Raw genomic sequence first — 247535 nt, forward strand, 5'->3', positions numbered from 1 at the left:
CAGCAATGCAATGCTGTTGGTGCCTACTTGCGTTCCAATGAACTCCTTGGGAGTCGCTTCCAAGCAAACGCAAAAGATCGGGGCTTTTTCAGTTCAGTGCATAGGAGCAGGGGCCAGGTGGGGAGAGATTAAGAGCAAGATCTATTTCTCCTTCAAAATTCTCCATAGCAAGACCAGGTCATGAGGTACCACCACCATAATTAGCAAAGAATGATCACCATGGCAGTATTTACTTATATGCATTTATATCATTTTTAATCCACCTTTTGCCGCCAGGCAATCCTTGGTTTGGTTAGAAAATAAAATGAAATTGTTTGATGTAATTAAGAGACATAAATTGTAATTCCGTCAGCTGCCTCCTCTGTCTTAGGGGTTGCCAACGCTTTTTTGGACTGCGTGGTTATAACACAAAATTAAGAGTAGCTGCTCCTTGTCCTCCTCCCACAGTATTATTACAGTGGTTCTGATCCTACCTTCAGGCTCAAGTCCAGAGAGCATTGGGAGAGTGCCTTATGATATGGGGACTATCTTGTCTCTAGTGGTATTTAATATCTACATGAAGCCGTTGGGAGCAGTCACTAGGCATTTCAGGGTGAGGTGCCATCAGTATGCTGATGGCACTCAGCTCTATTTCTCCTGCTCAAATGAATCAGGAGAGGCCATGCAGTCCCTGTGCCATTGCCTGGACAGTGGTGAGATGGATGAGGAAAAGCAAGCTGAGTTTGAATCCTGGCAAGATGGAGGCACTGTGGGCAAGTAGTTTCAGCGTCCAAGAAATTGATCAAGATGGAGTTAACCTTCAAGAGGAGCCTTCACGGGGAGTGTAAGTTTGTGGGTGTTTCTGGGTCCAGCTCTGTCACTGGTGGCTCAAGTGGCTCTCTTACCAACTCTGGTTGGTTTGACAGCTACAGCTATTTCAGGACCATGAACAGTAGCTCATGCACAGATTACTTCCAAGATAGGATTGGTGCAATGCGCTCTATGTGGGGCTTCCCTTTCACTTGATCCAGGAAGCAGGCCGTTTCAGCATATAATATCTGCTCAGAGATCTGCACTGGTTGCTAATTTGCTACTGGGCAAAGCAACTTTGGGGTTGTCTGTTGTGCAAGGAAGTCAAGAGAGGAAAGTAGTAACCACACACTAGTTTGTAATTTTATTTAAACCATTCAGTTAAACTGGGAAATTGCACAAATCAGAGTAATAGAACTTCAGACTCGTATTTAATTTTAAATCATTTAATACAAAAATGGGGATGAAACAAAAATACACCTAAAATTTACCAGTGTTTGAACTTTTATTTCACAACATGCAGTCAATTTAAACACTAAAAAATGACTCAGCTATAAGCTGTAACTTTACATTTATACATCAGAAATGTTCATTTTAAAAGCTGAACATAATTTTGTCTAAATATGAACATTTATTTTAATCCACATACAGGTAATAGCAATGATTTTATATTTGACCACAGTCTGTAATCGAAATTCTTTTTGACACTACTCCTTTAGGTGAGCCAAAAGATTCTATTTTTTTCACGACATCCATCCCATCCTTTACAAAACCAAAAACAACATGTTTAAAGTCCAAGTGCTCTGCTTTTTTGAGAGTGATAAAGAATTGGGAATTATTGGTGTCTCTGCCACGATTTGCCATCGACAGTAAGCCAGGGCCAGTGTGTTTTATTTCAAAGTTTTCATCCTCAAATGCTTCTCCATAAATGGACTGGCCACCTGTACCATCTTGTCTGGTGATATCACCTCCCTAGAATGTAAACAAATAGAGAAAATTCACTTGGTTATAGTACATGTTGAAACATCTGAAATGTGTGTAGAAATACATTTTACCAGCACAATGTGGTGTCCCATCTGGTGTTCTCAACTGTTAAATCAATAGTGGTTTCATTCAGCTCCTGTGTTCAGCTATTGCAGCAAACCATGATGAGTCATTATATTATGTACACAAGCAGCAAGTCTCAGGTAAATGTCATTGGAGCCCAAAGCTCACCACCACTCACACACGTTAATAACAAACCAGGGTTTGTCAGGTTTGAATGCAGTCATGGTTTTCACTTACATTTGCCTTTCGTTTTCATATATAAGACTGTAAGATGTTATGTCCCACTAGCTTCAGAGGCTAGCATAACTACACTTGTTCCTTCATCCTGTCACTGATCAGAATTAATGAGGGGGAACAGTGAGCCTAGAAATGGTTTCTGATTGTTCTAAGGCAGGGGTGGGGTACCTCCAGACTGTGGGGCCTAACTGGTCCTGCCAGAGCTCCCAATTTGACCTGCAGTGCCCACCTGACTCAGTAAAAAAGGTGTTTTGTTTTCAAAGGGGCATCTGAACACCCCACAAGAAAAACAGGAAAGCTGATGTCATTATGACATTAGGTGTTTCACAGAAGTGCAGCTCTGTCTACATGTCAAATATGATCCCCATATTTAGCCTAGCTAGCTGGGCAAAAACATTTGCCACCCCAGGATTTAGTGTCCATTTACATTCTTTGTGTAGGTATACATCTATTGGATGCAACTGAAGTAGGTAAGAGAAAATGAGAAGCTAACTTGGCACTAGAGAAACTACAGAAGTAATGGAATATAAATTGAGAAGCAAGGCCCCAGATTAACTTCCAGACTTTCATGATATGAAAAGCTCATATCATGTTTCATGTTTCTACTAATTTGCTTGCAAACTAGAACTTTTCTACTGAGCCTTAAAATATATTCCTGTTAATCAATGTGTAGTATGAAATGTATGTTCAATCTTAGCATTTTCACTTACTTGACACATAAAATCTGGAATTATTCTATGAAATATGGAATTTCGGAATCCAAATCCTTTTTCTCCTGTGCATAATGCCCTGAAGTTCTCAGCAGTTCGCGGAACAATATTCGAAAACAATTCTATGGTTACATGACCTAGAGGTTCGTCATCAGCTGAAACTTCAAGATATACTATAGGGTTAGATTCCTTTGACAATTCTGCTGCCAGAGAAACATGACCCTTCTGTAACTCTGACAAGCTTTGTTGACATTCTTCAAATTTCCTCTTGAAGGAATCAGCCAGCTCTTGGCTTTTAAATCTGACAGCAAGCTGTTCTATCTTAGCTTCACCATCTGAAATTAAGATTGCAAGTGTTATTCATGATGTGATGATCAGAATGCAGCCTTCTTTCAACATTTGATCCTGCGTACAGCAATATGGAGTGGGGTTGTGCTGAGCAGCCCTGCCCCAGACATAGCAAACTTCATTCAGCCCTTCTCCCAACATTTGTGCAAGGATCTGTACTGAGGGGGTTCTTCATTTACTTGCTGTATGCAGAAAGGTTTCAGATTCTGTGGAAACCTTCACGCTAACCTTTTCCTTCTGCAGCAGCCAGGAAAAGGGCCCAATGGAGCATCAGGGGCATAGCTACTTGGTGAAGTCCTACTCCTTGCAGCATTATGGGAACCAGCACAACCACAAAGGGTTAGGAAGGGAATATGTCATGTATAATGGAAGGGAAATAAAGTTATAGAATATCTTTACAAATACTCACCGGCATAATCTGTTGCAGTCCAAACCATAGCATTGTTTGAAGTATTCAAGGGCTTTAGATCCATCATTTTTGTAATCTTATGATTTGCACAGACTTTGAAAACTTGGTCCCTTCTCATTAAGATTCTATACCATTTATTCTGTGTATGGTAGAGGATCTTTATTTCTCCCACACCACGTTCTTTCCACTGATTGACTTCTCTGTCCCATCTGTAGAGTTTTGCCCTCTCTTTGAAGAGAATTTCTTCATCTTCTTCTCCTGACTTCACCTCAACCTAGCAGGGATAAGTAGTCATATTTACTCAGATCACTACTCCTGAGGTATTATAAATTCTATGTATGTTTACAAAGAAGTAAATTCCACTGTGTACAGTAGGGCTTAATCTCAGGCTAGCGTGCAAAGGATCACATTCTTAAAGTAGTATATTATTGAATTATGAGACCTTTTTTTTAAAAAAAAAATGACCTGCATATTTCTTCCATTTTAGAGTAAGTAAAAACAACAGCCCTATTTTACACACAAGAGAAATTGCGCAGATCACTGTCCTCACATGTGTTAGAGGAAAGAACCAACTCTTATTTTATTTAACAGATTCATATCTTACCTCAGGCAGTGATACAATTGGTTCAAAATGAATATCATCGCTATGTACAACTTCTTCATCACTTCCATCATCTTCATTGTCACCTTTAGTGGCCACTTGTCCACCAAACACAGTTGCTCCTGTATTTGCCCACTTGAAGTTTTTGTCTGCTTAGATGGGAAGACAGAATCTTAATACTATAGAAAAATATTTCTGAGATTACATTTTCTTATCCCACCCCTACAAAAAACCAATGTGATTTCACACACAATAACTCTCTTAGCAGCAAGCAGTTTCTATAAATAGTTAAGGAGATAATTTGTGAATGAATGAATGGATTTATTATGGTCACAGAACAAAAATTAGACAATATGTGCATCTTACCTTTAGAACCAAAAGCAAAATCTCCAGAATTATTCGAAGCCAGATCAGCAAATGACAAGCCAGGTATGGTGCCAAGGGCAAATGAGAAAGGTTTGCTTTCTATATAAAGGGAGGGAAAGTGTTCATATCATTCTGTGGTCCATTTTACATTGCATAATAGGTCACATTCCCCCACTATCATAGCTCCAGACATAAGCTCAGGTAGGAGAAAGTGAACAAGTCAGGCATAACCTCTGAAAGGACACTAGCAAGGCCTTAGTCAGTCCACTGGAGATACAATGAGTGTTGCCCACTAGTCATGGCCCCTTTCTGTTAAACTCTCAACCCTTCGTATTCTATACAATCAGTCAGTCAGTGAATGTTTATTACGGCAAACAGCCAGCATATTAAACCAGAATTTCTGCATAATTCCCTACATGAACAATAAAACGATCAATATGGGGTTTAACTATCAAATTCTAAATAAAATACATATCCAGAGAAATAGAAGTTTTAATTAGCTGGAGATTCTCTGTACGCATTATTAGATTTTGGAATGATAGTTTCCCTAGTATACGTGTCTTTCACACATCAAATGTGTATACCTTGGCTTGTAGAACTGGCATCACTTTCTTTTTTTGTTGACAAGTCAACAGGTTTGTCATCTGCTGCTAATAACGTCTGTATAGTGTATATAGGTTCAGTGGTAGAATCTGGTTCTTCAGCTCTACTGACTGCTTCAGCTGGCTGTTCCTCCTTAATGGAGCACACATCATCAGTTGAACTGGTTACTTCTTCTACTTGAGCTTCCTGAAAAGAAACGAACTGAGTTATTTTTTAAACTGGTGCCAAGTCTTCATAGGCTCTTTACGTAAATGCATATGTAAAGTGCCAGGCAGTATCTGAAAATAGAACTAGCTGATCTCTAGAACAGGTATCTGCCTGGCAGGGCAAGTGGAGGAAACTAAAACTGCCAAGCACCTCTGCACTTTCAAAATGGTTTCACATCATACAGTGGTACCTTGGGTTACATACGCTTCAGCTTACATACGCTTCAGGTTACAGACTCCGCTAACCCAGAAATAGTGCTTCAGATTAAGAACTTTCCTTCAGGATGAGAACAGAAATTGTGCTCCGGCGGTGCGGCAGGAGCAGGAGGCCCCATTAGCTAAAGTGGTGCTTCAGGTTAAGAACAGTTTCAGGTTAAGAACGGACCTCCGGAACAAATTAAGTACTTAACCCGAGGTACCACTGTACTATCAAATGCTTGCTTTAGAATTGGGAATTAAAAGGAACCAGAAGTCTATGTTATCCAACCCACTGTCCATGAAGTCTCTTATAAAGATCCTATTGGAATAAAGGAGGTAGACAGAATACCTCAGCCCTCAAAATTTATGAAGAGAAAGTTGTCCAATGAATCTGTAGTGGGGTAGGAGAGCTAAAAATAATGCCAATCTATTTCACTTCTGGCAACCAATGCGCCGCTATGGTTTTAGATAGCACATGGGTGGAAGAGTCTAAAAAGCCCAGGACACAAATTTTCATGGTCCTCTAGCAGCTATGGTGGCTCATTTACCAGAAGTAATGTATTTAGTATTAACTCTGGAAGTGTATACTCGATTCTGACCAAACTAAGCTTCCTGATGTATATTGTGTTCTAGATCTCTTCCATGAACTTCGAGTAACAAAATGGCACTAGGGTGCAGGCAATGTGGAATATATCCCACCCTACTCTCAGCCCCAATAACAAACAAAAAGGAATAGCCTCTCTGCACTTAGAAATATAGCATGTCAGGAAGAAGGAAGTCTTCCTGTTATGCCAATTTTCAAGACTCACACATTTGGACCATAGCAAGTCCAGCTGAATTGGTGCTTAAAGTCCAATTCTTTTGTTACTTACATTCATTTCTTGGACTTTTCTAAGTTCTGTTTGAAAGTCTTCTAAGTTATTGTCTTCATCAGTGTCACTGCCAATACCACACAGAAAGGTTGGAGGAAGCTTCAGAGTTTCTGCTTTAGCCTTTTCTTCAGGAGTTGGTTTCTTCTCCCACACAAGAACACACTCGCTCCCACATTCTGCTTCATTTTCTCCTTCAACAGCTAAACAGAGAACATTTTAAGATTTTACTGAAAAAAACTAGAATAAAGTGAAACCTCAAAATACTCCAATGTTAAACTTAAAATCTCAAATAATGAATCCTAGGGATAAGAGGTTTTAGTAAAAAATTGTCCAGTAGCACCTTAGAGAACAACTAAGTTTGTTCTGGGTACAGTGGTGCCTTGCAAGACGAAAATAATTCGTTCCGCGAGTTTTGTCGTCTTGCGATTTTTTTCGTCTTGCGAAGCACGGTGTCGGGAAAGTTTTGGAAAAGCTTCAAAAATCACCAAAGTCTTTAAAAACCTCAAAAAAGGCTACCACACCGCGTTCTATGAGTTGCTCCTCGAAGTCAAGTTGCAACTGTATTAACGGTGTTAAGAAAAAGGAAACAAACTTGCAAGACGTTTCCGTCTTGCGAAGCAAGCCCATAGGGAAAATCGTCTTGCGAAGCAGCTCAAAAAACAAAAAACCATTTCGTCTAGCGAGTTTTTTGTCTTGCGAGGCATTCGTCTTGCGAGGTACCACTGTATAAGCTTTTGTGTGCATGCAGACTTCTTCAGATTGGTGTCTGAGGAAGTGTGCATGCACATGAAAGCTTATACCCAGAACAAACTTAGTTGGTCTCTAAGGTGCTACTGGACATTTTTTTAATTTTTTATTTTGACTGCGTCAGACCAACACGGCTACCTACCTGAATCTAGGTTTTAGTAAAAGAGAAGGAGCAGAGGAGCTCTGCTGATTTCTGCATCTTTAGAAATCTCAACATTTTGCTGTAATAAATTTCTCATTATACCACCACTTGGTGTTTTCACTTGTTTTCTCAGCCTTTAATTGTAAAACTGAAGCTAAAATTGCCAAGTTTCTAGCAAGGTATCTCAAAGTGCATTTGAGGGGATTTCACCCCATATGCATGGGATTGTAACACATTCTTATTAAATCTATTCTTCTTCTAATAGTGTTTAGTACTACAGGGAACACTTTAATTATTTCAGCTTTTATCTCATTAAAGCAAGCAAATTCATTACAAACTTGAAATTATCATTTCCCTACACAGTTCCCCATTCTTTTATGATGTTTTTCAAGTTATGGAACCATATAATAAATGGCATGGCAAACAATTGCGAGTCAGAATGTATTTTCATTCCCCCCAAATTCAAAATTATAGCCCTGTGCTTGCTAAGTTACAATCTTCTTCCCAAGAAAATTTACTTGTATCAGTTTCTTTCAGTTGTGCATGTTTTTTAGGTTTATCAGGATACAACTTTCCATTGAGCTTCTTCACGGCTGTTTCATAGTCCTCATCTGAAATATGAAAATGAAAGTTTGTTTACACTGCATATCTGTTATGCCACTAGCTAGTAAGTATTTGGGTTTGTATGCCCTGCTATACTTTAAAGGGAGTAACAACCTTAAGCATGGACAAAATGCAAAAGATGCAAAATAGCTTAAACAGTAAAATGCAGCACTTAAGACAACTACGGAGCTTGAAAATACCTGGGTTTTGCCTGGTATGAGTATATTGAGTATATTTGCCTGGCATGAATATTCTGATAAACTGAGTGCCTGGCAAGTGTCCCAAGTGAGGGAGTACCACAGAATAGGGTGGGGAACCTTTTTGGCTCCACAAGCCAAATTCATATCAGGATCTGTCTTGCAGGTCACAAATGACACCAGGTGTTGGGACATCAAGGCACTTTGCAGGCAGCAACACATTGCTGAAAGCAACGTTTTCGCCTTCCTTTTTTAGCAGCATATTGTTGCCTGCAAGGTCCTGACACCAGGACTCTGAAGTTCAGCTAAACAGCACCACTTTGAGTGCACAAGGGGCTCTCATGTGCATCCAAATCAAGCTGGACTGATCTCCCATTGCATCAGCTGATGCAGGGGGAAGTCAGTGCTGCTTAGCTGAAGAGTGCTATTAAGTTTCATCCTGCTCTATATGACTGACTAGGGCCAGAAACAGGAGGCTTTGTGATCCCTGAGAAATGATCTATTGCAATGTGCACGTGATACAACCCCCAACCGCCCTTAATTCATAAAGACAAATACATTTCCAGAAATGATGTTATTCTGGACTGGACCAATGCTTCCTTCATTCCTTAATAGTGTTCTGTAACTTAAAGAAGAAGAATTTTCAATGAATGCTTCTTACCATCATCATCATCATCTTCACTCAGATACCCAGGTTCACTCTGGTAGCAGAAGAATGTTGGCGGTAACTTAAGGGAGTCTGCAAGAGCTCTTTGCTCAGGCGTGGGTGTTAACTCATATACAATCAAAACATCGTCTGAATTGGCAGTATCATCTGGCTCCTTCTTAATCTCAACTGCTGGGAAAAGAAGTGAATTGTCTGAGCAAGTCTGAAAGCAGCAGCTGCACTTGAATACTAACACATTCACAAAGCAGGCAAGAAATACTTTCAACCAGAAAACAAGCAAGATTTAAAGTCAAACCAATAAGAAGAAGAGTTTAGCCACTATGAGATGGGTTGCCTTTCCATCAAGCCAAACTCATGCCATGCTTCTCGTAAGACAGCTGCTTCCAGACACAACAAATCTTCCATCCATCTATTGTATTTTAAGTAGAACTTACACTGTGCATGTATTGTGTTTAGAAAAAAGATACTTCTGGGAAGTTCAGTGAAATGGCATAGAAACATTTTAAGTTAAAAACTTGTAAAGCAGAAGAAAATATACTTTGGATAGCACTTTAATTCCATTTTATCTTAGACCTGATTTAGGTTGGGCTTTATTGATGTATTAAAATATGAATGTATCTTTTGTTAAGGTGGGAATAAATTGAAAGGCTGTGAAACATATCTGATTTTATTCATTTGGAAGCTGAGAATTCAATTTTACAGTTGTTATAACAATAAAGTCAGGCTCTTTCAAATTATTCAAATTATATATATCAAGCAGGAGCTTGGCAAGTGTGCATGGCCCCAAACTCGGACTTTGAATCACAAGATTTTGACAAAGCTAAAACGTGATTTCAGTGAGAGTTGAGCACATGGCATTAAGTTCTTCTCACTGAATGAGACACAATGTGTATTGCACAAGGTAGCACAAGGTAGATGACTAGATAGTAAGCATCAATAGTAACACTGTATACCACTGCCATCAATTTTTATTTAGCCATCATAATGGCTTCAGCTATTTCATTTATCATTGTTAGGATTACGTTTGTTGTGCTGAAGTTCTCTTTCCAAAGTGTATTTTTAAATACAGTGGTGCCTCGCAAGACGAAATTAATTCGTTCTGCAAGTCTCTTCGTCTTGCGAGTTTTTCGTCTTGCGATGCACGGTTTCCCATAGGAATGCATTGAAAATCAATTAATGCGTTCCTATGGAAACCGCCTTCAGACCAGGTCCGGGGACAGTCTGTCCCCGACCTCTTCTGAAGGCTGGGGGGGGGGGACAAGGGCTTTTCTTCCAACCCCCAGCATTTTAAAAAACCCCGGGACAGCGGAGGACTTCTCCGCTGTCCGGGGCGATCTTAAAATGCTGGCGGGCGGCATTTTAAAATCGCCCCGGGACAGCGGAGGACTTCTCCGCTGTCCGGGGCAATTTAAAAGCCCCTGGGAAGGCAGGCAGGGGGGACAAAGACTTTTGTCCCCCGCCAGCCTTCAGAAGAGGTCCAGGACCTCTTCTGAAGGCGGGCGGGGGGCGAAAGTCTTTGCTCCCCCCTGCCTTCAAAAGCTGTCCTGGACAGGCTTCGCGGACCTCTCCCGCTGCTTGCGGAGAGTTGCCAGCATGCCGAAGCCTGCGCGCGCTGAGATCAGCGCGCCCAGGCTTCGCGGCCCCGCTGCCCGGCTTCGGAGCATCGTTCCGAAGCCGGGCGGCGGGAGGAGGTGTTCCCTCCCCGCCGCCCGGCTTCGGAGCATTGTTCCGAAGCCGGGCGGCGGCGGGAGGTGTTCCCGCCCCGCCGCCCGGCTTCGGAGGAGCCTTCCGAAGCCCGGCGGCGGGAGGAGGTGTTCCCTCCCCGCCGCCCGGCTTCGGAGCATCGTTCTGAAGCCGGGCGGCGGCGGGAGGTGTTCCCGCCCCGCCGCCCGGCTTCGGAGGAGCCTTCCGAAGCCCGGCGGCGGGTGGAGGTGTTCCTGGCTTCCCCGCTGTCCCGGAGATTTCCCTATGGGCTGTCGTCTTGCGAAGCAAGCCCATAGGGAAATTCGTTTTGCGAAGCGCCTCCAAAACGGAAAACCCTTTCGTCTAGCGGGTTTTCCGTCTTGCGAGGCGTTCCTCTTGCGGGGTACCACTGTAGGTTCATCAATACCGAGTTAACTATTCTGCTTACACAGTACTGGAAAAGAAGCAGAGTAGAAAGAGCTCACTAAGTCCTAGCAATTTGCCACTATTCTTTTCATCATGAGGTGTTCAGGTGTTTCAACATGAGGCGTTCAAAATCAGAAGCAATCTGATTTTGTCTAGCTGATCATCGTTTGCTAAATCTATCTCAATACAGCAGTTAGCCCTGTATAACACTTAGAATGTGATCAGAACATAAAACCTACTCATGTGATTTCATAAAGAAAAGCAAATATCAGTCCCAGAAGTAGGAATTCCCAGAAGTAGGAATCAATTATTAAAGTCACAAATTGGTAGATCTAAGTATGAAGTACAGATGCAACAAAATCAAATAGTTTCAGACCACTTAAAAAGAATTGTATCCCTTTAAGCGCCAACACCACAATGGTTAAACTGCTCCTCAAAAGCGTCATCCTATAACACCTTACTATTTGACTAAAAAAACTATTTCTGAAGCTATGTTGAAGCTCAGACAATCATCTCCAAGGCAAAGTCTGTATGTCAATTGACAAATACATGTTAAAAGAATACATGCCAAGTACACAAAACATTTTCATGCATGCTTATTATCAGTGTGCACTGTCTCACACAAGAATGCAAGCCATATCCTAAACAGTTAAAATTAAATGTTCCAGACTTCTAGTCTCCTTCAGAATGCACAATTTAGAAAAACCACCACCACAGATAGTTGTGTTAGGTTCAGCTTTAGTAAAACACAAGCCTTGGAATTTCTCATTTCCTTATGCACCTCTTCCAATCTGCTTCAGAGGGTTGGAGGATGGGTGCATGGGAGGAAGAGGAAGTGTGAAAGTCCCACGGCACATGCAGAAGCCCTTGCACTAGTGGGAAAACTTCTCTAGATAGAACCCAACATCTGCAGCCATTTTCTCTTAATGAAAAATGGTCTTTTCCCAGGATGTTCCTAGGTTCTTTAAAAATATTTTTAAAAACTAATCAGATGGAGGGACACTGATTATGAAGTGAAACAAAAGCAAAAAAATATGAGGCTGGAGAGTAGTTCAGAAAACGTTCCATGAATTAGCATAAACCTCCCCCTTCCAAGAAGGAAAATATTTTGCTTTGTAGGATGGTTCAAGAACAAAAATCCTAATATCGAGACTGGGGGACAATAAGGACACCTGAAACATACTTATTCCATGTCTATCCATTTGTCCTTGCCTACCTACCATCCATCAAGCAAAATTTTAAAAAGTCAATAACTGGGCACTCAGAAAACATAGGAATCAGGCAATCACATCCAAGGATTCAATAACCAGTCTCTTACCACAACAGCTGTAAAGCAAATTCAGTCATTACTATTCTCTTTTAACATGCATGTTAATTTTTCTATAATTCCATTAGCCAATAGCCTGCTAAAGTTGGGGAGCTGTCAGTGTCTTCCCAAAAGTGATACAACACAACATTCAGTGCAGTATGTAAATACCTTTACTATTGGGTTGAGGGGGAGATGCGCTGGTCCAAAAGGCCATTGGGTTAGATTTAAAAAGGCTAAAATTAAATCCTAGAAAATAAAGTGTGTGGATTTAAGTATTTAATTAACTTCATTAAAGGGTCAAGGGGCGCTGCCAAACACACACACAGTCACAGACACACAGTCACAGTCACAGACTTGTCTATGATTTTACATAACTTCTTATACTAAGGTAATCTGGAACAGTGATGTTTCTAGCTGCAATAATTAAGACGTTAGCTTTCAACTAGCAAAACAATTTTACCAGTAAAGAAAGTAATGTTGCAATCCTAACCCTACTCTTTTGGGAGTAAGCCCGTTGGTTTCAATACAGTGGTACCTCGGGTTATGAACTTAATTCATTCCAGAGGTCCGTTCTTAACCCGAAACCGTTCTTAATCTGAGGTACCACTTTAGCTAAAGGGGCCTCCTGCTGCCACACAATTTCCATTCTCATCCTGGGGCAAAGTTTGTAACCCGAGGTACTACTTCCGGGTTAGCAGAGTCTGTAACCCAAAGTGTTTGTAACCCGAGGTACCACTGTAGAGCCTACTTCTTAGCTGACATGGCTAGGCGTTCAATGCAAGATACCTAAAACAAAAAACAAAAAACCCTGCTGTATTAGAATAAAGGTTCATTACCCCATTTTTCAAAGTGGCCACCCAGTTTCTAAGAAACACAAGCAGGACACGAAGGCAAGAATTCCCCTCTGTTGTGACAACTGGCATTCAGAAATACAGTTTCTGAACATGGGGAGTCAATCTGGCAAATAACTACTAAGATTCTCTTCTAACTCAAGATTTTACATTTCAAAGTTTTAAAGAGAAGAAAACAAAACATGAACCATGTTTTCCTTTTATTGACCTATTAGTGCCAATATTTATTCTGATCAAGTTCCCCTCAAATTTTCATCCTCCACGACATTTTGGGAGACTCTAGCAACTTGGCCTGCATGGGCCTGCTAGTTGAACTGCAGTGTGCTGTTGCCCACTTCTGAATGGGCGAAGTCAGAACTTAGAACCTCAGTAGCTGTGTTACCTACCAGTTATGTATTTATCTGTAATTCAAAGAGATACTTTTGATCTCTAAAGTGCTAAATAGCTTGGGTCCTGCATACCAGATTTTTAAAAAAATATTCCTCAATAACGTTTATGATAACCCAGGATACATTCGTTTAAAGAATTTTCAGTATCGTTTTTTTTTCTTACCTAGGGTTAAGCATTATAGATTTTGAAACTATACATCAGTAGGCAACTTAAACTCACAAAGATGGACAAGGTGGAACCTAAGTACATTTATAACAACTTGAATTTATTAAGTAAAAAGTATGTAATTGCTCACCTTTTTCTAGTGTTTTAAATGAAAAATTAGGAAGTCCTTCTGCCTTGGAGGTAGCCACTTGACTTTCTCCTTTGCCATCAGAGTGTTTCCAAACAGTAGCATCACTTTCCTGATGCTCAGCACCTTTGTAGGCATCATATGTGCCATCTGGTTCTCGCTGTTTTGTGCTATGACACACTGAGCTATCGTTTTTGCTCTTGGGAGAAGCGTTAAAGCTGAAGCCAAAGAGAGATCCCGTTGCTGATGTGTTTCCAAATGTGAAAGGCTTTGATTTTTCATTGCTAAAAATACTTTTGACAGATTCTGAGCCAAAGACAAATTTGGGTGGCGAAACCACTGCTTTCGTTGGCGTCTCAGAAGTGCCCGCCGTTTGTGAAGTCTCTGCAGTTTGTGTAACTGTTTCTTCATCCTGCTTTAAATCAGTTCTCTCCCTGGTGGTTTCTTCAAGTACTGCAACAGCAATCTTTCCACATGGCGATTCCTTCGGAGTATTTGCCCGCGAAGAGAGTGGTGTGATTAAGGTGTCTTTTTCTTGAGCATGTTTTGCTTCCTCAAAGATCTGCTTAAACGAGTCAGCAACATCTTGCAGCTTAAATCGCACAGCCAAGTGCTCTACTTTCCGTTCCCCTTCGGCAAAGTCACATGCGGTCCATACCCAGGCTCGCTCTGTGCCTTTCATTGGCTGGATGTTCATATCTGAGGTTATTCTGTGATTGGCACAAAGCTTTAATACCTGGTCCCTTCGCATGACTACACGAACTTGTTTAGTGTCATAGTTTTGCAAGATCTTTATGTCTCCAATACCCCTCTCCTTCCACTGATTAGCATCTTTATCATATCTATAAAGTTTAGCACGATGGCTGAAGACAACCTGCTCATTTTCTTCACCACTGGTTATTTCTACGAGGTCAGGTAAAGGTACTACTGGTTCAAAATACTGACCATCTCTTTCATCTTCTTGTGTAACGTCAGATTCCTCATCTGTGCCTACAGAAGTCCTACTTTGGTTCTGTTTGGAAGGAGACTTAGAGGGACTTAATGCAGATTTGAAGCTGAAGTTAAACCCTGTGGTGGACTCTCCAAACCTAAATAGATTTTTCCTCACAGGGCTACTGGCCCGAGGCAAAGCATACACAGAGCTGTCTGTACTATCATCCAGTGCTTCCCCACGCAAGTCATAGTTGTCCCACTCTAATGTAGGCCCAGTGCTTTCAGCGTGTGGCTTAATAATCAAATCAGAGGCCTTTGTAGCAGACGCAGAGGTTTTACTCTCTTCATCTGAAAGTTTAGTTTTATCGTCTGTCAGGAAGGTTTTGAGATCTTTCAAACCACTTTTCATTTCTTCTGCTTTTTGTATCAGCTCAGCTGTTTTCCCAGAATCTATTAGTTTATGTGGGGTCTGGAGTGGTATATCCAGCAATAGCCTTTGACATTCTTCGAATTTCAATTTAAATTCCTCAGCTTGCTCTGGACTTTTGAATTTAGCTGCCAATTGCTCCAGCTTTGCATCACCATCAGAGAAGTCGTTGGCTAACCACATCCATGCTTTGTCTGAGCCAGAGAGGGGCTTCAAGTTCATGGTAGTTGTGATCCAGTGGTTTGCACAAACCTTAAATACCTGCTCACGTCGCATGATGATTCGTGGCTTACCATTAACTTCATTCTTAAGGATTTTCAAGTTGCCCACACCACGTTCTTTCCACTGGCTTGTTTCTGCATCAAACCTGAACAGTTTTACTCTTTGGGAATACAACACTATATCATCTTCTTCGCCAGTCACCAGTTCGACTTTCTCGGGCATCTGGACAACAGGGTCAAAATGAATATCATCGTTGTCTTCTGTTTTATAGGACTCATCTTCCTTCTCAAGATCAGCAGAAGTATTTCCTTTGAATGAAGATTTAGCAGCCTGAGAAGAAAATAGCTTTTCACCTGCACCTGTAAAGCCCTTGAAATTTGGATCTTTCCGACCGAACTGAAATCCTTCACCTGTTGTTTTTGCAAGGTCAGCAAAAGTGAATGTGCTGCTGTGTTGACCAAACACCAAATCACCGCTTTGTTTGCTAGATCTATCATGAGATTTCATTGCAGTTTCTTCCTCCGACACCTCCTCTTTTTCATCAGTACCACCTTCTTTATTCTGTTGGTTGTTTGCAACATCTTTGCTAGGCTCTTGTATACCAAATTTAAATTCACCTGGAGGTACAGGCATTGAAAAATTAAACCCTCCTTTCATAGGCTTAGTTTCACTGCTAGCAGGAACCTGAAATGTGAAGGACGAAGACTTCCCTTGATCTGTAGAAAGGCCAAATTTAAAACCCTTCTCTGTTATGTCACATTTAAAACCCGTCCCCTGCGGTCCTCCAGTGGGTTCGGATAACTTGCTTTTGAAGCCAAACACAGGCAGTTGAGCACCACTAGCTGGTAAAGCTGGAGCACTGCTAGATGGGTTTGCAGCCTGACAAGCAGCACAGGTTCGTGAGGAGCCTTCATTTCTTACTAAGCATATGCTGCAATCCCACTGGCCCTCCTTTTTCTGAAAAGCAGCCCCAAAACCACTTTGGGGCACTTTTGGAGACTCTGCGTGACCAAATTTGAATGTGGTTTGGGAATCGCTAGATGGGTTTGCAGCCTGACAAGAAGCACAGGTTCGTGAGGAGCCTTCATTTCTTACTAAGCATATGCTGCAATCCCACTGGCCCTCCTTTTTCTGAAAAGCAGCCCCAAAACCACTTTGGGGCACTTTTGGAGCCTCTGCATGACCAAATTTGAATGTGGTTTGGGAATCGCTAGATGGGTTTGCAGCCTGACAAGAAGCACAGGTTCGTGAGGAGCCTTCATTTCTTACTAAGCATATGCTGCAATCCCACTGGCCCTCCTTTTTCTGAAAAGCAGCCCCAAAACCACTTTGGGGCACTTTTGGAGACTCTGCATGACCAAATTTGAATGTGGTTTGGGAACCAAACACTGGTAAATTTGTACCGCTGGGATTCTTGCAGCTAATACAATGGGATGTGCTGGCTTCGTTTCTCACAAGACAGGTCCTGCATTCCCACTGGTTTTCCTTTTTTGGAGGAATTGGTCCAAATGTAGAATGTGCACCTTCAGTGCTGGGTTTGAAAGGAATAGTCGATTCTGTCGGAGGAAGCACACCCTGCGCTTCCCGATTAGCTGGATTTGGAGTCTGGCATGCTACACAACTCTGTGCAGTTACTTTATTTCGAACAAGGCATGTGTTGCACTCCCACTGATCTTTCTTTAACATGAACTGTTCACCAAATCCGTATGTAGCATTTGCTCCCAACCCTTCTTTAGCAAAAGAGAAGGATGCAGGTGTAGCTGCACTGGATGCAATTGTAAAAGTACTTTTGGCATTAGTGTTTTTAGCTGAACTGCTCACATCGGGAACAGGAACCTGATAGCTACCACTGACAGATGACGTCCCACTCTTGAAGTTAAATCCAGAGCTCATGAGTCCTGAGTCAGATTTACCAGAATCTTTTGCATCTTGAGCAGTAGCTTCTCTTGATGACACAATACCCTGAGAAGCCTGCTGACTATCACTTGATCCAGATAGTCTCAAAATATTTTGTGCCTCTTCAAATTTCCGCTTGAAAAGCTTCGCTTCCTCTGGAGTTTTAAACCTGATTGCAAGTTGCTCAGGTTTTGCCGATTCATCTGCATAGTCCAAGGCATGCCACACAAAAGATTTGTCTGATCCAGCATTTGGGTTCAGAGTCATATCAGGATTTATATAGTGATTTGCACAAATTTTCAGCACTTGCTCCCGTCTCATAAGTAGTCTGATTTTGCCAGTTATTTTATGCCTCAGAATTTTCACATTACCAACACCTCTCTCTTTCCATTCTTTGTGTTCAGCATCAAAGCGGAAAAGTTTTGCTCTATTGCAAAACATCTCCTCTTCATCTTCTTCACCTGTTTTTACTTCAATTTTGTCAGGTAGTGGCACAACAGGTTCGAAATGAGGGCCATCATCATCTTCTTCACCACCACCATGGACACTTCCTCCATCTGTTTCGTGACTTCTGTTTGCTACATCTGAATGTGGAGTACCAAATACAGGCTTGCCAGGATCCTGAAAGCTGAACGCATCACCCTTACTAAAACCAGAGGGCCTGGGTTGATTTTGTACCATTTTATCCGTAAATGCAATGCCTGATGCATTCTTGCCACCAAAACTGAAGATGTTTCGCTGTCCAGTGGGATATTCAGTAAGCGGCTTTTGTCCAGTGTATCGGTCCTCTTTGATAGGCTTGTCAGATGTCAGAAGGCCCAAAAGACTGTCGCTGTTGCTATAGGGGGTACTGTGTGGCTGTGCTGCAACCTGAGGTGATGAAAAAGTAAAATCTCCATCGTTAGATTTGAAATTGGAATTAAATTTGAAAGTGGTTGGCTGTGTCGACTGAGCAGAAGTTATCAAGGAAGGTTTTGCTCCCTCTGCTGGTGGTACAGGCTGCCCAAAGGTAGGCTTCCCAAAGTCTATCACTTTTGACTCGGCAGACCGGGAGACCGGGGGTGCTGCAGAAGGTTTTGTAAAATAGCCTGGCTCAGGAAGTGGCGGATTTGTAGTTGTTGGTGGAACGCTGTAGTTGTAGTAGTCCTCATTGCCACGGGGAGACAACATTCCGGTTGCCGGAGAATCAAAACGCAGGGGAGTACCATACATTTCTTGTGAAAACATGCAAGCAGAAGTGTTCTGCAGTGGAGGTGTGTGCATTGGCTGTTGATATGTATATATGTGCTGCTGAGGAGTAAGCCTGTTCATGGCATAGACAGGAGCCTATAAACACAAAAATGATCAAACTTAGTTTTAAAGCCTTAGTAACTGAACATAGGTTATAAATTTAAATTTCCAATAATTGCTTAAACTGCATTCAAAAACAACTGCTGGTTCCTGCTCTCCTACCCCCCCCCCCACTATGTGACAAGAAACCTGCCTTTTGAATATTTAACAGAAAGCAACACAGTTCTCAATTTTCCATCTCTTTACGAGTTATGAGTTGTATCAGAGAAACAGCAAATAATTACCTTTGTGGGGGTCACGTTTGTGGCTGCTGTCCGTAGGAGATATTGGGAATTGTAAGCTGGTGATGGGTTGTAGTAGACAGATGGACCTGTTGTAGCAACTGGACACACAAGAGATAAAACCAGTGAGAGTCCTGAAATTGACAAGAACCCTAAATCTTTATCTTAAATATGTATACGCTGCCTTTAAAAACAAGAAACCTCAAGGTGGTTTATAATCCAACACACAATCCCACATATAACCATCTAAACACTCAGGTTTCCCCCCACTTCTAGTATTCCATCATTTTATATGCAAGTGTGTGTCGAGTTACAGAAGATACAGCTTTAGTGATTTACTTCTTTGTATAAGGATATCACATGTTTTTCGTGGAGTATTCTTGTGTAGTTTTAAAAAATGTACAGTCATTATCAAACTCAAATAAAAGCAATCATTTAAAAAGTGTGAAAATGCACCCTCCCTGCAGCACTCATGGTAAGTTTTAAATAAAGCCTTAAGATTATGAAGCCAGTAAATGAAAATACTTTATATCTTTTTAATAACATCCTCCTCAAGGCAGCTTGTGATGCCTTCAATGCTTTTTAATTATAATCAGACGTCACATCAGAAACTGCACTTAAATTTCTCTAGGACTCTCCACCTCCGCATGTAGTTACCAGTTAATGGTGCTCCATGAAAGCTCTGTGTGCCTTGATAGCCATCTGGCATGGTATCTGCTGCATAGCTTTCGGCAGGCCACCGCTGAGACATGGTTGTATTAGAATTGTTAAGTTTCATCTCTTGCATCTCATTCTATCAAAAAGACAAGCATGGTCATTAAAAACTTTTGTGCCAACCCCATGCTGTTTCTTTTGCATCTACAGAACTGAAGAGGAAAAGAATCTAAAACAGTTTGGGATGAATATGCTTGTATTAAGTCCTGGCTACATTGAAACCTTGGATTTCTCAATTTTTTTAATGAACTTCCAGCATGAAGGCATTTAAGAACGGTTACTCAGAGTGAGCCAGAAAGTGACCAATCCAGGCAATAAAAGATTGTTCCCTCCAACCTCTTTATATCTTCCTCTATCCTTCGCTTGTTTCTTCAAGATGAAAGTGAAGGATCAAAGTGCAGTTGTACCTTGGAAGTCAAACAGAATCCGTTCCAGAAGTCTATTTGACTTCCAAAACGTTCAGAAACCAAAGCACGACTTCTGATTGGTTGCAGGAAGCTCCTGCACCCAGTCGGAAGCTGCTGAAGCCCCGTCAGACGTTCGGCTTCTAAAAATAGTTCGCAAACCAGAACAGTCACTTCTAGGTTTGCTACGTTAGGGAGCCAAAACATTCGGGAATTAAGCTGATCAACTTCCAAGGTATGACACTATAAGGGAAGAAAAAGCACAGCCAACCTTTTCACTCTCCTCCTTACCAGCTCTTTGTCCTTTGCTTTTCTGTTAGCCTGTCTTATCCACTGATCAACAGTGTTTTGATACCTCTAGGGCCACCACAGCAACACACACCTTCACTGCCAGTGAGGTCAGTCTCAGCCCCCTCCTCTTTTTCCCGTCCCTGCAATGATTCAATATTCTCTGGCTACTAAGCATGCTCAATAATCCCTTTAGGATTTTTCCCCTAAAGATTTTTCGCACTTCTGCAAGCACGCCAGTACAGTACCTCCCTCTTGTGTGAGGATGGTGTTATTATTAGCATTTGGGGAATGAATTCTGAGTTAGTAGCAGTGATGATGGCAATGACTGAAAATGAACCATGAACTGACTACTGTTGAAAGGTTAACTGAGCAAGGCACAGCTGTGTGCAAAGTAAAGCAGTTACAGAAATCAAATATATTCTGAACAGCCCAGATTTTGATTTTATTGCTCTTTTAGTCTTTAAACCTTCTGGAGTATAAAAAGCCATGAAATATAGTCTTTGCTATTACTTATTTCTTACAGCACACACATAACCATGTTTACTCAAAACAGTGGTCTTTATTCCTTAATGAATTTAGTATTTTGGTGTTAATGAAGATCTGTACAAATTATCACTCTTCTCTTTTTCAATCAAAAATGGCCAGGAGTCTTTCCCCTCTCTAGTAGAGGAAACTGATGTCACAATAGGCTCCTTTGCAACAAGATTCTACAACTGTACTTCAGCTAGCTTGAACCTTTCTAGTCTGCTGCTGCTATAAGCTTATTACTTTAGCGTTTTGCTTTAGCGTTGGGGTTAATTCTGTTCTGATACATGGACATGAGAAAATGTTGCGCCAGCAGACACAATGGAATTTCTCATTCTTCCCTTCCCCTTGCAGCCCCTGAACTCATCTCAGGCTACTTCAGAGGGTCCCCCAACCCACCAAAGAAGATTTTTAGGGGATGGGTCACAGGGTGGGAGAAGGGAAATCTGGGCATCATTTCACATATTTGTAAATTGCCGTTAAGTTTTATTTTTTATTTTTGAACTTGCATATACCACCTTTCAGAAAATAATCATACTTCAGTCATTTTTATAGAAATTGTATTTTCAGTAATAGAAATTAAACCTGCCTAAGCAAGAATGACTACTTCTATGAATGCATTTGTTTGCACCATGCTGAATAACTCAAAAGTAAAAGACAGTCTAGACTGCCAACGTTAAAATCAGCACTTTGACTTAAATTAATCATACTGCTCATAAGCATGATTACTCTGGAAGTATAATTATTTGGATAGGACCTTTTGAACACTTGACTTATCCATCCTGACTTCGATTATCTAAGCTGAATAAATCACATCTATCCCCAGAGTGGAGTACAGAACATACACAGCAGCGCTCTTATTTACCTTTATGGATTCTACTTGCTGACAGATCATCTTAAGTAGTGATTTTTGATCCTCTGCCCAGCGAGGAGGAGTTTTGGGCGAGAACTGAAATAACAATAGTTAGGTAATTAGACCAACTGAAACATAATAGAGATTTTAAAAACAAAAACATTTGTTTGCTATACCTTGTAGCTTTTACTTGGAGACAGAGAGAATTTTGTGGGCGATGGGGTAGAATGTTTAATTTCCGTCTCCACTGGTTGGCTCAAATCATTGTTTAGGATAAGACTCCTTTCTTCACCATTGATTCCAAGTTCTTGAATTATACTTTCCAGCATCTCCTTAACTGTCTCTATGGATACAGGTAACTAGGACGAAAATTAAAGAGGGTGTGAATTTAGGGTGAGTTTAAATATATACATGGTTACATTAATGAACTGCATATTCTTCCCAGGTTTACAAATTATTGGTTTCAGAAGTCTGGGTTGCATCTAGGGCTGCTATTCTGCTCTTTTGGCAGAGTTCTACCTCTCCCTCCAGAGCAAATTTTTGTGACAGGACAAAGTCCTGGTGTGCAAGTAAAAATCTGCTCAAGCAACACTGGATACAACCATCTGTATTTCACTAATTAAACAGAAAATGGTCACTAGCACCAAAAAGTTTGCATAGAATTTTTGCATCTGAACAAGTTTTAATTCTTAGCTACCCATACTCAAATGTTGGCTTTAGAGCCACTAAGTTCTACTACATTTCTAGTAGATTTACTATTAAACCAAGTATTATATATCTAGACATATAATCTGACAAATGCTTTTTTCCTATCTAGATTTTCCTAGCAGTTTTTTAAAAAACACATTTTTAAACCTTTTCAGTGACTGAAGCATCGCTGCTGCTTTCATCTATAATTTTTATGAGGTAGTCTCTACTCTTTTTCAGAAGATTTCTGTATTCTTCTTGTTCTTCTAATGACAGACCATCATTCTCTATCTCTTCAGCTTTCCTCTGGAAAATCTATCCAAGAAAAGAGAGAGTCAGTTGAGAATTCAGCTTATTAAGTGTGCATGCAGTTAGGGCAGGGGAATCCCCTGAAGGAATGTAACACTTACCAGAGCAAGATTCCAATATGAGACAACATTTTTAATAGCTTCAAATGCTTGCATAGCATCGTCTGTTTTTCCATCTACAGAATCCCAAATAGCAAATGCTATATGTGCCTCTTCTTGATATACACCAACCTGGGAAACCTTAAAAAGAAGGTTTATTAATTAGTTTTATATAAGGAAATGTTTTGGTACAAAATATTTTACACAGTTTAATGATTTACAATTGTGTGTAAGTTTTGCTCTTTTCAAGGGAGGAACTACTACTTACTTTGTCCAAGATGATAACCAGATTTTCAAGTTATACGATTCCAGTGACAGATATACGTTTGCAGAAAACATACTGAAACGTGTGTATGGAACACATATGTAATATTTGACAAACTGTTTCTGCAAGCGTGTTTCTACAATACACACGTGCTTTTATATTTATAATAATAGCATGCATGTAGATACACGTATGATATGTTCAAATACTTCTTAACAGATTAAGGCAATTCATAGTCATGGTCTATTTTTCAATCAGCATTTTCAACCATGCATGTAAGGGGAAGTTATTTTCATATATGCAAAGGAAGTGTTGAGAGTCCCTTATAGTCCCACCCAAAAGGCCTGCAGTTTCCCACTCTGTAAAAATTTTAAAATAAGCATTACAAACATTTGCCCCCCGCCCCAGTTGGCTTAGTGTATGGTGGGTTAAGTTTTCCATGGGGAAGGGAGACGCTCCAGAAACTTGCATAGGTCTTCCACCTTCTCATGATTAGCAGCAAAAATCTTGATGCTATTTGATATAGCCCTAATGAAAACACTGGAAAAGCATGTAGTAGAATTAAGAGTTTATATGCTGAAAGAGTTAATGTCCTCAACAAGTTTTTTCTTGTCACAGATGCCTATACAAAGCCACAGTGCTATCAATATGCCAGTAACTCAACTTAAAAAAATTAACCCAGGATTGGTAGAAAAACTGTACATCAGTGCCTGGAAGCACTAAGAAACTTAAGTTGAATTCAGACAACAAGAGAGGCAACTCTGTGGACCTGGGGAAGAAGATTCTGCTCATTCTGAATGGGGTCAAAATTTCTCTGAATAATCATGTTTCCAGCCAAGGGCTGAGTTCCTGGACACCATCTAGCTCCTATATATGGAGAAAAAGGCTACCAATGGCTACTTAGCCACAATGGAGATGTTCCACCACCACTGCTGGAGGCAGTATGTCCCTGAATATCAGTGGTATCGTAAATGAGGTGAGTGATGTTACATTCAGGTGCTGCTTGCATACTTCCCATAGGCACTCTAGTTGGCCACTGTGAGAACAGGATGCTGGATAAGACGGGTCTTTGGTCTGATTCAGCAGGACTATTATGTTCTTCTTGTAGGTTCACATAGCAAATGTGACATAGGTGTTTCCACACTCTTCTGGAGAATTAACTGCTATGATCCGTACCTCAGCAACCTCTCATATTTCATTATGTTAAGACCCATCATGAGCTGTGTTTGATGACTGCATGACATCCAAGTCAAATAGTGAGATCAGTTAAGTTCCAAATAAAATAAAATAAAATTTTGAGCAACACCTAGCTAGCAGACAAATTATGTTACCAGCACATAATTAACGTTTGTGGCTTATGAAGGAAGACTGGACCAATTCCAAATGTGTGGGTCTCAAAGTACGCTAATGGTGGAAGCAGACAGATCTGCTGATGGTTCAAGAGTTGGCAAGTAGCTTTTTTGTTGTTGCCAGAGTTGGAATGTAAACAGTAACCGCTTATGGAGGTGGGGTTGAGTTAGAGGAGAAGCGGCAACAAGAAACAAGAAATCAAAGTAAGAAACTGCAGATAAGACCCCAAAAGCATTTAGAAATATAAAGACTACCATAGGAAGATTTGAGCTGCCTTATTACCTGAATATCTTCACTATGAAAGTGATTGAACAATGGGTTAATTGGTTCAGGAATACTTCTCTTCTTCTTGATTGTCTCAAGCATTGGCAAAACTTTCTTCCAGTAATAAACACTTCGTCCAATGTAATCTCTTTGGTCATAGAAAGAATTAAGACTGCAACCCTGTGAAGTAACATAATTTGAGTTATTTTTAATGTTAAACTCAGTAAATCACTGTATATATCAATGATAGCCCTGATGACACTATTTCACATTTCTCTATTAACGTTCAGAATTCCAGTTGTACATGCAAGTGTTGTATTTATTTATGATTTATTAGATTTCATACCCACCCATCACTGGAAGGTTACAGGGTGGATTATGGCAACAGAATATACAATTATAAAAGCTGGTAAAACAGTCACAATAATAAGACAAATGAAACAATTCATTGAATAATTTAAAAAACAAAATACCTTAACTGTCAAAGGCCAGAGTAAAGAGCTGTATCTTCAGCACACAGCAAAAACTATACAATGAAGATGCCAGACACAATGACAGGGAGGAAGTCCCATAATTTAGGGACTGCCACAGAGAAAGCCCTCTCTTGGGCCACCATTCCCCAAATCTCTGAAGGCAGCAATTACCAAGAGATTCTCCTCTGGTGACCTTAACACTAGAGAAAGTTAGTAGAGATGGGGATGGTCTTTCAGATATCTGGAGCTTAAGTCATTTAGGCAGGGCCAGAGGTTTTCCATTGGTGTTTTAAAAGGTGGTGGCAACTACATTCCAGACTTGTCTCCCCACATATAATCTAAATACCTGCAATAGGCTGCATGGATCATACAAGGTTAAGAAATTAACTTTATAGCTTCAAATTTACTGAAAATGGCATCTTCTTACTTACTGTTTTAAGGAGACTTTTTGCCCAGTGCATGATCAGAGCTGGCTGAAGACCATGTTTACCTAAGGCTCTGAGGATGCTTATTTCATGTTGGACTAGAAGCCTCACTTTTGCTGCTGTCCCGGACCTGAAAAGTAATGTGTGCAACAGAAATGCGTCAGCTGCGTAATGTAGTTCTTAATTACTAGTTTCTGCTTGATTATCTATAGACTAAAAGTTGTAAAGTCCATTCTTAACCCCAAAGACAAAGGATTAAAAAAGTTTTCTTGTAAATATATAAAAGCTAGCCATTTCACACAAGCTGTCATATATATATAATCCTTCAGCATGAGAAATGGGCATTAAAAGTTGCTATATGTAGTCGACAGCCACATGTCTATTGTAAGGATGACTACCATAACCAAAAAAAGTCATACTTACACAGTTTGTTTGTGAACAAGAGCATAAACAGCATCCCACCAGGCCCTCTGCCTCTCGGTACAAAGTTGCTTGCATACTGGTAGTGGTAGGAATTGAGGCCGGTGCACAGTGTACTTGGTATTAAATTTCTCTTCCAATTGCAAATGACAGGTAAATATCACCCCAAGCAGAAATACCTGTTTTGCAAACACACACATTTTAAGTTATACAATAAATTGCTTTATTAACTCAAATTGTGGTAGAAATTAATGCTGGAAGCATTTCCTTACTTCAAGGTCCAACATGCAAATCGATTCAGGAGCATTGGTCTCAAGTCTGGATGTTTCCTGAGGCAAGTGGAAAAGTTGCTTCAACCATTTGCGAAAGGTTTGCAGGGGTGATATGGATTTCCACTGCAGACCAAGCCATATGAGGTGTTGGAGACTACCACTGTGGGCTCTAATGGCACCTAACAACAAGAAAGTGCTGGTTCATTTCGAAAGATGCAACTGTGTGATACGACAGCAGAAGACAGTAAGCAAGCCATCATCTCATGCTAATATCATCTCATGTTAATTCCAAAACAGTTAAAAATGTGAATCAATGCCTCAGCTCACATCCTGTACAAAGCAGGTGTTCAAAACATAGCTCAGTAGCAGTTTCCGATGCAGTTTTGCCAGTTACTGAGGCTCCACTGACTATTTAGATTTCTACAGACCTGTCCACAAGTATTCTGTTTAGAATGACAGAAACACAAACACCATCTACTGTGGTACATAAGCCATTATTCACTACCGCTTCTAAATACAACTAGTCAGAGAATTTAGCATCTTAAGTTATGCAAACTGCTTTGATAATCAAAGCATACCCTTATATGTAAAATGGTACACTTGAAAAAGTGAGTTCGTTTAAAGGAGGGGTGGGGGAACTCCAGTCCATGAGTCAATCTGGACCCATCAGGGGGTTCCATTTGGCCTGCGAGGTCATCTTTCCAAACCGTGCTCATCCATCAATCAGCTAACATAACTGGTGATATAAACTGATGGGTGAGACCCTCTTGGAAAACCCAAACTGCACTGATCTCTTCAACCTCCAAAAAGCATCATCATGACCTGGGCTTTCCAAAACAAACAAACAAACAAACAAACAAACAAACAAACAAACAAACAGGTCTCCTTGCTTTTGTGTGGAGCAGCAAAAGCTAGAATTCCCTGCTTTTTTCTTTGTTGCTGCACAATGCAGCAATCCCTGCTAGAGCGAATGCCTGCTTTATAGACAATGGCTTGGACAGACCTCTCGATCACACAACAAAGAAATAGGCACTTTCTTCCAAATGAATATCCTGCTCTTCCATGCTCAAACAGGACAGCAGAGACTGCAAGGAATTTAGACGTATGGCCAGGGCAACTTATCTGCCAATCACGTGACACCCCCCCCCCCCCGTTACTGGCAGGTAGAATACTTCCCCTCCTGTCAAACTTGGTCTAGAGGCTGGGGCCAGATTAAGATATGGTCACTGGTGCAAAAAATGTTCCCCAGTCCACTTTAATATCTTTTCATGAGCTAGTATTTAAATTCACCTGCTTCTTCCAGTGCTTTTAATCTTGAAGTATCATGCTGTATGTGTGTATCTATTTCATAATATGCAATGAATTTATAATATAAAATAAATAAATAAACCAATCTTCTTACCAATATCGTATCTAGCTAGTTCTCCATATTCTGGTACTTGCACACCAACATTTCTGATATCATCTGTGCCAAGAAAGGAATTCTCTGTAGAAGAACCACTCCCAAATAGTGCATCAATTAAGGCAGACTGTCCACTCTTGTTTGCAAATGATTCAACAATCTCCTTGAAAAAATCCTGCTTCCTATGGCTTAGGTTTAGCAGCATATGTCCTGAAAAGGTAAGAGATACATGATTAACCAAAAGTCAAGTTTCTATTTGGCAAATATACACCAAATATCATGTATTCAATGAATTTGTTCAATTTATGCAAGGACTTCAGCCTGCACAATGAAACTCCACCCCCCCAGGCACTCCCCCCAGAACAAATTTGGGGAGCATCTAGGGAGAGAAGGAGGTGGCAACACTTTCATTGAGCGAATGAAAGTCCTTGTGCAAATGAAAATACTTTGGAAGATACAACCCCTTGAGTAAATTTGTCAAGTCCATAACTTGAGTTCAGAGGGCAGCATTGAATGAAGTAGTTCCACTGGTACAATAACTTTGGCCACACAACAGAACTTCCCTTCCATGCCCTGCTAAATCTGTTCTGGGATTCCTTCAACCTTCTAGGGCAGATCTGGGGTGCGTGTGAGGCATATGGGGAGAGAAAGGGGGGAAGTTGTGTTGTACAGTAGAAGCAGAAATCCTTGTGCTAGTGGAAGTACTTTGTTGAATACCACCCAAAGAGTTAAGCTGTTAAATTTAAAACATTCTGTTCAAAGGGGAAATAACTGCAGGTTTGAAGACTCAGAAGGCAGAAAATGAATCTTAGTCAAGAGGACATATTGAAAAGTTATGCTGGGGCCTCTAGCGCTGCCATTCTTTAAAACCCACATTATGCTTTGAATTCTTAGCATTGCCTATTAAAGGTTTGTTACTTTTAATTTTAACTGAGTGAAGTCTTTACACGCTGCTTTAGAATTGCTACTAGATGTCCACAGCTTTGATTCTAAAATGAAATCTGACTTTGAATATTATTACCAGACTGGCTCTGTCGATCACAGGCTAACATTTCCAACTTCTCTTGTTCAGCTTGATCGCCTTTTATTAGTTTTGACTTTGGTCTAGGAACCTGGTAGAGATTAGACAAGTGTAAAGAATTCGCTCTGCAGTGAAATATATTATAACAATACTAAGCTTAAGAATAAAATCCATTTCTGTGAAGTGTAGAAATCATGTCTAGTACAATCATAAATTTTACATTACATTTTTGTCCAAAGTGCCAAGCTGAACATTTTTTGACTCTACATTGCTCTATGCCAAGGACAAGTTGAATGAATACAGACTTATTGCTTCTTTCTCAAGAAATGAAGGGAAAGGAATAGTATTTTGAACTGCAAGTCTTGCTTTTACTCATCAAGATATGGTGGTGGAAAGTCATTTAAGAACAGTCCAATAGTAATTATTTGATAGAGCTAACTTCAGAGAGTCCAGAGTAGCCTCACCCAACCTGTTGGCCTCCAAATGTTTTGGACTACAATTCCTATCAGTCCCAGAAATGTCCAGTGATCACAGATTATGCAAATTGTAATAAAAAACATCTGATGGGCACCAGATTTGGGAAGGCAGGGCTAGGGACTCTACCCTTTGGCTGGAGAGAAAACTGGCATAAGAGGATGATATAATCTGTCAAAGTAATATAAAGCATCCTAATTATCACAGATGTATGCATGTATAAATAAGTAATAATAAATAAATAAATATTTATTATTTATACGGTGCCCATCTGGCTGGGTTTTCCCAGCTACTCTGGGTGGCTCCCAACAGAATATTAAACAGAATAAAATATCAAACATTAAAAACTTCCATTAGTGCATTGCAATAATGGCACACAGTGAAGCTAGTTTAGTAAAGGTGCCAGAAGAGGATGTGCGTACATCGAGGCAGCAGCCACATTGTACCACACTATTCTCCAAGCAAGAATGCAGACAATAGTATGGTATACAGTGGTACCTCGCAAGACAAAAAACTCGCTAGACGAAAGGGTTTTTTGTTTTTTGAGCTGCTTCGCAAGACAATTTTCCCTATGGGCTTGCTTCGCAAGACGGAAACGTCTTGCAAGTTTGTTTCCTTTTTCTTAACACCGTTAATACAGTTGCGACTTGACTTCAAGGACCAACTCATAGAACGCGGTGTGGTAGCCTTTTTTGAGGTTTTTAAAGACTTTGGTGATTTTTGAAGCTTTTCCAAAACTTTCCTGACACCGTGCTTCGCAAGACGAAAAAAATCGCAAGACGACAAAACTCGCGGAACGAATTGATTTCGTCTTGCGAGGCACCACTGTACTGGGATACAATGTGTTGGCTTCCCACGAAAGCCAAAGGTGACCAGCAAAATTAATTGGCTGGGCTAAATTATCTGTAGACAGCAGATTCCTCCTGATTTCACACATACTTATTTCCTTTTATCTCTAGATATGCAATTCTACTGAAAAGCATTCAATTTTGATTTTGTCCTTTTTTAAAAAAACAAAAAAGCACAAACAGAACAAATTTCACCCCCCCCTGCAGTATCATGCATATACAAACACTCCTTGACACTTTTAACACTGAAATCTACAGCACAAATACTATAAATGACTGAGGGCAACATGTTACTTGAGAAGAACGTACCTGAAAAGCTAGAAGGTAACATAAAGCTGCCAATTCTGAAACAGCTCTCCACTGCATTTCACTTTCCTGGGCCATTTTCAACAGCAGAGTTCCAGCATGCATGTAGAAGTGGCCTTTCATTTCCAGGAAAGTTACAGAAAGTTCATCACCTCCAGCTGCATGAGGTTTCACTGAATGGAGTGCATGATCAAAGCTACAAGATAAGTGTTCATTAATAACAGTAGTTTCATAGCTCAACAAAGTACAGTTACAGAAACAGCAACACCAGTAAATACTTTTGACTGGTTTCTTTACTAGTGGCTCCTGCTTATTGTTCCTCTGCCATATAGGACACATATATACACTGCAAATATGCAAAAAGCAGCACATGAAAGCAACTAATAAAATATTCAACTGAATTAAGGGGCTTTCGTGCGGACACAATACAAAAGCAAGGACATTTCACAATACAAAAATGGGGGCATTTCATCAACTCTTCATTTAGAAGAGTTCTGAATTGAACAAATCAAGATACCTTTGGAGGGATTCTCTGCTTTCTTCTACACCTCTGTTTGAAAGCGTCATCACGACCAGATTTGAATAAGCCAACAAAAGATCCCGACGGGATCTAGTCTTTTGCTCGTTAGGTTTATTGGATTCCAACTCCTGTGGAGAGTCAAGATATTCCTAGGAAAAAAATTAAAATTAAAAAAAATATTTTGTTTAGTCAATGTGTATTATGGCTCAGCCACCAGATCTCCAATGTGTTTTATTAAGCAAGATCAGACCCTACTTTGTGTACTCATTCTCTACTGAAATTCAGCAGCCCAAAATTAAATAAAGCAAAAATCTTACTCCGGGTAGACCGTGAGGATTTTATTTTTAGCAGCTTTATCAGGGATATTTTAAGCTATCTTTTAAGACACCAAGTGAGCATCATTACCTCAGTGGACTCCAAAAGAGCAATGAAAGAGTTGAGGGTGTGTACAAAATGCTGAGAAGGACTTTTCAGCATTTTGCACATGCCCTCCGAAGAGTGAGGTTTGAGTGGCAGGACAAAAATATGCCAGTCTGCTTCATGCACTGCAGAAGGCCCTGAACACCTCCATGTGTTGTCCATGTTCTAGATCACTGGGGTGACCCACTATATTTTAGCAAGGCAAAATCATGAGCAGAAGGAAACTTTTTTAGGGCTGTTCCGCAGGTACTTGCATGAGTTCATGCAGTCCTACCCATAGGTAGATTCTAGTGTAGTTCTCAGGCTCCTCACAAGGTTGTGCACTTGAAAGAACAGCTTTTGACTTAGTCTCAATGTTTCTTATAAATGCTTAGTCAAATGTGAAATGGCATCTCTAGGGGCTGAAGACACCTTTCTCATGAGGGGTATTTGTAGATGAAACCCAGTAAAAGCATATTGTAGGCCTTTGTAGACCTGGTTATTATAATGTTATTTGCTTGCTCAAACTCTGATCAAAAGTAAGTTCTGTCATGCAACTGGATCCAATTAATAAAGGAAGTTTAAACTGGGTTTAGTCTTCACTTGAAGTTAGTATAATATTTTCTATAGGAAATTACAAAAAGAAGTATTTTTACAAGACAAATATAATTAAACAAACCTTAAGTGTATGTACAACACACGAACACCATTCCAAGCTTGACTGCAATGGTATTTTTTTCTCTGCTTCCTGACAATGTGCCACAGCAGCTGCAAGATTTTTGTTTGATAAGTAGAGCTTCACTAATCGAATGTTAACATAAACATCATCAGGTCTGGCACACAATTCTGACTGGATCAAATCAAGAAGCTGGTTCCATCCAGTCTCACTCTTGCAATCCACCAGACTCTCCTACAGTAAAGATAAAAGGGTTGACATTTTATATTTATTTACTTAAACACAAGGCTTTCAAGCATTCTCAAGGAATAACATCATTCTTATTGCTTCTTTATATAAAACTGCATTACATAAGGAAGCTAGTTTTGAGACAATATAGCAATAAACATCTGAATCCACTACATATCTGGAAATGCATCGCAGTTTCTTTGAGCGGGGCTTTAAAAAAAAAATCAGGAGTTTCTTAACTATGATAGGAAGTGTTACATGTTATCAGGTTTCTATTTTTTTTGAGAAAACTAAGAAAACAGCAGGTATTAACAAAGTTACAACTACTAACTTATTGCCAAACTTTTCATACTGCCAATTTCATGTAAAGATTGTGTCCAAATTGTGCCCAGGTTTATTCTGTAAGCTGTGACAATACTCAAGGTGGGGAGGGGGAGGTTAAGGTTACCTTTAGTCGAAAAACTGAAGGGCTTCCAGGAAAAAGCTTGGCTGCTCTGTCAACCCAGTATTTTGCTCTTCCATCAGTAATATCATTACTGCACAGCAGCTCTGCAATCTTCAATACAAGGTCTTTCTGTGTTGGGTTCAACTCCACTGAACGCTAAAGCCACAATTGAAAAGAAGAAGTACCGTATATATAGTTTAATTCTGTTTTTCTGTGATGCAAAATGTTGCAATATAGACTACCAGAACACATAAACCAAGTTAAAGAGGCTTATACAGCTGTTTAAGAAGATCACTTCACTGCCTTATTTGCAATGCTACTCAGGTGTAGAATGATGGAAGAGATGCAGGTGACTACTTTGTTACCACACTTCTGTAGATTAGTGCAGCCTTCACCACTTCATAAACACAGCATTCACAAAGGACCAAGAAAGGGAAAGACTTCTAGACAGGTGTGGCATGCTTTAGCATTAGAGAATGATGTTATGCTTATGAAATATCACAAGAGACAAGTATTTGTACAGATCAGAAACATGATTCACAGAAGTGTTGTTTTTCCTTGCCAAGTTGCCCTGTACCACAACACAGTCTGAGCATTTCCCAAGCTGACAAGTCAAGATGTGGCTAAATTCCATACTGTGATTCTATCACTTAGAAGACAGCACAAAATTCCTTTCATTGGTTCTGAAAGCTATAGGGGAACCCATCACAAAAGGCCAACTCAGCAGGATTCCTGTCACCTACTCCAAACTTCAATATTAAAGTGGACTTTTTATTAAGCTTATAACACATAGTAAGGCATAGTAGCTTATGTGCCAAGGTGGGATATGAAAAAATCAGGTTGAGATCCTAGCTCAGATTATGGAAGAGCTAATATTCCCTGAAACTTATATGAGAAGTTGACTGCTATAACTTCCTGCTGCTTGAAAGCCCAGCTCAGATGATATGCCAAGTGTGTGTGTATAAAAAAATATTTCTTCTGTTTGGTTCTGTGCTTTCCAGTAAAAGGAAAGTTTATGAAACTCTAAGGTCTATTTAAAAGATACCAGAATTATGAATCAAGACCAATGAGAAGCTCAGCATTATAACCAACAGTCTTCTGGTCAACATTTCATGCTTTAGGAATCAACAGGAAGTTCCCCTCACTATATTGACCTGACAGACCCAATTGACCTATCTTTTGATACCACGGAACATAATGTAGTAACCTAAATGACCTGTTAAGTGTTTCAGAATCATTCAAATTATTTTGCCAACTCTCTGTGTGGCAATCTGAGGTGGGAATGGCCAATTGTTACCCTAGGAACCCCCCCCCCCCATGGAATACTATAGAATTACATCTTGTAAGGGACAGTCTTGGTGGCTGCTCTACAACCATGCTTTACCCATGCTCAAAACACATACTTTTTTGGAGGCAACAAAGGTTTTTGTGGGACTGACATTTGGTAATTCTATTGTTTAATTACAGCCAAGGCAGCAACACTTTAAAAATATTTCATAGCATTCCAAAATATGCTCTAGCAAAATAAAATATATCTAAGTAAATATTTCATATACAACAGCCTCTAGAAACAATAATGTAGAAGCATTTTTTTTTTTACCTTATAACAACCTACAGCTTTCTCTATGTTTTCTTCAGCTTCATAGAGTTGTCCCAAGAATTTGTGTGCCTTGGGATCTCTTTCTTGGACACTGAGATATGTAGATATGTACCTTTAAAAAACAGCATAGCAAGTTAACATAGCAGCCATCAATGACTAATGATATCACTCCAGAATAGACGTAGGTGATGTCAATGCATTTAATAGTCACGCTATAAATGTGAATTAGGAGCCCCAAGCTTGGCATATTTAACAATGCAAAAACCACAGTACAGTGGTGCCCCGCAAGACGAATGTCTCGCAAGATGAAAAACTCGCTAGACGAAAGGGTTTTGCGGTTTTTGAGCTGCTTCGCAAGACAAATTTCCCTATGGGCTTGCTTCGCAAGACGAAAACGTATTGCGTTTTTTGCAAGTTTGTTTCCTTTTTCTTAACACCATTAATACAGTTGCGACTTGACTTCGAGGAGCAACTCATAGAACGCGGTGTGGTAGCCTTTTTTGAGGTTTTTGGTGATTTTTGAAGCTTTTCCAAAACTTTTCCGACACCGTGCTTCGCAAGACGAAAAATTCGCTAGGCGACAAAACTCGCGGAACGAATTAATTTCGTCTTGCGAGGCACCACTGTACTTGGTTATGAAGCAACTGCCAGTGTTAGTTCTACATGGAACAATATAAAACCTGAAAATAATTATATATGATTAGTAAAAGCCAGCATTCTCCAGCCTGGTGCCTTCTGGATGTTTTGACCTTCAGCCTTATCAGCTGCAGCCAAAACATCCGGAGAACAGAAAGTTGGGGGTGGTTGGTATAAGCCTATCAACACTCGTCATGCAGAGTTCTCTCATAAACAATTAACCAAACACAAGTTATTCTGAATCAGAGTAAAATCAATCATTGGAATAATTATACATTTTAATGAATAATATTTTGTATTACCTTTTAGCCAATTCATATTCCTTTGTTTCATAATACAGCTTAGCAAAAAAGAACCCTTTCATGGATTTCTAGAGAGAAAAATACTTTTGTTAATGCTGATAGTAATTCACTTACAGTTTGGTCATTGAACAGCCAGAATTTTATCTGCATAACTCTATCCTAAGTATTTACAATGCTAGAGTGAGAAAGAGCTGTTTCCAAGCGTCTTTCTAAGCATTTAATTCATCACAATAAGTTATTGTCCGGTGACAGGAATGAACCACAGCAAGCCTCTAGATCAGTGATTCCCAAACTCCTACCCCTCAGACCACTTGAAAATTGCTGAGGATCTTGAAGACCATGTAATAATGATTGTTCTACCTGCTGTTTAACAACTGTAATGAGCTGTGCTAGATGCTGAAGTATTTCTTAAAAAATAAGTTCAAAGAGGATTCCTGACACTGCCTCCCTCATCAGTCAAGGCCTGGGTGGTTGAATGTCCTGTGACAAAGAACATTCACTGATCCAAGATGGAAGTTATGTGCCAACTACATCTCCATTACCAGCCTAATCAAATTAACCTAATCTATGCTTAAATAATGGTTATCAAAAACAATAAGTTTTGCAACCATGAAATAGCCAAGCATAAGTCATACTGATTGCCTTTTGAGGACAAAGGCCTATTCAATAGCACCATATGAAGATGCCAAGGCCTAATCAATGACTAAGATTGAGGTGTTCATTTGCTTCCTTCCCTCTTGTTAATTCTGAATATCTAGCTGTTGCTGTTTTCAATGGTGGTTATTCTTGGAAAAAATCACCCTGATATATAGTGGAAGGCAAAGAAAGAGGTCCTCATCTTGATAGGAAACTTTCACCTAATGGCACCAGTGACAAACACTGGGCTTTGCAGAAATTGTCAACTTTGCAGCACTAACCAGCAGAGCTGCAAACTGTCAGGACCCAGGACAGAAATATAGTCCCTCCTGCAATTTGTATTTAAGGTAAAGGTAAACTTTACGCCTTGTGCCAAATGCAGCAGAACCCTGGAGTCAAAACCATGCTGGGTATCCACTTATGTAACAAGGGTTATGCTCCCTGTTGGCCCTCAAAATCTGCTCTAGGGATTAGTGGATCATCTGAAGATTTGGGGGGTACACAGGGGAGGAAAAATAGATCACCTAATGCCACCCTGTATTTTCTTCCTGCAGCATGCTCAGTACTTTAAGTGCAGAGTGCACCCATTATCTGCTAAGGCCCAGTAACAGCCTTTTTCTGTATAAGCATAAAATCTATCATATAGATACCACCATGTGAATTATTCAAAGCTGACAAGTAACAACTGTCAATTTGGTGTTTCAGAGAAGGGAGTGGCAGCAAAATGTATGGCAGCTTCCTATACTCAGAAACTATGCTTTCATTAAGACAGTCAAGACAACAAAATGCAATTTTCATGTTAGGTCAGGGATTCTTTTTTACTCCCTTTAGTTGAATTGTCCATAGCATTGCCTACCTATATGAAGAACTGCTCAATAGTTTCTGCAACTTGTCATTTGTATGTACCGTCAGGGGAATACCCCATTTGTTTCATGAAAGAAAGTTATTTCTGTGCCTTGTCCTAAATTAATTAGTTTTATGTCCATCTCAGGCAGAAATACTTTTATCAGAGAGACAACAGATCAAAGAATACAAAAAGAAACTAGACTATCTAAAGCTCTTTGCCATAATAATCCCACAAACCTCAAGGAAGAAAAGGCAATGATTTTTAATTAGAATTTAGGAAGGACAACTTCCAATTCCTGCCAGGACATAACTCACAACTGCTAAGAAGAATGGGAAAGTGAAACTTAACCAAAGCAACATTAGGGATTTTTTTTGAGGGGGAGAGAAAAAAAACCTATACAGTTCAGTATAGGAATATCAAATTATTCATGATGTAGCACCTAGAAAACTGCAGGAAATGTTTTTAAAATACACAAACACATGGTTAAGTGTTCAATTACCAAATACTACTTCACATGAAATATGTTGGAAGAAAAAAACATTGTTTTTAATGAGGACAATAACCACTGGCCACTGTAATTGTGAATGGATTTTTAAAGCAAAAAACATTAAGAAGGTTAGTTGAGCAACCTCATGTCAACTATTTTAAAACCAGCATTTATAAAGTTTATACCACACCCAGAGGCAGCCGGCAAGAGTGCTATATGATGCCACAGTGAAAAGAGTACAGGTTTAAGAGGGCAGTCCTATATATGTCTTCTCAGAAGGAGGTTCCACCTAAGAGATTGGTTCGCAGACAGATCATGAACCACAACTGTCTGTTTACATTGGAAAGTTCACAATATATTAGCTGGAGGAAAGTCAGATGGAAAAGCCAACATACATTAAGATTACCAAGCACAGGCCTGGAGGTGGCTCCTGTCTTTTTATGAATAGAAAAAGCAGAAGAATTTGCATTAGACACTGGTTTTTCTTCATCAGAATTTGTGCAGTAATGCGAGGGTAGGGGACCCAAGACCCAGGCACCAAACGCTCCTAGGCACTCAGGACCATCCCAGGCCACACCCCTTCCCAAGCCACTTGAGTGCTTTCCCCTGGCAGAAATAGGCCCTTCAACTCTACTCTTACATCTTGTTTGCCTAGGAGGGCTGAGGGGTGTGTGTGTGTTTGTGTGTTTAACAGGGTACAGAAACCCCTTACTTTTGCATGACTGGGATGTAACTTTGTTAGTTAGAACATGGACATAGGCAGGATTTATATTACAAGGGGCAGCGTTTATGTTGCCAGGGGGCAAAACCTCATTTAAGTATTTTTATTGATTTACTTTTTTAAAAAAATAGTTCTTATTAGAGTTTTTTTGTGTTACAAAGCAAACATAAAACAGGGAACTGTACTACTGCCTCCGCTTTCGATTCATACTTGATTTGAGCTGAACACGCCCCCTTTGACTACGCCCAGACAGAAGATGCCCTGCCCACTTTTGCATCTGGCCCCACCAGACGCTGGCGTGGAGCCCTCAGGAGGCTGCTTTGAAGGAAAGGCCCTTTGGCTGGAAGGTGGACCCCCCCCCCCCATCAGGCCCCCACTCCTGAAGCTGCATCACCTAGCACAGCCCCGCCCCCTTAGAATCATCATGGCACAATCCCACATGCTCCTCTGTTACACTGGAGCCAGGGAACAGGAGGCCCAACGCGCGAGCAGGCGCTGCCCTAATCCCAACCGGCCAGCCCCCCCTCCTTCGAACCCCGAGAGGCGGCTGCCAATCCAAACTAACTCCCTCCCCTCCTTAACCGACGCCGGCTCGCGTCCAGTCATTGGAGGAGAGCCTCAAAACAAACAGCCAAGGGGACCAATGGCGGGCCGCCTCTGAACTCCCCTCAAAATCGGTTTGAGGGGGGGAAGGGGAAGGAAGGGAAACGAAACGAAGGCTCCTCACCTCCCTGGGCGAAGAGGCCGAGGCCTGCAGCGAGGAGACATAACGGTCCACTTCCGCCCTGCTGCGCCTCAACATGGTGGCGGGCGAAAGAGGGCCGGCCGCCAACGGGCCCCTCAGGCTCCTTCCCCTGGCTCGAAGAGGGAGGGCGAGAGCGCGGAGCCCAAAGCCTGCGCCGGTCCGAGGAGGAGGCGACGCCGCTCGAGGAGGAATGACGTGCTAGCCGACGCGCCGGCTCGCGCAGAGGGAACAGCCGCCGCTGTGGCGTCGGCGGCCTCGCGACGGAAATAGCGTGGGGGTGGGGAGAGGGAGAAATCGGAAGTGACGTCCTGTCAACCCTAGAGCTGCGCACTGGGGAATGAACGCTCAGTTTCGCTTCGTAGAGATAGGAAAAGTGAGAGAGTGATCCCACCTCAGCGCGTGGCGGGCGGAATATCTCTACCCCACCCCACCCCCGCCGCCGCTGTAGACAGAGAGCTACTAATAGATGAGAGGGGCGAAATGCAGGGTAATCAAGCACAGCTGTGGTCGGGCAACCAGCGCGCGTGGGAATCTTCCTGAAAACGGGCTGCAACAAAAGGAGGCGGACTCTCTCCTTCACTGGAGGTTTTTTTTAAAAGAGAGGTTGAATGGCCACCTTTAGCAGAGTTCCTGCGTTGCAGGGGGTTCGGCTAGATGACCCTCGGGATCCCTTCCAGCTCTACAATGCTATGATTCTAAGATGCATGGAGCAAGACAAACTCCCCCCTGTGCGCACAGCCAGGGCCGGATTTAGGTTTGACGAGGCCCTAAGCTACTGAAGGTAATGGGGCCCTTTATATGTCCAGCTATCACGACTGGACCTAATGGTCAGGGGTCCCTTTACTTTTTTATCCTTTGTCAACAACAAATTGTCGATTTTTTGTATTGAATATGCTCATGCCTTTAGTCTATGCTGCCTGATCATCAGTCTACAAGCACTCTTTAATATTAAATAACAGGTACAACAGCTTGACCTACATTCAACTGTGCTGCTCTGCAGCTGCATGCTATGTTGCTGTGCAACCAGTCTATGCAGAATGTAGGCACCCTATATATAGAAAGGAGCAAACCAGTGATATTTTAGGGAGCACGCTAGCAGGCGGGGCCCATGACTTACATCATAGGAGCCTACACAACACAAAACACTGTTGCTGTATGTGGGTTTTATTTTATTTGTTTTTTATCTTATATTTTGGAAATGTACATCCAGGTTTTTTTCTTTAGTTTTTTTGGGGGTCCCCAAGAGTGGGGCCCTAAGCTATAGCTTGTTTAGCTTATACGTAAATCTGGCACTGCACACAACTCTCCCCAGGTGAGGAATGGGCACTGGCTCATACACCTCTTCTCTTACATCTGTTGTGCATCCTGGTTCCAACACATATGGAATCCATCCCATACACCCTGTTCCATATAGACAATGAGAGAGGCTCACCCCTCATGAGTTCTCTTCAGTATCTCTACAACATCTGTCAGGAGTGGCTGTGCAAGCCTTAGGTCGCTGAGCCAGATGCAAGCCAACCAGCTGACCTTGAATCCTAGAAAGATGGAGGCCTTGTGGGTGGGCGATTCCAGCATGTTGCCTGTTCTCGACAGGATCACATTCCCTCTGAAGGAAGAGCTTGGGGGTACTTCTTCATCCATCTTTGTCGCCAAGAGGCCCAAGTGACCTCTCTGGCTAGGAGCACCTTCTATCAGCTTCAGCTGGTATACCAGCTTCCTGGGCCAGGAGAGCCTGACCACACTGGAAACCTCAAGACCCGATGACTGTAACACATTTTATGTGGGGCTTTCCTTGCATCTGGTCCAGAAGGTGCAACTAGCGCGTAACGTAGCAGCCAGACTGTTCACAGGAGCAAGCTCTTAGTACCATGTTACTCTGCCGCTGGGAGAGCCGTATTTGCTATCCGGCCAGGTTCATGGTTCTTGTGTAAATTCAGAGGGGTTTGGGCTGGGTGGTCATCAGTATGCAGATGACACCCAGCTCTACCTCTCCTTTAAATCAGAACTAGTGAAGGTGGTGAAGGTCCTGTGGGAGTGCCTGGAGGCGGTTGGAAGATGGATGGCGGCTAACAGATTGAGGTTGAATCCTGACAAGACAGAAGTACTGTTTTTGGGGGACAGGGGGCAGGTGGGTGTGGGGGATTCCCTGGTCCTGAATGGGGTAACTATGCCCCTGAAGGACCAGGTGCGCAGCCTGGGAGTCATTTTGGACTCACAGCTGTCCATGGAGGCACAGGTTAATTCTGTGTCCAGGGTGACTGTCTACCAGCTCCACCTGGTACGCAGGCTAAGACCCTACCTGCCCGCAGACTGTCTCGCCAGAGTGGTGCATGCTCTAGTTATCTCCCGCTTGGACTACTGCAATGCAATTTACGTGGGGCTACCTTTGAAGGTGACCCGGAAACTGCAATTAATCCAAAATGCGGCAGCTAGACTGGTGACTGGGAGTGGCCGCCGGGACCACATAACACCGGTCCTAAGAGATCTGCATTGGCTCCCAGTACGTTTCCAAGCACAATTCAAAGTGTTGGTGCTGGTCTTTAAAGCCCTAAACGGTCTTGGTCCTGTATACCTGAAGGAGTGTCTCCACCCCATCGTTCTGCCCGGACCTGAGATCCAACGCCGAGGGCCTTCTGGCGGTTCCCTCATTGCAAGAAGTGAGGTTACAGGGAACCAGACAGAGGGTCTTCTCGCTGGTGGGCACCCTCCCTTCAGATGTGAAGGAAATAAGCAGCTATCCTGTCTTTAAAAGACATCTGAAGGCAGCCCTGTTTTTAATATTTAATGCCCTTTAGTGCTTCCACATGCCCCCCGGTTCAGCTGGCCATTACCAGGGACTGAGCTTTTAGTGTGGCAGGCCCTGCTGGCCAATAGCGATTCAGCAGGAGTCACCCCTGCTGGTTTCTAGATGTCTTCTAAAAACTGTTATTATTCCCTTTCAAACCCGAGATTCTTTGCCAACCAGCTTTTACTGATGTGTTTGACATTTCTATTGTTTTTGCTGTAACACTGTTTTTAGGTTGCGCACTGCCTTGTGGTATTTTATATGGAAGTGTTTTTAAAAAAACATTTGAATGAATAACAGGGAACTAAGGAACCACTGAATTCAGCAACTAGAACAGCCGTGATATAATCAAATAGATGACAGCAATGAAAAGGTCCAGCTTTGTGCAAGCGGATTTCGTCTTTCACAGAAGTAAAGGGCAGCTGGTGTGAGTCCTTGGCAGCTGGACCGACGATAAGGATGACAAAAACAGTCCTAATCAGAGAAGAACATAATCAGGCAACACAGTAGATAGTGAAACAGTAACATATTTTGGTTGGTTTTGAAAGTATGCTGATAAGAAATGTGACTAAGTTACTGGAAGGCAAAGGCGGATTTGTGGGAAGTCAGTTCTCTCCTTATTCCAGGAAGAGTTCGGGGCATGTATAGAAGGGTGAAGTTCTAGGGTCCACTTTCAGGCTGAGCTACAAGGTGACAAAAAGACCTGGTCACATCTGTTACCAATAGGAATGGGGTGTGAGATAAGAGAATACGATGGTTTTTTTTTAAAAAAAGATGTCTTTTTTGTAAATGGGTCAAAAACAGGGTTCCACCAAACCTGTTAATTCCACAGCATGTGTGACCTGGTTTATTGACAATGTACTTTTCTCTACCAAATATGATTTTTCTAACAGGCAGGGCAATCCTACCAAGGAAACAGGAGTGGGAGTGTTGTCTCAGAGCCTATGCCCATGGAACAGTTTCCGATGTTTACTTAGCCAAGGAGGGAAGAAGATAAACTTACAAACAAAAAAGCAGAAAAATAGCAGACATACTGTATTTTTCGTCCTATAGGGCGCACAGGCCCATAGGACGCACCTCGTTTTTTTGGGGGGGGGGAATGAATAAAAAAAATTTATTCCCCCCCCAGCCGCGGCTGCCGCCCCAAGTCCTTGCGGACACTCGCCCGAAGCACAGGCAGCCCTCCGGAGGGCGCCCCGTGATTCGGGCTGCTGCCCGCAAGCCTTGTGAGCCCGCGGGAACTCCTGCCGGGCTTGCAAGGCTTGCGGATAGCTTCCTGAAGCCTGGAGAGCGAGAGGGGTCGGTGCGCACCAATGCCTCTCGCTCTCCAGGCTTCAGCGAAAGCCTGCATTCGCCCCATAGGACGCACACACATTTCCCTTTCATTTTTGGAGGGGAAAAAGTGCGTCCTATGGGGCGAAAAATACGGTACTCCAGTATCCCTGGGACTGTGGCACCAAAATGCTCACAGGCTGCCCCACACGGATGGAATCCTTTTCTCCCAAGGGGGACCTCAAACCTTTGTTCCAAGAAGGCTGCAATCCTCAGGAGCTGTGGACTTGACCTTCCTTTTCTTTATATAGGCTTTGCTCCTCCTAACCAGTGCTGGTAAGGATACCTGGGCTCTGGCAGGTGTGCAGTTGCAGCTATTTATGCTGCTGGGGCTAATGGACACTGTGGCAATGGGATGCAGGGAGGTGTGCCAGAGGCACAGCATAGCATAGAAGCTAGAAATTGCAAGTAGTTAGTGTATTTTATTGACCTGGTGGCACAACAGGCATTCAGTTGGAACCGGGATGCTTTCAGATTTCTATCTCAGATACTCTTTTAAAATAACTAAGCTGAGTCGGAAAATGTGTTTTTGAAAAACTCAAGCATCTTCCATCATTAGAAAAAAACCAAATCTTAAAAATGCTTAACCTTTTCAAATACTGGGCATATATTTTCTGCATAAAAATACAAAATAACAGTATACAAAGGGTACATATTTTGACTAATATTGCTTAAGTATGGCAGAATAAGGCACAACAAGGAAATGAAATACAAAAGCATTTCTGTTACATAGAAGGATTCCACAAAATTCAAGTAGACATATTTCTTGCGATATAGAACTATTATGCTGCCGTTTCCAGCTCTGAGCTGCAGTCTTCAAATGATGCATTCCAGAGTTGTCTTTCTGTAGCTCGTTGAGAACTACAGCCAAGACTCTGCTCACACCAATTAATTACAAACGCTATTAATCTCCGAACAAAGCATTTGTTGTATAGGCTTTGTTATGGTTCACATCCAAGGAGCTGTGAAGAATGGAATCTCTGTAATTTACAATGCAATTCTAGATGCGTCTACTCAAAAGTAAGACCCACTCAGTTCACTAGGGCTTACTTCCAGATGAGTGGATCTAAGACAGCAGTCTTGGATATTTAGAGTTCTTTCTGGTAAGTTAGCAGGCATGATCAACAAGGCTTCCTGGCAGAATATGGACTTCTAAGGCTGAGAATGCTAGTTCGTTTTGTTTTTTAAAGCTTTCCTCAGGGCAACAGCAAATGTGAATGTCATTTCTCATTAGTTCGCAAACAGACTTCAAGCAACAATAACTCCTTGCCTCAAAAACATGAAGTGTGTGCATTAGGCTCATAATTTTTAATGTATATCAGGGCTCACAGCAAAGGAAAAGGTACTTCATCAGCTAGAATCCTCTAATCCCTCACTTATGCCACAAGAACATTGGTAGAATGTCTATGTAGAATGTCTACACAGAATGTCTATGTGTCGGAAGCAATTCAATTCTACTGCCACAAGCCAGCCAAACACTCTTGTTGGGGTTTAGCTGTGCAGTCCTACATATGTCTACTCAGAAGTCCCACATAATTCAATGGTGCATACTCCTGGGTAAGTCTGTATAGAATTGCAGCCTCAGGGTATTTGCTTGAACCATGTGCTTCGCTTGCATGGCAAAACAAACTATGCCGGAGTTTAGTGTAAAATGAGGTTTGGTCTATTTGGTGAGGCGATCTGCTAGATATGTTAAATTAGGCTATTCAGCACCGACTGGGACCTTTTTCAGTTGCCCCTTACTAAGCAAATATACAATGTATATATCTACAAATTTATATACGTGTAAAATTCAGAATTTAAATGGTTGGATATGAGGTTACATAACATGTAAAGAGTTTTTAGAGGTATACTGTCAAGGTAGCGAGGCAAACATTTTAATATGAAGCTAGTCATGCAGAGGAATACTCTCCTTTTTTTTGCACTTGGGTTTCATACACTCAACAAAAATAAGTCTGTAATAGCACTTCCTAAACTTTGCACAGCAAGATGAGATCTGGAGAGGAGGACCTCACTTTCTTCCCAACGTCTCAGCCAATTTCTTCAGTCTCTTCTTGAGCTCCAGTGGGAACTTCTCATAGCACTTCTTGCAGACAGGCTTCATATCAAATTCCACAAACTTGTTTCTAAAAAGGGTAGTGGGGAAAGAACAAAGCCTTAATGCAAATAATAACATTTTCATAGGTTTTGCTGGAAACTAATTTTATATATAAATTACCACCAACCCAAACTGAGTATAGGTTACACTATTTTTACTACTACTTTTTTTTTACAATTTTATAAAGTCAAGGATTTGTACTAGTCATCTAAGGAATCATAATGTAAATTCCCACATCTGAGGGGAAAGTGGGTGTCTTAGGGCGGTTTTACACATATCTTTATTAGTTTATGCTTCTGGGTGTCATGCTCCCCCCCATAAAGAAAGAAGTGCAGACAAAAAGAGTGATCGCCACCTCACAATAGTGCTCTGCTGCATTCACACAGATGGTGTCTTTAAAAAGTGATTTTTAAATTTATTTTTTTTAAAGTCAGACATGTTATGTTGTTTGTAAAGGTTATGGCTCTGAGCCCCAAAATGCACACCTAAAGTCACTCTTAAGGATGAAACGTGTTTTTTTAAAAATAAAATCATTATTATGAATCCATTTAAAATGTTGGGAAACCTTGAATCCACAGATTGCCATTATTTCTTATCATTTTCAGAGCTGGTCACAAAGACGGAAGACTCTTTTCCAGTCTTGGTGTACACATTGTAGAGGTGCTTCTGCAAGAAGTTCCTTGGTCTAACAGTATCCTATGAAAGGGGTGGCAAAACTTTGCTCTGTGGGTGCACAGGGTGGTAAAGGTAAAGGGACCCCTGACCATTAGGTCCAGTCATGGCCGACTCTGGGATTGCGGCGCTCATCTCGCTTTATTGGCCAAGGGAGCTGGCGTACAGCTTCCGGGTCATGTAGCCAGCATGACTAAGCTGCTTCTGGCAAACCAGAGCAGGGCAGGGGAACACCGTTTACCTTCCCGCTGGAGCGGTACCTATTTATCTACTTGCACCTTGATGTGCTTTTGAACTGCTAGGTTGGCAGGAGCAGGAACCGAGCAACGGGAGCTCACCCCGTCGCTGGGATTCGAACCGCAAACCTTCTGATCGGCAAGTCCTGAGTTAGGTCCATTACTTTCCAGAGGTCTACTCTAAGTAAAAAACTTTGTTGACTACCACCCACTATCTTTGTTCCCAGGGAACTTCCTTGGGATAAATATTTTCAAATGCCTTGGGATAGATATGTTCAAGTTGCCTCTCACCTCAGCCTCAATAGCGATGTTCTAATAGACGCAAATACAAAACAAACATCAGAGCTAGAAGCGTATGTCACCTAGAGAGCTCCATATGTGTTTTGGGGACAAAGGACTTGCATGTAAATTAGTCCAATTACTCAGAACGAAGTTGCCCTTTTGTGTGGTGCTCATCAGAGGACCACACCTGTTGTAGAAAAGTAAAGTAGACATTCATAGTCCCACCTACTTTTGCCTCTTGGGCCACCCACCACTGATATGCACCCCTTCGAAAACTGCCCAGAAGACAAGGGGCAGCAAAAGGTTTCTTGCCCCTGAAAGCTAAAAAGAAGAGACCTCCCTAAAACTGACCGAAAGGAAGAAAGGAAGGAGCGCAGTTGCTGGGAGGTAGGAACAAAGCATGTTTACAGGCAGACAGGCTTTTTCTTTTTGTGTTTGTCTTTATCCTTTGCTTCTCGCTCCCGTTTGGCGAGCCTCCTCTTAAATTCTTCTGGCATTCTCTCGTAACAGTGTTTGCAGACAGGTTTGAGATCGATTTCAACAAACTTGTCCCTTCACGGGTGGGGAAAAGAAGGAACGGAGGAGAGAACAGGATAGAATCAAGATACAGGTGAAGCAAAATCAAGGAGAATTCAGCAGGAAACAGAGTTAAAGTAGTATATATACTAATAGGAAAGTGTCGCTGTCACTTGGCAGAGGCTGCATCCTTAATGGATTCATCAATGCAGGTGTGAGAAACCATCAAGGGCTTCCCCATTTCCACACACAGCCGAAGTCTCTAAGGGCAACTCCCAAAAGACAAAAAGCACACCTCATGTGTGCTACAATGAAGGAACCCTGTGCTCCCGTTCCCATCAGGCCCAGCTAACATAGCCAATGTTCAGGGATGTGATGGGAGTTCAGCAACATCGCCGGCAGCAAACAGTTATCCAGGGTGTGTTAACCTGCAGAAACAAGCCATGCTGTGGCGCTTAACCAACCATGGTTTGACATCATGTACAAACGTGGCCACACCACCGCTTCATGTATTATCATGAACATCTGATAAACTTACTTGAGTGTTAACTTAGTGTTGCAAGTAGAGCACGCGAAGCAGTTCACGCACCATGCCTTGTTCAATGCCGACACAACTGAGAAGAGAAATGACAGGATTAGCCGTCTGTTTGCCAGTGGCAGAGTAGATGATATTTATTGGAATTCCATGGCAGGTAGGGTAAAAAAGGTAAAGGAGACCAGGACAGTTAATCCAGTTGAAGGCAACTATGGGGTTGTGGCACTCATCTCGCTTTCAGGCCACGGGAACCGGCGTTTGTCTGCAGACAGCTTTCTGGGTCATGTGGCCAGCATGACTAAACTGCTTCTGGTACAACGGGACACTGTGATGGAAACCAGAGTGCGCGGAAATGGCATTTACCTTCCCGCCACAGTGGTACCTATTTATCTACCAGCACTGGCGTGCTTTCGAACTGCTAGGTTGGCAGGAGTTGGGACAGAGCAATGGGAGCTCACCCCGTCATGGGGATTCGAACCACTGACCTTCTGACCAGCAAGCCCAAGAGGCTCAGTGGTCAGAGCCACCGTGTCCATATATATATATATATATATTCCACAGCAATGTTTAAGAGAGTTACACAAAGTCTTTGAAATCACTATTATGTTGTTTGAAACTGCGTATTATTTACACAATAGGGATGTGGGTGGCTCTGTGGTCTAAACCACAAACTGTTTTTGTTTGTTATTATGGTATGTATTTTTGTGTTGCTAAATTGTAAACTACCCGTGAGCTTTGGATGAAGGGCAGTATAAGAAATTTAATAATAAATCTCTCTCTCTCTCTCTCTCTCTCTCTCTCTGAGAACTTTCAAATCAAGTCCACTTTCATTTGCCTCACTATATTTTGTGATTGCTGTTTTTTGACTATAAGCTGACTTGAAAACCCACTATCAATGCCTAAACAGTTTCATGAAATAATATTTCAGGCTCCTGCTTAGCATCATGAGTATTTCATGTGCATTTTGAGTATTTTATTTTGAACTCAACTTCAACTGTTATCCTGCTGTGTGCTTCTCCCTTCTTAAATCACTTGTATTAAGTGGGTTTTATTTACTTTTTTTATTTAAAAACACACACCCTGAAATGAAGACACAAGTGCATCTGCACAGAGACTCACCATCTCCTTCAATCACACGATTACAGTGGAAGCAAACATCACCAAAGAGCTGTGGAAATGGGAAAAATATTCCATAGTTATGCAAGTATTCATAGAACTTTAGAAAATGAAAATCAGAAGTTGGGACATATTAAAAACATATGCTTTCTCATTAGCAGAACAGATTAAAAAGAGGGAGGGGAAATCTCTTAAGTAATTATGAGTTGATTTGCTTAAAAAAGTAGCTACACACACCAGTTTGGATTGAGAGAAATATGAATTTAATGGTGACTTTCCTCCTCCCTCCTGCAGCCCCCCCCAAATGCTCCCTTGAGGGACCCTGATGAGTGAAGTGGAGTCTAAGGAGGAATCTAAGGTACAGGAGTCTAAGGTGAAATCCCCATTTCCCCCTCTACCAGATATTTGGGGCTCCTCTTGGGCCCTTGTGTCATAGCCCGTCCCATTCAACAGGATCCCTCAACCCCCAGGGGAGCTAGGGAAGAAGGGGGCCAGGAACTGGAGCCAACACATTCAGATGCAGAAACAGAACTGTAGAGTTGGAAGGGACCACGAGGGTCATTTGGTCAAACCCCCTGCAATGCATGATCTTTTTGACCATCTTGGGGCTTGAACCCATGACCTTGAGATTAAGAGCCTCCTGCTCTGCCAACTGAGCTAGGAATACAAGAAGCTGTTTTACAGCAAGTCAGACCTCCAGCTCAGTGCTGTCTGCTATACTGACTGGCTCTCCAACAAGACAGACGTCTTTCCGAGCCTGATCTGGAGACGCCAAAGGTTGGACCTGACACCTTCTGCATGTAGTGTGTGGTCTGAGCTATAACTCCAAGTGACCACTTGGCGGTGCACTCTTAAACAGTGCCCAGTTTAAAGTGAGCACAATGCACAGTCTAGGATTTCACAATAGGTTCTCATGCACTACTCCACATGTGTACGGTGGCAGCTGTTAAAAACAAGCGCACACACAAAAAGCTATTAATAGGGGAAGGAGTCTTTAAACTTCAACGACTCAGTAATAATTTATTAGAGATCACTGGAAATGTGAAAGGATCAATAGGACCTACGAACACGATAAACACACACACACACACACACACACACACACACACACAAAACACCAGATGGGAAAGTTTTAAACAAGCTGAAAGAAAGAAATGACTATATTCTGAATATTTTAGTCCATATTTTAAATGATTCTTCTAATACGGTAATTAAACAGAAAAAAAATGATTTCTATGTGTAATGAAAGCTGAAATAAACACACACACACACACATTTGAATTCACAGATTGGATTGCCACACTGCAAAATATTGCAAATGTGCAATATAGTTTCCCAACTTCAAATTCAAACCAGGTCTCCAAATGTGTTTTTGAGCTGAAGAACCAATAAAACAAAGGGGGAGATACTCCAATCTAAAAGTTTGCCTATTAAAGGTAGGCTATCATGGAATTAGAAGCTTTACAAGCAAATTGTTGTTCAAATTTTTTTTTACCTCATAAAATGCTGTATATCCATTGAATGTCAAATCTACATGGTTTGACACATACCAGCACTTGCTACGAGACAACAAATGTAGACGAAGCGAAGTTTCAGAGTTAACATGAGGCATCAGGCATAAGCCTGCATTTTATTAATGTTTGATCAGGACTTGTATATTAGAGAGAGCCTAAAAGATTTTCAAATGTTTCATGCCAGGCAGAGAAAACCTTGGCCATTCTCCTAAGACAAGGGGCCCCTTTTTGATTGATAGCAGAAAACAATTCTCAAAGTCGTAAAAGCTGAAAATACAGACTAAGAGCAGGACATTGACCCTACATGTTACAGAAGATAACAAAGGCAGAGATAAATATAATTAGGAATGGGCAAATAGTAAAATGATACCATGGGCCTCTCTTAAACCTTGAGCTGTATTTTCTAAGGCCAGAGGCAAATGGGGAGAAGCATCTAGCTGACAGAGAAAGAGAGGCTTTTTTTGGGAAGTCTTTTTAAAACTGTTTCTTTCTTAAACTGAGAGAAAAGGCAACTGGCTTGGCTGGGGAAAAAGAAGCTTCTTCCTATTTTATTTTGAGGCTGGAAAGGAGGCTGAAGGGGGGGGGAATGTAACTGAAGAGGTTTCTTTAAAAACTGTTTTTTTTTACTGAGTTCCTTCCTTTCTACTTTGAGAAGCTAAGGTTACCTATGATAATGTATGAAATATATTAGCTTAAATATATTGGCTTAAATGTAACTATGCAAAGGATTTAGAAAGTAACAAATTTAGATGTTAGATTCTTATTTCATAGAATCATAGAGTCCTAGAGTTGGAATAGACTACAGGGGCCATTGAGCCCAGCCTCTTGCCAGACAAGAAGACGCCATCAAATGCTGTCCTGATATATGGCTGTCAGACATTTGTTTAGAAACCTTCAAATGAAGGATATCTTTCAATGTTGATGTGAAACTCAAGATCCTTGACATATGTTTAAGATAAAAATTTAAGATTAACCATTTGTTTTAGAAGGCAATAGGGCAGGGAGGGCAAGAGGTGAGCTGGTAATTAAGATTCCTTGTTGAGACACATGTAAGATATATTACTACTTATTTGTCATTTATAGATGTAACAATATATAGCTCTTTGTCCTCCATATAAGGACAGGAGGATATGGGTGTATCTTTTTGTGATTGGTTCTAGCAATCAGCCAATAGGAAATTCAACCAGGCTGATTGGACAGAGGCAGCCACAGGAGGAGCAAAGGGGGCTGGATTAAGGGAATATAAGGGCTGGCCATAATGGCAGGAGCCAGGCCAGAGCTTGGTAACCATATACCACTGTGCCTCTCATTTATTTGTCTGACAAATAAATAATTATTTTAATTTCTCTATTGCTGCGTTGAATATTTCATTCCAGCTAAGCGTTAACCACAAGCAGGGTGCTACATTTTATGGTGCCTGCGACTCGGATAAGTGGTCTGCTGGAACGCAGCGCCTTCGCCTCACTGGACGGGGTACAAGAGAGAGGACAACTGTGCCTACCCAGCGCGCACTGGAAAATTTTTTTCCAGGGGAACGCAGCAGTCTCGTCTGTCTGATACCCTGCCCACCGATGGCGACGGACCGGGGGGGACCAGAGAAATAAACAGGGAACCAGCTAAGGGTAAGTGCACTAAGGGGTTTTGGCCCTCCAATTAATTGGGAGGAAGAGAAGTCCTGATCAAACTTCTGCGTCTCAGTAAGTGGGAACTGAGTACGCTAGGTGGCTGGGTATATCAGATGGTGATCTGGTGGGGGAAAAGGGAAGAATGGGAGGTAGTGTGTGGTGAAGTATCTAACGCATTGTATGTGTGAGAAAGTACAGAGCAATCTGTAGCTGACCTGAGTGTGGAGTGGGTAGTACTTCGGTTCCCAGTGAGGCGACTCCATCTGGGCAAGGAAACCCACGAAGCGTGTGTGTGAGTGACTGAGTGGATACTTCACAGGGCCATACAATGGGAGTTGGGGGTTCAAAAGGGGAAAATACACCTCTTGAATGTATGTTAAATAATTTTAAGAAAGCCTTCTCAGGGGCGTATGGAGTCAAAATGACGCCAGAGCGCCTGAGAACGTTATGTGAATTAGAGTGGCCGAAGCAAAATACTGAATGGCCATCTCAAGGAACCTTTGATATAAATTTAGTAAGCAAACTTTGGTCTAACATCGCCAAAGAAATTGGAGGGTGCCCAGAACAATTTTCATATATAGATTCCTGGCTGAGCACATTAAATAAAAATCCTCCATGGATAAGGGAATGCAAAGTCCAACGATGCAAATTATTGGCTGTAAAAGCCGAAGCTAGGAAAGGAATCTTGCCAAATAAATCCAAACACTCCACCAGTTGTAACCCCAAGGCAAGAAAGTGGAATGAATAATGGGGCTGGAGTCACAGAACTTGATTCCTTGATAGATTATGATAAATATCTTCAGGAGGCATTGGAGGCCTATAATAAAGCCCAAGCAGAAGTGGTTATTCCATCTGTGAGTCCCAGTAGAACTCCATCTACAGTCTCTTTTAGTGAAACAACTGATTGCCTACCCCAAACTCCTGTACATCCAAATCCTAGAGAATTATTACAGAAGTTACAGGGAGACCTTAATCGGTCAGCAAACAATACAGCCAGGCGTATAAAGCTGCTAAAAGAACGCCTTGGGACAAATACCATCCCCTATGATTTGAGGCCCCTAGAGCAAGGCGAAGAGAAAGATCACGTAGTAGCCCCTCTCAGAAGAGTATTTGATGCACTTGAGGAGCCTGTGCTGGTTAACGGGCAACTCGGACCAAGGCCACCTCGAACTTCGACCCTCCAGTACATTCCATTCACAACTACGGATCTGATGAATTGGAAAACACACACCCCATCTTTTGCAGAAAAACCTCAGGCTATGATGGACTTGGTGACTTCAATAATAAATACTCATAGTCCTACTTGGACAGATTGCCGCCAGCTCCTGAATACTCTGTTCACCACTGAGGAAAGGAGAGACATAATTGAAAAGGCACAGATATATTTGCGTGAGCAGGCCAGAGTGGGAAATATTTATAATATTGACCGTCATCTCCAAGACAACTTTCCCTTGGAAGATCCTAATTGGGATCCAAACAATGCAATTCACCTGGCCAGGCTTAACACCTATCGCCAGACGCTTGTGCAAGGTATCTGCAGGGCATGCCAGAAGCCCACTAATATGTCTAAAGTCTCAGGAGGGTAGACGTGTTACCCATAACACTGTTTCGTGTTCGGTGCACACCCACAAAAAGACTTAAGTTGTCACCTTTTGAGCTCCTGTATGGGAGGCCGCCCTCCTTTGTTCAGGATATTCCAACTGACCTCAAACAAATAGGAGACCATGTGACACAGGGACAAGTGCAATCTCTCTCCCGTGTTTTTGTTTCTCTTAACAGGTGGGCCCTCGAGCGCACGCCGTGCAGCATTGCCGAGCCGATTCATCAGTTCCAGGCTGGCGATAGCGTATGGGTGAAAGAGTGGAAACGTGATCCACTTGCACCTAAGTGGCGTGGACCTTACACCGTCTTGCTCTCTACTCCAACAGCGGTGAAGGTAGCTGAGGTGACCCCCTGGATTCATCACTCCCGTTTGAAGAAGTCCGAAGGCAGTTGGACGTGCAAAGGTGACCCCTCTAATCCTCTTAAACTGACTCTCTCCAAAAACCCCTGTATCTAGCCCTACCGGGAACGGGCTAGGTCACGGGCAACATTTGACGACCGGCCTGCTGCAGCCACAACCTGGAAGCTGGCTGACCTGCGCACGCCTGAAGCTTGAGGAGCATCTGAACCAGCGATTGTGAAAGGAAAGATTCTCTTATACAATTGATTGACTGCCCCCCCCTTGTGGAACAATTATCAGAGATATTACTCATTGGGGATCCTCGGGATATATGTTTTGGTCTTGGTGGTTCCCCATTTCTGTCACTGGGGGAATTATATTGGGACTAATATTTATTTGCTATCACTATAAGGTAATCTTTTGTGGAAGAAATGCATATGCTAGACATCAACATGATTCTATTATTAATCCTGATCCCTTGGGAAGGAGAAGGGTCCTTGAATCTGGCCAAATTGACTAAATATGGATTCCACCATGACCACAATATGTGGGTAGGTTTAGCTGAAATGGTAGCCAATGTTGCAAATAGGACCAATTGCCTTGTTTGCTCTCTCGGGCCAGATGATTCAGAGGGAGGTATGCCCTTATTACCGATACCATTAGATGCCATTGGTATGGTAAGCGAAATACCACACCAAACAGAAGTACAGAATTTCCCCGGATGGAACTCAACTAAACCATTACGAGTTATACCTGTACAAGGGGAATTCTGTGTACATAGATCATCAAATGCAGCTGATTCTACCATGATAGGCTCTTCTCATTGTCACTATACTTGGGATAATATTAAGAATACCTGGGCACACGATACTACCTATCGAACTCGGGATGCCTTGCCCTGTGCACCTCCTTTTATTCATGCATGGAAAGTGGTATGGAACATAACTGTGACAGAAAGAGGCAATCTAACATACTGCACTGTGAACTCTCTACCTCTTTTGCTATTTCGCCTTCTGTACTCCACGTACCAAAGACCTCAGACACGATGGTTGTGGTGGATATGTGGAGAATGGGCATACAAGAAACTCCCCTCCAAATGGAGTGGGACTTGTTTCCTGGGATGGGTATTGCCACCAATGTGGATTATGCCCACTAATTTGGCCAAGCGAACACGAAGAAACGCTGATATTTCTCATATAGCAGGAGGAAGTACCCAAAGTTGGAGCGGTACTGATGATTGGCCACCAGAGCGCATTATAGCCTATTATGATCCTGCCTCCTGGAATCCTGGTGAGCTCATACAAGGGGCACGGGATCCTATTTATAATCTAAACAGAATAATTCGATTGCAAGCAGTAGTGGAACTTGTAACCAATGCAACGGCCAAGAGTTTGAGACTTATTGCACAACAGTTGGATGAAAGTAGAGCCGCCATTTTGCAGCTGAAAATGGGAATGGATTATGTACTTGCCAAGCAGGGAGGCCTATGTGGAGTCTTGAACTTGACAGGGAATGCCTGTTGCTTTAACATTTCAGATAATGGTGAGGCAATCCGTGTGTTGGCCACAAAGATGGAGAATATAGCACATGTCCCAGTACAAACATGGGAAGGATGGGATATGGGATGGCTCACCAATTGGTTACCTAATGTCACAGGACTCAAAGGGATATTATTGTCTTGCTTGTTTTTCTTGACAGTAGTGGTAATGGTTTTATGTATGATGCCATGTATCATTTCATGTTTTAGAAGTACAATTAGCAAGATGGTTTCGAATGAAACTCTACCTCATATCATGGCCCTATACAGAGCTTTACCTCAGGAATATGATGAAGGTCAAGCTATCAAGGACACTTGGGATGAAGGTCCTTGAGCTTGAAAGGGGGGAATGAGGCATCAGGCATAAGCCTGCATTTTATTAATGTTTGATCAGGACTTGTATATTAGAGAGAGCCTAAAAGATTTTCAAATGTTTCATGCCAGGCAGAGAAAACCTTGGCCATTCTCCTAAGACAAGGGGCCCCTTTTTGATTGATAGCAGAAAACAATTCTCAAAGTCGTAAAAGCTGAAAATACAGACTAAGAGCAGGACATTGACCCTACATGTTACAGAAGATAACAAAGGCAGAGATAAATATAATTAGGAATGGGCAAATAGTAAAATGATACCATGGGCCTCTCTTAAACCTTGAGCTGTATTTTCTAAGGCCAGAGGCAAATGGGGAGAAGCATCTAGCTGACAGAGAAAGAGAGGCTTTTTTTGGGAAGTCTTTTTAAAACTGTTTCTTTCTTAAACTGAGAGAAAAGGCAACTGGCTTGGCTGGGGAAAAAGAAGCTTCTTCCTATTTTATTTTGAGGCTGGAAAGGAGGCTGAAGGGGGGGGGAATGTAACTGAAGAGGTTTCTTTAAAAACTGTTTTTTTTTACTGAGTTCCTTCCTTTCTACTTTGAGAAGCTAAGGTTACCTATGATAATGTATGAAATATATTAGCTTAAATATATTGGCTTAAATGTAACTATGCAAAGGATTTAGAAAGTAACAAATTTAGATGTTAGATTCTTATTTCATAGAATCATAGAGTCCTAGAGTTGGAATAGACTACAGGGGCCATTGAGCCCAGCCTCTTGCCAGACAAGAAGACGCCATCAAATGCTGTCCTGATATATGGCTGTCAGACATTTGTTTAGAAACCTTCAAATGAAGGATATCTTTCAATGTTGATGTGAAACTCAAGATCCTTGACATATGTTTAAGATAAAAATTTAAGATTAACCATTTGTTTTAGAAGGCAATAGGGCAGGGAGGGCAAGAGGTGAGCTGGTAATTAAGATTCCTTGTTGAGACACATGTAAGATATATTACTACTTATTTGTCATTTATAGATGTAACAATATATAGCTCTTTGTCCTCCATATAAGGACAGGAGGATATGGGTGTATCTTTTTGTGATTGGTTCTAGCAATCAGCCAATAGGAAATTCAACCAGGCTGATTGGACAGAGGCAGCCACAGGAGGAGCAAAGGGGGCTGGATTAAGGGAATATAAGGGCTGGCCATAATGGCAGGAGCCAGGCCAGAGCTTGGTAACCATATACCACTGTGCCTCTCATTTATTTGTCTGACAAATAAATAATTATTTTAATTTCTCTATTGCTGCGTTGAATATTTCATTCCAGCTAAGCGTTAACCACAAGCAGGGTGCTACAAACATACTAAAAGTCTCTGGCCGAATGTACAAAATGCAAGAGGCAGCCATACCTGGTTGTAATGGGTCTCACAGTACGCCAGCCCCTTCCTCTCATAGTGGCGGTGGCCTAGGAATGGCTTCTCACACTTCGCACAAACAAAATGCTGCAAGGAGGGTGGGAAGAAGTATGGGTTACTACCTTCAGTTTTATGTAGTGATAATTCATCTGCATTCATCCCTATGTGATCTTGAGCAAATAATTTAATTTTTGCTTCTTAACTCACTGTACTGGAGCAAGTTAAGTGTTTGCTCCAGAACATTGCAGGTAATTCTGAGGGCATGTGAGGAAATGAAAGGGAGGAGAGTCACACTGCACAAAGCAGAACTCTGGATAAAACCTCAAGTAAAATTCTTAAAATGATTAGATGAGGGTTATTCTGGTATTTTCCTTTGTACTTCCTTTTTTGTTGTTCTCTTTTGTGCTCCTTAAGGTAAAGGGACCCCTGACCATTAGGTCCAGTCGTGGCCGACTCTGGGGTTGCGGCGCTCATCTCGCATTACTGGCCAAGGGAGCCGGCATATAGCTTCCGGGTCATGTGGCCAGCACGGCTAAGCCACTTCTGGTGAACCAGAGCAGCGCACGGAAACGCCATTTACCTTACCGCCAGAGTGGTACATATTTATCTACTTGCACTTTGATGTGCTTTCGAACTGCTGGGTAGGCAGGAGCAGGGACCGAGCAACGGGAGCTCACCCCGTTGCGGGGATTCGAACCGCCAACCTTCTGATTGGCAAGTCCTAGGCTCTGTGGTTTAACCCACAGCGCCACCCATGTCCCTTTTGTGCTTCTTAAAGAATGTTTTTAAAAGTAAACTACCACAACCTACGAAATTACACAGAATTCCCTATTTTGAGGTCTCCTTTCTCTGACCTATTATTATCTAGGTTGTTGCACCCATCCTTACAGCAGCAAGCAACACGCAAGGCTCACCTCCACATGCCACTGTTTGCCCATAGCATTCACCACTCGTCCTTCAATTGGCCTCCTGCATGCTCCACAGATGGGGACGCCCATTTTGTCATGGCAAGGCAAGCAGTACAGCTCCCCCTTCAGTTCTCGGGCATCAGCAGTAAGTTCCTTTCTGTTCAGGAGGTACCAAAAGAAATGTGAAGACACAGCGAAGGAAAATACAGGCATGCATTTCAACTGGTGGATATGGTGGCAAAAGAAAACATGATGATATTATTATTATTATTATTATTATTATTATTATTATTATTATTATTATATATTTGGTTACAAACTGGAATGAATACCCGCAGGCAAAATATTTGGGAACTGTTGAGCCAGCAGCTGAAAACCAAATACAACGGCATGAAAGCTGCCATATGAAATGATCCTTGGGAAAACAAACCATTTTTCAGATTTAAACCCCATGGCATCCATTTCAAGTGGGGATTCCTGTTGCACAAAATGAGAATCGCCAAAAAGGGATGGTGAATAATGCTTGGTGCACCAGTGAAAATCTGTAGACGGTCCACTCAACAGAAGGCAGGCTGTTCAAAGTGATATCACGGAACTCCTGCTGAGGTAAAATACATCTGGGGCAAAATGAATACAACCCTTCTCAAAAGTAAAAGTAACATCCTGCTTAGAGAATTAAAGAAGCAGGGCCTGTAAACTGCGCCGTGCCTCAGCCAAATTCCTCTCATCTCAATAGGCTATTTTACAAGTTGAGTGTAGAAACCTGAAGAGTTTGTACTAGCCATAGCCTCAGCTAGACCAAATTCTTCCCGGCTAAAAAGGCCTTGCTGAGGAAAGTAAAGCGATCATATGCATACATATGACCTGGGACTTACTTCTGCGAAAGTATGTGCAGAATGGGTCCTACAAACACTCACCCCAACTGAACACAATGGAAATTATTTGGGACCAGGCTTCAAGAGGCTTATAAATATCTTAGTCACTGGTAAACGTGTGGTAGGATTGTGTATTTGCATTCACGCTTAATTATCAACCACTTTGATACTAAAGTTTCCATTCTAAAGATTTAAAAAACAAAAACACCCAGTTCCTGTTACCCGCAATTGGCACAGTTGAAGTGATCGGGGTGGTAAGGGTCATTCTTGAAGATGAGGGGTTGTTCTTCGATGATAGCATGGCACTTCTGGCAAATGTATTTGCCCATTCCCCTGGCCTTCTCCCGATTGTGGCAAGGACGGCAAAGGTGTCTAAGAGAGAGCAAAGGAGAAACAGCAATGAAAAGGAACCAGGTTCCTATAACTGGGTTTTATTTTATTTTTAACCCACAGAAATGTGACAAGGGCTTTTGCTTCAGTTTTGTAGAAAATAAACTAGCAGTAATGCATAACAAAAAACAACAACACACAAAAACAGTTATTTTACCATAAAACAGTTATTTTACTGGTCTTCTGGCAGAAAGTCATTCTCTGCCTTTAAATTTCTCAAATATAACATGTAAAAGGATACTTTTTGCCAATAAAAAACTGCTTTTGGTGCAAAACAATGATGTAGGCTCTGACCTGGTATTATAGCCTATGAAAATTGTCTCAGAATGCCATTATAGAGCAGAAGGTCAATAAGGCTTATAGCCTGCAGTGAGTTAGGATCTTCTAATATCATGATCAGATTAAATATATTAAAAGTATATTGTAAGGTAAAGTTAAAGGGACCCCTGACCATTAGGTCCAGTCATGGACGACTCTGGGGTTGCGGCACTCATCTTGCTTTACTGGCCAAGGGAGCTGGTGTACAGCTTCCGGGTCATGTGGCCAGCATGACTAAGCCACTTCAGAGCAGTGCACAGAAACGCCGTTTTCCTTCCTGCCGGAGCGGTACCTATTTATCTACTTGCACTTTGTGATTTCGAACTGCTAGGTTGGAAGGAGCAGGGACTGAGCAACAGGAGCTCACCCTGTTGCGGAGATTCGAACCGGTGACCTTCTGATTGGCAAGCCCTAGGCTCTGTGGTTTAACCCACAGCGCCACCCGCATACCATAAAAGTATATTGTAGCTCTTGGATATTATGTGAGCATCTCCTTAGGGCTGCTGGTTGCTGAACCTTTAGAATGGAGGCAGCATAAAAGCTGGGTTCTGCTCTTCCACATGCCAAAGTGATCTTCTTACCCAAGAGCTGTTTCATATCTCAAGCAAAACTATTGCTTAAGAAAAGCAAAACTAAATCCAAGGACAATGTTCTGCTTGCGCAACCTCTTGCACACACGGAAGCATGGGACTTACTTATAGCACTGCAAAAATTTGCAGAGCAACCGTGGCAATTATCCTTCCATGCACGGTTCTTTGGTTCCAGCCCTGTACTTCCAGGATACAAATGTCACTCATTGACACCTGCTCCCTCAACGAAAGGTGGTAGGGCCTAGCATGTTTCATCTGCACAAAGTTGAATGCAACTACAACAGCCATGATTCTATGAAACCCATTTGCAACTGCTGTCTTGGTTAGTTTTGAAATATGTTTAATGCTATGCTTCCAGAATGCCAAAGGTCGGCCACCATTTTAGCAGCTATTGCATTATATTTGATAGGACAAAATCCTGAAATCGTTATGACCCTGCCATCAATTTACAATGCTCAGTGTCAAGAGTCAATACAAAAGAAGTTGAACAATACCTGCCAGCATTCTTCACAAACCCAATGTCTGCCAATACCTGTTGGCAGATATCACAGCAGAAACATTCCGGGTGCCAGCTGTTGTTCATAGCTTTAATAACACGACCAATAATGAACTCCCCTGCAAGTCAATAACATATCAGGATGTTAAAAAAAGAGAGATTTAATTTTAAATGCTAAGGTGCTGGAGATAATAATATGGTGTGGGATATAACTAATGAGAGGGCAGATCGTTCCACCAGGATCTGCTTAGCACTTCTCTGAATTCCTCCCAAAATATCTGTGTCCTCCCGGAAGTAAACAAAGCAAAACGGCAACAATATTTTTATATCCCTGTCTTCTTCCATGTTTCAACCTCAACAAGCAAATTCAGATAATTTTACCCAATGACATTTATTTTACCCAATGAAATTTTGGTCAAGCAGAGTTCCTGAAATAATAGCGTACAAAGCAAAAATGAAACACAGAAAAACAATGAGTGTCTGTCATACTTAAGAGCAGACTTCAGCTCATTAATTTCAATGTGTCTTTTCCAAATGTGACTAACACTGGAGATCAGTCAACGGCTGCTAAAGAAGCTCTTAACCTGGAAACCTAAGTATTGTGGAAAACTGTGTCTAAATACAGTATCTTGTAATTTGGGCTTCCAATAATTTAATGCTCCTTCCACTCAAAAACAGGATGCCAATAAAGCCATTAAGAGGGCTGAGAACAAGATGATAATGGACATGTGCAGAATGGACTGGATTGTAATGGATAACAAAATAATAATAAAAATAAATAAAGTGTCTTAGAACTATAGTTCTCATATATTTTTAAGATGCCGCAATTTCCCTCAGTTTGGGAGCCAGCTCTCCTTTTCTAGCTCTGACATAAAACTTCCTTTTACCTTTCCAGATTTCAATGCTGCCTGTAGGCAATTTATATTGGGTTTCTCCCTGGGAGTGAATTGACCTGGAGATTCCTCCTTCTAGGCATCTCAACACAACTGCCATAATCCAGGGGGCTTTATTGGGTGTGGAAGATGGAGGCCTGTGAGTATATGGAACACTTTCTCCTTCCAAAATGGGCAAGAACCAAGATCCACTTGGAACATGCAGCTGCCTCAGTGCAGTATAGAAAGCGAGATCCAAGCTCCTACTTCCTATCTAATTCCACCCCTTACATTAAGGCAGAACTCTGACACTCCTGGAAAAATCCTACTCAATTATGCCTACAGCATTACTGAGACAACTCTCGGTTTTTTCTGCTGACCTTTTTTTTTTCTTTTTTTTAAGATAGGTTACTTCAGGAATCTCCCAGTTAGTTCCAGAAATAGCATTCCTGTGCCTGATAAACAGAATATTATCTCATTCTAATTAAGTTATTTGACCTGAGTCTCTTGCCAAAGGGCACAGCAAGTGGGGGAAACAAGATATTTTGGTCTGGTTACTTTTGAAGGTTGAAATTCCTATTTAATAACCCTCACTTTGCTTTTAAGTGAAACAAACTTAGGGAGGCTTAAGTGGGATTCGGTACATGCCACAATCTAGAGACCCAGTTTAGCCTGCCATGGGGCCTTAATTGTCTGTGGAATAGTAAGGAGGCTCTCAGGCACAGATGCCACAAAAAATACCACGGTTAAAAGCATTTTCTTTTGAGTATTCAATAGGCTGTAGATTTGAAAAGTGTTTCGGAACTAAGGAAGTGTTAAGGATAATGATGCAATTTCCTGAAACTATATATTTATAAAATTCAGTTTTACTTCCATTTGGTGCATACACTCCGACTATTATCAATTTTTCGCCTTGCCATGTGACTTGTTATCCTACCTTCTTCATCTTTAAATATTTGCAGAGCCTCAAATTTATTTTTTATATACAAAACCACTCCTCTTTTCCTGCTTCTGTCTGATGAAACAAATTCATTTCCCAATTTTTTATTAATCAATACTCTTCTATGTTTTCTCGCCACATGAGTTTCTTGTAAACAAAAGAAGCTCCTGCAGCCAATCGGAAGCCCCATCGGATGTTCAGCTTCCAAAAGAACGTTAAAAAACCGGAACACTCACTTCTGGGTTTCGATCATTCGGGAGTCAATTTGTTTGGGAGACAAGGTGTTCGAGATCCAAGATACGACTATATAGTCTTTACAAAGAAGCTATCAATCACCTAGAAGAGTTATTTAGCTTTCTAGCTGTAAGCTACTCTGCTCCTTTGCATATCATCAAAATTTTATTTATACACATAACAGGAATCTGCCTTAAGTCAGACCATTAGTCTATCTAGGTCAGGATTATTTGCACTCATTGTCTGGGTCTCTCTAGGATTTGAGTCAACCCTACTTGAGATGCTAGGGCAGGCATCTCCAACCTGCGGCCCTCCAGATGTTTTGGCCTACAACTCCCATGATCCCTAGCTAACAGGACCAGTGGTCAGGGATGGTGGGAACTGTAGTCCAAAACATCTGGAGGGCCGAAGGTTGGGGATGCCTGTGCTAGGGATTGACTCTGGGACCTTCTGCACTCAAAACAAACACACTACCACTGAGGTACGTGGTAGCTTCTAAATCAGACACTGAGCCCTACAGGAGTAGAGCAGTCTTTCCACTACAAACCTTCGCCTCCTGACTCATGGAAGATGGTGGAGAACAAGCACCTTTGCCCATGCTTCCTTCTCTGTGTTAACCGCGGGGAGAAACAAACAAACGCCCAAAGCAGGCTTATGTTCAGATGAATACCATCTGGGCATAGATAGTCATTATCCTGGCAGATATGTAACAAAATCTTCCTTGTGTTCCAGACCTGCTTTGTTTTCTTTAAACAGCATATGTGCCTCTCCTCCTATGTTTGGATGTCCACATTATCTTTATAAAATATTCTAAAATTATATATATATATTCATTCTAGAACTTACCACACTGATGGCAGCAAGGAGCAAAAAGCATCTGAAAGTCATGTTCGCAATATTTCCTTCCTTCAAACTAGAAAAAGTAAGACATAGAGGAATTTAGAGGAATACGGAAAAGTATAGCACTTCATGTTTCATACATATAAATGGCCGTATAATTTCAGGGTTCTTTCAACTGTTGTTGTTTTTTTTAATAACAAGTTCTGCTTGTATATTATTATGCCACAGGGAATGATTTGCACAAGAAATCTGGCAGGCTGCGGTGGAGTTTATGTTAGATGGCTGGATTCTGACAGGATGCTAAAAAAATCTGGGCACGGAATCAGCTCGTAGTCACAATTGCTTTACTGGATCAAAATAATAAACACCTGTGCTGGTATTCAGAACAGGAAGCACTTTCTGCTGGCTCATTAGATCCTTTCTGTCCTCTACATTTCCTGAAACCGCACTCTGCTGTATTGCAGGAAACATGTCTGTAAAGACAGGAATAGTCATACCCACCATCTCTATAAATGGGCATACAAATCATGATTCCAGAGACTGCAACCCCCACTTCAGCATATGCCGCAATGTACTTATTATGTCAATCAGATTAACTTCCAAGTATGTGCGTGGGGTGGGCAGGTACCCATGAGGCAGACTGCACTGTTTATTACAGAAATTTAAATATTTCAGGTTTCTCTCTGTGACAAAACTGCAGCCAGATCAGGACCCCGGGTGGATCTGGATCCTGCTCCCAGGAAAAGAGAAGGTTAAAGCACTAAACAACTTAGTACTGTAGACCCAGGTAGACCTGCAAAGGTGACTGGACTAAGAAAGAAGATGGTAAAAATGTTTTAGGACATGCAGAAGAGTGTGCGGGCAAAGTTTGCCAGGTGGTCGCAGCCAACCCTCTGGTGTCACAACAACAACAACAACAACAACAACAACAACAACAACAACAACAACAACATAATAATAATTTATTTGTACCCCACCCATCTAGCTGGGTTTCCCCAGCCACTCTGGGCGGCTTCCAACACAGATTTAAAATACATTAAAATATCACACAGAGCTGCCTTCAGATGTCTTCTAAATGTCAGGGAGTTGTTTATTTCTTTGATGGGAGGGCGTTCCACAGGACAGGCCCTACTACCGAGAAGGCCCTCTGCCTTGTTCCCTGTAGCTTTGCTTCTCGCAATGAGGGAACCGCCAGAAGGCCCTCGGCGCTGGACCTCAGCGTCTGGGCAGAACGATGGGGGTGGAGATGCTCCTTTAGGTATACTGGGCTGAGGCCGTTTAGGGCTTTAAAGGTCAGTTGACCTCCTTTTGTTTGCATGGGCAATCAGCTGATCAATGGACTCACATAGCTCCATATGCAAACTCCATGAGGCCCAAAGGTGTCTTCAGCTAACTCACAGCTGACATCATACATAACACCAAGTGTAAGGCAAGTGAGTGTGGATTGCCCAAAATGAACAGGGAACCCTGGTTTGCTTAATTTGGCGCACAGGCTGAAATTTCTCCATGCCTGCCATATACTATTAATCTAGTCTGGGATCACAGGAGTTCCTCCAATCAGGGGTCTAAATATTATGCTGGGCCCTGCAGATCCCTAGAACCGTGTGACACAAGGCATATACTGAACAAGTTCATTCAGCTGCTCAATGGAAAATAGAGCCCAGTTATTCTCAATAACTTTTATGATTACATTCTAGTTTTTCTGGCTCATTATGTCTGGTTTTCTGGCCAAGTCTACTTTCATCTTCCTCTTGATCTATTGGTGAAAGCTTCAAAGACCTGTAACAAATCCATACTTTGAAGTGAAGTTTGTTTGAGGGTGACGTATGCCTAAGTTCCTAGTATTAAAGGCTTCCAGGGGGGAATAAGTGGCCCGTAAGCTAGTTGCTAATCTCTATGCATTTTGCTAACTTTTTGGAAATTCCCACCCTCCCTAGCTGAATGTGTTGAACGATTCCTTGGGGGCATCTTGGGGACTATTATTCCAATAGATAAAACAAACACACTGACAGTATTCATAGAAGCAGCAAATAATTATACCCTACCAAGATTTGCTCAGAAGCAAGTCCAATAGATTTTAGCAGAATTTACTTCCTGGTAAGAGCGTTTAGGATTGAGATCTTGGTTTGCTAAAGTCGAACACGAAATAAATACGGGTTCTGGCATAAAGCGAGCTCACTTGCTTCTTCAGTCTCATGGATGAGAAAGGAGATCAAAATAGTACAAAACGACAGATAATGGCATTCATCGAAAATGTAACAGAGCACCTGGTTTGCATGTAAAAACTTCCAGGTTAAATCACCTGGGTCTCCAGGTAGGGCTGGGAATGGAGAGCCGCTGCCTCTGTGTAGACAGTACAAAGCTAGATGGACCAATAGTTGGACCAAGATATATGGTAGCTTCCTACAGTGAAATAGGCAGCCTTTCAAATTATAATGTGTTGGGGTATCAACATAAGATAGTAATGATGCTTATACACAAGATAAGGTAAGGGGTGAGGAGGACTAAGTCAAAAGAAAGATGCTATTCAACCAAACTCAGATTCAAAATCATTGCCTCAGCCTTAGAAAAATGAGCTGTAAAATCCCCAAGGATTGAACCCACAATGGAGGTAGCCAATGTGCTGCCCTACAGATGCTCCTGAACTACAACTCCCATCATTCCCAACTGTCGGCTGTGCTAACTGGGATTGATGGAAGTTCGAAGACCAACAAGCTCTGGAGGGTGCCAGAACACTGCTTTAAGGAAAGTTGTGATCCGTGCTATTTTTCTAGAAAAAGAGGTGATAGAATGCTCCATGAACGCTTCCCTTGTTCTCCTATAATGGCAATGGCGCCCACCTGAGAGGTGCCCGAACTGAGTTATTTGCAAAGCAGGTACTTTGTGAATGCACCACTAAAGCAATGACTTCATAGAGAACAGATGCATGCAAAGTTGATACACTTCTTTTAAAAGTGTGCCCCCTTATTAAAAATATCTACTGTCCTGCATATGCCTTCCAGATTGCTAACTTCACCCATCATCACCTCACTCTTCTCTTGCAGGCTAAAGTTTTCTGATCATTTAACTATGCAGCACCTCTGGTAGTAAAGCCCATCACAAACTATATTTGACCAGTGTGGTCAGCTCCCTGCCTTAAATCTAATCGTGATGACGGGCGCCTCTTAAACATGTGCCAACATTTCCGTGGACTTCCTCATTTACATCTAGCAAATACGTATTTGGTTTCATTACTCCTCTGGACATCTTGGCACTGGCACTCCTAATTTTAGCAAGCTCTTATGAGTGTTGCTAACTCTCTGTGTTGCAGCACGCTATGGCAAACAGCTGGAAGCTACAGGTGACTGAGTTCTAAGCCCAAGCAGATAAGATTGCCAAACATGGGCCTTGTAGACCATGAGTTCTGGTGCCTACTCAGCCACGAACCCTCACCGAGTCAGTCACAATCTCTCAGTCTAATTGAACTCAAAGGGTTGCTAACAAGGTTAAACAGAGAGGCAACATTTAGCTCTCTGGAGAAAGCATGGGGCAAAACTCTCGTTCATAAATAAAACAGAAAGTTAAAACCATAGATAGGTAAGTCATCACTCCACAGATGGACATCTTTATTTACCCGACACACTGCTGCTTTTCAAAGTTGAATTCTGTTGCCTGGTGCTTAATGTCTAAACATGTATGTTAGGGCTGATTGAAAAGCTTTGTTTCCTAATAACTGCTGTATTGGATCAGCTTGTGGTTATTCTGTAGGGCAGCTGTGGCCCTCCAGATGTTGAGGAACTACAGCTCCCATCAGCCTCAGCAAGCGTGGCCAATGGCTAGGGCCAAAGGTCCCCCACACTACTGTGGAGTCTGTAGTTATGCTGAACTCTGCGGGTGCTCAAAATATGCTATCTTCTGCATTTTCATTTCAAATGTGCTGGAGGTAGGTCCTGGCACTTAAAAAACAGGTTAAAGGAGAGAAGTTGATCCCAAGTCAAGCATGCCAGTGGCCTGGAATCAGTCGTAAAGAAAAATGACCCTGGGTTAACTGCCTCCCAAACGACACTGCAGGAAAGGAAGCAATATCTGCGGCAAGTCCTTGACCGACATACACAACCTGGTGCAGTACAGGTTTGGGAATAGTTAATATAAAAGTGAAAAGACCACGGGGAACCAACCTCATAAAAAAGCCCTTCGGGGAACTGCTGGAAGCACTGGGCACACACGAAACACTGTTCGTGATACAGCTCGCCATTGCTGTTCACAATCTTCTCCGCAGGTGCAAAACCTCCCCGGCAGCGCTCACACATGGCGTTGGCCAGAGCGTTGGCCATGTTGCTGTAAGGATAACATAGAGCAAAGGGGTTAAGCACACAAATAAGGTAGCTTTACTGACCATGCTTCTTTTCCAATAGGCAGCTGTTCCAATTCAGCAGGAAAACATAGAACTTCTTCCTACTTACTTTACTGCCTTCCTGGCCCTCCTATTCAGGAACCAGTGGCAAATGCAGCTCCCACTTCTGGAATGCTGTTATTTATTTAATTTATATCACATCTTTCTTCCAAGGAGCTCATAGCAGTGTACACGCTTGCCCACCCCCACTTTCATTTTATCCTCACAACAACCCTGTGAGGTGGGTTAGATTGAGAAAGAGAGGCAGGAAATATCACCCCTGTCAATCAAGCCTGTTTCCTATTGTGGGAAGTTTCTGGGAGGAGGTGGAAGAGGAAAAGTGAAAGGAATAGCAGTGGCAGCAGTGGACAAGATTTGCCACAACCATCTTCCAAGCAGGTGAAGAGATACTTCGCCTCCAGTAAGGGACTCGAGTGGCTGAAGGGAAGCTTCCCCTTCTCTAAAGAGACCCTTGGGAGTTGTGTGGTTTATTGCTGGCGACCCAACTTCCCAGTTTTTCTTTATGAGTAGCTTGGGGGAGGCAGAGGGGACGCCAGCAAGGATGCTACTCTCGCCTCAGGGTCCAGGCAAATGTCTCTGCCCCCACACTCTCAGGTGGGACCACCCAAAGCACCTCTGTCCACTCTGCTATTGGGCATTCTCCATCTTTGTGGAGCCTTCCAGATATTGCTGGACTTCCAACTCCATGGGTCATGGTGGCTGAGGCTGATGGGAGCTGGAGCAACAACATTTGGAAGGCCATGGGTTCCTCATCCCAGATGCATTTATTTCAATGTGATGTGTGAGATGCTGGCCTGGTTTACATCATCCCACAACACGTAAGACTTTGCAGGCAGGAGGATGCAACAGAATGCTGGGAGGTCATGTGATCACATGCCCCTTTTCCTCTTATGGAACATCACAGTATACCTGGCAAGAGAGCAGCTGATCTCTTCTGGGGTGAAAACAGGGCTGCATTTAGGACCTGTACACCTACAACTTTTGTACATTTTTGTGGGGGGAGGTAGAAGTGCATGCAAAAGCCGGAAACACTCCCACATTCCACTATATGTAGGACCTAGACTTCTGCAGAGTATATGAATCAGCCAAAAAACAGTAAGAGGAGTGTCAAATTTGAAGCAGCCCAAAGTCTCCTTTAATTCTAGGCAATTTAGAGAGGGAAAGTCACATCAGTCCATTGCAACAGCAATCCTATGTCACTTTGAAGCCTAACACATTTATTTGAGCATAAGCTTTCATGGGTTAGAGTACGTGTTGTCAGATTCAATTTCAGTGTCTCGAATGAAGCAGCTCCTCATTTGCTTTGGATTGTGGTGAGTAGCTCCCAAAATAGCTCCGGTCCCCCCAGGAGACAACTGCATGAGTATCTCTTAGCAGTTCAGAATGAAGAGGCAGAATCCTCTGCCTCATCCGTTTCCACCCAGTCATACAAAGTGTACAAGGCAGGACAGTTCAAGCGACCTTTCTCCTTAATCTTGTTCCGTGCACATGGGCCTCAGTCCAAAGTAACGGTTCTGCTTGCAAGAAGAACACAGCTGCAGACAACATTCTGCAATGGGACACGGACATCCACTCCCCTCAGGCTACACTCTTCTGAGCAGCTGCAAACCCATGATAGGTATTTTACAAGTGAAGTAACGGATTGCCGCCATGATACAGAAAGCAGCCAGGTCTCTTTCACCCCCCACTACTGCAAAGCCCAAGAAATGTGCCAACAACCACCAAGATGCACCCTGCAACCAAGTCACTTGTTATTGCAACAGAAAAGTCTAAGAATGAAGCTCTGAACGCTACATTGGTGTGCACGTCCCCAAATACATTATCTGCAAACGACAGCACTCAAAAGAGCAATCCTATCTATTTTTACTCAAGTAAGTCCCACTATGTTAAATGTGTTCAAGATTGCAGTTTAAAGCTACACACTTGGAAGTCCTACTGAATTAAACATTACCTTTTTTTTTAATAGCTATGTACAGGATAATGCTGTTGGGATGCAAGCCTATGTACAGTTACTTGGAAGTAAACCCAATTGAAATCTTTGGGACTTATGTCTGGGCAAATATGGATGTGTGGCTGCCTACATCAGAATTCCAGCTGAGATATCAGCTAATAAAATGAAAAATGTCTCCAAGCTTATACTGATGGAACTTAAGAAAAGTAATTTTTAAATGCCTTCTGTGTGGCAGACAAGCATTTTATGTCAATATGTGAGACGGAGGTGTTGCCTTTTATACTTAGGTACCGCAAAGTATTGGAAGAATGTGGAATCCACAGTCAGAAAGCCTGCAAAGCATTTATTGTGCTCTAGAACCAGAAAATAATGCATATATTAACTAACACATGCACACATTCCATGATTAAAATGCAGTTAACTACAAAGCATAAATTGCAGGGTCATGAGAACAGCAAGCAAGATTGTGTTAGATTAAGGCAAGCAGACCAAGTAACAAACCGACTCCGGTGGAGTGAACTTACAATCTTGCATAAAAGTCACATATTTCTTTGTATACTTTAACGTCACTGTGCCTGCGTTGCAATTTTGACACAGCTCTCTCGCCTTCATTTTCGTGGTCGTTGTGCACGTTCTGGTGTGTGTGAGAGATTTCTTCGTTCTCTGGAATGGCATAGGAGTGCCCCCTGCTTTGGAATTCCATTATATATATATATATATATATATATATATATATATATATATATGAACACAACAACCCAGCAGCAGCAACAGAACGCTCCAGGGAGTAGCAGTAAGGAGAGAAAAAACAATCCTCAGGACTTTAGCTGCGCGCTGAGTAAAGAGCTTCCAAGTTTAAAAGCGTCAGCCACAGAGCAGCTTGAATGTCAGAGCAAGGCTGGGAGAGATTCACTGGAAGCAAAGCAACACATTCCACAGCAAGGTGGTAACGCCAACTTGGGTGGAACATGCGATCTCTCCTATCTGCTGTCCTTAGCAAGAGTTCCACTGAAGCCGTGTTCTCTTAGATAAATGTAAGCTAGGGCAGGCTAGCTGTCACAAGGGGTTTAATATGGAAAAACTTACTGTGCCATGTGTGTGTGTGTATAAAACAACACGTTAACGCCTTTGCAAAGATAATAAGGAAATACCCTGTTAGGAACATCTTGTTCACACAAAAAAACAAACTGTAAAAATAGTAAGAATGCCCTTTTACAAATAATGCTCCCAATTTGTTTCCTATGTCATGGAATTTGGAGCAGCTGATGAGCACGCACACACTCAAGAATGGACACTTCCATAGCTGACTAGGCTGTTCTGCTTGGCAAAACCAGTCTGCACAACAGAATGCCTTAAGTTGCCATTTTGGGACAGGCAGCTCAAAAGTCGTACTTTCCCGATGAGACTTTTTGGTTCCTGGAATTCATTCTGATTGTGCGGATAAAATATAACAGACCAAATTCTAAAGGGTGTATTGCTAAACATGTGAAAACAGTCCCAATCCCCAGGCATGTACCTCCAGATGGTGGACACGTCAGGTGCTGTCCTGGAACCTGGGCATCTTCACTTGGTCGCAAGTGGCCTATAAAGGTAAAGGTAAAGGTACCCCTGACCTTTAGGTCCAGTCGCAGATGACTCTGGGGTTGCGGTGCTCATCTTGTTTTACTGGCCGAGGGAGCTTCTGGGTCATGTGGCCAGCATGACTAAGCTGCTTCTGGCGAAACCAGAGCAGCACATGGAAACGCCGTTTACCTTCCCGCTGGAGCGGTACCTATTTATCTACTTGCACTTTGACGTGCTTTTGAACTGCTAGTCAAAATAAAAAAAATCCTTCCAGTAGCACCTTAAACTTGAACTGCTAGGTTAGCAGGAGCTAGGACCGAACAACGGGAGCTCCCCCCGTCATGGGGATTCGAACCGCCGACCTTCTGATCAGCAAGCCCTAGGCTCTGTGGTTTAGAACACAGCGCCACTCGCGTCCCTACCAGAGGCAAAATGTGCCTGGCAAATTTTGAACACTGGTGCAATGGGGGCGGGGGGGCGGGGAAGCATATGTACATAAAACAGGTTCCCCTCTACAGATGTCCTCTGTACAGTGGAGAGGGGCAGCACAGTTGGGATAAAAGGGCCAGCAGGATTAAAGTCTCCCTCCCTTTTGTGTGCCTGGTAATCGGGTGCCCAAATAGGGCTCTAGAGCAATCCAAATCCCCACCAAATTCAAATGTCTACATGGTACTTCACATAATCTACAGCTTCTTATACACTGTCTCCCAGACTCTGGGGAATAGAGAAGGCTCTTGCTCCCAAAGGAGCTCTGCAGGCTTCTTAAAATCTCCTTATACAGAAGGAGCTGCTGTTTGAAACTATGCTATGGAATTCAATTACACATTTTCAAGTGAATCATTTTCAATGGAACATCTTGCTTTGCTCTCAAGGCACGTCCACAGGTCCTAGGAGGAAGGAAACTCACAGCAAATCCCAGCGCTAGCCTGCAAACCAATATGGACAATGCATTCCCTAATTCTCACAGTGTTTCTTTCCCAAAGGGAACACTAGATGCACACTCACATGGATTGAGGCCAATACATTTAGATATGAGGTGAAAACCACATCACCCAGAAGAAAGGCAAACAACATGTTAAAATCCTGGATTTGTTTTTATTTAAAAAAAATCTATTTGCTGTTGCCCAAAGAATGGGCCCCTTCTCATGCATAGGAAATGCCTCCTCAACACACTGTTACTAGCACAAAGGTATCTTTCCACAGATAAAGCAAAGCTGGCATGGTTGTTTGTGCCAGGGATATTTCAAGACTTGAAAAGAGAAATGAGAGATGTGACTAGATGATGTTGACAGATGTTTCTTTTCATCGGCAAGCACAAGATGTACTCCACTGCCTTCATCCATGTCCCATATTTAAACTTTGCTTGCAATCAGGGGCGTCTTACCCATAGAGGCTAGTGGCACGGGGCGCCAGGGCACCAAGGAAGAGTCGGAGGCTGGATGCGGCGCCTCCTGGCATCAGCTCACCGCTCTCGCCCGCCTCCGCCATGCCGCGCCAAAGCAGCGTCACACCCAGAGCCTCCATTTGCCGTGGCCACCGCGGCACGAAGTGGCCAGCTGAGTTGGGAGGCGGCGCCGCATCCAGCCTCCACCTCTTCCCCGCTGAAGGAGCCGCCCTCCAGCTGCTGCCCACCTCCTCCAGACCCTCCGGCCTCCCTAAAAAACTCTGGCAAATGGGGGGGGGGAGAATCGCCGGCGGTGGAAAGCTTTGCACTGCAGCACTGGATGTGCTTAAGACGACCCTGCTTGCAATAGTTATTTATTCAGACGAATGCCTAATAGCACAAATTGTGTATGGGGCACTGGGTGTCACCACCGCCACCGCACGGCACTTTGCTTCTCCACTCCTGAACTTCAGTGTGAACGCCTAAGGGGAACATGTGCAGAGATTGCTTAGAAGATTCCCTAGACCTTCACTCTAAATGCATGAAAGTTGGCACAGTGGAGTGGGTGGCTTGAGCCAGCATGTGTGGTACCATGTCCCCAAACACAATTTGTGCACTCACTCACACATTTGGCTGAATGCCCAAACAGGGGTTTATGCATTTATTTTTACGTCTGCTACACTGGGGGCCAACCAACACATGATGTTAATAAGCACGCTAGTTGAAGCAAAAGCAGCCACACTGTGGGAGGAATCTGAATTAGGACTGTGGTGCAAGGGTGAGTCAATTCAACCTGTTCCCTGGAACCTTTTTCCCATTCCCTGCAAATCCCCAACCACATTGGCCGCAGACAGCTTTCCAGGCTCACTTCAAAGTGTTCGTTTTGATCTAGAAAGCTTTACACAGCTTGGGACTCAACTACATTAGGGACTGCCTCTACCCCTATGAACCTACCCACACCCTACAATTATCATCAAAAGGCCTTTCTCCATGTCCCTTCTCTGAAGGAAGTGGGGAGAGAGGCAAAGAAACACATACTTTTCAGTGGCGACTTTCTAATTGTGGAACTCCCTGCCGAGGGAAACTTGCCTGGTGCCAACACGATCAACTTTCAGGTGCCAGACAAAGACATTTCTGTTTACTCAGGCTTTTCATCTTAGTGTGGTATGATTTATAGCTTGTTTCAGTGTTCATTTTTAGTGGGCTTGGGGGCAGGGTTCACCCTTTTCATTCTTGTTGGTAGGTGAACACTTTCAAGGTGTTTACGTGGCGTGTGTATTCCATGGCATTTTGGATTATAAATATCTGATATGTTGTATCGTATTTTAAAATATTTTGTAAGTTGCTTAGAGACGTTCTGTAGAAAGTGATGGGACAAATACTGTATACAATAACACTATTGACAGGGGGAAACTGCATTTTCAAGGTAATTGTCAGCAGGAAAAAAGACATTAGGGGCGTGGAGAGGGTTAATTCCCTTCCTTCTATCCCAATCAGGCTCTTCCCCTCTTTTGCTTTTGTTAAGGTAAGTTGTTGTTGTTGTTTAGTCCTTTAGTCGTGTCGGACTCTTCATGACCCCATGGACCAGAGCACGCCAGGCACTCCTGTCTTCCACTGCCTCCCGCAGTTTGGTCAAACTCATGCTGGTAGCTTTGAGAACACTGTCCAACCATCTCGTCCTCTGTTGTCCTCTTCTCCTTGTGCCCTCCATCTTTCCCAACATCAGGGTCTTTTCCAGGGAGTCTTCTCTTCTCATGAGGTGGCTAAAGTATTGGAGCCTCAGCTTCACAATCTGTCCTTCCAGTGAGCACTCAGGGCTGATTTCCTTAAGAATGGAGAGATTTGATCTTCTTGGGACTCTCAAGAGTCTCCTCCAGCACCATAATTCAAAAGCATCAATTCTTCGGGGATCAGCCTTCTTTATGGTCCATCTCTCACTTCTTAAAGTATGTAGCAGGCCCTAATCATATTGTTAAGTAGCTAACATAATATGCAGTTCAGTCATGAACTTTGTGAGTCCACTGAAAGGTCTTGGGAGGTTCAATATTGCAGCACTGCTGAAGCTTTATAAGGTAGAAGAAGTCTCAAAGAGAGATTACAGGGACCCTCACACTAAATCAGATGTCCATCCAGATGTTGCTGAACTATAAATCCCATCAGCCCCAGCCATAATGGCCAATGGCCAGGGAACATGGGAGTTGTAGTTCAGCCATAACTAGAGGACCAAACGTTCCTCACATCTAAATATACTTCCCACACTTGCTGTAATAATGGTTTGTTCATAAACATGAAGAAACTGTAGAAGTGACTCTGCTTCAGCTGACTATATTAATTTTTCATTATTACGTTAAGACAATGAGCCGAGCAGTAGCTATAATTAATACCCTGACCAGACCAAACCAAACATCCAGACTGCTACGAAAGACTTCTCGTATGTTCATGAAGTTCCTTATACGGTTAGGGTAACTGTCAACAGCAGACTTTCTGGCTCGAAACTACATTCTTATTATAGTAATGACTCCATCACAGATACCACACTGCAGACTGACCTTCAGCTAAGGTGGCGGAACTGGTGTGGATTTCTGTGCTAGGCCGCATGTCAGTCCCACAGAGTTCCATTCTCAAGTAAACAAACAGGTTCACATTTATATTAACAGGATTAAAGACTGTGATTTATCTGAATTTAGCACATTTTTAATGACACGGAGACAGGGAGCAGAGCACCACTTCCATCTTATTGCAATTTTAGACTTTTCCTTTCTTCAAAAAATAAAAATTGCCCAACCCTGCTGGTAAAATTAGATTTGAAAGGCTTCGTCATTAAAAAGTAGTCTTAGGAGAATGGACGGTTGAAGACTCTTTTCTGAGACACAGTGCCCATGTTAAGAGTTTTGCAGCACTTTATAAAGTCCAACAAATGCATTATGGCAAAAACTCCTGAAAACTAATCCAAGGCATCAGATAAATGCAGAAATTTGTGCCAAAACAAACTAGTTAGCATGTATTGCACTGCAAGACTTTTGTTGTTTTGCTGAGAAACACTAAGATGGGTACCCAGCCACTCTGGAAGTTAGGGCCAACTGTCACCTATTTTAGTGTGTTCAAAGATACACCAAGTGTGCAATCCTAAATATTCACTAGGGCATAAGTCCCCACTGAACGCAGCAGAGCTTACTTCCGAGTAGACATGCATAGGAGTGCACTACACAGCTGCCATTCTTTATGTTCTTACAAGAGAGCAAACCTTACTGAAGTCTAAGAACTTACATCCAACTGGAATGTTTGGGATTGGGAAGCACATCACCGGATTTTTAATCTCTGCACCAAAATTCAAGATGAAAAACACTTCATATATATGAGTTGTTGGGATACTGCCAGGGAGATAAAGTCCATCATGGCCCCCAAGCCGGCTGCCGGACGATCCATCGATCTCCCGTAGGCACGCAGTATCAGCAATTAGTGACATGAGCTCCAGAAAATAGCCTGCCAAATTCTAGAGCCGATGCACACTCTCTATCAGCAGATAATGCACAGCAGAAGTTGCACGCAGGAGAGCATATTTACAAGTTTATTCAGCGTTGGTCAGAACAAAGAAAAACATGACTGCCTGCATCAGTGTCTCCAGACAGAGAGAAAACGAAAGCAATAGAAAACATAAACATCCTGTGAACAGGAAATACGCAGACTCTGTGACTCTCAAAGCCTGCTCCCTTTTAAGGTGGAACGGAAATATCCTAACAAGTAGCAAGGGTGACTGTGCACAAGTGTGCCCCTGTAATTGAATGCATATTATGTATGCACCTTTTCTGTTTCAGAGGTGCCATGTGATGCAGCTTCTTTCTGCATTCAGTATGGATGGGACAGTCCCTTTAGCCACTGCCCCTAGTAGAAAGATAAACCCTGAGTAGGTTCATTTATTGATTCTACTCAAATCTACAGCTAATTTACAAAATCACCAGATTTCAGTTTACGGGTTGCATTCCATTTATGAATGTATAAATGTTCAGTATGTAAAAACATCCCGTATGTAGAAAACAATCAGATCAAAGGCTTCATCTTACTCTTGATGTGCTAAATTACTGTTTGCAGAGATATTTTTTTAAAAAAATATAAGCATTTTTAATATGTCAGCTCCGCTCACATACAATACTGGAAATCTGCTGAACCATGATCACAAGCTGCAGGTCTAGCCTTGTAGGTTACATACGCTTCAGGTTACAGACTCCGCAAACCCAGAAATATTACCTTGGGTTAAGAACTTTGCTTCAGAATGAGAACAGAATTCGTGCTGCGGTGGCGCAGCAGCAGCGGGAGGCCCCATTAGCTAAAGTGGTGCTTCAGGTTAAGAACAGTTTCAGGTTAAGAACGGACCTCCGGAACGAATTAAGTACTTAACCCGAGGTACCACTGTACTTTTAACATCATGTCAACTACTGAAATGAGAGCATGATCGGCGATGCCCCATTGATCTGGCTGAAATAAATGGGGAAACTCAACTGTTTACAGGAACAAGATGTAAAAAGGCTGGTTGAGAACTATTCTTATCAGATACAGATGACAGATAACAGGTTAAACTCTTTCAAGGACAGTGGGAACAGCAAGAGACTTGTTCTCTGGGAGGGATGGGGACAAGATAAAGATGCAGAGAGATGTTAATGGGCAAACCCTTATTTCCTTTCGAAAAAAATTAGCAGTGCTGGTCTAAATATGTTGAGCTCCTGCCAGTGAGATGTTGTCTTTGATATATAGAACTCAAAACCAGAATCTGGCACAGAGTTGCTTCTATGGGGGGGGGGGCAATACTTGAACAATTATGTAAGTCGTTGCCAGGCAGGTATGTATGTACTTATTCCTACCCTGTACTGAAAAGTTGTCTTTGGCTTGATCTACCTGTCACTCTTTGCTCTCCGCATGGAATGTACTAGCCAGATGTAACAGAAGAGATAAGCAGGTTCCAATCAAATGGTTATTGCCACACATTTACTTATATGCTCTCACATCTGCAATAAAAAAGTGAGTTATTGCCTGCTTACTTTCCCCCATTAAGCGTGGCCAAACAAAACACAAGCCAGAGAATCTGTTGCTGGTACACAGCAGCGCCCGTAGCCAGAGTTTGCAATGCCTGTTGCACATTCCCATCCAGTAATTCTGCACTCTAGGGCTAGTGAGTAAATCAAAAGGCATTTCTTGAAGGATGATTAAGCAACACGCAGGCCAAAAAAAAAAGTGTTAAGGGTAAAGGCGAGGGCAATGGGAGAGAGAGGGCAGGGTGTGCCGTGCTGAAGATATTCAAAGCTTTGAGCAATGGAAATATCCTGCATCTTATGCAATATCACAGTTCGACAAAATGTGAGTAATAGTTTCTGAATATAATAAGAGGTGGCAATTATTCCACGCCACCCCCACCCCACCCCCGAAATGGAGAGGAAGAAAAATCCACAACAGTAGTAACTATCTACGCAGAATCTTTTTCGAACATATACAATCTAAAATGGAGGCGCCTTGGCTGGGGCCCCGAAGGCACTGCTATAATTCAAAGAATAATAACAGGGTGAAGCTACATTAAAACTGTCTTAACTTTGAACTCCAGAGCTAGTGGCAACTCGTATTGGAACTTCAAAAAGGGATCATTCAATTTGCAGCGCAGCAACATTATTGAGGGGGGCGGGAAATGAGATCTAATGCCTTCATGTTGTGCCATAAATGTATGTCAGAAGGGGAGGTACAGGAGTGCTTCTTATGAGATAAGAGGAAATATGTAATATTAAAGATCTCATTAAAGCTTTCTCTTTTTTATAAAAAAAAAGAATCGGCACAAAACCAGCGATTTACTGAAACCCAGGTCCAAAGCCATTAGTGAGACTACTTTGAAACTGAAGCGTTTGAGGACGATGCACCAACAGATCCATTCTAGAGACTGTTACTTCAAAGCGCCTAGGGTGCAGAGATGGTGACTTCCAAGCGCTGCCTGGAAGTGCAGAAACAAGGCATGGGATGATGTACCAAAGCAGCTGTCCCTGTTGGCACTACCGAGCTACATAGACCCCCCCCCCCACTGCAATGCACAGCTGCTCAAAAGGTTTCTGGACAAAGCCAGAATGACTGCAGAATGTATGCTGGCTGGAGATGGGTGGGGACATTTTGACAGCTGTCATCTATGAAGCATCATCTTGAAGATCTTTTAGCTTAAGAGAGATAGTTGCCTCGTGTCAATGGCACCCCCAACAGCATTTTTTTTCAAAGCAGCCTAAATTAAATAAGTGGCATTCCTATAATGATGCCCCAAATCCATCCCTTAAAGCTCTTCCTTCTAAATCAGGGGTAGGCAACCTAAGGCCTGGGGGCCAGATGCGGCCCAATTGCCTTCTCAATCCGGCCCGTGGACAGTCCGGGAATCAGCGTGTTTTTACATGAGTTGAATGTGTTCCTTTTATTTAAAATGCATCTCTGGGTTATTTGTGGGGTATAGGAATTTGTTCATATTTTTTTTCCAAAATATAGTCCAGCCCACCACATGGTCTGAATAAGGTTGCTGAACCCTGTTTTAAATCATCCATCAGAGGTTGATGGATTGATCCAACAGAGCCATGCTTTTTACCTGGAGATGTTTGGAACTGAGCCTTTAACTTCTCAGGAAGCTGCTCAGCCTGCTAGTTATAGGTTTCTCCCCCACTCTTTGAACACAGATATGTAGTATCTTTTGGGATTTGAGTTCCCACCAGCTGCGAGATAGCAGCTCCTTCTGGGGAAGGAGGCAGCCTTCCTGGGGGGCGTTTTTCCAACAGTATCAGCTTGCAAAACTGCAATCCAAAACTCTTGTGCAGAGCAATCCCATGCAAGTCCTACCTTACTCAAAGCAGAGTCTGCGCAGGATTGAAGCCCCAGTCTTATTTGGAAAGCATTTTACCCAACAAGACCTAGGTCCAAACAAATCTCTTTATGAACAAGGGTGTAAGAAATCTGAAAGCACACAGGCTATCTGGATTAGAAACTGAACTTAGACCTTTAAGCAGTGGAAAGGGTAAGGCGAATACCTCATCCAGTACTGACTTTCAACTTTCTTTGACATTTTACCTATAATGCAAAGCGAAGAGAGCTTGGAAAGGCAGTCCCAAAGTAATAAAAATCTTGCCAATATGACTAGAGACGACTTCCGAGATGCACCAGGAATGGGAACTCTTAAATATCATCAGCAACTGAGAATTTTGATTAGCAGTCAAAAATTATAGTTTGATTTTCGCTCACCTTCTACACGTTTTCTTTATTGATGCCAGGGGTCACCTGCCTGTTGGCACATTTTCAAGCTAGAGAAGCTGTCATGGGCACCCCCAACCACTGTAACGAAGCAGACACCGCAACCTGTTCCATTGGCTCCAATGACATCTTTCTTCCAAGCCTTGATTTCAGCAGGGAGAAGGGAACCTGCGTGCATCAGGGGAAAGCTTCTGTGGGCGCACACATACCTTGGGGGTGACATGTCTTGGCGGCCCCAGATTTAAGTAGTTCCTTTTTTTTTTTAATCCCATGTCCCACTAAAGAACTTGGGGCAGCACAGTTTTATCCTAATACTCCTAAAGCAAGGGTAGGTTGAGTAGGCTGAAAAGGAGTGATGGCCTCAAAGTCACTTCGTGAGCTTCACAGCTGAGTGGCAATTTGAATTCTCGTTGGTGCAGCACTCTTGACAACGGCATTATGCTGGCTGTAAACATATAAAAGTCCTGAGCTGCATTTCCCCCCCAAAGGATGGCATGACATTAAAAGGGACCCCTGACCATTAGGTCTAGTCGTTACCGACTCTGGGGTTGAGGCGCTCATCTCGCTTTATTGGCCGAGGGAGCCGGCGTACAACTTTTGGGTCATGTGGCCAGCATGACTAAGCCACTTCTGGAGAACCAGAGCAGCACACGGAAACACCGTTTACCTTCCCGCCGGAGTGGTACCTATTTATCTACTTGTACTTTGACGTGCTTTCGAACTGCTAGGTTGGCAGGAGTAGGGACCGAGCAACGGGAGCTCACCCTCTCGCGGGGGTTCACACCGCCGACCTTCTGATCAGCAAGTCCTAGGCTCTGTGGTTTAACCCACAGCGCCACCCGCGTCCCGGTATGACATTAGGATATCAGGAATAGGAAAGCAAAACCGTCTCATGGTAATTTCTTTAGAGGTTAGCTATAAAAGCTTGAAGGGATCAGGGATTTTGGTCACTGTTCTAACAAAATTTCAGCAACAACACTGGGCCAATGGATCATTAAGTTAACAGGTGAGGTCCATTGCTTTAACAGAGGAAATGACTATTGCCCACTTCTTGAGCAAACCAGGAATTATGAAGAATACAGAGCAAGACTTCGCTGGTAGCAAACTGTTCTTTTCTACCCTTTATCTGAATTGGCAGGGGCCCTTTTTTCATAGAGAGTATGCTTTGTTTTCAAAGGGTGTTGACTGTTCCAGAGCAGAGGTGGGCAGGCTCGCAAGATTTCTCCTTGGTTTCTTTTTTAACTGAAAGCCAGACTCCGCTGCCAAAAAGATACACACTTATGAATTTTAAGTACTCTGAGCCAGGAATCAAGTTTCTGAAAATCAGAACTGAACACAGCTCACAGTCCTTACAAACAAAAATATGCTCCTGGTTTACTACTACACCACTTTCAGGGAGAAGAGACATTTTGCTGGTGCTATTGTTAAACAATTGAAGTGAGAAGTCCTTGCCCATCTACTACAGATTATCCAAAGATCTGCCCAGAGATCCAGTTGCCCAGGGGCAGGCAGAAGCTCATGCTTCTTTCTGCTCTCTTATTTCTGCGATTCTTATCCATCAGCACCAGCTAGCAAGCAGCCCAGAGTTCCACAGGAGGTTTACATTGTTATGTTAAAACAGCTAGTCATTCACTAGTCATAGCATGACAGGAAACTCTTCCCCTTCACTAACACTTTTGACATTTGCTCAGGGATTTTTTTTTTAACAGTTCCGTACAAAAATGCAATTTTTCGCAGCAAGTTATTCGTTACCAGATCTACATTAATCACTATTATCATTACACCATTCATTCCTTTTTTTGAAAAGCAACACAAAATCTTCTATTGACCTGCACTTTTATAAAATCAATATTTTAAAAGGAGCTCAACTTTTGGAAACTAACCAGTGTCATTAATGTTTAAGATTTGTCTTTGGTTACTTTCCCTTCGTAAGGTCATATAAAGTGGTTCTACTGCATTCTTTTGTTGCAAGGCATTTCAATAATAATAAGTAGAAATCTATGGGGGTGGGGAGTAAATCAAGATCTGACAAGTCTCACATCACAACTTTTTTTTTAAATGAAAAGAAAAACCCAATAGAACAGCCCAGGACTCCTATAAAGCAATGGGGTTCTCTTTGAATGCAAGTGTGCTGGAAACTAAAACTTATTTTTAAGGTTTTAATCTGGAGATTGGTTAGTTCTGGGGGAAATTAAGCAGTGATCAAAAATATTGGGGAAGGGGAATTATTGACACTTCTTACGGTCACTATTTGTGCTACTACAGCATTTAGGATAGTAAGTCAAACTGAGAAATGAAGTAAATGGAAAACAGCTGCTTCCTCTCGACTCCTCCTAGATTATCCTGGCAACTCTGGACTATTTCCAATTGGGCACATTTTATAATTAGCGTTATTACAATTCCACCACCCTGCATTCTGCTTCTGCAACTGATTCTGTCAGGCGTCAGTGTTAAACTCAAAAGACACCCAGAGCTGTCTCAAGTTAACCATTAATTTCCTCACCACCACTCACCTCAGCTTCTGCTCAGGTAACCCTTGAAGACCCAGGCTATCTGGACGGTCCCGTCGCCTCCTGTACAGACCTGAATGCGATAATTCTTTCAGCTGTAACGCAGTCATTTTTGCTCTACCCACAACAGTTGCTCCCCTCCCAGAGCACACAAGCGCTCCTGTTGAACAGCACAACTGCCAAGATGCTCCGAGGGAAGACGTCTCTCTCAGAGAGACTGCACACCTGCGCTGATCAGAATTGCAAGTCTCTCTCCTCACAGGCAGTTTGCTGCTCTGCTTCCTGTTTCACATAGGTACACACCCTCCAGAACGGACGGCACTGTGTTTCCTTTAGCGAGTTAAGCCTCCTACCTAAGGGATGCTTCTGAGAAGCCAGGGCTTCAGCTGTGTCTGCGCCCAGAAGCAAATGGAACCACTCACTGTGCAACAAAACTGCCACAAACAACAAGAAACCTCTTCCTGCCAGTTTCAAGAAGCTGAAAATCTTCAGCTAAGGACCAGCTAAACGGTTACACCACCATGAAGTCTAACAAAAGCAAAACCTATTAGCACTTCATTGATGAGGGAAGGAAGGCCTGTGGCTTTCTACCTGAGAATTAATTTGGTGTTTAAGGTGGTTTTATATATATCTAAAAAAATGAAAAGTAGTGAAAGACAGTAAGACAGGAAAAATACACAAAAGTTTCCCTTAACTTTGAAACACAACGCTGTAGGAGGACTTAAGTTTATGAGCAAAAATAGAAAAGTCCAAAATGGTGAGTATTTTTCTGTCCAGGTTGCAAGCACTAAAGGCTACGTCATTCATCACTCATCACCCTTCCAATGTGCTTTGGGACAAGGTCCACTGGAAACTAGGGAAACAAGGAAGGTATATAAAAGGCTTTCCTGCAAAAGAGGAAGCTGGCAAACCGGAGATTTCTAAGTCATGCATGCCTCATTTAACCTTGTGATAAAAGCCTAGTGTGATTTGCATTAGGCATAATAAAATGATTCGCATTATAACAAAAAAAAATGATCACGTATCATATCGCCCACAGGAATTAAAATGAGAAGAAACAACAAAATGAAGACATATATAACACAAAGGAAAAGTGTCTGTGATGGTTGATCTTTTACATTTATGTTGACCGGAGGTTTTTGTTTAAAAGTATCTTAGTTGAGAGCCGGTGTGATGTGGTGGGAAAGCTGTTGGACGAGGACCTGGGAGAGCAGAGTTCAAGACCGGCTATGAAGCTCAGCTGGGTGGTCTTGGGCCAGTAGCTCTCTCTCTTTCTCCGCCTAACCAACCTCACGGGTTGTTGTGAAGATAAAACTATGAGAGGGAGAATCACGTAACCACCTTGAGCTCCAAGGAGATACAGTGGTACCTCGGGTTACAGACGCTTCAGGTTACATACGCTTCAGTTTACAGACTCCACTAACCCAGAAATATTACCTCGGGTTAAGAACTTTGCTTCAGGGTGAGAACAGAAATTGTGCAGCAGGCCCCATTAGCTAAAGTGGTGCTTCAGGTTAAGAACAGTTTCAGGTTAAGAACAGACCTCCAGAACGAATTAAGTTCTTAACCAGAGGTACCACTTGTAATTGTACTAAATCATAATAAGACAACTGTATCCGTAATGCTCATATGCTTTGTGAAGAACATCCCATTAAGAATAGCATTAAGAACAGAACAGTAGTCCTGTGGAATCAAAGCAAAGTTCTGTCTAATTCGGGATCAGGTTTCCTTCCAGTGGCCAGTTAGGTGTTTCTAGGAAGCCCACGGACAAGGCACAACAGCAACTGCCCCCTCCACTTTTTCACATGAACACAAGAAGAGTCTGCTGGAACTGACCACTGGCCCACCTAGTCCTGTTCTCTCAGTAGCCAACCAAGGTGCCTAGGGGAAATGAACAAGCAGAATCAAGACACAAGAGCATTCTCCCCTCTTGCAGTTTCCAGCAGTGGGTGCTGAGAAGTCCTACTGCCTCCCACCACAGAGGCAGAGCGTAGCCACCATAACTACTAGTAGCCATCACCAATAGCTACCCAACTGGTACGCAAGAGATACACAGTGGCTGAACATGGGGGTTTAATTCAGCAATCCAGGTTAACAGGAATTGATCCAGAATAATTCCAACTATGCCCATTTAGAAATCCTACTGAATTAAATAAGAGTAAATCCCAGGTAAGGGATGCGGGTGGCGCTGTGGGTTAAACCACAGAGCCTAGGGCTTGCTGAAGGTCAGAGGTTCGAATCCCTGAGACAGGGTGAGCTCCCATTGCTTGGTCCCTGCTCCTGCCAACCTAGCAGTTCGAAAGCACGTCAAAGTGCAAGTACAGTGGTGCCCCGCAAGATGAATGCCTCGCAAGACGGAAAACTCGCTAGACGAAAGAGTTTTCTGTTTTGGAGGTGCTTCGCAAAACGAATTTCCTATGGGCTTGCTTAGCAAGACGACAATGTCTTGCGAGTTCCTGCGGTTCCCCCCCCTTTCCCCCCTTTTTCTAAGCCGCTAAGCCGCTTATCAGCTGATCCGATCAGCCGATAAGCCGCTAAAAGCCGCTAATAGCGCTAATCCATCAATGGGCTTGCTTCACAAGATGAAAAAACCGCTAGACGAAGAGAATCACAGAACGGATTCTTTTCGTCTTGCGAGGCACCACTGTAGATAAATAGGTACCGCTCGGGCGGGAAGGTAAACGGTGTTTCCTTGCACTGCTCTGGTCCGCCAGAAGTGGCTTAGTCATGCTGGCCACATGTACACCGGCTCCCTCAGCCAATAGAGTGAGATGAGCGCCGCAACCCCAGAGTCGGCCACGACTGGACCTAATGGTCAGGGGTCCCTTTACCTTTTCCTAAATCCCAGGTAAGTGGGGCTATGATTGCAGCCTTATTCTTGGTAAATGCTTGCATGATGGGAGTTCCCCCATCTCCTCCCCTATGTTCTATTGCACAAGCAGAAATCTTTAAGCTCATGGAAGATTGAATGCAACCCCATGATACAAACATGCATTTAAGAATTATATTTTATACAATTTGCAAAGAGATGAGGCACGGTCCTTTTATTGGATCCTTTCATTACGAGGTCAGGTTCACAGCTACTGGGAGTGCATCACTGCTGGTCTCTACTGTCTTTGTTAAACAGGAGGCCTTGTGTGCTTACCCAAAGGTGGAACATAGCAGCACTATAACCAGCAACCAAGACACTTGGTACAGTGGTGCCCCGCAAGACGAATGCCTCGCAAGACGGAAAACCCGCTAGACGAAAGGGTTTTCCATTTTTGAGCTGCTTCGCAAGACGATTTTCCCTATGGGCTTGCTTTGCAAGACAAAAACGTTTTGCGAGTGTTCCGATTTCCCCCCCGCTTCCCCCCTTTTTCTAAGCTGCTAATAGCCTTTTAGCCGCTAATCCACTAAGCCTTTAATAGCCGCTAAACCGCTAATAGCGCTAATCTGCTAATAGGGTTGATTTGCAAGACGAAAAAACCGCTAGACGAAGAGACTCGGGGAACGGATTAATTTTGTCTTGCGAGGCACCACTGTAAGGGCCTCTTCAAACCACCCAACCCTTCCCTTTTCTCAGTTTCCAGTAAGTAGGTTATGACTTCTTGGACCCAGCCATGAAGAATCCGCTTCTGCTAAGAACATTGCATGTGGTGGGGCTGATTCACTGAACATGCGGAGAGGTGCTTGTCCTGCGTCCAGTTGCTGTGTGCTGACAAACCCACGTATTGCCCAAGCATGGCTCCCACTGTGCTTGAGGAACAAATTTTCTACACAGTGTGTCCTTGCACACCTGCTTGGAAGGGGCAGGATTATGTTCACACCCACTTTAAGAAGTAGAGACAAATTCCAAATCAGCCCTCACTTAGAATGCACATCTGGAGAATAAGAAATTTGGGGGGGGGGGAGAGGAAGATCCTGATATTTGCCTAAACATGCAACATTCCATTTTTCAAGTGGGAGAGCTTCAGCTAACTCTCTCAACATGCAGCAGGTGAAAAATAAGTAAGCAACAGCTTCCTAAAATCTTTCATTAGCGGTCTTTAAGAGGCAATTAGTACTCTCTCGCAGTTAACAATTCATGTGGCAGGGCTGTTGGGTTTTGTTTTGTTCTTAAAGAAATCAGCAGGAGTAACTCTTACAAGAACATAATCGGTACATGTGTCAGCAATGCCATTTCTGTCATAGGAAGAAAATGAATGCACAGGAGATATCTATTAAAGAGAAAACTAGGGCAACATTTGAAAGTTGTGGGTGTAATGGGAGAAATAGAGAGGTTTTGCTCAAATAAGAGTCGTTTGTGGTTCATGTTTGCTATTTAAAACTAATAAGGCAAAATCCAAACAAGAGAAATGCTACCACACACCCTTTCTGCTGCAAATGAGAGTGTATTTTGCTAGCTCCAAAGTACATGATGTGAACCTACAGCTTGTTTGCATGAATGGCTGCCAAAGGGAGGTCAGCAGATGTTTGTGTAGCCATATCTGCCCCAATCTAGCACGGCTTCTTCCAAGGTCAAAATCCTGGTTGCAATGCACTTGTAGAAGAATTCACAAACAGATCCAGGCATGAACTTCTTTGAAGCCTAATCTCCGGATGACAATCAACATGGCACAATCTCATTTTGCCACAACACCACACATTTTGTACGGTTCCTAAAGCCATTCCACCCATTTTTTATTTTAACAACTAAATTTATGAAGTCTTAAATGGAACTGGGAAAGGATTTCCCAATCAGAGATAAGTGAAATGCTAGTAGCTTTTCTTGCGCGCGGGGGGGGGGGGGGGAGTTCCTATTCCTATTCTATGTATGTCTCTCTCTCTCTCTCTCTCTCACACACACACACACGGAGAGAGAGAGAGACTTAGGGTGCAATCCTATACAGTGGTACCTCGGGTTAAGTACTTAATTCATTCCGGAGGTCCGTTCTTAACCTGAAACTGTTCTTAACCTGAAGCACCACTTTAGCTAATGGGGCCTCCCACTGCTGCCGCGCTGCCGGAGCACAATTTCTGTTCTCATCCTGAAGCAAAGTTCTTAACCCGAGGTACTATTTCTGGGTTAGCAGAGTCTGTAACCTGAAGCGTATGTAACCTGAGGTACCACTGTACTCTTCTGATAGTACGCCTCAGTGAAATCAACTGGACTTACTCCTTAGTATATATGTACTATAGTATCGCGCTACCAGTAGCAGTAATATTGCTGAGTTACACGCATCTTGGGTTCCCGCCCCACAAATTCAATATGCAGTAATGGCCTCTCACCCTTTTTCGAACACCCTCCCTTGTGGAGTGTTCCCTCTGCCTCCTCTCCTCTTCTTTCCACTCCCCATGGGGGTCCTCCGGGCAGCTGCTGCTTCCGCCCCTGGTCTCTGAGCTGCACACCACCCTCGCCCCAAAGAGAGGTACTTCCCAGAGTCACCATTGGCCTGCGGAGCTTATAGCCAGGGCTGCTGCAACGAACAGCTATGCAAGCCAACGGGAAGCAGAGACGCAAGAGGGCATCAGAGGAGGGAGGGAAGGAAAGAGGGACAGAGGCCAGTGTTGCACACCTGGCCATCATTCAAGGCACCCCAGGGTACCATAGCACACTGGTGGAAAGCCATTGCCTTAGCCTGCTGCCTCCTCAGGCCCCAGCCAATTTCTTTTCTAGGCCCCTGCTCTTTAATTTCTCTTCTCATAGGCTCCTCTCTTCTGTAGCAGCTCAATAGCAGCCAGAAAGCCATAAGGCTGTCTCTCACCTGTGGGGCAGGTCAGCTAGTCACAGGCAGAAGTTACAACTGATGGGAGATTTATTTATCATACAGCAAGACTGGTTTGGAAAACTAAAACAATGAAATAATGTACGCCATAAATGCACACTTGAGGAGCCGGCAGGGGGAGAGGGATCACCACTCTTTACGGAAGATTTAGTTACTTCCAAGGTACGTTTTGCAATATGTTCTTCAGTTTAGAACCCTGAATAAATAGGTTGCTCTTTACGTCTAAATTCTGCAGCTTTGTCATTCTCTGCAAAAGGTTTTCTTCTCCTTTCCTGTAACACATAACTGTAGGTGAATAAGCCTCTTAACCCTTGGTTTGTTTATATAAACTAGGGACCTGAGGCTATTTAGTCAGGGTTGTTCTCCTGAGCCAACAATCCTTGTAAACACAGACAGGAAATCTCATTATTTTTAAGCTCTCTTGCGCGTAGTCCCAGCTAGTTCTTTGCTTGTGCCCACCTCTGCATATCCACAAGATGATGATTGTGCTATTGTTTAAATGGTCATATATTCTGAAATGATAGAGAAATGATCCATAGCCGCTTAATTACATAGGGGGAGATTTGCTGACTTTCATTTCACTTCAGCCTGGGGATTCACCACCTCTTAAGTGTGTAAACAAGTCAGAGACTGAAGTGAGGGTGTTATTATAAAAATTACTGGTTGTGTAAATGAGCATTTCGTACAAACCATCTTTAGCAGACTTGTAGTGGTTCAGCTACCTTATTTTGTTTACAGAATATACCACCCTCTCGCAAAACATCAGGGGAATGCACAGCAACAAAAAACATTTAAAAGCAATACGAAACAATCACTAAAACGACTGGCCACTTTGTCAAGCAGTTTCAAAATAAACATGATGAACAGATCAACATTCCTTCGCCCTGGATGAAAATCGTCAACGCTTGCTCGATTTGTGAGAAATTCTGGGTATCAGGCAACACTCACACGGCAGTAATATTTAACTTGTCTTTTCCCTAGTCAGCTTTCAGTGAACTTCCACCTAGTGCCTGAAATGTATAGATAGACATGGATACCACACTATCTGCGTCGGCGCATTTCAATCACTACACAGAAGTATAGCTAGAACTTTTCAGAGCCAGCCCAAATGTTTTTTACAGCCAGCCTGGTGTGTACAGGATGCAACAGCCGGCAAGTTTAGCATCCAGGTGAGAAGGGCAATGTTCAACAGAAGGAAATATAATCCAGAACAGACAGTTTTCCTTGGCTTCGGGGAAAGACTTGCTAGCTTAGCGTCAACTACCAAATCTGATGTGAAAGCAGCTGGGTTCTTGTTATGAGACACTGGAACACGACCAGAAACACTGGCTTAGCCAGCATTCATAATGCACTAGCACCTTTGCTAAACATAATGCCCCCACCTGTCACCATCTTAGAAATTTCTCCAGGTGACCCAAACACTTGTCCTTCTGCTTTTGGGGTGACTCATGAATGGGGACTAAGTAGAATCTCCACTGACAGCACCCAGTTACTTTCGTGACATCCAAGCAGAAAGAGGCTCTTCAATCTGGAATACGTAAATAAAAAGGTGGCTTTTCAAACTACCATTCACTTTTCCTATGCATTCAAATTGTATGTTTAAGTAGCTAGAATCCGTTGTGGAGCTAAGCAAAAGCTTCTGAGCATCCAGTGACAGAGCCATTCAACAAAAGTGAAGACTCACTTTGGAAATCTTAAACATAATTCTTGTAAACAAAAACAAAGTGAAAATAGTAGTCTGTGCATCATGTGGTCTCCCCTTTTATACAAAATGTTCCTGTAGTTAAAAGAGAATCTTCATTCCCCTCCCCCTTTTAAGTCACTCTGTCTCAACTATGATGCTACCTACTCCATCACCAAAAAGAGAACAAGTCATGTCCAAGGAATTTCCCTCCTGTACACAAAATTATGGTTCAAACTGGGTCTGTTTCTGGCCAAACTAGAAGGCTTCCTAATAATACTTCCCTATCCTCAGAGTATAGGGACGCGAGTGGCACTGTGGGTTGTGCTTACAACAGGGTTAAACCACAGAGCCTAGGGGAATGAATCCCCGCGACAGGGTGAGCTCCCATTGCTCGGTCCCTGCTCCTGCCCACCTAGCAGTTTGAAAGCACATCAAAGTGCAAGTAGATAAATAGGTACAGCTCTGGTGGTAAGGTAAACGGCGTTTCTGTGCACTGCTCTGGTTCGCCAGAAGCGACTTACGTCATACTGGCCACATGACCAGGAAGCTGTACGCCGGCTCCCTCGGCCAGTAAAGCAAGATGAGCTCCGCAACCCCAGAGTCGTCCGCAACTGGACCTAACGGTCAGGGGTCCCTTTACCTTTATCCTCAGAGTAATTTCTGCATCTCTTAAGCTGCAGAAGGGAGTGACATGGGAAGAGTTGGTAGGCAGTTAATGAATTTAAGAAGAACATGCCTTTCAGCTTGTTTACCATACAGGGAAGAGGTGGGAGCGAATACTCATTTGTTATAACAAAGATCAAGAGATTTTACCTAGAAAACAGAGTTACTTCTCTCCCTCTGAAAGCCAAAACAAACAAACAAAACAAAGCACACAACTTGTACCACCTGGCTGTGCCCAAGGAAATAGTGATTCAGCAAACAAATTCTAGTCAGTGTAGGCTACTTCCCTATTTATAGAAAACATTGTATGATCACACGTCAGCATATAATTTTAATAAAAGGCACTGGCAGGATGCAGTGGTCAATAAATATATTTTTTTACCACAAAGCTAGGAAAGCAGGTAGGAGGGAAGAAAGAGAAGAAAACTCCCAGTGCTTGAACAAAGATTTATTTCAGGCCTGACACATTTTAGAACAATCCTTCTATGGGGGGGGGGGGTACTATAAATATACAAATAATACATATGTAAACAAGAAATTGCAGTAGTAAAATAGGTGCTCATTGATTCATACTGGATGAATCTGAAACAGAATTGTCAAATTACTTAAAAGAATCCCCCCTCCAAAAAAACCCCAACAACTTAGAAGACATTTTAAGAAAGCAAGGCAAGGAGAAGCAGAAGCAGGGGAGAAGTAGAATGGCAACAGCACCCTCCTGGCAGTACCATGTTTGCTAGGATGAGATTGGAGGAGGAACAGGCTGGCAGTGGCATCCTGGGGGGCTGCAGCCACCAACCCAGGGCTCCCCCAGCTTCACCCCACCACCACTGAAGTGCCACTGCCACTCTGTCCTCCTCTTGTGCCATACCTGGCAAGGATTACATCTCCAAGTGGCCTACTGGAAAGACCAGTTGACACAGACCTTAGTCCACCTTCTCTCCTCTTGTTACCTTGGGTAAAGAACTCAGGAGCCAAGATTGGCCCAGAGGCCTCTAATAACTTCCATCTATTGTCCGATCTCACATTTGACCCAAATTAAATCACCATTGGGAAGGGCTCAGATATGTCAAATGTGGTGGGTATGGGAAGGAAGAAATGTGCCCCGTTGAAATTATTTTACAGTGATACCTCAGGTTACAGACGCTTCAGGTTACAGACTCCGCTAACCCAGAAAGAGTACCTCAGGTTAAGAACTTTGCTTCAGGATGAGAACAGAAATCGTGCGGTGGCAGTAGGCCCCATTAGCTAAAGTGGTACCTCAGGTTAAGAACAGTTTCAGGTTAAGAGCGGACCTCCAGAACGAATTAAGTTCTTAACCTGAGGTACCACTGTACTACCATTAGCCAAATCTCTAGAGAAGACAGCATTGGTGTGTGGCAAAACAAACAAACAAACAAAACAAAAAAACACCCAGGGTGAAAACAGTAACTATAGAATACCCTATCATTGTTTTCATTGTACAGTCATACTTTGGAAGTCAAACAGAATCCGTTCCGGAAGTCCAATCGACTTACAAAGCATTAGACTTCCGAATCGAAACTTCTGATTGGCTGCAGGAGCTTCCTGGAAGCTGGAGAGCCCAGTCAGACGTTCGGCTTCCAAAAGAACGTTTGAAAACCGGAACAGTCACTTCCAGTTTTCGATCGGGAGCCAAGACGTCTGAGTTCCAGGGTGTTTGACAACCAAGGTACGACTGTATGTTCCAGCGTAGCCTAATCTGAAAGACCCAAGCTTTTGTCCTTATCTGGCTCTCATATTCAGGACAGTTAGAGAATACACAATAGAGATATATTTCCACCTTTGCATGTCAACTGCTGTATTAGGACACTATCCTGGCTGTAAACAGGGACTTTCCCTCTACGTAATGTAGGAATTTATTTTTAAAAAGATTTATAGACTGCTTAATAATAAAACTCTCCAAGCAGCATACACAATATCATTATCAATTTTTTAAAAAGCAAAAATACACAGAATGGTCTAAACACAAGTATAGATAATTACTAATAAAACACAAAACACAATCAGCAAAAGGTTTTAAAACAAAGATTAGCTAAATTTGGTTCTCATATTGGAGATTTCTCATTTCAAGCTGCTGTATTTCTTCCTTACAGTTGTAGACTAACAGACTAACTGCATGTTATATTCTAACATATGTTATAATGCCCTGGCATAGTGTGTGTGTGTTTTTTTTTATTTAACCCAGTCTCTTTTGGAAAGAGAAATATAGAGCAGGGTGTGGTGAGAGAAGGGAATTTAGAGCAGAGATGTCTGTAGGGAGTGGTGAAACGGAACCATTTCCCCACCCCAAATCATCCTCTCATATGACTTCCTCTCCCATGCGTGGTTCAAAAACCCATGTTTGCCAAAAGACTACTGGAAATTCTACTTCCCTTATAAAGCAGTGCACATAAATTCTCCCATGTGACTTCTATGCTAGAACTATAACTGAATAGGATTTTACCACTGCATAAAGCATGGGTAGGCAAACTAAGGCCCAGGGGCCGGATCTGGCCCAATCGCCTTGGGTCTGGGAATCAGCGTGTTTTTACATGAGTAGAATGTGTCCTTTTATTTAAAATGCCTCTCTGGGTTATTTGTGGGGCATAGGAATTCGTTATCCCCCCCCCCATATAGTCCGGCCCCCCCAAAAAGGTCTGAGGGACAGTGGATCAGCCCCCTGCTGAAAAGCTTTGCTGACCCCTGGCATAAAGGCTGGACACAGATGCAGACACCAGCCCATCCAGGTTTTGTGTTGTTGTTTTTTACTTGCAATAAAAGCTCATACTGTTACCTATCAGGCAATCAGTTTTGCAACATCTCCCTCTGCTGATAGAGTGCCTAATGTGCTGTCTTTCTCTGGTTATTCAACACATTAGTCTGATTTGCTTCCTTTCTTATTCTCACCAGCCTGTATAAAACCTTGCATGTTGGTCATCTTTGAATACAGGTTTATTCCATGTGTATATTTAGGAACTGGCCAGCAGAGGCCTTCCCTATTTCTACTGCTATTTTTATAAATATAACGTTGTTTACCTTAATTTTAACTCTGACAGGTTGAGGAGGTAGGAATACAGACTAAGAGATTCACTCGCTCACAGAACTACTATTTCTGTATACAGTGGTACCTCGGGTTACATACGCTTCAGGTTACATACGCTTCAGGTTACAGACTCCGCTAACCCAGAAATAGTGCTTCAGGTTAAGCACTTTGCTTCAGGATGAGAACAGAAATCGTGCTCCGGCGGTGCGGCAGCAGCAGGAGGCCCCATTAGCTAAAGTGGTGCTTCAGGTTAAGAACAGTTTCAGGTTAAGTACGGACCTCCGGAACAAATTAAGTACTTAACCCAAGGTACCACTGTACCAGGGAATGAGGGAAGATGTAAGATTGCCATTTCCCTCCTCCCATTAAAACTTGCTTTCTTTCTAGCATAGATCTGCATGCAAGCCTTGCCAGGGTCAGATAAGATACATTTATAAATTAATAGCTATCTATAAGATATCTTGCCCACTTTAAGGTCCCAGGAAGGGTGGCAGCAATATAACCAGACCATTTTTATTGCACTTAGTGCAATTTTATGTGAAGTACAAACCTCCTTGCTGTATTTTTTTTAATGAAAGTAGTTTATAAATATTTGCATAAACAAAATAAAAACAAGAAAAAGAGTTTATATACAATTATAAAAAAACAAGTTTAACATATACAAGCAAGAACAACACAGTAGAGATGAAACAAATTAATCTCCCATCATCCTTGACCATGGGGCATGCTGGGGGGAGTTGCAGTCCCACCACATTTTCTAGGTGGCCACAGGTTCTCATCCCTGATCCAAAATGCTCCTGCACTAACAAAGGGAGACTTTTTGCATTGTTCTAATGATTTAAGTTTGCAGTATGAAGGGGCAGAGAGGCTGCTTTGTTGGTCTACGTTTACTCATCTCCCCAAGAGTAAATTTGAGGGAAAGACTGGTCTATTTTGTTTAATGTGAACAATATTCTGCCCCCCCCCCCTTGGGGTAGGTTTGGGGTGAAACTGGGAGCGATTCTTCCTAGGACAGATGAGAGGCCTGGGAAGGTTATGTGCTCTACGTGGGGCTACCTTTGAAGGTGACCCGGAAACTACAACTAATCCAGAATGTGGCAGCTAGACTGGTGACTGGGAGTGGCCACCGAGACCATATAACACCGGTCTTGAAAGACCTACACTGGCTCCCAGTATGTTTCCGAGCACAATTCAAAGTGTTGGTGCTGACCTTTAAAGCCCTAAACGGCCTCAGTCCAGTATATCTGAAGGAGCGTCTCCACCCCCATCGTTCTACCCGGACACTGAGGTCCAGCACCGAGGGCCTTCTGGCGGTTCCCTCACTGCGAGAAGCCAAGTTACAGGGAACCAGGCAGAGGGCCTTCTCGGTAGTGGCGCCCTCCCTGTGGAACGCCCTCCCACCAGATGTCAAAGAGAACAACAACTACCAGACTTTTAGAAGACATCTGAAGGCAGCCCTGTTTAGGGAAGCTTTTATTTTATTTTTTTTAATAAATTTTTATTTGGTTTTCTGCTTTTATAAAGACAAAACACACACAAAGAGAAGACACAAAACAAAAACATGTATAAAATCAGCAAATCCCCATTTCATAACCTTGTTTCCTGACTTCCCCCCACCCCCCCTCGTGCATCCCAGTTCCCAAGATTATATCAGCAAGTTGGTGTTTCTCCTCTTAACCATCTTATTCATCTTATTACCTCTTTTATAATAAAAATTGATTTTCCTAAGTTGGACTTAAGTTCTCTTCCATCGATTTTCATTTTGTCTTAATTAAGAGTCATATTAACCAAACCTAAAAGTCTTAAGAGTTTTTAAAAATCTCCTCTTCCTTCCCTCCCATCCCCGGTTTTTGTCCCTTCCCAATAGAAATCCAAATTCGAGATTCTCAGCCTGGGTTCCTCACGTCCGAGGCCTTCAAGTCAATTTCAGTCCCTCTCCGCCTGTCTTGTTGGTAGTCCTTTATGTCAGTCGTCGAGTCTGGAAAAAGTTCTTTCACCATCAAAGTGTATTCTCTTCCCACAAGGAGATTTGAAAGTAACTGCTGAAAAATTTCCACAAAGCCTGTATCTTCAAAATCAGAGTCCAAACGGAGGCCCCAGTCATATTTCTTTATTTTAAGTTCCTGTATTCCATATTGCCCCGGGACCTCCTCCTTCTTCTTCTGTGTCTTTCGCAGACTTGTGGTAGATAAGTTCCCAGCGTCTCCTTGCTTGTGTTCCACAGATGTCAGCTTTTGGTTGTTGCTTCCCAGGGTTGCTTCTTCTTTTCCTTGTTGTTTAGTCTCTTCCACCTCTGTAGATATTGTTTCCCATTCAGCTGTGGATTCTTTCTCATTCAGGTCCTCAATACAGAGAGCAGAGTTGCCTGTTCCCAAGGTCATAGTCACAAGTTGTTTATTCATGGCCAAGCTCTGCTCTTGTAAGGTTCCCACCAATTGAAACATCCTTTCGATTTCCACTAGCAACTTTCTTTCCACAGCCATTGTATCCATTGTAATTTCACAGAATTCCCCCTAGGGGGAATCTGGTTACTTATTAGTCTTTTCTCCAACAGTCCTTTAACAAATTATTATTACTTTGTTTCCAACAATTTTGGCTCAATTATAACTCGTCTTAGTCCAGAGGGATCTTAGATAGTGATTTTTCCACTTTAAACTGCCCGTTTGACAGCTTTGACAGCTGTCAAACTCCGCAGCTCTTACACAGGCACAAAGGCAGGACTTTCCCGAGCCCGGGAGGGGGGGTTGTTTAAAACAAAAAGAAGGTTTCCAAAACTCCACTCTCCATCCCAAAATTTCCTTTAGCCAAATCTTGAAAGTTAATGTCCTTTTTAACTCACCCCACCAAGGGTAGGCTCTCCAGCTTAGCTCTTATGTCGTTGCTTAGATCGTCTGCAAGGGGGGGGTGCGGACTTCCTTTTAGCACACCCCCCGGTCGTCTCCAATTCAGGATAAATTTTTTAAAGTCCCAATCCGTCTTACTCACGGGTGATTCTTTCAGTCCAAATTTTCAAGGAAGGAAGTCAACGCTCTCTGGTCATGGCTCGCGGCTTCGCTCCACCGAGGTAGCGATCGACTCTCAGTGCCACGCCACCCCCGTATCCTCTCCGCAGCCTTTAAAAAGGCTCTTCGTGGATCAGGGGGGGCGCTTAAGGCACCCGCCGAGTCTTCAGTCCGCAGGCATCCGCGCCTGCGGTTTTTAAGGGTCCCCGCGTCGCCGGCGCGGCAAAGACCCGTCCTCGGTAGAGCCGATTCCCTCCGCAGCTCGGAGGGAATCCGCCATTTCCAGATCGCGTCAACCCGGAAGTCGTTTAGGGAAGCTTTTAATGTTTGATGTATTACAGTATTTTAATATTTTTTTTTTTGGAAGCCGCCCAGAGTGGCTGGGGAAGCCCAGCCAGATGGGCGGGGTACAAATAATAAATTATTATTATAATATTATTATTATTGCAGGAAAGTCAAAAGGACACTCAGCTGTGAATCCAAAGTAGAGGGCAGCAGTGGAGGAACCCTTGGAAACCCAAAATTGTCTGTTTGGTAGGGCTCTGTTCCTTACTAATCAACTTAGGACAAGACCTAAGACAAGTTTTATAAAATATTCACAAGCAAGTACAATACCATTCTTGCAATAGATGAAAAACGATGTGTGGTTTGTTTGAAAAAATCATTGTAAGCAACAACTGCCTAGCGAAAAAGGATTAAAATGGTAACACAGAGGCAAGGGTGGAAGAAAGCTATTTTCAACAGCATGGAAAAGCCAAACCGGTTTAATTTATGCCCTTTTGCAATTGCTCCGGGAAAGGACTTTCTTTCGCTTCACAAACTGCTGCCTGTGAGAATTTATCTTAGCTGCAAGTCCCAACTATCCTGAATCTGCTGTGTCCTCAAAGTCACAAGGAAATTACACTAAACTTACACTAAAAGTTCCACCGAAGTTACAGTGACTTAAACACACATATCTGTGGGCACAAGATTATTTCAAGCAGTACTAGAGAAAAGCCAAAACTGGCTTCCTAAAAGAAACAACCCACGCTGCTGAAATAATCATGCATATATGGCATGATTCAGAGGCCTAGAGTGGACAATGACTCACATGCCCAGGGTAGGTAGCACATCCCCAATGCCTGGAGTAGTTTTGAATATGGTTTTAAAAAAATAATAACTAAAAAAACTTCAGAAGTACTTGGGGGAGAAAAGCATGTGTCATATATCTGTGCATGGAGCCCTTAAAAAAAAGGAACTACACCGAAAAGAAGTGCATAGATACTTCCCCAATCCCCGTTCTGTGAAAAACAGCCAGTTTTAGTTTCCTTTGTTATTGAAACTGAATAAACTTGTGCGGGACTAGAAAGGGCTGTACAGTGGTACCTTGGGTTACAGACGCTTCAGGTTACAGAGACTTCATGTTACAGACTCTGCTAACCCAGAAATAGTACCTCAGGTTAAGAACTTTACCTCAGGGTGAGAACAGAAATCGCGCGGCGGCAGCAGGAGACCCCATTAGCTAAAGTGATACCTCAGGTTCAGAACAGTTTCAGGTTAAGAACGGACCTCCAGAACGAATTAAGTTCTTAACCTGAGGTACCACTGTACACAAGACTTAATACTACCCTAACAGCATCCTCTGCTCCTCTACCTCCCAATTGCATTTGTAGTTATCAACACACCACTGGCTGAATGGAAGCCCATGGCCAGCAGGGTGTGGAAGGGGATGTAAATACCATTGCTTTTCAGAAGTGATGGCCTATGGGCAGCCCAAGTAATCCCAACCCCCTAAGCTATCCTGCAAACTGAATAATATTCCTAAGCGACACAAGATCCAACAAAAGCAGTTGAACAGCTCCCTTTCCAGTCCCTAAAGGGCTTAACGGCAGCAAGTCTCTCAAATGGGACACTATTCAACTAGTCTCACTTCTCTCTAGAACTGTGTGCCTGTGTAGTCTCATTAACGGTTATTTCTGAAATTACTGAACGACACGCCAGGCATGCAAACTGAAAGAAGATTTAGCTTACAAGTACAGAGTTTGCAAACAAACTCATGGCACTCCTGAATGAAAAGAAATAAATAAAATGCGACAATACTCACGCTATCGCTCTGCCAGCAGCACAAGACCTGTGGAATGGACCAATGCCACATATAGTTTTGTGCCGAATATTGTGTGTTCCACAGCTTCTCTGTAGTCATTACTGGCAGTGGTGATAAAAGGCAGCATGACTTGACAAACCACTTCCTATTATTTTTTTAACATGGATATGCATCGAAAGCTTCTTTACTTAGAAGAAAGATGCAAAATATGTCTATTGTAGTATTGGAAACGTTTCAAACTTTAGTTTCAAACCCCGTGTCCAGAGCAAAGGAAAGCCTCCTCCTCCATGAAAATGGGCCTTTTCTTTCTCTCTCCACACAAAAAAACCTCCCCCACCAACCAAAATTATATTTTAAAACACACCAAATTGCAGAATGCATAAAAATGTCTTCATTTCCTACAAAAGCGACACAATTTTTTTGGTGCCAAAGCTATCCAATTATTAGAAGTGCTGGGAAAGGCAGCAATATTTTTTTTATCACAGGGTTTTATGGGCATTTCCTTTCAATAATAATAATAATAATAATAATAATAATAATAATAATAATAATAATTTATTTATTCCCCAGCCGCTCTGGGTGGCTCCCAACAGAATATTAAAAACACGCTAAAACATCAAACATTAAAAACATTAGACAGGCTGCCTTCAGATGTCTGCTAAAAGTCAGATAGTTGTTTATTTCCTTGACATCTGATGGGAGGGCGTTTCACAGGGCGGGCGCCACTACTGAGAAGGCCTTTTGCCTGGTTCCCTGTAACCTCACTTCTCGCAGGGAGGGAACCGCCAGAAGGCCCTCAGCGCTGGACCTCAGTGTCTGGGCTGAACGATGAGGGTGGAAATGCTCCTTCGGGTATAGTGGGCCGAGGCCGTTTAGGGCTTTAAAGGTCAGCACCAACACTGTGAATTGTGCTCGGAAACGTTTGCCTCCTTCTTCGTATTCTTGCTTGGAGATCCACATCTTGTACGTAAGAACTTCATGTACAGCAGCCACCCTAAGTTCCTTGAAGGATATAGATGTTGTTACGTAAAATGAACAGTGGCAAATGGTCCTCCTGGACCTGAAGTGGTAGCGGCTTCTGTAATATGGCAGAAGGAACCAAAGCCCCAAAGGCAGGGGGAGCCAAGGTCAGCTCCGCTGAAGCCACATGTGACCCAGAAGCCCCAAACGTAGGTCTCGGTGGATGTTCTCATATCTTAAGTCCCCTACATCTTCTGCAGTGAAGGGGGCACATTTCCTTTGACTATGCATTGCAGCTGAGTGAGGCAGAATTCTTTTTTTTTTTAGTCCACTCCTCAGAATATCCCATCAAGCCTAATTCTTGAAACTGACCAAGTGGAGGAAACCAACATCCACAAGGCTATTTTCTATCAGATATTTCATTATGAGAAGATCCCAAAGACAACTTTCTACAGGTGAGAGCTGGTGGTTATGTATCAAATATATGACCTATACAGTGGTACCTCGGGTTAAGTACTTAATTCGTTCTGGAGGTCCGTTCTTAACCTGAAACTGTTCTTAACCTGAAGCACCACTTTAGCTAATGGGGCCTCCTGCTGCCGCTGCGCCGCCAGAGCACGATTTCTGTTCTCATCCTGAAGCAAAGTTCTTAACCCGAGGTAATATTTCTGCGTTAGCGGAGTCTGTAACCTGAAGTGTATGTAACCTGAAGTGTATGTAACCCAAGGTACCACTGTAGTTTGATGGTGGTTTTGAAGGGATCCCTTGTAATAATTATGACAATTCAGAAGGATCCATCAGTTTCTTCCCCTCTTATCTCTCTCTCCCCAGTGACTCTGTTTTCCTTCCTTTAGTCTCCCTCTCTCCCTCCCTCCTTTTCTCCACTCTTGGTTATTCTGCTTTCTGCTCAGGTGCAGATATGAGTCTTGAAAACCACAGAGCTGAAAGAGGATATGGAAAAGAGCAACAGTCTTCCCACTTCCTCTTCCAGCTCTATGTTCTTTTCAAGGAGAGGGGGAGGGAGGGTAGCAACAGTCATGATAAAGGCAGCAATGGCTAGGGAGCAATTGAGGCTTCTCACAAGCATCAGGGAAAGTCCCCGCGGGCACTACTGCAAGCATAGGACCTTGTTGGCAACACCAAAACACAACAATTATAGTGACACTCCTCTGTAAGGTCCTTCATAGATCATGCTTCTGCTGGATTTCACAGCAGAAATGTCATTTTTAAAATTTAAGATTATGAGGTGCTTTAAAGGGTTTGGGGGTTTTTTTAGGTGGAGGAAGCAGGGAATGTGTTTATTTGTTAAATTAGTTAAAAAGCTTGCTTTTTGAATTGCATTGCTCTTCTACACGCAGAATAACAAAGTTAACTGAATATAAATTAAATAGGGACTTGAACAGTCCCTCAACGAAAACACTCAATACTTTTAAAATATTTGGGCATGATGTAGCTTTTTTTTAAAAAGATCATATAATCCTATTAGTTTTCATGGGATAATTAATTATATGCTTTTCACTTTTGATATCAGCAAGACTAAAAGCAGCCTTACTTTGGTTGCATTCCCCACACAATTCATAAGATGCAATTTTACAAACATGCTGCTTATTAAAAGCCTATTCCTTTAAAATACAAAGTTCTGTTGTGCCTAAACTTCATAAGCCAGCCCCATTCTAATTGTTTCAACAGAAGCAGGCAAGAAAGACAGGATGTTGCTTCACAATGACACTACAAATTTTTGTGGTTTCAAGGAAAATGAAGACAAACTTAACACTGCAAGGCAACTTATGGCACAAGTGCCGTTAAATTTTATTTATTCTTAATTTTTACCCACCCTGTCTGGAGCAAGTTCTGCAAAGCTTCATAGGTGGCAGCTTTCAAGCCATTTGCTTTGGAGTCACCCTTAAAGCCAGTGGAATAATCGGTAAGAAGTTCAAGGATCACAGTGCTGATTATGTAGACTAACAAAGTCAAGCTCTCCGAGACTGGTTTTGCGGTATGAGACAGGAAAGGGCAAATATTTAGCCTGGTAAGACAGTACAAAGTCCGGCTGCCTCAACTCTGCCTCAGAATATCTCTTTGCCAAAAATGCACGAATGAAGCAGCTTGCAGAGGGCATATTGGCATTGCTATGTTGGCTTAAGGTAGGTGTGGCCTTTAGCCCTCCAGATGTTGCTGAACTACAATTCCCATCATCCACGGCCTGTCATGACCCCTGCATCCAGCAGGGATCTGGATACAGAATCGGAGGCTGCAAAGGAATTGGGTCTGGGCCAAGGAGTGGACTGTGGGGCCCAGGCCCACTTCGCCTGCAGTGGTTGGAAAAGAACTCCCCAAGCTTTCTCAAAGGAGAGGCATTACCTTGGACACAAACACATTAAATACCTGTGCCTGCTTTTGTTTAAGCTACTTGCTCACTCAAGAGATGCCAGAGGTCCAACCTTGGGAGTTCCAGCATCAGACCAGAAAACAACATAGCCTGAAGCAGGACCCAAAGGAGAACTCTAGCAACTTGTGGTTTTTACCTCAGGAGTTCCCTCTGCTGAAGAGACAAGCAACCACTCAAATGAAAAAGCAGCTTGTTTCTTCTGCAGCGGGACCTTATGCAGCGAAACATGGGCTCTCACTCGTGTCTCTTTTCCTTATAACAGGAGTCTGTCAAAACATTGTTCTGAGAACTGGAAAGAGCCGTATTTCGCAACACCGTCCCTCAATTATATGCTTGGCTGTGCTAGCATATTTCTTCTCGGTAAAGGCATAGTCCTCTTACTCAACCTATGCAGGAAATTTTCTTTGCCTTAAGGACATGAATTCCTGTCCTTATCACTCAGAGAAGGGTGAGGCCACATAGTTAGCCACCACTTGAATCAAAATTATTTGCTTAATTTTAACACTCTTTCGGAGCGCTGTACTGCTGAAACACTTTTAAGCCATCCACAATGACATCTGCAAGAGCTGTGCTGAAGATGCATACTGGTGTGGCGGTGGAGTTTTAGACACACAAAGGATGTGGCAAGTCGTGTGTCACAGTCCGGTTTACAGGCGGTCGAAGTCCCGGCTGAGGACGTTGGGACCGGGGGCAAGATGGTGGGGCGGGAGCAGGAATGAGAGTCCAGAAGCCAGGGGTCCGAGGGTCAGGAAGCAGGGAGTCACGAAGTCAAGGGTCCGAGGGTCGAGAAGCAAGGAGTCAAGAACCCGAGGTCCGAGGATCAGGACGCAAGAAGCCAAACACAGCAAGGCAGGAAACAAGTTGCTGTGACAAAGAGCCGAAGGGAAATGCTGACTTTATATCCCTTCCCGGCTCTTGCCAGCAGGTGCAGTGAGTTACCATGCGGCCTCACCAGTGCGGCCGTGCCTTGCCTCCCCAGAACGAACTCAGGAAGGCCCCAGTCCTGCGAAGCCCTACTGGTCACAGGGCCTGGCTCCTGCACGCACTCCTGACATCATGTGTCTCATTTGGGTGCCATGATGTGGCTGGCGGGGGATGCTTGGCAAAGCTCTGCAACTACCACTACAATATACAGTGGTACCTCGGGTTACATACGCTTCAGGTTACAGACTCCGCTAACCCACAAATAATACCTCAGGTTAAGAACTTTACTTCAGGATGAGAACAGAAATCGTGCTCCGGCGGCGCGGCAGCAGTGGGAGGCCCCATTAGCTAAAGTGGTGCTTCAGGTTAAGAACAGTTTCAGGTTAAAAACGGACCTCTGGAATGAATTAAGTACTTAACCCGAGGTACCACTGTACATTTCAGCCTGACAAATCTCACACCAACTACATACTTTTGATTATGTGGCCAGCCCAGTCTGTGCTATCTTCTGCACATTTGCTGAAGAGCTCTGAGTATGTAGGTTATAAGGATTGCCCTACTATAGAACTGCCTCTTTGTTATGAAATATAGCATCTTTTACAGCCCATAAACACATGCAGATGATGAGCAGATAGGGCTCAGAGGCCAACAGGAAAAAGATTTGTACTATTGAATAAGCAGAACCTTGGGAGAAAGCCACATGTCTGGCAAGATAGGCAAGGGCCAATTCTTACTTTACGTAAAAAATAAAATTCAGGCATCCCCGATGATGTGAAAGGCACCCCTCCCTTTTAAAAGCTTCCCTTGGAAGCAATGGCCTGATCCTTTCTCAGATGTTACTCCTGAGTTTCTAAAAGAGATCCGTGACCAATTCTAACAGATTTTCCCTCCCGATATATTTGAATATTTTGTACTACCGAGGTACGCACGCCCAAGAATGAAAGGGAAAGTGAGAATCACCCTGGAGGTATGGTAAGGCATTGCTGCAACAATGCTGTCTTTCCACAGGTACAGGTAAAATAATCTGTGATGCCAGATAGATCCACTTTTACTGTAGCTTCCACAATCCTACCACTGGGTGCCATCACAGCAGAAGCTATGAAAAGGAATGCAACAGAAACAGACCTGACTGAGAATGTCACAGGTCTCTGATTGCATCCTAAGGTCTGGTGAATCAACAAGCATAATATGTGTTCCTCAGATCATGGCCTAGTTAACTCCATGCCACACGAATGCTATCTGTTCATCATATATCAACAAAAGCTCTCTGAGGCAGATTAAAGCCTTGGTATTTCGTAATGAACCAGCTGCATTCAGAAACATGGCTGAAGTTTACAAGAACTTAGAAATCTTATCTACTTCCAGCGTATATGTCTAAATTCCCTTTGAAACTGTGTTATGAGGCACAAAGCTCTAGATCGCTTATTTGCAGTTTTGCAAATGTAGAGGATAAAACAAAGGACTCATACATTCAAAAAGCATTATGTTCGGGGACATACTTCCTGTATCACCTTTTAGTTCTAGTCTAAAGGGAAAATACTGTTAACGCTTTCAAAAGATGCAAATGTAAATTAAAGCTGACTAGCCTTACAAAATACAAAGAGCAATGAGATAAATAATAGCCTCAGCTTTGTAAGTTCTTACAAGAATCTAGACATCAAACTGTATAAAGGTAAAGGTAAAGGTACCCCTGCCCGTACGGGCCAGTCTTGACAGACTCTAGGGTTGTGCGCTCATCTCACTCTAGAGGCCGGGAGCCAGCGCTGTCCGCAGACACTTCCGGGTCACGTGGCCAGTGTGACGAAGCTGCTCCGGCGAACCGGCACCCAAGCAGCACACGGAACGCTGTTTACCTTCCCGCTAGAAAGCGGTACCTATTTATCTACTTGCACTTAATTGTGCTTTCGAACTGCTAGGTGGGCAGGAGCTGGGACCGAACGACGTGAGCTCGCCCCGCCGCGGGGATTCGAACCGCCGACCATGCGATCGGCAAGTCCTAGGCGCTGAGGTTTTATCCACAGCGCCACCTGCGTCCCTATTTCAAACTGTATAGAATGAATTAAATGCTAATTGATTAAGACACTACCTGCATTGACTGCAACTACAGTGGTACCTCAGGTTACATACGCTTCAGGTTACAGACTCTGCTAACCCAGAAATATTACCTCGGGTTAAGAACTTTGCTTCAGGATGAGAACATAAATCGCGCAGCGGCAGCAGCAGGAGGCCCCATTAGCTAAAGTGATGCTTCAGGTTAAGAACAGTTTCAGGTTAAGAACAGACCTCCGGAACGAATTAAGTACTTAACCTGAGGTACCACTGTATATGCATTTGTTGAATAGCCAAGCTCTGCATGTGGCTCAGAATTAGCATCTCTTCTATAGGCCTGGGAATTTTAAGATTATAACCTTGCTAAATGGGAAGGAAGCATAATGAATAGTGATTTGTCATGCTAGTTTGTAGTATCTGTCAATAAGTATAACATGTGTGTCGTAAACGCTAAATGTATATCATAACAGATATACATTGTATATTCCGTAATGACGAGCGGCACCTGAAACCATCTTCCTGTTCTGCCTTAACGATTCGAAAGGTTGCAGAATCTGTCTGTTACAAAGAGACGTAAGCCAGAACAAAGACACTGTCTTACCTGGTGTGTGATGAATGCATATCATATTTGCCTCATTGCTAAAGTCTGGTCAGGCTCAATTTCCCCTTTTTAATTGCCATCCCTGGAAAGTGGCAATTTCCAGCCAGTTTGTATGTTCCATTCTTTTGTTGAATCCTATTTTGTTCAGGTCAGAAATAAGGTATCGCTCATGACTTATTCAGAGCACGTTCAAGCCATAACCAGCTGCCCAGTGGTGCCAAATTCTGATGCTGGGCCTGGGGTTACACTTGGCTTTCTTGGGAATGGTATCTGTGTAGGAAATTGTTATGTGCGAGTAGAAATGAGCTTCTCTGGGGTCAAACGGGGCAGCAGATCTCTACACCGAAACAAGGAAAACCTATTACTTCTTGCTAGCACTTCTCTCTCCAGCAGATGGAACCAGAGGTCTATAATATCTGTTGCCTTTATACTATTTCAGAAATTTAGTTTGCAATCTTAAACACACTTGCCTGGGTGTAAATCTCACTGAATGGGGCTTACTTCTGAATATACATGCTTAAGATCATGCTATCTAATAATCTGATTCTCAAATCTGGGTCCCTTTTTTATTTTCGCCTTGCAATTAATTAAGGTAAATGTAAAGGTAAAGGGACCCCTGACCATTAGGTCCAGTCGTGACTGACTCTGGGGTTGCGGCGCTCATCTCACTTTATTGGCCGATGGAGGCGGTGTACAGCTTCCGGGTCATGTAGCCAGCATGATTAAGCCGCTTCTGGCAAACCAGAGCAGCACATGGAAACGTCGTTTATCTTCCTGCTGGAACGGTACCTATTTATCAACTTGCACTTTGACATGCTTTCGAACTGCTAGGTTGACAGGAGCTGGGACTGAGCAACGGAAGCTCATCCCGTCATGGGGATTCGAACCTCCGACCTTCCGATTGGCAAGCCCTAGGCTCTATGGTTTAACCCACAGCGCCACCCGCGTCCCTTCTTTAAAGTAGTGTGGCCAAATTACGCAAGAGCTCCAACATGGGGAGAAAGGGGATTTCAGCAGATGTAGCTTGTCATATTTTCCCCCCAGCTGATCGACCTATTTTAAGAACAATAATACGTGCATGCCTTAAGGCAAAGCACGTTTGCTCAACAGACACATACTCAACTGGAAGTCTAGACACCCATATAACAAAGCAAAATTAAATTACGTCACCATCATCTTTCCAGAAGCAATTTTTTAAGAAAACCATTGAAGTCACTGACAGAATCATAGCAGAAATGCAAAGTGTTGCCAGTTCTAGGATTACTGGCATTATCCCACCACAGACAGCATCACTTCTTTTCAGCATTCAATAGGAAGTTTAAAATGCACTGAATTTTCTAGCAAGTTTTATTTAAGCTACAAAAACTGGGAGCTTTATATAGTGTGTGGTTTATATAGTTTGACGTTAAACTCCTTCTCCCCAGCTCTGTCATACCCATTTTGCCACTTTTAAGATTTCATAATAAGAAACAATTCATTTGTGGAGTACAAAATCAGCGTTTCCTTTTCTGTTCTCTAGAGTGGTGGCGTTTTTGGAAAGAAGAGACCCACACTTACCTACCCCCTCTCAATTTTGCGCAGTTTCTCTTTCTAAATAAAAAGGAAGCCTCTCATTAGAACAACACTTTGCAGAATCCCTACTTTTCCTAATGACAGAAATGAGGGCATTTATTTACCCAGTTAAAGGGGGGAATGAAGTTAACCCCTTCCTCCTCCATCACAGACATGACCAAAACCACAGATCCCAACCTCCCTGCTAATGGAAGTGTCCACTGGCACAAATGGGGGTTTCCCTCCCAGGGCCAACAGCAGCTGCAGGAGGGTGATTTTTGTCAGGGCAACAGCAGGGGAGGGGAGGGGTTAACTTCACTGGAATACTTTGTCCCCCACAGAGGAGTTTGCAGCATTGGCAAAGTGCTCCCTCTCTCCTAGTCCTAATTCTTCCCCATCCAAGATTATATAATAACAACAGCAGCAGCAGCAACAACAACAACAACAACAACAACAATTTATTATCTGTACCCTGCCTATCCGGCTGGGTTGCCCCAGCCACTCTGGGCGGCTTCCAGCATTTATAAAAACATTAAACCTTAAAAAGCTTCACCTTATGGAAGGCAATAATAATCCCATTTGCCCCTTTTCCTTACTGTCATGCCAAGAGCAGATTAGTTGGTTCACTAGAGGCTTTCCTTCCTTGTGCCCAAAGGCTTCCTGGCTGGACTCCCAGAGCCCAGAGACACAGCCTCCGAGTCCAACGCTCTTCCCACTAGCTTGGCAGCCTACACACTCCCCATTTCTTTATCTCCTGACTACTTCTCCTGAAGCTGCTTCACTGCAGCTCCGGCTAATACCTGGGCCATCAAATCCTCTCACAGCCTCTGTCAGGGTAGGGGAGAGACCTTACAGCTGAGGTATAGCATGGGATGCTCTCCGTTCTCACAAATTTAGAAGAAGAAAGGAGATTCTGAGCATTTATTTATTTTATATTCTTCCCTTCCTCGCAGGGTGGTTCGCAGAATAAAACACAAGCAAATCGTTAAACCGAAACAACAAAACAATAACACACCCCCACACCTCACTCACAGACATGATTGAAAAGCTATAGGATATGAATCAACCCAAGGCCTGGTGGAAGAGGAACATTTTCGCCTGGCACCTAAAATACAGTGGTACCTTGGGTTATATACACTTCAGGTCACAGACGCTTCAGGTTACAGACTACGCTAACCCAGAAATAGTGCTTCAGGTGAAGAACTTTGCTTCAGGATGAGAATAGAAATCGTGCTCCAGCGGCACGGCGGCAGCAGGAGGCCCCATTAGCTAAAGTGGTGCTTCAGGTTAAGAACAGTTTCAGGTTAAGAACGGACCTCCAGAACTTAACCTGAGGTACCACTGTATATATAATGAAGATACCAAGGGAAGCTCCCTGGGAGAGTATTCCACAAACGGGGAGCCGCTAAACATCAGGGAGAGCTTTCTGGCAGTTAGTGCGGTTTGACATGTGTGACATGCGCGTGACATCATGCAGCTGTCAAACGCATGGGATGTCATGCACGCAGCACATGTGTGTCATCGGGAAGAGGCTGAGCATGGGGCCCAGCATGTCTGGTGGCTCCTCCTCTCTTGCACTCAGGAGGAGCCGGCCGCTGAAGCCACACAGTTGGACGCCCACCCTCCTTCTAAACATCAGCAAGGACTTTCTGGTGGCAAGAGCTGTTCAGCAGTGGAAAGGACTCCCTTGGAAGATGGTTTTTAAGCGGAGGCTGGATGGTCATCTGTCATGGATGCTTTAGGTGAGATTCCTGCATTGCAGGAAATTGGACTAGATGACCCTCAGGATCCCTTACAACTTTACAATTCTGTGATTTTAGGACTGCCCCGTTTCCTACTCTTGAGGGATATTGCAGTTAAAAGGATTTGCGAGAGCCTAGAACTCAAAAGATGCGGTCTCTGAAGGTCCAGCCTCAGGATTTGGCAGCTTCTCAGGTGTCCACCACTGCCATCAGGTAAGGTATATGGCAGACATTGAGGTGTCAAATGATGTTGCCCAGGAGTCAGCCTTTTTTCTGTGCAAAGTTATACCTGTAGCTCTGACAAAGTTACCCTGATTGCATCCTGCGCATAACAATATTTTGTTATCAAGAGTCAGTCTTCACCCTGTTTACCTGCCTAGTATTTACAGAAGAAGTGGCTTCATACAATATACCACCCAAAAAAGGAAACAAGGAACACTTTCCTTGCCTTATACATCTATAAAGTCAGAAAAGGAAAAGGTAAAGGGACCCCTGACCATTAGATCCAGTCGTGGACGACTCTGGGGTTGCGGCGCTCATCTCACTCTATAGGCCGAGGGAGCCGGTGTTTGTCCGCAGACAGCTTCTGGGTCATGTGGCCAGCATGACTAGTCCACTTTCTGGCGAACCAGAGCAGTGCACAGAAACGCCGCCGGAGTGGTACCTATTTATCTACCTGCACTTTGACGTGCTTTTGAACTGCTAGGTTGGCAGGAGCAGGGACCGAGCAACGGGAGCTCACCCCGTCACGGGGATTCGAACTGTTGACCTTCTGATCGGCAAGCCCAAGAGGCTCAGTGGTTTAACCCACAGCGCCGCCCGCATCCCTATAAAGCCAGAAATTCTCTCCCAAATAACCATTTGTGCAGAACTATTTTGTAGGACAAAAGTGTTATGTGAGATTTAATCAACCAATCAATTGGTTTTAACTTAGAAATGAAGAGTTCTTTTGCGGGCTGTAAACCTTAGTAATCTCCTTTTTAAAACGCCACCGTGCTGGTAAAGGGTTATTTTCTATGGAAAAGAGACGAATCCAAAGCCATCTGCCCATAACGGATTTGGAATGAGCAACTATAACTTCACAGTATGACTCAATTATTCTTGAAAACTTGCTTCTATTATACTGCTGCTACCCAAACCTTTCTCACTTTACAATGTCAAAACAAAATAGATTTAGTTCTTTAATATGAGTAAATGCTCTCTTAGTCATGCCGTTCCTTTGGGCTATAACATATTTCATCCTTAATCACACCCATTTATACTAATATTCCTAACAAATGCATTTCCACATCAGTTCCCCCCCCCTTTTTATCCCTTTATGGGAAGCCGTTTCCTGTGCACTGAAAGCTAATTGCAAAAAGGAAAGCAAAGTTAATTACTACAGGAAAGATAATCCGCAAAGAATTTCTCTCTCTGTGAACATAGCACTTAACTACCAATACTACCAAAAAATAAAAAATAAAAGCATGGGAGAAAGGTTTTATTTGCACACTTCTGACTCTTTATGCGATCATAAATCCAAGCAGAAAATACAACCACATTTACTCCAATCCACAAAATGCATAAGAGTGTTTTTGGGACTCCAGGCGCATAGGAAGGCAATGACAGGCTGGTGGTTTTCTTGCGCCAAACATGCAATTTCACTGAAGTTCCCACCCAAGGAACAGTGTGGTATCATAACAGCAGAACAGCCATGCCAGCTACATGCCAGCTTGGCAGAAAAACTCCCTAAGCACAAAGAAGGTGGGGCAAAGGCTTTTAAAGAGAGCGTTCTCTGTGCAGATCCTGCCACTCTCCATTTGTTACAACTTGCAATCCTGCTTCTGAGCTATTGAGATGCCCATGATGAAAAATCCTAAATGGCTCCAAGTGCACACAATGCTGTTATAGCTAAGCTGATGTCAGTCCGGCTGGGAGAGTACTTGGGAGCATCATTTAAGCCACTGTGAAATCCCCAGAGTAACACAGCACCTTTGAAGAGACTTCAGAAAGCACAACTAATCCAGAACGCAGGAGCAAGACTAATGAAATCATATCACACCTGTCCTGCAAGGGTTACACTTGGTACCAACTTGCTTCTGGGCATCACTGAAGGTGTTGATGAAGATCTTTTAAAGGCCTAAAAGCCTTAGGTTCAGGATAGTTTAGGGACCACCACCTGTCCATATCTGGAGAAGACTTTCTCTGTTTCTCATCACCGGTAGAGGCTCAGTTGTCAGGGAATAGAGAAAAGTTGCCCCTGTAGCTGCATCTAAATTGTGGGACTCTACCCTGGGAAGTCAAGTTGGCTTCCTCTTTTATGTTTGGGCAGGTGCTTGTTATAATAGAGTTATAGGTTTTCATCCAATGCTTTCAATCTGGTCCACACTCCTGTATCACACTGTACTGTATGTTATAGCTGATTTCAATGGTTGTTAGCATTGAGCGGTATGCAGGCAACAAAAAGGACAGGAAATACAGTTTTACGTAGATAAAATTAATTAATCAAGATTACATGCTAGACTATTTCAGGATTTGGAATTAATTGTGTTTATAATGTACAGAGAAGAAACCCAAATGATGAGAAACGAAGTGATTTCAGAAATACGAAATCTTATGCAAGAAGTATTGAATTGAGCTGGAGTTGCATAAGTACCTAAGAGAGGAAGATTAAGTTGGAAGAAATGACTTGCCCCAGCATCACACAGGGTGCCTAGGAAGCTATAAGGTCAATGGTATGTCACCAGAGTCTCATACACACTGTTGTAATGCCTACTTACAACCTAGCGCTGTGTTATTTGTTAACTAGCTGGTGGACAGAACCGTGTTATAGCAGTAGAGTGTTAACGTGTCAGTGGAAAGGAAGCAGCATTGCTCCTATGAAAGCACATGCACAACGATTTAATTTTTTTTAAAAGATGCAATATGATTACACTACCTGCAACAACATCTGGTAGTACATCACTTCTTCTGATCGTAAAATGGGTGTGTTAGGTGTAGAGCCTCAAATTGCAAGGAGGGCAGGTTGCAGGATATACGGGGGCGTTTACCAGGGCTGGGAGACTAAAGGAAAGCAAAACATTTGCTCCTTGTTTCCCTTCAACCTTGGGTCCTTGAGAATCGGAACTGGGTCTAGAGTAGTGTTTTCCTAACTTGGGTCTCCAGCTGGTTTTGGACTACAACCCCCATCATCCCTAGCTAGCAAGACCAGTGGTCAGGGGTGATGGGAATTGTAGTCTGAAAACAGCTGGAAACCCAAGCTTGGGAAACACTGGCCCAATCCCCCAGCTCAAGATCAGTCACAATTTAAAAGAAGTTTGGGTAGGGAATTAGCTTTGGAGGCCACGTTTCCTCCTAGGCCACTTCTCCACACACACCCCACACACCTGTTATACAAGTCGTACAGTTATAGATATTAAATATTTAATATATGAAAACACCATGTACAAAAGGCAAGGTCTCTCATGGTGTCTTTGCAGCATCCACTAGATCGTTCTGTAACCTTAATCAACCTTTCAAGAAAACCCTAAAACCATTCAAGCTCCTACCTACTGTGTCTCCATTAAAATATCGTTTTGGAAAGAATATCCTTTATAATGCTGCATTACACAACACTGCAAATATCAATGCAGAGGACCAATTCCTTCTGCACTCTTCAGCCGTGAGCTCCAGCAAGAGAAATCACAAAAGCTTTCCAAAGCTGAGGCCTGCACTGCCACCAAGTAGCAAAAATATGATAAACAAAAGCAACCGATCAAAAGAAAGAGAACAGGATAAAGCTTGAAAAGGAAGGGAATTAACAAACAGATTTGAAATGGGCATAGATGCAGGAGACATCTTCAGCAGCTGCTACAAAAATGCAAGAAATGTTTTACAGTGGTTAACCTCCTAAGAAGATACCACCTCTTTTGCGGTCAGTGTGTCTTTGTACTTCCAAGATAGGCAGGTAGAGATTAAAAAAAACATGGCAGTAACCCAAGCAGCAATTTGGTAGCTTGGATTTCTTTCAAATTCTATCTAACTGACAGTGCACATTTGCCTAAAAGCAGTGAAGTAGTCTGACGCTCTGCATAGCAACTTTCCTGGTTGGGAGATGAAGAGAAGGAGCTGTCAGCATCTGTTTCTAAAAAAGGGGAGTGATGAAGGGATAAAGGTTAAGGCAGTGTTTCCCAACCTTTTTTGGGCAAAGGCACACTTGTTTCATGAAAAAAATCTCGAGGCACACCACCATTACAGCCCCGTGACGTCAGCGCGCAGCGTCACGCCGGGAGGGACATGAATTGCTAGCAAATTACATAATCACCTCCTTGAGGGCTGGCTCATCTTCTCCGAAGGCAGAACCCCATTAATTAACAGGACAGACTCATACCATAGCCAAGACGAGGGGGGAAAACCTCAGTCATGCACAGTCATGCACATGTGGGGGCTAAATGAGGACGAAGACCGGGCAGAGAGCAGGGTTCAAATCACCCCACCTGGCCAGGACAATCCCTGGGTGCTCCCTTGGGCCACTCGCCTGACCCACCTCGCAGGGCTGTTGTTGCGAGGATAACACGGGGAGAACCACGCGCGCCCCCGGGAGCTCCTTGGAGGAGAAAGCGGGCGATGAATGCAATGCACGAAATATATGAGAGGCGACCAGGTTTTGCAGGTGAGGGGCCCCCGCCAGCCTCCGCTTCCAACACCCAGCGCAACGACGCCAAAGTTTCCCCCCGGGCTAGGCTCGGGGAGCAGCGCTGCTCCCCCCCGGCTCCCCTTCGCCCTCCCGGCTCTCTCTGCCGCCCACTGCGGACCCCCCTCACCTGCCAAGTCCGGAGCGCCGGTGGAAGTTGCATGCATGCATGCAGGGCGCCGCGTTGCCATTGCATTGCACTGCACTCCATGCAACGCCTGCACGCATGCATTGCCTTGCACGCCCGCCAAGGGGTCTCCCCGCGGTCCGATGTGTCCCCTCCGGCGCGGATGCAGCATTGCAAAAATAAAAAACCCCCGACGCAGCCCTACCTGGGGGGCAGCCTCCGCCTCCGCGGGGATCCCCGGGCTCCATCCTGCCGCCCGATCTCCGCGGGGGCGCAGGCAGGCTGCGCGGGGTCTGTGCGGAAGAGCCCCTGCCTGCCGCCGCTGCGCTCATTCCATGGCCGGGAGAAGAGCGCTTCAAACAAAACACCCGGCCCGCCAGGCCACGCTGGGAAACGTAGTTTGCGCACCCCGTGCGGGCGCGGAGCCCAAGGGCGAAGGGACTACGGATCCCGGCAGCCCCCGCGCCGGGGACGGAGGGGGAGAGGCCGGGTGCAGGGATGGAGGGACGGGTGGGCGAGCGAGTGAGTGAGTGGCAGCCGCCAAGCCTTGGCCGAGAGCCAGGAAGGGCCTCCCCGGAGGAGGAGGGAGGCGCAGAGCGGGAGGGAGGGAGGGAACCCCAGGGGTCATCTAGTGACGGCGCCCCAATCGAAAATTTGACTTAAAAAAAAAAAATCTTTCGAATTTTTTAATTTTTCCCGCGGCACACCAGTCAACATCTCACGGCACACTAGTGTGCCGCGGAACAGTGGTTGGGAAACACTGGGTTAAGGTAAAGGGAGTCCTGACCATTAGGTCCAGTCGTGGCCGACTCTGGGGTTGCGGTGCTCATCTCGCTTTATTGGCCAAGGGAGTTGGCGTACAGCTTCTGGGTCATGTAGCCAGCATGACTAAGCCACTTCTGGCAAACCAGAGCAGCATACAGAAACGCAGTTTACCTTCCCGCCAGAGTGCTACCTATTTATCTACTTGCACTTTGACGTGCTTTTGAACTGCTAGGTCGGCAGAAGCAGGGACCGAGCAACAGGAGCTCACTCATCGCAGGGATTCAAACCACCGACCTTCTGGTCGGCAAGTCCTAGGCTCTGTGTTTTAACCCACAGCGCCACCCGCATCCCTGAAGGGATACTTAATCCAAAACTACCTTTCCCAGCTTCGTCATGCAAACTAACATTCTTTTTGTCAAAATCAAAAGATGACTTGTTTCAAAGTGACGTGGCACCTCTGGGCAATGGAGAAGGGCTATGAAGACATCTGGAAGAATTGCAAAGTGTTTTCCAAAGAGATAATCCTTAAGATGAGCTGCAGACAGATAAATCAGGCCTGCAGACTTGCAACCTGCCAAGTCAAATGCAAACTACAACTAGAGTATTATGATATTATACCAGCTGCTCTTTGCAGCCCTAGGCAGACAGTATGAACAGGAAAGACCCTGGTGGGCTGCCATATTTTGCCGGAGGGCTGGTACATTGTGCAGGCCCAAAATAAATGGATGAAATGGAAACTTAGGTTCATTGAAACCCCACTGTCCTGCAACAATGCAAGATGAGAACATGAGTGTTAGGCTCTTTGCTCAGATGCGGGAGGGTATCTTGTCTGCATGCAGGGTGTACATGCAATGAGGCTAAGCTTACTAGCAACTCTGAGCTTCATCCCAAAAGCTCCTGAGAGGTCCACTTTCTATGGAATGATGCTGTCACAAAAGGCCAAGAATTAGAATTTTCACAGCAATTCATTCTGGGGAGCCTTGTGCAAAAACTACAATGTCAGATGGCTTCATGTGATTTATTTGTTTTAAAAGAGAAGCACCTGACACCCACACCTGACGCCGAATAGCAGCAGCAAACAAAATCTGTTTCTATCATTATCACATAGTCTGGAATTTGGAAATTAAAGCCAGTCAGCCATGAGTCTGTTTGCTCCTACTAGCGTAGCCCATGATCACTTTCAGGACAGCAATGTGTTACAGAAGGCAGCCAGGGCTGTTGGCACTGTGTAAAAATCGCTTCTAGTACTGGAAGAAAAAAATCCCATTCCTGAAGGGAACACCCACTCTGGAATTTGCTGAAGAGGAATACTTAAGAACAACCAACAGAAAAAGGAAGGAGTTGTCCTATTTTGTTGCTCCCTTCTTTTTGGCACTGTATTAGCAACAGCCCCTGGACAGTAGCAATGGAAGGAATTCTTGAATGAAGAGGGTGGAGAAAGACAACATGTTCTTAGAATCCTTATATTTAAATATGAAACAGCTTTCCTCGAAGGGTCAGAAGACAGAGAGAATGTCTCCGATAAAAGTTGAGTTAAGCAGCAACTGATATCACACGGGTGGCAAAAACCATTTTGGAGATCAGGAGATCAAAACATATAGTTTCCAGCTTCTTGTGCTGCAAACTCTGTACAGTGGGTACCTCGGGTTAAGTACTTAATTCGTTCTGGAGGTCAGTTCTTAACCTGAAACTGTTCTTAACCTGAAGCACCACTTTAGCTAATGGGGTCTCCTGCTGCTGCCGCGCCACCGGAGCACGATTTCTGTTCTCATCCTGAAGCAAAGTTCTTAACCCGAGGTACTATTTCTGGGTTAGCAGAGTCTGTAACCTGAAGTGTATGTAACCTGAAGTGTATGTAACCCGAGGTACCACTGTAGTTCTTAAGCCTAGGCATATTCCTCAAACCTCTCTCCAGCTTGGTTTTCATCAAGGTGAAGATTATCTGGGCCATACCACTTCAGGCAAGAGTTCACATTGACTGAGCACACATTCAAAAAAGGAAAATCTTCCAGAGAAAACTAGGTGTCAGGAAGAAGAGCTCTAGCTTAGCTTTTGCTGTGTGCAATTCCTGTTGCACGGAGAAGAATTCAAGCAGGCTGAAGTGGTATAGTCTTGACACAGGGCTACCACTTCAGCTATGAAACAGGTTAAGCAATAACAAAAAGATATTGCCTCTGTGAGTGCAGAAGGTATCTCTTATCACTAAGTAAGCATAACTCATTCCTGCACTAATGGGTTCTAGGGCAGAGAATGTTTCTTGTACTTCCCCTTTTAAAACATAAAAACACTGAAGACCCATAGCAACTAGCACCACCCTAGCAAAGGACATATCTACTTCCAAAAGGAAGTCTGCAAGAGGTCCGCCATCACCTCGCCCCCATTAGTCACAAGCCACACATGCTGAGATGCTGCCACATCAACTATTTGCATGAGGTTTAAGAGCTGAAAATGAGCATGGCCTGCAGCTAAGAAGTTCCTGTTTTGTTGCTGCGTGTTTGGGCGATAGGAGGAATTACAGCGGACTAGAAAGAAACAAGTTTTGCACAGCGACTCATGAACACCCAGTTAAATTTTCAAAAGGAAGTTCTTTATGACTACTTATCTTTTCAATATATCTTAAGAACAATTTGCATTTTTTAAAAAGGCTATAGCACCAAAAAAACCCCACAACCTATTGATCCACTACTGTAATGGCCAGCACAGGAACACAGTGGCTAATCTCTTAATTCTGAATAAGAAACCGGAAGTAAGCCACTGGATTTGACTGTGTCATCCCCACAGTCTGTCCCCTTCCCGGAGTGAATTCACTGTTCCTGCCTTAGCTACAGTTAAGCAGCACATCAGTTCTTACATTAGCTGTGATCTGGTTAAAACTAACCAGGTTTCTCACTTAACAAACTGGTGAAAAGGATCATGGATACGATCCTGAACACAGATTAAGTGCATCCGAGTACTGTACACAGTTAAATCTTGAATGCAGGAGGCAAATATGCTGGAATGAACTGGAGTGAATTGTTCCAACTCTACAGATTGGCACTAAAATCACAAACTGTTTAACATGAGTTAAACAAGGAGGTTTCTCAGCAACATTTTCTCAGCACAGTACTCAGCACTCTTTTGACAATATACTCTACAAACTTTAGAGCTCATGGGGGGCGGGGCGGGTAAGCCTAACAGAAATAAAATTTTTTAAAGCATCTTAGAAAAACATCAAAGTACTGTTGAACAAAGTACTGTTCTTCCCGGCTCTCAGCTTAGCTTTAAGTGTATGGTAATGTGTCTGCGTAAACGGCAAAAGTGTTCCCAAGAGCACCACAAACACAAAGGGGAAGCTCTCAGCCACAATGTTTATCCATCTTCTGAGTGGTAATAACAATATATTGATCTCCCCAACACCCTCGTGCAAGTACAATTCAATTAAAATGGAGGTAACATTGTATTCCTGCATACAGTGGTACCTCAGGTTACATACACTTCAGGTTACAGACTCCGCTAACGCAGAAATATTACCTCGGGTTAAGAACTTTGCTTCAGGATGAGAACAGAAATCGTGCTCCAGCGGCGCGGCAGCAGCAGGAGGCCCCATTAGCTAAAGTGGTGCTTCAGGTTAAGAACAGTTTCAGGTTAAGAACAGACCTCCGGAACGAATTAAGTACTTAACCCGAGGTACCAGTGTATAGCTAAACTGTTGTTCAAGAGGACAAGCAAGTGGCAAGCCTGTTCTTGCAGACGTAAAGGCTGAATCTATTTCTCTTCCCTTTCCCCAAACTGAATTCCAACAAGCTGGGAACGCAGTATGGGAACATCCCAGTAATTTGGCCATTGGCAATGCTATTTTCAACTTACATGAAGGGAGATTAGATCCCTGCCCCAAGGAGTTTACAATCCAGAGGACACAGGGACACAGCAAGGAGAGAAGAAGCAAGACCAACAAGGGATGAGTGCATACAATCTCTGCCCACCAGCTGTGCGCAACACACACACACACACCCTCCCATCAGTAGGCAGCAAACAAGTCTTGCAACTGCTTTCCAATAGTCACCATAAATGGTGTAAACCAGACAAGCATGAGGTAATCAAGAAACGAAGCACAAGCACATAAAGAATGAAAGTGCTGTTTTAAAACGAATTCCTCTGCAAATGCCAGGTTGCAGAGATCCAATCTCAGCTAACGCTTCACTACTCACAAATCCTTTTTCAAGCCCCAAATAAAGAACTTCCACTTTGTCATTTAAAACAATAGTGGCTGCAGCTAACTATCAGGAAGACTTCAGTGTTAATATTTGCTCTTCTAACATGCAGGAATATCCTTCTCAGCTGCTCTGGAAGTTTGGTGTCCTTCCAACGCAATAGCTATATTGGCAGAGCCACAGCAATTCTTCATATATTTACTACACAATAGATCCATACAAAATGCTTAGAGATCTTCCATACTGAGGAAAATGGAGTCTCAATTATCTACTATAGCTCCAATATAGCTGTGCATCAGAACTGGAAAACTCTCAAGTATGTGGGTGCCATGTGTTACCAATTAGACTGTTTTATTACTGGCTTCCTTTTGGCTACGTCTAACCTCAAATCCATTATTTACCTATTCTCCAGTGCCGCATACCACAACTCAGCAATGATGAGCTAGCCTTTGTGTTTGACTTACAGTTCTAGATTTTTCGATTTTGGGACATCTCAGGGTTAGATTTTCTGACTGAGACTCCATATTTCATCCTTCCAATTAGGCAATGTAGTAACACTGCATTTAAGAAAAGTGCAATGGTTTTTCGCAGGGAAGGTTTTAAGCAACAGCCGGTTCCAGGGAGCGAGCAATGAAACATGGGCATCGGGTATCACCATCTCCAACACGCATGTTAGGATTGCAAGTGTGATGGCACTGCACATTAAAATCTCTTTGTGTGCACGAACTTAGACCACCAAGGCAGAAAAGCTTTCGGTACAGCTTTCTTCTTTGATGTGCTAACCTCACCCATTCAGGAAGATGCATTCAAATATGCTATCCCACAAACATTATCAACTGACTTGGTTCACTGCCATGGGGATTCTTACTTCATCAACAATCAACATCTGAATCAGTGTTAAGGTTCTCCATGCCTAGGAAAGGTACTAGACAAATATTATCTGGTACAGTGGTACCTCGGGTTACATACGCCTCAGGTTACATACGCTTCAGGTTACAGACTCTGCTAACCCAGAAATAGTACCTCGGGTTAAAAACTTTGCTTCAGGATGAGAACAGAAATTGTGCTCCAGGAGCGTGGCGGCAGCAGGAGGCCCCATTAGCTACAGTGGTGCTTCAGGTTAAGAACAGTTTCAGGTTAAGAACAGACCTCTGGAATGAATTAAGTACTTAACCCGAGGTACCACTGTATCTTCCCTGCCAAAGGTACTTTTGAGAATTGCGATCACCAGAAAACGGCTGTTCATATATAAATATCTCAATGATAACAGATCAAAAGCCTGTAAGTTTAGAGTCTAATCAAAGTACAGTGGTACCTCGGAAGTCGAACAGAATCCGTTCCGGAAGTCCGTTTGACTTCCAAAACGTTCGGAAACCAAGGCAAGGCTTCCGATTGGCTGCAGGAAGCTCCTGAAGCCAATCGGAAGCTGCGTCGGACATTCAGCTTCCAAAGAACGTTCGCAAACTGGAACACTCACTTCCAGGTTTGCGGCATCCGGGAGTCAAAACCTTTTGACTCGCAAGGCGTTCGGAATCCAAGGTATCACTGTAATTCATAAAAACAGACAAGATCCATTGGGGGCAGGGAATGACGGCACGGAAGTGTTGAAGCTATGACAGGAAAATCACAATATATGTGTTATTCATGAAGATTCTATAGAACTCATTATTTTGGAATGTTATATTCTTGCCTTCACCCTATATGCACTGATTCGGATAGGAGAACTGTATACAGTGGTACCTCGGGTTACATACGCTTCAGGTTACATACGCTTCAGGTTACAGACTCAACTAACCCAGAAATAGTATCTCTGATTAAGAACTTTGCTTCAGGATGAGAACAGAAATCATGCTCCGGCAGCGTGGCGGCAGCAGGAGGCCCCATTAGCTAAAGTGATGCTTCAGGTTAAGAACAGTTTAAGGTTAAGAGCGGACCTCCGGAACGAATTAAGTACTTAACCCGAGGTACCACTGCACTATATTTAAAAGTCTGCATGTTGCCTTGGGGCCAGGGTAGCCAAAGTTGTGACAGCGGCTTCAGATGCCACCCACTCAGGTAAATTACCATGTAAATTGGCCATATCATCTCCTATCTATACATAGAACTGCCAACTTTCAGGTGTTGCCATCTGAACTGGCCAGGAACTACGTCTCTGTGAAGGCAATTCCACAGGAGATATTCCTAGTTCCATTCTTCAAAATAAAATAAAACCACAGCTTCTATTTTTTCCAGTAAATGGACAACAGCTCTCCCACCCATTGAGTTCACATTGCCTGAATTCACAACCACTGTATTCATGAGGACTGGCCTGTTCTCCAATTGGGGAGGGGAGTGGGGGATAAATGTTTAGTTCCAACATCAGTGACAAGGAATTCCCGCCCCCCCTTTACGTTCATTCTCACGGTCCCAACATGACCCTGGTGGATTGAAGCTGGCTGCACACTTTGAGGCATCCTACGCTGCCCCCAACTTTCAATTCAAGGGAAACAAACAACCGACAAAGAACTGAGGCGAAAAGCTTGGCAACTGGCAAACATACATGCAATTCCTGTTAACTGCATGTTAGACAAGGCAGCACACAATCTCCCTTCTTTGAGATATAGCCTGTTCTGAGTGTTTACCAAAGAAATTTTTGCACAGGATTCTGAACACATCACACGTAACCGGTCTGCACAAGTGAAGCTCAGACAGAATATGACTTAGAATCATAGAGGAACTGTAGGGTTGGGAGGTACCTCAGGGGTCATCTAGACCAACCCCCTGCAATGCAGGAATCCTGCCCACAGGCATCCCTGGTTGGGCTTGAACCACCAACCTTCCGGTTAACAGCAAGATGTACTGACCCACTGTGCCGAGGGGCATGTGACTTTGCATAGAAACTCGCCTCCTGTACAAAGATACAGTTCACCCACTTTTGCCCTTGGGCCTGGCATGTGGCCCCTATAAGGCTGCCCAGAGGGCAATGTGGCCCTCAGGCTGAAATTGGTTTCCCCACCCCTACTTTACCAGGTGAGCCACACAAAGTTAGTGTGTTTAGCTTATTGGGCCACAGAACTCCTATAGGTTTGTGCTACAGTCTCTCTCCCCACCCCCCATATGAGTCAATCTAACTTTAAAGGGAGAGAAACAGAAGTACCGTATTTTTTGCTCTATAAGACTCACTTTTTCCCTCCTAAAAAGTAAGGGGAAATGTGTGTGTGTCTTATGGAGTGAATGCAGGCTGCGCAACTATCCCAGAAGCCAGAACAGCAAGAGGGATCTCTGCTTTCGCTGCGCAGCGATCCCTCTTGCTGTTCTGGCTTCTGAGATTCAGAATATTTTTTTCTTGTTTCCCTCCTCCAAAAACTAGGTGTGTCTTGTGGTCTGGTGTGTCTTCTAGAGCGAAAAATACGGTAAGTCTGGACTTGACTGGACAGTTCAAGGGACAGCGATTTCTAAACAAACCAATTCACATTCGAAACATGTGCATAGTACCCGTACGCCAGATTTTTCTCCTCACAAGAAAGCAAGCTTCTACCAGTAGTGAAGGATGCAATTTAGAATGCTGGCCCAAGCTGCTGGAGAGTATGAATGAATCACTGTGTCCCAGGCTCTGGTTCATTAACCTTTACTATTATCACTTTATAGGAATGCTTACACAGCGCCGGTATAGAACCATTGTACTCACATTTGCAGAAATGCAATTCCACCAGGAATTACAGGGATGTGACTACAGATTAGTAATATAAAGCATCTACTTGCATGCAGAAGGCCCCCAGATTCAATGCTCAACATCTCCAGGTAAGGGGTCTGGGAGAGCCTGCTGTCCGAAATCCTGGAGAGCAGCTGACAGTCAGTACTGACAACATTGAGCAAGATGGACCAATGGTGTGACTCCATATAAGGTGACTAAGATAGCTAGGATAGTTCAGTTGGTACATCATGAGACTCTTCGGGTTGTGTGTTCAAGCCCCACGTTGGGCAAAAATTCCTGCGTTGTAGGAGTTTGGGCAGCTAGATGATCCTCATGGTCCCTTCCAACTCTACAATTATGTGAATCCGAGGCAGCTCCCTATGTTAGAAGACCAAAAAGCAATCTAGCTGACTCATCCTGGCACATCCAAGATGTTGGATCAGTCACCAACAGATCATTCAGAGAAAAAAAAAATGCTATGGTAGATGTGCTATGCAATAGCAGGAGTAACTGATCCTTCCAGCAATGAAACAAGCTCGCATGTCCAGAGTAAGCAATTTGACTAGGATGGAAATGTCTTGCCAATACCAAATACAGTGGTCATTCACACTCTGAAAATGAACCAAGTTAGTCCACCAATATTTCCCAAGGACAATATTTGGGAAGATCCTGTCTTTCTCCTTTCAGTAAATGTTCTGATTCCACAGCAAGCTTCTGGGGTTACTAAAACTGAGATTATTGCCCCTGGAGTCAGCGTCTCCCATTCAGTAGGCTATTACCAAAATAACAAGGGCAATATTTTGACCAGCTAAGAGATCAAGAGAAGACTATGGAATTGCATACTCCCCACCCCAGTCTCCTCCACAGCAGAACTCCCTGTTGTCAACCTGAACCACGAGGCATTACAAGAGCAAGGGGTTAATATGTCAGGTGGTCACTGGGTATTGCAGAGCACTTTTCAAGGGGCTTCATATGACAGAAGCATCAGCTGATCATTGCTGCTTTGAGGGGCATTCCTTTGCCACAGAGTTTGATTTCAACCTCAGCAAGCAACAGGAAAAGGATCAGCTGACAATATAGTTAACATAATGTATTTGAGTGAAACGTAATTGAGGGAAGTTGAATTGGGGTTACTGATAGGATATTAATTTGAAGGTATAAGTTAATTTAAGGTAACTATATCTGAAGAGTAATGAATGGGGATAGCTGAAGGACAACTGATTTGGAGTAAGATCTGTTAGGAAATGAACTGAGGGTTTCAATGGAAGGTTACAGATTTGGGCTGACCTGCGGTAGGTTGCAAACTAATTTAAGAATTGAACTGTACTGATTTGGATTGGAACTTGATTGGCTGGCCTCCTTTGACATTTAACTCTGCACTCTATAGGTACATATTTGCACATGCAAATATTACGTAATTATGTGTTTATAGACTGATTCCCCAATCTTTTAAGACTTATTGGTGTCCCTGATTATGGCCCCTAGGAGAGGAGGCCAAAGCTGTTTAGAATTTGGTAGGATCCAAGAATTGGAATCTTGGATTATGTCCTGAAGGCCAGAACCAAGACAGAATGAACTTTGTAATAATCTATACCAGCAACAACCCAGTTAGTGTGTTAATCCCGGAGCATATTTATATGCGTAGGGCAACGGCAAAAGTGGGAATTGAAAACCATGGTTCAAACTTCAGGCTGCATTTCACACCCTATCCATGCAGTCTAGAGTTTCCTCATGCACCACAAGCAGCTGTGGTTATTATTATTATTTGTGGGAACAGATGTTATGGGAAAGTATCCTGACCAGATGACATGTGCAGAAGAGGACATGCTGTTACTTAGGATCCTGGGAACTTTGGAATCCAGAAATGCACAAAGTATGCAATCCTTTCAGCTTCTTCCAGAAGTGTAAACTTTGTGAGGAAAGGGAGACGGGTCATAGACACTTTCACGATGGAAAACTATTAAGACAAGACAACCTGGGTACCAGGTGCTTAGGAGACCTGATTAGGCCACGACATACAAATGTTTTAAGAACATACAGTGGGCATTTGCAGCAGGGAGAACCAATGTTTCTCACAGTGTGTCCACTGCAAACATGAGTGCTGCACAAAATGTGAAGCAGCGGAATGGGAACCAATTGTCAGAAGTCTCTGTCTGCTGGGTGAGGATGACCTTATTTTAAAGAGCAACCGAGCCATGAACTTTCCCACAAGTTCCAACAGACCCCACTTGTTTCAGAACATTTCAAAGAATAGATGCCACAGTTCCACAAGAAAGCCCTTTGTGAAACTCTCCACTTATTAGCCGCAACATGCAGAAAAACAGGCTTGTAAATAGTCACTTGCCTGAAAAGGAACTGCCTTTACACTAACCAGAAAGCAGGGAAAGTTTTATGTCCACTTTTGCAAGTGTTTTTGGCTGTTTACTTGTATTTTATTGTCTAGATAAACAGCCAATGAAATTTGGCAGGATAGGTGACATATAAATGTAATAAATAAAATAAATATATTGGAGGTAGATTATCTATGAGGGAGGTGCACACTACTTGAGGCACCCTTCAAGGCTAGGTGTACACGTAAGCAGTTGGGACTTCTACTTTCGATGTCACAAATATGCATTTGGAAAAATATATGTATCATTTATGGTAAATGTGTAAATCATGAAGATAAACTATGAGTGTGCAGCTGTTCACCAACCCTAATCTGAAGGTCTGTGATGGAATGTCCTCACTCAGATGTCCTCCTTTCTTCCTTTGCTCCAAGTCTAATCATTTGAGAAGCCAACCATCATCACCCAGCTTAGGTGAGCAGATAAAAAATTCTGCAGGCTAGTCCTTGTTTTAAGGGAGTTGCTTGCAAGGCTGCCTTCAATGATTCCCCCCCCCCCCATTTTTTTTATTGGTTTTCACAACATTATAAACAAACAAACACATAAGTCAAACAAACATAAATCATAGCCTTATTGAAAATTACACTTTTTAACATTGTTCAGTGACTTCCTCGCTTCCCTTTGGTTGAATTTCCATGCATGTCCTTTTAACGGTTTTCCAAATCACAGTTCTTATAAAATTTAACTTACACATTAACATCCTTAGATCTTCACATTATGAAGTTAAACATATTAATTCGAGACTTAACATAGATAAAATCCTGAGCCAATAAGGCTGCCTTCAATGATGCCGCGTTGCAATCCGTGCAGAATTGGGAGAGGGGAGAACGAGCCCAGAAACGCCTCGCCTCACTTCCCAGGATAAGGCTACCTTAACCGAACTCCTTATTCACTGCTTTTCAAATTCACTCCTTCTTCGAATGCAAAAGCGTCCCCCACCCTCGCCTGGCTTGCAACTGCGGCGCGGAAAAGTCCTGCCAGCCCCGGTTTGCAACATCCCGCCATTCCTCCATGATCCCTTGCGCCCAGAAACAAAACAGAACTCTCTTCCCTGCTCCCTTCCAGATGCGCTGAAGTCCAGGCGGCTTCTTCCCCAGGCAGACCCTCTTCTCCACCCCACCCCGCATCTCTTCCCGCGTGGCTCCCCTCCCCCCCCGGACAAGTTCCCGTCCCTTAAATCGCGCCCGCCAGCCCGCCGCCACCGCAACCTCGGCGCGCCCTCTGGAGAGAGCGCACAGTCCCGCTCTCGACGCCGCCGCCGCTGCTGCAGGAGGGCGCGGCGGGCTCATCACCGGCTTCCTGCCTGCGGAGACGCTTTTTGCCCGCCTGCGGGGAAGTTGTTCGGGGAGAGGAGGCAGAGCGGGAAGGAGACTGGGCAGGGCGGCGCACGGAGCCCCCCAGCCGAGTCCTTTTGCGTTAATGAATGGGGAAAGAGCTCGCTGGCTGTCAGCGGCGGCTTACCTGTTCGTCACGCCGGCCGCCACCCCCAACATCGCGGCGGCGAGCAGGAGGCAGGGGAGTCCCCGAGCGAGCCCCGCAGAAAGCGCGCCGCGTCTCCTCTCCACTCCACTCCTTGCCTCCTTCTCGGCGGCGAGTTCCGCGCAGCAGCAGCAGCTGCAGGCGGGGCCGCCCCCGCAAGGCAGCACAGGAAGGCCACGCGGGGGGAAAGGGAGGGAGCCAGAGAGCCAGGCAGCAGCGGCGGCGGCAATGGCGCGTCACCGGCCCAAGCACCCTTTGCTCCAGCCCCCTCCGCCGCCGCTTCCTCCCGCGGGGAAGGAGAGGTGCGCGCCGGGGGTGGCTCGCGGGCGGCCCCACTTCCCAGGGCTTCCGGCTCTCCAGGGGCTCCGATTCCAAAACCCCATTTCTTTTGCAACGTGACCCCCCCCCCTTTTTAGCAGTGTGCTTTTTAAAATAAAGCGAGCGCACCGCCCAACGGGCAACAGCTGGAAGTCGCCGTGTGCTCCTTAAGTTTTTAGAAACGGGGGAGGTGAATGGCTTTTGAAACGGGCCACACACAAAAAGGTAGGCTAGCGCTGAGGAGCACAATCCCGCCGCCTTACTTTGCTCGCCCCTCAGGGCCGGCCCAATATATTTGGGCACCTGAGGCGGACCCCAGAATGGCTCCCTGCCAGGGAGGAAAAGGTGAGGGGAAATTGAAATCAGAAACAAGGCGCGCGCGGGGGGGGGGGGTATCTACATGGGCATCACGCTGCCCCTGTGCCTCCCCCTGCGTCATGGGTTGGTTGGTCCTAATCTCCCCCGCTCCCCACTTTTTTCTCAGGACCATCGCTTCAAGGGCGCCCTTTCCTCAACTGCTTGACCCCCGTTCTGTAGCCTCCCCTTGTGACCATCAATTCTCTAGTCCCGTGTTACCCAAAGTGGGCGGTACTATCTCTTGTGGGGGGTGGGATAACCTAGGGGGGCAAGCCAAGGGGGCGCTGGAGATGTAAATGACTACCAAACTTTGAAAAGCTGGTATCACTAGACGGCTCATCAGTTTTGTTGACTCAGTTAAACCAGTGCTTTTGTCTGGGGGGGACGCATACCCTTAAACATTTTGTGAATCTTTGTACTTTGTCCATTTACTGTATTTATTTTTCCCCATTTGAACTATAAAATGGTGGTTTTCTTGAGTCAAAATGATAGTACCCCTAAACCTTTCCCCCCCCAGAAAAAAGCACCGAATTAAACTAAATCGTTTTAAGTGGATTTTGAGTAAATGTGCAATTATTCATTGTTGTTATTTTGAGTGTTATTCTGTTGTTATCTTCCTTAGTGGGTCATGCAAACCGCTACTCTGAATAATGCACTTTATAGGATTTATGGAACCAGCGGGGTAGCGACCCAAAAAAGGGAACCACTGCTCTAGTTCTTTGGAGAATGACCCTCTCCCCACTGCTTTTACAGTTCACATTTCCTACCTCTTAGCTGTGTTTCAAAGACAGCAGATGTTCTGAGATGCCCAGATTATTCACACATTCATTCTGGACTATGTTTGGGTTTTGGACCTGTTAACTGTGACAGGCTTGACCCCTGTGGATTCCTGAGCTCCAGCCCACCTTCTGAAAACGTAATGCAGTTTTAAAAAATGGTTCTCAAAATCTCAAAGCCACGTGCTCTTTCCTGTCCCCTCCACATTTTATGCTTGGATTTACAGAAGACTTTTTTGTCAGTCTCCTCCGGCGAATCGGCTTTCTGCACCACTCGGCCAGTCCTAATCCAAATGTGTAGCTACAGCAAAGAGATCCCGCTTGTGTGTCCTAGCCGAAAATCCATGTGACTGATTGGAACGCCAGAAAGTCAGCCCTAGGAGGAAATCTCATACTCCATCTGTTGTTATGAAGTCTGTCTAGCATATAACAGATGTGGGAGGACTCAAGACTGCTTCAAAAGCATCCCTATGTGGTAGCATTAGCCTTTCAAGAGCATGCATTGGTTCAGAACATGCACAGAGCTGTTTCCCGAAGGTCAAGAAGCAATAAGGAACTTCTTTTTCTTTAGTACAGTGGTACTTCGGAAGTTAAATTCCAGAAGTCAGTTCGGCTTCCAAAACATTCAGAAACCAAGGCGCAGCTTCCGATTGCCACAGATGCCCCGTCAGACGTTCAGGTTCCAAAGAACATTTGCAAACTGGAACACTCACTTCCGGGTTTGCAGCGTTCAGAAGCCAAAACGTTCAACTTGCAAGGTGTTCGGGAACCAAGGTACGACTCTTATTTGTTTTGTGACTTTGCTAAGAAAGAGATTGCAAAACAGTGTAAGCAAGAAACATAATATTTTTTTACACCGGTAATAATTTTTGCAATGGGAGGATAAATAGTGGATGACCTGTGTATGTTTTGCGACTAGTAGTGCAGCAATAAAACTGCTGTACATTTGCAAAGCTAAGCAGGGTCTAATATGGTTTCAAATTGATTGGGGAACCTCTTGTTGAAATTCCCGCATTGCAGGGATTGGACTAGATTACATTTAGACTCAGTATGGAATTGGAATAAAAAAATGTTTTATTCATTTGTATCCCATATTAAAACTTGGACCTTAACTGTGTAGTGTTCTGGTAAATGCTCTCTTTTTTACTGAAAATGAAGATTAATATATAAAATACACAGCACTGATTGCAGAGTCTGAAAACTTCCTGGCACAATTTGGAAAGTCAGATGCCCTGTCAAAAAATGCTGAAAGATATCTGGTCAGGGAGTTGAATCACTCATCACTCTAATCACATGCTAATGCCAAATGGATATGCATGACTCCTGCAACAAAATGTTTTACATTTTTTTTCTTCATTTAGTACATTAAATTGTTGGCGGTAGGATACAGAAATATAAAAACATAAAATCCATACTTAAACCACATCAAAACAAGAACAGTATTAAAAAAATTAAAAAACAAGAACAATCCAGCAGCAGGAAAGAATCCAGATCACTATAGGATGCTTAATGCATAGAAATTGCAACGATAATGAATTTGCTCTCTGGAGGAAGAATTGCATTTTCCCAGAACACAAAACAAACTAATTTGCATTTCTTAGTTTGGGGATAAATGCATTCACAGCTTCCTAAACCAGCCTTTGCAGTGATTTAGGCAGTTTGCTTGTCAGAATCCGTAATGCTTTTTTTTTTGCTGTGTAAACAAGGGCCGAGGGTTGGGAAGTAGGAGATACAAGTTCCAGCCTCAAGGGAAAAGGAGGAAATGGCCTCTTTCACCCTTTGCATGCTTGCCCAAAAAACAGCCATGTGACAAGGAGGAGAGAGGAAGCACCCAGGACTCAAACCCACACGACATATACTATACGGAGCAATTCCCTAGCCACTCAGCCACAACAACAGACAGGAAACAGAGGCAGCATGGAGTATTTTGAGTTCTCCCAAGTTGCAACCCAGCAAGCATTCCTGCATCATACGTTCCCCTGTGCTGTGCTGTTCCACCCCACTTTGGCCATCCCATTGATACATTTTCACCAACACAGCAGATGCACCAGCAGTGGTGTCCCACCAGCAAGCACATTGGGGCTTCCACCCTATCCCATAGCCAGCACGTCTCCTTAATAGCGCTATGAATTCTTGATTTTGTAAATGGTCAAATTTCGCTAATATTTGGGGCAATAAGGGGAGATGCCAGGCAAAGTGTAAAGATACAGGCTGTCACCAGCTCTCCTGTTCAGGAGAACAGATGATGGAGATGGCATCAAAGAACAAAGGTAGCAGGGTCAAAATGTGAGACATTCAGCATAAGGCGAGGAGGGTGAAGTTCTTCTCCCTCCCAGCCTTTCTTTCTCCTCTACTGGGTTTTGCACCTATTCGCCTAAAGGTAAAGGGACCATTAGGTTCAGTCGTGGCCGACTCTGGGGTTGTGGTGCTCATCTCGCTTTATTGGCCAAGGGAGCCGGCGTACAATATGGATGCGGGTGGCTCTGGGTTAAACCACAGAGCCTAGGACTTGCTGATCAGAAGGTTGGCGGTTCGAATCCCCGCGACAGGGTGAGCTCCAGTTGCTCGGTCCCTGCTCCTGCCCACCTAGCAGTTCGAAAGCACCTCAAAGTGCAAGTAGATAAATAGGTAAGGAAGGTAAACGGCGTTTCCATGCGCTGCTCTGGTTCGCCAGAAGCGGCTTAGTCATGCGGGCCACATGAACTTGTTGATCTTTAAAATAGGACTGTCATATTAGAAGGTTTCGCTTTCCTCTGTGCAAACACACAAAAGGCTCCTGTGTGCATTATTTACAAGTTAAAACCTTTGTAGCCTCCATGTGCATGACTGTGTACCTCAGTCCTGCTTGCAGAGACTGCTACACAAACAACAGGACCCTGAGGGCTATTTCCCACCAGCCGCTGGGAGCTGCACCACACATGGAGTTTCCCTGCTGCACCAGAAGCGTGTCAATTCCGTGCCTGTGCGATGGGTGTTGCAATGGAAGCCTTCTGTGCCTCCTAGTAGGGCATGCACAGACTAGGCCAGGCCTGAGCTCTTGGCTCACTCATGCTTAGCGTTTATGCAAGGTTCAGCTGAAACCAAGCCACTCGTTCGCGAAGGAAGCTATTCCAGGGGAGGCTGATGGCACAACTTACCGTACTTATTTTTGTTTATTATTATTATTTATTAAATTTGTATACCGCTCTTTGTCTGAAGAGCCCAATGTGGTTCACAACAGAAAAATGCAACATGAGAAATACAAAATACACGATAAAACTGTCAGGGTTCAAAACTAATGATCCTGACACACAGATAAAAGTTATGAGGAGTAATGTTAGTGAATGCAGCTGCCAGTGAAGTCTTCAGATTTCTGGTGCAGATACAGAGTTGAAATGGTAGGTCCAAACAGTTACACTGAGCCTCTTGGGCTTGCCGATTGGAAGGTCGGCGGTTCGGATCCCCACCGTTGCTCTATCCCAGCTCCTGCCAACCTAGCAGTTCAAAAGCACACCAGTGCAAGTAGATAAATAGGTGCCGCTGCGACAGGAAGGTAAACAGTGTTTCCGTGCGCTCTGGCACTTGTCATGGTGTCCCGTTGCACCGACAGTGGTTTAGTCATGCTGGTCACATGACCCGGAAAGCTGTCGGTGGACAAATGGCTTCCTTGGTCTGAAAAGTGAGATGAGTGCCGCACCCCGTAGTCGCCTTTGACTGGACTTAACCATCCAGGGGTCCTTTGCCTAACAGTTACACAAATACAGAGGAACAGAAACAGACATAGGAAAACCCAGTAACAAAAATGCTATTTGATAAAAAGTGGTTGGGGCAGGTTTTCTAGGGGAGTTGTAGCTGAAATAGGCCCCAAGTTCTTCTTATGAATAACGTTTTAAGAATTTCCCTTGACAGCTTTTTTTAAAAATCAGACACAGACCATTGTGTAGCTGTCTGCTTTCTCTCTCTCTCTTTTTTTTTTTTTTGACCTGACACCTCAACTCTTTTGCAGCTTAAATTAAAATCCAACCTGAAAGGGTGAGGGGAGAAATCATTTTCTCCCATCCCCACAAATATACGATTCCAATATTTCTTTGAAAAAAACCATTTTATTTGGAGCATGATCCACATCCCATTTCTAGAATACTGACACACTCGTTGATTTTAAAGAGTTTTTTAATCATATGGAAAAATTTCCAGCATGTATTTGGTACATTTCTGGTTCCTGCAAAACCTTGCAAAGCATGAAAACAGCACCTAAGCCTCCAGAGAATTAGCTATAAATTTCGACATGCCATTATTTACATTTAGTGTAATGTCTCTCATTGTATATGTACCAACTGATTTCTTCAGACAGACTCATCTGCGAGTTCCCAAATATAGCTCTCATAAAAGCCATGTACTGAAGAATGATTTATTATCATGGGCTGTACAAAAATAGGGCAAGATTACATTTAGTATACTGTATTGACAAGAGTTATGTCCGTGATCTGTTCGACTTCCTTTTTGATTCATTGCCAAGGTTCTGTCTGATCCTTATTAGAGACCGACCTTATGTATTGAATTCAGCCAGCTGCCTTAAGAAATAGCCAGAACATAAGAGATGTGATTTATCATGCCACTGTCTGAGATCTATGCATTCAAATTATGTGTTTACCCAGAAAATTGAATCCTCCAAAGTAGCCTGGTAATTAAATATTCTCCTATGTTTTCCCCCTCATCTGTACTCGCATTTTCAAACAAATTGTTTTAAATGCTGGGTTAGTGTCTAAATAATCACATTACTATCTTGCTGACCATGTGCTATGTAAAGCACAGCAAATTCCTCATACTCAAAAAAACACTTTTGTTATTCCAATGTAGTACTTTTGCTTTAAGAGTATTTATTCAAGGCAGCAAACTGGTACAGGAAGCAAAAATAAATGCTATGCAGTTGTCCTGTGATGGCAGCCTCCGATGTTCCGGTGTTGGGTATGAATTCAGAATAAATTGTGTAGGAAACCTCCACCCAATGGCTCACCACTGACACACCAGAGCAGAAAATGCCCATTTCATAAAGTCATCTTTGTCCTGAAACCATTATGTACCCAACTGTCTCCCAAGTCAAGTCTTGTTCTCTACTGGGTTTATATCCTCTGATCTAACTGTAGAAATGCTACATTCCCTCTTAGCTACAAAGCTAATCCTTTTAAGGCTCTGAACAGTTCATGAGTTATCTGCTCCTGCAGTCACTAGTTGATATTCTTTGCATCTGCTGTACTCTGGATTTATCGCTGGTGACTAGAAACTGGAGACAGCATTCCAGTGAAAGCCTCATCGGTGCCTTGTATAAGATTATAATACTTCCATGGCTGTAGCTGAATTCATGGAACCGTAAGGGACCACTGGGATCATCTAGTCCAACCCCCTGCAGTGCAGGGATCTTTTGCCCAATGTGGGGCTTGAACCCACAACCATGAGATTGAGTCTCAAGCTCTACCAACTGAGCTACACCTAATGTACCCAGGAAATGTCTTTTTGGCAGCTATCTCCCACTCACAGCCAACAATGCAATATCTTCTTTCTTTCTTTGGCGATCAGTCATAGCTGAGTAAGGTTGCCTTCCACGAACACGGTTTTAACAGTGAGTCCGTAAGTAACTGTGGAGGCCAGTTCTGGATCCACATGTCCTTCCACAGTGGGGACATTGGTTTCTGGGCAGGAATTGTACACAGTGTGGATTTGCCAAGCATGCCTTCCTCTTAGCACGTTTCTCCCTTGCATCCTGAGTTCGAGTGTCTTCAAAGCCCATGATACCTTTGGTAAAGGCTGTTCTCCAACTGGAGCGCTCGCAGACCAGTGTTTCCCAGCTGTCAGTGTTTATGCTACATCTTTTTTAGATTTGCCTTGAGACAGTCTTTAAACCTCTTTTGTTGTCCACCAGCATTATGTTTTCCATTTTAAAGTTCAGAATAGAGTAGTTGCTTTGGAAGACGATCATCAGGCATCTGCACAACATGACTAGTCTAACAAAGTTGATGTTGAAGAATCATTGCTTCAACACTGGTGATCTTTGTATGCAATATCTATGTACAGTGGTACCTCTGGATGTGAACGGGATCCGTTCCGGAACCCCATTCGCATCCTGAAGCGAATGCAACCCGCGCCTGCGGGTCGTGATTTGCCACTTCCGCGCATGACGTCAATTTGAGCGTCTGCGCATGCGCGAGCAGAGAAACCCGGAAGTAACGTGCTCTGTTACTTCCAGGTCGCCGCGGAGCGCAACCCGAAAATGCTTAACTTGAAGCTACTTCAACCCGAGGTATGACTGTATATCTAGAAGCAAGCACTACTGAGGTCAATTGGACTCTCAGATAAGTGATTATAGGATAGCCTCAGTGATATTGCAGCCACCTAGGACCAGCAGGCTATGCATAATTTATTTCATCCTTCATCAACGAAAATATTTTGTTTCCTTGCTGCATCAGGATGTCGTTCTGGATTCTTTTTGCAAATATCCAGATATTCTATGCAAGAGCCCAGAATGTGCAATAAATCTTGCTTAGATACAAGACTCATTGACTTAACATGTGATATTTATTCTCTTTTGAACTTTTTTTTGAAGGTAAAAGATAGCTTCCTCATCACTTGCAGCAGGAAGAACAGGAACATACATATTGTGTAGAATGGCCCAGAAGTACCAGCAGCCAAATTAACTGTAACAAATAGCATTTAGAGAACCAGAGATTGCAGACATCTTGCTTTAGAAGTGTAACTATTACTGAAGATGATGTAGAAATGTTGCTAGTTAGCCCTATAGGAAATACAATGGAATAGGAAAAAGCTGCATTTAATAAAAATAGGTAATTTTAATTCCCGCCTCTCCCTTGAAGTGGCTTTAAATACAGTCGTACAGTGGTACCTCTGGTTACAGATGCTTCAGATTACAGACACTTCAGGTTACAGACTCCACTAACCCAGAAATAGTACCTCGGCTTAAGAACTTTGCTTCAGGGTGAGAACAGAAATTGCATGGTGGCGGCGCAGCGGCAGCAGGAGGCCCCATTAGCTAAAGGGGTACCTCAGGTTAAGAACAGTTTCAGGTTAAGAAGGGACCTCCAGAATGAATTAAGTTCTTAACCTGAGGTACCACTGTACCTTGTTTTCCGAACAGCTTAGTTCAAGAACAACTCAGAACTCAAACTTCACAAACCCAGAAGCAGGTGTTCTGGTTTGCGAACTTTGCCTTGGAAGCTGAACGTCCGGTGCGGCTTCCAAGGCTTCTGATTGGCTGCAGTACACTCCTGCAGCCAATCAGAAGCCGCGCCTTGGTTTCTGAATGCTTTGGAAGTTGGACTTCCAGAACGCATTCTGTTCAAAAACCAAGGTACGACTGTATAAGGGTTATAAAAACACAATCACTACACACATTTACACAGAAAAGTCATGTTTTGTACTTATTTTAATCAGCATTCACCCTCCACAATCTTTCTTTGTAGCAAAAGGTTACATTGATACATTGAGAGCAGGAAAACAGTATGTTACATTCATGAGTATAGCATTTTAATTAATATACAATTGAAATTTTCAAAAATAATGAACTATATGCATAATTTATTCACAGTCTGAAACAATAAAAACAGAATTTCAAATGACTTCAAAAAAGAGGAAAAGTGTTTTGTCACAGCTGTTAATAACATTGAAAATCGTATCCCTACCTGCAATCAGTAGCGAGGATTTAGTCAAGCTAATGTGAAAACAGTGAAGAAAGTGCAGGGACAATTTCCTGCTCAGTTTAAATATCTGAACGTACACGGCAGAACATAAAACAAGACATCCAACTCTTAACTATCGCTGTAGAGCTCACATTAGGGGGGAAATGATGTACCACTTACACTGCTGCAGTGAAATAAATTAACGTCCACAGATTTAAAACGTAAAAAATTAAGGCATGGCTGTGCTCTGAAAACAGACCGTTACTAAAGCTGTGCAAAGGTATTTCTAATTAGCCATAGTGAATGAAAACTATGTGTAATTATTGGTGAGAAACGGTTCAAGTGTTTCATATACCTAACAACGGAGCTGGCCGTTTCTGCTTTCTAAATTACAGATGGTAGTCAGTGTAGGTGGTAAAATATCTTAAGCTAATCAGAGTAGCTGTGTTCTCATATTACCCTTTAAGAACAGGTGCATTCATCTGTTTTACTCCGATGTCTGAAAATGCATGCTACTATCTTTACAGAACATAACAACATTTGGGCAACCATATCTTGGCTCAACAAACTGAAATATGGATGGGTCTTTTGTCCACGCACACAGCCCCTTCACATTTCCCTTTGTGCAAGCTGGAGTACAAAACGGGAAGTCTTCTTTTAACTTCAATTCACTTGAGAGAGAAGCAGCTAGCTACCTTAAGAAGTCAGCCGCTTCTATTCTTTGTAGCGCCTGAATGAGTTGGCACATAATCAATGAATATCGAATGCACTGCACGCACATCAAAGCAGTTTAAAATGAACTTATACGAACTTATGCAGCAACCTTCTCCAGACCTTCCACTTTTAAGTTTCAACTCATCTCTCACTTATTAGTAGCAGAGGGAATAACTGGACTTGTAGCATATAGTGGACGGCTGAGCAGATGAATAATGAAGTAGGGCTCACATACCAAGAAAAGAACCCTAAAGATTGGCATGGCTGTTCTGTAAGAAACCTTGTTTTCAGTGGTAGCTGAAAGCATTTGAAAGCCAAAAAAGGAAGGGTAGAAACACTGCGGGAGAACAAGTTACCCAAATTCTCACAATTACCGAGACTAGTTTTAGAAAGTAATTGTTCTGTTTCTAGAATTGTGTTAAGCAGATGTACAAGGCAACGTGAAGTATGGACCCCTTATTAAGTGGTAAAAATGCACCTTTCCTTGGAAGAGCAGCCTAGCTAGAAATTACACAGACCTGACCCCTTCCAGAGAGCCTTCATCTTCGATGACCACTGACAATTATATTTAGAATTCACAACCTTCAGCAAACTCAATCCTATTTTAGGATCTTCCCTTTCAGTAAATTCGTGAGTAGCATAATCATCGACGTCGGCGGCTACTTAAGAATCAGTACAATGCATTTCCCAATCTTTTAATTTAATGAAGTTTTCCCCCGTTTCGTTTTTGAAATGTCACTTTCTAAAGCGTCTTGTTCTTGGTGCTCATTAGCCAATGACTTTAATGCAGAATTCAAGAGGGTATATGACACACAGCAAAATCCCGAACACTAGATATTACCTTATTAAGCTTGAGAAATCACTAAATGAGTTTGGCAAGATTCCTAGAATTGAATAAATTGTAGGGCAGACAGCCAGATTTTTTTAAAAAATTCTGTATGCCCCTCTTTCCTTTTGAAAGACATAAGCAATTCATAAGCTATGTCTTAAAGTACTTTGACGAGAAAAAGCATGCTTCTGATGCTGCTGGTCATAAGGAGGTGGTGATTTGAACAACAAAACTGGAAAACACGTGGTCAGACCTGTCAACTTGAGTCTGATACTCACCAACTTGTATTGTGCATTTTTTTCTGGATAAATAAAAAATGAAGATGTCTGCTGAAGTCGGACACCCCAAACCAGAGTTCCAGTGTACATAAGGTATTTCTCCAAGTGATGGGAGAGGGCAGCTCCAGACACACACACACAAATGTGGAGAGCTTAACAGATGTACAAGACCTCGCATATCTGTAGCCAAAGGCAGTAAAGGGGACCCAAACCTGAAAGCAGAATTCGTTGTTCACACGTCTTCTACAATCCTTAGTTAAAAATCAAGTTACCTGCTTAAAATGGCCAAAAGAGAAAATGACACAAGCTACCCTGGGGCTACACATATATATGCTTCATTCTTCAGTGTTGAGATTCTTCCCAGTGCAATTGCAAACTCTGAACGTTTGAACAAATGAGAAGTCTTATCACAGTCTTATCGCAGTCCTGACCAGCTGTGCAAGTACGACGCCCAGCCTGAAGGTTGCGATGTGCTCTCTTCCTCACCTTAAGAAAAACACACAAAAATCCTTTAAATATGAGCCAATACAGGTTTTCAATCGCACAACCAAAAGCATGATTTAAATGGCCAGTCTATTAATTGTGCCTTAAAATGTGGATATCAAATCTGACTTGAGTCAAAAGCTACCCGTACAAAACGTATAGTTAAGCAAGAATCAGCCATGGAACACTTTCTTGCAGGATCTAGGAATGACAGAATTGTAGATGCAGAACCACATAATTGTAGAGTTGGAAGGGACCCCTGTAGGGTCATCTAGTCCCACCCCAGCCCCATAATGCAGGAATCTTCTGCCCAACGTGGGGCTCAAGCCCACAACCCTGAGATTAAGAGTCTCATGTTCTACCGACTCAGCCATGGATAGTATAGCCATGTTAGTACAGTGGTATTCAGGTTACAGACTCTGCTAACCCAGAAATATTACCTCGGGTTAAGAACTTTGCTTCAGGATAAGAACAGAAATTGTGCAGCGGCGGTGCAGCGGCAGCAGGAGGCCCAATTAGCTAAAGTGGTGCTTCAGGTTAAGAACAGTTTCAGGTTAAAAACGGACCTCCGGAACGAATTAAGTACTTAACCCGAGGTACCACTGTATTATTTTCAGATCAAAAGTTGTGTTCAGCACATTGCTGAACATGCACCCCCCCAAAAAAACCCCCCCGCTGACCTTCTGATCGGCAAGTCCTAGGCTCTGTGGTTTAACCCACAGCACCACCCGTGTCCCTAGTTACATGTTATAGTTTACATTGAAAAACATCTAAGAAACAAGCTACCAGTGACAATTTTAATGTAAAGTTACATGTTATAGTTTACATTAAAATTGTCACTGGTAACTTGTTTCTTAGATGTTGGGAGTTCAAACTGTAGAAAGCCACTCTCTCTCCTTGCAGTTCTGACTGTACGCATGCCCTTGCAGATGGGAAGAGAGCCAGATTTCTCTCAATTTCTATCTTGCTGCAAAGCTCACCACTAACAGCAACTGTCCCACTTCCCTTTCTCTGATAACACCAGTAGCAAAATGAAAATAAAACCTTCATGTACCTTGAGCTATTGCAACTAGTCTTCCTTTTTCTTCTGGACTCAGCTGCAGCATGGTGTCAATGACTGGCAGAAGCCTCTCTCTTTCACTGCCCGATTTTAGGAATATAAACTGGAGCAGAACATTCTTCAGATATTCCAGATTAGCAACAGATTTCTCTCGCTCTTGGTTCCTTTCCAATCGCCTTATTTCACTTTTAAGAAGCTGGAGGTGAAAATCAAAGAAAGATCTCTTAAGATAACCACACGTGGACGCAAAGAAGCCCAACAGGGCACCGTCGTTACATGTTAAGACAAATGGCACGAGGAAAAGGTATGCGCACTTCTGCACCGATCCAAGTTCCTGGGCAGACTGAACATGGCATGAAAGAATGCCGTGATACATTGAGCAGAATAGAACTTGTGCCAGTTCACACTGCTAAATTGCTTCAACATGATCATATATGCAGATACACCAGTGAATGAAGGAAAGGATAAACTTTCCTTACCTTATGAACCACCCTGAACCTTGCGATCATCATCTGAGGCCCTTCTTTTGGTGCACCCTCCACAGGGGGTTTGGAGGGTGGTAACACAAGTGGAATACTCTCCCCAAGGAGGTACGCCTGGTGCCATCCTTGTTTAGCTTTAGGCATGAAGCACAATTTCTCTTCCCCCACCCTGCACCTTTAGACTGTGAACTGAAGGATACTGTGGCCTCTTAGCTGGGTGGGATTTGCAGACCTGCCTTTTTATTGAGAGTGCTTTCTAGTATTTTATTTGAACTGTTGCACTCTTAGGTTTTTATCATCATTTTTAATTGGTTCAGTGAAAATCGCTTTGAGTTACATTCTTAAGAAAAGCAACTAACCAACGCAATAAAAGCAAACAGACTGGGTCATGCAAAGCAACTGAGTGAACAACCGCTGCATGTTTGTCTATATAACAACAACAACAACAACAACAACAACAAATTATTTATACTCTGCCCATCTGGCTGGATTTGGGCAGCTCCCAACAGAATATTCAAAACATGATAAAACCTCAAAAATTAAAAACTTCCCTATACTTCAAAAAGTCAGATAGTTGTTTATTTCCTTAACATCTGAAGGGAGGGCGTTCCACAGGGTGGGCGCCACTATGGAGAAGGCCCTCTGCCTGGTTCTCTGAAACCTTACTTACGCAAGGAGGGAACCGCCAGAAGACCCTCGGCACTGGACCTCAGTGTTTGGGCTGAACAATAGGGATGGAGATGCTCCTTCAGGAATACAGGACCAAGCCTGTTTAGGGCTTTAAAGGTCAGCACCAACATTTTGAATTGTGCTCAGAAACGTACTGGGAGCCAATGTAGGTCTTTCAGATGTTATATAGTCTCGGTGGCCACTCCCAGTCACCAGTCTAGCTGTCTAGCAGCGGCAATAATGGGCACAGCCTATTTCAGATTAACTTTTTCCCATGCAGTGATGCACCCCCATATGAGACCACAAGGAGAAACTCAGCAGCATGAACTGGCTCTCAGATGCACTGAAACCAGCAGAAGAAAGACACTGAGAATCTGGGTGAGAGAGGAAGCTAGAGGAAAGCCTCCTATGAAGTAGTTGCTATAGCTTCTCCTAGTGGTGACATCCCCTTCCAACAGTGTTTCAAGGAGCTGTGGGCAAGCAGGAACTCCCATAGGAAGTCAGGAAGCCAAGAATACAGGCTCCCCACATCCCGGCTTCCGGCAATTTAAAGGGGCTGGCAGTCTCAAAGTATCTGTTGATATACGGGACACAGTCAACCTCTTTTTGAGGGTCCCTCTCCCCTTCGGTCTTTCACACTTCTCACCACTGAGTCAAAAGCAGTCACTGAAGCCCTCAAGCTTCTGCTTGGAAGCGGAGCTTGACTCAAGCTCGCCCCATTTCCGACTCTTTCTAATCACTTATGGGACTGTGCACCAGGAAACTGACTGTGTAAAAATGCTTTCCTCCGGTGACAGTGATGGAGTCTCCTCGCCTCGTCCCAATTGCTTCCCATTTCACAGTATTCTCCCTGACAGGCAACTGATATTCTTAGCTGTCAAAAATCTATTTGGCTAATTTCCAGTTCCTGATTTTCCTAGACCTCTGAGACTCTGGGGAGGCTTCCCTCCTACTTCATATTCTGCCTTTTAACAGTCTATTAGCCCACGTTCATTTACATTTCCTGACATTGCCTGACTCCTTTTCCTAGGGAAGAACCAAAAACTGTTAATAGAAGATTCCATTGTGTGAGGATTTGTTAGTCCTCACGATCACAAAGGTGGGGAAGACAGTATTTCTGTGAGCTGATGGGGAGAAGCTGTCAAGTTGTGGGAACGAGAATAGCACTGAGTTCACATAACCACAAAAGGATTTTTAGGCTTTGCAAACAAAAACTGATGCACCATGCAGTTCATCAGAGCTTGGTAAGGATATGCCTGCTAACCTTTATTTGTTCCATGAGGATTACGTTGGTGGCTTCCGATTCACGCAGCAGTCCATTTAAGTGATCCGCGCTCTTTGACGTGGTGTTCAGCTTCTGCACCAACTCTTCTTTGGTGAGTTCAGCTTCCCAGTGAGGCGCTTCTAAAATGGTTCACAATAAGCCAGGTTCAAATGTGATTGATGCTTCTACTATTTCTTACGGCTGCAAGGTGTGTATATGTTAAGGGGAATGCAGGTTGAGCAGGTTATGTGCATGGCAACTGGTGACGGTGCATGTTCACCAGGTTTCATGAAGAACATGCGCATACGTTTTCCGTAAACCTGCTGCCCTGGGATCCTGTCACAATACACAGAATCTTCAACAGGCCTTGAAGAACGTGCATCTCTAGGCTGAATTTGACATTCCCTAGACCATATGTGCATCATCATGGCTCATGATGAGGGCTAAACATGAAGAAAGTATGACAGACCTCAATGCAACAATAAAGAAGTCGTACAACTTGTGCCAAGTTCTGCATTGTGCCAAAAACAGAACTTTAAAATACGAACTGCATCAATGCATGAGCAAGCCTTCCTTACCAAATTTTGCATCAGGGGTATTAAGAAGCTGTTCCAACGACGGCATGTAAGTACTGGCAGAAGATACAGACTCTGTGTCAGTGGTTTCCATTCCTTCGCCCTCCTCCCTGGTTATAGTGTGCACATCGAGAAGAGGAAGGTCAGTGCTCCTCCGCTCTCGCAAGTTCTTTGCTGGAAGGTTGGACGGAGCAGAACCTGGAAAAATAAGCCATTATAAAGCAATTCCGAGACAAAACAAAACAAAACATTTGGAAGGGAATTACCTAAACATTGTTAACAGCCTATTTTTTTTTTAAAGTAACAAAAGACACACTGCTGTACAACATAGAAATGCCCCAGGATAACTGTTGATTCATTCCTGAAGCAGAACAGGGGTCAGCAAACATTTTCAGAAGGGCCAGTCCACTGTCCCTCAGACCTTGTGTGGCCGGACTATATATTCTTTTTTTTTTTGGGGGGGGGGGAGAACGAATTCCTATGTCCCACAAATGACCCAGAGATGCATACATTCTACTCATGTAAAAACAGCAGGCAGGCCCCACAAATCACCCAGAGATGCATTTTAAATAAAAGGACACGTTCTACTCATGTAAAAACACGCTGATTCCTGGACCGTCCACGGGCAGGATTTAGAAGGTGACTGGGCTAGATCTGGTCCCCGGGCCTTAGTTTGCCTACCCATGATCTAATCCCTACCCACCTGGATATAAAAACAGTAACAGAGGTGGTTTCAGGGAAGCTCCTGCAAGCACTTGCTCAGCTACAGGAAGGAGGTGGGAGCCCTCAGACCTCCGTACAGCATGAGGCCTGGGGGAGGGGCAAATTTTGGACTGGCTCAGGGTGCCGTAATACCAAAGTCTGCCCCGATAGTTTTAAGAGTAAAACCGCTTGGCTCTGCAGAGGTGCGCCCCCCCCCCAAAAAAAACCTCTGCTACCATCCTGCCTAACAGGAAAACTAGTCCTGCTACAGGACATTGTGTAATAGGAGACTCGAATCGGTGACAGAATTGGCAATTCACCTTACATGAAGCTGGGGAATAGAGTCCTAAGTGGAGTTTATTCGACAAGCACAGAAACAGTTGCTAGGTGAGCTCAGCTCAGCATTATTCCTTCAGTGAGTATCGGATAACTTACTTTTGGTGTTTGGCTCGCTTTTGAGTTGAAAAAGCTGGGCTTCTACTTTGGACAGCTGCTGCTGCAAGGTCTCCACCGTCTTCCTGTGCTCTTCTTGCAGGTGCCGGACTTGATCGCGGAAACTGTTGCGAAGAGCTTCATTCTGGGCTGTCAGCTGGCTGACAATCTGCGAGTGCTCCGACTTCATCACCATGTTTTCAGACTGGATTGTGCAGAGCCTGGAAGGTATTTCCACCCAACCAAAGAATGTCCATGTTAGTTAAACAAGGAACTGTTAATGATGTCTCAACTTAGGGAGGGGGTGGAGAACAGCAAGAATTTATTGAAGCATCTTCCCACCATAGGAACACCGAAGGCATGGAGGCTTTTAGCTCCAAAGATCCGCTTGGGCACAAAATTCAAAGATGAAACACCAGTCATCAGTACAATGGAATTTACAAGGTGTATTAACGTACTTTTCTCGGAGCTCTGCTTCCTTTGCCACAGTCTCCTGAAGAATTTTATTGTGCCTTTCCAGCAGAGTGTCGTGTTCAGTCTGCAGTGACTGAAGCTCGGTTATATTCATTTGTAAGTTATGCTGAGTGTCTTGCAATTTGATCTTCAGTTGGTCTATTATATTTTCCATGTGTTCTCTAAAGAAAAGAAAAACACACTACTAAACACGGCAAGCGTGTACCTTTTCCTGAACCTTCAAGTGTACCTTCCTAAATCACAAAAAATGGAATTCTTCTATGACTGAATCTACATGGTTCCAAATCCGTAACAGAATTGAAGAATGTAAGGCTGAAAGAAGTGATGAATGGATCTGAATTTCATCATACACACCCAAAGCAAATCAAACTTTTGTACTTTGGAACAAGCGGAACTCCACAAACAAGAGCATGGAAGTTTGCCACATCGTATGGCTGCTGCGTGCTAAATGGACTGGAGAAATACAAGCAGGATCACAATGACTGCATAGGAGGAGAGGGAAGTTAAATAGAGGTATATTTTAGTGTTACATCTGAATCAGACAAATATTAAGTGTACTATGAACCTTTTTTGTCTCTATTTCCACTTGGAACTACCGTATTTTTCGCCCCATAAGACGCACCGGCCCATAAGACGCACCTAGTTTTTTGGGGGGGAAATAAAGGAAAAAATTTTTATTTCCCCCCCCCCCCCAGGTGCGCTGCGCTACACCAGGAGCTTGGGGCGTGCGGAGCTCAGCGCGCCCCAAGCTTCTGCGTGCAGGCAAGGTCTCCGCTAGCGTGGGAGAGCTGGGCGCCTCTCCCAGGGCTAGCGGACCCCTGCGCTAATCCAGAAGCTTGGGACGAGCTGAGGTCAGCGCGCCCCAAGCTTCTGCGTGCGCGCAAGCAGTCCGCTATCCTTGGGATAGCCGCGGGGCTCTCCCAGGGCTAGCGGATCGCTGCGCTACACCAGGAGCTTGGGGCGTGCTGAGCTCAGCGCGCCCCAAGCTTCTAGGTGCGCGCAAGCAGTCCGCTGCCGCCCCAAGCCTCGCGCACCCGGTGGGACCTCCTGCCGGGTGCGCGAGGCTTGCAGACACTCGCCCGAAGCAGGGAGAGCCCTCCGGAGGGCTCCCCGTGCTTCGGGCGACAGGCTGCCGCCCCAAGCCTCGCGCACCGGGCGGGACCTCCTGCCGGGCGCGCGAGGCTTGCTGGCATTCGCCCGAAGCAGGGAGAGCCCTCCCCAGGGCTCCCCGTGCTTCGGGCAACAGGCTGCCGCCCCAAGCCTCGCGCACCGGGCGGGACCTCCTGCCGGGCGCGCGAGGCTTGCAGGCATTCGCCCGAAGCAGGGAGAGCCCTCCCCAGGGCTCCCCGTGCTTCGGGCGACAGGCTGCCTCCCCAAGCCTCGCGCACCGGGCGGGACCTCCTGCCGGGTGCGCGAGGCTTGCAGACACTCGCCCGAAGCAGGGAGAGCCCTCCGGAGGGCTCCCCGTGCTTCGGGCGACAGGCTGCCGCCCCAAGCCTCGCGCACCGGGCGGGACCTCCTGCCGGGCGCGCGAGGCTTGCAGGCATTCGCCCGAAGCAGGGAGAGCCCTCCCCAGGGCTCCCCGTGCTTCGGGCGACAGGCTGCCGCCCCAAGCCTCGCGCACCGGGCGGGACCTCCTGCCGGGCGCGCGAGGCTTGCAGGCATTCGCCCGAAGCAGGGAGAGCCCTCCGGAGGGCTCCCCGTGCTTCGGGCGACGGGCTGCCGCCCCAAGCCTCGCGCACCGGGCGGGACCTCCTGCCGGGCGCGCGAGGCTTGCAGGCATTCGCCCGAAGCAGGGAGAGCCCTCCCCAGGGCTCCCCGTGCTTCGGGCGACAGGCTGCCTCCCCAAGCCTCGCGCACCGGGCGGGACCTCCTGCCGGGTGCGCGAGGCTTGCAGACACTCGCCCGAAGCAGGGAGAGCCCTCCGGAGGGCTCCCCGTGCTTCGGGCGACGGGCTGCCGCCCCAAGCCTCGCGCACCGGGCGGGACCTCCTGCCGGGTGCGCGAGGCTTGCAGACACTCGCCCGAAGCAGGGAGAGCCCTCCGGAGGGCTCCCCGTGCTTCGGGCGACAGGCTGCCGCCCCAAGCCTCGCGCACCGGGCGGGACCTCCCGCCGGGCGCGCGAGGCTTGCAGGCATTCGCCCGAAGCAGGGAGAGCCCTCCGGAGGGCTCCCCGTGCTTCGGGCGACAGGCTGCCGCCCCAAGCCTCGCGCACCGGGCGGGACCTCCTGCCGGGCGCGCGAGGCTTGCTGGCATTCGCCCGAAGCAGGGAGAGCCCTCCGGAGGGCTCCCCGTGCTTCGGGCAACAGGCTGCCGCCCCAAGCCTCGCGCACCGGGCGGGACCTCCTGCCGGGCGCGCGAGGCTTGCAGGCATTCGCCCGAAGCAGGGAGAGCCCTCCGGAGGGCTCCCCGTGCTTCGGGCGACGGGCTGCCGCCCCAAGCCTCGCGCACCGGGCGGGACCTCCTGCCGGGCGCGCGAGGCTTGCAGGCATTCGCCCGAAGCAGGGAGAGCCCTCCGGAGGGCTCCCCGTGCTTCGGGCGACGGGCTGCCGCCCCAAGCCTCGCGCACCGGGCGGGACCTCCTGCCGGGTGCGCGAGGCTTGCAGGCATTCGCCCGAAGCAGGGAGAGCCCTCCAGAGGGCTCCCCGTGCTTCGGGCGACAGGCTGCCGCCCCAAGCCTTGCGCACCCGGTGGGACCTCCTGCCGGGCGCGCGAGGATTGCAGGCATTCGCCCCATAAGACGCACCCCGATTTCCCCTTCATTTTTGGAGGGGAAAAAGTGCGTCTTATGGGGCGAAAAATACGGTAAGATTCTAGATCTACTTTGCAAATACACTGAGGCAATCTGTGAACTGAGAAACTTTGAACCCTAAGATTAACAAACACCCTGAGAATGGAATTTTGATTTAAACCAGCATCCACCAAAACCTTCCAACTGTGCAACACTTACCTTTCTTGCTTGGTCACATCCGCTTCAGAGTGAGAAGACTTGTTCTTCTGTTTTAAAACATTATGAACGCGGACTTTGTAGCTTTCAAATTCAGAGGTTACAGCAGAGTATTCTGCCTGCAATGTCATATGGAGGCAGAAGGTTATTTCAATTTGCATAAGGAACAAAACCTAAACGTTACTTGTGATGCACATGTAGATATACACATCCAATCACACACTTCTTTTTTAATTAGAGAAATATTACACCCCTCCCTTGAGCTTCACAGGATAATCTGTTCTTAAATGATGACAGTAAAAAAACAAAACACCTTTGTTTCAAAGGCACATCATTTGTAGCTTCAATGCACACATTTAATGCATGACCAAGTACAATGCTATTTTGTAATCCAAGTGTAACCAACGACAACCAATAACAATTACAATGCAAGCCAGGGGCAGAAACCTCACAAGCCATGCTTCTGTTCCATGACACATCCTGCCATCACAAGCCAGTCCCCTCCTACACACACATCAATCACACGCCTAGTTATAACTGACACGGATTCTGAGTCATTCTGCTTTGTAAAAGCAACCAAGAAGATAGATAATTCTATGTTCAGTTTGGAAGTCTGCTGAAGAGCATGCAAAATAACACTGCCCAGAAAGCAAAAACAGGAATCATTTATCTTTGTGCAGTAAACACAAAGGGGTGGGAGGTTCAAGCAGTACAAGTGTTCTTTGCAACTGATTGAAAACTCTTTGTAACTTGATTCCCCTTCCTGCTCCCCAAAATACCCTTATGGGAAATACAGCTTTTTCCACTCCACTCCATCTGTTACAAAGTACAAATCCCAACTTTCGCCAGTTCGGGTGTTCTAAATGCAGCTGAATTACCTTCCATACAATCAGATTAATTTAACCTGTATATCGCAAAGCCTAAAATAATATCTATATACATACTGTGGTGCTTAGCACCTCTAACTTTAACCTCCTTGCAACCAGTCAGACTTTTCTCTTTTATGCTGCATTTGTATCTAAGGCATAGCAACCCCAGGAAAGTCTACCAGTCATGGATATACGGCAAAATCGAAAGAAAAGTAAGATGCCAAGCAGTTTTGCTCATAGGGAAAGATGACGAATTAATTCTCCTAAAAGGAACTGTTGCATGCCATGGTGAGCATTTGGTCTTTAGAACTAAGATTGACTTTAATAAAAACATTGGCTCTTCACTAGCCCCTTGGAGATCTGAGAGGCGCACAAAGCTGGGAAACTTAATAATTCATTTTTCAAAAGTACTGAATGTCAGGCAGCATCTCCCAACCTCTAATCAACTGTTAAGATGCTTACTGGACGTTTTCATAGAGGAGCCATTCCTTAGGAACTGGAATCCCTCCCCCACAAGAAAATACCTTTGCTGTACTACATTCCTCTTGAAGAGCTGCTAATTTCTGCTGATAAGTACTCTGCACCCTCTGGTGTTGCTCTAGTGAAGTCCGCAGGTGTTCCTGTATCCTGTGTTTTTCTGAGGTTATATCGGCCAACTGGATCTGTAAAAGGACATTCACAGATCCAAAAGATTTGAATTTAGCTGTTGACAATGGTGTTTTCTCATTAAATGAAAAGTTATTGCTACAAGTTTCCATTTTGGATTGGACAGTAATAAGGAATATCAAATTGACAAAATCTGAAGCTTTCAAGAACCCTCTGGAACAATTTTGGTGGCACAGGAATACCTTTACTTTGCTTTTTCACTCTTTTCCATAGCAAAAGTGCTCCACTTAGCAGCTTAGGTCTGGTTGTTGCAAAAGAGGATACTGTTTTGTTGCTAAATTCGAAAATATGTAAATGGTCAAATGTTTAACAAGTGGCATGAAGCGATGAATTCAAGTAGTTGCAGTTAACCAAGAGCTACTTGATATAAAAACATCCTTACACATAAAGTTGCACGTAAAAACTGTGTATGAAATTTTTGTCATGGAATTTATAGCCTGGAATTCCTGCAGCTTCCAAAAACGTATTCACGTGGAGAAAAAATGAGACACACCATTTTGGCCAAAGACTTTAGTCATATGTGACATTGTATATTTCTCACTGCACTAATGTAGGAAAAGAAGTGAAATGAATATAACATTGACCACAAAACATAGTGGCGTGGCATGAGTGGAGAACAGATGCAGCTTGGCAATCCAATTTACAAGCTGCTTTTAATTTTATTAAAAGGAATATATTTGGAACAATCCTGTCAAGCATTTTGGGGCCCCACACTGATTTCAATAGTTGTCCGCACACGCCTAACTCTCTTCACTGAAATCAACAGGACTTTAAAAGGCTCAGTTTTGATTGGATTGTGCCCAGTTTCTTTATTCTCAGACTTGAAATCTATCCTGGGCATTGGGGAGGGCCTGGGTACAGAAAACGACCACAATGACATCCAGATCCAAAAGCATGTAATAGCAGTATGTACACAACTACTCCAAAGTAAAGGGACGCGGGTGGTGCTGTGGTCTAAACCACAGAGCCTAGGGCTTGCCAATCATAAGGTTCGAATCCCCACGACAGGGTGAGCTCCCGTTGCTCGGTCCCTGCTCCTGCCAACCTAGCAGTTTGAAAGCACATCAAGTGCAAGTAGATAAATACTCCGGCGGGAAGGTAAACGGCGTTTCCATGCGCTGCTCTGGTTTGCCAGAAGTGGCTTAGTCATGCTGGCCACATGACCCGGAAGCTGTACACCGGCTCCCTCGACCAATAAAGCGAGATGAGCGCCGCAACCCCAGAGTCGTCCGCGACTGGACCTAACGGTCAGGTGTCCCTTTACCTTTAATCCAAAGTAACACCACCAAACTCAGTGGTGCTTATTCTGGAAACTGAGTCAAAGAGTGCATCCTTACTTAGTAAGGTTTTATTGATTTCAATGCAACTTATTTGTAGATACGTAACAGCAGAATGTCACCTTGAAAAATGTAGTATTTCAGGGAGATAGAATGTATGATAGCAATTGATTGCAGTTACGGTTTTTAACATACAGCTTTAGCTACCACTCTGGGGAGGTGCAACACTGTGCATCTCACTATTTTTTATTGGGGGGGGAGAGCTTGCCTTATAAACTTCGACTTGCTGCTGACTTGCTTCCAACTCCCCTTTTAAAGATGCTTGAAGCCTCAGAAGTTCATTTCCCTGCAAAACAAGAGCATCTTGAATAATTTAGCACTATGCTGCAGAAGAGCGAAATGAAGCAGCACCATTATTACTGTGTCAGAAGAGAGAACAAATCATTAGAAAGCACAGGGACTTACTGCTTGCTTTGAGTCAGCCAATTCCTTTTTCGTTTTCACCAGCAGCTGTTTGATCTTCGTGTTTTTCCCCTCATACTCTTGTACAGTATTCTGGAATGATTCTAGTGAACAAAGTAAACGTTGAAGGTAATTTATTCAGAAAGCAAGCAGCAGAACTTTCAATGAAATTCTTCCAGATTTTCCTATAAAGGCTTAGAAAGAAGAAATGAAGCTTCCTTCTTGCTCCTTGATTTAAACTTTTTACTAGAATTAAAACTATACCAGAATGTTGCAATTTTCACTTTAAAATACTATTTTCAGATAAGAAATGCTTTAAACCCAACTAAAAATCTAGACATCCTTTTAGAAGAAATAAGAGTGAATGAACAGCCATAAAGATTTATCATTGATGTGAAAAAATATTTCTAAGGGGTGTTGGCTTTTCCAACCTACTGAACTTTAAACATTTGTGAAGTGGCATATACTGCCACTGATTTGTAAATGCTATGGCACTTTGTTAATCCTAACAAAATAAATTTCTTGCAAAGTTATTCCTATCTACTGGATAAGAGGCCATTGACCTCTGTTTGGAGAATGTAGCTTCTCTGCTATTCTGAGGCATACCTATAAAAAACCCTCTTACTGTACTGAAACATCCACAAAAACTTATTTAGACACAAGGAGGAGTTTAGTGCGCTACTCACTGATTTCTTCCTGCAAAGTCTCTTGCTTCTGCTTCTGAATTTTAATCTCTTGCTCAAGGTCTTCAATTCTGCTGCTTTTGTCAGTAATCTTTTGATTAAGTTCTTTTACACAACGCTCATAATCAGCCATTTCCATGTCCATCACTGTACTCTTATGCGCATCCTGTAGGTTTACAAACACACGGCACCTGCAAGTTTTAACTTCTACCGCTGCTTTGGCTGGTCCCGTAGACCTAACCTTCCTGCCAAACATTTATTCTTTAGCCCCGTTTAACATGCCAGGGAATACCCAAATAAAAAACAAGATTCTATATATCAGGCACATCCAACTCCAAAGAGACTGCAATCTACTCCCAGTATAAAATAAATGGCAGTGATTTACCTACTGTTGAGCTTTGGGGGGGGGGGGTTGGTTTAGCCAAAGTTGTCAAACTTTTTTGGGGGTGGGGGTGGCCAGAATTGTTCAGCTTTTTTCACAAAGCGCTACAAATAAGTTTGCTTTAGCATTCCACATTTCAAAACGTTCACAAATGCTGTGGCACCAACACAGGAAACTAGCGCCGGGAGACGGAGGCGAGGACATTACTTGTCCGCGATCGACCAAGTTCGTGTGGCGATCTACCTGTCAATCGCGATCGACTGGTTGGATATCCCTGCTGTATATGAATCACCAACAACTTGTGAATTGGCCTGGAGACCCCATGCTGAATCAGAAGGTCCCTTGGCCTTTAGAAGAGACTTGGAGGAGGGGGGAAACCCAGCAAAGACCTATTCTGTAGTTCTGCATGCTCTTTTATGGATTCTACCTTCTGAAGAAGAAGAAGAAGAGTTTGGATTTGATATCCCGCTTTCTCACTACCCGAAGGAGTCCTCCCCCACAACAAACACTCTGTGAGGTGAGTGGGGCTGAGAGACTTCAGAGAAGTGTGACTGGCCCAAGGTCACCCAGCAGCTGCAGGTGGAGGAGCGGAGACGCGAACCCGGTTCCCCAGATTACGAGTCTACTGCTCTTAACCACTACACCACACTGGCTCTGAGTGAAAAGATGGTAAATGTGCAAAGAAAAGACAGGGGGGGAAAGAGAGAGGTAGATATAAACTACCAGGCTACCTTCTTTGCCAACTCCAGCTCTTCTAGAATTTTCTGGAGATGCTTCTTTTCTTTCTGAAGTTGTGTTTGAAGTTCTTCAACTTCTTTTGCAGCATTAGTGTGGTCCTGCAAAGAAAATAGCGCAAGGGCTACTCATTCAGAAATAGCTATCTTACTGTGTTCTACTTTCTGCTCTCCTAACACATGTCACTCACCTTTATCTTTTGTTCTTTTAGAAGCTTTTCAGCTTCGAGTTCTTTATCGACTTTTGCTTTGGCCCTCTGAGTTTCCAGGAGCTGTGTTTCTAGCAGCTTAGTGTTAGTTTGCAAAGTCTGAACACGAGTCAAGAGGTCTTCATTAGCAGAACGCCACTGGTCTTGCTAAAAAGGATAGTAGCAGCATTAGCAGAGTCAGGATGGGAAATATTCAGCTACACCACTTAAAACACTGGGGATTTCACCCAGATACCATTTTCAAAAGCCAGACTCCCCCTCGCCCCCCGTGTGAGGCTTAAAATAACTTGCTTAAAAGCCTTCCGTTCACACAGGCTTGCCATGTAGTGTGAACAGCCATACTTTGTATGCCACTAAATATATTACACTGTTTTTCTGAATTTTATTTTGTATATGCTTTACAGTATTACGGCATACACCATTCTGGTATTTTCTACATTGAACTGCACTGGAATTCTTACCAAAAAACACCCCCCTAACATAAACATACTTGAAAAATATTAATTGCTTTTAACCCACTTTTGTTACTTTAATGGCCTGAGTCCTGGATACATCGATCTCAGGAGAGCTTAAATATGCCTGATTCTAAGCAAATGTATGATTCGAGTGGTTCCTTTCTGCAAATTGTCCCTAGTGGTAATGATACAGCACAAGAAAACTACTGCAGACAACCCTGCGTGATATAACATTTTGGTCAGTTGGAACAGATATTAATGATCAGAACCACTTTCTCATAGTTCCCCGGAAGGACAAAGATATCTAATACAAGTTGGCTCATTTCTTATATACTTATACATTTCTTATATACAATATACTTAAAGAACTGCATAATTTAAGAATACATTGGGGTGGGGATAGAGAATCACCTGTCTCTAACAAAACTTATTTCCACTTTAAAAAATAAATCTGTGCCACCTTCAGAGGCACTAAATACTATCTAAACAATATTTTTTTAATGAAATTCAAAATTAAACCTTTATGTTCTTCTGTGAAAATAAAGAACCAGATTTCATTATAGACTTTTTCTACCTTTGTATTTCAAAAAAAATCAGTCTTTTGGATTGGTAGCAATCAGCTATGATAGTGAAAAAAAGCCTCCATTCCAGGCAGCACTGCTGTGAACTAAAAATGGTGTGGGCTGGGGGAAGAGTGGGGATGCTGTTACCCTCAAGACCTGCAGTAGGTTTCTCAGAGTCATGTGGCTGGCCACTCTTGGAAAGAAACAGTGCTCAACTAGAAAACAAGTGAAGTGCCCAAGATCACAAACAGGGGCTCAAGCCCTGCAAATGCAAAATTCATTTTCTAGTCTCAAGACTGCTCACTCCCCAATCTCCTCCCATTAATTCTCACTTTTGCTCCCCCCACCCCAAATAAGAACAAATTCCATTTGTATATATGTTATATAACCAGCACCTGCTGAGTAGAGTTTTCCAGCTGTCTCGTCAGGTCATCTATTTGGTGTTCAAATTTACGAACTCGCTCTTTTTCAATGTCCAGCTGCTCTGCTTGCTTGTCAAACTCTGTTAAAAGATTCTTGGAGCACATACACATTCTATTAAGCCTTTATTTACGAGCCCACAACGTTCTGTATGCATAAGCAGCCATATTCTTTGTCAAGGTAGCACCAGGAAACAGAGCTACTTCTTAACATGGAAATAAACCTAGATTTTACTTCCTGGATACCTGTCTGAAAGATCTGCACTGGTGCATCCGACAGCAACTATACTGTTATATACCGCAAAGCAAAATGGCATGCTAGATGAAAGCATTAAAAGTTCACATTATGTTCATCCCCATGTCATGAACTTGGGGTGGGCCCAACAAGCAGCCAATCTTCAGCATCTCTGCTGAAAATATCTGGGAAGTTGTGTTCTAACATGGAATCGTACTGCTTTAAAAACAGGCAAAGTGAAATAATTGCTACTTAATTTTTTTTTTTTTAAATATACCTGGTCAAAGATTCAAATATGTACCATTTCAGTCGACTTACTAGAAAACTATTAAAATATTAGATGCCACTGTACAATTAGACATGCTAAAATGTATAAAGATGATGACAGATCTTTGTGAGAAGCCAGGGGTAGAGAGGGCTGATTCTTATCACTGTTAGTGGTTTCTTCAGAAGATAAAAAGATTTTAGAGGAAAATAACAGTAAAACTTAATATCCTGCAACTGAATATACTGTCTGACCCAGGCGTTTATTTAGTAATGTACTTTAATGACTCCACTCTCTCAAATAAAGAGAATCTACTATGTAATACACTGTCATTACTGTGCCTTACATATGCCAAATGGGGGAAACCAAAGTAAAAACTGTATGAAATTGTGGGAGTTGGTCCTATTGAGCAAAATCACATGGACCTTGTGAGTCAAACAAGATCATCTGAACAAAATTTGAGAAGGAATTATGTATTTGATGTAATAGATTAACATCCAAGAGATGGAAGTAGATGCATACTTATATTCTAAAACCTTTTTCGAAAAGAGCAAAATGCTGCTGGTAAAACAAAGCATAAAAGCACGTGGGGACTAACATCTGAGTCAATTCACACACAGAAACTAGGGTTACCATGCAATGGGTAAGGCAGACCTATAACTGAGTCCTTGCCTCTGCTTTTTCCATTCTGTTAGATAGAATGGAGTTTGGGATACAAATCCTGACCATTTTTGAACTGCCCTGCTTATAAGCAGCAACAATAGGTTCGGCAGGATCCTTCTGTGAGTTTTGTGCCATTTTTAATGGGAAAACAAGTATGTAAAAATAAATAAATGATGTAAGAGCGAAACACCTTAGAAAAATCCACACTAACAAAGCTGTAAGCAGAGGGTTTTGGGGCACAGTGCTGTCCACTGCAAATACAGCCCCTGCTTATAACTCCCCGGGAGCTGAAATGCAGGTGCTTGGGAACAATGTGGGCACAAGCTCAGAGAAGCCCGAAGCGCTTCAAGCACAGCAGGAAGTGATGAAGATAAAGTAATTGTCCTTTACCTTATAGCTCTCTGCTGTCTGAATGATGTCTCCCATTGACGTTGACAGCTGCTGTCTCTCTGACTGCAATAACTTCACCTCTTCTCTAAGTGACTGTGCCTAAGTGCAAAGAAAGATATGAAGCCTTGTTACTTCTACCAGTGATTGGACCCGAAGACAACCTTCTGTGAATGAAAAAGAAAAAGGGGGGATTTCACTAACTCTCACCTCCCCTGAAACTTCCCACGCTACCTCCTACCTTCTTTCCTCTGGAGCATATTTTCACAGTGTGCAGTGAAGCCAGGACCCAAGAGCGACCCACTCCCTGAGCTCAGCAGACACCAAAACCCAGCCCTCAATAGCAAGCTATTGAGTTCCATGTACTGTAGATTTGAAGCTCTTTGTCACAGAGAAGCATTGACCAACCCTATTCAGCATGAGGACTATATTGTGTTAGAATTCCTGCTCCATGATTGCAGTCATGGGATTGTTGTCTTTCACATGATGGTGTATGTTTTGACTTCAGAGTGAGAAGTGACAGAGACAGGATGTTTGTGTTACTGTGTTCCGTGAAGTGGGACTATTATCCTTTGTTCTTTCTCTTTGCTGTCTGATGCTAAGGAGAGAGGGAGCCATGTTGCAGTGCTCCATGTGTGTTTATATGTAAATAAAGTAGATTAGCCAAAATGCTGAGTTGCTGAGGTCTGTTACGCATGATGCGCAAACTCTGCGGATCCCTAAGTGTGCCGGTGTCGGTTGGCATCAGTCGCTGTGATGTTCGGGCTGAAGAAAGCCTTTGAAGCTCCCTAACGATTGACCAGGAGGGAGAGAACATGCCAGTCGGGCATGTGTCTCTGCCAGGGTCCTACTCAAGTGTAGGCTGAGCTCCTGACATATTGACCCTCAGTCAGCCACTCCCCTGAGGGCAATATGGCAGCAGTGAGCATGGCTGCTGCATGAATACACAAACATACACTCACCACACACGGACGTTTACCACATACAAACATCAGAGTGGCAGTCACTGAGAATTCGTTTCCTTAGTCCACCCCCATCGTTCAGCCCGGACACTGAGGTCCAGCGCCGAGGGCCTTCTGGCGGTTCCCTCACTGCGAGAAGTAAGGTTACAAGGAACCAGGCAGAGGGCCTTCTCGGTAGTGGCGCCCGCCCTGTGGAATGCCCTCCCATCAAATGTCAAAGAGATAAACAACTAACTTACATTTAGAAGACATCTGAAGGCAGCCCTGTTCAGGGAAGTTTTTAATGTGTGACATTTTAATATATTTTAATCTTTGTTGGAAGCCACCTAGAGTGGCTGGGAAAACCCAGCCAGATGGGCGGGGTACAAATAATAATAATAATAATAATAATAATAATAATAATAATAATAATAATAATAATAAATTTTATTTATATCCCGCCCTCCCCAGCCGAAGCCGGGCTCAGGGCGGCTAACAACAATAAAACAGTACAAAAGTACAGCATAAACAACATTCTAAAATCATTCATTATAAAATTAATTAATTCAAGCCACTGGCAACCATTGGGCCAGAGCTCCGCGAAGATTGCCGAGGGAGGGAGTCAGGCTGTGCCCTGGCCAAAGGCCTGGTGGAACAGCTCTGTCTTGCAGGCCCTGCGGAAAGATGTCAAGTCCCGCAGGGCCCTTGAAGAACTGTTCAGTTCTTCTTCAGGAGGAACTGAACAGACAAAAAATTCCAAATGTGTGGGTTGTATTGGCTTCCAAACTTGTGTATTCACTGTAAAAGGCATGGCAACTCCACATGTAGAATTGTGTCCATTTCCCTTTTCCCCATGTAAGTACTGCCATGCAGGAAAAAAATGAGATGTATGAAACAGCCATTTGGCAAAGACCAAAACCTCTCAAGTCAATGCTGAATCTGCCTGCCCTGGTTTCAAGGTCTTTATAACTTCCATCTTCTCCGGCTCATATGCATCCAGTCCTCTAAAGTAGGCAGACATTTTGTCAAAACTGAAACTAAAGACTGTGGTTAGATGAGAATGGAGGCTACCAAAGTGCCACCAGCCCATTAACAATCACAAATGAGAAAACTATGGAACCATCCTACTCGGAACAACTTAAAAGCAGGCCTAAAAAGACCTGTGTGGCTCCAGAAACACATCACCAAACATCTCACGAGGAATTGGTACAAAACATATGGAACTTGATTCCAGTTACCTCTTTCCTGCTGCATTCCAGTTCTTTCCTTAATTTCACGGCAACAGCTTTAATTTTATTTCCTTTTTCTTCTTTCTCTTTCAGTTGTCTTTCCAAATTCACTGAATGAACAAACAAAACCTATTTTAAAATGTGAAGGCAAAAGCATCTTTCTGAAATAAGAAATAATTCATTAATAAGTATCAGCTTCATTATATTCATTAAGCAATTAAGAAATGTTTTTAAATCACAATAAAAATGGTCACATCCCAAAGCAAGATCTATTTACACACCACCTCATGCAAATTAACCCACATATCGTTCATATGTTTTCTTTTCTTTTTTAAAATGGAAGCCATACATTTCAGGATTTGAAAGCAGCCTGGAAATCGAGGACTCACAGACTGAAACCCTATTTTGTCTTTATCAGAGCAAAGTATCTCCAGAAGATGCAGCTTACTGCAGGTTGCAGAGATGAGATGGAGACAAACATTAAATACTCAGTAATTATTTACACAGCAGCAAACCTGGTAAAGAAATATATATATATATACCCATTTTTTCTGCTTCTGATAACTGCTGGTCATCTTTAGCAGAAGACTCCTCGACAGAGGCCTGCATTGCAAACACAATAAATTAGATGGATAGCTTGATCCTATCACTGAATGTAACTCATCTAAAGTAAGCGAGACTGAGCTTGTCCTGGAAATGCCCTCTGAGAAGCACTTATTGATGCAATTTTCTCTCCAAACAGTAGAGCAGCGACACAGATGTCTGCTGCTGCTTGGTGGTGGGGTTCTCAGAGACAAAGCAAAGTGACCTGTGGTCTCATTGTGACATCACAATGGAAGCTGTTGAGGCTGATTTCTTCATTCTGCTTTGCTCGGTGTAACACTGGACTCCTAAGTGTTAACAGGAGTTCCTAGTTACATCTGCTATTTGTTTCCATAGGATAAAGACAAGCAGATAAAACTAGGAAAGGCTCCAGTAAGAATGATATCACTTTTTAAGATCCAGCAATACATGTCTTTTCTAATTAAAAATGGCACCATTGGTTTCTCTCTGATCCTTTTCCTCCTCAGACTAGCTATTTTATTTATTTACTATTAATATTTCTTTACTGCCCTATGAGCAGAGCTCTTTGGGCAACAAGTTTCTTCTTGATAAAGCAATGACTGAACATCCCTGAAGCATTATTCACTTGCAACAACCATCTAGCTTCATTGCTTTATTACCTCTAAAGTGTCTCAAAGTGCAGAATACTAAGTCTTGAAGACCCTAGCTCACTTTCATTTTCTAGAATTTTTGGGGGAAATCAATAAAGAACATAGAAGTTTCACCCCTGACTACCTAACACAATCTTAAAATGCATTTACAGTGGTGCCTCGCAAGACAAAAATAATCCGTTCCACGAGTCTCTTCGTCTAGCGGTTTTTTCGTCTTGCGAAGCAACCCTATTAGCGGCTTAGCGCTATTTGCGGTTTAGCGGATTAGCGGCTATTAAAGGCTTAGCGGATTAGCGGCTAAAAGGCTATTAGCGACTTAGCGGCTTAGAAAAAGGGGGGGAGCGGAAAAAATCAGAACACTCGCAAGACGTTTTCGTCTTGCGAAGCAAGCCCATAGGGAAATTCGTCTTGCGAAGCAGCTCAAAAACGGAAAACCCTTTCGTCTAGCGGGTTTTCCGTCTTGCGAGGCATTCGTCTTGTGGGGCACCACTGTAGTGGCACTCAAACAAGACCAAATTAACAGCCACTCTAAAATAATAGTTTTCAAGAGTTATTGTGACCTCAGGGATAATTAATCTTCAGAACACAAATCCAACCCATAACCCAGGTTCCAAATCTATAAATGCTTATATCTGGGGATGGAAGGAGGAAGCACGCTTTCACACAAGAGTTGTGTTTACTGCATGTACCACAACACTGTTATACAGGCAGTAGACAAGTCTATCACGCAAAGTATGAAATCATCCTCACCAACCTCACAAGAGATATGAAGAGTTCACGTTTTGTGGTATTTCTTTTGCATGTAAGAGCAAAAGACTGTAACCAAAGAATTTCACAATTCCCACTACTTTCCCAAATTCTGTTCTAAAGAGGCTTGGGGGATAAATGAGAGCAATTCAATAATAAAACCCTAACCTTTAGCAAAGAAAGCTCAGCTTGCACGTTTCTCACTTCCGTTTCTTTTTGCTCAAGGATTAAGCTTAATTTTTTCCGCTCCTCTTCTTGATCTTTTATTTTGCTTTCACAGAGTGCATGCTTTTCAGATAGATCTTCCATACAAACTAAAATGTCTTGGTTCTCATTCCTGAGTTTTTCACTGGCGTGTTTCAGCTCCTGGATATCTAGCTGCAGGGCTTCTTTTTCAGAAACAGCCCCTTCCAACTCTTCTCTTAACAGGACTTTTTCATTTTCATAATCGTCCAAAAGAGCTCTGAGTTCCATGCAACGAGCCGCATTTTCTTCCTGCAGCCTCTGCATTTCCTCCCGTAGAAGCACGTTTTCATCCTTTTGTGAGTTCAGACTTTGTATCTCTTGCTTCATTTTTGCAAATAATTCATTCGCAGCTTGCAGCAGACCGGCTACATCTTTGCCTTCATTTTCTTCTGGGTTTCTGGAGCCCATCTGCTCAAGGAGGCTACAGAGCTGACTCATGACAAGAGATCTGAAAGCTTTTTCTTCCTCAAGTACCTTAGTCAAATGGTCTTTCTCTTCACAGACTGTTTGCAATTTCGTTTCTAAATTATCTGCTTTCTCTTGAGACACAATCCAGCCCTGCTTTTCAGATGCAATGCTTTCCAGCTCTTTCCCTGCTTGGTCCCTGTCTTCCTTGAGCTTGTTATTTTCATCATGTAGACTCGCTACTTCAGATGAGAGGTGCACTTTATCTTGCCGAAGAGCTTCAATCTGCTGTTCCAATTCCTCCAGCTTTAGTTGGTTCTCTTCTTTTTCCACTTTCAGTTTCGCCATCAACTCCTCTACCTGTTGCTCCAATTCACTGTTGCAAAGGCTAAGAGCCTCAACCCGTTGCTGACGTTGCTCAGCCACTGCCTTCTCCTCTTTGCATTTCCCCTGGAGGCTTTCTATCGTCTCAGCAGAGCATTTCAGTTTGTCTAGGATGCTATCGTTCTGTGATGAAAGCTCACTCTCCTTCTCTTCCAGTTCTTTCACTGCAGCCTCTCTTTGATGAAGAGAAGCAACAAGTTTCTCATTCTCTTCCTGGAGAGTCCCTATTTTATGCCTTAGTTCTTCCAGCTCCTCGAGTTTGGAGGAAAGTTGTTCTGTATGTTCCCGGAGCTGATTTACAGTCTCAAGGAGAACATCCTTTTCACTGAAAGCAGCTCTAAGCTTTTTCTGCAGTTCATCAACATCTGAAGCCTGCTGCTGCTTCATGGATGCAAATTCTCTGCTTATCTTCCCAGCTGATTCCCCCAGTTCTGTTTGAAAGGTTTCCATCGTTTCACGCAAGCTCTCATAACTAGCAATTGCATCTTCTTTCTCCTGTAGGTGCTTCTGACATTGTTCTTTAAGATCCACTATCTCAAGAGCCAACGACTGATTCTCTCTCTCTAAACTTAATGATACTGATTGCTTAAGATCACAAATTTCCCTTTTATGCTTTTCTAACAGTTCTTCAATTTCCAGACTATTTTCTTTTATAGTCTTCTCGTGTTGTTCTGTTACTGCCTTCAACTCCGATTTTAGTTTTTCAACTACGCCACAGTGATCCTCTTTGGCAAGCTGCAGTTCGTTAATTTTGAACTCCAGATCTTCTTTTTCGTGGAAGAATTCATCCTGTGCATGCTGGATTTCCACTTCCAGTTTCATCTTAACATTGTTCATGTAGGTTAACTCATCTTGTAATATACTGTGTTGAGATTCCAGTTCTTTTAAAGCATTTTCTAAATGTCTGGTCTTTTCTGCCATTTCCGTTTCCAACTGCACATTTCCAGATTCTAGGCTGTCTACATCTTTTGTTAGAGTTTGCCTTATGTATTCCAGTTCACGCTCATATTTCTCTTTACAAGCACGCAATTCATCCTGCATGTCCTTCTCTTTTACCCTGTATTGCTCTATTAAGTTCTGCTTTAGCTGATCCACCTTATTTTGCTCCTCTTCACATGCTTTGACAGCGGTTTCAAGCTGACATGTCAACTCAGACACCTCCTTTTGGTGAGCAGTCCTCTGTTTGCCTAGCTCTTCATCTAATCTATCCATTTCCCTTTGGTAACACTGAGAATTACTTTCAATGACATCTTGCAGTTTGGCAGTTTCCTCCTTCTTACCCTCAATGGAAGCTTCCAACTGTTTCTTCAGATTCAATATTTGTTCCTCATAGGCAGCCTTAGTCTGATGGACCTCTTCCTGTAGCCTTTTAATTTCTTCGTGGTTATTACTCTGACAATTAAGCTGTTCTGTGAGCTGTTCTTGCTTGCTCCTTTCTGCAAGCAGTTCCTTTTGCAACGTGGCAATAGTTTCATCATATTTGGACTGTGTTGCTATGGTTTCATTCTTAAGACCTTCGATTTCTTTCAGGTAGTCAGTGTTCAACTGTGCAAACTTCTTCTGCAATTCTCCTTCCTTAGCGAGAGCAGCCTAATGATAAAATATTCAGAGCATATATGCATATTTTAATCATTTTGTAAGTGTATACCCAATTTACAGCACTTAAAATATCAAAATCAAACCGAAACCCACCCAATACCCATCCTCACTCCCCAATCCCATCTGACAGAGGGAACAATCTAGGAATAAAGACAGACACAAAAACATGTATAGGAGATCTGCACAACTGGCTTAATTCATCAACATCTGCCTTCCCATCCAAGTTGAAAACACATTTCTTCAACTAAAGGCAAAATACAAATCTGACCTATTACAAAATAGGATTTCAAAGGTTGCCCAAGATTTACTCTCAGTCTGCTTAAATAATATATATTTAATCTACTTTATTGCTCTCCATTCCATTCACAAAACTGAGCATGCAACTTCCAACTTAAGTAACTGTGTGCCTTATATCTAATGGCAGTTGTCATCTCTTAACTGACATACATACCAGAAAAAGCAGCAGAACACATTTTACAGACAAAAAGAATTTAAACCATATTTTGTTCTTGGTGCCAAGATATACTTCTGAGAGATTTCTAAAATGGGAAACTTGAGAGGCCAGATAAATGAGAAGTGTTTCAATTGTTTAATGTTTTGGAAATACCTTAATACTCCATCTGCTGGGAATAACACTTGTGCCACCTCACATGTCTAGGCACTGGCAAGAGCTCTGTTTGTTTGTTTTTTAAAAAAGATGTTTAAAGCAATTTCCAATAAAAGGTTGAGAGATTAGTAAGCCTTACTGCAACAGAACCATTGGCCCACAGATAGCTAATGTGATGCTCTCCAGTTGCTGGACTACAACTTTATCATCCCTGGCCACTGGTTGTGATGGCTGGGGCTGATGGGTGTTGTAGTCCTGCAACGTCTGGAGGGCACCACATTAGATATCCCCAGTCTATTGAATATCTCTTCCCTAGAGAATACACTCGTATCTGCTGTGCCTCCCTGTTTTAGGATCAAGGAAAGGGGCAGTGCACTTGTGAACTTGGAATAGAGACACTTGTGAACTTGGAATAGAGCCAAAGGGATTAAAAGACAGGAAAGGCTCTCTTTGACAGAAATAAATTAAATAAGCTAGAATTAGGGAGTACCTCTGCTTCTTGTTGCCTTTTCACATTTTCTTTTTTCAGAGCTAGACACTGCTGCTGGACTTCAGCTTTCTCCAGAAGAACAACATCCAGCCTCTCTGTGAGGGCCTAATTTTAAGAAGGACAGAGCATGAAGGAAGAACCCACTTCACTATAAACAAAAACACAAGAGGAATTGTATTTCTTTAAGATGCTGAAAGGTGTCTCATTTTTTAATTGACATTTGCTTCCTGTGCCACAGAATAAATGGAGACTGAGAGTTCTTCAGCTGCACTCAATGGGCTGAGTTATTAACCCACTTCAGCACCAAACCCAGTTTGATCATGTGTCAGAACCATGGGCTTGATCCTCAGGCTCCATTTACATTAAACCCACACAGAGATATTCACTCTAAAGTTAACTGAGATATAATTTCTTGTCTGGAAAGTCATCCTTAGACAGAAAGCATTGTTAAATCAATCAGAACCTGACCAGGGATATACTCATGGCTCTGACTGGGGCAGTTCTGGGGCTACTAAGAAGTCTGGTAAAATCTAATAACAACATTGTTTGAAAACACATCCATATCTGAATACACAGCATGGTTAACCTAACTATGCTCTGAAATTTCCTTTATCTGAAGCTTAACTAATGAATTTACTGCACTGATCTAGGAGAGGGAAACAGACATGGGTATGAGATTATTATAACAATCATGTAATTACTTATTGGCTGTGCTTAATGCTTACAGTCATGTGACTGAGCATCAAATTACCATTTCCCCCTCTTCTCAGGTGTAACCACGAGAAGAATTAAAAGTTTTCACTGTCATTTTCAGCTAATTACAGTTTAGTGGTATGTCCAAACCCTAAGCTGTGGTTAATCTTAACGGTACTTTACTGAAATAAGCCAGCTTGAAAGAGTTTGGTTTCAAGCACTGCACTAAACTGTGGTTAATGGAATGGGTTAGGGGAGATGGGAGTGCACATGTCCAAGGCTTATGAACGTAATGCTAAACCCTGACAGTTAAGCTTACGATCAAACCAAGCTTTCAGTTGCTCACTATCATTAAGATGACCAGTAAATGCTGCAACAGGCAGTTATAGTTTGAGGAACACTTGTAGCAAATTGATCTTCAAATCTCATGAGATGAGAAGCAGCCGACTTTAGGACGAAATCCAAAAAAGGATAATTTTCAATAAAACACAATGCCCCACATTTTAACTCGTAGGTCAATGACCTGCCAGACAGCTGAGAAAAGGAGTCTCAGTGGTATGACACAGGCAGAGCTTATTTCCTTCTAACCAAAACATGCATTTACTGGAAATGAAAAGCCCTTGCACAATATATGATGCGTTAATAGTATAATCCTACCACCAGTCTGTGTTGATGGCTGGGGGCATTAAGAACTGTGTGTAGTTGTCTCTCTGCTGCCGATGGAGGCTCTGCCTTGGGCTTCACCCAAACACGCAGAAATCTACTGCTGGGGATCCTTCTGCCAGTGGTAGCAAAATGGAAAGCCCCAAGAAAGTGTTCCATTTTCAGGATCGAAAGCACTGCAGATTCCCCAGTGGCCTTGGTCCTCAACCTCCTCCCCAATTACATCAGCCTGGAGCTGGCTAAGTGAAAAGTTACAATAAACTGCCCCCATATTCCACTCAAACTGGTGTGAGCTGGCAGGGCTTGGGAAGCTGCAACAGTTCTGCCACCCTACCGGCCTCAAGAGTGTTTGGTAAGTTATGTGTTCCCACCTGAAGAATATCATCAGTTCCTCCACCAGCAGGCTTTGTTTTCATTTCTTCAATCTCTTTCTCCAGTTCTAAGGGGAAACAGTGTTTTCTCTGAATAAGGATAATTCATTCATTTCATATACTATTCTACTTTTCTGCAACCCCAAAGTTTCTTCTATACAGCTAATTTGGTTTATTCATGGTCATTATTATGCCTAACATCAGCAGGAACAGATCCAAGCCCGGCAGATATTCACGCCATTTCCCCAGGATTTCTGAAAGCTTTTTTTTTGTCTCATGACTCTTATTTGTTGAAGCTAATGGTACTGGTGGGCCTTTTTTTTGGACTATATGCTTCATGCAGTCTGCTATGCTGTTTTAAAATAAATGAAAATGAAAACCAACATCAGTAGGGAGGTACCTGAACATCGGGATTTCACTTTCTGTACATGCATCATTTGCTTCTTTGCAAATTTGATAAGATCTTCTCTGGGTAAAGTATCCAGCTGCAAAATTAATAAATAATGTTCTAAATAGCAGTTAAGGGTATTGAACTTCAGAACATCAAGCTAACTTTTAATGCTTGCCCTATTTCATTCCACCAGACGAAGCTTCACAAAGAACTCTGGAGAAATATGCTGCAGTTTGCAAAGCATCCTGCAAATGTTTGATTCAACGTTAGCAGGGGCTGAATGTATTTGTCTCCACCAGACCTACAAAGTGGTCTTTCAGAACAGAAGCAGTAAAAGAGAATTAGGCACTCAGCCCTGAAAAGCACTAGGCAACACAGCCTACAGTACCACAATAACTGTGCACTTGCTATGTTATTCTGTAAAGATGGTATCTCAAATTACTATTCTGGCTTTTTACAGCTCGAAAAGCAGTGACAATAGAATCACCTGCACTCATTTGCTAAGAAAAAAACTAGTCCACTTTAGCCAAGGGGAGATGCCAGCTCTCATAGGCTCAAGGTTAGGAAGACGCAACCTGAATTACTGCAGAACAATGATTTCCAAACACATTTTCAGTTTATCTGAAGTAATTTCAAAAGGAGTCTACATATAAACATATTGGAGGCATGCCAAATAAAAAAAATGGCTGACCATCTTCAGACACACCAAAATATTAGGCTTGCCAAACAGATGAAGCTCAGGAGGAACTATAGACTAAATTGCTGAACACTATAGAAAGCACAAACCTTTAAAAAGGTTTGTTACATAAATGAGCAATAAGGAGGAAATGAAAACCAAATATTTGAAGCATTTTTCAGAGGGCTGGTAGGTACATTTGTTTCCTGCAATAGCTGCCAGCTGTACTTGCTAAATAAACCTTTGCTGCATACAAAGATTACTTTTTAATGGCTGCAATGACTTCACTTTCTGCAAATAACGCAGAGCCAGTTCTTACATTTGAAAATGCAACGTTTTTTAATGCCACCTACAGACAGACCTCCTTTTGTCGATCTATTACTACTGGAACAAATTATATTTATAAGGAAACCTTACCTTTGACTTGCCTGTTGTGGATGGGGAAGGCGAAGCTGCCATTTCTTGACCACTATCTTGCAGCTGAAACAAACAAATTTACAGATAAAAGCCTGATGCATGCAGACCGTTTTGTTATTTGTTTCTCCATCCCTACACTACCATTCCACCCCAAAGTGTATTCAAAGAAGCTTACAACAATAAAGAGACCATTTAAATCAACAACACTATTAAAGCAGATACAATGGCTATTAATAAAAATAATAGCACAACTTAATAGGCAAATAAAAAGGCCACTACTGCACAATCCCAGATTAGCACACACAGAATTGCCTAAAGAGCAATTCAGTACCTTAATTCATTAAGTATTAAGTCTTCAGTGGAGCTTACTCCTTTCTAAGTGTTTAGTAGTTTTCTGGGACCTGATAAGCTATTGGCTAAATGACAGGCGTCACTTGATGACAGGCTAGATGACAGGGAGTGTGGTATTCTGCCTCACCTGGATCAAGTAAAAAGGAGGCGAGTTGGGTGGGTGTCAAAAGTATGTTAATGGAACACCACCCTAAATTGCCAGACGACTAATAACACGGGGCTTCATGTTCAGGTTAAACAGCTTGGGATTATTAGCAAAATTGTGTAGAATAGTTTACAACTTAATCTAAAGGGATACTTTTTATTTCTTTTTAAAAGTATTTTTATTAGCTTTCAAATTTTAACAAATCCATCCAAATTATTTAAATTTAATACATTTTTTCAAAAAATAATTAAGTTTCCCACTCCTGTTGCAAGCATATGTCCATTACATTCCTGATTTTACCACTTCATTCTTCTTTGATCACCTTTTCAACCTTCTACTAGTTTTAATCCACTTTCATCGCCAGCCAATCTTGTTACCTTGTAATCAGCACCATTGATGTTTCCAAAGCATACAAACATCCATTTTTGCATACACAAAGGGATACTTTTTATTTGTAATATCAGGAATGAACAGATAGTTGTGCGTTTATGCTAACCACTAACAACCATTCAGTATATAAACATGGCATTCATATTTTCTAATACTTCACGACAACACGAAGAATAAAAATGTTTCCAAGGCCTAGTCACTACAATTGCAAAGCTACCTTTGCTAAAAGAAGATGTAGTTTATCCACCCTGTTTCATTCCAGTGTTTGAAAGCTGAATTCATAGTGCCAGCAGATGTTTAGGGCAATGTTCGAAACTCCCATTGTTCTAGGTGCATTTTGCGACAGGGAATTTAATTGGTGCGAGCAGTTTCTGAGTCTAAAAGTTCAGACTAAAACTGCGGACTGGAAGGAAAGGAACTTTTTCTGTCTTCCCACTTCCAGCTACTCTCTGAAGACTGGAGAAGAGACTCTCTTAAGAATATTAGGGGGTGGGCAGTGCAGACGAGCCTATGTGGAAAATGAACATAATATTTCAGCTGCTGTTCATTCATTTTCAGCTTTGTATTCTTGTTATAAAGAAGCACGCCTAGACATTCCGTTGCTGCACCCATAACCTAGGTTTAAGGTTGAATTTAGCTCCTAGCTTTCATATCTCACTTTCCAACACTGGTTTAGGGCTGCCATCTCTTTTCAGCCCTCATTCTGTGTCTTTTAACAGCAGTCTGGCACACTGAGGCTTACCAAATAAATCTTCCTAGCACAGATGTAAAGTGATGGGAATTACACTCAGCATCCATACAGTGCTTTATGGTGTTCACTGTGCTTCATACACATCTCCTCAGTAATATTTTCTCCATACTGTGGATCTATAGGAGTGTGTTTGTTTGTTGCTAAGAGACCCTTTACACTTACCTAAAATCACCTAAGGTTCAAAATAATTTTAAAAAAACACCACACACTAAACCAAGTTCCTCTACTTGCACTCTCTGAGACGCTGTACCATACAGGTAACAGCTTGACCAATTTGACTTCTGCGTATATCAGGCTGCTGCTTTAAAAGCGAAGCAGCAGAGGCCAATACGAAGTTCATAGCCTTACGTATACCACATTTGGGGGAGTGGGTCAAACCTGATTAAGAGGTGCAATTCTACTCAGGTGTGCTTAGAGGTAAGTCCCATGCAGTTCAATAGAACTTATTCCTGGAATTCCCAGGATTCCGGTCCTAGCATCCGACCAATATTGTTAGCTTTTGGAGCTCCAGCTCTGAGGACCTTCTGGCAGTTACCTCACTGTGAAAAATGAGGTTACAGGAACCAGGCACAGGGCCTTCTCAGTAGTGGCACCCACCCTGTGGAATGCCCTCCCATTAGATGTCAAGGAAATAAACAACTACAGTCATACCTCGGGTTACAGATGCTTCGGGTTGCGCAGCACGCCGAACCTGGAAGTACCGGAACGGGGTACTTCTGGGTTTTGTCACTTGCACATGCGCAGAAGCACTCAATTGCGCTTTGCGCATGAGCACGAATCATGACCAGTGCATGCGCAGACGCGGCGCTGCGGACATGCTTCCTGCACGGATCACGTTCACAAACCGAGTGTCCACCGTACCTGACTTTTAGAAGACATCTTAAGGCAATCCTGTTTAGGGAAGTTTTTAATGTTTGATGCTTTATCGTGTTTTTAATATTCTGTTGGTAGTCACCCAGAGTGGCTGGGGAAACCCAACCAGATGGGCGGGGTATAAATAAATTATTATTATAGTCATACCTCGGGTTGAATACGCTTCAAGTTGCACGCGTTCGAGTTGCGCTCAGCGGCAACCCGGAAGTAACGGAGCGCGTTACTTCCGGGTTTCGCCGCTTGCGCAGATGCTCAAAATGACGTCACGCGCATGCGCAGAAGTGGCGAAAAGCGATGTGCGCAGACGTGCCATCGCTAGTTACGTTTGCTTCTAGATGCGAACGGGGTACCACTGTATTAGTGCAACTCCTGTGTTGGGGGGGGGGGAGAGACCCGTCTGAACAGGGATGGTTTGGGGAAGATGCCCACCTATCACGCACGATCTAGCTGAGATCTAGTTGAGGAGGGCTGGACTAGATGACCCTCGGGGGTCCCTTCCAACTCTACGGTAGTATGAGATTCCATGACCCTTGCACAAGCAAGAGCCGAAGCCAAACCAGGCAGCCCTCACCACAAACCTCGGGTTAGCCTCATCCCCTCGCTACCTTCCACTTGGGAAACGGGGAGAACCCACAAGCGGCGGAGGCCCCTCTATGAATGAGGGCTGAGGAGGGGGAAGCCCAGGGCCCACGCCCGCCGTTTCCCCCACCCCTCGAGTCCCTCTCACCGGTTTACCTCCATTGCGGCGGAGGGAAAGCGAGGCTCGTTTGCTCCCTCAGCGCCTCAGCTGGCAGCACTTCCGCCTTCGTCACCGGCTCTCCCACCGCGCGCGCTTCTGACGTCAGCGAAACGAGGAAGGGCTCGACCAGAGTGACGGCTTCCCTCCTCTTCTTGGGTCGCCGTGGCAACCGGCCCGGCCTGGCTCTCTTCTCTCCCTCCGCTTCTCGCCTGCCTCCTCTCAAGCCACGCCCCCTTCCCCCACGAGTTCTTTTTCTCTTTCATGACAGTGGAGAGGAAATGCCAGGGGGAGAGGAGGAGGGCAGCCGGAAAGGCGGCATCAACACCGTCCCTGAAAAACTTGGCTGTACAGTTTTTAAAAGAATAAATAAATCTTCCACCAGCCTCTTCAGTTGCTCATATTTGCTTATTTCAAAGTCCTTTAGATTCTTGGAATGGCTCAGACCGCGAACACACTTATTAATTTATTTATTAAGTTTTTAGTAAAGATTTTCCTGTGCTGCAAAACAAACAAATAAGCGGGGGAAAGTGGTACATCTTTCGTCTCCTAGAGTCTTTCCCGCAGCTCGTTCACATGTGCGGTGGCCGTGCTTGCTCTTTGGGTAAAAGCGGGTGGAAAATAAGCAATGAGCTGTTGCAGTCATACCGTGGGACAAGGTGGGGCAATGATCGCCTTAACAAAAAAAAAGAAAGCCCACGTTAAGTGTACAGCACAGTAGATTAAAAAGCGTATAATGGGTGGGGGGGCGGGATATGGGACCACAGAAGGGTCAAAGCGCAGCTCTAAGGGTTACAAGGAGCTTTGTCCCACAGTACTGTATAATATATTATTAGGGACGCGGGTGGTGCTGCGGGTTAAACCACAGAGCCTAGGACTTGCTGATCAGAAGGTTGGTGGTTCGAATCCCCGTGACAGGGTGTGCTCCTGTTTCTCAGTCCCTGCTCCTAGCAGTTCAAAAGCACATAAAAGTGCAAGTAGATAAATAGGTACCACTCCGGTGGGAAGGTAAACAGTGTTTCCGTGCGCTGCTCTGGTTCTCCAGAAGTGGCTTAGTCATGCTGGCCAGTGTTTCCGTGCGCTGCTCTGGTTCTCCAGAAGTGGCTTAGTCATGCTGGCCACATGACCCGGAAGCTGTACGCCAGCTCCCTCGGCCAATAAAGCGAGATGAGCGCCACAACCCCAGAGTCGGTCACAACTGGACCTAATGGTCAGGGGTCCCTTTACCTTTACCTTATAATATTAATGCTTGCTCGCATCCTAAGCATATCTTCTCTTCCGTGTATTGATTTTTGATGATGATAAAACCTGCTGCCTTGTGCCACAAATGCAGGATGCTGCCTCACACCTCAACACACTTTTGGGGTACCCTAGCTCAGCATTTTTAAGGTCTGTATAGTAAAAGCTATGGTTTTCCCAGTAGTGATGTATGGAAGTGAGAGCTGGACCATAAAGAAGGCTGATCACCGAAGAATTGATGCTTTTGAATTATGGTGCTGGAGGAGACTCTTGAGAGTCCCATGGACTGCAAGAAGATCAAACCTATCCATTCTGAAGGAAATCAGCCCTGAGTGCTCACTGAAAGGACAGATCCTGAAGCTGAGGCTCCAATACTTTGGTCACCTCCTGATGTTGGGAAAGATGGAGGGCACAAGAAGAAGGGGACGACAGAGGACGAGATGGTTGGATAGTGTTCTCGAAGCTACCAGCATGAGTTTGACCAAACTGCAGGAGGCAGTGGAAGACAGGAGTGCCTGGCGTGCTCTGGTCCATGGGGTCACAAAGAGTCGGACATGGCTAAACGACTAAACAACAACAACAGCTCAGCATTGCCTACCCCTAGGCTTTGCCGACATGGTGCCTGCAAATGTCCTGGTTCCCACAATGTCCTGCAAATGTGCCTGTCGAGCTCCTCTCTCCCACACCTGTCTCAGCAAAAGTTTGTGTAGACTAAGGTTACAAATTTTCCCGGGGACAGTCCCCGGATTTACAAATCAGTCCCCATACAAAATCCATTGAAGTTGAAAAGTGTCCCCAGATTCATTGAAAAAAATCTGGTAACCTTAGTGTAGACACTGGTGGTGGTGGGTGTTCTCCCCTCTTCTATTTAACCTCCATCTCCATCTCCAGGATTCAGTGTTGGTAGTGCAGATAAAGGGAAAGAACTGGACGGGGTTCTAGAGGAGAGGGGGTTATGAGTGTGCATGTGCACCTGGCACAAGATGTGGGGCTGCAGAAGTGAGCAGACAGAGCATGTCCTGCCATCTCTGCCACAAGGAGCAACTCCTGTATGACCTTTTGTTCTTCCTGAGCAAGTCCGAGGAGGAGAGGACAAAAACTGACCAAGGGAGACAGGGGTGCTGAGAGACAGAAGTGAATACTGGACATAGGATATATTTACAGTGGTACCTCGGGTTACGTACTTAATTTGTTCCGGAGGTCCGTTCTTAACCTGAAATTGTTCTTAACCTGAAGCACCACTTTAGCTAATGGGGCCTCCCACCGCCGCCGCGTGATTTCTGTTCTCATCCTGAAGCAAAGTTCTTAATCCGGGGTATTATTTCTGAGTTAGCGGAGTCTGCAACCTGAAGCGTATGTAACCCGAGGTACCACTGTATTTCATTGAAGTGGAGTGGAGAATGAATGGGTCATTTCAAGGAGAAACGGGTGAGGCGGGGCTGCCTCAGAGGCAGAAGAGAAGAAAATGCTGGATTGGGAAACTCTCAATCCCATTCCAGCGTTGTTTTTCATTCTGCCTCCAGGACAGTCCCCTACCTGCCCTCACCTGAAATAAACCAGTTGGGAACCCTAGGAATTGGCGCAAGAAATCACTTTGAATATGAAAAAGAATGAAGGGATGAAAGGATCCTCTTTTCACCCCAAGGACAAACCTTTCCAAACTTCTGCTTTATACACACACACAATTTACTCCCCAAATTCTGTGTTAGAGACTGAGAGGGTGGGGTGGGAACTGCCACTAGGCAAGCAGAAGCCCCTTTTGTCAATCAACATAGCTCCATCTTCAATTCACCAATTTAGGTTGAAATGATTGCCACAATATACTTTATATTGAAGAAGATAATGAAGACCAGCAATTATAAAAGGAATTGTACAAGAAAGTGTGATGGATTAAGACTTTTGCAGTGCAATCCTATGCATGTCTTCTCAGAATTAAGCTATACCGAGTTTAATCAGGCAAATGTGTATTCTATAAGGTTGTGTTTTTAATAATGTAACGTACTAAGAGGATAATAGAGTTTACACTGTTCCTGCTTAAAGTTCCATGCGGAAAGTCAGAGAAGTTCCTGCCATGTTCTTTTTATACTCTGCATCAAATTTCTCATTTTGTGCCACAGTAAAATGGTTCTTCCAGTCCCCAACAGTTCCTAGAGCAGAGAAAGCCAAAGACAGACAATATTCAGTTTCAGTTAAAAAAATTAATTCTACTGTTCAAAGGTCACAAATTTGAAAGATACTAGCAAAAAACCCCACAACTATTGGGAACAAACTACCATTAAAGGTAAAGGTAAAGGTCCCCTGACAGTTAAGTCCAGTCTCGAACCACTCTGGGGTTGCAGCGCTCATCTCGGTTTACTGGCCAAGGGAGCTGGTGTTTGTCCACAGACAGTTTTTCCGGATTATGTGGAAAAACCAGAGCAGCGCACGGAAACGCTGTTTACCTTCCCGCGGAGCGGTACCTATTTATCCACTTGCATTTTGACATGCTTTCGAACTGCTAGGTGGGCAGGAGCAGGGACTGAGCAATGGGAGCTCACCCCGTCGCGGGGATTCGAACCGCCAACCTTCTCATTGGCAAGCCCTAGGCTCAGTGGTTTAGACCACAGCACCACATAGGAAAAATGAATTAATGCTATTACTAGGCCTTTAAAAAACTCAGGGCACAGTCCCCAACACACATCTTCATATGCTTGGAGAGAACTGCTGCTTATGTACATGTTAAAACTAAAGTAAGTGTTGTTAGACATCTAATACAGCTCCTCTCTCTCAAGTGCAGTTCTGCCTCCCCACACCATCTAGCTACTATTGCATGTGCTTACAAGTCTTCTGTCCCCATTCAATACCATCAGCACAGGAAACTCTCAATTTAGGAGCCTCCAAATGATGGGTGATCACACACACACACACACGGCACCAAACCCAAAAGTATCCCCCAAGATGTAATTAAAAGGGGCAGAACAGGTTGGAGCATGGCGGAACGGGCTTACACATGCTCTGCTGATGTGTGCTAGGGTCTGGAACAGAACCCCCCTGCAAAAAGAGGATTGCTTGTACACACAATATCCAGCAAGCACAGATCAACACACCACTAGAGAACAGATAAGGCTGACCTGTGATTGGAGTCCCGCTGAATTGCACCCAGCCAAGATTTCCAAAAAAGGTTTTTCAAAATCATTCTGCCCGGACGCTGAGGTCCAGCGCCGAGGGCCTTCTGGCGGTTCCCTCATTGCGAGAAGCAAAGCTACAGGGAACCAGGCAGAGGGCCTTCTCAATAATGGCGCCCGCCCTGTGGAACGCCCTTCCATCAGATGTCAAAGAGATAAACAACTACCTGACATTTAGAAGACATCTTAAGACTTCAGGGAAGTTTTTAATGTGTGACATCTTAGTGTATTTTTGGTCTTTGTGGAAGCCGCCCAGAGTGGCTGGGGAAACCCAGCCAGATGGGCGGGGTGCAAATAATAAATTTATTATTATTATTATTATTATTATTATTATTATTATTATTATTATTATTATTATTATTGGAGTGGAAAGGGTAGGAGATCAGGACCATAGTGCAAAAGACGCAGGCCTTCTGCTCCCTGAGCTGTACCCCTGTAGAAAAAACAATGACCCCTGCCCCCAGTAGCACCTTTTCTCATGAATGGTGAGATTGAATGGTCCAGGATCTCTGGAGGCAAAAAGGTGTAGTTTGCCATGGGATTATTTTTCATGACTTCGAATTGTGTGTAATGGATTATTTTATCTAGAACCTCCTTTTCCAGGTCCTTCTCCAGGAAGTTCAGGATCTTCTGAATTTCACACCTTGGATTCTGTGGAAAGGGAGGGAATTAAATCCAGGAATTAACCAGGAATAGGAAAATAAACCAATTGTTAACCAACAATGCAATCCTGCACATGTTTACTATACTAAGTCAATCTTAGCTTTAAATCCCTGTAGTCTAGTGTTTGTGGCCTGAAGCCTAAAAATAAACACTCACTTCTTTTATATCTTCATAGAAGAGGTAAAGAATCCGGTACTTATTTTTCGCCTCCCACCAGCCTTTTACATGATCATACCAGGAACCCCAGAGCACTAAGGGATAAAAATGAATTAAACAGCTTAAGGAAGAATTTCATATCACAGACTAAAGAGACAATAAACTTAAACAAGGCCATGTTACGGATTTACAAAATATATGTCAGCTTGTTCACGACAGAAGAAAATTCACTGGGGCCAAACAGTTCCATGACTACAATGACAGGAAAGACATTAAAAAAAAAATTAAATTAATTTATTCCCAGGTCGTGGTTAGACAACACCAATTCAGGGGACTAAGCTGGATAACTGCTATGATCAGAGCTTGTTGTGATGGAACAACTCTCAAATCACACCCAAACTCAGAACATTTAGCGTGCTCAAGCTTGGAAACTTTTTCCTAAATAAAAAAGATAATTGCCTGAACATCAAGACTGTAGCAAAATGGACCAAAGGGCACATTCTCTTCCAAAATGACGAACAGGCGGGAGACTTCCTAAACAGGATGCCTTCTGCTCCATTCATCCCAGCTTCCTCCCTTGGCTCATAAATCAATCCCATCTAAAACAGATTGCGCTCTTATTCCCAGATCAGAGGCTGGTCTTATATGCAGCAGCAGTTGCATCTTGTCTGAATGAAGCTTGAGTCTGTTTTCCCCCTTCTAACTAGAAAGGAGCCATGTGCAGTGTTTGGCAAAAAGTTTTTAACTTCCCATTATCAGTTTGCTACTTGAATTTAAAATACATAGATAAATGATTGAGTTCTTTAAAAAAAGAAATGTAGAAATCATGGCCCAAAGCATTCCGTTCACCTTTTCCATCCATGTATTTCTGAAAAAATTCTTCCCATGTTCCTGGCTCAGGCATCGTTTGATTCATTCTGTGGAAGTGATAAAAAGACACTAGATTGTCTTTGGCATTTCTTGCCACGTAGATGACCTGCGGTGGGCATAGAAGTGAGAAGATACCATTATTCGCCAGTGGAGAAAGTGCAAGTGCACTTTCATAATACTAGAACACAGGACCGTCCAGTGAAATTTGATTTTGGAAGACTCAGGAGGACAGGCAGAAGAAACTGCCTCTTCACAACTGTGCATAGTTAAATGATGGCAGTTGCTCCCACCAGATGCAGTGATGGCCGCCAGCTTTGACAACTTTAAAAGGGGTCTAGACAAATTCATGGAGGTTTAGGCTATCAATGGCTACTAGTCAGGATGGTACTTGTCTCTGGGGAACAACAGCAGGAGAGGACTATTGTTATTATTTCCTATTCTTGGGCTTCTATAGGCATCTGGGTGAGAACAGGATGCTAGACCAGATAGGCCTTTGGTTTGATCCAACATGGCTCTTCTTATGTTCTTAAACATGAATTAGATCATTTTACTGGTATCTGTCTCATGTTCCCCTATATTGCCTCCAAGTGTCCCTATTTTCCAGGGATAGTTCTGGATTTACAGAAGCCATCCCAATTTCTTATTTGGTCCTGGAATGTCCCGCTTTTCCTTAGGACATCCTTATTTTCATCAGAGGGTATGGAGTTATGCGGCCCCCGAACCAAGGAGATAAGTAACTATACAACCTTTAGAAGACATCTGAAGGCAGCCCTGTATAGGAAAGTTTTTTTTAAAATGCTTAATTATGTTTTATATACAGTGGTATCTCTCTGGTTAAGAACTTAATTCATTCCAGAGGTTTGTTCTCAACCTGAGGTAGCACTTTAACTAATGGGGCCTTCCGCTGCCGCTGCCACACAATTTCTGTTCTCATCCTGAGGTAAAGTTCTTAACACGAGGTACTAGTGTACCTCGAGAACCACGAGAGCCAGTGTGGTGTAGTGGTTAAGAGCGGTAGTCACGTAATCTGGGAAACCGGGTTCGTGTCTCCGCTCCTCCACATGCAGCTGCTGGGTGACCTTGGGCCAGTCACACTTCTGTGAAGTCTCTCAGCCCCACTCACCTCACAGAGTGTTTGTTGTGGGGGAGGAAGGGCAAGGAGAATGTTAGCCGCTTTGAGACTCCTGAAGGGGAGTGAAAGGCGGGATATCAAATCCAAACTCTTCTTCTTCTACTACTTCCGGGTTAGCGGAGTCTGTAACTTGAAGCGTTTGTAACCAGAAGCATTTGTAACCTGAGGTACCACTGTATGTTGAAAGCTGCCCAGAATGGCTGGGGCAACCCAGTCAGATGCGCAGGGTATAAATGATATTATTCTTGTTATTGTTGCTGTTATTGAATAGGGCATCCCTGTTTTCATTGGAGAAATGTTGGAGGGTATGTGAGAAAGAAAAAGAAAGAAAGAAAGGAAAAGAGGACAATAGCACTGAGACTGAAAGGGACACAGAGACCTGACCTGCTCTCCATGAGAATCCAGTGCTATGGCATTGGGGAGCCATACTGGAAAACCTAATAGAGAAGTAGGATATGTTGGAGTGTTAATTATGCTCAGCCTCTGTATATATCTGTAAATAAATTCTGATTTTACAGAAACGCCATCAGTGTCCAGTGACTTCATTCAAAGGAAACCGACTCCAGGGCATGCACTGGAATCCCTGAAAGTTCTCCCTACTCATAGATTGGGATACAATATTCTAGAAACCTGCCAGTATTCTATTCAGCTGCAATTCAACTGGACACTGCAATTCCAAGGAAGTCAAGGAGACATCTGTGGTTCTTCCTCCATTTTATCCTCACACAACCCTGTGGAGGTAAGTTAGGCTGAGATACAGTAGCTGCCCCCCAAGGTCACTCAGTAAGCGTCACGACTGTGTGGAGATCTCTGAACCCAATCCTAGTATGACACTAACCTGCTTGCCAAGCTTCCTGCCCAACCCATTACCTTACAGTTTTGTTCCCAGAACGACGGAGGCACCAGTTGTACAGGAAGATGAGTTTTCAGTGTTCTTGGTGAGGGCATGGCTTCAGCTTTATCCAAGCCTGAGAAACAAGCCGTTGTTATTGAGCAGTATGCTTTAACCTTATCCATCCAATACCATTTTGTAGGGCTGCAGACCAGACTTTCCAAGACCCACATGCAATGCTAATGCATTGCTAGATCTTAGCCTAGTGGAAAACATAAATGTTTATCTCCTTTCAGTGTCCTTGGGGCTTTGCCTTCAGGGGCTTTGAAAAAAAATGATCTCATATCTTCATCTAGTCTCAGAATGTTGTCTGGAACATTCTGAGTCATCCTAGCCACTGATGACTTCACGGCTAATTTGACCCTCCTCTTAGGACAATTTGTTCAATGCTTTTCTATTTTTTTCTTTTCATTCATATCTTTATTCTATTTCATGATATATTTTAGGTGATTTTGTTTTTTGATATTTTTTTCAAGGCAAAAAAACAACAGTATGGCTTTAGGAAGGAGAATATGGAGCAATTTTCTGCTTTTGGCAGTTAAGACGAGTGACAAGAAAAAATAAGCATTGACTTCCTAACAGTCCTTTTCTGACACTCACTTTGCCTCTTTCAGAATGAAATATGACATTCCAGCAAGTAATCCTGGGTCGTATTAGCCTCTCCATTTTCTTTAGGAACACTTTCATAATATGGATATTATTTTTAATTTCTTAGCAATATTTTATCTGATAACTTTACACAAGTTGACCTGCAGATCTGTAGCTTACCAGTGGGCAAATTCTTGTGCAGCACCCATTCGATAAAAGGTTGCCGATCGTAAGTGGAAGCACGCTGGCATTTCTCAATGTCGCCGTCACATTGGATCATGTCTACAATCTCCTGTGTCCATGTTGTACCTGATAATAAGAAACAAAAGAAGAGTTTGGTCTTGTGGCAAAAGATTTACGAGTTCATAATTTTTCATGGACTGGAGCCAGAAAATATTAGAGTCCACATCACACACATCTCCCATCTAAAAGCAACAGATGGTTTGGCTAGCTCAATGCTGATTGTTGTTGTTGTTTAGTCGTTTAGTCATGTCCGACTCTTCGTGACCCCATGGACCAGTTCATGCCAGGCACTCCTGTCTTCCACTGCCTCCAGCAGCTTGGACAAATTCATGTTAGTACTTTCGAGAACACTGTCCAACCATCTCGTCCTCTGCCGTCCCCTTCTCCTTGTGCCCTCCATCTTTCCTAACATCAGGGTCTTTTCCAGGGAGTCTTCTCTTCTCATGAGGTGGCCAAAGTCTTGGAGCCTCAGCTTCAGGATCTGTCCTTCCAGTGAGCACTCAGGGTTGATTTCCTTCAGAATGGATAGATATTATCTTCTTGCAGTCCATGGGACTCTCAAGAGTCTCCTCCAGCATCATAATTCAAAAGCATCAGTTCTTTGGCAATCGGCCTTCTTTATGGTCCAGCTCTCACTTCCATACATCACTACTGGGAAAACCATAGCTTTAACTATACGGACCTTTGTTGAGCAAATAACAACAAGTGTTGCTTTTAGATAAATATAAACTGGGGCGCATCAAAGATACATTTGTCAACTGAGAGTGAAGAACGCATAAGGAATATATGTTAACTTCAAAGCTATGTCCCCCACCCTATAATGCAAGAAAAGCCTTATGAACCTTATGACCTACCACCAGGAAGGCGTGACCTTCCTCACATGCCTGCTGCTTGTAGCAGCCATTGGTATCCAGTTCTGGCTATTTTCCTGTGTATATTGTCCATGTAATGTAGACATATCCTTCATGAGGGACAAACTACACATTTCACACTTGCATTTATAATAGCAGTCCAACGCCCCCCTTTTAAAGTTGAAAAGGTTATATGGGAGAGGTTATGGGGTGGAGGAAGGAAAAGCAGCAGAGGAAGATTTTTGTTGGGATTTGAAACACGCATTTGCAAAAATAGTATAGGCTATAAAGTTTGAAAGCTTCCGCATTATGCATTGGCTTACAGATCCTCAATTCTTTCATGTTCAGCCTGAATTCGTCTGGGTCATTAAATGTTATCTTCTGAACCCTTTGAAGGTCCAACAACATTATGTGCTTTCAGTGACAAGCAATCACAAGGCGTATCACTATGAATCATACTATCATCTACTGAAAGCAGGCATTTCATGGGCAACATCCACATTCGTTATAAACAATAGGTCCTGTTTGCAAATCCACGAGTCACAAATGCATTAACAGAGATTTTAAAATATGGTACAATGGGAACAATCCACCAGAAGGTTCTGAACTCCTTGAAAATGTTTATGGGTCTTCTTGAGCAAGATAATTTTCTGGTGTGTTGAATCCAATCGATGCAAAGGTCTAGTGGAAACAACTGCAAGTCTTGGGTCACATTATGTGCCTGGTACGTCAAAGGTGCCTAAGTAGCACCCCCTATCTTTCCTGCTTGCATACTCACCTGCCTTTGCATAGGTTGCTATAAGCAGGTCATCAGGCTTGGCTTGGAAAGCCCAGATTTTATGCCACGTTTCACAGATCTCCTTTGTAAGAGGAATCCCTTCCACCTCACCAACTTCAAATCGTTTCACATCCCAGTCCAGCTTCAGTTCTTCCATCTTTTCCAAGGGCATGGAGAAGGCACACTTCAGCAGTTGCTTTCCTTTCCTTTAAAGAAGAATATTACTTTATACCTGGGACCTAGGCCAAGAACCAGCTGAAGTGGCAGCCAACACCACCAAGAAGTGTGGCTACTACAACTTCCTCACTTAAGCTCCTCCTACAATACCTTCCTTCCTTCCTTATTTAGCCACTCATGCTACACCTGTCTGTAGCTCCACTCCTTCAAAGCTCCTCCTGCTTGCTCCTTGCTATTCTGTGCCTCAAAGCCCACCTGTCCTCCATGATCATTAAATGGAGCTCCATGCTCTGCGGCAACATATTGCTGAGTACCAGACACTGGGGACAATGCGCAGGGCCAGGCCTTTGTGCTTTGCTTGAGTCAATTGGCTGGCTAATGTGGAGACATACGGGACTTATCCCCTGGATTACTCCTTTGCACCTGCATCTGATACTGCAGCATAACATCAGTTTTGCAGAATAATGCTGAGGCTCAAGTAAATTGCCCAACTAAGTTCAAGCCATACACCGGGCCTCAAAGCACCAAGCTTCTAATTTTCCAATCAAACAGACCAGGACATTTCTGATAGTATTGGATATAGAACATTGTTTGTTTCTTCACAGAACTCAGAGGCATTGGGCTGGATTCAGCTAAACCAGTGTGCTAGGCAAAGCCAATCCAATGCCTCCTGTTAGTGCAATGGGGCCTTTAACCTCCCAGCGCCTCCCTCTTATTCACTCGGGGGGCTGGGGGGCTGGAAGAACCTCCAGAACAACACACAAGGGGAGGAGAGGTGGATTGTTCCACCTGGAAAGCAGAAATGGTTGTGTTGACGGAGCAACAGAAATAGTATGATGAAGATGAATTCCCCTCATAGGTAGAAACAACATAAATACAATATATGAAACTGCCTTACGCCAAACTGTTGGTCCATTGAACCCAGCATTTCCTGATCTGACTGGCAGCATCCCTCCAGAGAATGAGACAGTGCGTCTCTCCCATCATCTAGTATTTAATCCCTTTAACTGGAGATGCCAAATATTGAATCTAGCAAACATTCTGCACACAAGACATATGCTCTGAGACTGCGTTATGGCCCCTCATCTCTGCCACAGCCAGATACTCACGACACAAATTGGAATAGGGATTGGGAGTTTCTCTTAAATACCTTGTACACTTTCCTCTCAGCTGGATGTCTTGGCACTGTAAAGGGGATGTAGTCTTCTTCTCAAAGCGAGGTATTGCTCTGAACCTTGGAGTTACAAGAAAAATCCACGTCCTTGGAAACTGCCTGTTGGTGGCACAACTGTGGGATGGAGTACAGTACTCTGATCTCCCAACAGGGACACAGGAGTAGTGTGAGGATTTGGATAGAACTTAAATTTCTCTTGCGAATGGGGAAATAAAAGGAGGTGGAACAGGAGGTAGAGAAGAAGGTGTTTCAGAAAGAGCCAATAGCAACAGAGGTGTCATGTGCTGTAGCTTTTTGAACCTTGCTCTTCATCTTCATGGGTTAACGCCCCAAATGGAAATATTTCACACAAATGGTGACTTCAGACTCCTCTCCATTTCTTGCCAGTATTTCATTTCAAATTGAATTATTGCTAATAGTGCAAATTTCAAATTAACTTACACTCTCATCTTAAACATATAACTACTGATCTTAAACTTATGTGCTCTTAACTAAAAACGGCAACCCTAAATCTGCTTAGCAGGCAGTTAGAGCATGATGCACCAAATCAATCACTGTGCAGCAAAATCCTAAGCAATATTCATTCAGACATCCCAATAAGTTAAATGGTCTGAACTAACCAATAAGAGAGATCAAGACTGCAGCCTTAATGTTGGGTTGATTTCAGCAAGGGAGATTTAAGCACGTGCAGAATTTTTCCTCTGAAATTAATGCCATTTAAAAATTATTATGTTTGGCTGGATTGCACTGTAAGTCCCACTGAATGTGGCAAAACTTCTTGAGTTAAACTGGTTATGATTGGGCAGAAAATACAATTTCTGTGGGCTACTGCATGTATGAGTGGCACCAAGCTTCAATAAACTGTTGTGAGGAAGCAACCTTAGAAACTCCACACACACACAAACATTTTGAGCAAAAGGATCTCATATCAGTATAAGAATTCCTCTAAGAGCCTTCTGTTCAGAAAGTTGTTGAGATTTTTAGTGAATATTGACCTCCAGCATTTTGCATTGAACCTCTTGTATATTGCTTACCTAACACTTAATCTGGATAACCGAAATACTGTGCTCAAATAAAGTGTTTACACAGTGTAATGATTAACTAGTGGAGAGTTAGTTAGCTATCCAAGGTATTGGGGAAGGAACTGGGGTAAAGAGGAGAGAGAAAAGTAAGCATGAAGCTCCATTGAGTTAAATAGGACTTGTGCTAATGAAATGCCAGTGCTATGGGTGAAACAGATTTTGATTCTTCACAAAACCTTTCCTCTTTACATGCCAGTCTGCCTCTCTCTACCTGGAACCTTCAAGAGGAAATCCAATACTTAGTTATGCAACCATCAAGTTAATACGTTAATCCCTAGTTTAAACAGAATGGAAATGCGTGAATGTAAGAGAAAGATAATGTTTGATATCCTTGTTTTTCTTTTGCTCATTGTTGAGGAAAGGCACACCCGACGCCACATACCCTGGGAGCAGGTCTGGATTAAAGCAAATGGAAACCACGAGCTAGGAGATTTTGGGAAGTCCAGACTTAATAGCACCTGATCACGAGAAAGAAAGCCTCATTCTATTTTTTATCTTATCTTATCTTCTTAGTGAAAGTACAGTGGTACCTCAGGTTAAGAACTTAATTCATTCTGGAGGTCCGTTCTTAACCTGAAACTGTTCTTAACCACTTTAGCTAATGGGGCCTCCCACTGCTGCCACTGCTGTGCGATTTCTGTTCTTATCCTGAAGCAAAGTTCTTAACCCGAGGTACTATTTCTGGGTTAGCAGAGTCTGTAACCTGAAGCGTCTGTAACCCAAGGTACCACTGTATGACACTGATGAATTTTTAGCATTGATAAAAAGATTGTTTATAAATTTATAACCTTTAATAAGTTTACAAAAGTATGAAATTAATGAAGATATTCACAGAGAACATTCACAGGAGAATCATAGCTATCTCATAACATTCACTATACAGAGTCTTACCTTGGTTTTGAAACAGCCTAGTTCTCGAACATTTTGGCTCCCGAACAATCAAAACCCGGAAGTGATTGTTCCGGTTTTCGAATGTTCTTTCAGAAGCTGAACATCTGACGGGGCTTCAGTGGCTTCTGATTGGCTGCAGGAGCTTCCTGTAGCCAATCAGAAGCTGTGCTTTGGAAGACAAACGCTTTGGAAGTCGACTTCCAAGGTACGACTGAATACAAAGTCAGAACAGTTTCTTTTGGACTCTTTTTGGATGTGAACTTATCAATTATATCATTAAAATCAATAAGTCACAGTTTATCATTTTCTGTGCTGAGAATGCTTAGATAAAGACAATTGATCTTGGGACATTGTTGACCATAGAACATTCTTTATCCTTTTTAGTCTAGAAAAATGATCTTTCATCAGTACAGTTTGTAACCATTAAATACAGGAACAGTTTGTAACCATTAAACCGTTTGTAACCATTAAATACAGGAACAGTTTGTAACCATTAAACCATTTGTAACCATTAAACACAAGGACAATCTGAAAATTGTGTCCACATTTGAAAAAGTTATCTGAATTTTCTCCTGGAATATTATTTGATACATATCTTGGTGGCTGAAATTTTCTTTTTCGGGGTGAGCTTGTTTGACGTATAGGTGGAAGTGCAAAAGTTCATCAACTAAACTAAGCTCAACATCCTTTGGAAAACTCTTGCATCAACATCTTGACGCCATTGTGAATCTGTTCCTTGGTTGCTTGCAGGTTCAGCAAAAAGACAAATTGCCAACGACACTTCTATATGCTGTTGCTTTTCTGTCTAGGTTGGCTGCAAGAATATCCATGACAGGGGTAAATGAATTTACCCTAAATTTGTCTCTTGGAGAAAGTTCGTCTGTGACCTCAGTTCCTGTCTTATTATTGTTTTGTTTTTTCATACTCTCTGTTTTCTTTTGACAGTTTTGTACCCTAAGTAAATTTTGCTTGTTGTTCAATTTCATCAAAATTAACCTGAGTGTTCGATACAAACTGCAATAGTGAGATGTAAATATTTGCACATGTGCTCAATGAAAGTTGTGAACTTTGGAGTGCCTTGCCAACTTAAGAAATGGGACTTTCATTTTCTGTAGAAGATTTTCAGTTTGTCATCTAGTATCTCCTTTTTTCAATTTCATCACAGTAAATATAGCAGAAGGCTTCAACCATGTAAGCATAGCTAACACAAGCTAACCTAGAAATTTATTGCCTGGCTCAGTTCTGCAGCTTGTATTTTCCCTTCATATCCCAAATTTATCTAAATACTACCGTTTATTAATTTCTACCATTCACTAACAGGCTCTGGTACCCTGGATCCCTGACAGTGCTATTCTGAGCACAGGTTGACCTCTGGGGAAGTACAAGAACAGCTTGACAGGGATTTTAGCTAGATAGTCAAAGAAGAGGCTGTGCAGAACAGTCAGTACAAAAGTGCAATAAATATAATGGAAACAGAAGGAGAAGGAAAGAGCAGTAAAAATTTATGCCACTGATGGTGCTGTCATGCCAAAAAGCTCTCATCACGTCCATGGCAAGCTTTTACTTTAATTAGATCTATTGATTTTCAGTGTTTAAGTTGATAAACTGCTATATATATATGTATGTATGTCGTTTCAGCATTTCTGAATGCTATATTTAGCTTTTTAAAGTAATACATACTGGGAAAAGGTGACCTTAGAACCTTCTATTTCTTTATTAAATGAATTCAATTAAAATGTTCTTGGGCAGGCTTCCAATTTATGAAGTATCGGGAAATCAGGATCTTGTAGTTTTAATTCTCTGATCTCAGCAAACAAACAAAAAATTAAAACCGTGGGATTGATTTGAAAAAAGAGTCGCCCTCTTTATAGATTGGTCAGCCGCCAAACTTCGTTTACCTGGTTTTGTTTTTGTTGCATTGCTTCTATTAAATTTCACCAATATGCAGTGCGTAAGAGAAGCTACTTTGTTTAAAACGTTGAGATGTAGTATTTCTTACAAACTCAGTGTTTTGTACTGTACTTATCCAATCTCCCTCTAGTGGCTGCTTCCGAAAGCACTCTGTTGATTTCGGCTGCAGAACTCCTCACTTTCCTGGAATCGAACCCTTTTCTAGGAGTAAGCCCCACTGAAATTAGTGGCACTTATTTCTGAGTAGACCTGCCTAGAATTTCACTGCCAAGCATGATTAATTGTCAGTGGAGGAATCACACAACTAAACTACTTGTTAGCGCCAGGTAGTGGTGACATTTTAAGTTATCAGCGCTTCATCTGTATCCTACCTTTCTTCCAAACAGCTCAGAGTATTCATGGGGCATCATGTCAATTTATCCTCACAACAGGCCTGTGAGGTAGGTTAGACTAAAAGATTAAGACCTGCTCAAAGCCACTCGGTGAACCAAGATTTGCTCCTATGCACAAGCAAGCCAGAGTGTGCAATAGAGAGTTGTGGGTTTAGGGCAAGATTGATCAAGCTGACCAGCCTCAAATCCCCATTGTTTCTTTTAACCATTTCCTTAACTTATTGACTGGCTCACAGACAATCCTTGGCATGTCTATTTAGTCAAAAGAGACTTACTCCTTTGTAAAGTTTATATAGGATGGCGGCCTTAATTGCTTTCAATGCAATTTCCCAGCTCGATGTGAAGATGAACCGAGCTGATCCAACACATTTATTTGATGCTTGTATATACTACTTTTCAAGCATCAGCAAAAATTATACATTGGAAAAGATGAGCCAGAGCAGGGGGATACCTTTGAAAATCCATTCTTTTTGTGCTACGTTCTTAAACCGGGCTTCCTCTTCTCTCAGGACAAGATGGCTTTTGAGTTACAGTTGGAGGACAGAGGAGCCACTTTTGAGGAAATGCTGGGACATGGATAGTGGGCAGTGGAATGGCTGGCCCAAGACATTTTGCAGCCTGAGGTGAAGGACATTAATTAATTAGGCATTCCATTCTGTTGTGACTCTTATTTCAGTAACTGTCATTTTTAACTGTTTTTCTGCTTCTCTCTCTCTCTCTCTCTCTCTCTCAGATGTGTGTGTGTGAGAGAGAATGGCTATTGAGAGAGGTTTCTCTGGCTGCTGCTGAAGACGATGTTGTGCCATGGTTTCTCTGAAGTGAAACAGATAGAGGAACATTCCTAAACCTGTGCAGGAGCTCCCTATAAGGAACGAAGTGAATAAGCATGAGGTTTGCAAATATATTCTCAGTTATGTGTATGAAAGTTACATTTTTCTGAATATAAAGAATCTGGACATTGCATAGTCTTTACAAAGAAGTTATAACTCACCTAGAAGAATTAATTAGCTTCCTATCTGTAAACTATTCTGTTAAAGGTAAAGGTAAAGGTAAAGGGACCCCTGACCATTAGGTCCAGTCGTGGCCTACTCTGGAGTTGTGGCTCTCATCTCGCTTTATTGGCCGAGGGAGTACAGCTTCTGGGTCATGTGGCCAGCATGAATAAGCCGCTTCTGGAGAACCAGACCAGCGCACAGAAACACCGTTTATTTTCCCGCCAGTGTGGTACCTATTTATCTACTTGCATTTTGACTTGCTTTCGAACTGCTAGGCTGGCAGGAGCAGGGACCAAGCAATGGGAGCTCACCCTGTCGCGGGGATTTGAACCGCTGACCTCCTGATCGGCAAGCCCTAGGCTCTGTGGTTTAACGCCTTCGTCCCCTAAACTACTCTGTTACTTTATATATAATCAAAAAAAATTTACACACACACTAACCCCCCCCCCCCATTCTGCCTTGACAGCACCGCTGGTGGTGATGGCAGTTGTTTTGGCCTTTTCTATGTGCTCCTGCCAAGGCTTTTTCCTCCTGCAACCTCCCTAGGCCAGGATAAAGAGTCAGCGCAACTCACAATAAATCTCACACAGGCTCTGCAGGTGTTGGAGGCGCTGCTTCATTAAAACACGATCTTTCCAGTCAACAGGGGTGGTGGCATGGTGGTCAGGTGATATAAACCTCATTAGGCTCCTACAGCTTTCCCAAATGCTTTCTCCGAGGACTTAAGCATGTGAAACGTGGCAGCCCATCACACTCCCTTCAGCGGTACACGGCCTCCGTAATGTATTGTTACTTGAAAAATGTACAATCCAAACAAAAGGTCAGGCCTTCTGCAGGTAGGAGAACAGTTTTCCATTAGCAAAATGAAATTTGTTTCTGAAACCTGGGAAGACGGGGGTGGGAATGAAGGAGTGTTTGTAATAAAACATTCACGAGAACGCGATGGCCTTAATAAAGTAACATATATGGTGCCCTCCCCAAGAGGGGCGGGGGAGCCCTCGGGTGACAGGCCCCCGTTATGTGCTGGAGCTTGAGGGGACAGAAGCAAATTTTGCCAGCACTGAGTGGGATGGAAGCGATGGATGCAGAACTTGAAGGGCTTCTGGGTAAAGAGATGAGGGAGAAGGAAAGCAGTCTCACTTCCTCCCTGCCCAGCAGTTTTTCATGTAAACCTCCAGGACCACTTTGTGGGAAAACATTACGGCGATGAGATTATTCCTTTCCACTTTCCTCAAAGCCCTCTCAGGAATCCTGTTGCCCCTGGTGGCCTGCAGCAGTTGCAGCTGGTCAGGTTGAGTGTGTGTGTATATGACACACACACACACAGAGAGAGAGAGAGAGAGAGAGAGAGAGAGAGAGAGAGAGAGTTAGCTCCCCACCTGCAGCAATCCTCTAAACACCACCATCTGCCTGGAGGTTCCAGGCTGTGGTTTTACAAAATTATTCCCTTAGGTTGCCCATCACAATTAAGGATTTAATTGAGGTGGTATTTTGGTTCCTTTGTACCATGGCAAAGGACTAAAAAGGTGGATGTAGTACACTGTACAGATCAATATGATTAAGCAGCTATGGCTGCCCAGTAGTCTTTTACTTCACAGCTATGCCATGGAAGGCCCCTTGAATGATCATGATGCTGATCATCTATAGAAGATTTTCAAACATCCAAAGTGTATCATGTCAGTTATGGCATTGCTATCCTTACAACAGCCCTGAAGGTAGGTCAGCCTTGTTGCAGATGAGGGAACTGAGGCTGTGTGTGTGTGTGTATGAGAGGGAGAGAGAGAGAGAATTGTTTACCTAGGAAACACCCCAGCAGCTGTTGCCTCCAGTTTTGCCTTGGGGCAGGGGCATAGCACCTGCCAGTCTTTGCAAGCATTCACTTGGAATGCACATAGAGCACATAGAGCACTAGGTAAGCATGGGGTGCTGATGCATCCCTACCTGGCACCCTACCTGGTGCTGACCTTTAAAGCCCTAAATGGCCTCAGCCCAGTATACCTGAAAGAGGGTCTCCACCCCCATCGTTCAGCTCCAAGGGCCCTCTGGTGGTTCTCTCACTGCGAGATGTGAGGTTACAGGGAACCAGGCAGAGGGCCTTCTCGGTGGTGGCGCCTGCCCTGTGGAATACCCACCCATCAGATGTCAAGGAAATAAGCAACCATCTGACTTTTAGAAGACATCTGAAGGCAGCCCTGTTTTAATGTTTGATGTTTTATCATGTTTTTAATAACCTGTTGGGAGCTGTTCAGAGTGCCCTGGGAAACCAAGCCAGATGGGCAGGGTATGTATGTATGTATGTATGTATGTATGTATGTATAAATAAATAAATAAATGCATAAGCTTGGAATAAGCTTGGAATAAGAATAAGAATAAGAAATTAAATTTGTATGCCGTCATATACCTGCAGGTTTCAGGGCGGGTCACAACATAAAGTTTCAATATAAAAGCACAAAATGCATAATAAAAAGAATTAAAATGATTAACAATTCGAATGTATAATAACTAATAAAGACTATACTCCCCAACAAAAGCCCCCTAAACAATCCCCATGCCCCACAAATACAAATGCAAAAGTCCAAATTAACATGTAACAAATACAAATGAAACCACTAAGTGGGAAGAGATCATGGCTAAGACCCAGTGCTTTTGTGTGTGGCAGTACTCATTGGTATGGAGTACCATCACACCTTTTTTGCTGCCCATGGCAGCCATTTTGTGCTGCCACTCACAAAACTTTCCTCAAGATATGAGTACCACACACACAGCACTGTTGAGATACGATGAGCCATGCACTTAGTTCTATGCACCAAAGTTATTTAAGATTATGCTTCTCAGACAGCAACTGGCCATCATCACAGAGCAAGCTGAGGGGACCTTCAAAAGCAGATAGTGGTCAGGCATGAGTATAAATTAATAAAAAAAAAGGGGGGGAGGGTCTAAAATCCTACTGGGCATGCACAGGTCCTTGATGAACCCAAACTACTTTTGTGGTTTTCAGCCTGTGAAATAGATATAAAGCCAGCAAAAGCACAGTAAGAACATATAAAGAAAGAGAAAACTGGTTTTTCACAGCAGGTGCTCTTCTCAGTTTCCCGGGAACCTAAGCACTATCAAATAACAACAGGAATAACATGTCTTATATCTTCAACATACTTATTAATGGTTTTGCTCACTGGTGGTTATGTGAAAGTTGCATAAACCCTTTTACCTTAATTACAGAATTATTCAGGAATAAAAGAGGGAAACAAAATACCAGTCAATGCAGATTATGCAAAGCCTCTGATTAGTTTATGTAATAAAAAGTGTGTATAACATACTCAGAGCTAGCAGATGATAGCTAAAATAGAGGCAAATATGATTTTTTTCTTTCTTCTAATGTGGAAGGCATTTAAATGCTTTTAAAAAATAACACATTTCATTTTTTAAATACAAAAATATACTCCCCCCTGCAAAAAAAAAAAAAAAAAAAAGAATGGGTATCTGGTTTCCCATCTCTTAAAAATATTTTAATTGAAGTATTTTATTATTAGTAGCATGCATAATATAAACCTACATAGATATATAAATACTACATTATAAATATAAAATTTTGGGTCCAAAGTGACTCTCCTGCAAATGGAAATAGGGTACTCCTCCCATTCATGGAAGCCACTGAAATCCAGTGGTTGCTTTCTTTTGCAGGAAGGGAAGTAATTTTTAATGGTGGTATCGTTCCACTTCTGCCTCCCACCCATGCTCATGCTATTCTGGAGAGTCTTGCAGTTTCAGGAGCAAATTTTTGAAAGGCACAGGGGGGCTGAATGCAAGGAGGAATAGGTGAAAATAATCTCCTTGTTTCCATTCCTCCACCATGAGCCAACCATTACCGAGCACAAAATCTGGATCAGATTTATAGCATTTAGTATGCAATGCACAGTTAATAAGTCACCAATATCTCCATATATTTATGTCCATTTATATTCCCATCTAAGGGACACGGATGGCACTGTGGGTTAAACCACAGAGCCTAGGACTTGCCAATCAGAAGGTTGGCGGTTTGAATCGCCGCGATGAGTGAGCTCCCGTTGCTCGGTCACTGCTCCTGCCAACCTAGCAATTCAAAAGCACGTCAAAGTGCAAGTAGATAAATAGGTACTGCTCCGGCAGGAAGGTAAACGGCGTTTAGTCATGCTAGCCACGTGACCCGGAAGCTGTACGCCGGCTCCCTCGGCTAATGAAGCGAGATGAGCGCCGCAACCTCAGAGTCGGCCACGACTGGACCTAATGGTCAGGGGTCCCTTTACCTTTTATATTCCCATCTGAATACTAACAAAAGGTGATCAGAGATCTTCAGTTGATCATTATATGTGCTGTACATTTTAGTTCCATGTACCCCTCACAAAGGTGAACAAAAACTCAACCTTTTTCTAATTATTGTCCGCCTTCTGTATTTTTTTTACACACACACACACACATATATACGAGAAACATCTATATTTGTCAATGTCCTAATCGGGGAAAAAATTAAGTGAAAGGGGAAGAATATTCTCTAAATGTATCTAGTCATTGTCTACCTGCCCCCAGCCTTACAAATACAATTAGATGGGGCAGAATTGCTTCATACTGCTCTCTCAGTGGTAGAGACACAAATCACACCACTCCCCCCATCATAATTAAGATCTCTGCTGTTTTTAGGTTCCATGCCAGATGCTGATCTTTAGTTGGAACAGGTGCTTAAAAATGCTCCAAATAAAGGATCCAGATTAATGGGCTATTTGGCTGTTGGCCAGAAAGCATAGCTTAATGCCCTCTAAAACTTCTCTCTCTTTTTCCAGATATACATTCACAGTATGTACTGTGACTAATTATGGCTGTTTGGTATCCAAGTTTCTCATCCATGCACAGGCAAAGAGCAAGCGCATGGATAAAATAGGAATTTATTTGTTTCCCCCTGCTCCTAGCATTCTGGATGAGACTTCTCCATTATCTCTATTTAGCAAACATTGTTACTTCATCTGGAACAGTTAAATGCCCCTTTAAAAAAAGAAACACATCTGTTATTCCTTCTGGAATACTCCTGTATCGCTGCACGAAAACTTCCAGCTTCTATAGGGAAGCCATTTGCTTACCCAACCAAGAGGTGTGCCAGCTTTTGTTTTAGCATCATGTGTTGAAGCGTGAACTCTCTGGTGAAGTGAAGCAAATGAGGCAATGATAGTTTGTGTGGCACTTCTAACCAATGAAGATCACAGATCAAGTTCAAACAATCTCACTAACGTAACTTTTTGGCTCTGGCTTAAGTAGAAAGCAGGACCGAAAGGCCATGAGGTAGAACAAAGGTCCCGTCCTTCTCAATCTATTTCCCCCCAGGATGGTCCAGACCTATTGTAACACAACACCTCTAAGTGCCCTCCGAGAGAGATGATTCAGTTGAATACCATGGCCAACAGTACTGAAAGCTGGCCAACAGTGTTGGCCATGGTATCCAACTGAATCATCTCTCTGGGATACCCACATAGCCTGAAGGTGCTGCTGTGCAATGCCAGGTCAATGATTCATAAGACCACTGCCATCCATGACTTGATCATGGATGGAGGATTTGACCTGGCATGTGTAACAGAGACTTGGTTGGGTGAAGCAGATGGGCCTGTCCTTGCCGCTGCTTGTCCACCAGGTTTCTCTTACGCACAGCAACCCAGGCCTTGTGGGCGGGGAGGGGGGGTTGCAGTGATTTTTAGGAAGTCATTAGTTTGCACCAGGCGTCCTATTGGGAAGACCCAGTTTTCTGAGTGCATGTTCTGGAGGTTGGGCAATAGGGGCAGTACAGGATTCCTACTGGTGTACCGACCTCCCCGCCACACCAAGGATTCCCTGCCCGAGCTACTTCAGGTCGTGGCGGATGTTCTCCTGGAGACACCTAGTTTGGTTGTCCTAGGGGATTTTAATATCCATGCCGACACGACCTTACAAGGGGCCGCTCGGGACTTCGTGGAAAGCATGGCCTCCATGGGGCTGTCCCTGAATAAGTTTGGCCCAACCCATAGCCACGGACATGCCTTGGACCTGGTGTTTACCTCCATGGATGTTGGTGTTCTGACACTAAGAAAAAGTGAAACAAAAGAAGTGCCATGGTCAGACCACTTCCTGGTGCAACTTGACTTCTCCGCGACCCTTCCCCTCTGCAGGGAGGTGGGACCGATTCGGATGGTCCGCCCCCGCCACTTAATGGATCCAAATGGTTTCCAGAGAGCGGTAGGGGATGCTTTATCCCATGTTGATGGCCTTTCAGCTGATTCCCTGGTGGCCCGCTGGAATGTGGAGTTAACCAGGGCTATTGACTGTTTGGCTCCGAAGCGCCGTCTCCGATTGCATGGAGCCCGGACAGCCCCGTGGTTTTCCACGGATCTGAGGGCAATGAAACAATCGTTGAGACGGCTAGAGCGCCGGTGGCGGATGACCCATTCTGAAGCTGACCGGACACAGGTTAGAGCTCAGTGTCGAGCCTACCAAGTGGCGGTAGCGACGGCGAAGAAGGCTTTCTTCGCCGCCTCTATTGCATCTGCAGAAAACAGCAGCAGGAGACTTTTTCAGGTGGTCCGCAATTTAGCGGAACCACCTGCTACATCGGGGCCCAGTACGGGCCACATGATCTCCTGCAATGATTTTGCAAAGTTTTTTGCAGATAAAGTCGCTCAGATTCGGGAAGAGGTAGACGCCACCGTGGGAGCAGGGCCGGGGCGGGAGAGTGCTAGAGTCCTGTCTAGTCAAATTGCGTGGGATCAATTCCAATCTGTTACCTCTGAGGATGTGGACAGGCTGCTTGAACGAGTGAAACCAACCACCTGTCTCCTTGATTCTTGCCCATCCTGGCTTATAAAAGCTAGCCGGGAAGGGCTGGACGATGGGCTTCGTGGGGTGGTGAATGCTTCCCTCCATGAGGGAGCCTTCCCAGACCCGCTGAAAGAGGCGGTTATTAAACCGCTTCTTAAAAAACCATCTTTAGATGCGGCCACGATGGCCAACTATCGCCCAGTCTCAAATCTTCCATTCCTGGGCAAGGTGATTGAGCGAGTGGTTGCTGAACAACTCCAGGCACGCCTGGAAGAAGCGGACCATTTGGATCCCTTCCAATCGGGATTCAGGCCTCATCACGGGACGGAAACTGCCTTGGTCGCACTGGTTGATGATCTCCGGCGGGCTAGGGACAAAGGTGAGAGCTGTTTCCTAGTTCTGCTGGATCTCTCAGCGGCGTTTGATACCATCGACCATAACATCCTTCTGGACCGTCTTGAGGGGCTGGGAGCTGGGGGCACTATCATACAGTGGTTCCGCTCCTTCCTCCTGGGCCGTGTTCAGAAAGTGGTAGTGGGGGATGAGTGTTCAGACCCCTGGGCTCTCACTTGTGGGGTGCCTCAGGGTTCTGTCCTCTCCCCCATGCTTTTCAACATCTACATGCAGCCGCTGGGAGAGATCATCAGGGGGTTTGGGCTGGGTGTTCATCAGTATGCGGATGATACCCAGCTCTACCTTTCTTTCAAATCAGAACCAGTGAAGGCGGTGACAGTCCTGTGTGAGTGTCTGGAGGCGGTTGGAGGATGGATGGCGGCAAACAGATTGAGACTGAATCCTGACAAGACAGAAGTACTGTTTATGGGGGACAGGAGGCGGGCAGGTGTGGGGGATTCCCTGGTCCTGAATGGGGTAACCGTGCCCCTGAAGGACCAGGTGCGCAGCCTGGGAGTCATTTTGGACTCACAGCTGTCCATGGAGGCACAGGTTAAATCCGTGTCCAGGGCAGCTGTGTACCAGCTCCATCTGGTACGTAGGCTGAGACCCTATCTGCCTGCGGACTGCCTCGCCAGAGTGGTGCATGCCCTGGTTATCTCCCGCTTGGACTACTGCAATGCGCTCTACGTGGGGCTACCTTTGAAGGTGACCCGGAAACTACAACTAATCCAGAATGCAGCAGCCAGACTGGTGACTGGGAACGGCCGCCGAGACCATATAACACCGGTCTTGAAAGACCTACATTGGCTCCCAGTACGTTTCCGAGCACAATTCAAAGTGTTGGTGCTGACCTTTAAAGCCCTAAACGGCCTCGGTCCAGTATACCTGAAGGAGCGTCTCCACCTCCATTGTTCTACCCGGACACTGAGGTCCAGCACCGAGGGCCTTCTGGCGGTTCCCTCCCTGCGAGAAGCCAAGTTACAGGGAACCAGGCAGAGGGCCTTCTCGGTAGTGGCGCCCTCCCTGTGGAACGCCCTCCCACCAGATGTCAGAGAGAACAACAACTACCAGACTTTTAGAAGACATCTGAAGGCAGCCCTGTTTAGGGAAGCTTTTAATGTTTGATGTATCATAGTATTTTAATATTCTTTTGGAAGCCCCCCAGAGTGGCTGGGGAAACCCAGCCAGATGGGCGGGGTATAAATAATAAATTATTATTATTATTATTGTGTTCCTCCTATTCCTAGGATAGCCTTTCTCAACCTCGGGTTCCCAGATATTGTTGGACTGCATGTCCAATATCCATAGACAGCAGGGACAGCAGTCAGGGATGATGGAAGTGGTAGTCCAACAACATCTGGGAACTCAAGGTTGAGAAAGGCTGTCCTAGAATGTCATCCATCCCACAGTGACCAAGGCTGTTTCTGTCCCCAAATCAATCTGGATTAGAAGGGATAAACTATCAAAGGCTTCAATGCCATATTATTGTAGAACAATAACACGCTAATAAACATTTTCAGAATATTACAGAAAGTTCAACATGCTGCTATTGTGTGTCAGAAGATATGAACGAAAATGCTTTACTGGAAGAAGTCTTCTTGGATTCAAGTATAGATGCCAGAGTTCATTTTCCTGACTACATTTTTCAAATACAGTGGTACCTTGATTATGTGTGTCCCTTTTTTGGATCACAACCCATTTTTGGGGGGAGTACAACCAGTTTTTGGGGGGAGGCCCCATTGGCAAAAGTGCTTGGGTTACAACCTGTTTTGGTTTACAACCGGACCTCCGGAACGGATTATGATTGTAAACCAAGGTACTACTATACAAGAAAAACTGACACCAAGTGTCAAGATCTGTATATACAGCATGGCAGGCTGCAGTGTTTAAATCAAGAAATATGTGGTTAAAGATGCTGTCTGCATCTCTGCATGGTTTTTGTGTTCTAGAGAAGTAATCGAGAAATTCCACGGAAAAGTTATTTTGAGTGGGTCAAGGTTGATGAATTCTTTGTATGTGTGCTGAAGTGTTGTTCATTGCCTACTATGGCATCCTTGGGCTCAAGATATTGTGTGAGTTTTGCTGCAACAGTTCCAGTATTGTGATTAATGTGTTTTCAAAGAGACTTGAGCACATAGCAAAACAGTGTAACAAGTCAGCAACCCAAGTGGTTTACCTAGTCATAAAATATATTAATGGGGTTCCAGCTGGGAGCAAAAATATCAGAGTAGCATGAGTATGGCTTGTAAAAGGAACATTGGTATTTTCCAAGTTTGGTTGGGCTTGTTATGGGTTGAGGCTTGTTTGCACACGCCTCCTCTTCTCTTGATTTTTTAACACTCGATGACAGACAGCTGAATATGTGAATGGAAAAGTGACTTTGGGCCATATGCAAGCTCGTCTGTGATATCAGATCAACGATTCATAACATTTAAGGTTGCAATCCTCTACACACTTGACTGAAAATAAATCTGGGTGAAATTACTTCTCAGATCTGAAATGGTTCATTCACCCACACGGACCACCACTTAATGTGCACCATTATGTGGTGGTTTGCATATGTGGATGAAATTTCAGGAGTGCAGTGGTGCTGTCAGGGCAGCACTTTGGGGCAGGGAGTCATTCAGTGATCATTCATTCACCAATCCTTACATGTGGAACTGGACAGTTCAGGTGGAAGTACATAAATGAGCAGAGCACACTGCTTTTACACATCTCCACCTCCTCAAAACAATGGATGCTCCAAAGAGATGTGACTCTTAGAATCATAGAATCATAGAATCATAGAATCCTAGAGTTGGAAGAGACCACAAGGGCCATCGAGTCCAACCCCCTGCCAAGCAGGAAACACCATCAGAGCACTCCTGACATATGGTTGTCAAGCCTCTGCTTAAAGACCTCCAAAGTAGGAGACTCCAGCACACTCCTTGGCAGCAAATTCCACTGTCGAACAGCTCTTACTGTCAGGAAGTTCTTCCTAATGTTTAGGTGGAATCTTCTTTCTTGTAGTTTGGATCCATTGCTCCGTGTCCGCTTCTCTGGAGCAGCAGAAAACAACCTTTCTCCCTCCTCTATGTGACATCCTTTTATATATTTGAACATGGCTATCATATCACCCCTTAACCTCCTCTTCTCCAGGCTAAACATGCCCAGCTCCCTTAGCCGTTCCTCATAAGGCATCGTTTCCAGGCCTTTGACCATTTTGGTTGCCCTCCTCTGGACACGTTCCAGTTTGTCAGTGTCCTTCTTGAACTGTGGTGCCCAGAACTGGACACAGTACTCCAGGTGAGGTCTGACCAGAGCAGAATACAGTGGCACTGTGTTAACAGTATCCCGCACATCAGTCATCTCCTCTGGGTTCATGTCCACCACTCGGTTCTCTCTTTTTCTGACAGTTTCTACTGAACCGGTGCAACATGTTTTCCTTCGCCTTTGAGCAAGCCTGCCTTTTTAGTTGCCAGTTCGGATGCTATATTAATGGGAGCTAATAATATACCAAGCTCTTCGGAGAAAGGCCAGAAAACAAACGTGGTTAATAAAGAGATCTTCTAACTAGCTATTTGCTTAATTCCTTAGGTATCTTAGGTTTCTTATGGGACTACTATGTCACAGTAGCACTTTGTGTAGACTCAGAGGAGGTCAGTGAACCCATACTGCATAAATGAATCATTTTGGCATATGAAATGGGTTTAACGTATACTAAGAAATGCAACCCACATCATTCTTTGCTGCTATCATATCCTGTATCAACGTGGCAGCAATTTATATACAATTAAAACCGCTCTTTTAAAGCTGCTCAGAGGACAGCAGGCACTAAGCTTATAAGAGTACACTTATCTAGCCTTTCCTTGTAATGATAATATGGCTGCTTCGTGGATTTCCTTTTTGTTCACTTCAGAAGATGGAGGCTTATTATAAAATAGCGTTTAAGAGTATTAATATGTAAATTTGTTTTCTAATACTGAAGAAGTGCCCCCAGATAGCTTTGTCAGCATTCATCAACAGTTCTCGCTTATGGTTTGAATATGGAACCTGTCAGAAGCTTTGAAACTCTGACAGATCATTCTGAGCAAAGCACTTTATATTTGACAGAGCCGCTTGGTTTTCCCAGCCCTGCATCCCTGCTTCACTGAGCAAGGGATGCTGTTACGTTTGGCTAAGTTCATTTTGGAGTCTCTAGGGGTCACAACCCAGAAAACGGAGTGACAAAGGGCCATCAATCAACGGGAGAAGACTCCTGGTTCAGATACTGAATTCCTAAAGCTATGCGGAATACATGACACTTGCCATTTAACCTGCAGAATATAAATATCTTCTTGCCATTGACAGCCTGAGGCTGAGATCAAGGTTTCAGCCATTTCCGACAACACTGCTGAGCAGTCAGGCCTCCCCAAACCGACAGGGTGCTGTGTAGGTCCACAAGCAATAGTGCGTCATTGTTTATGGAAGTTAGTTGTCATCCATCAGCTTCTTATGCCATTCCCTGCTTTGAGAAAGCCTAGAAGTTCACTTGGAAGAAACAGCCCCATAAACAGCAAAGCACATGCGGACAGATCCATATGCACCCCTGGATCATGGCCAAATGGTGCACTGTGTATCTACATCTTTGACTAATACATGCCGTGATATCCAACTTAGGGTTCCTCCAGATGATCTGTTTATAAAGCATTTATCCTGATTTGCATGCACAAAGCTTACGAGGCAGTGTCAATCATTTGTTCCGATTCCTTTGCAGGGAGGTTATTCCACAGTGAGAATTCATCTGGAGTTGCTTGTGGGGCAGTTAATACATCTTCCTATTAATCACTTGTTTATCCCACACATTTTCTACTTAATTCCCCTGCCATTCGCCTATCTGCAAAAAGCCAGTATTTTAAAAAGTGAACATGTTGAGACAGAGCGCTTCAATCCACTTTAACTGTGCAAAAGTCACACAGTTGAATCCTTTGCACAAGATACAGTCTGGATGCAACCTTGGATTATACAAATATTAACATTTTTTTCTTTTCAAAATAACAAGCAGTGATCTGGTATCATAATCAAACATAATGTAGTTATACAAAAGGCTGACTTTCTGCATATTCATGTTTTTGACAGGCTAATTTTCTGCCTAAAGCAAACACATACTTCTTTTCCTTTTTCCTTTAGTACATATACAGTTAGGGCAGCAAGTGATCCTAAACATATTTACTAGGGAGGAATCTCCACTGAGGACAAAGGACTTTCTACTGAAAAAATACGCACAGGGCGTCACTATCTTTCTAGAAAAAGAGGTGCCGGAACTCACCATGAACGCCTCCCTTGTTCTCTTATAATGGCAGTGGCGCCCAGCTGAGAAGTGCCAGAACTGAGTTCCAACGAGTTTCAGCTGAAAAAAAAGCTCTGATTGATATAGCATAATGTGGAACTGGTGATATGTTTTCACATTCTGTTTGAAGGCTCTATTTGCTGTATATATAAACACTGCACTTTCTGCCTTGCTTTATTGCAAGAGAATCAGCAGAGGGCGTACAAGTTAAATGAAGGAAAACTTAACAACTTCAGTCAAGCTTGCAATACCTGTTACGCTGCACAAATGAAAATTCAGCTGTGTTTCCCCAGGTTAAACTGTGAGCCTGCTTTGTGATTTGAGGGTTTTGCAGATGTCCTCTGTCTTCACCATCTCAGTGGCACCTCTCCCTTCAGCATACATCAAAACGAGGATGCAATTTTTTATTACTAATATTACGGCAAGTTGCAAAAAGCATTTTTGGGGGTTATTGTTTGTCTTCATATGTCTTCTTTGCTTGTACCCTCTAACAATTCTTCCTCCAGTTTCTTCCCTTTGCCCCTCCAAATATTAAAAAATAAGCTAATTCTGATATTATAACAAGGTTAAATTGGAATATAATAATTACACAATAAAAACTAATGGGTGATATCCAAGTTAATTGTACTCAGTGTAGATACATAGAAATCAATGGACTTAAATCCATTGATTCTAGTGGGTCCGCTCTGAGTATGACTTAGCTGGATGTCACTGAATATTAATAGTAATACAGTGAAAAGAAAGGAAACACACACACATGTCAGCACTGCACTCAACATGATGTGCCTCCTGTTATTAGGCACTAAATGAGGGATGGGAACATCTTTAGGAGCCAATCCACTTTCGTTTTAACTTTGGTTGGTGATGGCCACATACAATGCAAATAACAAGTAGTGGGAGAGATAGGGAGCTTGCAGTGATGAAGGAAAGCTCAATGATCTACATAAAATCTCACATCCAGATCTTAACTGCTAAACTCTTGCTCAGCATTATGACCGGGCTAGTGCCAAGTTCTTCCCACAATGAAACTAAAAACCTACCTTTATATTGTGGCACCCACAGGTGTTTAAATAACTCCATCTATGCAGAGCCTATTCTTCGCCACACCTGCAATACAACGCTAGCAAGAGACCAGTTTCAGAGACACACGGATGTGTACCATGTTGTACATTGACTGGAATGAGCACACTTAAATCCCCAAGCCAAGTCTGTGTGTAGACATTGTCCCTGAGCCAAGATGAACAGTTCATCAACAGTTCACTGGTGAGCCAGTGTGGTGTAGTGGTTAAGAGCGGTAGTCTCGTAATCTGGGGAACCGGGTTTGCGTCTCCGCTCCTCCACATGCAGCTGCTGGGTGACCTTGGGCCAGTCACACTTCTTTGAAGTCTCTCAGCCCCACTCACCTCACAGAGTGTTTGTTGTGGGAGAGGAAGGGAAAGGAGAATGTTAGCCACTTTGAGACTCCTTCGGGTAGTGATAAAGCGGGATATCAAATCCAAACTCTTCTTCTTCTTCTTCAGGGACAGAATGCACATCTTTAAAAACGAATTATGTTATGCGGGGAAATTTCAGCGCACCACAGTGTGGCAACTGTGCACATAGCTCACACCAGTTTGTGCTACAGATCACACGGTTTCTCTTTAGTGGACTCACAACTGGTACCAGTTATGCCACCTGCCTGGACCCTGCTGTCGAAACCTCTCATTTTTTATTTGGCAGAGCACACTTGCCACAATTACTTCAAGACTCCAGACGAAGAGGATACCGTGATATGAAGAGCCGCCCTGTACCTGTCTTGGTGTGTTAGCAACTTGGCAGGTCATTGTGTGCAAACTGAAATGCCAAAGATTGGTTTTCTGGAAAGTTTTAAAGGTTAGAAACTTATAGCTTTGGACTTCTAAAAATGTGAGCTATCACACCCTTTGAAATGATTGAGGGGAATACTAAAAAAATGACTGCCGCAAAGGAGGAATCTCTATTTTTTAAAGTGATTTAGAATTTTTATTTTGTGTTTTCACAACAATAGCATCTGTGTATTAATCCTCTTAATCCCAAGTATGCTCATTATTCAAGGTAAAAGAAAAAAACTCTGTATATTCTCAGCTCAGTTATTTTGTATTCTGTCAAGTGTTACACAGTTAAGGTGTGACATAAAGTTCCAGCATTGTTCTCTGGATAGCTGTGACTGTCTTAAAGTCTTTTGCCTTTTAAATAGCATTTTCTTCAGTTCTGTAGCCAAGTTGGAAGCTACGGCTGTGTATGTTTACAGCCTGATTCTATGTAAAATTAGATATGCCTAATTGAAGTCAGTGGGCTTATGCACGCATGCCGATTCTTGCAATAGGATCAAGCTGCTGTATAATACTGTTACTGTTACAGGGCTGGACGGTTGATCCGAATGATAGCTGTGGGTCCCTTCTGTATCTGTGAGTTTAGAATCTAGTAGTGGAGGGAAGAATGGGACGCGGGTGGCACTGTGGGTTAAACTACAGAGCCTAGGACTTACCGATCAGAAGGTCGCGGTTCGAATCCCCGTGATGGGGTGAGCCGCGATGAGTGAGCTCCCATTGCTCGGACCCTGCTCCTGCTAACCTAGCAGTTCAAAAGCACGCCAAAGTGCAAGTAGATAAATAGGTACTGCTCTGTCAGGAAGGTAAACGGCGTTTCCATGCGCTGCTCTGGTTCGCCAGAAGCGGCTTAGTCATGCTGGCCACATGACCCGGAAGCTGTACGCCGGCTCCGTCGGCCAATAAAGTGAGATGAGCGCCGCAACCCCAGAATCAGTCAAGACTGGACCTAATGGTCAGGGGTCCCTTTACCTTTAGTGGAGGGAACTTGCTGAACTGGTCAAACCAGTTTCTTTCTTAGGTTGATAGCTGCAGCCATGCCTGTAAACACCATATTTTGCGTGAATGCAAAAGGGTTATAGAACAGGATATCTCTAATTTTCTCCCAAATCCACAGATGAGGGAAACATCATTAGAGCACAGGAGCAGAGTGGTGAATGTGATATAACCTCCAAAATTCAACATGGAATAATGAGTTCATAGCCAAGAATGTTCCACACGTCGAAGGACCAGCAATTCTCCTAGATCTTTCCTTTGCTATGCATAAGTGGGACCCACTTGACAGTTTGGGAGTCACTGCTTTGCTGTAGCAGCCTTTTCCAACCCAGTACCCTTCGATGTTTTGGACTACATCTCCAATCAGTGCTAGCCAGTGAGGGCAGTGGGCAGGGATGATGGTGGCTGTACTTCAACAATCTCTGGAGATTACCAACTTCAGGGAGGCTAGTCTAAAGCAGCTGATCATTAGTATTATTGCAGAGAGGCAAAGAGCAGCATCCAATAAGCAGCATCCCTTAGCTCAAGGTCTTCTGGCTTTGCAATGGACCTTCTGGTCCCTCTCCTCTGTCTGTGCCCTTCACACCTCCTAAATCTGTTTTGCGGTTTCCCCCTGCCCTCCAGAGCAGTTTTGAGAGTGTATTGGGGGATTGAGGAGGGAATGGAAGTTCTGTTGCACAAACAGAAGTCCTTGCACCAACAGAACTACTGTATTTTTCGCTCTATAAGACGCACCAGACCATAAGATGCACCTAGTTTTTGGAGGAGGAAAACAAGAAAAAAAAATTCTGATTCCCAGAAGCCAGAACAGCAAGAGGGATCTGGCTTCTGGGATAGCCTCTTGCTGTTCTGGCTTATGGGATAGCTGCGTGTAGCCTCTCCCGGGCAAGGGGAGCCTTCATCCCCCCAAGAGCCGCCCTCCCTTTAAGGAGCGTGTGGAGTGTGTGTGTGGCTCTCAGGGGCTTTTCCCCAAGGAGGGAGAAGGGAAGCCCTTCTCCCTCCTCGGGAAAAAGCCCCCCAAGAACCTCACATACGCGCCACACGGCTCTTTAAAGGGAGCGCTGGGCAGAGCCCCCCTCCTGCATTTGCTCCGTAAGATGCACACATATATTTCCCCTTACTTTTGAGGAGGGGAAAAGTGTGTCTTATAGAGCAAAAAATAAGGTACTTTATTGGATGCTGTCCTCTGTGTGTGTGTGTGTGTGTGCCATACCCTCCAACGTTTTCCTGATGAAAATAGGGACCTCGTAAGGGAAAGTGGGACATTCCAAGATCAAATCAGAAACCAGGACAGCTTATGTAAATTTGGGATTGCCCCTGGAAATAGGGACATTTGGAGGGTCTGTGTAAAGGGTTGCCAGTTTTTCAATATTAAGTAGTTTAAGGTCAACTTAAACTAAAAAAAACCAAACATTTTCGGTACATTTCTTTCTACATGGTCTTTCTCTTGGTTTGGACCCTGTTACTATTTGCTTCATCACACGCTTTCAACAGTGTTGGCTTCTCTGAAAGGCAATTTAGAAGTTCAGTGTAAAAAGGCAGAAAGTGCCTTAGGAAATCCAGTGTCATACAAAAGAAAGAAAGGCAGCCTCCATTTATGAGGATTCACAAGATAAAATGCACTTTTTAAAATGTTTGCTTTGCCGGCTACGAACATCTTGACAATCATGTGGCTTATGCATTATATATACTAAGCTACCCATTCCAAATTAAATCTTCATTTCATTAATTTATTCAGATCCCCCCCCCAGTGATATTTTCTTTCTTGCACCCACAAAGGGGGCACATTTATTTCCTTTTATTCTTGAAGCATACTGTTTATGGCTGCTGTTTGGCTTCTCTGAAGCTGGACAACCAGCACTTATCTTTTGTCGTTGCTACATAGCTTCGGGCACATCTAGATGGCTCTAATTTTAGCAGTTGGATGTGCTTTTTTAGCACTTGCCATGTGATCATAAAGTTGGAGAGGTCCTTGTAGGTCAGGGGTCACCAACATGGTGCCCACAGACACCTTTCTTGGTGCCCACAGAGTTTGCTTTCCCCACTGAAATTAGGCTCGAGAGAAGCGCTTTATTGGAGCCAATTGAACAAGCTGCAGTATGTGTGTCTGTGTGTCACCTAGGACAGTTTCTCAGACCCGCCCCCCCAAGTGTTCCTATTTTCCAGGGACAGTCCCAGATTTACAGAAGCCATCCTGGTTTCTGATTTGATCCCATAATGCCCTGCTTTTCCTTGTTGTTGTTGTTGTTTAGTCGTTTAGTTGTTTCCGACTCTTCGTGACCCCATGGAGCAGAGCACGCCAGGCACTCCTGTCTTCCACTGCCTCCCACAGTTTGGTCAAACTCATGCTGGTAGCTTCGAGAACACTGTCCAACCATCTCATCCTCTGTCATCCCCTTCTCCTTCTGCCCTCCATCTTTCCCAACATCAGGGTCTTTTCCAGGGAGTCTTCTCTTCTCATGGGGTGGCCAAAGTATTGGAGCTTCAGCTTCAGGATCTGTCCTTCCAGTGAGCACTCAGGGCTGATTTCCTTCAGAATGGATAGGTTTGATCTTCTTGCAATCTATGGGCCTCTCAGGAGTCTCCTCCAGCATCATAATTCTAAAGCATCAATTCTTCGGCGATCAGCCTTCTTTATGGTCCAGCTCTCACTTTTCCTTAAAGGTAAATGTAAAGGGACCCCTGACCATTATGTCCAGTTGTGACCGACTCTGGGGTTGCGGCACTCATTTTGCTTTATTGGCTGAGGGAGCCGGCGTACAACTTCCGGGTCATGTGGCCGGCATAACTAAGCCGCTTCTGGCGAACCAGAGCAGCGCACAGAAATGCTGTTTACCTTCCCACCGGAGCGGTACCTATTTATCTACTTGCCCTTTGACGTGCTTTCGAACTGCTAGGTTGGCAGGAGCAGGGACCAAGCAACAGGAGCTCACCCTGTCGCGGGAATTCGAACCACCAACCTTCTGATTGGCAAGTCCTAGGCTCTGTGGTTTAACCTACAGCGCCACCCGCATCCCCACTTTTCCTTAGGATGTCCCTATTTTCATCAGAGAAATGTTGGATGGTATGGAGTTATGCAACTCCTGAGCCATGGAGATAAGTAACTATACAACATTTTGAAGACATTTGAAGGCAGCCCTGTATAGGGAAGTTATTTAATGTTTATGTTTTCATATATGTTGGAAGCCACCCAGAGTGACCGGAGCAACTTAGTCAGATGGGTGGAGTATAAATAATGAATTTTTAAATTAATAATATTATGGAATAGGTTGCCCCTATTTTCATTGGAGAAAAGATGGCGGGTATGGCACCATGATTTTCACTTGGAAGCGAAGAAGAAAGAGAAAGAGGGAGGGAGGTAAACAGAAAGTTAAAGAGGGACAGGGGGAATAATACTTCTGAATTTTTTTTATCTCTATGGTAGTTTTTGTTATGTCAATGGTGCCACGGACCCCCTGGCTGGGGTTATGGACCACCAATTGGAAACCACTGTCTCAGATGAGAGCACACAATAAAAACAAAACAAAACAAAACAAAACAAAACAAAACAAAACAAAACAAAACAAAACAAAACAGTGTTATCCACATATAAATTCGGTGGGCTTCTGGGAAGCCACAAAGCAAACATCAGTCCATCTTTAGTCTTGTTAGAAATGTGAAGAATTCGTCTCCCCACCATCCCCGTTGTTCTTCCACCCAAGCAAAATCAAGCTAAGATTGAAACATGAAGCACAATGGTTTTTACCTTCCCATTGATCACACACAGTACATTCTGAACGTAGAGCTGAAAGCAGTAAAAAACTGTGGTGGGTTAAAGTGATTGGTCTCTTGTGAAGTTTTAAAAATAGCTACAATGCCGGCTCTCTCCAAGGAAAGATCAAGGGGTAAACAAACAGGTTCTGTGCTCAACAGGACAGGTGACTCCCAATATTGTTGAACCAACAATGAGGAGTGCTGAAAAGGCACCCTGCCATAATTAATGGCTGACATTCTTAGTAAACTTATACCAGGCACTTCTGTCGCATGCATTTCCCCATAGATCTGCACAGCACTGTATTCAAAAACCCTGATGACAGGCAATTGTTCTAATAAACATCTTACTTGCACTTCACAGCAATAAAGGTGCCCAGCAATTATTTCAATACCACAGTTTCATAAACAATGGAATATCCTCAGACTCTGTGGGTAGCAACCCAAAGCAGATAATGAGTTTACTTGCGTGGTTTTATTTGGATTCATGCATACACTACACAGATATGAAGCATTGGGCCACAGAGATTAGCAATAAACTCAGCTGGGGTTTTTTCTATTATACAGTGGTACCTTGGTGCTCGAACTTAATCCATTCTGGGAGTCTGTTCAACTCCCGAAACTATTCAAAAACCAAGGAACGGCTTCCAATTGGCTGCAGGAACTTCCTGCACTCAAGTGGAAGCCGCATCGGACATTCGGCTTCTGAAAAACGTTTGCAAACCGGAACACTTACTTCTGGGTTTGCGGCATTTGGGAGCTGATTTGTTTGGCAGCTAAGCTGCCCAGGAACCAAGGTTTCACTGTATATATTAAAAAAATACAATCTTGTTACAACAACAGAACCTTGCTAATGAAAGATGCAGCATATAGATCTGAAGGCCCTCACTAATTTAATAACTTTCCTTGAGTTTCCCCCCTGTGTTTCAGACCATGCATGAAGAGGAAATATTTTGGTCCTCCCCAGTGCTATTTTTCTAGAAAAAGAGGTGCTGGAACTCACTGTGAACACCTGGCTTGTTGTCTTAGAATAAAAATAAAAAAACAGAATGGCAACGGCGCCCACCTGAGAGGTGCCGGAACTGAGTTCCAGTGAGTGTCGGCTGAAAAAAATCCCTGGTCCTACCAGGCCCTAAAGTTCTCCAGTAGTGGAAGCAAGCCTGACTGAACACAGGCCAAGGGCCTAACTACACATTACTTTGACGAAGTGATTAGCGAGTTTGTGTTGTGAGATATATATATATATATATATATATATATATATATATATATATTCAATTATGAACATTTACATCAGTGTGCATTCAACAAAACGTGTGATTGAGTTTGAGTCCATGTGTGCCCATTTCTCTGCTTGCATGACAGGGGTCAATCATGCATGCAAATCGTACCCTGAATTGTTGAAACAAGCTACAAACGCAAACAAAATATTTATTTCTAAGAATCGTATTCCACACCCTCAACACCAAATAGTGTTACCAGTAAGGATGACATAGTAAAATAAAAAGTACAGTGAAAATATGTTTCTCATTAAGCCCTCTTTCTTGGCTCCATTTCTCTTGGAACACCCTATTTGAGTTTGATATTAAAGGGAATGATGCGACTTCATGTGGTGACAGTATTTAGCTTTTCATGAGCCTTTTAGAAGTTCTTGGGTCGCCCTGTAGGGTGTTTTCATGAGAAAGGAATAAGGAAAAATCTCATTGTGGTGACTTTCCCACCGGAGCGGGACCTATTTATCTACTTTCTGACATTCAGAAGACATCTGAAGGCAGCCCTGTTCAGGGAAGTTTTTAATATGTGACATTTTAGTGTATTTTTCATCTTTGTTGGAAGCCGCCCAGAGTGGCTGGGGAAACCCAGCCAGATGGGCGGGGTACAAATAATAAATTATTATTATTATTATTATTATTATTATTATTATTATTATTATTTGCACTTTGACGTGCTTTTGAACTGTTAGGTTGGCAGGAGCAGGGACCGAGCAACGGGAGCTCACCCCATCGCGGGGATTTGAACCGCCGACCTCCTGATCGGCAAGTCCTAGGCTCTGTGGTTTAACCCACAGAGCCACCCGCGTCCCTTTACCTCAGCATTAAAAATACATGTGAATCATACCAACATCATGCTAGTAATAACTCTTGCTTCAACAACTCAGGGCATCAATGTTTCCCTTGTGATTTTCATTACCATCTCTAAAAGCAATAAAACAACAATAATTAGTGTAATTATTATTATTTATTAAATTTATATACTGTGCTTCATCCAATGATCATAGGGCATTTTAAAGTATACAGTCGTACCTTGGATCTCAAACACCTTAGCTCCTGAACAAATTGGCTCACAAATGATCAAAACCCAGAAGTGATTGTTCTGGTTTTCGAATGATTTCCAGAAGCCAAACATCTGGTGTGGCTTCTGATTGGTTGCGGGAGCTTTCTGCAGCCAATCAGAAACTGCACTTTGGTTTCCGAACATTTTAGAAGTCAAACGGACTTCCGGAATGGATTCCATTCGACTTCCATTGCTAATAAACATTTGCATCGCAGAAAATCAGTTGCCCTGCCTCCTAATGCTGCTTTCTATCCTGTTAAGAAGACATTTTAAAATAATATTAAAATCTTATTAATTCACTGTTCCTTCTCTTTAGGCTGAAATGAAGTCAGCTCGTAAAATAAACGACACTGTTAGATTCCACCAACCCCTCACTGACAGCACAGCTACGTGAAAAATAATATGACTTGTCTCTGTCTCATGCAGCTGAGTGAATTACTCTGAAGTATTCCTATTCCTGTCTTTGCCACAGTCTTCTATTACAGTCCTTGTCATGAGCTGTGCCGATCATTCATTATTGTTGATGGGTTGTGGGCGAGAAGGCATTTCTCTCTCTCTCTCTCTCTCTCTCTCTCTCTCTCTCTCTCTCTCTCTTGTTCTCCAGAGGATTTTAGCTTTATATATATATATATATATATATATAGTGCATTTAATCATGTCTAATAGCTCTTCTGGCACAAATTCAGAAAAGGCCTCAGGAATAAAGAGTACAGAGATTTTATTAATTGTTACTTCAAAAATGTATATATTGGCATGGGCCAGAATGAAAGGTGTTGGGAATATCTTGGTGCATGGGAGGGAGGGTTTCAATCCACCATTTTGTAAAAACTCCTCATGCCTCAACCGTCTCTGCTGAGGATTTGATACTACAAAGGCAATTTGGTCGGCTCACTTTTATGGCAAACACAATCTAACTCTCTTCATTTAATGTTATTAGCCAACAAAGAACAAAGCAGCAATAGTTCATAATATCGTTATAGATGACTGGTCTATCAATACAGCGAAAAGCAATCAAAAGTTGAATAGTGGAGGAATTCCATAACATTGTATTTTTAAAATTTGTTCCACGCTATTTCATGCGTTCTTTTTGGACGGATAAATTTGGTGTCCCCTAAAGGGCATAACTGCATATTAGATACAACAGTGTGTAAAATGAGTCTTGAATTCCTTTTTCTTTCCAGCAAAAGGCAGGAGGAGACAATATGAAGAATGGGAGGCGGTTCTTAACCCTCTCCTTGACTGCCACTTCTGCTCTCCAGTTTGCTGCTCTTGTGGGATTTCACTTTCTCCCTTTTAGAACAACAAATCAGCAGGGGGACTAGCTCTGTGGTAGGAGAGGTCCTGAGTTCAGCCTTGGTATCTCCAGAGAAAAGACCGCTTCCTGAGCCCCTGGACAGTTACCACCAGCTAGAGTGGACAATACTGGTTTACTATGTTCCTAATAGACGTGGGTGGTGCTGTGGGTTAAACAACAGAGCCTAGGGCTTGCTGATCAGAAGGTCGGCGGTTCGAATCCCCGCGATGGGGTGAGCTCCCATTGCTCGGTCCCTGTTCCTGCCAATCTAGCAGTTCGAAAGCACGTCAAAGTGCAAGTAGATAAATAGGTACCGCTCCAGCGGGAAGGTAAACGGCGTTTCCGTGTGGTGCTCTGGTTTGCCAGAAGTGGCTTAGTCATGCTGGCCACATGACCTGGAAGCAGTATGCCAGTTCCCTTGGCCAATAAAGCGAGATGAGCGCCGCAACCCTAGAGTCGTCCGCGACTGGACCTAATGGTCAAGGGTCCCTTTACATTTACCTTTAATAGACACATTGTTAACAGAACGTGAGTAATAAATATCTATTCCCTGCCCCATCTCCTTTGGGTTTTGTTACTTCTTCTCAACATCTACTGTGATTGAAAATCCTTTTAAACTCAGAAGCTAGCATTTAGCATTGTTAGCATCTGTCGGGTAAAAGGTTGTCCCATTCTTCAAAAAAAGGGAAAATGAGAGGAAACAGGTCAGCTTGACATCAATGCCTGGAAAGGTTCTAGAACAGCTCTTGATGCAGTCAGCATGTGTACATGTAGATACCTTACCCAAAGTGCTATTTAATGGCTCCACATCAACCTGGAGAGAAGGGATATCAAGCGTGCTGCAGAATTCTATCCTCAACTCATGGACTGAATGCTGTTTAATAGCTTTATAAATTATTTTTAATAATTTTAATAATTTGTTATTTATACCCCGCCCATCTGGCTGGGTTTCCAGGAAGGGAGTGGAGGGGAGGCTTGTCAAATCCGCAGATGACACCAAACTGGATGGGATATCTAATCCTGAACTTGACAGAATGGAGAACTTGGTCAAAACTGCCAAATGAATAGAGACAAACGTAAAATTCTGCATTTAGATAGGAAGGGTCAGAGCATAACTGGAAGATGGGTGCCACCTGACTGGACAGCAGTGCTTGTGAAAATGATCTAGAGGTTTTAGCAGTCAGGAAACATAAGGCAGCAGCGTGATACAGTGCCAAACATGGAGCTGCTGCCCTTCTAGGTTGGTTCAATGGAAGCATAGTGTCCAGATTACGAGAAGCAAAGGTACTGCTTTATTTTCTCTTTATCCAGGGAGAAGGATCTGAACCAAATGGGTTCAAATTACAAGAAAGAAATATTTGAACTAAGCATTAGGAAGAACTTACTGAGATTATGAGCCAATAGCGGAAAGACTGTCCCAGGAGGATGGCGAATTTTTTTTTTTTTTTGCTAGGCTTTTAAAAGCAGAAGTTGGATAGCATTAGCAGCGAATTGGACTCCGATACCTTCTGATACTCTGAAGGTATTGTCTCACTTGCTTTGTGTTTCTCTTGGACTGCTCAGACAGAGATTGGGATTCGCAAAACTCTTGACGAACTTCACAGTAAGAATTTTGCATCCTCTGAAACAAAATCTTGGAATGAAACACTGGATTGATAATTTAATATTTAACATCTCTTTCTCTACCCAACTTTGTGAATTAAATTCTGTCTGACTCCTATATTATATTTTAACTATTATGCTTTGGGGCAAACAGAAAACTGAGAGATACACGTGACTGAAAGGGTTTTCCCCCACACACTTCAGGATACACAAAATTAGAATTCCTTCATGATCAAAACAGGGCCTTGTATGCTAGACGTGATGAAATCATTGTCTGCAACTGTCAAAATAAAGATCACTCAGTGACAGATTGTCTAGTTAGAGGAGCCTTGCTTCAGTAGACTGGAACTTACAAGCAATTTTGCTACATCAAGACAGTAAACCCTATTTAGAGCAGAGCATGTAGCAAAGATACAGCCAATATTTCCATTTGTTTAATGATCACACATTTTCTAATTATACAAACAAGTACTATAGAAATTTTATGAAGTTCAGTACTCATCAGCATTGGTGGAAAATTAATTGACAATAATGGATTATACCAAAGGTTGGTGCATTCTAAGTGCATGTTACAATGCTGCCCTAAGCATGTTTAATCCCACATAAGTCCTATTGAACTCATTGGGGCTTGCTCTCTAATACACGTTTTAATGATTGCAGGTTTAGGACTTTGACTTTCACCTTAATGCCAGTTTGAACATTGCATGTTTGTCCTCAGGATTAATGGATGTTCTATTTAGATATCATGGCTGATAGGGGTTGAAAGACTGATCCCCTATTAATTTGTCTAGAAGGGCATAAGAACTTTGGATCAAGCTAGGAAATACATAATTTTGATTAAATGTCTATGAAGTGGTAATGATCAGATCTGCTTTTTAAACTGAAGAGGGACTACATTTTGAAAGGGGTATATAGCTGGGACTAGACCATAGCTGTCAATTTACAGATTTGAAAATAAGGGACCAGCAGCCAAAATAAGGGACCTGCAGCCTCACCTGTTCCAGGCACTCCAGTCTTCCTGTCCTCCTGCAGTCTGGTCAAACTCATGCTGGGTAGCTTCGAGAACACTGTCCAACCAACTTTGTAACCAGAGGTTCAACTGAATAGAATCTGAATCACATGCACCACAAGGCCTATGCAGCCTCAACTTAAGATAGCTCCCCGGCCTGGCTTTGCACTGCAAAGTTTGCAGCAGCACGTGCAACAAAATGGTGTCCAGCATTCAAAAAACCCCTCAGCTTGCATTAACTAGCCACACACAAGGCATGCAAGCTCCACCCCCCAGTCATTCTTAGAGTTCTTATTGGGTGAGCAACACAGCCAAGCAACACAGTTGGAGCCTCCCTCCTCCCTGGCCGGCAGGGAGGGAGGGAGAGGAACTGCTTCCTTTGAAATTTAAGGGACATCATTTAAGGGACATTGAAGGGACATCTATCAATAAGGGACAGCAGTGGGACATGGCGCTGGAATAAGGGACTGTCCCTTCAAATAAGGGACACTTGACAGCTATGGACTAGACTGACTTGGAGAAGGGGAAAGCTGTTGTGAGATGCTTACAAGACCAGCTACTAGTCTTAAACACCCCTCAAAAAACTGGTTGCTGTCTTTAAAAACAGCCTGATAAGAATTTCAGCAGGCAAAACATTTCTCACCGTTATATTTCCATGCTAGGAAGATCTTCCTTCCTTTGCTTTGTTTATTGCCTGCCAGGCTGCTGTTAAATGCGCAAAAGCATGGCTGGTGAATTAAAATAAAGGATAGGATTTGCATAACCAATGCAGAAACATTTTAGTTGTGTGTGCTACTGCCACTTCGAATGTGGCCACATGTTGGTTTGCTGAATCCACTTCGAAGCCTGTAAAGGACTGAAAGTTTAAGGCTGCAATGATATACATGCTTTCTTGGAAGTAAGGAGTCCTATTATTTAGACAAGTGCGTCTACGTTACCTATATAAACACAGACAGTGTTGGACTGGATATCTGTATAATATAGAACTGCTTATATTGTCATTACAAAACATTTCAACTCAAAGCTACAAACGTTTTCAGATGTTTACAATATTCTTTCATATATAATATAAATTTGCTCCATTCCTTTTGGAACAGTTCGGCACGCTGATTCCGGATCTTTCCCGTCAGCTTTGCTAACTCAACGTATTCCACCATCTTACTCTGCCATTCTTCCAATGTTGGAATCTCCTGCAATTTCCATTTCTGAGCCAGAAGTATCTTTGCGGCTGTTGTGGCATATATAAAAAGATTCACATCTTTTTTTAAAATTTCGTCTCCAATTAGACCTAGCAAAAATAACTCTGGTTTTTTACAGAAATTATATTTAAAAATCTTTTTAATTCATTGTAAATTATGTCCCAATAAGTTTTCACTCTAGTACATGTCCACCACATATGGAGGAAATTCCCCTCCTTCTCCTTACATTTCCAACAATTTTTATCTTGATTTCTATACATTTTTGCAAGTTTGGCCGGTGTCATGTATCAAAAAGTGGTTATAGAAATGCTAAGATTAAAGTAAATATATATGGAAGTCAGGAAGAGGGGCGGGAGGAGGTCGATGCTCTGGTAAGAGCGAGGTTTGAGTTTATTGATGTATGTATGGATATTGTGATTACAAAAATTAAAACTGTAATAATTTTTTTTTAAAAAAGAACTGCTTATGAATCCCATCTAACAAAAGCTTTAGGCTTATTTAACACTACATAATGTGTGTCCTGGATCTATACAACTACACTTGCAAGAGAAGCATGAAATCAAAAGCTAACTTCGGAATGCAATCAAATGCAAACTCACTTGCTAAGAGGTACAAGGATCTAAAATGTCAATTTTAATGCTAAGGAATATGAATGATGAAAAGAGAGAGAGACAAACAGAGCCATCTGGAGGAGCAGTAATACTCTTCAGAAGCAGGCCTCTCAAAGAGACATATTTTCTCCAAACACCTGCTATGGAAAGCCTTGAGGACAAACCATTTTCCTAGGGCAACTGGTTGCTTTTTGGGTACGCAACTCCTTTTCCAGCTTATGTTTCTGTGAGCTAATCCTGTTCCCTTACGCCCTGTGCTAGCAGAGAAGTCTGTCTGGCTTGATTTTTCTATTTGATGAATGCCTTAAAGTCTGCCATTTGTCTGTATGAATAACGAAGAGTATTGCTTGAGTCTGTTTTTACCAGACATATCAGTCACGATCAAAGGAAATTTCTAACATCCTGTCATGCATGTTCATTGAGAAAAACATCATCCAAAGATCGCAGGCCAACATCCCCTAGGACATCCAATTCATACCTTGGTGAACCTCAGTTACTTTCATGTGTACTTACCCTACATGTGTAGGGATGGAAGAATCTGCCAATTTCAGTTTCTCCTTTTCCCAATCTTTAGTTCAGTTCTCCATATTTATGCATCACATTTCTGCATCAGTCAGCCTTCCTTATGGTCCAGCTCTCACTTCCATACATCACTACTGGGAAAACCATAGCTTTAACTATACGGATCTTTTTCGGCAAGGTGATGTCTCTGCTTTTTTAGATGCTGTCTAGGTTTGTCATCGCTTTTCTCAAAAGAAGCAGGCGTCTTTTGATTTCGTGACTGCTGTCACCATCTGCAGTGATCATGGAACCCAAGAAAGTAAAATCTCTCACTGCCTCCATTTCTTCCCCTTCTATTTGCCAGGAGGAAAACAACGTTTTAGGCTGCTGAATTGAAGAAAGCCAGCCAGAAGAGGAATTTTGACTGGAAGGAATGTGAGCTTATTTCAGTTCTGGTACTGAAAACATTTTTTTAAAGCTCAGAACGAGCACACCGGCGCCCTGTTCTTTAAAACTAACAGTATCTTTGTTTGCCTCTGGCTGGTAATTTTTGGGGGTTCTATTTTTTTAAAAAAAATCAAAGTGGATCTGACGAGCCTGGAGTCTGTCTATCTCTGCTTTAGACTATGCTCCAGATGCAACACATGGGAGTTCCATTAAGGCTGAACATTTGAGCGCCACTGATCTACGTTACACAACTGCTCTTAGAAGGTGGTGCATCGTGCAGCACGATGGCAGCTTCTGCAAGCTGGGCTTCTGTAGGCTGAAAACAAAAACCTCTCAAGCAAGGACATAACATTTTGCTACATCAAACGTAGACTGCAGCTTGAAATACGTCCTCCTGGTCTGATTCCATTAGCTATTTCTCTACTCCGTGCAATAATGTAATTAACATTGTGGGTCTCCTGGCCCTTTTTAAAGGAATTAGGAGTCATGACTCACTTGGGTATTATGTGAACGAACTCCCCGGAGTCAAAATGATTCAATCACTGTGATTGGAATCTGGCAGTATTCTGAGATATGTCCAGAAGAGAAGAAGAGGCATCACTTAATCTGATTTAGGGTCATCTTCAGTGTTTTTCAACCAGCGCCAAAAATGTACTGGTCTTAGTGGTGGCGGAGGCAAGAATTATTTTAGGTACACCCTTTTTTATCTCTTTTATCCCCCTCACAGCATTCTTTCTTCTTTTAATGACGAGGTTGTTTTTAAAACAAAAGACAAAGAAAACAGAAGGAGCCTTGTGAAGCAAAATGGCTCACAGCGTTTGCTACGGAAATTCTGAAGCCGTGAGAATGAACAGGAGAAAAATATGGTTTCTTGTTTGTTTTGAATTTAGATACTATTTTAAATTTAGTTACTATTTTAAAAAAATACAAATATCGCACAGCTGTTTCACACAACAATATACTATATACATGATGCACAATAATACACAGCTCCTCAAGTGAAAATAGTGTATGATAATACATATTAACATGCTAAATTTGGTAAAATCTCTTTGTCATTCATTCTAACAACAAAACTTTGATGAGGGCAGTATTATTTCTGTTACGTGGATGGGAGTGATGATGATGAGATATGTTAATTAGCCCACGGCCATGCTGTGAATATGATTTGTGTTATGTACTGAAGTTCTCACCCTGGGCCAGCAGGGGGATACTGTAGATAGTTTTCACTCAGGTCTACTTATGCAAATAAGGAATTGAAAGTGACATTCAGTGATTGGATAGTTACAGAAAGTGGTTACTGTTGCGTTGTAGTGGAGCTCTATATAAGCAGGCTGGCTGAACCCTTCAGTTCAGTTCTGTTCTGGCCTGTGAATAAACAAGAGCTGTCTGAAGAATCGCTGTGTTGTCTGATATGTTCACCCACAACTTAACAATTTGTACCCGCAGATACCTTGAGTGGGTTGTGCAATTCACATCTCCTATCCTTGTTTAATAGTCCAATTCTAGGGTGTTGTTATTTAAGGCCAAAACATGATGCAAAGAAAGCTGAGAGAGGCAAGCACAGGTCTTCTGAGGTTTCTGCTCCCTTGTCCCTATGTCTTTAGGGTTAGGGTTATGGGATATCATACTAGCAAGGTGTTGGGAACTTGACCTTTCAGTCTTGATGAAACAACCATGCATGCTTTCTGTGAACAATATACTTTCTGTCTACAAGGCTGCGGCTAAATTGAATTACTTAATGGCGTTGACAAAAGCTCCAAACATGAGCTCTGATCTAAAGGTGCCATGATCCCAGTGTGTACGCTAGAGCTTCTAGGAGATTAGCAAAGAAGAAAGATAAAGTGAAAAGCTTCATCTCTGGGCAATTTAGAGTGTGCACAAGCCCCAAATCAATGCGAGTAACAGAAAATCTACTGCCTTCACCTAGTCATGTAGACAAATGGGATAATCAAGCTTGTTTTGTAATAGATTATTTAAAACCTTCTTCTTTGATTGAAAAAAACCTCTTTGGTTTTGTTCTGGGCATGATTAAGAATCTCCCAGTGGGGTAGGCCTACATAGATTCTGCAGTATTGCCTGAGAAAACCAGGCATTGTTTTGTTTTAAACGATTTCCACATAAACAATCTTTTACAAGTACGTAGATTGTCCCTGAGGTACGTGCATGTACCCTTAGAATGCTTCTGTGCTCCCTGAATATTAAAAATTACATCCAGGCAGTGAAGGTTAGGGTTCTACCTAATGGCTGCTACTTTAGCTGATGAATATTTTGGCGTGGGCAATGCAAATCGCATTAGAGAATGATATTAAATTTACATTGATTCTTTATTTTTAATTTCTCCCCTGCTCCAGGTTTCTCTGCTTTTATGCAGTTTCTCCTCCCACTTCTTCAGAGTGCATCGAAAGGACCAATTTGGAGATGATCTCATTCATCTTGCACAGAAGCTGGAAGATTGCCAGTTTGTGTTTATACGTTAATACACTGCCATTGATTTTTACACAGTATTTTTCATTGATACGAAAGGGCTGTAAAAATCAATTGTACAAAGACCTTTTCAGTTTTAATGAATATATGGTATATATTCTCTCTCTTTTTTCTCTCACTGCCCAATTCCTGGAAAATAAGAGATAATTTTTAGAACCAATTATCATCATCATCTCTAATGAGTCCCAGTAACAAGTCTCAGAGAATCAAATTGCTTGGTATGATTCAATTTCTAATTATATTTCCCGCCTTTTCCCTCCAACTGGAAGATAACAGTTTGTTACATAATTCTCTTGTAATTCAGAAATTTCTGCCTGTCCTATATGAGCCATAAAAATAGGGAAATTCCAGTGTATTGAAAAGCTGTCACACAGATGGTATTTCTGTTTCAAACGATACCAGTGATCAGCAATACAAGATGCGTTAAAGAATGGCAGAAAGATATTACTAGGTTCATCTGGGGAAGAAACCAAGAATAAAGTATAAATTATTGACAGATGCTAAAGAAAGAGGTGGATTCTCCTTACCAGATCTGAAATTATATTTTGAGGCCTCTTGTCTTTGCTGGTTAAAGGAATGGATAGAGTTGGAAAATGGTTCCTCTCAAGTGGGTGCCATTGCCATTCTTAGAGAGCAAGGAAGGCATTCTTGGTGCATTCTGGCACCTCTTTTTCTAGAAAAATAGGTATGAAAATGGCAACCATTTTAAATGAGGTATTCTCCTTTCTCTGTCAATAGATGAAATGCCTCTGCAAACCTCCCTACAGCATAATTATTTCTTTTTTTTTTTAAGAAAGAGGACTTTATCCTTCAGAAGCATTTCATTCCCTATGAAAATGTAACTAGTCAGTTACTGAGTAAAAATTATTTAACTGTGTAGTAGCCATACAATAAATAACAATAGCTGTGGCTCAGGAAAAGCTTCACCTACTGAATTTTTGCTTGTCAAAGGTACTGGAACCTTTCCAGAAAAAAGTGGAAAATCCTCAGTTCTGGAAATTCCTGATTCTACCCTTCAGATCAACATATTAGTGAAACGCCCTATGCTCCTTGGGATGGTGGCTGAAGGGGCCATAGGCTGCTATAAGCATCCCTCTGTGCCCTGTCCTTGTATAGAGTTCTCCTGAGAGCAACAGCAGAAAAACAACAATTTTCCTTCCCATAAGTGTCAACAGAAGTAATTCAAAACAGCAACAACTTGGAGAGAAAAACTGTAGAAAATCCATCGCCACAGCCTTCCACTCTGGTCAGTCTAGATGCTCCACTGTAAATCTCCACCTTCCTGAGTATGTGGGATTGTCTATGGTATTGCTGGGTAATTTTCAGCATGTTTATTTTGATGCAAGTCACACTGTGTTCAGTGGGGCTTACTCCCAACTTCCCAAGTAAGTCGTTTTAGGATCAGAGTTTCTTTGGAGGGCTTTTAACTGAGCCTGGAGAAATCTGGGACACGATTTTAGCACTTAGCATCAAGTGTGCATAAAATTCCAAATAGATTAATATCGTGTCCAGTCATATTTTATTGTCTTAAAAATAAACTAAACTGCAGTAACCCAGTAAATATCAATTGTCATTGTTGAGAAACCTGCAGGGTCTATTACCTCACGTAGTTTAGTGGCAAGAGTTCATATTGCATATGACCGCAGCAAATGGTCACATCTTGAAAATAAGCTTGCAGTCTACCCTGATACCTAACTACAGAGCAGAAAACAGTAATATGTCTAGAAGAGCTGTTTCCTGCACATATTTCTTACTGCTGTCTTCAGTTTTGCTGCAGAAACATAATATTCGATCAAGCAGACCAGTCACGAAGTTCAGTTATGGTGCTAGCCCTTGTTTGGCAAGGCTCCTGTGTCTTTAATAGTTATATAACATGGAGAATTCAACAGGTGTAGTGTGCCTGGCATAGAGTTGTGCCAATGCAATTAGTGTCATCCATTAAATGTCTACCTGCCATAGAGCTGTTAAAGGCCCAGGAACACAGCCAAACAAAGGTAGCGACTTGAAATAATCACCCTGTAATAAGCATACAGTGGTTACTGTCAGAATTTGTTCTGATGGCATTAGGGGAGAGCGCAGGTGGTGCTGTGGTCTAAACCACTGAGGCTAGGGCTTGCCGATCGGAAGGTCGGCAGTTCGACTCCCCACGACGGGGTGAGCTCCTGTTGCTCGGTCCCTGCTCCTGCCCACCTAGCAAGTTTGAAAGCATGTCAAAGTGCAAGTAGATAAATAGGTACCACTCCGACAGGAAGGTAAACGGCGTTTCCGTGCGCTGCTCTGGTTTCGCCAGAAGTGGCTTGGTCATGCTGGCCACATGACCCAGAAAAACTGTCTGCGGACAAATGCCGGCTCCCTTGGCCAGTAATGCGAGATTAGCGCCGCAACCGCAGAGTTGTTCATGACTGGACTTAACTGTCAGGGGTCCTTTACCTTTTTTTAAGCATTACACAGTCTGTGATGAACTCCTTAGTCCAAATATTACATGGTTCTTTCAAGCAGAAAGAAGAAATAAATAATTTTATGTATATCTAGTACCTGTTGCTTTTACTAAATAAAACAAGCATTTGTTTCTCTAAATGGGGTTTCAATGGCAACACTCTGTATACCCAAAGGAGCGTCTCCACCCCCGTCGTTCAGCCCGAACACTGAGGTCCAGCTCCGAGGGCCTTCTGGCGGTTCCCTCATTGTGAGAAGTGAGGTTAAAGCGAACCAGGCAGAGGGCCTTCTCGGTGGTGGCACCCGCCCTGTGGAATGCCCTCCCATCAGATGTCAAGGAAATAAGCATCTATCTGACTTTTTAAAAATATCTGATGGCAGCCCTGTACAGGGAGGTTTTTAATGTTTGATGTTTTTCGTGTTTTGATATTTTGTTGAGTGGCTCAGACGCTGACTCAGGTCCTGCTTGTCCACACGTTATCCAGAAGTTTCAGAGAAATGGAGCTGGGTATCACCAACATACTGATGACAACACCGTCAGCCCCAAGACTGCTCACTCTTTGGTTCAGTTCAGACATGCATGTATGCCATTTATCTTCTCACCACTTGGTGACTGGCAGCTGAATGTGTGAACTCAACTGGGTTTATTGTAGACTGAGTAGATCTGTGATAATTCATCAGCTAAACAGGCTGATGAAGTCATCGAGGGATGAATTTCTGCGCGTGACCCATCTCTTAGCAAGGGCTGCTTTTCTTTTGTGTGTGTAAATATTCTGAATCTTGTACTTTTGCTAAGCATTTCAAAGCTTTACCAAATGCCTTAATTATATCTGTGTGTGCTCAGTTGCCTTTATAAGAGGAAGAACACAAGCATTTCCTCCACACAATTCTTCATTTTTCTCGCTTTTAGTTTTATGAAGAGGAAGGGACCATAACTTTGTATTGATTCTGCCCCCCCCGAACACAATACTAGTTTATTGCCCAAATGGGAGCCGCCATCTCATTAGAAACAGGCAGTTTAATTTTGACCCATGCAATCTGCTCTTAGTTGCAGCATGAGATAGATTGTATGCATTAGCCCAGAAGACACAAAATGTTTTGAAGCTAGTGAGTTAGAGCGGCCAGAAGGGGACATATAGGGAAAATATAGAATCTCTCAACATGATGTCAAATGCTAATAATAACTAGATTGAACGGACAAATCTAACGTGATACTTTAAGGGAAGAGCATGAACACACTGATCAATACACTTGGGGATGGAGTGTGTACATGTGTCTTAAAATTACCTGGGCAGATGTGTCGCCTATCTCTTGCAAATCTAACCATCCCCGGACAATTAAGAGATATTTCATGTTTTCTGCTTTAGTATTTCTCCGACACAGTAGCATCTGGATAGTCTTAATTACTGATTTGGCTCAGTGGGAAAGAGAAGATAAAAGTTGTCCTCACATGATTAAGAATCTATTTTCTTCATTGAGGTTTCTCCTTCTACTGTAATGCAGACACCCTGGGTGTCTTCTCTGAAAGATCAGTATGTTAGGCTGGTTCTACTCAATAGGAACTCCCCCCCCCCACTTCAGTTGAGTTAAAGACTTTAAGACCAGCAAACATCTGAGCCATGAAATGGTAAGGGAGGACTATGGCATTCATCCATGCAGTAAACTCAGCTAAGGTCTGAAGTCAGACACAGAATAAATGTTATTCTGCAAATGGGGAACATCTTGGTTACTGGATACATAGGCACAAGCCTCAGTAATTACACAATCTGATAAATGAAGCTAATATACAGAATCTGGATCCTCCAGTTCATTAATTTTCTTATTATCCTCTCTGCGCGCTTTGGAGGAGGCACAATAGATAATTTAATTCACTAAATTGATACATTTCCGATGCAACCTGATTAAGAGCATTTTAAATTTTTTGTGTGAATTTTAGTCGATTAATCTATTGATTCTATTTTTTGCATACAGATAAAAACAGTATTTCTGAAGCAAGATGCATTTGTTGCTTTTAGGTTATGCAGATTATGTCTTATGCTCATGCATGGGCACAGAATTCTGGCCCCATCCATCAGCCGGGGGATGAAGGGCTGCTGGGTTACATGCATTTTGTGGTTTGTAATTTATTATTAGCTGCTTTGGGAATCATTTGAATTTGAGATGTGATATGGAATGGCTAAATAAATAAATAGCATGAATAATTGGAGAAGGCATTACTCCTTTGTTTGGGGGGAAGGGAGAATGCCTCTTTCAAGATGGAGATTGCCCTCTGCAGTTTTTTTCCCCATTTATTGTTTGTTTATTTCAATGCTTTTCACACTGCTCTGTAGCCAGAAAGACTCCCAGAGTACAGATTCATCTACAGACTCTCTCTCTCTCTCTCTCTCTCTCTCTCTCTCTCTCTCTCTCTCTCATAGACACACACGTATCATGATTAATCAGGGCCTTTTTTAACTGACAAAACGCAGGTGGTGCTGTGGTCTAAACCACTGAGTCTCTTGGGCTTGCCGATCAGAAGGTCGGCAGTTCAAATTCCTGCGATGGGGTGAGCTCCCGTTGCTCTGTCCCAGCTCCTGCCAACCTAGCATTTCGAAAGCACGCCAGTGGAAGTAGATAAATAGGTACCACTGTGGCAGGAAGGTAAACTGCATTGCTGTGCGCTCTGCACAGTGGGCGGACCTGCCCACTGTTCCGAACAATCAGGGGGCGGAGGAGGCTGAGAGTGGAACTGAACTTGGTGTGGCTGGTGGCTCCTCCTCTTCTGTAATGGAAAGATGGGGGAAGCATTCCCTGGCCAGTGATGGCGGCAGCAGGAGGAGGAGGAGGCTGAGAATGAGATAGGAGGGACTACTGGTCATTGGAGCCTCCCTGCCACTGCATTTGGCTCTGCCCTGGCTCCTCCTGATGTCATGATGCCCCAACATCACATGTGTGAATTCAAACATGAGCCATCAGTCAAGTTGGTGTTTCTGCGTGTTACAAAAAACAGGTGCATGTAGCATTATTCCTCTTACTCCCTTCTGGGTTGCCAGTATCAGAATTCAGACATGCATGTTTCATTTTTTTTAATATAAAATATTTATTAAAGGTTTTAAACAATGTAACACCATACACATACACAACCCAAAAACAATCAAAAACACCAACACCAAAATAAAAAAAATACACACAGAGCAAAAGAAAAAAAAATCATATAAAAGACATACAGCGTAGTTAGGTTTCATAAACCAAATTTCCATAACCCTCTTTTCAGACTCCCTCGCATCTCCCTTTCCTGTGTTCCCATTTACAAAATCATGTTCAGCAATACTTCACCTTCTCTCAAATCTTGTTTTAAATTTGTACCTTTCAACTATTATGTCTCCAATTTTACCCTTTGTTATCAAATATTTAAATATTTAAGCTTGACATAATATTATTCAAATTTCACCTTTGTTCTTATAGTTCGGTTATTTTCATACTTCTTTCCGCTAAGTTACTAATGCCAAGTTATCTTTGTATCCTGCATCATTCTAACATTCATACAATTTACAGTACTTTTGCAGGTAGTCCTTAAATTTCTTCCAGTCCTCTTCCACTGTCTCTTCTCCCAGGTCTCGGATTCTGCCAGTCATTTCTGCCAATTCCATGTAGTCTATCAGTTGCATCTGCCATTCTTCCAGAGTGGGCAAATCTTCTGTCTTCCAATATTTTGCAATAAGTATCAGACATGCATGTTTCAGTTCAGCTTTGTTGCTTTCAACCACACGTTTATCAGCTGTTATTTTGCACATGCACAGCTCAGCCACCACAGACAGGGCTTCAGTCCCAGCTCGCTTTGCTGCAAATACATTTCCATCCAGCAGAGGCAATTCACACAGAGAAAAACCACATGGTAAGTCACAGTGTGACGTCCTGTTGGATAATGCAGAGATGTGTGAATCAGTCCTTGAAACCCTCTACTAAGAGCCAGTCCAACAGACTGTTATACACCTTTCCATGCTTTTGGAACACAGCTCAGGTGCATTCCCAAGAGAGAACGAGATTGGCCAGTAATTAATGGATGCACTCTGTGGCAGCCATGTGCAGATTTGGGACAGCAATGGGATACGCAAGATGACACTGATTATATAATAGGATTTAAGAGATAAGACAGGCAATATTTTTAAGTATGGAAGTTCCAAGTTGCACAAGTAACACTTTTAATATGACTTTGATAACCAATCCTTCACAAAGGCTTAACTTTCTGTTGGAAACTAAATAGAAAGAAAGATTCCCCCCTTGGGTTATGAGTTCCCCCCTTTTTATTTTTAAAAGCCCTTTGAAGAGCTACAGATTCCTTACTAGCAGTGATCTTCATCTCTTCCTGCTGCTTATTCCATTACATGATGAAGCGGTCATTTGGGTAGCAACACGTTGGCTTGCCACAGTGAGAACTATTACTTTCCCAAGAAGAAGAAGAAAAGCAATTAATTCACCTCAAGCAAGCAATTATCACCTTTTATTGACTATATAGTAAAGAGTGCCACTATAAATAAATAAAGTCCCTTGTTGCAGTGCTGCTGTTCAGGTTTCTTCTTTTCATTCTGAATAATGCCTCAGTGAAGAGAAAAATAATCCAGATCACTCGAACGTCAGCCAAGAAGTAAACAACAGGTTCAGATGAACTCAAATAATTACAATATGGTAGAAAAGAAAGCAAGAGAAACATGCAGCAGGTAGAGCGATAACTTTGAATGGCCAAGATTGTCTGCTTTGGATTTTAAAGTAGCAGAGAACATGTTGATAAATTTTCTAGTGTGGTTGAACCCATCTATGCATCTAGGCTTGACAGAAAACATGTGCTATTGCCTCCCCCCAATTTTAGAAACAGCCATTTCACTTTTAAGTATAGAAATATTTGATTCAAGACAAATTGTTTTCCTAACTTCCTGTTGGTTCTGTGACCCTAATGTCAGAGCTGGCGGGGGGGGGGGGGGCATTTATAAGGAAGATTTGCCAGGTTGAAGGGGAGGGGGTATCTTATCCTTTGCCTACTCATTGGTTCTTCTCTGGAAAGGCCCCACCAATAGCCTGTGGCGTAGGTTGGAAGCAACTCCGGCTGTGCTAAAAATGCCCAGGTGTGATTTATAGGGAAGAACTCGCAGACATGATTAAACAATCTCGTTCCATGCTGTTTCTTCCTTATGAGTGTCATCTCCCAACAATTCTTGTTGCATCAGTAAACATAGGGTTGTGTATGCACACAAGGAAGATGACATAGTGGGGTAAAAGATTGCATAAAATTGCCTGCCAGAAATCTCTCTGCTAATGCTATTGCCTGAAACAGCGGAGGAGAATGTGGTTCCCTCCAAATGTTGTTTGACTTCCATCCCTGACCATCCTACACAGAGTCAGTCTGCATCCTATTCCCACTTACCTGGGAGTAAGCCCCACGGTACTCCACGTGACTCACTTTTGCTTGTACACTTACTCACCTGGAATATTAAGCACAACTTTAAAGAGAATAAAATATCTTAAGAGAGTTCATGACCTTCTTTTATTTTTAGAAGAAAGATACGATTATGCAACATTTCTCAAATAAAAATCTTGTTAAAGCAAACAGCATTTTAATCGAAAGGATGATTGCTGCAGTTGGTTCTGAGTATTTTCAGTTTCATCTTGTGTATATTGGGGTTTTTTTGTGGGGAAGGGGGAGAGCTTGAAATTTCATTATTTACTTTTTACCAAAGCGAAGTACTACTGCAGTTGTACCTTGGAAGTTGAACGGAATCCATTCCAGAAGTCCGTTCAACTTCTAAAATGTGCAGAAACCCTGCCGGATGTTCAGGTTCCAAAGAACGTTCACAAACCGGAACACTCACTTCTGGTTTTGCAGCATTTGGGAGTCAAAACATCCTAGTACCAAGGCGTTCGGGATCCAGCGTACGACTGTGTTAAGTTGTGGGTGAACATATCAGACAACACAGCGATTCTTCAAACAGCTCTTGTTTATTCACAGGTTAGAACAGAACTGAACTGAAGGGTTCAGCCAGCCTGCTGATATAGAGCTCCAGAACAACGTAATTGTAACAACTTTCTGTAACTATCCAATCACTGAACGTCACTTTTGATCCCTTATTTGCATATGTGGACCTGAACTATCTACAGTATCTCCCTGCTGGCCCAGGGTGAGAACTTCAGGACATAACAGACTGTACATTGCTTAGGAAGCTTTGGCCCCTGCCATAAGACAAATTGGCACCAGGGAAGGAGGGAGAGACTGATCTACACACACAGCAAATTACAATAGGAATAAGGTGGTGTCGTTCTGGCATGGCAGAATGGACCGAATCACTTTAGATGGGCAATCAAATTTCAGAATGTTTGTGAAGGTGGGGAACCTGCGGCCCTCCAGATATTGATGGACTGCAATTCCCATCATCCCTGATCGTTGCCTAGGCTGACTAGGGATGGAGTCAAACAACATCCGGACAGTTTTTCCACCCCTACTGTAGTTGAAAAATTTGCCACAAGTAGAAAATTAGTACAGCAGGGAGCAGGCCAGTTTACTTTAGATATGAATGAGACAGGGATGTGAATAATAGACTATCACTCCCCATTCCCAGCTCTCAGAGTACTAAATTCTGTCCGATATTCAGTGTTGGGAGTGCGTAGCAAGCAATACCGTGGCTAACCAGATACGTGAGCAGTAGAGAGTGCTGGATTGTGACACCAAAGGTAAGAAGGGAAGCACATTTTCCAAAATATGCTGCCCAGCTGTTCTGAGTGCCACACTTGTCTTTAACATTTTACCGTGTATAATGGATTTTTCTGCTTCTGTGTAACAGAACTTCAAAAGGGAGAATAATGACAGAACTAAATGGATTTCTAGGGTAGGTTCACATTAAATTTATAACCACTCAGTGACACTATTATTTGCTAACTTAAGATGCCTGCTGGCACAGTTCTTTCCCTCTCCCTTAGGAGTTGAAATACCTGTACGTTTCCAGAAATGGTGGTTGTGTGTAAAATAAAGCTTTGGCAGATGTGACTAATAGGCTGTTACACAGTTCAGGCCTCTAATAATTGCATGCCCTTTACAAATGCTGCATTGTTTGTTAATACGGCAATGCAGAGGTGGCATAGAAGGAAAACCTGCTCCTCCTGTGGGTGCTGATTAACCTATCTGACAATACGGTTGGAGTATGAATTTATGATCAGTGTAACCAAGAAGCAACAGCCTCAGTTCCAGGCTCAGTTCTCAGGCGAATAGAAAAGCCCTCCCTTCTGTTTGCTAATTCCAATGAACTGCTCCTCCTTGTATAGTGTGTAGGATTACTATAAGATAAATCAAGCCCCGGAGAGTGCTAGTACACTTGTGTCCTTCTTGTGGACACCAGGATGAAGGACAATATTGGTATTCCACCTGACCCACCAGGGCTCTTCTTAGAAGGCAGAGAAGCAGTTGTGGGCAAAACAACTTAGGATATTTAATTTGTACCTTTTATGAACAACCCCCATGAAAAATGGTTAAAGTGGAGAGTAAATTTTAAGCGCAAATCAGACACTACAAAGTAGGACTGTGGTATGTAGGGAGAGGGGTTTAATACCCTACCCCTCTGCTGTATTCCTCCTCCCCCCATGATGACAGTGGAAGCTCCCAGGACTGTGGCTTTTATTGTTAAAAGAAAACAGAAATATATCAGATACATTCAGGGCTTTTTTTGCTCAGCCGGAATTCAGTTCCAGCACCTCTCGATTGCGCACCATTATAAGAGAACCAGGGAGATGTTCAGGGTGAGTTCCAGCACCTCTTTTTTCTAGAAGAAAAGCACTGGATATGTTTATGTGCTTATTGTCCCATCTATTTTGACCCTTAGGGATATGGGTGGTGCTGTGGGTTAAACCACAGTGCCGAGGGCTTGCCGATCAGAAGGTCGGCGGTTCGAATCCCCGCAACGGGGTGAACTCCCGTTGCTCGGTTCCTGCCCCTGCCAACCTAGCAGTTCGAAAGCACGTCAGAGTGCAAGTAGATAAATAGGTACCGCTCCGGCGGGAAGGTAAACGGCGTTTCCGTGCGCTGCTCTGGTTCACCAGAAGCGGCTTAGTCATGCTGGCCGCATGACCCGGAAGCTGTATGCTGGCTCTCTCGGCCAATAAAGCGAGATGAGCGCTGCAACCCCAGAGTCGGTCACAACTGGACCTAATGGTCAGGGGTCCCTTTACCTTTATTTTGACCCTTAGCTGGACAGCTCCCCTGTTGCTTCAGCAACCTTGCCATAGTCTTGCTCATTTGACTTGCTGGACTTGTCCTTGGCTTCTTTAGTAAGACATGGACACCAAATTACGTAATTCAGTAGTGGTGGCAGAAAAGGGGTATGAAGCTTCAATGGTAAAAGCCATATCAAGGTAGGAAAAAATTGACATTGTATCTGCTTGCTTCCGTGCTATCAAAACTAGAGAAGAAGAGAGCCAAGTTCTCTGTGGGTAGCTGAGAACCACCCAATATTCTCAGTGGAGAGGTTACATCAAGTAATATGTTTGAACGCTGAATGTATAAGTTTACATCTTGAGTCCATGGATAAAACAAACACCATCAGATGTACTGCTAGATAAGTGTTTAATGGTTCTTATTTTTATATTTATTTAAAACCAATTAAAAATGGCATATTTATATGAATCACATGTTTTAGTCACAGAAACCTTCCTGGAACATAGTGAATGATACCCAGGGGAAAAAAGACACACTGAATAGCAAAACTACACAGTCACATATTCTGACATACAAAAATCGTGGCTGAGCTTGAGCTGTATGCAGTGCAGCTGGGATTTCTCCTGACATAATTGGTTTATCTTTCATTTCTCCATAAATCCAATTTGCCTCTTTGACTTCCTGTATTGATACAAATGGGGTAAATCGGAATATGGCTTAAGCAGTCATGTCTAGGCAAGCATTTTTTCATTCCTGTTTTATCAATTAAATGCGTTGCAATTGCATTACGGACGACTCTGCCCCCAAAGCCCATAAATATTCTTAATGCCTTCTGTCTAGCTGAACTGAGAGTGACGCAGACAGCTGCATTCGTGACCTCCTTTCTTTTCATTCCTTGACATATGGCTTGGACAGTTGCAATCGTGTGCGTTTTTTGTTTTTTGCTGCATGAGATGGAGAAATGGCAGAAGGGCTTTTCTTTTCTCTTCTTTTTTTCTTGCTTACACAGAAACATATTCTCTGACTTTTGTTTTGTTTTGTTTTGAATACCGATAGGATGTCAACCGATTTAGCTGGAAGGGCAATTTTACAATGGCAAGGGCTTGCGTTCAGAAAATCACTGTGGAGCAGCCGACATCTGACACTCAGAATTTATTTTCCAAGTGGCTCTCATTGGATAGGAAACTAGACTTACAACAAAAGGGGATAGAAAGTAGCATCTTCTGTTTTAATAGACCCTTAATACACACACACACACGACGAATGATGAAGTAGGCATGATACAGTTTAGAGGTGGTGCTCATTTCGTCACTTTTAAAGGGTGGAGTTAGATGTACTGTCCCCCGAATCTGTCCTGTGCTAAGTTCCTCATTCCTCCTTTATTAATGTCTGGTACCACAGATGTGTGAGGAAGGGTATATACAGCGGTGGGAGAAGCTGTGAGTCATGAACTGGCAGGACTTCAGGGAGGAGGAAGAGGAGGAAATGATTCCTGACAAGGGGTTTAGTTGGGATTGGCACACCCGGGGGTAAGCTGGGGATGGGGAAGGAGAGGTTGGTGTAGGTAGTACTCACAGGGTGACAGAGGACGATGAGGGCACAGGGGCCAGTTCACAGGAAGTCAAACAGTGGGACCCCTCGCCAGAACCGGAAGGGCCCCCATTCCCACGAACATGGCGAGTCTTGAGATGTAGGGAACAGCAAGCAGGGCGCTTCAGGAAGCAGAGGCAGGCCAGGGCCTGCAGGCCAGTTCACTAACTGACCAGGTAGGGAAAGAGGCATGTGACTCCTTAGCTGGAGTAGGCAGGTGAAGGTCACCTGCCTCATCAAGCCCAGATGCTGCCATCAGCAGGCACAGTACAAGAAGGCAGCAGAGCCAAGGTGATGTGTCTGCTCAGCTGCCCATGTTGAGGGACCTTGTATTGGATATTCCTGGACCTCCATGAGTTTCTACTTTGGGCTTGACACTGGACTGCCTTTGAACTAGGATTGACCCTCAACCTCATTTCAGGACTTTCGGTCTTTAACTTTGGATCTCAGACTGTGGACTTTGCGGGTGCTGATTTGCTGGGATTTTTGACTACGTGCCATTCTGTGCAGCTTCACACAGAGTCAATTAAGAGTTGGCCGACAGCCAAGATGACTGAGCAGAGAGGAGTTATCTGCCTGGAGATATGGGACCTTGGATACAGCTTTACCATTGGTTGAATGGTAGGCATGATGACTTATGACCTTACTGACTGGATAGTTTGTTGGTCAGTGTGGTGTTCTGACAGTCATTTGGAGTTTGTTAAGAGAGAACTAGTTAAGATCTGTGTATCTGTTCCCGTATATAGTAACTTGTAGAGTCTGCTGTAAATAATAAACACATCTAAGCAACCAAGTTACTAATAGCATCGTCTGGTTCCTGCTTCGTCCATCCTGCCTGCAACTGATTGCTTTCTGGAACTCTGCGTATGCTCTGCTAAGGTCTGGCTAAGGTCCTGCAACAGGTCAAAGTTGCAAAACACCAATATGACTGACCCTTGGATTTTGGACTTGGATTTTGGCACACTGTCTGGCTGCCAGGTAAGCCAGGGAATAAGGACACTGTGACTCTCCAGATGTTGTTGGATGTCAGGCTGCTGCCAGCGACTACCGCGCCCTGTTGCTAAGGAATGTACAAAGACAAGGAATGTTCTTACCGTCTGCTTTTTATTCAGTATTTACAGAGAGAGGCTATAAAACCCAGCCTCTTGGATAATGGCGTTGTCCTGAGTGAATCTCCACTCTCTGTCTCTCCCACCTCCTCATTCATCATCCCTATGGGTGCAGATAGGTGCCCTCTGTCTTTGAGCTCTTTGCTCTCCTACTTTTAAGGCTCGCCGGGTTCTGGGAGATGCTTTTTAAAGACACTGTGTCGGTCAGCTGTTGCCTCTTCCCGGTGCCTCCTCTTCCTTCTCCTCCTCCCCCATTATTTCCCAACTTTCCCCCTCTTCTGCCTCTGAGCTGCAACATCCCTCAAACCTCTGTTGTAAATCTAAACTGTCTTCCTGTTTTCTGGAAGGGTCAGACTGGGGAGGTGGTCTCCACCATTCCTCCTCTGCCCAGTCCTTGACATTGGACTCCAATCCCCATCAGTCACAATTGCATATACAGAAAGTCTGAGGTGAAATAATGCTGAACTTTGGTAGAATTCACCAACAGCAGATGGTTCCCGTCCCTCCAGCATGCATGACTTGGGATCACAACTAGCTAATTTATTCAGTAGTAGCTTTGTTTGATTTTTTTTGGGGGGGTGCTTTCTGTTGTTGAAAAATAGAACACACGTTGATGAAACAAACTACTCGGATGCTGAGTGAGAGAACTACTGCTGTGGCTTGAAGCGTAAAAACACTTTTCATATTCTCTGCCCTCACAGCGTGCAAGGAAAGCTGCAGCTGGGTTTAAAAATGGACAAAGTAAACAACTAACTCTTTAGATCACGATGGCTTCGGTAATCTTCACAAGAAAGCACACCATGACACTAACAGGGCCCTGCGTGGATTGCTCCCATTTTCATTGGCTCCCAACAATCCTAACTTGATTGCACCGTTAGGAGGACAGCAATAATGATGACAGGGGGTGGTTAAAAGTGGTTTCCAGAAGTATTTGTGCTCTAGTACATTTCACTGTATTTTCATGATTGAGCACATCTGTATAAAAACATTCCCAAGGAGTCAGATGTGTAGCATTTGTACTAATTTCATTCAATTCAGCACTGCTAGTATGACTTCCTTTGGTATTCTGGCCCACTGTGGTTCAAGAAAGGCACGAGTGAGCTGAAAAAGATTCAGAGAAATGTTCTGAGCATATAATAATAATAACAATAATTTATTATTATTGGGCAGCTTCCAATTGACTGTTAAAAACAATACAGCATTAAATATTATAAACTTCCCTAAACAGGGCTGCCTTCAGATGTCTTTTAAAAATAGGATAGCTGCTGATTTCCTTGACATCTGATGGTAGGGATTCCACAGGGCGGGCACCACTACCGAGAAGGCCCTCTGCCTGGTTCCCTGTAACCTCACTTCTTGCAGTGAGGGAACCGCCAGAAAGCCCTCGGTGCTGGATCTCAGTGTCCGGGCTGAACGATGGGGGTGGAGACGCTCCTTCAGGTATACAGGACTGAGGCCGTTTAGGGCTTTAAAGGTCAGCACCAAAGACCAGATATTTAAAGGTCAGCACCAAAGACCAGATATTGTTGATGGTTGCAATGTGCATTTTGTTAGACAGGTTCTACTAATTGAGTTGCATGATATTTAGTATGCAATAACTGCTTAGGGGATTAGGCACAAGGTGTTGATGTATGTTGGGTATGAATGCAGTTGCATTTGCAACTAGAAAGTGAGAAACTGACTGTGTCTTATTTCAGATGATATGGGCTATACTGTCTGAACAAATCCTGTGAAGATGTTTTTTGTTCTTTTGCAATCTACTACTTGGTCTGATCTGAAATTGATTTTTTTTATATTATAGAGGAAGTTTGTTGTGAAAATGGTATATGTATATTTGTTGTGTATTACCATCAATGATAAAATAAAAGGTAATTTTAAGAATCCCTAGTGTATAATCCTCCTGGAGGTTCTGCTTATAAGCCCCTTCTTGTCTTCTTCTTTGGTGATCGCTCATAGCCGAGTAAGATTGTCTTCCATAAACACAGTTTTAACAATGAGTCCGTAAGTGACTGTGGAGGCCAATTCTGGATCCATACATCCTTCCACAGTGGGGACACTGGTTTCCGGGTGGGAGTTGATCACGGTGTGGATTTGCCAAGCGTGCCTTCCTCTTAGCACGTTTCTCCCTTTCTTCCTGAGTTCAAGTGTCTTCAAAGCCCATGACACCTTTGGTAAAGGCTGTTCTCCAATTGGAGCACTCGCAGGCAAGTGTTGTAAACAAACAGTGGGTAATGAGATCCAGTAGGGGTTCTTCATTCATCACAGCTCTTAAACCTACACACAATGTGTTCTAGGCCTTTAAAGTTTACATTCTCCCTTTAGCCCAAAGAACCCACTCTGTAGTTATCACAAGGCAATTTGGTCCAAAAAATGCCACATTTTACTCAGTGCAATTCCTGATTTAAGATTTTATCATGTTGCAAGAACCAAAGATCATAGGAACAAAACAAATGTACAAACATATACATAAAGAATTGCAGGGTATTAAACAGCCTTAATGATACACATTTGCCAGAAAAATGTAATACATATCAAATGTCCCACCTAGAAATACTAATAAAAACCCAGCAAACTGTAATAGAAATACTTTGGTAAGACCAAAGAAGAGATGGGAGATGCTTCATGGAAGTCATGCTAATGAAGAAAATGTATGGTTATGTATCCAGTTTACATAATTTATTCCAGTCTCAATGTGGATTTTTTTGGCTGAACAATTTGAGATTCTTAGTACAAAATAAAAAACCCTCTGCCAGAAGACCTTTTTTATGTTTTTAATCATCACTTGTTCGGTGTTAGTGAAAAACAGCTCCTCCTGTGAATTATTACTATGGTCTCAGAACACTGAGTATATCTTTTCTTTTTGCCCAGGGCAAATATAACTGATTATTCATCCTTTGGGAAGAGAAATGCACATATGACTAATGGCTAACTTCTAAGGATGGAGCCTAGCATTAAGCAAGGACTACTTTTTCTTCTCCTGTTTAGGGCACATTCTCATACAATTATAACAGCACAGAATTTAATGATGAGCCCTTTGAACAAATGGCAGTGATTTAAGATGGGGGATGGTGCCCACATCAATCTGGATGCAATTATCCCAACAAACAAAACAAATCACAATGGGTTTCTCAGAGCTTCTAATAAATAAATAAATCACTCGTAGCATATCAGACCCTTATTTTGTGCGCAAGGGTGTTGGTTTCTATCTCCTGTAACGTCATGTCTTTTCTCCATAAAGTCAACTGAGTCCATTCCCCCAAAGGCCTATCTATTAGCCATTTAGCAGATTAGGCTCTGTGTCAGTTATTTGTTTAGGAAGCCATGGAACTGGCAGTCAGTTGCTGGAAATGCAGAGGCTTAAATAAAGCCTGCACAGCTTGTAACTCCACGATTACTGCCTTCCAGCCAGGGACTTGATAAATCTCATGATTTGCTGCCTGTAAACAAGAAGGACTTGTAAATTACCTTCCAGGCCAAAATGCAGAGCTACTGGTCTACTTTTGACCTGGCTTGAATTCTTATCTCAATTGCTTATTTGCATCCCATCAACACACAGACTTGATCACATGTGCCTGTGCATAGTTATTTACAAAGGTCAGCAATGAAAGCACAATATCTTGGGCTTAGGAACTTTGTACACCACAAAAACATTGGGTTGCATCCAGCCTGTCCTGAGTGTCAACTTTGCATTTTTAAAAACTCATTTGTTATTTTCCATGATGTTTTTGATGGTTTTTAAAGCTGTTTTATTATATTGTGTACATCAACTTGAAACATATCATACCCTCCAACATTTCTCCGATGAAAATAGGGACGTCCTATCCATGATGATAATTTTACTATTTATACCCCACCATCTTACTGGGTTGCCCCAACCATTCTGGGAAGCTTCCAACATATATAAAAACATAATAAAACATGAAATACTAAGAAAACTTCCCTGTACAAGCCTTCAGACGGCTTGGGGTCGGATAACTCCATACTCTTCAACATTTCTCCAATAAAAATAGGGACATCCTAAGGAAAAGCGGGACATTTCAGGATCAAATCAGAAACTGGGACGGCTTCTCTAAATTTACTCTGAATAGGGCCAGCAATGATTACAACTCGCTGCCTCTTTAAAAATACATATTTATTATTATTTTTACATAGGCTAATGATTACATAAGTAATAAATCATACATTCCAGTGATGAGGAAAAGCAAGAGTTTATATGTATTACAGAACAGAATACATGGAATGGATACAAATATATTTGAGTGGACCACACCAGCAAAACATAGTCTGGATCAACAGCTAAATTGAATTGGTTTTGTAGAAGAGGACTGAAACAGTAGGAGATGTTGGTGGTGGGACTATTGCTGCTCTACAAGGAGATGGGAGGTTGCTAGGGTTCCTGCACGGAGGTATGGACACAATGGAGCAAACTCAGAATGATTGCAATTGTGGGGAGCCTGCCAGGTGAGCTTGGGTCCAATTTCTGAGGATGAGGCATGTTATGTAGTGTAGTTTTACCCTGGGCCAACAGGGGGATACTGTATATAGTTTTCACTCAGGTCTGTAGATAGTTTTCACTCAGGTCCACGGCAGTTAGTTTAGGCGGGAACTCTGAGCTGTTGTGGTTACAATGTTGACAGCCGGCTGCCTATAAATACAGGCCGGCTGAGCTGTTCGCAGTCAGTTCTATTCCAGCTTATCTTAATAAAGAGCTACTTGAAGAAATCGCTGTGCCGGCTGCTATGTCAACCCACTATTTAACAAGGCATTTCCCCTCAACTTCCACCGTATAGCTTCAGTTACACCACCTTTTTGTGGGCAGAACTTACACTGAATTGCCTGGTCACATGACCAAGCTGAATGGCCTTAGGGATCCTGCATAAATCAGTTCCCCTGTCCTATTGTTCTTCTACCCCTAAGTTGTGAGGGAGGCCTATGCCCTTCTAAAAGCACATCACTATCCAGTTGCTGCCATGGCAACTCAACTGTTCTTGACCAACACTTTAGACATGTAAAAGGGGGTCTTACAAGCCTGACTAGGGCTATTAACGCAACAAAGAAACCGGTTTGGCCACTTTAGCATTTCCTTCTCCAATCTTACAGATAGAAAATCACAGGCTTAATCCAAACGAACCCCCCACATCCTATAACAGGGGTCAGTAAACTTTTTCAGCAGGGGCCCGGTCCACTGTCCCTCAGACCTTGTGGGAGACCGGACTATATTTTGAAAAAAAATAATGAACGAATTCCTATGCCCCACAAATAACCCAGAGATGCATTTTAAATAAAAGCACACATTCTACTCATGTAAAAACACGCTGATTCCCGGACTGTCTGTGGGCCGGATTTAGAAGGTGATTAGGCTGGATGCGGCCCCTGGGCCTTAGTTTGCCTACCCACGTCCTATAACAACACCTATAAGGTGGGGGAAATAATTTTTCTGGGACGTTTGAAGAATTTCTTGTGTTTTTCACAAAAGGATCTAAAACATACTCAGTGAGTTGGGGGGGGGAGCAAAAAAAAAAAGCTATTCCATTTATCATGTCAGCAGTCTCTCTGAGTAGGATGACTTTCCAATAAATTTCATGTCAGTGTAGAAGACAAGGGAACTGCTGATGCTCTGTGTGACAGACTAACCAGCTTCTTCTAGGCTACTGAGAGAAATGTTGAACTCCTAGGGACCTAATGTTCATGGTATATCCTGTACAAAACAATACAAGATTCTCCGAAATCTGCACTAGGTTTTGAGCAAACCTCTGGTTTTATATGTTGTTCTTGATGTTTTATTGCACTCTTTTATCCTTTTGTCTTTTCAGTCCCGCTAGATGTGAATTGAAAGGAGAAGCTGACAGCAGCCGTGTCTGGTGCTGGTGCTATTCGCATTTTATAAAAATTCAAAACCTTTGCTTCCTTTCTGTCAAAACAACTGGCTTTCTCCTGGCAATAAATATACATAAGATAACCTGTCATGACATTTGGTACCAAACCAAAGATTAGTCATCAGAGGAGAGCACTGTGTTTGCATAGCACTCATTTCATATTTCCCACCGTCTACTTTCTGAGGAGAAAATAACTGCAGAACTAGAAATAAATCATGGGATGCAGCAGTGACTTGATGAACAGTCAATAAATCATTTCTGCAGAGAGCAAAACTCGAGAGTTTTTGATTTTCCTCTAGAGGTGGTGGTTGTTATTATCATCATGAGCAGCGGTTTGGAAAGCAAAACAACAACAAAGTCATCCCTGCAAATGGCCTGCTGAGGCATTTTGGGGCATGGACTGCAGTGAGCAATAACACCCAGTCACAATTGCCACTCATCCTCTAAATACTTCAGATTGATGTTCATGTGGTTAATCCAAGCATGATTGTACAGTCCTACATAATCAGCTCTGATTGCCTTGCGTACTTTGTTTTCTGTTTTGCAAAGTTGGGAAAGAATTAAAAAGAATTCAGGTACATAGAACTGCATTAGAAACAATGTTGGGACATCCAGACATTGCTTGAACTACAACGCCCACCAGTCCTGACCATTGATCATGCTTGCTAAGGCTGTTAGGCTGTGGTTCAGCAACATCTGGAGGGAGAGATGCTCTCTGCACCCAGGGATTTTTTTCTCAGCCAGAACTCACTGGAACTCAGCTCTGGCACCTCTCAGGTGGGCGCCGTTGCCATTGTAAGAGAACAAGGGAGGCCTTCATTGTGAGTTCCGGCTCCTCTTTTTCTAGAAAAAAAGCACTGCCCAAACCTGATCTAAAACATGCATGAAAATATGTGATGTGTATATTTGGACATGTTTTGTTACCTGATTTTGGTCCTTGCTAGATAAAGAGTATGGATGATGTTGATAATAGTAACAGCAGTAGCAATACTACACAGCAATAAAGAGATCCACACATCACGGTATTGGGGAATTACTGTTGCACACTCCCCGGCAGTGGGAAGTTCCATGGGTAGCACAACCCATATTTACTTTCCTTTGCAAATGAGAGCACTGGAGATATTACAGAAACATATATTTGCTTTGTTTGCAAATAAGCAGGTAGGCCTATCAGATCCCAGAGCAATGCTGGATTTACGTATAAATTAAACAAGCTATAGCTGAGGGCCCCACTCTCTTGGACTCCTCCCCCCCAATTTTTTTTTAAAGGAAAAATACCTGGATGTACATTGCCAAAATATAAGATAAAAAACAAATAAAATAAAACCCACATACAGCAACAGTGTTTTGTGTTGTGTAGGCTCCTATGATGTAAGTAATGGGCCCTGCCTGCTAGCCTGCTCCCTAAAATACCACTGGTTTGCTCATTTCTATATACAGTGGTACCTTCTTAATTGTATTTCAGTTCAACAATTACTTTGATAAAATACATATTTTGTTATGTGCAAATGGCTTTAGGTACCTATTAGGTCCATAAATTAACATATAGCTTTTATTCAACACAAAAAAACAGTGACAATTTGCTGTTGACAAAGGACAGCTGGACATATAAAGGGCCCCATCACCTTCAGTAGCTTAGTGCCTCATCAAACCTAAATCCAGCCCTGTCCCAGAGAGAGGTGTCTAAGGGTCCTTCAGTTCTCTCACTACTCTTTCCTCTCTTTTTTCTGAATCACCAATCTTTTGCTTTCCCCTCTCTTGCACTCATAGACCTATGGTCAGAGCTGGTCCGCCAATGAGGTGGGGTGAAACACTCGCCTCAGGTGGCAGAACTGCCGGACCAACTGCTTCCGCCACTGCTGGAACACTCCCCACTCGCTGGTGAGAGGGAGGAGTTCTGGTGTGTGGCATTGGAGAAGAGGGGTAGCTATGCCTTGTCAAAAGCCCTGGCTCTCGCTGAGTCCAGTGAGAGCCAGGGGGTTTCTGCACACAGTGTTGTTGCTCGTATTCGCGGCCCTGGGGCAGAGAAGATAAGCAGCAATCCCTTGAGGAATGCCCCATCTTTCACTGCATTTGGCGAGAAGGAGGGCATTCTGGCAGCGGTGGAAGTGTGGCAGTGAGGCTGGGGAGGGGTGGAACAGGGCAGGGAAGGGCAGGGAATGGCACATTCCCCTTTCACCTCAGGCGGCAAAATGCTATCGGCCACCCCTGCCTATGGTAACCCGATGAAAAAGAGGTCAGGGCTCCTCCATCTTTAATGTAGAAGACGGACCTTCAGGAGATGTAGCTAATATTTTTTTTATTAGTACATGTCATTTTGAATTGGAAATATTTGTTAAATAATTCTCCTTTTTGGTCCCTTTGGACCAAAACGCAGTACAGTATGTAAATAAACTATAACATAATATTTACACAGGACCACACAGTTGTTTCCTTTGTACAGATAAATCCAGGATATTTACTACCCTCAGATTCTATTACACAGTTACTGAAATAATACTGAATAACCATAAGCCCCCCCTTTTTTTAAGAGTGACCAGCAAGGATCCAGAGTCCTAATTTGAACAGAACTATTCAATGGATGGACAAATTTTATATTAAAAAACAAACAAACATGATAATATTAATCCTCTGGGACTATATTTGGCTTTTTAAACTTACAATATTTGAAAGAAGGTAATGACAAGAAGGGGGGGGGAATCCCCAGCACTTCATAATTCAGAGACCAATATCTTCTCTTGAGACCTCACATCCTGATGTTGAACTAGACCTTCTGTTTCACTGAGATGTGCAGCATCATATTCCCGTGACTCATGCTAGGAGCTGGAATTCCACCATATGGATGTGACTGTATTATGAAAAGGGCAAGAGAAAGCCCGAACCTTTGACGAAGCCCAGCCAGAAGATCTTAGCTAGTTCTCAATGCCATTAGCGCTAATGAAAATGCACATTAGTCATTGGAGCCTAAAAGCCTGCCACTCGGCAGGTCAGCTGCTGTGCAATGTTTGGCGACACAAATTGCCAATCAGTCAGGAGGACCTTTTAGCTAGCTAATGAAAATGCTCTGCTACCTAGAAGTGTATTCAATCATTCATTTGTGGTTTTGGCGCAAAGAATAGATATTGTGAACAAACATGCTACACTGCACTGCAAAATATTTTCAGCCTCTCGAATCCACAGCACCAGTCTTTTTTATGAAGTCCCGGTAATGTGTCACTCACAGTTTGATCATATATATGCATTGCTGTTTTCTGTATTGACAGGTATCTTGTGGGAGGTATCTGCTGAGGCCTGCTTAGACCAAGTTTGGTTCCCGGCAATCATGGAAAAATTAACTCACAAGGTGCTCCTACTCAAGGAATGAATTAAAAGAGACACACTTTATTCCAATTTATTATGCACACAGGAAACGAGGAAACAACTCAGAGGGTTCCAGCAAGTTATGCACTTTTATGGAATTTGCAGCCCACCAGCCAAGTAATGTTTAGAAGAGTGCATATACTAGGGCAAAGTGTGCATATATATGCAGATATTAGTAAAATTCACGCAAAAATGTATTATATTAGGGAAAATTCTATGATTCTGTGGGATAATAATTTTTCAAGTTAAATAAGAAAGGAAAACATGAATCCTGTAGGCTTCCTTTCTTATCATTAAGGTAAAGGTAAAGGAACACCTAACCATTAGGTCCAGTCGCGGACAACACTGGGGTTGCGGCGCTTATCTTGATTTAGTGGCTGAGGGAGCCGGCGTTCAGCTTTCAGGTCATGTGGCCGGCATGACTAAGACGCTTCTGGCGAACCAGAGCAGCGCATGGAAACACCATTTGCCTTCCTGCTGGAGCGGTACCTATTTATCTACTTGTACTTTGTGCTTTCAAACCGCCGACCTTCTGATTGGCAAGCCCTAGGCTCTGTCGTTTAACCCACAGCGCCACCCGTGCTAATTAGCAAATTATGCATTTAGCAAAGAAGGGGAAAGGTGATCTGTTTGGGGGATCAGATGTTGTACCTTTGTGTGAAATCCCCTTTCTCATTTCATGCACCAAGGTAGAAATATATGCCAAAGAAATCAGAACAAACCCCTCCGTTGAGATGTATGCCTTTCGGCTAATATATCAAGATTAATTTAATAGATGCATGGAAGAACAGCAACTGTGTTTATTCAGTGTGCAGAGGAGGAGGTGAGAGGGTTACCAGTATTTTGAGCTCTGGTTCCTGAAGCTTGACTGCTTCACAGAAGGGAATCAAATGCGTGCTAAATCCTCAATAGAATATACGCAACATTATTTGGGGCTGCATTGCTACTCCAGGAAAGAGAAATGTATGCAAGGGGTGTCTTAACATCAGCAATACATCCCTGGTCACAGGTTTGCATTCCTGCTAAGACCACTGCAGAACCAAAATGTGTTTCTGGCTCATGGAAGTATCTCTCTCACTCTGTCTTGCCTTAGCACAGGTTATTTTGCTTGGCTGCAATCACAAAATGAGCTGAGCCTTGAGTCTTGGAAGGTTACCCATGAAGAGAAATGCAGCCACATGATGCCTTTGTCATTCACTTGTGTACCCCTAGGCAGGTTTTCAGCTTTTATAAGTGATGAGCTTATTAAGGCTCCTGATCTTAAAAGCACCCTCCAGACAGACATTCGTCTGACTTTTTGCTCGCCTGTATTTACAGTTTGCAAGCAGCGAAAATGGGGGCGCTTCTTTTCTCAGACTCCCCACCAGCTCCCGACATGTTATAAAACAAGACTTTGTGAGGCTGAGCAGTTAACAAAACGCTGTTGGAGATCAGGTTTTGTTTCTTCATTGATATCAGAGCTGCTTGTGAAGGTAAATACACATTGCTCTTCACCAAATGTAAGAAATGATGCATAAGGGTATCTGAAAGTAGGATCCTCCCTGGAATAGAACAATATTCACAGGAGTGTTTGTTTAGAGAAGGTACGTAGAGTGGTTAGCAGGTTCGGTTAAGGAGTTGCTGCAAGTCTCCAGCTAAAAGTGTAGTCAGCCCAGGGGTGCCAATTTGAATAAAATATTGAGGTGAGCCCCGCCCTGTATAATTGATCATGTGATGTGGCATGCACACACCATTTAAATGACAATGCCCATCAACCTGGACTGCAAGAAGATCAAACCTATCCATTCTGAAGGAAATCAGCCCTGAGTGTTCACTGGAAGGACAGATCCTGAAGCTGAGACTCCAATACTTTGGCCACCTCATGAGAAGAGAAGACTCCCTAGAAAAGACCCTGATGTTGGAAAAGATGGAGGGCACAAGGAGAAGGGGACGACAGAGGACAAGATGGTTGGATAGTGATCTCGAAGCTACTAGCATGAGTTTGACCAAACTGTGGGAGGCAGTGGAAGACAGGAGTGCCTGGCGTGCTCTGGTCCATGGGGTTACGAAGAGTTGGACTAAACAACAACAAGATGGCCTCACAAATTCCTTCTCCTAGATGGGCTACCTTCTCAGGTTGACAAGCCTCACCTGCCCCTCATTTCCCTCTATGACATGTGCAGAAACGGTCTTCTTGACTGTTTAATCCACTATTGGTCTTATCTGCTCAATCCAGATTCAGGGAAGTCCCTAACTCACCAAAGGTTTGAGACCCATTGGCTACCTTCACCTGGTTTCGCTGGCCAATCACAGCCATTTCCTAGGATGTGGCCCCTGTCGCATGCTGACAGCTCCTAGGAGCCACAAGTGAGAACTGAGTGCAAGGTGGAGACCAAAGGTGGACGAACTACCCCAGAAGGAGCATGACATGTCTTCCACCAGAGGTACCGCCCCTCCCCTAACACCCCATACACCCGCAGTGTATCTAAGTGTGAATAAAACCAATTCACATCACCCCACCCACTTTAAAATGAACATGCAAATGTAACGGAATACAACAGGGCAACATCTAAACCCCAAACACATCTAAACCAACAATAACTAGCCATTCCCACCCTCCCCAAAATGCTATATGATACTGCATGGAAAACAATTATTAACCCAATAGAAGTGGGTAGAAAATAATATCCAAAATGAAATCATGTTACACAATACATGATTTATTGAGGCGTCAGTGTTGCTTTTATGGACTGGGAGGGAGATCTTCATCCTGCGAAATCTTCCATGTCCTTCTTGGCATTGACCTTGCATTTGAAGCTTTGATTGCGAATGGATCAGAATTGATGGCTGTGATTTATACCTCATTTTCCTTGCTTGGAGTCACTTGATTTCTGTAAGAAACAACTAAACTGAAAAATCTTCCCCAATCTCTTAAACACCGAAAGAACAACGGCTAATGCATAAGAAGCTTAAGGCTTTAAGGAAAGTGACCTTAAGCCATCCACTTTAACTTGAGGAAGTGAAAGCATTGTGGGAATGGTGTCAGACTTTTTAGCTGCCTACAGTGGAACAGTAGAGAGCCTGTTGGTGTGATGAATTAATCTGAAGCTCTTTAAGCCGCTAAATCTCACTTGGGTGGGTGGTCACTTGTGACCCGTAACTGGGTATCAACTTGACCAAAAGTGACTTGCACCACCAGCGTTATGATTATCACTTGCAGGAGAAGAAGAAAGAGAAAGAAGAGGGAGGGAGGTAAACAGAAAGAAGGAGACTGAGAGAAGTCAGTCAAATCTCAAGTTGAAGTGGGGTGGGTGTTCTTGAGCCTTTTAGGATAATTTTCCAAACCTCCTCCTCCTCATTATTATTTTGTATTTTTTTCTTGAGGATTGTTTGGTTGTCAGACCTTGCCTTGGGGCTTCATAGCTCTGGCTTCTAATATGAACAGTCAAACGTGTTCTCTTGTCAATTGCTGATACGTTGTTTTCCAGCATTTGGGATTATTAAGGACAAGCCCCTGCCTGTCTTCTAGTGTGAGATCTCCAGACCCATGGAATGGTTTTGTACATGAAGAGTCCAATCATCCTCATGCTGTCAAACAGCAGGGCTGGATTCATGTCAGCATCAGTGTTTGAGACTAAAACGTTCCATTGTCAGAGCCTGGCATGACCTCGTCATCTTGAATCAAAGTCAAGTTACATCCACTTAAACTGCTTGTATTGTAATCGCAAAAGAATAATTAATAAAATGATGTGCAGTGATTTGGGAAAGGCAGATCTATTGGCAAACAAAAACAAGGTGTAAGTGAACTGCTAATATATTATGAGCTGCGGTCCTATTCCCAGTCACCTGGCTATGGAACAAGCCTCACTGAACATCTGGGTCCTTGAACTCTCTTGCTTAGAGTTGTTTGGGTGCATCTAGAAACTAGCATCTTGCACAAAGGCAAAATTTAAATTAATTGCCCCACCCACTTTCACCTCTGACCTTTCACCTCTGGCATGTGGCCCTCGAAAGATTGCACCAAAGGAATGTGGACCCCATACTCCATGGTCTTCATGTCTGTTGCCTCGTTCTGCCAAGTGTAGCTGAGTGGAAGAGGCCTCCCCATGCCGTAAGATAGATCTGTTTCAGTGTATGATCAAGAATAATGTCTTTCTAAATCGGCTTTAATTTTTCAATATCAAATTACATTCTGTACCTACCTCTGCTAATTGGATAACTGCTATTTATCAACCCCACCATCTCTGGAATTCATCAAGCAGTCAGGCTCACCTGTTTATCTTCATTATGCCGCTCGGGAAAAATACTCGTTCACCAGACTCCTGATATTGTAGGCTAGACTTCAGCTGTCAGGTCTTCTGTATTGACTCGAGTGTTTTCTGAATATTGGTTTTATGACATCCTCTGTCATAATGCAACCGGCATGCCATTACTCTCTGAGCTGCGCTGACAAATTTACATTGCGTTTGCATTGTAGGTCATTTAATAAAGAAATATTGTAATTGAAAGCGAGCTGGGCTGCAACCCCCCTCCCCTTGCTAAGGATTTCATAGAATCACAGATTTGGAGAGTTGGAAAGGACCCTGAGGGTCATTTAATCCAACCCCCTGCAATACAGAATTTCAGCTAAAGCATCCATGACAGGTTTAACCTCTGCTTAAAAACCTCCAATGAAGGAGAGTCCACCACCTCCTGAGGGAGTCAAACAGCTCTTACTGTCAAAAAGTTTTAGTCAGAAGCTCCTTTCTTGTAACTTGAAGCCTCAGGTCCTACCCTCCAGAGCAGGAGAAAACAACTTGCTCCTTCTTCCCATATGACTGCCCCTGAACTATTTGAAGATGGCTATCATTTCTCCTCTAACTCTCCTCTTTTCCTGGCTAAACATACCCAGCTCCTTCAACTGTTCCTCATAAGGCTAGGTTTCCAGACCCTTTATTTATTTATTTTCAATTTTTTAATTGATTTTCCAAAATTTTAAAAACAAACAAACAAACAAACAAACAAACAAACAAACATAAATCTTATGTATACTTAATCCAATCTTCATAACATTGTTAGGTGACTTCCTCTAATCCCCCTGGCTGAATTTCAGTGTATATCATTGTAACAGTTTTCCAAAACTAAATTTCTCATAAAATTAACTTAATCAGTTAACATCGTTCTTTCTTTTCATTTTGACTTTAAACATTTTATTCTCTATCATCACCTGTTTAAATCCTAAACCTATCTGGTATTTGCAAGTATTCCCAGTTAAGTTATCTTAGCAGCATATTTAACTAAATAGTCTTTAAATTTCATCCATTCCTTCCGGTACTCCTCCTCCTTCTGGTCGCGGACTCTTCCAGTCAGGTCGGCTAGCTCTGAAAAGTCCATCATCTTCATCTGCCATTCCTAGGTTTCCAGACCCTTTATAATCTTGCTTGCTATCCTCTACACATATTCCATCTTGTCAATATCCTTCTGTTGATGCAACCTAGAATAGCAACCTCTTTTTTTTCTTTTTCTTTTGCTACTGCATCACACTGTTGACTCATGTTGACCCCTAGATACTTTTCACATGTACCACTAGCAAGTGCCACCCATCTTCTATCAGTGCAGCTGGTTCTTCCTGCTTAAGTGCAGAACCTTACATTTGTCCCTATTGATATTCATTCTGTTAGTTTGGGCCTAGTTCTCTAATTTGTTATGGTCATTTTGAATCCTGATTCTGTCTTCTGCAACATCTAGCTTGGTGTCATTTGCAAATGTGATGGGCATCCCTCGAGTCCAACCTGTATGGCAGAACCTCTATGGATATGGCACACCTAGAGTGGCACTGGGGCATAGTAGGGAATGAAAAGGAGGAGGAGGAGTTTGATTTGATATCCCGCTTTATCACTACCCAAAGGAGTCTCAAAGCGGCTAACATTCTCCTTTCCCTTCCTCCCCCACAACAAACACTCTGTGAGGTGAGTGGGGCTGAGAGACTTCAGAGAAGTGTGACTAGCCCAAGGTCACCCAGCAGCTGCATTTGGAGGAGCTGGGAAGCGAATCCGGTTCACCAGATTACGAGACTACCGCTCTTTACCACTACACCACACTGGCTCACAGTGTACCAGTGCTCAAAGGGTACCAGACTCAGCTGCTTACCACTTCTCGAAGCACTGCCACTTCTCCCCAAGGAAGCTCACCATGACATGTTGAGAGAGGATTGGGCCAACTGGAGGCCTATTACTTTGCACACAGCCTATTCAAATCTTCGCAAAGCTCAGCAGAAAAGGCATGTTTGTGTGTTGGTGTACGTGTGACATGGGGAGTATGCGTGTTAATTTTACAAAACCATAGCTTATGGAGATGTGTGAGGTTCAGGACTGACTCTATGGAGTGTGGTGCCCACCTCAGGCAGCAGTGATAGCTCCTTAGCTATAGTTACTGAGATAGCTGCCATTGACCTCTGTTGGAGGACAGAGTTGAATATGAAAGCCACATAGCTTGGTCTGGGTCTCTAAACTATCCTGGTGCTTAAGGTGCAGTGGAAGAATGCAGCCATCGCCAGTGTTGAAGTAAGACCCAGCTGCCAGGCCAGTGGCCTTCTATATGTGGAATGGGGAGGGGAAACCATATTGCTTTTGCCTCAGGCGGCAAAATATCTTGGCCCAGACCTGATGAGGCTCCATCACAAGCTTAAGCCCAGGACCCCATCATCTCTACCATCTTAATCTAGTCTTGATACCAGTTTTCAGCCTTTCCTGAAATGAATATTCTATCAGAGAGATACTAATTGGGGTGAGTATTGGGCAGAACAGGAATGTACAGGAGATAAAGTCATGAGACAAAGACCAGAGAAAGTCATTGGCTGTCATGAACAGCTTGTTACAAGTTCCATGATTCATGTCAGTGGTCCTCTTGTCTCAGTCTTGCTGATTTGATTCACCTCATTACGGTGCAGGCATGGCAGGTGAGAACGGCAGCGTATTAGCCAAAGCTGCCATGCTTTCTCTGCCTATTATTTCAAATTAATGTGGAGATCCTTAATTGAAAATACAGAACAAGCCCCTTAACTGCAGGCTACCCACTTCCTTCTGACATATTTGGCGTCCATGAGAGAGGTAATGTCTCTACTAATTAGTGAGGGAAAGAGAAAGGAAATTGTATTCACTGAGGCAAAAATAGGGCGAAGAGTAAGGTTGGTTTATGGTTATTGAATGAAAAGATAACCTCGTGAACTCTAAGGGAAGATGTCTTGTTTCTGTGTTGATTGTGTTACCAGCTGCTTGTCAAAGTAAACAACTGTATTTTCTAGCTTAAGAAGTCTTTATACATTACATTGGTTCACTTTCTTTTCTTTTTTCTTTTACCTTTGCCAGGAAGCAGAGATAGGAAATGGTTTTATTTCCACATTAGATTGAATTGTAGACACTTAGCCAGCCTCACTGTTGGCCTCACTCACATTCTCACAAACGTCCTAGATTACCTCACAGAATTGTTGGGAAGCTAAAATGGCATTTTATCTAGAAATCTGTCTGATAGCCATAAATGACCAGGAATCCCAGGTGTTATTTTCTTTAAAACTCTGCAGATATTTCAAGAGCAAAATGTTTCGTTATATATCAGACACAACACACATTGCTTAATAATAAAATAAATGTATATATTTTTTAAATAGCTGGACAAAAACAAAGCCAAAACTAGACAATATTTGACATTTCCCCTCTGAACCTCTTGGGCACTATTGAAATACATTGCACATGCAGAGAGAAAACTTACACGTCTACAGTATGGTTCTTATTAGATCCAACCATTTTTAATATATTTCTGACACAGACAAAAATATACATCTATTAACAAATAATAGCCACAGATACTACCCTGTTTAAATAGCAGACTTACAATTATATACTGACGAGTTGCACATTTTACTCAGTCAAATCAACTTGAAGGGTAGGCAGGTGATCTTGACCATTTTCATTCTACTATTTAAAATATTTTAGATACATTTCAAAGATTAAATGGCCGTACTCTATGAAAATAAAAGGCTAAGATCTTATTGTTGCTGTGTATATGATTAACACTGTTAACGTTTACATTCATTTGAGGCTCTCATAAGGTTAGCAATGTACATCTATCACCAGCCCTTGAGGGCAAAAAGAGATAAAATAATATTGTACTGTTGACATGGGCTCATCTGTGGACAGGCTTAGAATCTAGTCCCATCCCCTTCTCTTAGCATTGCAGAAAAAGAAGTCCCGCAGCTTCTAGTTTGTGCAAAACTGTGCCACTGTTAATAGCAGTGAAACTTGATCAGTTTGGGCAAATGGGGCACTGCCCCACCAACCTCAGTTTGTCCCCAGGCAACTCCCACCTGCCCCTCTTTCAAACAACCTGTCCAGGACATGCCTATCAGCTTCCACCCTCAAAGTCTCAATGCTTCCCTGGTTCAATGCAGCAAGGGGATGAAACTAGCATTAGCTGGGTCTGGCTGCTATTGGCTCTCGTTCCACCTGTTCTTGGTCACCCAATGGGTGCCCGTTCCAATGGGCACAGGATGGAGTGATGGAGGACAGGGCTTGGCTCTCCTGTCCACATCTGAGCCTTTCCTACCCTAAAAAAACCCCACTGGCTGAGCCCTTGCGCCATGTTGCTCTTGCAACAACATCAATGGGCTTCTGCAGTGCTGGATCTCCTTGCGACAGACCTACAGTTTCAATAACCATTGCTAGTTATCAGAAGCCGTGGTGGGGAGGCTCCCTCTCACTCATGTACAGAAAGAACAAACAACAAATAAAAATAAGATAGAGCGTAATCCAGTCCCACGCAGGCACGGTGCCCACATAAATGGAGGATTTTTGTGATGGCAAGAGACCCTGTTTCTCACCCCTCCTCCCTGCCTGCAGGTACAAAGGCAGGGGAGCAACGAGGTCTCTGTTGAGCCTACGGGAATCCTTCCTTCATGGACTGGGCCTGTCCTGGTCCAGGAGTCAGCTTTGCCTGTTGAACAGCAGCCTGAAGAGGAGAAGGCGGAGTGACTCCACCATCAGCTGATCAGTCATCGAGGAAATGGGGGAGATGGCAGTGGCTTTGGCATTCTTAAATGGAGCTCTCAGCA

General features: G+C 43.2%; 4 protein-coding genes and 2 long non-coding RNA genes across 20 annotated transcripts; 2 read left to right on the forward strand and 4 right to left on the reverse strand.

Moving 5' to 3' along the window:
* Positions 1 to 1219: 1219 nt before the first annotated feature.
* Positions 1220 to 38657, reverse strand: RGPD4 (RANBP2 like and GRIP domain containing 4). Of its 9 annotated transcripts, none has more exons than XM_081198199.1 (30): positions 38368 to 38657; positions 34950 to 35017; positions 34012 to 34123; positions 32415 to 32567; positions 31742 to 31972; positions 30661 to 30812; positions 30147 to 30339; positions 28516 to 28606; positions 27495 to 27704; positions 26093 to 26271; positions 25824 to 25999; positions 25407 to 25530; positions 24521 to 24682; positions 22627 to 22764; positions 22385 to 22531; positions 21706 to 21888; positions 21542 to 21625; positions 19400 to 19535; positions 18746 to 18843; positions 13697 to 18497; positions 12329 to 12406; positions 8737 to 8910; positions 7794 to 7886; positions 6387 to 6586; positions 5092 to 5296; positions 4508 to 4606; positions 4145 to 4290; positions 3541 to 3814; positions 2784 to 3118; positions 1220 to 1761 (listed from the first exon to the last, which is right to left on the reverse strand). In XM_081198199.1, the coding sequence occupies exons 1-30, from the start codon at positions 38440 to 38442 to the stop codon at positions 1456 to 1458; spliced, it is 9423 nt and encodes a 3140-aa protein (XP_081054325.1). In that variant the 5' UTR covers positions 38443 to 38657; the 3' UTR covers positions 1220 to 1455. The 9 variants fall into 9 exon arrangements, with proteins under 9 accessions (XP_081054325.1, XP_081054318.1, XP_081054320.1 ...); XM_081198192.1 differs by having other exon boundaries at positions 4145 to 4293; XM_081198194.1 differs by having other exon boundaries at positions 4145 to 4293; positions 7794 to 7883; positions 8737 to 8913.
* Positions 38658 to 42904: 4247 nt separating this feature from the next.
* Positions 42905 to 125693, reverse strand: LIMS1 (LIM zinc finger domain containing 1). 7 transcript variants are annotated; one of them, XR_014009200.1, is made up of 11 exons: positions 125507 to 125693; positions 66920 to 67079; positions 62769 to 62835; positions 59875 to 59995; positions 58305 to 58454; positions 57214 to 57364; positions 56294 to 56386; positions 47961 to 48009; positions 46845 to 46920; positions 46142 to 46342; positions 42905 to 44628 (listed from the first exon to the last, which is right to left on the reverse strand). XR_014009200.1 is itself a non-coding variant. In XM_081198543.1 (10 exons), the coding sequence occupies exons 1-10, from the start codon at positions 125536 to 125538 to the stop codon at positions 44514 to 44516; spliced, it is 1014 nt and encodes a 337-aa protein (XP_081054669.1). In that variant the 5' UTR covers positions 125539 to 125693; the 3' UTR covers positions 42905 to 44513. The 7 variants fall into 7 exon arrangements, 3 of the variants coding, with proteins under 3 accessions (XP_081054669.1, XP_081054668.1, XP_081054667.1); XR_014009201.1 differs by lacking the exon at positions 125507 to 125693 and adding an exon at positions 98037 to 98162; XR_014009202.1 differs by lacking the exon at positions 125507 to 125693 and adding an exon at positions 81821 to 82036.
* Positions 68247 to 69291, forward strand: LOC308589465. The gene is made up of 2 exons (XR_014009285.1): positions 68247 to 69026; positions 69122 to 69291. It is a non-coding gene; the product is annotated as an uncharacterized lncRNA (long non-coding RNA).
* An 11083-nt stretch (positions 125694 to 136776) lies between the features above and the next one.
* GCC2 (GRIP and coiled-coil domain containing 2) lies at positions 136777 to 168226 on the reverse strand. Its single transcript, XM_081198250.1, has 23 exons — positions 168138 to 168226; positions 164893 to 164955; positions 163809 to 163893; positions 163409 to 163476; positions 161682 to 161786; positions 158119 to 160575; positions 156532 to 156592; positions 155999 to 156099; positions 153823 to 153921; positions 152246 to 152365; positions 150815 to 150979; positions 150621 to 150725; positions 149511 to 149673; positions 148828 to 148928; positions 148631 to 148708; positions 146944 to 147081; positions 145554 to 145669; positions 142589 to 142765; positions 142134 to 142351; positions 141000 to 141194; positions 140422 to 140561; positions 138001 to 138202; positions 136777 to 136949 (listed from the first exon to the last, which is right to left on the reverse strand). Exons 1-23 carry the CDS (start codon positions 168141 to 168143, stop codon positions 136879 to 136881), a joined length of 5034 nt encoding a protein of 1677 aa, XP_081054376.1. The 5' UTR covers positions 168144 to 168226; the 3' UTR covers positions 136777 to 136878.
* Positions 168227 to 171340: 3114 nt separating this feature from the next.
* LOC308589398 (sulfotransferase 1C1-like) lies at positions 171341 to 180255 on the reverse strand. The gene is made up of 8 exons (XM_081198609.1): positions 180042 to 180255; positions 178715 to 178920; positions 177023 to 177151; positions 176233 to 176330; positions 174210 to 174336; positions 173361 to 173455; positions 173012 to 173192; positions 171341 to 171524 (listed from the first exon to the last, which is right to left on the reverse strand). Exons 2-8 carry the CDS (start codon positions 178884 to 178886, stop codon positions 171412 to 171414), a joined length of 915 nt encoding a protein of 304 aa, XP_081054735.1. The 5' UTR covers positions 178887 to 178920; positions 180042 to 180255; the 3' UTR covers positions 171341 to 171411.
* A 29001-nt stretch (positions 180256 to 209256) lies between these two features.
* Positions 209257 to 216666, forward strand: LOC308589207. The gene is made up of 2 exons (XR_014009154.1): positions 209257 to 209593; positions 215795 to 216666. It is a non-coding gene; the product is annotated as an uncharacterized lncRNA (long non-coding RNA).
* Positions 216667 to 247535: the final 30869 nt, after the last annotated feature.

This window comes from Podarcis bocagei (genome assembly GCF_964188305.1).
Source record: "Podarcis bocagei genome assembly, chromosome: 6".
NCBI classification, from domain to species: domain Eukaryota; kingdom Metazoa; phylum Chordata; class Lepidosauria; order Squamata; family Lacertidae; genus Podarcis; species Podarcis bocagei.

Excerpts from the sequence above, each read along its gene's own strand:
- RGPD4 (XM_081198191.1), bottom strand. The coding sequence starts at position 38,442 with ATGTTGAGGCGCAGCAGGGCGGAAGTGGACCGTTATGTCTCCTCGCTG. Across the intron at positions 31,973-32,414 it reads CTTCAGTTTTTCGACTAAAG|GAGAGTCTGGTGGATTGCAA; the intron begins GTAACCTTAACC and ends TCTTTACTGTAG. Across the intron at positions 26,000-26,092 it reads TTTGCATGTTGGACCTTGAA|GTATTTCTGCTTGGGGTGAT; the intron begins GTAAGGAAATGC and ends TTTGCAAAACAG.
- GCC2 (XM_081198250.1), bottom strand. Across the intron at positions 145,670-146,943 it reads AGGAATGTAGTACAGCAAAG|GCAGAATACTCTGCTGTAAC; the intron begins GTATTTTCTTGT and ends ATGACATTGCAG. Across the intron at positions 142,352-142,588 it reads GAAGCAGAGCTCCGAGAAAA|GCTCTGCACAATCCAGTCTG; the intron begins GTACGTTAATAC and ends AATACCTTCCAG.
- LIMS1 (XM_081198541.1), bottom strand. The coding sequence starts at position 69,809 with ATGGAATTCCAAAGCAGGGGGCACTCCTATGCCATTCCAGAGAACGAA. Across the intron at positions 58,455-59,874 it reads TTTGTGAAGAATGCTGGCAG|ACACCTTTGCCGTCCTTGCC; the intron begins GTATTGTTCAAC and ends GCTCTCTCTTAG. Across the intron at positions 57,365-58,304 it reads TTCAACTGTGCCAATTGCGG|AAAGGAACTTACTGCTGATG; the intron begins GTAACAGGAACT and ends CCTCCTGAACAG.
- LOC308589398 (XM_081198609.1), bottom strand. The coding sequence starts at position 178,886 with ATGCCCTTGGAAAAGATGGAAGAACTGAAGCTGGACTGGGATGTGAAA. Across the intron at positions 176,331-177,022 it reads GCACAAGAATTTGCCCACTG|GCTTGGATAAAGCTGAAGCC; the intron begins GTAAGCTACAGA and ends CTTGTTTCTCAG. Across the intron at positions 173,193-173,360 it reads TCTATGAAGATATAAAAGAA|AATCCAAGGTGTGAAATTCA; the intron begins GTGAGTGTTTAT and ends CCCTTTCCACAG.